The sequence below is a fragment of the Panthera onca genome, chromosome B1 (genome assembly GCF_046562875.1).
Source record: "Panthera onca isolate mPanOnc1 chromosome B1, mPanOnc1 haplotype 2, whole genome shotgun sequence".
Classification (NCBI taxonomy): Eukaryota; Metazoa; Chordata; class Mammalia; order Carnivora; family Felidae; genus Panthera; species Panthera onca.
The window spans coordinates 188,200,471-188,444,263 of record NC_138342.1 but is presented as its reverse complement, the minus strand read 5'-3'; the positions used below and the strand labels follow the sequence as shown (position 1 = coordinate 188,444,263).

The 243,793-nt window shown below is 39.8% G+C and overlaps 1 protein-coding gene and 1 long non-coding RNA gene across 49 annotated transcripts; one reads left to right on the top strand and one right to left on the bottom strand.

Annotated features, from left to right (window-relative positions):
• Positions 1-5,011: 5,011 nt before the first annotated feature.
• Positions 5,012-188,711, bottom strand: SORBS2 (sorbin and SH3 domain containing 2). Of its 48 annotated transcripts, XM_078445303.2 has the most exons (31): positions 188,506-188,711; positions 187,999-188,138; positions 105,266-105,315; positions 101,001-101,093; positions 94,521-94,547; positions 94,164-94,288; positions 92,698-93,339; positions 81,650-81,685; positions 77,725-77,863; positions 73,117-73,289; positions 68,381-68,447; positions 67,624-67,668; positions 64,656-64,845; positions 61,950-62,064; positions 54,837-54,995; positions 54,033-54,116; positions 52,231-52,287; positions 47,698-47,747; positions 45,447-45,631; positions 41,473-43,059; positions 38,154-38,242; positions 36,506-36,552; positions 31,555-31,669; positions 31,341-31,469; positions 29,198-29,401; positions 24,527-25,288; positions 22,854-23,048; positions 19,134-19,241; positions 13,002-13,051; positions 9,022-9,128; positions 5,012-7,205 (listed from the first exon to the last, which is right to left on the bottom strand). In XM_078445303.2, the coding sequence occupies exons 3-31, from the start codon at positions 105,273-105,275 to the stop codon at positions 7,144-7,146; spliced, it is 5,652 nt and encodes a 1,883-aa protein (XP_078301429.2). In that variant the 5' UTR covers positions 105,276-105,315; positions 187,999-188,138; positions 188,506-188,711; the 3' UTR covers positions 5,012-7,143. The 48 variants fall into 48 exon arrangements, with proteins under 48 accessions (XP_078301429.2, XP_078301432.2, XP_078301433.2 ...); XM_078445306.2 differs by lacking the exon at positions 105,266-105,315; XM_078445307.2 differs by lacking the exon at positions 101,001-101,093 and having other exon boundaries at positions 188,506-188,708.
• Positions 54,123-119,596, top strand: LOC144616094 (uncharacterized). Its single transcript, XR_013555007.2, has 3 exons — positions 54,123-54,501; positions 79,327-79,424; positions 117,423-119,596. It is a non-coding gene; the product is annotated as an uncharacterized LOC144616094 (long non-coding RNA).
• Positions 188,712-243,793: the final 55,082 nt, after the last annotated feature.

Genomic DNA, 243,793 nt, shown 5'->3' with positions numbered 1-243,793 from the left:
CTGGTGGTTAGGGCTTCAACTGAAATACGAATTTGGGGGGATATAGGTCAGCCATACCAGAGACTGAGCTCCTCGTTTTGTGTTTAAACGGTCACTATTCCTGTAGGTGTTGACTAGAGATGAGGATGTTCCCAGTCTTTTATTCACTAGGAACGTAGATGTGACTCTCACTGCAGATGGTGTGAATGATTTGAGGGGCACAGTTGGAGGCCTCAAGTTAAGCCTCAGGAGATGGCACCTTCCAGGTTCTCATTCAGAGCCCAGGCTGGCCTCGTCGCCAACCCCCTATGGTCCGCGTGTCTTCTGGAAGGAGGTGGAGTCTCTCTTCACCAACCATGAGACCTACGAACAGCTTCCTAATAACTGAACTCGTCTTACCTCACACACCCAGCCCCTGACACGACGACGCTCTCTCTGAGATCCTCTGTAGGAGAGAATGTACTCTGCTCTAGATGGGCCATTTTGTCCACAGAGATTTTCCACAGATTAATGTTTATCTATAAGCAATCACCTTTTATCTTACTCCATATGTGCTTTCGTATGCATTTTGTTCTTACCTCCCAAATTTGGGAAAGAGGGACTGCTTTCTGCCAAAGGATCTGGTATTGCCAGATGTAGGGAGAATATAGAGACCATTAGGCCTCTGGCTCTCGGCTCTTTAACCATGGATTAAAAAAAAAAATGTTTAATAAAATGAGCTACAGTATGATTCCCCTAAGTAGTATGGGTTCCCCCGAGCAGCAGTTGTCAACCTCAGCACTACAGACATGTGGGGCTGGATACTTGCTGTGAGGACGGCCCTGTATCCGGGAAGGTTTAGAAGCACTCCTGGCCCCTACGCCCTGGACGCCAGCAGTGATATCTGCCACCCCGAGTTGTGACAAGCACAAATGTCTCCACACATTGCCTAGTGTCCCCTAGGAGAGAAACAACATTGTCCTGGGTGAGCAGCGCTGTGCTTTCACATTATAAAGACGTTTTCGATCTAACTTGTCTGGAATATATCTACTTTCAAAATAAATGATTATCTGTCCTGTCAGTTTTGACTCAAAACCTGTGCACTTTGCTAACGTCCAAGATGGTTTGGAGGTTGCATTCCACTGCTCTGAAGTTCACATATATTTCAGTTTAATATCTCTGTTTCTTTGGCCACTCCTTAGCTATAAAAATGCCTCACACGTGTGATAGCTTATGGTAGGGGGCTAATAAATGTTATTTTCTTTTCCCCCTTTGTCTTTCTCTCCTCCCCATAGCAATTCCTCAGATTGCAACAGATTTTCCAGCCTAGTGGTAATTCTGTAATTCTTGCCTCTTGACTTTGAATTAATTACAGGTTCATAAGTCCTGGGGATTGACTTTGACTTTTCCTCACTCTTTTTATGAACCTTGGTAGTGTCACATTGACTTGGAAACCTGATTTCTCCCCCCCTTCCCCCCCCTCCACCTCCTCCTCCTTCTTCTTAGTTTTCAGAGTCCTGCTCAATATTAAGTGCGGGTTATGAAACAGTATGTTCGGTATGAACCCACTTTTGCCTGCACACTACGTACTAGAAACACACTAAGCTGCACGTGCAGAAAACACTCTGGAAGAGTGTATTCCAAAGTGTAATCTGTACCCTAAATGGGACTGTTAGTGATTCTATGTTTCTTCTTTTTACTCATTTATATTTCTAATTTTTTCCCGTTAAGTGTCTGTTGCCTGTATAATTAAAAAGGAAAAAAATGCTTCAAGAAGTCATTCTCAAGCTTCCTTGACACTTGTCCACGGGTGTTGTTATTGGTAACAAGAGTTTTGTTTGAAATGACACTTATTTTTAGAAGACACTGGGACTACTGAGTCACCCATCGTATTTTAGGGAAAAGGATGAAACAAGAAACCCCAAAAGAACAGGTGAAGATTTGCTAGGCAGATTTCTGTCTTGCACTGAAAGTTTTTTGGGTCAAGATATATGTATGTGCATGAGCTCAGATGGAATTTTCCTGAGCCGGGTGGCTGAATTTAGCAGTGAGCTAAGGCTTAGCGAGTCGTCTAGTGGAGAATGGCTAGCGTATCCTGGGACTTGGTATATTGAAAAGATGTTCTGTAAGCACACTGCGTTCCTGGAGCATGCTGGGCTTGTCTCTCTCCCAGTGGCTCAACAATACCAAGAACTTCCCAAAGCACCCAGAGTTTCCCAGAGCTGAGTTGGCTCATTAAGCAACAGCCCGTAGGGCCATAATGAATCATAACTCATGGACAGGCTTATGCTCAATTAAAACATGTCAATAATCAAAGTCATTTTCTCCCTGGTTACCATGTGCTTTTAGAAACGAAAGTTAGCTTTCCTCAGGGAAACACTATTTCGCTATTACACCCTCTCTCGTCATCCCATGCACAGCAAGGGGCTGTTATGAGTGGCTGGCTGCTCGTGATGGCAGAGTCTGGGAAAATGATGGGGCAGAAGGAGGTAAGCGGATGTAGCTGTTTAACTCGGAGCGCACAGTTAGATCAACAGTGTGTTTAGCACCAAGCTTGGTTGATTTAGAAGAAAGAGCACAGGCTTGGAAGATAGACAAACCATATTTTGAATCTGATTTCCATCTTATATTTCATATCAACTTCTCAGAGCCTCAGCTTCGTCACCTATAAAATAGGCACAAAGCTGATTTCCTCTTAGATTTGTTATGAAGATAAACCCGTGGGACGCATGTAAGTTACCGCCTGGTAATACAGCGGACGTTCAGTATTCCTTTCCCTCTGGTCAGTTTTCCGGTTTGTTGCTGTCAGTTGGCATAGACCAGGGTTTCACAGGCTTTTTCTCTAGTGAGACTGATAGTAAATATTTTAGGTTTTGTGTGCCAGGAGGCAAAATTGAGGATAGTATGTACACAATTATGTAACAAAGAGAAAACAAATTTCCACCAGTTTATTGATGAAATTCAAAATACAGTAATATTGGGGTAAAGTTTTTAGTATAGATCTACCAGTGAGAGGAAACAGATTCTTTTTCTGGGGAGACAACATTTCACTTAATTGGGGTTCAAAATTTGTGTTCCCTATCGTCAAATTGATCGCCAATGTCTATCTATACAAATAGTGGGACGCCAATGGTTATTCCTAATTTGCAAGCCATAAAAAAGCAGGTAGCAAGCTGAATTTGGTCCACAGGCCTTAGGTTGCCAATCCCTGGTATAGACCACTTATTAATAATGCCAATCTCTGCTTGTGCTCTGACCCAATCATTCACGATGAGGACATGATTTGAAACCATAACTGATACGTAAATAGCTATTAGAAGGCTATAATCTGGAAAGGAGGATGGAATGATTTAGTCTTTAAATAAACAGACTTTTGGAAGCTGACAGAATACTTAGTCTTTTGGATTACCTGATTCCTCAAAGTATACCACCTCTTGCGGCTGAAATCTGGACAAGCATAGGAAGAAATAATCAGGCCACACGAACTGACCACCTACACAGAGATCAAGCAGTGAATGATCATGGGAACAGTTACTCAAACAGGTTCTTTTTGCTTTCCATCAAATAAGAGCTGGGCATACCTGCTTTTAGTGAGGGTGTCGCTAAAGGAGGGATTAAAATTTGGCACCTAAGGTACCAGAGGGTCCCTTGTTGCTACTCTTTCACTGACTGAGATGGCCAATTAGTGCACAGATGTGAGTCCACAGCAGACAGAGGCGGATAAGCAGACAGTGCTTTACAGGCCCCGCCATATTGAGTTTGCAACAAGGGATCCTACTCCACCTGCCAGGGAGGCTTCTAGTAGCATAAATGACATGCCTTAAAGTAATTTTTGGTGTATGATGATGAGCGTGCGTTGACATAAAATCAAGTAAGATAGGTTACTAAGTGTGAGGCAATTCTAAAGCAAAAAGTACTTCAAGATTCCACCTGGAATCCTGGCATCCACAATGAGGAGGCATCGCAGGCACGTCACACTGTGGTGTAGTTGCTCTGGACCTCAGAGCAGTACCCGCATGGCGGGGATACAAGTCTGGGCAAACCGCAAAGGTGTGGAGGGGGTTCCCGGGCGCGGGGCTTTGATAAGGCTGCTGCGCCATTTCAGCAGATTTTACGGAGAAGCACAAGTGAGTAATTCTCAAGTGGGAAGAGGGAATCTAGATTTTGATGGGTGTGTTTTTAAAATCCCAGATTTGTATTTTCAGGGTGTTGATCATTTGGCAAGAGATTCACTTGAAGAGAGCAATGGGAGACACCCGGAGTACACAAACAAGCACCCCGACCTTATCAGATTCAGATTCACCTGGTGAAATTACCCATAAATGCTCTGATGGAAACAGGAACAAAAGAATATTCTGGGGCATATTCTTCACACAAAGGGAACACATTTTGGTGGAGAGCTAATATACAGTGGAAGTTATCCAATGGAATGGAAGGGTCCAAGGTGAGAATTAAGGTGAACCAACTTGACAAAACACCTCTGATAACACAATTGCCAACAGAGGAATGTATGTGTTTCTGAATGCGAGAGATAGATGTCGACGAGGGTTGATACACATAGAGCCACAAGGGTCCAAGGTCTATTAGAAAGGATCCAAGGGGGGGAGCTAGCCCTTTACTATTTGTGAGTGAGAAAAGCACATAATTTGAAATTTGCCAAAAGCTTGTGGGTATTACCAGGGACTGCCCATGCCGATGGTGATAAAGCTTTTTAGGGAAGTAATTTTAAAATTTAAGGTAGTTGAGAAAGTGCTTCCAACTTCATGTAATTAACTTCTTCTTGGAAAAATAGCTGTTTCTGAGGCAGAAATATTTTTAAATGTGTTGCTTTTAGCTGAGTGGTGATTTTCAGCCAAAGAGTATTCATTCCGCAAATGAGGTTTAGTGATGAGTTTAAAGAATATTTCTTCTCTGAGCTGATGCATACACATCTTTTCTCCATTTGTGTATCAGGAGAACATAGAGTAAATGCATTTTCTCTTGGCTTATGGTAGAAATTGGGGGTAAACTACACAATTTTCTTACGGAGAAATGTCAAAAAGAAAAACTAAAGTATACTTCCAAGCAAAATTTATTAGATGTCTATTCAAGAAAAACACAATGACCTTCGCTTATAAGAATTCAAAGTCAATAAGCTGAAAGCCAGGTATGAATATTTTTCCTTTTAAAATCAGATACAGAGAGTAGAAACAGTAATTTTTCTTAAATATGACAGGCAACAGATATTGAAATCTTTTCTCATCAATGGCATCAAAGATAAATATTCATTTATCAGCAAAGCTGCATGCAGTTGACTCAATTTCAAACCCAAAGCCTTTAAAATATAAAGCTGCTTGTGAATTTGACAGTAATCAAGGTAGTCTACTCAAAGATGTTTCTTTACCTTCTTTCTAATGAAATTCCTCTGTAATCAGTATTAATGTACATTTCAGTTTGGCTGCTCAGATCTTGTAAGTTCATAAACTTTTGCATAAATGCTATCTTACAGAATCGCGCAATCAAGGCGTGCTTGTGATCTGTGGGATATGTAAAGGATAATCTGTTGAAAGTGTTTTAGCTTAGTTTAAAGTGAAGGATAAAGACCAAATTAGGAAATTCCCATTTTCTCAACAACTAAATAGTCTGTACAAAAGAGCAAACATATGTACAAAATGCTAGGGTCTACGTACGTTGTGAAAAGATCAATCACTGTCCACAGAAGAAACGCCATAAAAAGTTTTATCTATAAGGTGCTCAAGATCCAAATATGAATAGTTCTTATGCAAAGTCATAAGAAATACAAAGCTAGTTCTCAAGGTATGTGTAATTCAGGCACTGTTGACCACATTAAATCTTTCAGGTCCCAAAACCAGTTTGTAAATGTCTACTTCAGGGCAGAAAATATAACCCGAATGATTTAACATTGCCTCTAAAAAGTGCCTAATGTATTCCGAGGAAATATTTTTACACACACCAGGAAAATCAGGCTCAACATATTCCTGTCCTCAAATGTAGCCAGGATTCTGAGTTCCATAGAAGAAAAATAATTATCATAGTAAAAATAATTGTATTGATCATAATCCTTGCTAAAACCAGCCTTCATACTTGTGATGCTTCTGAAGTACTCTATATCTATAAAATAATGTGTGGGATTCCTTTACATTTCCATAAAATGTACAACATACCATATGGATTGTCTGTTTTCACACAATCTCAAATGTATATGTGTGCACACAGTGAAATCTTACCTATGAATATTGCTTACAGATACTTTCAAGTGTCTACGTTAGGATAATTCTTTGCACCTCTCACTAACACTGTTTTTATTAAAATTTTATCAGATAAATAAAACACTAAGAGCTCATTGTTCATGATGCTGATTATTACATTTTAATATAAAATAGCAATGCAACTTTACAACACAATAGGTTTTGTTTTTGTTTTTGTTTTTGTTTTTTTTGTAGTCTAGCTAAACCTCTTATAGTCTCATGATTATTACCAAAGGCTCTTAATCACTTACGGTTTGCACTTCTAAAAAGTACAGAAGAGACTGCAGGAAAAGGCTCCTATTTGAAAACTCACATTCAATCAACAAAATCACACTCATTCGGATTAACTTTCCTACTCTTGCTTTAGATTTTTGTAATCACTGTGCGTATTACAATATATAAGTGCAGGCAAACGATAGCCGAAGTACAGTTTTCATGTCGTGTAAACCAGGACACTAGGCAAACTCGTGAAAGGAAAATACACTGCCAAGCTAAGGATGCGAAAATGCAAACGACAGCATTTAGTAATACACAATCTCTGGCTGCCTGAGGGGAGAATATCTTTCGAAGTGAACTAGAGAGTCTCCTTGAGACATTTCCTTTTTTTTTTTTTTTTTTTTTTTTTTGCCTCAAATACGTAACTCTTTCTAACTATAATGATTTTCTTTCTGATCTCATGTATCGACTTCTCAAAGTTTAGAGCAGACATCAGGGATATGCACTTTCATGCGGAAGCAAGTCTGCTAGCCTCCCCAGGGCGGGGCAGCAGGAAGTTCCTTTGCTGGTGGTCTGGTGGCAGATAGAGATGGTGACAGTGGGTGACTTCTACTGGAAACTGGAAGGCAGGACAGCGGGAGGAGGAGGCCTAAGGGTATCTTTCAGGCAAGATTATACAGATGTGGTGCTGAAATGCAGCGTAAAAAGGAGGGAGAGTGATTCACAGCCTCTTGACATAGTTTCCGGGAAAAGTACCAAAGAATTTGGTTCTTCTCGAGGTTCCTGAAAATAGAAGCAGCAAATGAAACGGACAGCAATGAAATAATCGGTTTATCTTTGCAGTCTTGAAAGCTCTTCATTTACAAGCCTTCACTAAGAGAGCAAGCCCAGCAGGGTTTGGGAAAGAGAGCAAACTCACTTGAAGGCATAGCAGACAAAGTGAGCGGTTTTATTTGGACTGCCTGCCGCCTTCACTGCCTCCTAAGGTTCGGCGCTGCGCTCCCAGCCCACAGCAGACTAAAGGGAAAAGCTCAGCCTCCCTGCCTGAAGGGAAAGACAATCCTGCCGAGGAGGTGGGTTTTTAAGTGTAATGGTATTAAGTATAAGGATACTCCATCACCAAGGCTGCTAGGCAAGAGTGAGGAAAGGAAAAAGCACCGGGGGAAGTGACGTTTTCGAGGACAATCTAAATAAAGACAAGGCTGGCAGTGTGATGGGATGGACTAGAAAAGTGCGACACGGTGTAACAATGGCCTGTCGGGGACTATCCAGTTTTGTGATGTCATAGAAGATCACGCTGAATGCCGCCTCATTCATTCACAAATAGCACTGCCAGAGTCCTTGATAAAACATAAAAATTTACAGTCACTAAAGAAAAAAAAAAGGCCAAGAACTATTTGTAGACAGCGGTTCATCATCAGGTACGACTGGCCATCATCATGATTGCCTTTGGTTTCAAATAACAGAATTCCTTTGAAACCGTTAATGAAGGTTGGTGTGCTGAATTCTTCCTTAGGATTTCTAGCGCGAATGGAGTGAAGAGAGGCTCTACGGTTTCATTTACGTTCTGGAAGTTCTTGTCTTGGTTTGATTGATTTTCTTTTCCCCTGTGTGGGTTAGCCATTTACTTTTGTTCTAAATGGGGGGATTAATATGAACAGAAGCAGAGGCTGGTGTCTGCTCGGTTCTTTTATTATTTTCCTCACTGATTACCTGTCTATAGAAAGCCCTCGTTTCCTCATCTTGTCTCCTCTATCCCCTGTGCCTTTATTTCCTTTTTTTTTACCTCTTTCCTGTGTGTCCCATTGTATGATTCTCTTATCTACAAAAGTTTTCTCAGAAAAGCTCTAGTCTTCTTTTAAGATGGTAAGAACGTGATTGCCTTTTAAGTGGTAAGAATGGAACTTCTCTCCACTTTTACCAAAAATTAACATAAAGGTGGATCATTGAACTTTCAGGGCACTTAACATCGGACCTAGTAGGTAGATGAACTGCTCGCTGCATCTTGGTTTTTCCAATTAGATCCTCACTGCGGACACCTAACCGCCCACCCGACAGAGTGATACTGTTTCTCGCTTAGGAAACACCGTCGTTATGGTTCTTAGACCTCAGTCTTTCCTGGTTGGTGCTATGGGAAGACATTTGCTTCTCTCAGTGGAAGTGGCACTAAAACTAGCAGAAAAATCACATACGGCCAAAGCAGTAGGTACTAAGCCATATTAAAAATGCAGGGCAGGGGCGCCTGGGTGGCTCAGTCGGTTAAGCGTCCGACTTCAGCTCAGGTCACGATCTCACGGTACGTGAGTTCGAGCCCCGCGTCGGGCTCTGGGCCGATGGCTCAGAGCCTGGAGCCTGCTTCCGATTCTGTGTCTCCCTCTCTCTCTGCCCCTCCCCTGTTCATGCTCTCTCTCTGTCTCAAAAATAAATAAACGTTAAAAAAAAAAAAAAAAAATTAAAAAAAAAAAAAAATGCAGGGCAATGTGTGAAAGATCCGAGGCATCGCAAGTGCCTTTGTCTATGGCAAGTGAGCAAATACGAGCAAGTTCTAAGGCGGCCAAAGGGGTGTGGAAGGAGGGTGTGGAAGGAAGTGTACACATACCCACAAACCATCCATCGTCACACTTCTCCATCACATCAATGACATCGCTTTCTCTGAGTTCCAGCTCATCTTCATTCCTAGGAGTATAGTTATACAGAGCCTGAAACCTTAAACAGGACAAATGGATGCGTTTAAAAACAAATCTTTACACCTTTGTGAAACTATAGAAAAGTATACAATAGTCATTTTACTTTCAACGTGTCTATTCTTATTAACATGTGAAATTGGTATAAATCTTTGGTAAGCGTGAAAAGTAAATAGAAATATTTAGATTTTCATGGGACTTAGACCACTCTGATAACATTTCAAGACTACAGTGAGGAGTATTTGTGGAAGGTTAGAGTATCCACAAGTTGGATTAAAACATTTTGACATTTCTAAATCAGACCTGGATTCCAACTGTCCACTCGTAGATATCATGAAGACATTAAATAAGAGTATAGAGTATAAAAGAAGTGATATGTGCATTATCCAGCAATGTAAAAATGAGAAAGGGTTACAGGTTTAGCTGACTATAATCAAAAGCAAATAATTGGGACTTCCAAGTTGAATTTTCAAGTGATTCTAAATTGAGATGTGCAAACTGTGTTAGTCATGTCTTCTAAATCGCTATGTGGGGATTACTGTAAAAGAAAAGGTTATTTTTTCCGCCAACAGGAATTCTTTACAGCCACTTAGTTTTATAGTTTGAATCAGTGTTCTATGAGGATTTAGAATTTGAAAATCTGATGTAATTCACCTCTGAAGTCAAGCAGGTGTATTCTATGCTCAGTGATTACTGAGCCAATATCAAAGAATAGATTATGGGTATAAGTTTCGTTTTAAAATAGGTCCTGGAGAAATTGTGTTTGATGTTGGAACTCTCCCTTGAAATAATTTTATGTAAAAAAGAATTACTGACAGAATGCTACCAGTTTCCTTTCTCTGCCTGAATTCTTTGAACGCCTTTATTTGGGTGACATTGATCAGTAAAATTGAATTTGTGGTTAACAAAATAGTATGTATTTTACTGCATATTAACATGGATTGGCATTTCGGAAAGTGAAGACACAAGTCCTAGCAGCTGAGCAGTTCAAGAAGCAATTGATATGCAATTAACATGAAAACTTTATATCACTATTAAAATATTACCAATAGAATGAGGGGGATTTTAAAAACTCAGTGAACTTTTGTTTTTGCTGCTTCTTATATCAGTTGTGTAATTCTGCCAATGCAAGAAAATAAAAACCACATTTCAGGGCACTTTGGATTTTTAAGGTCAACTTTAGAAAGCAGATAATATTGAATACTGCTGGAACAAGAATGATTTACATCTAATTACTTCATTCAGTCAGAAAATCACATTTTGGTGGAACAAAACTATTCTATCATTTGAACTCAAACAGCATGTCATAAATCAGGGACATGGCTCCGTTGGCTTTCCTCTCTGTCCATGAACTTTTTCAGATTGGGGGACCCAGATAAAGTTGGCTTGTGGTGGGGGTTAGCGATGGTGGTGGTTGTCTGGGAAAGAGCTGGTGAGATGTGATGCCTAACATCATCTCCTAGAATACATTATTTTCTCTGGCTGGTACCAAAGCCTGAAATCACAACATTAGAGCTGTCTTTCCCTGTTAATATGTTATCCTGCTAGGGAATCTTTTCTGCCACTTGTACTCTTTTGAAACTGGGCATCTGATGTCTTCTGTTGAAAAAGGATTCCGATTATGGAGAAGGACAGAGAAAGGTAGCCAGAATCCCAGAGCAGTGGTAAAAAAGACAGGGAGGTGTTGAAAACCAACATTGCTTAATTTCGATATTTGCACAGGGCCAGCTCTGATTAGAGGAGACCTATTATTTTGTTGTTTGCTTTAAAGATTTGATTTGGAGGCTGCTCTGGTAAAGGGACGCTATCTTTTCTATATTCATATGGGGAAAGTTGATTTCAACCTGGTCCCTTTGCCAGTGTCACATTTGAGGGAGAAAGTCATTCCTGGGCTGCTGATTCTATGGATATACATTGAAGCTCTCCCTTTGGGAAACACTGATTCTCTGATTGAGCTTTTGAGGCTTCAGCCTTCTTCCCTCGGGCACTTGTCCAAACTCTTATGGAGACAGGCCCATTTAAGGCCACCAAACCCCAGCTGCTTGAAGAATCTCAAGGTCCCAAGGGCTAAAAAAAACAAAATTGGCACAAACTCCTACTTCACTTTGGTATGACAAAAGCCAGTATGCACCTCAACATTTACTTACCATTCGGGTTTAATTAGACCACACACACATAAAAAAAAAAAAAAAAAAAAAAAAGGAAAAGGAAAAAAATTGGGAGTTTCATGGAAAACATAAACAAACCTTCCGGAAACCCCTCTGCCTCTGCTGGCTTTCAAAACCAGTGTTGCACGACAGGAAATGCAGCCGAATTACAATTAAAATGCTATTTTGAAAGATGTGTCGGTGAGATGAATGATGGTGGTGAGGTCAGGATGCTTCAAAAAGAAATTTGTCTTTTAAATAAAAAATGCTCAGCCAAGTTTGAAGCTGTCTCTATAACTTGGAATGTCTCCTGTAACACATTTTATTATAATTCTGAATTGCGGCAACATTATAACCTTAGGTACCTATTTTCATTCCAATCTATTTTTTAAATGAAAGAAATTAAGTGACACCCCATCATCCCACTCCTTGGGGTTGTAATCACATAGAAATTTAGTAATGTTTAGTAGATGTTTCTAAAGTCCACAGCAGGACCTTGAAAAAGTGCCTTCTCCCACCTGTGAACTCTGTGGTTTCCATAAATACCCAAATGACCACACTTGGAAGTATTAACTTTATATGGCATAAAACAGTATAACATAATATACCTATTAATGTGTAATCTCCTTAACAGCTGCTTAATACGATGTGCTGGTAACACAACAGATCTAAACAGGCCCGGAATTTATTTTTTGTGTTGTGCTCCTATCATTTGCTTAAATAAGGCAACAAACCAAAACTTTAGAATTACAAGTCATACTTGATTTCTTTTAGTTTTTTTCAGTTAAATGGAACTTGGAATGATTCTTACTTCCAGCGTGTTCTTTTCATAATCTTTCCCTAACAAGAAAACCTTTCTGGCTGGACTCGGTGACAGGCAGTCTCAGGTGAGAGATGGTTTCTGAAAAGCATGCTTTCAGCTCACTGCCAGGTCCCTGAGAAGCGAGGAGGGAGCCAGAGGTCAGGAAGGCCCCAGGCCACTTGCTCTACCCCAGGGGGGCAGGGCGTGCGCCGTGGGCTGGAGGCCCTGCTTGTGCTCAGGGGTACCTCACAAGGTTTAGTTCTGTCCGTGCTCCCATCCGTGCTCCTTCCCAGGGGTCTAGCCCCTGACTTACAGGCTAGGCAGTAGCCAGTGGGAAGTATGTCGCCGCTGAACATCTATTATGGGCAAAATGGAGCAGAAATGGATACACACGCAAAAGAGAATCTTAAAGACAATGTGTGACACCTTCGATTTGAGGTGACTTGTGGGTCAGAGAGGAGAGGGAATTTGTAAGCGGGAAAAGGCATTTAACTGAATGACAGTGACTGCCATTCCCGAAGACCTTTGTCAAAAGGTAACCTTGGAATTTTGTTACTAACGTATCACTTCTGGTCTACTTTGACATTCTTCTGGTCTTCAGATATGTGTACAACCACTGTTAGGACACTTCTGTGTCTTTACAGCCGTGGTTACTGGAATTTGCATGGTTGGTAGAACAAAGGGGGAGGCAGATTCGTAAATCTTAGGCATCACTGGAGCACCGTTAGGTTTTTCTGGTGTGTGAATCGAAGGCTGCTATGCAAAATGATTGGGTTTCTTTTTAAAATGAACTTCTGCTCTACGTTATGAAAGAGACTGATCACAGAGGCCTCATTTTAGTTACTTTGTCCTCTTTCACTTGCAAAGTCCTCTGTTTTGGTACACCAGTTGTCTATTTTGTGAGTCAAGGTTAGTCTTGAACTTAGAAGATAAGAAGAATACTTACGGTTCCCCCCCACCTTGAATGTTTTCATGAGTAAACACAGGACGCTGTGGCTGAAATGAAATGATTTTCAATGTAATCAGCGTTTAAACTGGTACTAAGTAAAAGATAATTTGGATAATGGCATGGTACTTTTCTTGACATTTAATATTTCCTGTTGTAAAAAACCAAGAGGAAGGAAAAAAAACCAAATAAAGGGTTTCTGCAGGATTAATAATCCAAATATTTTGAAGGGTGCTTTGAATTAAATGAAAATAACCAAGGTTCAAATATTTGGAATGTATCTAGAATCTAGTCTGTTCAAGCTTTAAGGAAAAGTCAGGGTTTAGTCCCATTGATTTTTCAAAGGCCAGGAATATGGCAAGAACATAGACACCAAATCACTAGAATGGGAAATCTGGACACCTTCATACAACCTTATTCTTCAGCGTTTTCTCAAACAAGCGGAAAATAAACCACATTTAGTCTAACGGCAAAGTATCCACATTCATTCTACTTTTCCTTCACAGACAACATTTTCACATACGGTACGGATGAAAATGTAGATAGGCAGACATCCCATGCTACATTTGAATTAACACTCTCTGTTCTCAATGTTGAGAGAACACATGCATTTTTAAAAAGAGAAAACAGAGAACTTTAACTAGAGGGTAACAAACAATATCCAGGTAACATGTAACATTTTACCTTAGAAGAGAAATATTGGTAGAAATTCCCAGTGCACTGAACTCTCAAAAGAGTTTCCTTTCTTTTTAAACTAAGCATCAAGACCAGTATCTGTAATAGATACTTATAATATTGGAAATGACAAACCTTAGCATCCCACATATCCACACAAATATTGCAACGAATGAAAGTTAACATGTTTGTCGAATATGTAAACTCAACGCAGTTTCTACCGACTACCTAAATGTTGCCATTTCAGGGAAAGAAAAATATTACAATTCATTCACAACACGGTTCAAAGACATCCTCTTCTAAATGATGGCTGCGTGCTAAAATGCGATAAGTAGGCGTTTGCATGACACTTATAAAAGTGACTTCTTGATGACCACTGAGTTAGATGGATCCATGTCCTTAGACATCAGGGCCAATTCGTGGGTCCCTGCATTATGAGTAGATTACCGACAGGCTGGGAATTTTACCCTACAAATTGTCCATAAAAATCCCACTGGTCCAAGAATGGATGGAGAACTCTGGGGTTCCTTTCAGCCTGTGAGTCTATAATTTGCTCCCCTTCCTCAATTCTGTATTCACTCCCCTCCCATCCAAGCTGTCTTTCTAGCATAGGAAGATGAGGCACTTAGAGCACCTGGGTGACTCAGTCAGTTGAGCGTCTGACTTCGGCTCAGGTCATGATCTCACAGGTTCATGAGTTTGAGCCCCACATCGGGCTTACTGCTGGCAGCTGTCAACACAGGGCCCGCTTCATATCCTCTGTCCCTCTCTCTTTGCCCCTTCCCCGCTTGTGCTCTCTCAAAAATAAATAACCATTAAAAAAAAAAAGGATACCAGGCACTTACATTACTAAAACTTTAAGCATTCAGTCTATTAATTGGAAGTGTTTACTTTTTAGAAATTTCACTCAGCAGTCTGTGCATGGAATATATAAACCTAAGACTACAGAGTGGATGGAAATGATTGGAAACGTGTATGGCTTCAGAATACAAAACTTCTATAAATCAATATAAAATTACTCACAATGTATTTATTATTAAAATGATAAAATACACTATTTTAAGAGAAGTCAAAACTAAACCATTTTCTAACCATTTTAAGGCCATTTAATTCAATATAAATATATTGAATGATTCTATAATTCTTATATATAAATAATACAAACATAAAAATATAAATAAGTAAATATTATATGTAAAATAAATATAAGCCATCCACAAGCCTATATCCTATTAAATTTCTTCAAATCCTCATCCAATCATATATATATAACTTTTATGCAGAAATAAAATACATATATATCAATTGCTATTAATATTTTCTGATAGTTGTCTAGTCTTCTTTTTCATTTTAAGCCACTGCAGAATAATATGCCCTCACGTTGGTGTAGATATATTTTTTTAGTTTTCCTAACCATTTCTCTTTTTTGTTTTCGAAGTTAAGGTTAGTCTAGCCTTTTTACACGTTCATAAGCAGCAATGCTATAAACATTTTTATACAAAGAATTATTTACTTTTTTTGGACATTCTTTAGAACACACTTCCAGGAGTAAAATTTCTGGCCAAAGATTATACATTCAAGCCACATGATATTGAAAATGCTCATGTTAATCGCTCAAAAAAATTGAAAAATGGAATTAAAAAAATCAAAATGCTGTATTTCAAAGCCCATTCGAGGACAGCTACTGTTGTCTCGCAAAAACATCATAGCACCAGTTACAGTGCAGAACAAAGTTATAAATAAGAAAATATCATCTGATGATCTTTTCTTATCTTCAGAGAAAATGTTTTGTAAAATGTATTTCATTGTGCTCTTTCTACATGTTTAAGTCATTCTAATATTTTTAAGTTGAGTAAAAGTTTTACTTTTCTATCATGGCATCCGGTGCTTGGTAAATCTGGGAGGTCGAATTTCATTGCTCTTCTCTGTTAAATGTGAATATGACTTAATTTTTTAATTTTTTTAAACGTTTATTCATTTTTGAGAGAGAGACATACACGCACAGAGTGCGAGGCGGGGAGGAACAGAGAGAGAGAGGGAGACACAGAATCTGAAGCAGTCTCTAGGCTCCGAGCTATCAGCACAGAGCCTGACATGGGGCTCGAACCCACGAACCATGAGATCAGGACCTAGGCTGAAGTCAGATTCTTAACCGACTGAGCCACCCAGGTGCCCCTAAATATGGCTTTAAAGATCAGATTGTTCATTGAAATAAAACAATCTACTTTTAAAGTCCATATGGGACCTTTTGTTGTCATCATTACAATTCTACTTTAATTCCTTTAATTCAACTCACACCATAAGTTATTTAAATGAATCATCCCTTTGGCAACTGGGAACATGGGGCTGTTGCCAGAAGTATGTGTCTCCCTTAATGCCACAGGTGTCTATGTCGCAAGGGGACTCACGTTCCTGGCTGAGCCAGCCAGTAATGTCCTTGTTTTTACCAATCCTTCGCAGTATGTCTTTTCTCTTCCTTTATAGCCTTTAATGAACCTCCCACCCCCTTTTCTGACTTACCAGGTCTCTATACTGTTCACATGCTCAGGCCAAGATTTATCGCAGCCTTTATTAGCAGTATTATCTTGGTGACTTCAGAACTTTTCTAAGTTTACCTTTAACAGGAATCATCTCCATGTGAATCTGGATAGTTAGGAACCAGTTTTGAGGAAATGTGACTAGCTACAGTATTTGAATTAATTTATTTAAACAATATTTGGTCCATAGAGGAACAAGTAGCATTAATAGGGCACATTCCTGTCTTCATGGTATTGGCACTGACTACCAATGTAGCCTTGGATATGTGCCTGAGCTTCCTTTTCTCTAAAACCAAAGAGTTGGTCGGGATGGTGAATAGAATCTTGTCCCCCCTCAGGGAATCCGTTCCCACAGACACACTTCCTCCGTTATGTATAGGTGCCCTCATCAACCTTAACCCTCTGTTGTCAGAGAGCTGTGCCAATTAATTCTCAAGTGTCCCAGTCATGTAAAAACAGTCATGGTGACAATTCAGCTTCATTTTTCAGATCAGTGAACCCAAACTCACAGATCATTTCTTAAATCACAAATAAGTAAAAAGAAGAAACAGAATTAAAATGTTGACTGGCGCTCATAGTAAAAGATGACCGTGATGGATTAGCTGGATCAGCATCTTTATTTTGTCTTTTAGGCGGGTGTTTATGTTCTATACGGATACTCAAGCCAATTATCTTCGGAGACTATCTTTTGCCTTTCCCCCGTCCTGGTGTTATAAGGCACAAACCTTGAGGAAAAGATCTGTAACGTATGTGCACTCTATTGCCACCGAATGGTGATTAGTGGAAGCAACACGCTAAAAGTTTCTGCCTTCGGACAGCTCTCTCACAAAGTTTCGTTCCTTCAGCCTGGATTCGTTTTGAAAGGCTACTTTAAAGACCACAGAACGCTGTGGAATAGATATTCATGTGTCTTTCTGACTACATACTTCCCTTCCTGTGTTTTAAATTCTTGAGAAAAGATCTCTGTGTAGCCACCCGTCTTTTAGGTCTGTGCTTGTTTCTGTTTTAACTCTGCTCATTACTCATAAGTTCTTAGCAGTGTTGTGAGCAATATAGAATATACACTTGTGACATTCAGAGAGTCCTACATGTGTCTTAAGAGTATAGTAAAATTGGAAAACCCAATGAAGCGCCATGTTGTTTTCATGGAATCCTCAATATTTAACTTTTTTCCTCGGCAATGTAGCCATCTTTTTTTTTTTTTTTTCCTCTCTCTCTCTTTTAGTGTAGCTATTTTTTTTTTTAAGTTATCAAAACAGATACAAATGGGACAAGTTTTAAGCACATGCTAATATTCAAAGCCAGAACCAACCTAACCATAAGGGAACTGGTCTGAAATATCCTAGAATCTCTGGTTTCAGTAAAACATCTACTTGCCTAGCTCAGATGGGGAGATGCAGTCTGTCCAGAAGCCATTTGTCTATCTGTGCTTCGGCAGAGGCATTTCTGGTAGCTCTATCTAGTATTTGGTGATTCTTGAGTGAGGATTGGCTGTTACTTTAAATACTAATGTGGAAGAATATTTGAAAGAGTTATAAGCACTTCTAGAGTTTTTCAGTCAATTTTTTTCCAGAAAATGTTAGGTGTAGTATTTGCCAACCAGAATTCTATGACATTCCCCTAATAAAAGTCCCATGTTTATGTTTATAGGATTATTTTTCCTTCTTAAATGATGGTATACAACTTTGGGTGAATCTAAAGAATATAGAAAATGTATGTTCCACACAAACACATGTACATAATGTATACATCTGGCAAAGAAAAAAAACTTGAGGTGACCCAAAACATAGCATCTCATTGACCCATGGGAAATTTATGGCTGGGCCACATTAATTGTGGAAAAATCTTTCTTTTTGTTTTGGCTCTAGAAGGCCCTTGTGTGAGTGAGTCTAAGAATCTCTTCAAATCAACATTCCTCTTTCTCTATGGCAACCCAAATCTCTACCTCAGAAACAAAGTGAGGTCTCATTATGCAAAGCAAAAAGCACAAAATTGGCATAAACACAGAGAGGTATCTACATTTTTTGAAAGTAGAAAAGGAAATCCTCTTTGCAATCAATTGGGCCCTTAAATATTTGCAAAGCATAGTCATGTAATAGACCAGGTGAGGTTAAACCAGGGTTTATCAAATAGAAATGGTGAAAAGACTGACTTTTGAGGAGATGGAAATCCCTACAAGCCTTGGCTGCCTTCCCCAGAACTGATAATACCATTTACAACCCGTTCATAGGAAAGCGCTTTCGATGTGATGTTACAGAACCAAAGAGTTACAGGGAAAAGTAATTTCACCTTTAAATTCAATCAAAGCTGTCAAGAGCCTGGGAGTATCTGGAGTCCAGGGCAGTAGCATTGGCTTAAAAAGCGTCATGGAGTGAATGTAGCACACATCACCAGAGCAACAGGGTATTTTGCAACAACAATCGTGAATTTAAAGGGAAAAACAAAACAAAACAAAAAACTGAAATAAACGGAATGCCACAGAAGCAAACATCACTGGAAGCGTGCGAGTTCAGTATATGATTGGTAGCAGCCTTATTCTTCGCACTAAAAACCGTGACTGGAAAACAGCGATTTACAGAGAACGTGGAAACCTGAGACGGACGTAGAAGACGACATACGCTACGCCCTCCTTTGTACCATGAGAATCTGGTCAGACCTTTTTGGATTTTGGAAAGCTTACACACACACACACACACACACACACACACACACACAAAAGGAAAACACATTGCTTAAAGACAGCAGAGGATTTTTGTGTTGATCTGATTTCATAGCTCATCATGGTTGGGGTCACTTTGTCTCAAGGGTACCTCTGGCCCTACTTTATGGGCAAAGCACAGCAATGACAATTAAGGAGGAGCCACCCACTGGGGGTGAATGGCCAGGGTGCCTGGCTCAAGGTGGGGCGTTCTGACCCTACCCTGTGGGAACCGCTGAGCCCTCTGACAGGTGAGCTGCAGTGTCTCCTAGACATCACTGGGCTACGCGGAGGCTTACCCAAGACAAATATCTTGCTTTTTAAGTCAGCCTGGAAAAGCCATAAGAGGTTAGTTAGTTCTTGTCTTCGGTTTACAGCCTTCAGGAGAAGCTTTCCTGTTTTGTTTTTTCATGCACACGCACGCAGCATGCCAAACTCTTGCATAGCAGCAGAGCGGGAAGGGTTCACCAGTCTGCAGACAGCTCTTCTGGCTGCCTGTAGGTTTCACACCACAGGCGTCAGGTGCCGCTTTCATACGGAACTCAACAGGCACAGCAGAGAAAGACTTACAGAGAGAAGCTGGCATAAAGAAGATGTTTGAGTGCGATATCAATGGCTAAGAACACATACAAGAATTTGTACGTCTTTAATAGAATGTTTAACAGTGGGATCCAAGACACCCTCAGATTGGACCTGTTTTTTGTTTGTTTTTTTTTTTTTTTGTGTGCACATTTGAGTAGATGCAAGGTAAAATAGAGGGAAATTTCACTCAACACCCATAAAGTTTCATAAAAAGTCTCAATTGCTTGTCGGGGCAAATTTTCTGACAAAACACATAGGAAGAAAACATGGCTTTTCTGGGGGAAAATGGTGAAATATAATTAAATACTGAGTATTGTCCTAACTCCACCTTGTGACTATTTTGGCGTTCTTCCAAAGTAAGATTTTTAATAGGACAGCGAATAAGCTAACCTTTCTTGTGCGTGAGTATGCTTTATTTTCTTTCCAGTAGTGGACAGGATCTACCACTTGTCCTTGACAAGTATTTGGGTCACTTATGGGAACTTCAGCAGGACTAAAGAAAGGACTTTTCAATAAAAACACGCTTTTCTAAACTCTCACTGAAGAAAGTTTTTATGATGACTGACCTCAAATCTGCAGTCTGTGGATACGAAACGCATTAAACATTTTTCTCTAAGGGGTTATGGCAGAGAATGCTTGATGTGCTCCAGTATCCATCCTTTTTTGTCTGTCCTCTGTACTAGAATCCTGATAGGCACATGGACCTTCTGAATAAAGTCTTCCTTGGATCTAAATGTGCTCATGTGATAAGTTCTGACAGACGGGATACACAATAGGAAGGGGCTGCGAGAGCTGGTGCAACCACTTTGGACCAGGCAGTGGAGGCTTCTCACTGGGGAGATGATGTGCAAAAATAAAATGGAAAATCCTGGGTTTTCTGATGATTCTGGAGCCACATACCAGCCCTGGATGCCCGACACTTAGGTACCAGAGAAATATACTTGTATGTTGTTTAAGCTGTTGTTATTTTGAGTTTTTTGGCACAGCAGCTGTCCCCATTTCGACTGATGTGGGGAGGGGTTCTACAAACATCAAGGCTCATAGAGGAAAAAGACATTTAGCTGTTAGAATGATGTGGAGAAACAGCTGGAAAGATCATTTGAACATATTAGGAAGAATCAGGGCTTAATTCCATGTTGGAAACCGTGCTCAAGGGGGTCACTCTCTGATGGGATGGCTTTAGAGTGAGGAGACTTCCCAATGGGCCCACAAAAATTGAGTTTCTTGGAAGAAGCCCAAAGAAGAGTCCTTCTATCTCTTCATAAAGAGTCCACATGCCATAAGTCTCTTAGATGGAATTGGAAGTTCGGCTTATAGGAGAACTGAGAATTACGATAATTTTTATTATGAAAAACCATTATTAAAAAAAAGATGTTCAAAAGAGTAGAGAAAATATTGGTTTCTGATTTATGTATTGCTCATAATTTATATGTACATTTTCAGCCTTCTGTCATCGATAACGTGTTGGTGAATTTTGCGTTTATGGAAGATTTTGGATTGGATATGACAGGCTTACATTGTCTCAGAAGATACTTCACAGGAGTAAAATTGCATCAAATTTTATTAAAAGAATAAAAGTGCATTAAATGGTTGATAAGGATTGATAAAAGTGTAATGATTCATGCATACTATGCTATACCTACTAAAACATTATTAAAATTTTATTTTATCTTTGCTTTTAGTGCAGGGTTACTTTCTTGGTAACGAGCATAACGTATAACATTCTTGAAATGGAAGAAATAGGAAGGCTTCTTAGAGGACTCAAGCCTGCACAGTTTATCAGTATCAGACGTGGGGTTAAACTATAATAATGGCCTGAGATTTGCAGCTGTTTCAATTTGCATTTATATTTACAATAAGCACCAACGAATTCATCAACTTATATCTTTCCAATGAATAGAAAAAGACATTTATAAGGTTTTCAAAAACTCAGTGGGGGATTGAAAGTTATCATTTGCTCTTGAGTATGAGATAAAATAGAGAAAAAAAACCACTTCATTTTTCTGGAGTTAGTTATTTGATGTAGTTATGAAAAGTATTCTTTGGAAACATTGTTATTGTAAATATGTCTGTTCTCTCATACCATTCTGCAAACAACTGACACCTAACGTGTGTATCAGTTGAGCTTGGTTCTTGAAGAATGAACTTGCATAAATCTTGGTTTTGTCCTTGATAGTACAATGCCAGTGAATGATCTTTATCTCTCTAAATTCTAAAAATCCAAACTGATTCTAAAGTTATTTAGCCATTTATTAACTAAGTTTAAGGGCTAAAGAACAAGTAGGGAAAGACAGGGAATAAATACTTTGGCCTTAAAAAGAGAGCCACAGAAGGAATGGGGGTGGGGGGGCGAGACAAATTCTTGGTCTTAGATAATATCTAAAGTATTATTATTTTTAAGATTTCCTAATTATTTCATGCCGGCCAAAATGAAATCTCAAAGGGCAAAGAGCAACTAGTCTTTAAAGTATTCCACTTTTTCAAAAATTCCTTTCACACATAAGATGAATTCACATTCACATTGGACTATTTTGTTGGATGGAGTTAGTGATGGGAGTTGGGAGTATTGTGCAGATGGCATTTCTCTGGTGTTGGTGCTTCCTGGTAAAGAAACTCGACTCTACCAGAGCCTTCGAGTTTTCCCTTAACTGCAGAGGCTCTCATTCACATTCAAAACATTGGATGTGAGGATGGGTTATTATTTGAAGTCTATCACCTTTTGTCTAAAGGAAGAGATTTCAGGATCATGCTGATTGTAGAAGCCAAGCTTTTCTGTGATGGAGTCATTTCATGCTGTGGTTGTCATTAAATGTCTTTCCAGGGCCAGTCATTAATTTTGTTGAAAGTCTTTTTTCCTGGTGTCCTTATGGGGAGTTGAAAGTTAGGGGAACTGTCAGCCCACAGGGCTCTGAGTTGGGTGCTTTTAACAAAGGGAAGTATCATTCCTGCATCCTCATTAATTTACTTCAGTTTTGTGGAAGAACAGAGCTCAAGACAGTGCTGAAGATCATCCTGCCCTTGGGCTCTGCTGAACCTGCTGATGGGTGAGAAACGTGGGAGGCAGTGAGCCCACTGAGAAGTGACAGGAGATGACAGGCACCAAGCTGATGTCTTTGAATGGGATGGTTCTCCAAAAAAATACCTAATGATTGCTTTTTATTTTTCTATGTAAAATTGATTTTGGGTATGCAAGCATGTCTTTTAAATTTTTGGGATAGAGGCCATGCCAATGATGTTAAAAGTTAGCAACCAATATTTACACGACTTCTTAGAACTTGTAAGATGGCACAAATCTAAATACATCTAATTAATAAAATTCATTTAAAGGCATGCAATAAACCACACTCGGGATGCAGTTACCTTTAATTTTGGTGAATTTATCTCCTGTTGATAAGGGTATTTAGGGAGAAGGGGAGGTGTGTAGGGCTGGGTAGTCTGAGAAAGTGTAGAGGCCAAGTTAGAGACAGAGGCCCAGGGAGAATGGAAAGGAAGGGAGGGAAGGACACCGCTGGGAAAAGGTGTAGACGTTCGATCTCCCGGAGAAAATGAAGGCGGCTTAAAGATTGAGGAAAGACAAGATGTGATTACACTTGTGCCCAGAATGAGGTTATGTGGTCTTTAGAGAATATCCCCCAAAGTTGAATAATGTTCAAGTTACCAAATGCCCTGGGAAGTGACATTTATGACAAATTCTTGCTTTAAATTCTTGCTTAACTTTTTCTTTCGAATTTGACTCAAAATCCCCAGTGAGTGTGATCATTTTTCTGATGTGGGTGGCTGGACAGAAGAACCCCCCATAGTCTACAATTTTAGAATATATTTACAGGATGGCTGCTTCTAAACATGAAGGAAAAACTACAAACCTGCAATGACTCTTTGTTACTTGCTTGTAAAGTAGATTACGATTTCTAGCTGGTTAGTTACAAAGCCGGGGAACTGATGTGTGCCAGCAGCTATTTGAATAACTGACTTAGAAACATGCTTGACTTTCTGTAATGAATGATCTCTTTTACTAAGTAGTGTATTTGTTTATTTTATACAAATACAGGCATGGCTGGGTTCTTTGTGCAGATGACCTTTTCTCTCCTGGTTGAGGAACTAGCCAAGCCTCGGGGTTTTGTGGATGTCCAGGGGTCTCATAGGCACTGATCATTATTTAAGCCCACGAACGTCCTATAGTACAGGCCACGTGCCTCTATATTTGTTATTGGCAAGGTCTTAATAGAAAACTATGGGATTTTAAAAATTATTTTTGTTTTCTAAGATTTAAAATAGACGATCCATGGGGGAAAGTGACTGCAGAGTAGCATGATACAAAACATTTTGTTTCCTAATTTCAGTATTTGCCAGTAATCGTATTTTCTTTCTAAATTACAGGTTACATATGTGAGAAATGAAGTTTTGTTTTTGTCTTAAGAGAAAAATTTACAAACTAAAGATTTAGGGTATGTCCCCTCTTTACTAATTAAAATCATTGCTCAAGATTCTTTGTAAGATGAAAATGCATTAGTAGTCTTAAGTGGTCACCAACCTGAAGAAATTATTTCTTCCGAGAGTTAAAAGGGTACCGGCGTGCCTTTTGGTTCTGTCTCTCTCCCTTTTTACAAACTGCCATTGGAATTGGACTCGTCTCTCTGTGTATCAGTTTTCTAATTTCTCAAGTGGGGCTAATAATATAACCCATCTCATTGACGAAGAGTTCTTAGAACACTGATACTCAGTAAGAGTTCAACTATGTAGCTATCATTATTAATAACAAAAAGTCAGGAAGACTATCAATTATAGACTGTTTAAAATATGAATTTCTAGTCACAAACAAATAATGGAATGATATCAGACATTTACATCATCTTACTAAAATTTGGTGAGTTTCCATACACCCCTCCACCCCCAACTTACGTAGTGCTTGTGTTTCTTAGGAGGAAGCCTTTTAGGGCAATGCCAAAATTGACGTTTAGTAATGTGATTAACTGTACTAGCTAAATATAGTTAAGACGGGTTAGTTCTTTGGTAATTAGGCAAGGTTAAAATACCTCAGTACTGGTTTTCACTGCACTGCTGTCTTCCTTAGGGATCCTAGGGTCTGTGGGGGTGGCTACTGGATATTTTAAACAGTCAGGTTGCCTCTCTTCTTCCTCCTCTTCGATGTTCAGGCTTGGTGTCACCTCTGTGCCGTCGCGGGCACACCACAAGGCATCCGCTTCTCGACACTCTGGCCCTCTTGGGACGCCTGACAGAAACCCCTCATAGATATCCTCATCTTCCTCTCCGATGGCGGGGAGACTTTGGGGCAAGGGAGCCACATTAGTGTGTGCAGAGGCCACAAACTTGTCACCTAGGACTTCGGGTACTTTCTCAGGGCCTCCAAAGCCCTTTCGTCTTTTTGTCAAACCTGCACATTTGTTCTGAGTTGTCTTTCTGGGATCTTGAAGTGGTGTTGCCTCAGAAGGCCGGACTGCGGCTGAGGTCACCCCTGAGCGGGGGAAAGGCAGCAGAGAAGAAGGGGATTTGGCAGGTGCGGATGCTGGAGGCAAGGGGAGGAGATCTGAGGGCTCCTCCTTAATTTCGAGGACGATCTCCTCTAGGATATTTGGTTTGGCTTGGTCGGCTGGTAAGGTTAAAGCACCAAGCTTCTCCAATTCATCCAAGAAATTGTCCAGAGAGTGAGGCGGTGTTGGGGTCAGAGGGTTTGCTGGTGGGCACTCGGCTGTCAGACGCAGCCGCCCCTGGGCTGTCCTATCTGAGCCCGGTGAAGCTTTGTGCGTGGGAGGAGGGGCTGGTTCACTGAAAGCCAACTTAGAAACGAGCAGGGATTATAAGGTTAAAATGTAAACCAAGAAAATCATACATCAAAACACAGAGACAGAGAAATGCAGGGAAGTTGTGGTAATAAATAGAAACATATTTTACGCCGTGGTCTCGATTTGTGGATATTTTTGCGGAATTTAAATAAAATCCTTCGCATGTTAACTGGAAGGTTATCTGAACAATGAAACTCTCCTAGTATTTGGAAGGGGTCTTAGGTGTCAAATGATAAGGTAAAGCTGTAGTAGAGATAAGAAGGTCAGACAGTGAATCCCTAAGTGATTTTATCTAGGGGATCAGCTCTTTTAAACTAGGCTTCACATATGACTCTGAAATAATGTTACTGTAAAATGAAAACCAATAACGAAAACTTTTCTTATTCCCTGAATTTGTTTACTACTGTTCTTTTTGCCTGTAAGAGTGCCAAATCTTTTGAACTTCCATGATTTTTTCACTTATGTTTTGCAACGTAATTATAGCGTATGGCATAAAATATTTTTACATCATTATGCATGAATACATTTCCCAGTGAATCAATTCTGAAAAATATTTTCCAAGAGCAGAAACCCCTGATCAGAATGAAAGTAAAGATAACTACTACTTCAAGGTTTAAAAAACCCAAAGTAAATGTTTACATAGAAAGGGAACATATGATTTTAAGGGGAGTAAACTTCTGCTAGGACTCCCATTCTTTTATGTAAACCTGTGGAGTATAATTTATGAAACTTAATCTCCTGAAGTAAAAATATACTTCAGTGGATCTTACTATTATCAGTATATTTTGGATATATTGAACAAAACAGAATGGTAATGGAAATTCCTTAAAAGTAGTTCTGGAAGGGCTGCCTAGAAACATTCTAAGACATTCTATTGCTGAACTGGAAAGAATGCTACATGCTGTACGTAGGAAGGCCTTGACAGTCTGGTGGATGGCATTTTACTGTCATTCTCTCCAGGGAGATGCTTTGGGTCTGGAAGATTTTGGAGATGCATTTTCTCGTTGGTTGTTTAGGATGAGACCTCACTCATGCACTCGGCACTCTTGGTCCTAAGGCCACTTAACTTTTGACTTCTGTGTCCTTTAACCGGAATGGGGCATTAATACAATTTATTTAGCTATTTTTTTAAAGGAAATATGATGTCCTGTCACCTTGGGGTGGGGGTATATAAGCCAAAGAGTCACAAAACTCACGTGAGCATCCTAACAGAAGATTCAGGTGGTCTTTAGTCCTCCTAGCACCTGATGCAAAGTGATACTATACATGTGGTCTGTTACTAGATAGATAGCCACCCCTAGCAGGTCCTGTCTATGTTCAGTTTTTAGTAAGACAGAAATTACCTAAGTCTCATTTCATAGTCTAGAGAAATTCTGTTATTGGCCAGCATTCTATCTTATGCTCTTTGTTATGCAACAGAATAACAGATTTTGAACCTCTGTGAAACGCATAAGAATTCTAGATGATTACTTTTCGCTTTCATTTTCTCTCATGGTCAGGAATACTATGTAGACAAGGAAGAAAGATCTTTCAATCCCACTGTTGTCATGACTACCACTGTCACTATTACTGCCACTACTCCGGAGCTGTTACCACGACGGTTGCCAGTATACATGTTAACAGGTTCCAAATGCTTAGCTTTACAATGGACTTGCTTCTACAAAAAGGCAAATTACGTATCTGAGATACCTACATAACATAAATATACGTATAATACAAAAATCACATAATTACCTTTCCTCCCTAAAGCATTCGAATTGGATTCAACTACACTAAAAGCAGAAATATCAGAAATGGTATCAACTTCCATTTGGATCTCCCCTAAAATAAAGATAGTATGTCAGGAAATGTGATTTGAATGTGTCAGAGTGATGCATGAGTCAATGAGTTCTTTCCTCTATTTGCAAATACCAGTTAGAAAATAGGATACATAACATTTCGTGTATTTTGGATGTCATGGCTTAGAAGTATATTATAGTTCTTTTTCTGAAAATGATCCAGTTCAACACTAGTGAGAAGTTTCCCTTATTAAGTCAATGATATCATAGATTACCAGATGGGTCGAAATCATTAAGCATTTTTTTTTTCAAATTATGGACATAAGCTTTTCAACATATTTTCTTCCCAGCAGTGAGAATAAAACACTAATTAGTTTTTAGTGAAATTTCTCTATTTATAAAACGTAAAATCTGGTATTCTAAGAGAAAGTTCAGGAAACTGAAAATACATTTAAATCATATCCACAACAAGGATTAAAACACTGTGATCTACAGTATTACATTGCCAGTATTAATTAAGACATTATGGAAGAATTTCTTAAATATTAAATAAGGCTTTCTAGATAAATGCCTATTCTTTCTTATAATATTTTGTTTGAAGGTACAGTTGCTTTGAAATTCATCTGGTAGTTTTTTAAGATGACTGAATGGTAAATAAGACAAATATATGGTTGAAGGTTCTGATATTGTCTTTTTATCAGTAGGAACTATTGAAGGAAGGATGTTGCTCTCTAACGCTAAGCTCTGGTAGTGAAGTCAACCTACTAAAGAAGATTCTGGAAAACTTTATTATCAACCAGACACAATCTGATTACCATTGTGTTATCCAGTGTTGCCAAACTGTTCTATTATTCAGTGATAAGGGATTTACAGCAATTACCCTGCAATGGAAACCCAGTCTTCAAAGAGTAGAATAAATATAATGCCCTTTTAAAAGAAAATGCTTCTCTTCGGATAGTAGATTCCTAGCTCATTTACATATGTAAAATCCTTGTAGACTCATTTTCAAGGAGTAGTTTAGGTCACTGGGGATGCTCTCTTGCTTTGGGACATGAAATGATTTCATGTCTGTGATGTTAATGTTATTTTGCTAGGGCCAAATGGTTTAGTTTTCCATGTCCCAGCCTTGGTCTCAGTTAAAATTTTCAGTAAGTTATGGGAAACAAAATGTTTAAAATGTTGGGAAGTACTTACAATATTTTGGAAATAATTCCTTGGTAATTTAAAGTTTTACCCTTGAAAGTCAATGAAAAGGAGACAGAAATCCCTAAATACCATCCATGAGAAGAACACAACATATTATATATAATTCAATAGAAAATTAAGAACAATTTCACACTGTGAGTAAAGAAAGTAGAATAGCCTTTTCTTTTTCCTTTTCTTTTTTGGAATAGCCTTTTCTAATCAACCAGTTCAGGAAGCAAAGTCCCTTTTAAACTACATGTTGAGAAAGGTAAGTATCTTTAGCTACTGGCTCTAATGAGACAGTGAAAATCATCCTAAACCTAATAAAACAAACTTGAGGACTCCTAAGAACCAATGACATTTTCATTCAAACTAATAAACAAACTGACTTACAGACCTCAATTAAAAATTTTTACTTTCTCTCTTTCTGTACCAAAATACCCCAAGACTTTCATAGAATTTTGTCAACTCAATTACCATGTGTTGTTGAAATAAACCACTTTGGGATCTATCTATCTACCTATCAATACATTCTATACTTATATATATTACTTACACCTGCATAGAATCCATGTAAAACACGCATATCTAAAAATAAAATCAAGCTTCAGAAAAAAATTGAGTTTCAAAAAGCAGCTATAATTGCATACATACATACAGACATATATCATATAGGATTTTATGATGCTAATGTTTTCTCTTTCAGTATTTTACTTTGAAAATAAAATTATCCAAATCAAGCATGAAACCTTTGTGCTAGCACCCCTCAGAAAGATTCAATTATATTGACTTGACATGGCACGCACACTCAGAAACATAACATGTACATTTTGTCGCTTTGCAATAGGTATGATGTTTTAGTCTATGCCTAACATCCCATGTCAATGATCTTGCATCAAGCTCCCAAACATGACGCTAATATGCTAGGATGTCTTCTTACCTTATTTGAACTTAAGCTGTGGATTCTATCACTAGAATAGCTGTGGGGTATTGGAGGGTCAGGGTAGTCCTCAGCACCTTTGGTTGCATTCTTCTTGACAACTTCTACGTAGGAAACAGGGAAGATGCCTTGTCTGCTGGTTCCTGGAATTTTACCTTCATACCAGTTTTGATCAACTCTTTTAAGAAGAATAACTCTATCTCCCTGCAATGAATATTAGGAAAATGCATTATAAATACAGATGTGGTAACATAAAAACTGTCAATTGTCAAAGGTTTCTAATAAGCAATAGCTTTCCATCTGGGAAAGTTTGATACCTCCAGTTGTTATGATTGTTGTTTGTTGTTTGTTTTTGTCAGGGGAATGAAAATGAAGGCTCTGAGCTCATTCCCAAATTACAGATTATCAACATGTACGATACGTAATCATTCATCGATGACATTAGAATCTCCCCTAAGGATGCTTGGTTTGTGTGAATGGGCTTACACATGTTCACACCAGTACCATGTGAAATGCCTTGTATCAGTTACTTTAAAAAGCAGAATAGTTTAACAGGGAAAACCTCAATGACAGTAGCGTTATCCTATCATTGACAGGATTCGGGGAAACGACCTTCTGCAGGAAGAGCTTCAAAACAGTGCAACTCAGCTCGCTGTGATTGTGTATCTGAAATGGGTTACGGAAGTCAAGCTCCGGAAGGGAGGAAGTTGAATGGCATACCGTTTTGCTTTCTTCATCTACATGTGGTAAGCAGGAGCAAAGAGTAAGGCTGGCAGGATGGGGCAAAGGACGTACCCTAGATAATCCACAGCTGTGCCCAGGGCTGACACCCACCTGGTCTGGATCAAGATCGTGTAACACCACTCACTATCCATTCTGATTGGCCTCTGCATAGAACATAACCGAGGAAAAGTAAATCTCCCTAATGTTAAAATTGCACTGATTTTCTGGGCAGCACACTGCTGTTGCCAGGCTGTTGCTGGAGCTATAAATTGCATTGGCAGAAGCTTCTCTTTATAGTATGAAACATCAGCCGGGATGGTTCATGGAATGTTGTGTTGTCGCTGGGACGGTAGATGATGGGTTGATGATGTAGAACCAGGGCCGAGAAGGGAGAATGGGATGAGGTTCTGCCGGGACAAGAACCATGTCATTTGCCTTCCTTGCCCCTGGCTAAGGGATTCGCCAGTAGGCGAAGGAGTTCTAGAACCACCCTGCCTGTGACTCTCTAGCCTGTGCTCTGTGCAGACACGTGGTCGACTCAAACAAACGAATGTGATGGTTTAGCAAATCATGAAGATAGTTCGTTTGATCTTTCTGTGCAGAAACAAATTAAAAAGAGTTCTTTCTGGGGGCACCTGGGTGGCTCAGTCAGTTAAACATCCAGTGATTGGTTTCGGCTCAGGTCATGATCTCACGGTTCCTGAGTTCGAGCCCCACATAGGGCTCTGTCAACACGGAGCCTGCTTGGGATTCTCTCTCCCTCACTCTCTACCCCTTCCCCCCATGCCCTCTCTTTCTCTCTCTCTCTCTCTCAAAATAAATAACTAAACATTAAAAAATTAGAAAAAGAGTTCTTCCTGATATTACTAACATACTAGAATTGGATCGGTTGCTAGTGAAATTTGGGTCAGTCATGAGGCCTAGAGAAGGCTGATCAGGGGAACAGCCCTGCACAAAAATGTCTCCTCAAAAAGGCTCTGTAGGGAGAAGTACCTTCATTACGTTAGGACCGTTCCTGGATTCCAAGATAAAAGTAAATGTTGAAACACCCATTTTTTTTTAATTTGAATAATAAGGCAGCAGGACAAACAATATTTTGAAGTGTATGCAAGTGCTTTTCCTTTTGATGTTTCCATGTATAGAGCTCCTGGCTGTTCAGCCTGAGGCGCCCCTTGGAGGAGCCGTGGAACCTGCCATGCTAAGCCTGGAGGGAAAGTCTCTCTGAGAAGCTGTGCATCCCCCAGGGGACCTCTTCTGGAAGGACATGGAGCGGTAGGTAACAGCGCCTCAGGGTGGCCTCATAGAGTCCTTTGTAGCACATGGGGGAAACACAAAAACGTCCAAGGAAATAGATAACCTATTTTAGTTTTGGAAATACACAGCCTTTCAAAAGCCCTGTTGACGACAACGGCCAGGGTACCTTTCTCAGCGACAGCTCCACATTTGTGTCAGCATTGAAATTATATTTGGCTACAGCTTCTCCGATTTCTCCAGGCTGGGCTGGGGGAGGCGGTCTTGCAGGCTGTGCCTTCTCAGGAGGCGTGAGTTTCTACGAGGGAAAAAAAGTTATCTATTCTTGATCTGTGGCGACTTTGGAAACAGCAGCCATGGGAGAGGGAAGGGGTAGGACTTACCTCCACGTAGGAGATGGGAAAAATGCCCACTCTCCCGTGGTGCTCTCCCTCATACCAATTTTGATCAATTTTCCTGAGGATGTAGACAGTATCTCCTTTCTTAAATGACAGCTCCCTGGAAGAGACACGTTTCAGGGTTGGGTTCCCCCCCCCCCCCCGACCCCTGATGTGTAGCCATTACTCTTAAGATCAACACTCTCACTTGATCTGTATTTGGCTGAGAAACGTACTTTCAGTATGGAATAATCCGTCAAGCCCAGTTACATCAGGATTTTCGTTGCAAACCCTTAGAATTCACTTATAACTTTAAAAGTGATTTCAAAAACCGAACAAATAGAAACCTCGTGTTTGATACAAGGCACAGGCAAACTGATATGAAATTGAAAGGCCAGGATGGACTATTGCTGTGTAATCATTAGTTTACTGTGGGGGAGTTGTTAGGCTTGGCGTAATGATAGATTCGCTCTGCACTGATCTTGTTAGTTCTGAAGCTAGTGAGATAGAACCTTAACTTCTCTTTCTTTCTGGCCCCCTTGGATGTGCTAAAGCTTACAATAAGGAGAATAAGTAGCTTTAGCACCGAAGCACCATCATCAGAAAAATTTTTATTTACAGGTCTTGGAAGCTGGTTGTCGGGCATTTATTTAACTGGCATATCTTGATAAGGAATTTATTTTGTGTAAAGAAAAAGATTTTATTCTTCAATGGAGCGCAGACATAAACATGTTTTAAGTGTAAAGACATGCACGGGTTGCTTGCTGCCTTTATAGCTTTTGTTTTTAAAAAGTAAAAGTATTTTCAGGACACCATCTATGCTTTTCCATTTTGGTTATTTCTAAGAAGAAACCTATATGCCTGCTTATTTCCTAAGTAGGTAGATGTGGGTATGTAGTTTTAAGCTATAAAAACATTACTTATTTTAGATAATTCATGCCTACCTTCTCATCCCCACTGCATCTGTTTTTGACGGCTTCATTATCCAGGTAACTGTCTGTTTGCTGTTTTGCCCTCGTAATTACGTTTTGTTGGAGGACACTTATTTCACATCTTTTCCCAAGAGCCCTACTTTCCTACACATCTGCCTCCCCATTCTGGAATCTTCTGCAATGTTTAGTTCAGAATCTTGAGTTGGATCGTTTATATGTGCAGAATGGATCATGAAGAGAGCTGGATATCAGATGTAGCGTATTTCTCATTGATTAAAAGAATTAATTGAAAAACTGTTACATATTAGGGGCGCCTGGGTGGCTCAGTTAAGCGTCCGGCTCTTGATTTCAGTTCAGGTCATGATCTCAGGGTCGTGGGATCCAGCTCCGAGTTGGGCTCCATTCTGAGCACAAAGCCTGTTTAAGATTCTCTCCTCTCTCTCTGCACTGCCCACCCCGAGCCCCCTCCCACTTGTGTGCACTCTCTCTCTCAAATAAAAAAAATAAAAAACTGTTGCTAATTAAAGAATTATTGCACAGTTCGAAGTGTTAAAATCTTCACATTGAGGGGCGCCTGGGCGGCTCAGTCGGTTGGGTGTCCGACTTTGGCTCAGGTCATGATCTCGCACTCCGTGAGTTCGAGCCCCGCGTCCGGCTCTGTGCTGACAACTCAGAGCCTGGAGCCTGTTTCAGATTCTGTGTCTCCCTCTCTCTCTGACCCTCCCCCATTCATGCTCTGTCTCTCTCTGTCTCAAAAATAAATAAACGTTAAAAAAAAAAAAAAATTTTAAAATCTTCACATTGAAAGTGTGTTAAATTTTCAGTAACCCTAAAGACAGAGGAGATTCAAGGAGTCTTACATTCAAATACAGCACTCCCTTCTTTTATCCAAATGCCTGATGTAGAAAACAAAAAACAAAATATTTAATGTTTGCAATCCAATAGCTTTCTGAGTACCAGGTGTGTTTTGTTTCTGGAAATGAGACTAGGAAGCTTAGCTTTTTTAAAAAACAAGTCAATTAGAGAAAACTTTTTCTTTCAAATATGAAAAGAAATCTTTTCTATTTTTAAAGGCTTGTATTTAAACGTTTTAAGCCTTCTACATAAAGGACAGAAATCTCACTTAACAGCTTTCAAAACTGTGTCTCAGACCCAGAATTTCTGAGTCCCATAATGGTAAGCTTGCTTTCTCCCTCCCAAACCCTTTTAGAATGGTGGCCACTGACAACCTTTGGAAATGACGTTTTATGTCTTTTTCCTATTTAACAATTGAGACATTATGTCTGGTGAGTTACTGAGCTGTATCGTTAGCTGTGTTGTTAAAAAATTAAACTTTTTGCATTAGGTAAAGACAAGTAGCTTTTATTTTATTTTATTTTATTTTATTTTATTTTATTTTATTTTATTTTAGTTTTGTTTTTTTAAGACAAGTAGCTTTTAAAACAGATGTTTCTTTAAAGCAGATATGTCTGTCTCTTGTTTATAAGATGTTAGGCACAAAAAAGCACCCATATCTAGCTATTAATTAAAAGCACGTAAAAATGTGGCTGGGCCTTTGTTAACAGTCAGTGCTTCTGGGTGTGTGAGTCTTTGAAAGCTGTGTGAGTCGTCCAGAACCTCGATTTTTGTGTCAAATAGGTTAACTACACTGGGGAGTGCTCTTTACGTCTTCTAAAAACAGAACGAGAGGAATATGATTGAACAGCAGTCAGATAAATGTATTTATGGTATGTGGGAAACATTTTTTGTTTTTGTTTTTTGCTAACATTATGGGATGACTTCCATGGGTGATTACTGAATCGACTTCCCTGAAGGCTTACACAATTAGATCCTGTTGGTTTAGGAAGATTTGGTGAAAGGTGGGGGGGGGGGGGGGGGTTGCAGATAACCCTGCAGGAGGGCTGTGCCATTTGCAAGCCTGGAACCCTTGCTGACTCGGAGCTTGCACCAGGAGGACATGGCCTTGGAGGATGGCATCAGGCTTGGCAACTGGAGCAAACAAAATCCAGTGACACAATCAACACCCCAACACTCGCCTCTGCACTACACCTCACCTTTCTCTCACGGCTTGTTTTTTATTGAGGCTTGTCAAAAAGCGGTGGGCCCTGGGTGGATACCTTTCCCGTGTCATATGCCCTGTCATTCCTCAGGGGTTCATACACTTAAAAAAGCTTTTGATGGCTTGTCACAAAGAAGAAATGACATTTACATGTTCTGTACCGTTCGCTTATATAATCGGCATGCATCATACACGTTGTTGCACCATAACCACAGAGCAGTAATAAGGGCGAGAAGGTGGTAGGCACGAAGCAGGTGTTACTTATCTCATCAAAAAAGGAAAAAAGAGGTAAGCTTTCGTCAGGATTTTTTTAAATACCCGATTTAAGCCACGTTTGACATCTTAAATTCTGTTTTTTAATTTTTAAAAATGTTTATTTAGTTAGTTATTTTGAGACAGCGAGAGAGAGAGAGACAGAGAGAGAGACAGAGAGAGAGGCACAGAGCCTGATGCAGGGCTCGAACTCACGACTGTGGCATCATGACCTGAATCGAAACCAAGAGTCAGACGCTTAACTGACTAAGCCACCCAGGTGCCCCAACATCTTAATTTCTAAATAGCATTTTCCTATTTAGTTCATTCTCCATCTCAGCAGCATTACGAAAATCTGAGTGATTTTATCTTTTTACATGTCTTATGTCAGAGACAGTTTCTAGAACTAGTAATATAATATGCATTTTAATGAATAAAGTATTTTGTTATTATGTATTATATATATATTATATATGTTCCGTCTAAACAACAAAGGATAATTTAATGCCAGTGTACAATGATTTCAATATCTTCAATTCTAATGGAGACCAAAGTTTCTTAAATAAGGTCTGTACACATGGGCCATGACACTTCTGGGAGACTGCCTCCCTCCCTAGCCTTTCTTAACCACATGCCCATCTGATGAACAAGTTCATAAGAACAAAGGTTAAAAAAAATACTGCAGCAAAGGAGTATGAAAACACTAACATCAAAAGAGTGCAGGAGGAGGGGTACCTGGGTGGCTCAGTCCGTTAAGTGTACAACTCTTGATTTCAGCTCAGGTCATGATCTCCTGTGGGGTCCAGCCCTACTTTGGGCTCTGCACTGAGTGTGGGGACTGCTTGGGATTTTCTCTCTCTTTCTCTCTCTCTCTCTCTCTCTCTCTCTCTCCCTTTCTCTTCTCTCCCACCCCCCCACCTCTGTCTCAAAAAATAAAGAAAGAAAAAGAAAAAGAAAGAAGAAAAAAAGGACCACGGGAGACAATTTTGCTCAGGATCTCCAAGTTTTGAGTGTTAAGACGTGGAGATATTACTCGAAGAATCTTTGTACACAGTTCTACCCTTCAATCCCACAAACTATCCTGGATATAGTTGGATAAATAGGTGTTATCAAATTCTCCCAGTGAGTGTTAATTATTCCCCAACACTGAATTTTTATGCTATTCTTGACACAAAACTTCTAGAAAACAAGATTCTTTTTTTAAAAAATTATTTTTAACCTTTATTTATTTCTGAGACAGAGAGAGACAGAGCATGAGTGGGGGAGGGGCAGAGAGAGAGGGAGACACAGAATCTGAAGCGGGCTCCAGGCTCTGAGCTGTCAGCACAGAGCCCGACGTGGGGCTTGAACTCATAGACTGCGAGATCATGACCTGAGCCGAAGCCGGATGCTTAACCGACTGAGCCACCCAGGTGCCCCGAAAACAAGATTCTTAATTCCGTTTTATTTGCCCTATCCTTTTGAACTCATGGTACACTAGATGTTCAGTGTCACTTAAAACCCAATGTTTCTCAAGAAAATTACAAATGAAAATAGAATTAGCCGTATCCCAATTAATTGTGAAGGAACCATTAGTTATAGCTGATTGCTGAATTTGCTGAATTGGGACTTAGACCTTATCGTAATACACCCCATTAGAATATTCACCTCTTAAAGTATTACCAAAGTATTTAAAGCCAACCTAAGTCACATAATGAATATTTATCTTACTTACTTAGACGTCTGAGCTTTAAAATCGTAAACAGCTTTTGCAGGCAATTTCTGAAAGGGAAAGTAAACAGTTAGTGCTAACCTAAAATTTGGATTTTTTTTTTTTTACAAGAAAGCAATTTCATGTGAATTAAAGGGAAGTGAAAGCACAAGGAGTGAGTAAACATATATAATGTAAACCCTCTATGCAATTCATAAGTCAACCAATTAGTTCTTCATTTAGGTATTTAAGCTATAACAGGAGTGTAATAGATGGCTTGCTCACCGTAATTACTGAATATCATATTTCCTCTTAGAAACTAAGGTAGATGGGGGCACCTGGGTGGCTCAGTCGGTTAGGCAGCCGACTTCAGCTCAGGTCATTATCTTACAGCTTGTGAGTTCGAGCCCCCCATTGGGCTCTGTGCTGACAGCTCGGAGCCTGGAGCCTGCTTTGGATTCTGTGACTCCGTCTCTCTCTTCCCCTACCTGGCTTGTGCTCTGTCTCTGTCTCTGTCTCTCTCTCTCTCAAAAATAAGGAAACATTAAAAAAATTAAAAAAAAGAAACTAAGGTAGATGAACACTGCAGTACAATTCCAGAGGGATCTGTCCCAGGTATAATTCTGGCTTTTCCTGGGTCAGTTGCCCTGTGTCTTATGTGTTAACACAACTCCTTTGGAATCATAATAAAAAGACTGGAAAAAGTCACGAAGGAAGCCATTATCCCTTTTACTAACACTTATTAACATAGTAGCAAAGAAATATTAGCCCAATTCTCATTGGGAAGCGAGTGTGTGGCCCAAAGTATAGGCTTGGTCATCTTGCATTCCCAGGAGGGTTCAGGAATTCTTTATTGACACGGTAAATCGGCCGTTCATCTTCTAGTCGTGATAAGATGTGACACACACTCACCTTCAATCACCCTGCACGCCCTAGCTAGCCGATTCAGCTCTGCCTTTTCTATTTCTCAGTTATCTCCTCACCCCACTCTCTTTCCTTGGGATTCCATGAATGTTAGGCAACCTGGGACATTCCTGACTTCTTTGGGGGGGTCCCACGGGTACTGGGCTGCAGGAGACACCTGTAGGGATTCTCCTGGAGCGGCTGCCAGTCCCAGACCAGCTTCAGTTGCCGTCAAACCTTCACGGCTCCAAGACGGCGTGAACCTGAGCTCCAGCCCTGGCTCGGGACCATGCACAAAGCTAGCTGGTACCTGGTTCCTAGGAGCAGTGATTTTCCAAGTGATTTTCCAGCAAAAGCAGGCCAGCAAAAATTAGGTCGAATTTGTATTGATTTGCGACACAGATGACCTAGAGCTCTCCTCTACATCAGGGGCGAAATTTGTACTGGGAAATCTCCTTCCTCCATGGGGCAGCCCAGCTCAACACTCTCGCAGAGCACGGTTGTTAATTCACGGGTGTCAGGTCAAGACTCGGCGGGGCCTCGCTGCCGGAACCGGACCGTGGTTGGGGGACATCTACAGCTAGGGTCGGGGTACGTGCTGCCTTGAGTCCTTTGCTCAACCTCCAGGGAAGGTGTTTCTAGTTTCTCTCTCGTCATTTTTATGTTCTTGATCCGGGCTCTTTACTGGTTTTGGAAAAAACTCTGGCTGGCAAGTGCTTTATCAAGTACGTTGCAGAAAAAAAGACTCCAGTGCTATTGAACAAACTACCTCTTTTTCTGGAGTTCCTCTTCTTTCCCTCGGTGCACTTCTCCCCAGGTCAGTCATAGTGGATGAGTAACTTCTAGGGGACTCATGGTCTGTGGGAAAGGACAGGGTCAGAGTGAGTGTTCACATAATTAAAAGCCGACCTTTTTTAGCCACGGTCCCTGGTGGCAACTGTTTTCTCCTTCGGATTTAGAGACATAGCACAATGGAAGACATGGGTATAAGATTCATAGGTAAACGATAAAGTTGTGATGGAAGACACAAAACCAGAGCATCGCAAAAGGGAAAAATATCCGAGGTTGCAGAAGTGTTATAATCCCAAATGTAACTGTTACATCACTGATGTAATTATGCTGCAGCACTTGGTATAGACAGTTCATACTCGCGGGGTGATGGCGGGGGGGGTATTTCTCACCTCAGAGATTTAATACTTTCTATTCCTTTTGCCTCCAATTTGTAACTATTTTTCAGGGCAGGGGGAGCCTGGGTGGCTCAGTCGGGTGAGCGTCCAACTCTTGATCTCAGCTCAGGTCATGATCTCACGGTTTGTGAGCTTGAGACCCAAGTTGGGCTCTGTACTGACAGCATGGAGACTGTTTGGGATTCTCTCTCTCTCTCTCTCTCTCTCTCTCTCTGCCTCTTCACCACTCATGCGTACACACTCTCTCTCTTACTGAAAATCGATAAACTTCTAATGACATTTATAGGGCCTATAGAAGATGGAGAATTTGAACATAGCAACAATTAACAAAAACTAAGACATCTCATGGAACAATTTAAGAATGTAGTAATGAAAAAGAAAAATAAAGCATGATGATGGCGGAACTATGGTCGTGTCCATTCCCTATGCCCCATCCCTACACGCTCTGTCCCCCTATCCCCCCACCCCGTTTGTACATAGTTGTTGAGTTTTAAGATGTCATCCTAAGGCTTAAAAGGCCTTTATCTTTTGCCTTCCCTTTTGTTCAACTGCCTTATCAGAAAGTATATATTTATTCCAAGAAGCAAAGGGATAAAAATTCTCTAAACAGGAAGTATCCTATTGATTGCTACGCTGCTTATGAAATACTGAATTGTTTTTGTTCATCTGAAAGCACAGTATAAATAATTACATTCCCAAATTATGATTATAAGTATCTCTTAATGGTTTCTTATACTTTACACATTTGTATGTGGAAATGTAACTAGAGTCTAAGAATATCTCAGTAGTCTCTGTTACAGAATTTTACCAGTATAACTGGGTCAAAATTAGTAAATTCTTTCTCTTATCCCTTTAACAGATTTAGTTATATTGATTACCAAGAAGCATTAAAAATAAAATAAATCCAGCTACAAAGGAATTAAAAAATGCTAATTCATAAAAAGAAAACATTACTTAAAGATTGTGACTACTTTGACTATAAGACAGAATTGTCTATTTAACAGCAGGTGGACACCAGTTACATGACATATAAGGACAAATGTCTAACTGTCGGTTGTGAATTCCAAAGTCTTTAGATTTAGTAAGGTAACATGGCCACAAATATTTCAGGTTAAACTTACTCAGTTATTTTCAAGCATGAGAGAGATCCTGTGCCATATATTTTCTGTTTCTAAAATGGAAATACTTTTATGAAAGCTTTCATACTGATCATTAAGTTGTAAATCACTTTTACTAATCCATGGCATATAAACTATTTTTCAATTGGGCTAAACAAAATTGGAAAGTGGGTATGTTATCAAAAGACAAATACCCTTCAAATGCATTTCAAAGCCCTCTCAGATCAAGTTTCAATAAGGTACTCTATCCGTACATAAAATTTAGAGGTGATCATTATCGTTGATACACTTACTTGAATAGCTGGAATTATCCAATATTGAAAAACTGGAAAAGGTAGCGGACTTATTATAAACTTAAATTATGACGTCTCAATCAGTGAAAATTTCAAATTGTAGGCACTGTTTTAAAAAATTCTAATTTGTTGTTTTTGAAGCGTGTTGTATGGTATAAATGAAAGCAAAGATAAATACTAATAAAGCAAATTTGTGCAGTGGCCGCTAACAATTGAGTCACATATATAGTACATTAATATGAAATTTGCATTGTCTTTTTTTTTTAACCTATAGAGATTATATTCTATACTACAAATACTGAATTACTAGGAGTTTGCATCTCTTTTCTCTTACCTACTCCCTAACTGACTTTGGTCAAATCTCTTGTCTCCCCTGGGTCTCACTGCTTATAATGATACCTATCACCTAGGTTGGTGCCAGTGCTAATTAGATAGTGTGTAGAGCACTTTGCAATGCCCAGTGCATAGCAGACTGTTGACAATCCAAATCCCAGCAGGGAATGTTCTTTCCAGCTTCTGAAAACTTACATAGTGAACAGATGTCTGTTAAGAATTAAAAAGAGAGAGAGAGAGAGAGAATTGTATACAACTTGTATAAAAAAATATCAGAACCCCTAACAAACCTCAAAAAAAGTCCTCTGCCTTTGAACTGTTATTTGTCCGCATATTGCCACTCCAAGGTGATAATCCATCTATGAAAATGGAGTTGAGGGTCACTTTTAACCTAAATGGTCTAATTCAAATGTCAATAGAAGATTGTTTCAGCGGAAATAGAAAATAAGGTAATGGAAAGGAAACGAAAATGAATACACTGAATGATGGAAATGAGACTTCTGTCTATACAGCTTAAAGAGGTATTCACAAAAATTTTATCCCATGTGCCCTTTAAAGGTTGTTCAACAAATCCTATTCTCTTTTCATTGTCCATCAATCACTACATTGACTAGTTCAGTTTTGCTTCCTGAGTGTTTGGATGTAGTATCTTGATGTTGAATGTAAGGAAATTATTTATTGAGTGAGTGACTATCAAGTTAATATAATAACTAAGTAAAAGCTGTTTGTTAGATTATTGGTTTTGATTCATTTTACGACAAAACAAGAGTCATCAGTCTCTTAAGGATACTGATACTCAATCATGGTTTCCTTGATGGGATCCTTTTAAATTGATAAGATAAGTTTAACTGGTTGTTTCGACGTATGTTGTTTCAACCCTAACATTAAGCTACAAGGTGGTTTTCCCTTTTGATTTTGAATGAACAAATTTTTGTGAATTGGTGATCACTTTAAGCCACATGTCAAGTCCGATTATCACCTGGGCAAATGAGACTATTCAGGAAGACATGTTTGCACAACAAGCATTTGCTTCAAAAACACATAACGATGCCGAGTGGTCTCACAGCTTAGGAATGATGAGATGTAGGAATGGAAAATGAAAGAGCTGGATGGTGGGTGTCTGAACCACAGGGACAGAGAAAGAAAAGTTCATCCACCTTGGAGACTCCGTGCACTCTCATAGTCTTGGTGGTGGTAGTTGTTGGTGGTGGTGTCCACGTCTGGGAAAGAGGCACTGTGAGGCATTCTCCCACAATCGTTCTGGTACAATGGACAATGAATAGCACCATCTTGGGGCAGTGGGTGGAAAGGCTGGTGCACGGGGCTCCTTTTTAGAGCTTTAAGTGATGAGTTCCTCTCCGGAATATCTGGCAACAGCTCACTGATAAGACGGTGCAATATACTGTTGTCTGGCAAGCTTCCCCTTCTCTTTTCAGCTTTAATTTGGTCACAGATGTCTTTAAGGGCAGAGTCCAGAGCCTCAAACACAGACGCTTTACATTTTGCCTTGTCAGCCTGTTTTTTGGGAGTCGAGTTCTTTTTCCTCCGGAAAGGCACGGGACTGACTAGAAACGCAAGTTTAGAAAGGCCGGGGTCTGTTTCCTGTCTTCTGGGCTCCTCGGCATTTTCGTGTTTAGCTCTTTCATGTTTCAGCATTGTGGTAAATCGGGTGTAGGAGGCAGGGCATCTGCCTTTGCAGGAGCTGATGAGGTGCCGGTGGTGGTGGTGGTGATGGTGGTGGTGATGGTGGCTGGATCCATAAAAGCTCTCAGAGGATGTGAAGGAAAAGTGATCAAAGTCACTCTCGCTGCAAAAGGACGACCCTTCCACGTGGATGTAATCACTGTGGTCAGACACAACTCCTTCTTGGTCACTGTCGGAAAACTCCAAATGAGTTCTCGGTTGCTCGTCACTGGTGACTTCGATGTGAATCGGCACCAGGGTTTTGGTCTCGTAGCTGCGTTGTACGTGAGAAGGGTGTCTACTTTGATTTTCTTCCTCCAGCAGAGACTCGATGGAAAACCGCCTTTTGGGACATAAACCGTTTTGTTGGGGTTCTAGGGTTATAGGAGAGAACATATCATCTCCTAAATTTGGCATGGACTTTGACTTTTGAATCAACTTCTCAAATTCAGAAATGCGAGTGGGGACCATGTCCCTGGGCACCTCCTCAGTGGAGGACTGACTCCAGCCATGGAGCAGGCCCTTGTGTTGCTGTTCGTTTTCATACTGCAGGATTCTGGACTTCACCGAGCAAATCACCTCTGAGTTCATCAAATCCTTGCGATTAATGCGGTGCATCTTCTTGTACATTTTTAGGAACCCTGGGGCGTCATGGGCTGACCTGTGTCGGAGCCTCGATCTGCCGTTACCACGGCCCTCCTGGATGTAGGGGGAAGTCCAGGCCCCAGGGCAGCTCTCCTTGGACTCCTCTTCACATAGCAGAGAGCCCATACTTTCTGACTTGGCTTTTGGGTCAGGGAAGCTGTCACAGTCACCATTTAGGAGATCATCACAACTACGGGATTTGATTTTGGGGGAGACTGTCTCTTCAGTGCTGCTCCAGACCTCTGCATTTTGTCGGGCCATTTGCCAGCCGTTCTTGAACGTGATGGCCCTCTGTGAGTCACGAGGGACATCCAAATGCTGCTGTCTCTTGTAAGCGTTACAGTAATCTAACTCATTGGAGGGGTTGCCGTTGAGCCCTGAGTAACTGTAAAGGGATGCACACATATCATCCCCACCTTTTAATCCAGGCCAGCGTGGTGGAAGAGAGACATTTGGAGAAGTTAAAAGGTTCACAAAGAGGAAGCATGTCAGTTAGCATCAGATAGCATAGCAGAGGGAAAGCAGTTAGCATGGTTTAGTCTAGACACGGATTGTTACACATGTAGCTTCAAGTTTAGAGGAAGAAAATCCTAATTCTAAGGCAGGGTAATACTTTTTCAATGAATGTAGCTTCGCAGATATTAGGGTTAACAAAACCACATGTAAAGAGTAATTAGTGTAGCTTCGATACCTATTTGTATTGTGTTCATACATCTTTCCGCAAACGAGGTATGCCAAAACCACAGAAGTACCTCGGAAGCTAATAGCCTGACCCGGTGTAATTTAAAGGTTTACCAATTAAGGCCAAAAGCGGTAGAGGTTTAATCAACTGAATAGGGTCAGGATTTGAGTCTCGTTTGATTTATAATGGTAGAGAGGTAAAGAGTAATTTATAAATTTGCATTTAGTTACTACTTCCGTAACTGTATTAAGTAACTTTTCGTGGGCATTAGATAGAAAAAGCAACAAGACAAAGCATTTTCCAAACTTGTAAAATCAAGATGCTTTGAAATACTGCTGTTAATATTTCTCCAAGACACACAGAACAACCTCTTTAAACATACAAATTTACCTCATTCATTGCTCTACAAATTTACCTCATTCATTCCTCATTCATTGCCTCATTCTATGAGGCAGATTCTCTTAAGAATAACTGGATATAGTATAAAATTCTCATCAGAGGTTAATGCATCTTAGTTTTTTCCAAGGAGGTTGTTTTTTTTAAAAAAAATAATTTGCAATTTGATAATAGCTAAAACTGACCTCAATTTAGAATATGTTTAGAAATATTCTTATGCTCTTGCTGCGTTAACTCATAAACGAGAGGCCAAATTAACATCCAATGGGACATTTTCATCTTAGAAGGAAACCTGATGAGGGAAAATCTCTCTCTTGATAGTTCCTGTCTTACAACCTTATCCAAACTTTGCAAAAGTAGATAAGCACATCAAGCAGATATGTAATGTTTGGGAAAGGAAGTTGAGTCAACACTCCCCAGGGTAAAAACAAATATATAAATTAATCAGAATCCTTTTAATTTTTGGGTGCTATCCAAGCATAATGAATCAATGGTATTTCATGACCTATTTACTATCTTAAAATATTCATTTGCATAAGTGAGTGGAACCTGATAAATGTATGTCTGTTAATTGGATGAAAGGTATCGTAAAAGGGGCTCACTCATTCTGAACCTTCCAGGTAGTAGGCCCACTTTTACTAGGCCATGGAAGACAGCTAGTGACTCCCACCTATCCGGAGTCCAGGCATCCAAACCAGCCTGTGTTTTGCACACAAACCAGCTACCACTTAGCTTTGATTGCCACATGGCCACGCTTTTCGTGCTTACGTTTGATACGTGTGGCCGAATCTGTGCTATTTAGGGGAAACTTCTGTTAGAGCGCAAGTTCTTTACGCATTTCAAATTCCTTTTGTGTTCTGTTTCAATGCCAGGAGATTGGGGAAGATTTCAGGGCCCCAAATTAGGTATGGCCTTAGGTACCTGTAGATGCTGGTTTAATCCTCAGTCTCCATCTTGGGAATATTCCCGTTACCACAGCAATAATGCACTAACCAGTCTTCCAGAGACCTGAAGGAGACTTGCCCTCTCTCAACACAGCTCACTGAACTTCCAGAGAGGAGAGAGGCCATATGGAGCAATGGCTTGGTGATATCTAAATTTTCCAAGTATGGCTTGAAACCAGTTGGTTCTTATTAGTGGACTGTTCTGAATCAAACACCATGTTACACGCGTAACGTGGATATTCTACTATCTATGTGAATGTTGGCCAAAGTATAGAACAGATGACGAAAGAATAAACTTCCGTAAGTCAGACAAAATTTTATCTCAAATTAAATAATTAAAAAAATCAAAGTACGTTTTAGGCAACAATGTTCTTTGTTGCTACTTCTAATTCCTACTCTATAGATGTGATTAACTTTGCTAGTTGTAGTAACTTTAGACCATTTTTTTAAAATACGCAAATATTTATAAATGTAATCTTTTAATGGCCTGACAATAAATTAGGTACTCTGAATTTGTTCAAAAAAACCACAAATGATATATTTGGAGGACAAAAGCATTGAATATGCTAGATGATGGAGTCCATTAAGCCACTCACATAGCTCACCAACCTGACCTAGTCTGTGTAAAAAGAAAGCTATTGTTATGAAACTGGATTGTATTCAAGACACTGTATTTAAACGCTAACTATCTCTGCACGGTTAATCTTGCCCAGCTGTCACAGGTAGCCTAGGTTAAAACTAAGCTAGTGAATTGCTTACCCATCAATCTATGATTGCTCACCTTTTGCTCTTGATGGGGAAGAAGGGGAGGAACTTATGAAGGACTGGGTCAGGGTGGCGCTTGACCCTGGGAGGTCCGCTCGGCCTGGGCTGGTCCTGCGTGCACCGTGATCCAGGCCCCTCGGCTGCCCCACCGCAGGCTCGCTCTTCCTCCTTTTCCTGAAATCACTGGCCATGCTCGTGGCACTAAAAGAAGAGATCAGCTTCAGTCAGGCTGCTGTTAGAGGAGGCTAGTATGTGAACCAGAAAGACTGATGGAATGTGCTAGTGACAGTGGTACAACTCTTACCTCTGTTCCCCCGAACTGCAGTTTTCAGAATTCATTCCTTGCTATTAAGTGCTGTTTCTTTATCATCTCTTTAAAAATATTCATAGACTGTATTTTATTATTTTTTTATTAATTTTTTAAATGTTTATTATTTATTTTTGAGAGGCAGAGTGCAAGCGGGGGAGGGGCAGAGAGAGACGGGGGGCGGGGGGAGACACAGAATCCGAGGCAGGCTTCAGGCTCTGAGCCATCTGCGCAGAGCCCCATGCGGGGCTCGAACCCACAGACCTCGAGATCATGACCTGAGCCAAGTTGGACGCTTAACCGACTGAGCCACCCAGGTGCCCCTGAGACTGTATTTTAGAGGAGTTCCAACAACATGACTATATCCGGGGAAGCGTGCCCGACATGAAAGAAAGGACTGGAAAAAAGGAAGTCACCTGATGAGACAAATTCCTCTTACCCCAAGGTTTCCCTACGGCTTTTCCTACCAATCTTAGCTTGAAAACACTTACACTGAAATTCTAACATTTTCCCAGTGAAGTGATGAATGAATCACGATCTGACCAGCAATCAAACCGTCTAAGGAGACTTTCATCCGGTTGTATGAAATGGCGTAAGCTGTCTATAATGGCAGGACATTTTTATCACGGTCTCGATCTGAATATAGGATCACTCAGGACAAACGCTAGTGAACAAGGATACACATCACGCGGCATGCTGTCTGTCCGATCATTACACAAAATTACATCAGCAACAGCAGGAACAGCAACACCAGCTCCCACGAGGCAGCAATACACAATTGCTTTGCTGCCGTTTCTGTCTGCACAGCCCACACGCAAACCTGCGAGGTGTGCACGTTACCATTATTGCGTAAATGAGTCGATGCAACACACACTTTGCAAGCATAGAGTTGGAGCTGGACCTCAGAATTTGTCTTTGTTCTTCTGAAGAGGATAGCCGTCTTTTCCTAGACCTGTTTTTGCCGTCACTGTCCCGTCACGGGAGGGTCTGTGCACAGTCTTAATAGCAATCTTAGGTCAGATGAGAACTCTGAAACTCAAATACTTTAGGAGTGTCTATAGATGTAAAAGATATGAGAGGAATTTGAGGAGCCTTTTACTTAGTGACATTGATGTCACTGAATGGCCCCCATGAACCCACTTTACAAAAGACCCAATTTACAAAGTTTTTGACTTAACGCCGAGAGAAATCTGTAGAAGGACAAATTTATATTTCTTGTTGGTGATACAATATGGCTGAGAGTTTGTATTATTCACTCTTGCTAGTGAGCTGTGTCTGAATTTTGGTAATGCTTTCAAGTCAAGTGATATTTAAAGCCTATCAGCAGGACTTAACCTTGGTGAATTCGTGGGACAGTTAGGGGTAGTTCCAAGTTATTCTGGCTCAGTTCTGGTTTGTCTCTGCTCCTTGCTAGCTATGTAAACTTGGTAAGTAATGAAGCCTAAGTTTAGTGCGTTCAGACCTGAGGTGGGGAGAACAGTACTTGACTCACCGTGGTGTCTTAAGGATTGAATATGTTTATGTACTTAGAATGTGTGGTATATAGTAAGCCATTCTTTATTGGTAGCAACAGTGTTTTTGATTTGTGCAGTCAGAGTATAATGAACAAATATGTATAGAACATAATTTAGAAAATTTCTAATAATTTACACATTTTTTTCAAATATGCCATCGTAAGTATCATCTAATAATATTGAAAATTAGATGTTTATAGTTCCCATTTAAAGAAAAGAAAACTGGATAGAGAGGAGATAGGGAAGGGAAGAATTTCTTGGTAGAGGAACCCAGAATTATTTCACTTAGTTTTTATAAATTTTTGAATATGCTGATATACAGTGATGCAAAAACACAATAAAACAACTTCATAAAGTATGGCGCTTAGAATAATAATGACGGGTAACGTAATCTTCGTTATCATTTCACTGAATATTCTGGTTGCATAATGTAGTGACATTCTTACCTAGTGGGTCTTTCTAGGCTTCTGTCTATTGAGGATTGATACAAGGAGGCCTGTTAAGACAGAAAAATAGTTCCATGAAAATTTTTACCAAGGTAAAATTTCATTTGTCCGTGGACATTAAATTAGGTATCCTAAAATGAATATTATAAAAATTGCGATAAAAATACCATGTATTTTGATCATAAAATGTCTTTCAAAGAGAAATCATGCAACTCGATTTCTACTTTCTTCCTATCTACTTTCTCTTTTGATATAATGCGCTGTATTTCTCTTTGTAACTCAAACTATTCACAAACCAAACATTGCCTGGGGCAAAAAAAAAAGTTGTTAACTGCTCCTTCTTGTAGGAAATAGACTGTAAGTAGGAATCTTCTACATTAAGGGATGGTTTGTTGTTTAAAAAAAAAATATTTGTAGGCATCATTCGACCCTTATACAACATAAACCTTCTTTATAAATTTTTTTGTCATGTTGCCAGGCGTTACCTTCAAAGAATAACATTTGAGCAGAACTGAGACATCTTTCCTCTGTCAACACAGACATGGCATTTTAATAATACCACCGAATTTGGTTTGAAATTAAACTAAACTATCTGGTACTTAAATCAGGTACAGACTGACATCTTTCAAATTAGTTAAGTTCAGGGTTAGTTTAAACAAATGATTAATGAACCCAAATATAACCTTTTTATAAACAGAAGTGGGCTTTTAACATTTCCATGAGAAAACCAACTCTCCGTTGTCCATGGTTGTAGGAACAAAGAGAAATAGATAATGCAAAGTGACTCATAATTCCAAATACCTGTTGTACACACCATTTTCATACCCCTTCATTCTGAACAGGACAATGAAACAGATATTAGGCAAAATTATTAGATATGAAGTTTTTACTCCCCATGGCCATCTCCTAGAATAATTACTGAAATACCTAAAAGGCAAGAGAGGATCTGTTTTGATCTCTAGAACATTTGAAATGACACTGCAGAATGAGCAAAAGTAGTTATGGTGCGACGTCTAGAATGTATAGGAAAATGTATACAAGTATATATGTGTAAGACTGTATATGTGTTCGGGCCACATTTGATGATCCATTATTTATCACAAACTGGTCTGATGAAGAGCTGAAATTCTAGTTTAAAAATGGCCTTCCGTATGAAAGTTTAAAAACGTCAACCCAAAAGGCAGGATTTGACAGATTTTATTTAAGTTCCTATCACACAGAAATATTTAACCAGAGTGTTAAAAACCTACTTAAGTGGAAACTAAACCACACTTTAAAACCCATTTCTATAACTTTATTTTGTACTTGTAAATCGGCACCAATTAACCAATTAAAATATTAGTATGTAATTTTGAGATTCTTTATGTAGATCAGTCTGACAAGCCCTCTTATGCATAATTCTAAAGTTGGTTCTGTTAATTAATATTTTCATTTAATTTCTTCTTACCGAATGCGAATGGAATCTTGCCCAGAAACAAACAAAAGCACCTTTCTGCAGGAGACTATCGCCTCTCCTTTGAGACAGAAAAGGCATAGTCTAATGTTTTTAATTCCTAGAAAATATTTGGATTCCTAGGTTCTCGACAAATATAAAATTAGAAGAAAGAAATTTGGTCCACTGTCTGATAAATGTACATAATTACTTAACTTGCCAAAGTCTGAATCGTACACTGGAAAAGTGAAAAAAATAAACACTAAATAAGAGGGAAAACAAAGAAGGAAATGAATAAAATATTCTGATTTAGAAACATTAACTCCACAAGTCTGCAGAAGAGCAACATCAAATAGCCTCAGAGTATTGCCATCTGTGTAGAGCACAGCATTCACGGAAATGACAAACCACAGTTGATTATCAAAAAGTGTCAATTTCAGAACATCCCTAGGGTGACCAGAGATTTTGAATTGCCAGCTTGGGATGAGCCTAAACAAAACTGTAACATGAGAGAAAACATAGTGTAAGAAGTGAACGCTCTATACTGATAAATTTATTGTGTTTTAGACTTAGGCAAAGAAATGACAATGATTCCTCCTTGTGCTGGTTTCCATAATGCAAAAGAAACTGAAACCAGTTTTATTTATAGTCAAAGGAAGACATTCGATATTAAATTACAAGGAAACAGGAGGAGGTCTAGATAGATGACCAAGAGAAAAACTTGAATGATAATTATATAAATGACACTCATTCTGAAATGGAGATTGTGTCCAGAAAAGGGGTTAGCTATTTTACCTATTATGATCTACTATTTACATATTACCATTATTTTAACATACCTAAATTAAGTTCATTCTGATAAAGTATGGACACTGAATCACTCTTTCTGCTAAGTGATCGTGTGATTTAACTTTGCTTAGAAGTCCTTAATTGTTCATCATTAATGCCAGTTTCTCAGTTGTATTGATTAAAAAGTTTGTTATTCATGGCATATGCTAGGCACTTGATAAATGGTAGCCAGGGTGATATGTAATCAATTACAAATTTTACCAGAAATGTTTTACATAAAGATATTAAAGATAATATCTAGTACCTTAGCAGAGTATTTGTTTACACTCTGAAAAACCATGATGTGAGAGTAATATGCTACAGAATCGTACAACACTCCTTCTCAATTCCAAAGAAATAATGGCAAATCAGTTAAATCATCAGCAAAGTGCTTTTTTTATGTGATTTTTTTTTTTTGGCCACTACCATAGCATGTAGAATGTATAAAATTTCTACAATTTTTAGCCCAAGGTATTGTGTAATGTTAATTATAGAACTTATTTTACAAAAATAGTTGACAAGGAATAATATTAAGTAAATAACTTGTTTCTAAAAGATTTGAACTCCAAATACATCTCTTGGATGTGCTAAGAAGTGTGGTATAGAGGAAACCTCATAGAAGTGGAAGTTAAGAGATCTATGTTTTATTTTTAACTTGCCACCCTCTTACCTTGTGATATCAGACATATATGTTTTTAATTTTGGGGCTCTACTTTTCTTGACTTAAAAATGAGTGAGTTGGACTTGGTGATCTCTGAATTTTATTTCACTTCTCTAAGAACCAACCACCTTAAAATCATCCTAGAACTATCTGACCAAAATATCAGAAAAAATATCTGACCAAATTGAATTCCAAAGTAAATTCTTGGGCTCTTCATATGTTGAAATGATACCCTTTATTCAGATGTGAAGGTAACATAACATACAGAATAGAATTGCTTGTTGTATTTGATTGTCTTTAGGCTATAGGCCTGTCTACAAAACATAAGCCTCTAGAAATGACTACATTCAGTAACCTTGAATGCTCTTGATTACTCTATTTTCCTTTTTATTTAATATATAAATATTTTGATTAGTTCTCTGTTTTAATGTACACTATGATGCATAATTTAGAATTGCAAAATTGAAGCTTCAGGAAGTTGGGTATTTTCTTCTGAGACTGTGCCTGCAATTCCAGTTGTCACCACTGTGTGTCAGTAGTACTTCCTGAAGCATAGGTATCTTAGTAGTTTTATTTTCTAGTTGCACATTTTTTTTTTTTACCAAGTTAAGACTTTTTGATGAAAATAAGGTATTTATTAAGTGTCTTTGTATATATTTAGGACCACAGAAAATCTGTGTAAAACCAGTTTACGCACTTTGCTCCCATTCCAGCTACTTCTAAGAATTCCCACACAGAGGCTTTTATATAGCTGATGTTTAGCAAAACTGTCACTTTTGCTTATGTCAACCAGTAAGTCTTAAATATGCTTTCCAAAATAATTTCAATTTTCTTTGCAGAGAGCAGGATAAAATCCTTTGACTCTGGAATGTTTCTTCCTTTTTCATACTCTCTTTGACTAAATCAAATAAAATTTGACATTGCCTGGAATTTTTTTTTTTTTTTTTTTTTTTTTTTTTGCCTAGCAGATTGTCATGAGTGATGGCAAATGCATTTCATCTCATATGCCAGTCATAATCTATTATAGTGGCAGCCTGGATTATAGCATTGAGAAGGATTAGTAATGCCTGTCAAGGGTGTTGAACTGGGAAATTGTGACATGTGTCCCAGTTGTTTGTCAGCCCCATTCTTGATTTTATCTGATGCTAAAATCCACAGATTGTATGTAGGAAAATGAAAGAATTAAAATAAATTTTAAGAATATGTGGGGCATCAACACGTAATTAAGAATCTAAACTGTCATTCTGCACCTCCAAGCACGATGATAAAATGACTCTGCCTAGTATTTTGTGCAATCTGATCAAAACAGGTAGTTGATATATGCGCTAAGAGTGCTACTTTTGATTTTTTAATGATCACACTCCAGGACTATGTTGAACAGTTCCACTGAAAGTTATGGCTGGCATGATTCTTCACCTACATTGCAGAAAGAGCCAACAACTTTGGTATAATTAATGTCTAAGCAATGATACTGTATACGACACAAGGGTGCAAAGGTGGGTGCTCCAAAATAGCTTAGACCCTATGGTCAACTGTTAAAACGCGGATGGTTCAGAATCACAGTAACGGCTCCTAAGAGAGAAAGCTGAAAAAGAGAATAATTTGTTTTTACCTCATTGGAAACACCAGAAGAATGATCTTGAACATAGTCCAGAGGCTTTTTAGGAGGCTGGGTGTAGATGCACCACATAAGCAGAAGTGTAGAGATGGAATATGGAGGAGAATCAATGGCAGCAAGGAATGGACATGTGGAAAAGGTGACAACAGTTAGAAACTGAGTGCTGACAGCATCAGATACACATAAAGAGTGCATGAATGGAGCAAAATGGGGGTGGCCCAGGAGGAAGGGTGCAATGTTCGTAAAATACTCTCAAGCACTGGGCAAAATTACTAGTGGTTTGATTAGTAAATTTGTAAGTTCATCTCATCAGATCAAAATGAGCACTCCTAGTCTCTAGCCACAGAGGAATGCGAGGTGTATTAAAGGAACATTAAAGGAGCAGGTGGATAGCTGGTGAGTTTCCATGCGTGGCTAAAAATGACTATAGAAAAATGCTGATAATTTATGCTCAGAACAGAAATCGGTATGGTCCCTACAAACCACGTAATCAGTAATAACGATCCGCATAAAATAAAGCTAGAGAATTTTTATTCCTCTAAAATAAAATGCATTCATGTGAATACTTGGATACAAATTAGGAAAAAAATGAGAGAAAACACTTTTCCTGTTAAGTATAGAAATTCTAGGAAAAATCTTTTGGCATATATTTATTTACAGTCACTTTTGATCCAGTTCAATAAGATAAGGAATCTAACCAAGTGTCCCTTGCATTTCAATGGACTAAAGGGATGACTATAACCACCCCCCACCCCGCCCCGCCCCACCCCGGAACCAATATATGGTCACTTTATGAGTATGCAAATCAGTACGTGGCATGGTAAAAGAAAGATTATGCTCTCTGATCTTCAGTAAAATTCTGTGCAGTGGAATAACTGGTATCTTAGAGAGTTTAAAATCCAGTACCACCAGTAATATAAAAAATACACTGACAAATAACAAATGCACAGCTATTGGTAGATAGAATTCCCCAATAAAACTTAAGGAAGGAAATCGTTATTTAAGGCTTAGGTTGACTATCCCAAGCAGACTATGCAGTTCTCGTAAGGTCTGCCTTTGGCGGGTTTGGGGACAAGATGTTTCACTAGCAAAACTAGAAATCAAGGTCCACAGGGGTTATTTATTTTTCTCTTTCCCTATATTCCTGTGAGTAAATGAGTATTTTATAGTGGAAATATACTGATAATATATTATGGTGGGAATTGCCCAGAGTTTTTCTGTTTGTTTGGTAGACCCGGGTTTAACTTCTGACTCGACCACTTACTGTCTTGTGCAAATTACTTAACCTCTCTGGTCTCCGCTTTCTTCTTATTAGAGGGGCATCCAGAGGACTCACTGAGACAGTGAGTTCAGAACCCAGTGCTCTCCAGGTGCTTGGTCGTTCCTCAGCAAATGGGAGCTTTAATAATAGTAATTACTGTTATAAATGCCACAGTACTTCCTGTGATTGAACGAGACCAAAAGGGACTGTAAACAAATATGAATCTTCAATAAATCTGCAACAGTTGTCTAACTCTTCCAGGACAAGACCTGTCTCAGCATTTTGAATTTGTTTGGATAGAAAGTAAGTCTAAGGCATGGTGTGGGGCAAAGAGAAGCTGCATAGGAGGTGTCTGGGCATGTTTAACCCTTCGGTACAGAAGTGAATGTGGGCTCAGCTGTACCGAATTTGCATATGCAGCACAGGTTCGGCTCTTGTTCTGTGAATGGCACCTATCTCTTCCGAGGATAGTATGTTTTATCAGTCAAACAACATTCCCCTAATTTTCTTACATTAATAGTCTGGCCTCACTTACCGGGCGTCCAAACTCCAGTTCTGAAAAGAATTTATACCAGGGCTCATTTTCTAAATCTATGTCATCTGGATTTATGCGATCATTCTGGAGCAGATGTGAAGGAAAAGGGAAGGAAAAGGCACACTGAGCTGAGCGAGGGAAACGCCGTGTGGTATGAAAAACACGCACGCGCATTCGCACGCAAACAGGCACCGACTCATCCAACGAATCTCAGCAGGACGAACAAAGGAAGTAAAGTAAAATGAGTAAAATCAGGATATGAAGATGAGCTTCGATGGCATCACCTAGGCCCCTAGTCACTTTCTCTGTCCACCTCTGTCCTCTCTTTTGAGTTTTCTCCTTAGCTGGAGGCATAAACCATGAAAAACTCTGTGAGCGAAATGAGCACGGGGAGCACACCTCAAAGAGGCTAACTTTAGCCTATTAAAGTTAAAATAGACTCAACTAAGCCACCGAGGAGCTCATCCGGGTGAGTCACGTCACCGCCCCTGCCCTCACTGATCCCAGCGTGTAAGCCTGCAGTCTGCAGACAGTTTGCTTGGGTGCAGATATAGGGAGAGCCTGGCGGGGAGGGGAGGGCAAAGGTGGGGAGCGGGGTGAGGGGGAGGAGTGAGAGGTGCTGGGAGGCGGTTAGGGGTCGACTGGCATGAAGAACCTGGGGTCTAGTTGGGAAAGAAAGGGGCAGCAAGGTGGAGGTGGTGGTGAGTAGCTGGGATCTGATTGTCCTCTTAACCTCTGCAGAGTGAGGGCCACCCCTGAGCTTCCCGAGGGGCATTAGATAAGGTAAAGAAGGAAGGAGCTCACCCAGATGGGGGAGAGAGCCGGGGTGCGCGGGCTTGGAATGGGGAGGCCAGTCCTGGGCGGAGGGGAGGGGCTACCAGTTACTCCTCCATGTGGTGAGACAGAAAGAGGCTTCCGGCCAGGTTCCCTTGGAACAGGTGTCGGAGTTGTTGGGAGAGGGGGCTGCAAGAAAGAGGGGCGAAGGAAACACTGATTGATTAGATGGAGGTTCTTGATGCCATGAAGAGGATGTCAGCTAGCAGGAGGAAATGTTTCAGAAAAGGCAAGATGTCCCTTGGGAGACCCAGAGAACTTAGGAATGGTCTGGAGCACTGACAAGATGTGAAGACAAGGAGCCTCCCAGAAAGTAAAGAATGATCATGCTTAATGAGCTACCCCAAGTATCCACTTCTATCTGTCTACCTTGAGCTGGAGAAATGGATTTGGATGGGGTTGGGTTTTCACAGTAGTTGGCTAAGGGTGGGGAGAGGCTGAACAATGGAGTCCCACTCTGATTTGGTTGACACGCTGGTTTAGAGAAAAAACCAATTTTTATAACCGACTTTCTCCCCTCTGGTGGTTTCTGAATATTGTATTCAAGATAGAAAAACTAGGAGTGTTAATATTAGCAGTTGGAGAAAATACATACAATTGCTTTAGTAATAGAAAAAAACAGACATGGAACATTTGCTTTCTCCAACGATATCCTTAATGCTTTTGCATAATATATGTTGATCAGACTGATTCAGGCTGGTGATTACATACTAAATGAAAATGCTTAAAGTATTACAGATGGGTTATTGCTTCTTGGATAAATTATTACATGACACTAATCAAACATGGTACAATTTGACAGTAATATTTTAAGTCAGGCACACACACACACACGCACACACACACGCACACACCAGCGCCCTAAAAGCCATCCACCATGTCCAGAAGAGGACAAGTTCTTGGTAACATTGAGGGCTTTGAGATATTCCACATTCAAACAAAAGCGATTATTTTGACATTAGCTTGTCGAAGCCTTTTACTGACTTTTTGAATTCCCAATCATTTTGTTAATAATATACAGTCTGTGTGCAACGATCAGTTATAATCAAAGTAATTTTAGAGATGTGCTTTTTATTTCAATATTTTATAATAGGAGATTATAATAGTAGCTATAGACAATGAGGGAGAAATTTGAGGCATCATAACAAAATAGTGAAAGGGCCTAAGTTCTCCAAAATTTGCAATGGTCGTGATGATAAAGACTGTGTAGTAACTCTGGGGATTATTTATGGTGGAATGCTAAGTGATAAAAGCCAAATATGATCATGTGCTTGTACAGCGTTTGCACTGATATCACGAAGTCTGTGTCTGGATGAGCACAGGAAGAAAACACACACATCCACAAAGAAACCACAATGGTGTTCTGGTGTTGAGATTGTTCTTTTCCTTCTTTTAAAATACTATTTTGCTTTCCTGTTATAATGTGGAGAACATCCTGTAATTACTATGGGAAATGTTGCAGAAAACTTGATTCAATTTACACTTGATTCAGTAGGATAAAAGGACTCACTGAGGTTTCAGTATTAGTAAAATACTGTTTTTCTCCAATTATCATTTAGATAATAGCTGCGGCTTATGACTATTTTATGGAATAGTTCTATTGGAGCAGATTTTTGGGGTAATGGGTATTAGAATTTTCTAGTAGTTTTTGTTGTGTTTCTAGAGGCCTAGTACTTCTTCCAGAAGAAAATCAATCTTTGGTTCTTTCAAATGTCATTGTTTCTAGTATTATATACTTAGTAATATTACTAACTCTTATTCTATAATCTCTGCTTTCATGTACAGTATTTTGTTTTGCTAAAGGGAGATAGCAGTTTCTCTTAGAGGAAACAAATTTGTTTAAAAGTATTTTGAACAGCAGAGGGCAGCAAATTTACTAAACACATAAGTATATTTACCAGTGGTTACAACTTCACTTTGACTTCCACCTTAAGAAACTGTATAACCAACAGATATACAAAATCCTGATTTATGGAGATATATTTCTGTGACAGAATGTGGAAGAGGGAGAATATCTACCTTCCTGCATCATATCTTAAAATGACAGTGTTTCATGAATTATGGTTTTGTAGATTGAAAATTTAATTTATAGTCTCATTGGGCAACTATCTAGAACCATGCCAATAGAAATGAGCAGAGAGAATGCCTCAAACAATGGTAATTGGCAATTATCTATAACTTTGGAACTTAATGAAAGGCACATACTTGAGTACAGACTTGATGGTAAAGAAATGCAAATGACAGAGCAAGAATTGTCTTTTCACTGTGGTTGACCTATTGGATCCCTTTGGTTCCGCAACAATGTCATGTATTACGTAGCCATCTAGATCCACGGCTGAGGTACATAGAGGCCTCACAAAAGTTAGTGATACATATACAGATGGTCAGCCAGCAGAAATACACAAATACACACTCACAATCTCACTAAATCATGCATCACCTGGAATCTCAGGTTCCACGCGTAACCTGAAAGTTCCTTTGAGTTGTTTGACACCAATGGGAACACTGAAAAACTCACTTAGGAAGCGTGGTTATGCTTTACTCTAATTGCCCATTAAAAACAACAAAAAAGCAGATATACCGTTGCACATCTTTCTAACCTTTTTGGTTCTCATTTTGAAAAACCCAGCAAATCTGTGCTTAAAACAAATGTCATGTGCCAGTGCAAGAGGAAGTATTTAAGAAAACCTGAAACTATAAATCAGACAGGATTCTTATTTAAAGGCAACCAGTGGGGAACACTTTTTAAAGTTTTTGTGTTTTCTATAGTTTCAAACCATTTAGTTGCTTTTGGGGTTATAGAACCCTACGATTCTCCATATTCTCACTGCAGGCATAGAATTTTGATGTGTTGTTCCAAACGAAAAGAAGTGCCAACGTAACTTAGTTCTTCAAAATTTATGCTCATGAGAGTTTAAAGCTTTGATGACATTCACTACTATGTTTTATATTTATTGTGGTTCCACAATCGATGATATACATAATTGTCAGCTGGGATCATTCCTTATGGTTCAAACCATCAGATAGAACTCCCCAAATTTTTATACTTTAAGCTTTGACAATCTTCACTGATAAGGAAGTGTAAGTTCACTGAGGGTTTGCATTGCATTTCAACTCTGCACAGTGCTTGCGATGATTTTTTCTCTCTGCTTTTATCATTCTGTGCTAAGTTATTGTGGAGAAAGGTAATATCTTCATATTGTTTTCTATTTTATCATGTGTAGAGAGGTCCTGAGTAAGTGCCTACTTTACTTTACTTTACTTAACTTTAATTTGGGCTCACCTATAAATATATCCAAGCCAGATGGGATGTCAAGTTTTTATCAATATAATCTCAGCAGAGAGTTTTGTATGATTGCCTTATGGAATAAATTGTGGTTCAAGTCAGTTAAAGATAAATTCCTGGTAATTGCAAAGCACGTTTGCAGATCAAATGTTAGGCCCTTTTAATCAGTGTTTTCAAGTTTATAGTCAAATGAATATCTACATGCTTCAAAAAGTTGCATTGACCTTTACATTCCTGTTAAAAATAAAAATGCATATTTCATTGATTCCTAAAGAAGAAGGGGATCCCTTTGGCCAGAGTCTGGGTAAAGACTTTTATTCAAATAGTAACGCCTCTTCTGCCCACCTTGTCCTTACTCCATGGAATCATGGAATTTGTGAGCCACGGTCACGAATAGCAGTGTGTCAAAGCTATTGTGTGTGCTGTGATGGAGACCCACTGTGCCTTTTGTCACTAAGAATGTATCGACTTCATAGAGAAGCAACAAAACAGGGATTCTGTCTCACCAGCTTTACCCACTAACCACAAGGGTATAAAACCTATGTTCTTTCATGCACTTATTAGTTCGATGGCTATTCACTAAATGAAACACCCATCATGTGTGCTAAGTGCTAGCGGGCTAGGTGCTGGGGATACAACGGGTGCACTAGACATGGTCCTGCCTTCAAGGTGCTTAACATCCAGTGAGGGACACAGACAAGTAAACAGGCCATTACTATTCAGTGTGTGAGGAGGAAATGTGTGCTACAGACACACAGGAGGGAAGCTTTACACCCGGGGTGGAGGAGTCAGTGATGATGCCCTGGGGAAAAGAGACAAGGCCACGGGTGAGATGGGATTTTCCAGTGAAGAGAGAGGTGATGGAAAGAGCTTTTCCCTCCTGGTGGAGAGAAAGCCTGTGCAAAAGTCCAGGAAGGCAGAAATTGAAGGCTGTCTGTCTAGCTGGAATATGGTTAGTAGGCAGGAAGAGATATGAGGCTGAAAAGGTCAGCAGGAACCCAGATCACAAGGTTTTTTGGAAATTACATTAAGAAATTTGGATTTTGCTCTAAGGATACTTGAGAGCCAGGAGAAAGTTTTGAGAAGGAAGTTTTATAAAGTTTCATAAAGATTGCCCTAACTGTGGGGTGCCTGGGTGGCTCAGTTGGTTGAGCTTCCAACTTTGGCTCAGGTCATGATCTCATAGTTTGTGGGTTCGAGCCCCACATAGGGCTCTGTGCTGACAGCTCAGAGCCTGGAGCCTACTTCAGATTCTGTGTCTGCCTCTCTCTCTCTGACCCTCCTCCACTTGTGCGCCCTCTCTCTCTCTCTCTCAGAAATAAATAAACCTAAAAGAAAAAGAAAAAGATTTCCCTAGCTGTGGTGCAGAGACTGGACTGGATAATTAGGGAGAATAATTGGGTGGCTGTCACTGTAATCCAGGCAATGGGTACATTGTGGACCAGAAGAAGGGTTATCTGTAGCATATGTCCTAGTGGTAGGACTTTGAGATCTTTGGGGGAGAAGGGAATCCAAGATAACACTTGGGAAGACTGGGCAGAGGAGGGGGTCATCTAGGAATTCAAAAAGGCAACAGAAAATTACCAAGAGGTTGTGTATAATTTACAAAAATTAAATAGGAGAGGAGCAAAGGAATGCTCACACACCATCTTGGGGTAAAAAGATGCGGGAGAGCATTCCATTGAAACCCTGAAGTTTTGTCTGTGTGCTTTTACATCACTCTCATTTAGCAAATCTGCTCTTCATCCTCTGTATCTTGTGGGTATCTTTAGATACGCCAGCATTGTACGTAAACTACATCAGTATATAGCCAGTGTCTGAGATACCACTGTGCACTTAGCCTTTTGGATTGTTTTCTAATTTGGAGAGCCAATGAGAATGAATTTCAGGATCGATGAAAAGAAAAAGAGGATAATAGCTTGGTCCTAGAATAAAAAAGCCTGGCCAAAATTACGTAGACTCCTAGCCCAAATCCTTTTTGCATAATGCTGGCCCCCAGCAAAATTGTTCAGGAGGAGTAGAAATGTTGATTCTTTCTGTCTCTCCATAAGGTATCTATTCTCATTTCCTTCCATTCCTTCCCCTCTTTTTCCTGTGGCTGCAGAGCCCTGTCTGTACCCAAATCTCCAGCAATACAAATACTTCCAGAACTTTCGGTTCTTCTTAAAATACAAGTCTGACTCTGCACACCCATTAAATGAAAGACTCAAAGTTCCTCAAGATAGAGTCTTGTTCACTACTGTGTCCCTAGCACCATGCTTAGCACATAGTTGGTGCTCAGTAAATGTTGACTGAGTAAATAATAGAAATATCCTGGTGAGGAAGCTTCTAAAATCAATCCTGTTGCCTGAGATCACAGCTACTCAAGTGTTCCAATATAATCACAATGTTCTTATGCATTCTTAGAATGATTATTAATGAGCCTTTTATTATTTATATTTAAATCGGAGTCTCATTGTTGTGCATAATTATTTTGCTGTTTTCAATTTTATGCAATGGTCACATTGTGGTTCACACAATTCTCATCCCAGACATTTCAACGTGTCCTGATATTCAGTCATATAACCTAGTAAATGGGTTATAAGTTTGCACTAAGCCTGCAAACCAGTGGTGTTCCTTTTTTTTTCTTTCAGTTTTTTTTTTTTTTTTTTTTTTGGTGAAGTTCTGTTACCCTAAAAGATGTGGGTTATTTGAAGAAAAGCAAAGATGGCTTAGATAAATATTATGCGTGAATTATGTGATTATAAGGTTTTTGAACATGTTTCTCAAGAACATAACCATAAGTACAGGGTTTCAAAAGCTAAATGCAGGATGCTTATGTTGGGTGTGGTAAGGCAAAGGTTTCCAATCAAATTTCAGGGCTGGCCTTGCATTATATATAATAATGTGCTTTCTTGGATACTCTTAAGGGAGTAAACAAAGACAACTCTCCTTTTCCTGTTCACTGACACCACCCCAAATTCTTCTAAGGCAAAGAGGAGAGTAAATTGCAAATGGCTTTCTAGAAGCAGGTTTTGATAGAAATGCAAAGGAATCATAGTTTCAAAGGGATCCTGTGGGCACTTATCTAGGAAGGAAAGCAAAGGACTTGGAAAGGAGGATGGAGGGAAATAAAAACCAAGACCGAGGAATAACCTGTTTGTTAAATTGCACTTTGAAGCAGCAAGTGGCTCTTTTCAAGTTTATATCTCTTTTTGTTTGCATACATTAAGTAACTAGCAAAATTTCTGCAAAGTTAAATATAATCTTGATCCATTAGATTGACAATCAGGAAGCTTGAGGCTTGGTAACCTGAGAGAGATTTAATAAGAATCAATTAAAACAACTGTTTTTTTTTTTTTTTTGAAAGGCATTTCAGAAATTTCCCCTTAATCCAAAGAAATATTAAGCAACAGATACGGAAGCCAAGGGATGGAACTGTGTGGGTTCATTTGTATCAGAGAGACTAATGAATGATTTTTCTCATTAGCAATGGAGACTAGCAATTAAGACTAATAAGACAAGCCATTAGTTACGAATTTTTTAAAAAATTAAGCTCAGGGCCATGATGAGGCCCAGCTATAGTTATATGCAAATGGATCCCATATTTGGTTGGTAGGGGCAATAAATTAGAGCGTGTGTCTTCAATTCTCAGGCAATATGCACGAATCGTGATACAAAATAAACTTGATTTTTAAATAATGCCAAATACATAGATTACGTTTGAGACAAAAATTACTAAACGATACAAAATTCAGGTCTACTTGGGAACCCAGAAGCCTAGAGAACTGGCATTCTGTTGAATGACAAGTGCTTACTGGTCTTTCGTGCTGCAGAATTGATGACTTCCCAGGTTCATACTCAAAAATACTCCTGGGCTCAGAACGAAACTTTCTTGTGTCCACTTTTCTGTCTGGCGGATCCCAGTCATGCCTAGAAATAAACAACAAATTACATATAAAATAATTCTCTATGCCCCAAGCTGTTCTATAAAACCATTGGCTATCTGTTTACAAAGTTAATTTTAGTATCGAGTTTTAAAAAGTATCTCAGGATAAAAAGTTAATCTGCATAACATACCCCATTTATATGTTGTCTTACATAAGTGATTTAAAGAAAGACTTTTATTTCATATTCTATTTTCCTCTATTTTTTTTCTCTCATAAGCGACTACCCTGCTGGCTCCGTAACTCACACGAGGGGTTTACAGACGCACATGCTGCCAGTGATCTGCCTGTAAACCCTTGGGATCATGTACAAATAGCAGCTGTGTATACTTGTGTTTAGAATAGGTGGCGGTTATGCTCCATTGAGTTACGTGAGTTTTGCACCACTCTGTGACCGGGCATCCTTGATCCAAAGTGACAAGGAGTGATGCACACGCCATGTTTCATCTTATTTACCCTACAAATGGCATCCCAGTGTGTCTGTGAAAAGGACAATAGTGTCCCTTGGATCGCCATCCAGAGAAGCAAGCTGTGTGGTAGGGCAGAGCCTCCTTTGGTCTTACCCTTGAAAAACCAGAGTGAGACAGCCATCCTATTGCATAAGAGACCTTGGAAGCAGCTCTTTTTCCTGAACTAATATCCTTCAAAAGGCGGTCACCGAGGGACTTTGAAAGTAAAGCTTTTCTAGGTAGCCAGGGCTATAGAAGGCTTCCTTTGTGAGGATCTTTTTTCTGCGAGAAGAATTTTCTGACTATAGATGGGAGCAATTCTGACCCATGGAATGAGATTAAATTCTCACTCTGAAGCACATTGGAAATAGAAATGCTTTAAGAGACAGGACAATTGGGGACAAGTCCTGGCTTACCAGTAACTGATGACTGATATTCAACAGATGTATTTTGAGCATCACATGAGACAATGTATGTGAAAGACGTCTAGAAATTTTTAAGAGATTATCATATTTCTTAATGAGAGATTTATTTCCACTAAACATAGAACATATAATACATTTAAATTTGAGTTAATTTTGGTTCTCTTTAAGTGGCAGAGATACGATTTTGTGTCTAGACAATTATGTCTCAAATTTAAGACATCACACTTACAAACCTATAGTTTATCACGAGGAGATTGGTATTAAAGTGAGGATCTCTTCATACATGATGTATATCTATTTTCATATCTCATACCCAATTTGATCACCAGTTACTCTTAATGGTACAGTGGCATGTTGAATATAATATTTATGGGATGTTTATGATAGGTGGATGCTTAAAAATTAGTACTGATGCTAAATAATGCTTATTTTTTCATTAATTGCTGTATCTCATGAGCTATGACTTTAATCAGAGCTGAGTTGGGACATACTGGCTATATGAGCTGAATAATTTAATTTTCTAAAACAGTTGATTTCTCTCTAAAATGGGCTTAAAGTAGAACAAACCTCATTGAGTCATTCTCAGAATTACATGATATAATCCAGGAAAAGCACTTAGCATAGTGCTTGGCTTATCGTGAGCTCTCAATAAAGGTTACCTATAAGTAGGATTATTAGTCATAATCCTAATTTAAAAAATGCACAGTAACAGTGTGTTTATAAATTTTTATTTTCGTGTAAATAGTTTCTATAAAAACATTTCAGTGGGGAAATGAAAATTAGTATCATCTTGAAAAGCTGGTATAAATGAGTCACAGATAGACACTTACTAACTAATGCCTTATTTATTATTTATGAATAATTTTGCCTGCTTTCAAAGAGAGGCTTTTGTGTATGAGAGGGGAAATTTTAAGTAATGAACAGACCTAACATTTTGAACCTGAGGAAAATGAAAACGGCATAATCTCTGACATGCTATGCCAAAGGAAGTACATGTCCGTTATTTCTATTTATTTATCTTCTGATATGCATTTATTGATCAAAAAGTAGAGATTGTGCACATGTTTTTTTGTTTTAATTTTTTAATGTTTATTTTATTTTTGAGAGAGAAAGAGACAGAGTGCGAGCAGGGGCGGGGCAGAGAGAGAGAGGGAGACACAGAACCCGAAGCAGGCTCCAGGCTCTGAGCTGTCAGCACAGAGCCCGACGTGGGGCTCGAACTCATGAACCACAACATCATGACCAGGCACCCTGAGATTGTGCTCATGTGATTATGATATTATGAGCCAAGATTGTGAAAACGTTTGGGGCGCCTGGGTGGCTCAGTCAGTTAAGCATCTGACTGTGGCTCAGGTCATGGTCTCACCCCTTGTGAGTTGGAGCCCCGCATCTGGCTCTGTGCTGACAGCTCGGAGCCCGGAGCCTGCTTCGGGTTCTGTGTCTCCCTCTCTCTCTGCCCCTCCTCTGCTTGCACTCTGTCTGTCTCTCTCTCTCAAAAATAAATAGACATTAAAAAAAAAAAAAGATTGTGGAAGTGTTTGTCACAATCCCAACAGGGGAGGTCAACATGGCATATATGTTGACTAATAAGGTTATACACGCAGTATCTTGCTAAGGTAAGCACTGACTCTTCTACGGAGTGCCACCCGGGCTTACTTGTATCCTAAACTAAACAGAGGCCACGTCTGGGGAAAATGCCTTACTTTTCTGTCGAAGATCGATCTCTTGGTCGAAGTGGTGGAACTGGAGGAGGAACGTGCGGGGGAGGGATGGGGGAGGAGGCATCCTTAAAGACATCAGTGCCGTTGTCGGAGTGGCTTTTGGAGAGGGGTCTGTAGGTCTGGGTCTTTGCAGCAGGATGTGACTGAGCGCTGTAGGGTGAGTTGTACAGGCCTATCACGAAACACAGCACAATAAAACAAACAGAAGCAGAAAAACATTTTAAAAGTGCATTAAATTGTTTATACCTCACAAAACATCCAATGATTTTGCCCAAGTTTTTATCGGCAAGCATATTCATCACGCATGCATCAGGCGGTATGTTCTTAATCGATTTATCAATATTATTAATCTATTAATCATTATTAATATATTAATTTATTAGCGATAGGTTCTGTACACAATCATTGATTGCAGTAAATCTTTGACAGTCATTTTTAAATTAGTAATGATTCAGACTGGTATTAGGTATAAATCTACAGATAGTCAGCAAATTTTCTCCTGGATAATATAAACAAATAACATAGTTAAGGTTTCAGGAGAAGATTAAAAATAGTTCATAGAACTGTTTCCAAATATCTTCTATTACTTTAAAAGCTCTGATTTACCTGTGATAATTGACATGTTAATTGCAATCACGCAAAATATAGTTTTTCAATTTTTTATTTTAGTTTATTTTTTTTTTACAGAGTATGCATGAGTGGGGAGAGGGGCAGAGGAAGAGGGAGAAAGAGAATCCTAAGCAGGCTGCACGCTGCTCAGCCTGGAGCCCAACGTGAGGCTTGACGCAGGACTCGATCCCACGACCCTGGAATCATGACCTGAGCCAAAATCAGGTGTCAAGATGCTCGAGGGACTGAGCCACCCAGGTGCCCCAGTCAAACAAAATATTGAGCAAGTTGTATATGTGCTGTGCAAGGCTCAAGGACACAAAATCCTCAGCAAGCTTGTTGTATATCTGAGGAAATGAGACACGAATGGAATTGTGATTGCAAATAATTGGTAATCTGACAAAGGCCAGATGAGGAAAATGCATATGAGGAATGAAACATTTTAGAGGATGGTGGATTGGTCAGAGAAGATATTATGGACCAGATGGCACTAGGATGAGCCCTGGAGGACTGGTTTGGGTGGGTCGGGGAAGAGGGAAGCAGAGATGGCTCAGGAAAAAAAAAAGAGGCAAGACATAGCACAGTGGGACTCAGGGTTTGTAGAGAGGGAAGAGGCTAGTTACAGTTGCTTCGTCTACCAATTAAACGGCAAAACTATCTCAAAAGGGCTCTGCAAGGTTATATGTAACTATTACTCTTCAATTTATTAATTACTAATGGCTACAGAATTTCAATAGTAAAGATAATAATAAAAATTCTGAATTTCCTGCCACCTCAGACTTGTGAGTTAAGTCACTTTTCACTCATCTGCTTCTCCTGAGGGTCCGTACAACTTGCCATGACAAATGGAAAGACAGTGTCTACACGTACTGCTTTGCTTGGGTTCCACGGTCAGACGTCAACTGTACAGCTTGTTAAAAACATAAGAGGCCCAAAATGGAGTCACTTATGCTAAGCACCCCCGTCACCCAGTGGAGACTTAATTACAGTTTTGAGCAGAAATGGCCTCTTAAACCAGACAGTCAGGCATCGCCTGACCAGCAGGGGTGAGGTCATCTCACTCACAGACCCCTGCCCTCCCCTTAAAGCAAAAGGAACCTTGCAATAATCTCCTTTTTTTTTTTTTTTTTTTTTTTTTTTTTCCTAGTGTAACTTCCTTGTTTGGCTCCCTTCTGCCTATAAAAGTCTTTCATTTTGTACAGCTCCTCAGGGCTCCTTTCTATCGGCTAGATTGGATGCGGCCGCATTCGTGAATCGTGGAACAGATCCAATACTATCTTTAAAATTTACTTGGCTGAATTTTGTTTTAGAACAAGCTAAACACGGGAGGTGAGTTTGGAGTACCTGTGGCTTGGGATACAAGTTGAGGGAAAGATTTTACTGGGCTTCCTGCTGTCACCTAGAAGAATGAGGACCTAAATATCAGAGGTCTTGCAGCTTGCTAAGCTCGTTCTGCCTGTTTTTTCTTCTCTATTTGTCTTTGGAGACTCCTAGCAGAGTCCCTGACAGTTAAAGGGCCTGAGTGCTGGCCTTCAGGCAGCAAGGAGGGAAGAACCTTATGCAGGCCTGAGGCCAGGCTGGCCAGGGGACCCCTTACAAGGGTGCAGGTGAACAGCCTGAGCCTCAGAGCCTGCTCTCAAGAAAGGAAACCGTTCAACAGTCACTAGCCTGGGGCTGAGTGGTGACAGGAGGCCCTATATAGGATCCCCTAATGTGACGTTTAGGGGAAAGGGAAGCATTTTGTAGGGATCCCTCACTCCGGCCCTGCAACCATTTCACAAGATACCAATGCCCTCAAATACAAGTAGAAAACGCCCAGAATTGAAGTCATGCCATTATGACTGTTGGCAACTCTGAGTCAGAAAAGTGGCCTCAGCAGAGTGGGATTTTTAAAAATCCTTCAATGAATGGTTGCATTTTGGGAGCAAAAGCATGGACAAAGTCACAAAATACTTTTGCTTGACTCGTTTTTTTGTGAAGTGTATCTGAAAGATCTTACGCAATTGTGATCACTCTCTCTGCTGATAAAAAGAGATCTTTATCTTATTTTGTACCCCAGTTACAGTGTGTTCTTTCAAGCCGTCCTTCATACTTTGGTTAAACATTCCTGAAGCTGCAAATAAATGGACAGTGTGAGAATGAAGGAGACAAAACAGTATTAGTTCTCATTTCCATGGGAAAAGATCGATCCTTTTGTTATGCATGCTTTGAGAAAAGAAAAAAGAAAAGCATCCTCTTAATTGTCTACACTGAAAACATGCGCTCAAACAGTGGTAACACAGTGAGTGGGAAGTGATTCCAAGCATACGGTATTCATTGCGAGCAAGGAACCCCGTCCTACCTGCATTATATGTATAAGGAGTATTATACATGTCTGTGTCATCATCTAGAAAATGAAACATAAATATCATGGTAATACACGTTCGGTCACCATATCGTAACAAGACAGTAGAACTTCAGAGAAACAAAAACAATTTGGTAGAAAACCAGGGTCTCTTGCCTGGTGCATAACACCATTTTTCGAATTTTCTAATACTGCTTTGTTCCCGAGCTGCTGCGGTTTGACCTCGCTGGTCCGTAACGTTATTTGCTGGGTTGCCCTCTCCCCAGCATGCAGGGCCAGGGCTTTTTCCTCACTTCCTGGGCCAGCCTTCTCTTCTGAATCATGAATTTCCTCCGGAAGTGCTTTCGAGATCTTTTGTCAAGCTGGTGAGACCTACCTCTGCTTTCTCTCTCTCTCTCTCTCTCTCTCTCTCTCTCTCAATCAGCAGCTGGCATGGGTGGACAGAGGAACAATGACAGCGCCACACCCCACACCACGCCAGACTGTGGCTGGGGAGGGAGGAAGGGACCAGAGCACCTGGCACCCCTCCAGGGTCACCTAATAAGAGGCTTCTTGGCAGCTCAGGGGTGAGGCAGCAGCTCAGGTGTCTGTGACTTGAGGACGGTAGAAGGAAAACAAGGAGGAATGTTGAAAGAGGGACCGCCATGGAGTTGCTAGGGTCTGAACGTTTTTTGTGAACCTGAACTCTACAGGAGGATATACATATACCCTTTGGCCTGGAGGATCCGATCAGAAAACAGAACAACACACATACCCGGCTTGTGTACCATGTGGATCTGCTTGAACATCGTCTTGTACCAGTCCTTCGGTCTGTCAACTGTCTGTAAGAGAGAATGTTCAGTAGTTACAAAACCGGTGCTGAGTCAACACTGCTTGCCCCTCCACGTTTTTCTTTCTACAGTTTATCTTTTCTAATAGCAGGTTTCTGTCTGTGATTACAAAAAAGAACAAAAACCTATTTCATGATGACAATACTAGTAACTTACCTAGTTATGCATGAGGTTTGTAAATATGTTACCCCTTTAGGCTGAATTTAGGCTGAATTGGGACATTATATGCTGTGGCCAAATCGCACTTGTGCCCAGCATTAGATAGTTGATATTTGTACAAACATATTTATATAAAATGCACTGAATAAAAGTTGTAGTGTTGTAATAGTTTGTTGAACTCCTTTTGGTGCTAATTATCATTATCCTTCAAAACATTTTCGTGAGTGTTCTGTTGAAAACATCATTTTTAGAATTAACTAGGGAATATTTTTTACTGTATTCTGATCAGCTTAGACTTAGAGAAATAAAAGTATGATATTTACTAGGTTAAGTTCATAAAACCCCGAATATAGTACAGTCAAGGGTCCTGCGGTAAATCTAAAAAAATGTAGACATTGTTTAAAACTTTTTTTAACATGATAAATAAATGTATGCAGCATTTGCTTTGCTAAATTATAAATTCCTTGAGAGTAGAAGCTCTTTCCACATGCCTGGATTAGGACACGATAGAAACTGGGTTGTAGTGGAAAGAAGAAATTAACGTCACCTCAACCTAGATTCAAGTCTTGCTTCCTTTAATTGTTGTTTCATACTTCCTAGCAGTATGAATTTGGATCATTTAGGTAAGCTTTTAGAACCTCAGCTTGTCCTTCCTAAGATGAAATAATTATATCTACATCATAGGATTGTGATGGAAATGGAATGAAACCATGTATATAAGACCTAAAACAATGCCTAGAATGTAAGAAATGCTCAATAAATAGTAACAGTCAGTAAGGAACATAACATATTTATAGAATAAAATAATGAAAGAACCCAGGTTATTGGATGGAATTCTACCTGATTACATACCTGTGAAAGTAGACCTACACTTTTATAATCATAATTAAAGATTTTGCTTGGCAAGATCTTTATCTCAACGTTTCCAGAAATACTCCAGCAAGAAACCCAATCATTCTGCATATAGTGATAAATACACCAGATTTTCCAAGACCATTCTCTTGATATAAAATATTCTGTTAGGACTGCCACACAAATATTCTTGTACTTTTTAAAAGACTGAGCGTTCGTTTAGATTTTATATCCTATTTTTTTCCCCTCAGAAATGTGGTAATTGCATTTTTCATCTGGAAATTGAGGGTTTTGTGCCGCATCTAAATTTATTTTGGTCTCTGAGCATACATGGTTCTGATAATCACAGCAAATATAGATTAATATTAAGAGCTACTTGACTTTGTTCTGAGTCACCTCTTCATTCATTGTAGGCTCTTTCTACATTGGAAAAGCTTTGAGGAGATTGTTAATTGACCTTATTTTCAAATGATGGGAGCTGGTGGGAGGGGTGCAGTGATGAATCAGGAGTTTAGTTATTATTGGCTGATTTAAATAAAGTGGCTGAACATGTATCTTTAAGGGACACTTTCATAAAAGATCAGTTTCTCTTTTGTTAAGCTCTGTTTCCTTTATGTCTTCAGCAATAGAAAATAAGATGTAAGTTGGTGCAAACATGTTTCCCAGCCATACCTGGACACAACCAATAGCAACAAGGAAGCCTAAATAAGTGACTTATATCCCTGTATATGGCAGTGTATCTTGACAGACAGGATTTTTTTTTTCTTCACTTGCTGGAGGGCACATATCAGGCAGGAGCTCAGTTTTGCCATCTGCTAGCTTTATATGGTGAGCACAGAGATGCCAGGAAATGCCCAGTGGTTGGCAAAGAGGAGTATGAAACTGGTATAGGGCAACACTAAAACTCTTTGTCCCTTTCTAAAAGAAGCACTCTGGGCATTTGAAGTTTCTTTTATAAATGGCATCATGGACATGTTATGTCTAATACCGAGATTAAGTAAATAGAAGTCTACTCAAGTTTAAGGAAGTTTGCTTCTGTATGTGTCCTTCAAGGTTACTTTGTATGGGCAGTAACTACTAGCAATTCACGACTCACTTGTTTTCTATAATCTTGGCAGAATTCACCTGGATTTTACTTTTCTACAGTTTACAAAGTATCGAAACTCGGTGTTGATTTATCACGCAGAGATTTCCAAAAAGGGAAAAGACACATATTTTCTACGTACGAGTATACAGTGATTCTATTCTATTTTTGCCCCTTTCCAGCTTTGAAAATGCTCGAACGGTGTTATATTTGAACTAGAAAAAAAAGAGTCTTGTATTTCACTTAACTAGCTGGCTTTAATTAGACAGCCTCCTGGGATCTGAACCCCAGCGATTTTTGTTGTTGTTAAGAATGGCAGTAAAAGGCTAACCCAGACGTCCCAGGTCACATGAGAGAGGGCAGACTGGGGAGCCTTCATTCAAATAACTCAAAGGTACATTTGTTGACTTTTGGCTTTCTAGAGTTTCCAGCTTACAAAATTCTGTTTCCTTGGTATAGGCTGGTTGTCTAAAATGAGGCTACAACATGATACACTGAGACAGTACTGCCTTTGGTGGATACGCTGAGCAAAAAGTCCATGTAAAGCAATTTGAGTCTGATAATCATTACTCTCTACACGGATGAGAAAGAAAAACAACCTTGGAGATTCTTGGCCTGCTGTGGCTCAGAGACGGCCTGACTCAACATTTATAAACACAGCTATACTTGGGGATGTGCTTGGCGAGGCTGAAAAACAGGGAATGCAAGTAAGAGTCTTCACAGACCTGTACCTTGTGCGTACAATTTTAAAAGTCTAAATAAGAGCACAGCTGTGCCTAAAAATTATGGTTCCTTATAGGGAACTTCTGGGTTGCTTACATTTTATTTCCTATTTTACAGAAGGGAAACCAGCATTGAATGTTTAGTATATGTATTTGCATATGCATATCTAAACATGCTTTTGATTTGCAAGTAGGCAGACCACTAGAATTTTAATATTACTTGATTTTCACTAACCTTTGACAATGTCTGTTATTTTTCCTTTGGAAAACTAAGAAGCAAGTCTTTGCTGTTTAAGAAAATTATGTCGGATGGATAAAAAAAAACTGGTCCAGCTTTTCATGTTGTTTCTTATATATCATTCATCATGTTCAAAACACACCCAGAGGTCTCAGACACAATCCTTTCAGACAGAATCTACAACAAGTTAGAGTCAGGAATATCCTAATTTGTGTATATACTATGACTCGAGGGTCGATTAAGCAAAACCAATGACACCATACCTGTCTGACACTGCATCCCTACATTATTTGGAAAAAAGATTCCAGTTAAACCATTTTGAGTCAGAAACCTTCAAAGGGAAACAAATGACAAAACACCGTCACCAGAAACATGCAGTTGTCTTAAGACCGTTAGTCACAATCCCTGAACTTTTTCTGTGACTTAAATATGACAATCATCAGTTCCAACATAGATTGTTAGGACTTGATAATTAGTCACATTCAGCGTTCCCAGAATCTAGTGCGTCTACAGCCCCATCAACTGCTGTGCAGGTTGACTTTCTGGCTTGCAATTCTGATACAGATGCTTGGAATAATCCATTTTTTAACTCTTTTCTCAGAACGCGCAATCCCCATCTATGAGAAATGCAATCTTACCACTGCTTTTTTTTTTTTTCCTGATCTCTTTCCCATTTGTTTCCTCTATCCACTATTGTCTTTGCACCCCCTCCCCACCCCCAGCCCCCAGGGTTTGCATTCCAGGGAAGCAGCTCTTGGCAACACCCCTGCCAGGTAGGCAGGAGTATGCAGTCTGAGCCCTCTCCTTGCAAAGCCCCCCAGTTCACCTGCAGACGTGCTGCGGCCCTCATCCTGGCTTCCAGAGTCTTCCTTCTGCCGGCTAGCACAAACCTTCTCTGCGAGTAGACTGGTCAGTGAGCAGCTGCCTGCCCGGGCTCTCAGTAGCTGCCTTTGCTGCTGCTGAGCTTTGCCAGAAGGGGCTGCCCTGACACACTGAGCAATGCTTTAGCAGAGTTTAAAGCCAAAAAAAAAAAAAAAAAAATCCAAACACTTTCACTTAATATCCCTGAGGGCTCACAGCAGGCACAGCTGAAGAGGGACACTAAAATGTGTATTTTTCTTCACAGTTTTTTTTTTTCTTTCCATGACATTAACTCCCTTTGCTGCAATCATCTCACCGCCCAGCTGCCAATTCACGGCTCCCAATCTCCTGATGTTAACACACATCCATTTCAAGAAACAAATCCCTGGTTTATTGGCAAAGCAGTCAAAGCATTCACCTTGTCTCGTTCCTTCTCCTTTCTCTCTATTGCCCTAACGCTCCCTGGAAGAGGTGAAACAAAACAAAATATACCTTTATTCAACAAAACTCACAATCTTCGTGATTTTCAATTAAGATGCAAACACAGATTCTGTGATTAGCTTCAATCATCCACAGTTCTTTTCCTCTTTCTCTGCCACATACAACATAATATTCACGAGAACTCAAATGGCATAGAGGGCAATCCTCGTTATATAAGACCATAGGAATGCACAAAGCCGTTGACAATCCGGCCTTTGTAGAGCCTGGGCATAGCCCTGCAGCCACCACGCTGGCATTTCCTACCGTTCTAATTGCGGTGGGGATTCCGGATTCATCCACGGGCCCGATCCCCGGGTAGTGGGGGGCTTTGATGACCGTCACTCTCTTCTCCTCCTCTGAGGATCTGTACAGTGGTATGGAGCTGCCCATGGTGCCGTCCAGAGACTGCGCGTGCTGGGGATAGGTCTCTGTGGAATCTGCCGAGAAAATTTGGTGACATATCATGTATTTGATGCGCAAGGACTCATAAGTTGACGGTGCCTCTTGTATATTTATGCCAACTGTAACGTAGAATCTATTTCCATCGCTCTCTCTTTTGACCCATTTACCTTGCATTCGAGCCACTCGTTGTTAGCATGTAGGTATATACCCAACAGAACAGTAACAACAAGATCCTGTCGTTGTCTGAAGAAGGAGGAGGGGGAGGGTGACATTTGTGGAAGGACCGTGTGGCCGTGTAGCAGCCACTGTGTTAAGACAGTACTTTACATCTATTAGCTCACCTCACCGTCCATTTAATTAATTAATTACTTTTTATTTTGTTACTACTTTTTAAATATTTATTTATTTTGAGAGAGAGAGAGAGAGAGAGAGAGAGATTTTAGAACACCAGCGAGGGAGAGGCAGAGAGAGAGGGAGAGAGAGAATCTCAAGCAGGCTCTGCACTGTCGGTGCAGAGCCTGACTCGGGGCTCGAATTCAGGAACTGTGAGATCATGACCTGAGCTGAAGTGAAGAGTTGGACACGTAACCAACCGAGCCACCCTGGTGCCCCGTGGGGGGCTCCGTTTTAGAGACAAGGAGTCAGACCGAGACATTATCTTTGTGTGAAGTTGCTGACTACTGTTATTTGAAAGCACCGGAATGTCCTCTTAGAGCAGAAGATAGGACTGTTGAGTCTACAGCAGCAATTTCATATAAATAAAGTGAAAACAAAAATCACATTAAGAAATCCCCACATCCAAACACATACTTAGATGGGGTGAAGGCTCATGGGTTAAATGGATGATTTCAAATTATTAGTGCTGATTTTTATTAAGTAGACACGATGGCCAGATATCTTGGCTGTTACTCTGAAGCATAATTATTTATTTAATTAAAAAAAAATCTTTATTTTTGAGAGAGAGAGAGAGACAGGGACAGAGCACGAGCAGGGGAGGAGCAGACAGAGAGGGAGACACAGACTCCGAAGCAGTCTCCAGGCTCTGAGCTGTCAGCGCAGAGCCCGACGTGGGGCTCGAACCCACGAAAGCAAGTTTATGACCTGAGCCGAAGTCGGACTCCCCACCGACTGAGCCACCCAGGCACCCCAGAAAGGTCTCTTTTTATGTGGATAGGGAAAAGCTCTAATGTTTCAGGATACCATCACTTGATGACATATATATGCATATATGTGTGAATATATATGTAATCTATCTATCTCAAAACATATGATAGTATTTTTTTATTTGTTTATTTTTTACTTGAGAGAGGGAGAGTGCAAGCAGGGGAGAGGAACAGAGGGAGGGAGAGAGAATCTTAATTTTTTTTTGAGAGAGAGTGCACACATGTGCACACAAGCTGGGGAGGGGCAAAGGGAGACCTGATGGGAGGCTTGATCCTATGACCCTGGGATCATGACCTGAGCCAAAACCAAGAGCTGGTCTCAACCGACTGAGCCAGCAAGGGCCCCATATATGACTGTATTTTTGTTTTTTTTTTTAAATTTTTTTTTTAACGTTTATTTCCTTTTGAGACAGAGAGAGACAGAGCATGAACAGGGGAGGGGCAGAGAGAGAGGGAGACACAGAATCTGAAGCAGGCTCCAGGCTCTGAGCGGTCAGCACAGAGCCCGACGCGGGGCTCGAACTCACGGACCGTGAGATCATGACCTGAGCCGAAGTCGGTCGCTTAACCGACCAAGCCACCCAGGCGCCCCTATGACTGTATTTTTGTAACAAATTTATATAAAAATTCATAAGTAAGATTTTAAAAGATTTAACTCATCATTATAAGGATAACTACAGATAGGACTCCTGTAAGCTAAAATCTATTGTAACACTTATAACTGCTATTGCTATTATTATGGCTATATTCAGTTTAGTTTGCAACAGAAAAGCATTTTAGATACATTTCTGATGAAGAATGAATAAGGCTAGGAAGGAAACGGTATCTTTTCCAAGCAATTCCAAATGTGATATTTGACTCTGATTTCCCATTTAGTTCCAAAAAGTGTTTGAGTCAGGAACCATGATGGCGACATTTCTATTAAACAATAAATAATTTTTGAGCACCTCCTATGTGCAAAGTCCCAGCCTAAGCAAGGAGTATGAACTCTGTCTTCACATATGGTTCGTTAGAGTCAAGGAGTTTATAGCTTATATAAGTTAGCTTTTTATTTTATATTTCTTTAAAAAAAATTTTTTTTCAACGTTTTTTATTTATTTTTGGGACAGAGAGAGACAGAGCATGAACGGGGGAGGGGCAGAGAGAGAGAGGGAGACACAGAATCGGAAACAGGCTCCAGGCTCCGAGCCATCAGCCCAGAGCCTGACGCGGGGCTCGAACTCACGGACCGAGAGATCGTGACCTGGCTGAAGTCGGACGCTTAACCGACTGCGCCACCCAGGCGCCCTTATATTTCTTTTATAGGTCCACTAACTCTCACTTTTGTAGTCTTTTGTCCTCAGCTTAATATAAAGTTTCTCGAAGCAGGATAGATTTGTATATTCTCAGAACCTATCTCAGCACTGGCTGATTGGAATTTGTTCCAGTGGGACAAGGGACATTTCTTTCCTTGTAGTATGGCTTATATGTAAATCTACCCATCAGTATGTTCTAATAAGAAAGACTGTCTACATTCAAGTATTTATGTATTTTGTTTCTCGGGGTGGGAGGGACAAAAATTGTGTGTATTAAGACAGGTGATGAGGAAAAAGAGTCAGACTTTGATAATAATTATTTGAGAAAACATTATGGCTAGAATAATTTGTAGTTTTACTAAAGGAGTGTGATGATGCATAGCTATGTAAAAAATCTAGGTATGGGGGGCCTCCGTGGCTCAGTCAGTTAAGTGTCTGACTCTTGATTTCAGCTCTGATCATGATCTCATGGTTCATGGCATTGAGCCCCACGTCGGACTCTGTGCTAACTGGGATTCTCTCTCTCTCTCTGCCCCTCCCCCCTTACGCACACACATGCTCCCTCCCTCTCTCTCTCTCTCTCTCTCTCACAAAATAAATTAATAAACATTTTTTAAAAGTCTCGATATAAAGGACTCCTGTTACAATACTGCACCACGGACTGATTGTTTCAGAGCAGTGTCTGGGCACAAGGACGTCCTACTTTCTTATACTCTAAAAGGACAGCATTATAACATTCACAGGTGATCCCCACGAGCACCATTAGAGAAGGCACAAGTATATTTAGACTTTTCTTCGGTGAGTCTCAGGGCTCCATGTGAGTGTTCCAGAGGCTCTGTTGACCACAGAAGCTGAGTTCCATAACGCACACGCTGAATGTTCCCGGGTAAGCCTGGATGGCATCATGTCTTTCAACGAACAAAGGGTGCTGGGGGAGAAGAGGTCCTGCCTGCTGTTCAAGGAGGAAAGGAGAGTGAAAGGCCTGTGTTCTGTTGCTGTTTGGCGGTGGCCCGGAGGGATCAGTCTCAGCCTTTCTGAGAGGTGTGCTGCCTGCCCTCTTTCCTCTGCCTTCCTCCCGGCTGTCTGGAGGGAAGCCTTCCGGTCCCTCAACATCATGGGACCTTTCTCAGCTTGAATTCGGACGACGGCTTGATTTGGTTTGGTTTTTAGTGTTTCGGGGTTTTGCTTTTTTACATTGTTAAAAACTAAGAAATACGTTGTTTTCTAAACAGTCCTACTATATTTGCCACGTAAAAGTGTTTGTGATCATACAGTACAAGTTCTTATCCAGGAGGCTTCAAAAAAAAAAAAAATCACAGGGCCCGTGAAATGATACGCTTGAAAGTTTGTATGAACGTTCAAATGTGCATTTTTCTTTTTCTGGAGGAGAGCTCTCTCTTTCATCTAATTCCTAGTCCTCAAAGGATTAAGAACTCTCTGTATAGCAACTTCAGGGATCATTATTTAAAGGAACTCCTGTCCCAGGCCAATGGTCTTCTGGTCTCAGTTCAAAGAGTGTTTTGCTACTTTGTGAGGCGATAGTTTACTATTTACTGTTTTTGTGAGGCAGCTGTCCCCCTGTTAGACTGTTTTAACTGTGAAACAATTCTGTATATATGCCAAGAGAATTTTCTACAGTGAAAGCTTTTCCACAAAAGAACGAGCTGTTTTGAACATGGATGGTATTTGCCATCCATGGAAATGCGCTACACGAATGTTCCGGTGGGGAGAACTCTCCTGCCTGACTGTCCACCTTCTCTCTACTTCAAACCACAAACACTTAATAGTTGTTTCCAGGCTCAGATATAGATGTAGTCATTGTCTTGGGATAGCTGGATGCCTATTTTCTCCAGTGACTCCTCTGGTCTTAATTCCTCCCCTAGCATAGGTTCATTAAATACTGGAGTGTTGAATATCCCACCTCTTTGGAAAAATTACTCTGATGTTTTTCTCATGTGGTTTGTACTTGTTATATGAAATTGTCATGGAAATCATGACTGCAAAAGACTTACCAAGTGACCGGCCATGCTGCATGATAATGCTTGAGTTGAGCGAGCCTGGGAGAGAGTAAGCTGAAGGGGAGAACGGCCTTTGATAGTAACTCATTGGGCTCACAGCACCTCCTGAGTTTCCATTCACCGTTATCTGGCTCTGAGAAGAGAGTTGAGACATCCAGGCAAAGTGAGGAATATAAGGAACACAACCGTTTGGATTTACGTATCATGAAGCAATCTATCCTATTCTAAAAGAATCAATCTTTTCTGGCAAAGCATCAGAAAGGCATGATAAACCACTGGCTTCTCCCTATTGCAATCTCATTTAGTACTTTATGGGTCTCTTTTTGGTTTCTTGAGAATTTATTGTTTTGATTGATTTATATCTGAGTATATTATATCCCCAGCGAGATCTTAAGATACTTGTTGGAGATAGTCATATATGTGCTGCTTTTATGTTTTTTTATAATGTTCGACCTGTGCTAATAACATAGTAGATATTCAATGGATACATATTCTAATTGAATTGGATCAGCTTAGTTCACAGAGGCTGAGCTCACCACTATTAAGGATGCCTCTCTATCCGCAACACAGCGCCGAGCCTGGGCACGGGGGAGATTACATAATGCATGCAAATGAGACAAAACATTAGTAAGAGCATTTGGTTAAAATACTTTACAGCTGAATACACACAAACACAGATAAAGAACCATCATTTGCGAACCTTTTCTACTTTTCTACTGATCCTAAAACAAATTAAACTTCTACAAGACAGGCCTGAAATGTAGGTAGTCAATTACTTACATATTTCCTTGATTTTTCATTTTAAAGCTCATGTTTTGAAAATGGCCAAGAGTTAATTTAATTTCATATTTTTATAGCCATACCACATCTGCCCTGGGGTCAATAAATATTCCATCACAGTGATTGTGCTTACTGATTAAGTGCTTCTCTGAGCTATTACAGAAACCACTCTCCTGTCACAAACCACCATTTCTTATAGGTCTTATACCTGAACAGCACTGGACATTCAAATGATCTGAGGCACTGGCCCACCCAAATGCCTCAGAGCCTGTCTACAAGTTTGATAAATTACCTGAGAATATTTTTGCCACCTTGCCCAAATTGGTTTGGTTGTTCTTTGTAAATATAATTATGGTGCTCTTGCTATAATGTGTTACAATGAGTGTTAAAAGCAGAATTCTTATTAAAAACCATCATGTTACTGTGTTACTACACTTAGAAAAGTTGGCTTGAATCCTATTTTGATAGTTGCAATAATATTGATTATGGGTTAAGAAAGTAAATATTGCAAATAGACTTCATCTTTCATCATGTGAAACGGACCAGGATTTTACTAATGAAATAATACCATTAGAATTTTAGAAAATACTTTATTGTTATAGTGTAATACTTATTAGGAAAATCGTCTCATGGACGACCTATGTGCAATTTGACCTGCAACTTGAAACTAAGTTCAGTTCCAGTTAGCTCTGATTGTGCCCGTAAGACTATATGTATGTAGGCCTTTCAAGCTCCTAAGGAGTCTTAAATATAGCAAATTGAATTGGTTAGTACATAATTTTATATGCTATTACTGTTCTGTGTTTTTGGTTAAAGGCCCTACTATTCCTTGAAGTTTTAAAATGGAGAACTATTGAAAACATAGTAGAACATGGAGAACCCCAGGACCACTGAGCTTCTGGCTGTACTGGCAGGTAGGGTGTTAGCCCTGCAAAGTGAGGGCTTTTTTTTGTTTGTTTGTTTGTTTTGTTTTTTCTGTAGCCAGTCACTAATGGGAACATTTCATGGCAAAGTTTTATACCCAACCATTGAATGAATACTAAACCCCATTTAAAGTATTGTTAAGTATTTAAGAAAGATACTAAAAAGTCTTTTGTCTTCTATAATTGCGATGTCTTGAAAAGCATGTGACTTATAATATTTCTCCATGCATGAAATTTTCAGGTTTATGACATTGACATGACATAAAAATTATGTAGCACAACTAAAATTTTGTTTACAATGGTGCTTATTTCAAACTTCATCATAAAATCAATTTTAGAAAAAAATTCTCCACTTTTTTTGTTTGCCTAAAGTTAGATACCTTTCAAACTGAAGCCATTGTCTATACATTATATGTGATGGCAAATGTGTGCGTTAGGAGCGCCTGGGTGGCTCAGTCCGTTAAGTGTCTGACTCTTGGTTTCAGCTCAGGTCGTGATCTCACAGTTCGTGGGTTTGAGCCCTATGTCGGGTTATATGCTGGCAGTGCAGAGCCTGCTTGTGATTCTCTCGCTCCCTCTCTCTCTGCCCCACCCCTGCTTGTACCCTCATGCTCTCTCTCTCGAAATAAATAAACTTAAAAAAAAAAAAAAGAAAATCTGTGCCTTAAAATCTGAAAGCATTTAGTTATTCATAAATCATTTGCTAGGGACTCTTGCCATATAGACATATTTAAATGATATCATTTGTATGGGGACTATTTATATATTGCTCTAAATGAAAGATGAATTATTGGTATATAAAACAATAAATGAATTCATAAATGTCTAACCCAGAATGGCTCAGGAAAAACAATTCCAAAAGATCAGAGGGCTAAATTTCTGCAGTGTAGACTAGGAGTATTTACATCATTCGCCCCTATAAGACAGATAGGTTCAAAAGATGTAGTGGTTAGTGAAAGAGAAGCGAGAATTAGCGTCATGCGGTCAGCAATTATGTATGCGAGAAACAAGGGTATGTGAACTATTCACACAGGACAAATTCATGTGAATCTCAGAGGTAAACCGTTATCTACCAGGATTTAAGACTGGGTTAAAATTTTGGAAAAATGTTAAGACTTTTGCTATAACTCGATCATCATAATATATGTATACTTATCTAAATTTCTGAGATAATTTATTATTTTTTTGAGATAACTACTTATCAAAGCAAATCACTGTACAACTCATTAGCTAGAGCAACACAGTGTAAATATAAATGACTCTGAAATGAATCAGAATAGGGGCGCCCGGGTGGCTCAGTGGGTTAAGCGTCTGACTTTGGCTCGGGTCATGATCTCTCTGTTTTTGAGTTTGAGCCTCGCGTCGGGCTCTGTGCTGACAGCTCGGAGCCTGGAGCCTGCTTCGGATTCTGCGTCTCCCTCTCTGCCTCCCCACCTTACACTCCCCCACGCCCCGCTCCACTCATGCTCTGTCTCTCTCAAAAATAAATAAACATTAAAAAAAAATTTTTTTTTTAATGAATCAGAAGACAGTTGACTTTTTCAGCTGAAAGTAGGCTTTTGAGGATGATTGTAGAGGATTTTCTGGACAGGCTGTGAAGAATCGGTTTAGGTATAATTTACACCTATGTGAATAAAAACGCTTGGCAGCAAAGTGAGATGGCAGACAAGAAATCAATCAGTCCTTGTGTCTGGCCCGTGGAGATCTGTTTAAAAAGTGGCGGAGGCAAAGGAAGGAAGAGTAATGTCCCGCATGGCCGCCTGGTGCTGCAATCTGTCACAGATGACCTCTGACCCACGGTCGGGAAGGTGTTTCAGAATGGCCAGGGACGTCGGGGGCACCTGGGTGGCTCAGTCAGTTAAGCAGAACGGTCAGGGATGTCAGAGTCAGCTTCCTGAGCGCATGTGGGATGGTTGGGGAGAACTCACCGGAGGAGCAGGACAAGTCTGTAAGTGAGAGAGTCTGCGGTGTGGCTGTGGGCAGGGAGGACAGGAGTGAGGGAAAGGGGTTTGCAAAAAGCAGTGTGAAAGGCTCGCGGTGGGGGGGGAGGGTCTATGCAGGTGTGAAGGCCCCAGATCAGCAGGTGGTGACAGAGTCGGTGAGGCTGGGCTGGGGTCACCGTCAGGTAAGAAGTGGTTCAGTTCAAAAGCACCACGGAAGGAAAAGCGTGAAGAGGCTTCTGGTGTGCTTTGCCTGTGAGCCTGTGAAGCATTTACCTCTGGCACATGGGCAGCTAAGTTCTGGTTTCCAGGCTGAGTATGAGGGAAACATAACAAGAGATATAAATTATTCAGTTAATAAGGACATCTCTTTTTGCAATGTGGCAGAGAAGGCTTTATTCAGCTTAATCATCAGCTGTATTTGCAAGCCCTTTTAAGAAATATATTCAAAGGATTAGTTACCGGCATTCAGTACAGAGCAAGCATGAAAAAGTGAGGAAAATAAATCCAGTAAGTGTTTTTGGAAGTAAGACCAATTTTCACGTAGCACTGCATTGTAATTTGGGGTGGGGGCTTGAGAGGCTTGGCATCATGGAATTTTTCCCTCAGAAGTTTTGTATTGTGTCTCTGTGACAGCAAAATAATATCAGGTCGTCTATTGGCCAGCAGAATTCCTTTCGCTTCAATAGAAAAATCTTATAGCAGATTTCCCCCGACTGCCTCCCCCCTGGAAATAATCCCCCCCCCCAAAAAACCAGGTTACCCCATTTTTTTCTGACTTACAGATCTAAAGAATGATGGAACTAAAAACAATGAAGTGGAAAGGATATTTTGATTTCACTATAAAACACTAAAAGAATTGAACTTTAAAACATCCTAACTGTGCAAATGGAGACACCTGTTTGTGAAAATGAAGTGAAGACAAAAACCAGCCCCTGATGATGGTTAGAAGGTACCTTAGTTGGTTAGAGCCACTGTTGGTTTTAAGTCTTAGGTAAAGGAGAAAGAAACTGGAGAAAAATAAGTTTTAATGCCTCTAAGGCTATATAATCCAAGAGGCTAAAAACCATGGTGGAGGGGCTGTCTGTAAAAGGAAGAGAGTGGATGGCCCATTACAGGCTTTATAGCTATCTCTTCTGACCATTGTGATGTCTACCCACACATGTCAACTGTGATGATAAACATCAGCCTCATCATGAGTAAATGAAATTTTGAAGCAAAAAAGAATTTTTTTTTCTTAATTCTTCCTTTCCCCCTTCAGAACAGAGGTTTTTTTGTTTTGTTTTTGTTTTTGTTTTTGAGTGTTTGGTGTGGTGCCAGTTGTAAGACAGATAGCCAGAAGTATTGCAGGACATTGATACCAGGGGGAGGAATGAATTAAAGAAAACTGTATAAACTTAGAAATCTTGCCTAGGAAAAGTTTAGGTGATACTATTCGGTGTTCTTGGCCAGCCAGCATTTTCCTAACAGTTGGTGCCATACACCTGTTCCTCTCATAAAAAGTCATAATTAATTTTTTTCTTCAGCCTTTTAAACAAATACTTCTAAAACAAATACGTAAAAAGGTTTCTCTTAGTCACAGCTTAAAAAATTTGATGAAGACTATTGACTCTTAAGAAAAGTGTACAAATTCATGCCTACGTAAAATTCTGCATAAACTTTGGGGATTATGGATACCATAATCCAACAATCTGATTTCTCAACTTGTTCGATTAATCTAACAAGTTAAGAAATTCCAACCCTGGATAAAAAGACAGGTTTCCTTATCCTATTTTTATTTAATATGATTGCTGTTGTTGTTTAAACACACTTGTTTTGAAAGTGATACTTTTTTAATGTCTCTATGGGTTTTTTTTTAACGTTTTATTTATTTTTGAGGGAACGCGAGTCAGGGAGGGGCAGAGAGAGGGGACAGAGGATCTGAAGCGGGCTCTGTGCCGACAAGAGAGAGCCTGATGTGGGGCTTGAACTTACGAACTACAAGATCATGACCTGAGCCGAAGTTGGACACTCAACCAACTGAGCCACCCAGATGCCCCCTTTACTGTATACAGTTTTAAAATCTCTAGAATTAACTGACAGAAATCTCCAAGTTACCCAGAATTTAAAATATTCTCGTAGTAATGTATGCATGTTATTATTACATTTTTATAATAAAGTAAAATTACATTATTATGAAGTAAAACTATAATATTATGAAACTACAATAATTATAATTTAAAATGTAAGGATTTTGCTAGAATTCTGAATGCAATTCAATACAAAGCTATCTCGGGTGAGTACGGTGTCCATGGAATTTCTCATAATAATGTAATTTCACTGAAGAGCTTTCCATGGAACATGGGTCTCTTTAGTTTTACTTATGCTCAGTGACAATTCTGTTAAATAATATAAATCATGCCAAAGGATTTGAGTTATCTGCTCAAAGGAGTTCCTTCCCCTTCAAAATTAAAAGGAAAAGCTAATGGCTGTATCTCTCCCTGGATTGGCTTACCGTATGTATCCTTTTGGACTTGAAACATGTCAAATGCTAAAGCAGATTGTCTCTAAAACCACTGTTGTCGTGGGTAATATGATCAGTTTGTTTGTGTGGCATTGTGTCTAGGAATGGTCTCTATCCATTCATTTGTTCTTTCAAGAGCTTGTCTGCAGAACTCTTCCACTTTGCCAATTTCTCTCCCTACCTCCTGATATGCTCACAATTTTGAGTCCTAATGCGCGTGTGTGTAACAGATGGAATGCATCTTGGTGAGTCATACCACATTTAAATTGCTATAGATGAAACTAAGAAAAAAAAAAATCAAGTCTATAGGTTACTCACACAAAAGCTTTGAAATAGCTTGCCATAAAGATGTAAATTACATCTTAGACTAGTTTTTTGCATGACCCTGGTCTCCTCGTTGATGAGATGCCCTCTTAGACACAGCAGGAGAGAAAACCACATGCTACATGTTTCTCTGAGGAAAATGTGATAAGAGTGGGGGCAAGAGCCTGAAAAGGGAAGAGGAAGTATGTTGTCAATCCAGACTACTTGGAGTAGGAAACACTAACGTAAAAAACAAGAGAACTTGTTTTCCTGCTGAATTTCGTGGCAGATAGACAGATGACTGCAGAAAATCATCATAGTTGTTTTGTGTCTCCATCTTCCAAGACATGTAAGGTTAAGGTGCTTGGCTGTAGGCCCACAGTCCCCAACTTTTGTGGGTATAAGTTCCTTTTCACTTTCTCCAACTGTTGAGCTGTGAGGGAGAGAGGAGCTAGAGACACCAGTTTGCTGCTGCCTGGTTTCTACAAAGGAAAGGGACAGCGCTTAAACCCCAAGGTACTCAATATTCCAAGAGAGAGCAGCATTGAATATCTGGGTCCGCGTGAATTCAACCCAGAATGCTAAGGTGAAGTTGTGGATGAAAGAGATCACTAACTCGAGGCTGGACTCCTTGAGGAACTAAGGAATGAGGCGGCTCAGGAAGGATGAGTTTCAGCAGCGGAAAAGGTGTATTGGTCGTGCGTAGGCCTTGCCAACTCAAGTGCCTACCCAGGGCCAGGTATGTACCCAGAATGGGTAGATCAGGTCAGGCGTTAGATAAGAGGGAATAGTGAGAACCACAGTAGGATGGAGAAGGCATGTTCCTCCTAAAGGCGGCCAAATTAGAAATAAAATAAACCCCGTGGCAGGCCAGCCAAACGTATCTATAGTTACAAGGCCGTGGGCCGTCAGTTTGCTGACTCTGTAGATCCAGAAGCTGGAGGTGAGAAAAGGGTCGTTGGCTGTGGGCTGGGTATAAAACTGGGGCACCGGGAAAGGAAGCATAGTCTGGCAACTCCAGGCCTCAGGGGACATGAGGAGACCCTTATCTTGGGTGCAAAATTGAAAGGAGTGACAAAAATTCAGTACCTGGGGGGAACCTGGGTGGCTCAGTCAGTTCAGTGTCTGGCTCTTGATTTCAACTCAGGTCATGATTTCACAAACTGTGAGATCGAACCCTGCGTCAGTCTCCACACTGAGCATGGAGCCTGCTTGGGATTCTGTCTTTCTCTCTCTCTCTCTTTCTGTCCCTCCCCTGCGCATGCACTCTCTCTCTCTCAAAATTAAAAAAAAAAAAAAATTCAGTAATTGAGACAAACATTATTTTCATGCAATCTTAGAAAAAAAAAATCAAAATCAATGTCCCCCCCCAAAATCCATACAGAACCAAATGCCAAAAATTTAAATAACATGACAAGTCACACTGAAGACCAAGGAAAAAGGAAAAAATTGTATCCTGGATTTTTTAATGAAAGCAAACCCATCAGTAAAATTTCCCAAATCTTCTTTTTCCTGAACTCATTTTCAGTGGAGAGCACAGCTGTGTTGGACAATTTCCCCTTGACTAACAATGATCACAAAGAAGACAATTTTCAATTAAGAGGAAGTAAGATTATAATAAATTCTGTTTGTGTAAATAAAATATTGAAACGTAATGTTGGTTTTCATGCACCTACTTTTTAAACTTTCGAATATTTTAAAAATGACTTCAATGTTCTAGAAAAAATTAACAATACATAACACCATATATATACGGGCACATATTTTTATTTCTGTCTTGGGCTCCAGTTGGCTTGACATGCTACTGTGGTCTGGGACCTTAATCTTGTAGGTCTCATTTCCTGAGGAGCATACAGAATACTTGAGAAATATCAAGCAAGGGATTTGACTGGTTTTATTCTCTATTTTTACATAGAGTAGACAGTAATTTACTTGAATAAAAAATCTAGGAGGGAATTACATAAGAATCAATCCCCTTATATGGAGAAATGATTTATATTTTATTGGGTGTCATAATGGTTCTTTCATTATTTTTTTTCTCTTCACTCGTTGGATAAAGGTACTAAAATTTCTACTAACTTAAGGGAATGGTGTCTTATGTTGATTTTAAAACACTACCAGTATAACTGGAGTTGACCGTTGAAAATGGATGACCAAATAATGGAAATTGCTGATGGGTACTTATAATGGAGTTTTGTAATATAATTATCCATCTCATTGTTAAGACTTTGAATTTCCATAATTTTTAAATAAACAATTTAAGAATTTTTAGGAAAAATAAAAGTCAATCTTTACCTCTCCACCCCCCCCCCCCCCCTTCCTGCTTCTGTAATAATCAACCTCCTCTCTCTGCCCCTCCTGAGGATGCTGGGGAGGAAGTACCTGGCAGCCGTGTTTGTATTAGGCGATTCCATTTCTCTGGCCACAGCTGATTATTCAGGAGAATAACTGAACTGAACTGGGCCAATTAGGCACTTCCTGCCGCCGGGGAATTTGAATTATATGACACTGAATGCCCCAGTCAGGCAGTAGTGTTCCCCACAACCCCAGACACAAGTTCATGCATAACTGGCACCAGACAATGTCATAGGAATCCACAGACAACTTGAAGCAATGAGAGGATAGAAGCTAAGAGAGAACGAGGCTGACTCACAGAGGACAGAAGGAACTAGGTGGCATCTAAAATGGAGAAAGAGTAGCTAACTGGTCATTCCCCTGTTCCCCGAAGGCCTGGCTGTACCACTGGCATTTCAGTGATACAAGATTGCCCTATAGTCTCATAAGGAAGACCCTTTTACCAGAGATCTTAACAGCATTACAGTCCCTACCTGTGGGTGCAAGTTATCCAAAATTGTCACCCAGATTCGGGCACACAGTGTGGTATCTGATCAGGGGAGTGAATATTTCCACTGTCCTCTGTGGTACTCTGATGGAGAATATGATTTTGAATCTAGGAAGGTGTCATATTTTAAGAATGTTGCCAGAAGATGGGCTTCAGGAGTCAGGTTATCTCAGAAAATAGAGGCAGTGGAAGCTACTGGTAGAGCTGTGGATCTGGAGTCAGACAGACTTGGGCAGGTCATTTAGTCTCCCTTGGCCTCCGTTTCCTCATGTGTAAAATGTGGACATTAGTAAAACCCATCTCCTAAAGCTGGTGAAAATTAAGTGTGGAAATGCACGTAAAGTACTTAGTATAGTACCAAAAAAAGCATTTAGTACAAAAAAAAAATGAAATGCCTGGAAAGCACAGGCATGCTTTGCACAAAGCAAAGAGCAGGGTAAGGAGAACATTAATATGAAAACTGCCATCGGCTGATAGCATAACAGACTCACAAAGAGAATATGGGATGTTGGTTGGCCGTCCTAATGGAACACATGAGCGATCGGTGTGGTATCGATGGGATTGGTCCAGAAAGCATACTTTGTATTCTAAACCTTTCTTACCATTCTGCACTGCTGACATTTATTCATTATTCTGCCTTCCTTAACTTAGACGTCTTGATTGCATGGAGCACTGAGATGACTTTGCTCCTTCCTCTACGTGACAGCGAGATAAATTCTCCTCCGAGTCTCTAACATATGTGCAGCCACAGCTGTGAAAGTAGGCTCTGACAAATGATTGATTAGGTTATTTCATCATAGAAGGGTCGAGATTACCCTCCTGAAGCAACGGGAACAGCATTCACAAATGCCAGGGAAAATATTTAGGGTGTCGCTTTTGCTGTCTTTTCAAAGCTTCTGGCTTAGACCTCCGCTTATCTGACACTGAAGAACAATGTGACTTTTTTAGCAACAGGGTATCTGTTCCCACAGTGATAGTCAGGTAACACACCTCATTTTGGTTCTATTTATAAATTAGTAAGGAAATCAAACACTATGTTCAATTATCAAATATGGAGAGAATAGAAATTCCTAAAAGTAGGTTGCTGTTTTCTTCTTAAACCAACGGACAGACTTTAACAAAAACAGCAAAAAAAAAAAAAAAAAAAAAAAAAAAAATAGAATTCGTAGAACACTGAAGTTTCCTTTTCACTTCTCAGTGTAGAGAATTTTTGTTTCTTGGGTCTGGTAATTTCTTGGGAGGCTAATTCTTTATAATGGAGCCTATATTGGGCTGATTCATAGAGTGTAGCCTACAGCTCTCAGTATTTGATGAGACTTCTCATCAGAACGTGGAGTGTAAGTATTTAAAATGCAAAGGTCACCATTGTGAGAGGCCATTACGTGGAAAATGAGACTTAACAATGCCCATTTTTCACAATAGGCAAGATGGGGAAACAGCCTAAATATGGATCAATGGAAGAATGGAGTAAAGAAACTGTGATATGTACATACAATGGAATGCTATTCAGTCTTAAGAAAGAAAGAAATCCTGTCACATGAGGCACAGATGAACCTTGAGGACATTATGCTCGGTGAAATAAACCAGTCACAGAAAGACAAATCTTGCACGATCCCGCTTACATGAGGTATTTAAGACAGTCAAACTCAGAGAAGCAGAGAACAGGAAATCGGTTGCCAGGGGCAGGGGCAGGGGGTTGGGAGGGACGTGGGTTGCTGTTCAACAGGTATAATGTTTCAGTTATGCCACATGAATACGTTCTGAAGATCTGCCCTGCAACATTGTGGCTATAGTTAACGATACGCTTTAAAATCTGTTAAAAGGGTAGATCTCATGTTAAATATTCTTACTACAATCAATCAATCAATCAATAAAAGCAAGCCCAGAGTGCAATAATCTCATGCCACCTTTTGACAAAATGCTATAAAGGGCAACACACTCTCATCATGGAACACACAGTAGGTGAGATGAAATAAACTTTAATCCACTCCTAAAAAAATGTGTTGTGGAAAACAACAGATTTCCTTTTCCCCATCAGAGGTAGAGTTTGGAAAAAGGATACTATTTTAAAATAACAACTTCTACATATCGAGGGGTTACTATGTAGCAGGCCCTACACCAGACTCCTTGTATACAGTATCTTATTCAAACTTCACAGGGGATGAATGCCGTTATTATCCCCATTTTACAGATGAAAGACTGAGGCTCAGAGAGGGAGAATCACTGGATGAAAGGGCTTACAATAATAAGGCCTGGAAAGGATGTCTGTCCAATTGCTCTTCTCCTAGCCTCTCTGAAGCCCACTCCAAGAAAGTCTCCGTACCCACAACTAAGTCCAGGATGACTTAGCAGAACTCGTCGTACACTTGCCCCGTCAGCAGTATTTGTGCACTTAACCATCTCTTCCTTCTCCGTATACTTTCCTTGCTGGGCTTCTAGGATACCACATGTTCCTGGATTTCCTCCTCCTTTAGTGGATGCTTCTTTTAGTCTCCTCTGCTGGTTCCTTCTTTTACTATTGGGATGCTCTTGGGCTCAGTCCTCGGGCCTCTTGTTTTCTCAGTACTCATGCCCTGGTGATCTCATTCAGTCTCTTGCCTACGAGAACCATCTGTAGGCTGGTATCTCCAACCTGGACCCTTTACCTGAATGCCAGGCTCCTATATTGGACCCCTTACTCCACCCCTGCATGTGGATATCTCATAGACACCTCAAACTTAACCATATCCCAGTGGAACCTCTGATTCTCCCCCAGACCTGCTCTACCCAAAGTTATCCAGTCTGTGTGGGCAAAGGCTGGCAAATTCCATCCTCCTCAGGTGCAAAGATTCAAAACCTTGGAGTCAGCCTTCACTCTTCTCTCTCCCTCACGTCCCCCATGCAGTCTGGCAGGCAGTCCTGTTTTCTCTATTTTCACAATACATCCAGAATCTGATTTCTCCTCACCTCTGCTGCTTCTACCCTGCCTCGAGCACCATCATTTCTCACGTAAATGGTTGCAAAAGCCACCTAACTGGCTGCCTGGTCTCCTTTCGCCCTAGCATAGTTTGTTCTCCCCTGAGCTGCCAGAATGATTCGGTTAGACCACGAGTTAAATGACAATTGCGGTAGCCTTGAAATTTCCCAATGGCTCCCATTTTTATTGAGAGTAAAAGTTGAAATCCTTGCAGTGTTTGCAGGGACTGCTGTCATCTGGCCACTGTTACCTCTGACGTCCCCTCTGCCTCCTCTGCGCCTGCCTTTCTCCCTCTCCTTTCCACTGGCTTCCCTGCTGGTCCTCGAGCAGCCCCAGCATGCTTCAGTTTTAAAGCCTTTACACGATGCTCTCTGACAGGAATAGTCTTCCCCCTTCAAAGCTGTTCGGTCTTCTCAATGAGGATCCTTTGACTATCCCAAATAACGTGGAGTCTGCTCCCCGGATCCCTGCTTAGTATTGCTTAGTTATTTACAGAATCTCCTTCTGATGTATATAATCCGCCTATTTAAGTTTTTTTTTTTTATTAAGTTTTGCCTCTCTCTGGCAAGATTTTAATTCTCAATAGTTTCAAATACAGCTCTGTGGCTAGAACAGACTTGACACATAGTAGATACCCAATAAATAATTGTTCAATGAATAACAGTGACAGGTTCTCAACACCTTAATTTGTGTTTCATGCTGATTCTCTGGGGATTATGTAATGAAACCAACTATCTCTGGTCGGCATGGATAGTGACAAAACCGTGGAAAAAGAAAGTTATCGAACTTAAGTTTCCCTGCATATAATAAACTCCTAGTATTTTTAGTTGCTATTATAATTATTGTTATCATATTTCATAGGGGCTTTCAAAAGATATTACCTTAATTCAAAGAAATTTCGCTAATGAATTAATTTTGCATATCACAATCAGCTGATGAAGGAGATCTTTTTAGCAGAGGTATGAAAATACCCGTTTGTCTTTTTTTTTTTTTTTTCAATATTTATTTTTGAGACAGAGAGAGACAGAGCATGAACGGGGGAGGGTCAGAGACAGAGGGAGACACAGAATCTGAAACAGGCTCCAGGCTCTGAGCCGTCAGCACAGAGCCCGACACGGGGCTCGAACTCACAGACCGCGAGATCATGACCTGGGCCGAAGTCAGACGCTTAACCGACTGAGCCACCCAGGTGCCCCGCCCCGGGCCCCCCCCCCCCCCCCCCCCCCCGCCACCGTTTGTCTTTTTAATCATCTAAGCTTAAGGTTTCTGCTGTACAGGTGGGAAAAGGGATGTGGTGTCAATCAGATGTCTGATTTTCTACAAAGTTTAAAAATATATCTCTTCAAGGATATGTTTTGGATGATCTTTAATAGTGCAGCTACAGGAAATCATATTATAGAGATTATTTACTTGGGTATTAGTGTTTCCAATACTCCCACTACTGCTGTAGTTGTATTTTATCTTTATTAATGGTTTACTTCCACTCTCTCCCTAGTCCTACCATAACCTAGGAATTAAGGATTAATTATTATTCTCATTTCTCTGCTCAGACCGACAGAGAAGTTAAGAAGGTTGCCTCATCACATAGCCAGTGATGGAGTTGAACGGAAATCTGCTGTTTATCCTTAAAGCTTATGCTCTTAACACTATATCAGGTTGCAGAAACCAAGAAGAGGAACATTTATCTTCTAAATGATTAATAAATGCCAGGAGAATGACACTATGAGAGCATTTTACATATAGGGAAATAAGGGTTTACTTCCTAACAGTCTGGATATTAAAGACTGACGACTGTATGTCCTGAGATAAATTTTAAGCAGTAGAAATGGATCAAGTTTCAGTGAAAATGAATATTGAGGTGCAAAGGAGTAAATGCTGGGTGAATTAAAATACATGTTCCCTGCCAAAGTGAATTGTAATTGCTAATTATGTTATATAGGTAAATGAGGTAAATCAAGGCACTCAAAGGCCTGACATAAAAAATATTTCTGTGAAACTTAAAAATTCTTTGAGTGCTGAGGTGGTTTGCAGAGTATTCAGTAATAACCAATTCATCAATACTTAGAGGGAAGAAATGTTAGCACATGATTTCTGGATTAAAAATCTGTGTATATTATATATATATATATATATATATGCACATATATATTGGTTGGTTGTATATATATATATATATGCACATATATATTGGTTGGTTGTATATATATATATATATATGCACATATATATTGGTTGGTTGTATATGTATGTATGTATGCACATATATATTGGTTGGTTGTATATGTATATATATATGCACATATATATTGGTTGGTTGTATATATATATATGCACATATATATTGGTTGGTTGTATATATATATATATATATATATATGCACATATATATTGGTTGGTTGTATATATATATATATATGCACATATATATTGGTTGGTTGCATATGTATATATATATATATATAACTATATATATATATAGTGTATATATACACAATAGATATTGGTTGATATATATTGGTTGATATGTATTTTTTTAATTAAAAGATACCTAGAAATCTATTGATGAACTTAGTAGGGTTTGAAATAAGAAGATGGTTTCTTTCTCCTTTCCCTTCCTGCTCGGAAACTAACAAAGCATTTGGTTATATAAGAAGCCCAAATCAGAGGAGTTAGGGTCTCTACTGAACACCTGTAAGAAGAGATTGGAAAGTGTAATGTACCACCCGGCAGTCTGAGGACTGGGAGGCCGCAGCAACTGCAGATTTTTGTCTCTCTTGCTGAAGAGGTATCTTTGTGGTCTCTGGAGAAAGCTCAGGTAGCTGTTTGTGGCTTTCAGGATCGTGTCCTGAAACGGGAGTTATCTGAATGGAAAGAGATGCTGTGTATATCCCAGGCACTGGGTTAGGGGGTGGTGAGCAAGGCCTTTTGAGCCACGATGGTACCTCAACAGGTTGGGAAAACCGTGGAGTATTAAAGTGGACACTACTTCCTAGATCCTGGTTATGGATTAGTTTCAGTGTAGAAATTCGTCGAGTTTGAGAGTCCTGCGTGTAATCCTCTTGTAGAAATGGGGTGCTGGTGTCAGCATTTGATGGGGGACCAGTGCTGGCAGCTGCTGGTAGTGGGTTAGTGATTTTTTGGGTATATGACACAGTTGTGTTAGATTCTTCTGAATACACAATTGTCTGGTTTGAGTCATCATTGGAATGCATAGTTCCTTCAAGAGGTTTTCTGCTAGTAAAGTACTTCGTACAGGAGGGAGTTTGTGTGTTAGTTACTAGTTGATCTGAAATGTCACCCTGTGTGTGGCTGGTTATCAAGGAACTACAAAAGCTCTCTTTTCTGGGCGGTGGAAAGGGTGCCTGGATTGCCAAAAGCATCCGGAGAGAGAAATAATGTTGAAGGAAAAACAGAGAGAAAGTCAAAGTTAGTCATTAAAGAAACCAGCGTCAACCTTACCCTTAAAGAAAGTAAAACAATGTCATATCTCCTTATTATTCTACACATTTTGTTGGCTAGATTAAATGATCATTTTTGTTCCATTTAGAATGCCTTGTAATTTATTATCAATAGTTGCCCTCTGGGAGAAAACGGTTTTTATGGAGAATACATTATGAAGTTTGACTCCATCTATATTCTTGAAAATTATGTTAAAAATGAACATGTGTTCTCTTGGCAAATTTTTTAGGCCTTGGGATATATGCATAATTTTAGACTTTGAGGTATAGGTACCCTATATTTATTCACACTGTTTCGGTAACACTTTTAAGATTCGGGGCACAATTTTACTAAGATCTCCAACACAAGGTTCTTTCAGTTAATATAATGAACAGTTGCATAACTCCTATTTATTGAATAAACGTATGGCCGACCACATAACTTCGAAATCAAAGCATCGGCTGACAGCTTTTTATGAATTTAAGGAAATATCATAAACATTATGTAGAAAGTGATCGTACTTTTATGAACTGAATCAGAAAAAAAGCCCCACAAAGCCCGTTTTGAGCTTAAAACTTGTCTTCTATGTTGTGAATTCAAGTTTGGCAAGGAATACAGATCCAAAAGCAAAAACACATTAAAGATAAAAGATGCATCTAAATATGCACATGTTGCTGGAGAAGAGACTCTAAAGCATATTTTTAACCATGTTTAAAATAACACAGTAAACAAGGCCGTGCAAGATTACCTGAGTCGGTGACTTTTTTTCTTGTAAGTTTGGTCGAACGCTTCTAAAACCTTTTGCTGCAAGAGAGGAATATGTAGCATCGCCGTTCAGTGTCTCTTGATTTCGATCATTGTAAGAGCTCCAAGCTTTTATTAAGGGAAGACAAATTGGATACAAAAATATCTACATTCACTTTTAACATTTTTTTGGTAAAATTTATTTTTTTTTCCAAAATAGAATTTAATTTCTTTCTAGAAATTAGACATAAGTGTATATGCAATTGAAGTTTACTGTGAGGTCAACAATGTGACTACAAATATGTTAACAAAAAAAAACTCACAACAAATGTAATGGTCATTCAGAATAGCTTTTCTGTACCTGAGTCTGGTGACTGAGAATCACGTCCTAAAAGAAAAAGAAATGCTGAAATTAATACCAGGGTGAAAGAAATGAACAGTCTAGTAAAGATCATTTGGGAAAGAACCACAACCACTTTCTTTTTTTTTTTTTGCAAACATGATCTCATTTCTAAAACTCGAAGTAAGTCCAATCTACTAAATGAGAGGCTTGTGCATTTATGTTTATTTCAATTAAAATATCATTCATTTGGGGCGCCTGGGTGGCGCAGTCGGTTAAGCGTCCGACTTCAGCCAGGTCACGATCTCGCGGTCCGTGAGTTCGAGCCCCGCGTCAGGCTCTGGGCTGATGGCTCGGAGCCTGGAGCCTGTTTCCGATTCTGTGTCTCCCTCTCTCTCTGCCCCTCCCCCGTTCATGCTCTGTCTCTCTCTGTCCCAAAAATAAATTAAAAACGTTGAAAAAAAAAAAATTTTAATAAAAAAAAAAAAAATAAAATATCATTCATTAAACATAATATGTAATTAACACATATAACAAACACTGATTTTTTTCCCCTCAGTAATATTGCAACCATGTAATTTTATCTTATTATTGCCCAAGCTGGATATATGAATTTTTAAATACTAAATTAAAGGATCAAAAGGTATCTGGTCTGAAAACAATAACTGCTTCTCCAAGCATTAAATCAAGCCACAAGATACTTAGTTTTCACTGCCCTGGTGTTAGTAACCATACTCAAGTCCTATGTTAGATAGCAGTCAATTTTTTGTAGCCTGCATTTCATTTTTATATTTTAAGAAAGTGTAGGTGTTTCCACCATATTCTGCAATATTTTCAAATCATTCTCTGGACTTTGAATTTTCTTCTTGTTGCCATTTTAAAATCATTTTGTATTCAAATATGAAAGAGCTGTTACGGTATATTCCATTGTCTTGCAGAAAGCTATGGAAAACAAGTTCAGTATTAACATAGTTGGAAAATGGCTCAATGGCATATTTACTATGGGGTTTATTTGAATTATACATTCAAGAATACTCTGTAACCGAGGTACACTTGAGGTAATAGTTTGTTCTTTTATACCACATGGCCAACTTCTCACAGAATCATAAAGCCTGAACTTTAGAAAGGACCTTAGGGGTCATCCAGCCTGATCTTCTGTCCAGTCCTGGACTCCTCCTCAAGGTTTCCCGAGACCATTATTAAATTGCTGTATTTCAATGCCTGATAGAACACGAATGTTACATGTGAAAAGGACTCTTCATTTTCTTTCTAACGCTTATGGGATACTTTGAAATCTAAACACATGAATTTGGAGTGACAAAAATGAATTGAGAAATGAGAGTTTGCTTTTTAGATAAAATATTTGGTATGGACTCTTTCCAAATCAAAGGAACAAACATGTGACATAGCACAGAGTACATTACCATGTCTCCAGCTCACGTGAGTTACAGAAGACTGACAAATCTTCATCCTTTGTGATAATTGCTAATTTAGTATGGAATTTATCTCCAATGAGTTCAAAATCATTTTGCCATAATAAAATGGCTACCGCAAAGAAAAGCAATAACTTTGAAGACTTACATGTGAAATGCTTACTACTAGATTCTATTTCTAGGATTTAATGGAAGCAGAAGTGATTGAAATTCTCAATCACCTCATAAAGATGAGGACTTTATAAAGAAAACAAACATGGTGTAGCAACAAAGAGCAATCATTAGAAGTCTGCTCTGGGGCCCTCAGGGAGAGAGATGTAATAACCACCTGGGTGTCACATACTGTTTGTGGACAAGGAACAAGTTTTGGGACCTGGAATGGCAATGAAAAGGGAAGGAGCATTAATAATTATTATTTATATCATAATTATCTGTGTAAGAGTAGGGAGTTTATTTCACCTTAGTTTGATAAAACTGAGCTTATAATGAAGGGTGTGTGGGTATATGCCGGGGATGGAGGTGGAAGGAGTCAGATGCTTGGAGGTACAAGAGGTATAGACACAGTGAAGGGGAGGAAGGTATATTTAGAGCAGATTTGAAGGATGCTTGAAATACACTTTATCTAATTGGTCGTTTGTAGAGGGGCAATTCTGTTTCTTCTTACTGGTGACCATGCTGGAGATTATGGAATCAACAGGGGAATAAACATTAAGTGCAAGACTCACAAGATAGTCACTCTAGGTTCAACCAGAGGCTTCCCTCGTCCCCTGTATTGGGCCCAGGGACTTCCAAATGAAACTGTACGTATGCTACAGGAAATATGAGATATTAATAATGGCGAGCTTTTCAAACTGTACTCAAATAAAAAAAAAATAATGAGGATGAGTTCTACTGAATAGCTCTGCTTACCATGGTAGACACAAGTGTGTAGAATTATGAGCAAGGAGAAAGAGGAAAAATGGCCATGGATTAAAACTTCAGGATGAACCCATATGTTAATGAGTTCTTATGTTAACGATTAAAGTCTACTCTTAAGTGGGTGGTCTCTTAAGGATATTCAAATGTACAACATTTGTTTCTTTAAAATAAATCCAGTTGTATAAAGCTAATACATCAAGTCCTGATTTGCTATTTTATTATAATTTTTCAGAGGCACTGAAAGATAAATACCATCCCACGTGAATACTGTTCACCATAGCCTTGCTTTTATTTAATTTCTGCCAAGAAAGCTTAGGAAAGGGAGGGCAAGTGTGATTTGGAGCAGGTAACAGAAAGTGTCTTGGAACCATGTCAAATAAAGAGAATATAGGGTTTTTTTTTTTTTTAAAGGTCTAGCATGTAAATGATTTGGCAGATTCGTGGGGGAAATGGTTTTTGCCCAGTATCTTGAGCGTGATTCATGATTGTTCATTTGTGAAAAAACAGAGCTTGAATTCCAGGGATCAGAGATTTTAGTTTCTAATGTTCTGTGTAGTTGATGGTCATTGCTTCTCTGGAAATTAAAGAATGAGTAAATGGGACAGATTTATCATTCCCTGACTCTTTTGCATGTGCATGTAAATAGGGTGTGTGAGAATTAAGAACTACGACGTCTCTTCTCTGGTACAACGAACACTCCCTGTGTCCAGGCAGAAGGTGGTAGACACCTGTCACAGAACTTGTTGAGGCATTCGTGGCTCAGTTTGGGGATTGGGCTGGATGCCCTCAAAGGTCCTTTCCAATTTGATGATTCCACCATTACGATGTTTATGTAGCTGTGTTTGTGGTACCTGTTATATCATAATCTCTCCCCTGAGGTTTTGTTTAAATTCCTTTCCACTGGTATGCTATATTAGACATTATAAACTATACTTTTGTGAAAATTATGATGATTTTAATTCTTATAGTTCCTTTCTTTAGAGGGTTCAAATGCTTTGCAAGAATTAATTAAACATATTAATTCAAGGCAACTAATTGAACGCCTACTGTGTCTCTAAGTGCTGTGATAAGCCTTTTTATTTATTTTCTTCATTTACTCTTATTTAATTTTGGCAAATCCTTGTGAGTTTGGGAAATGATTATGTTCTCAGAGAGGTTGGAAATGTCAAAAAATTTATTTTTTCTTGGTTTGTTTTTTTGTTTTTTGGGTTTTTTTTTTTAAGAAAGGAAACTTGAAGTCCAAACAGATGGAATTTCCTAAGGGTGTATATATAATACACAGGTGGTGTTGGTAAGACCCAGTTTCTTACCACAGTGGTCCAGTCCCAAAGCATAACACCATACTGGTGTTATCTTAGACTGCCACACATTTTGGTAAAATAAAATGTCTTTTGAGAGGCTTATGGTATCTCTGTAGTCCATAGCCAACATACTTATTGTAGTGGCTCTAGCTTAGGTTGAAAATCTCTGTGTGCTATGAATTGCCCATTGGGACATTACTTCTCCTAAAAGATAAAGAGAAAGACACCGATTTAAAGGACAAATAGTTGATCGCTAGCAGCTCATACTGACTCTGTGACTGAGCGGGGAGAGAGAGGAGCTTAGAATCTTTTGCAGAGGTAGTCTTTTACTTAAAGGTTGTTTTATTTTAATAATACATAATGTAGTAAGTACTTACTAATCCTCTTTTGATTCACAAAAAAACACTATGTCGAATTAGTTCTTGTGAAGGCTACCGTATCATGTAAGAGGCATAAAAAGAGGCTGATTTCTTTCTTCAAAGCATAATTAAAAGTTCCTTGAGAAAGGAATCATGTCTCATGTGTCTAATAAATACAAAAGAGATCCAGTTTTAATGTAACAATGAAAAGCAAAGTTCAGGGGACTTCATTCTCTAGAAGTCTTACTCCTACTGATACAAAATTAAAATTTTTTTTAATGTTCATTTATTTTTGAGGGAGAGAGAGAGAGAGACAGAGCACGAGTGGGGGCAGGGCAGAGACAGAGAGGGAGAGACAGAATCCGAAGTAGGCTCCAGGCCCCGAGCTGACAGCACAGAGCCCAACACGGGGCTTGAACCTGGGAATGGTGAGATCATGACCTGAGCCACGGTGGGAGGCTTAACTGACTGAGCCACCCAGGGGCCCCCTAATGATATAAAATTTTAAATGGTTGGGGCACCTGGGTGGCTCAGGTGGTTGAGCATGCAGATTTGGCTCAGGTCATGATCTCACGGCTCGTGAGTTCGAGCCCTGCATCAGGCTTGCTGTTGTCAGTGCATAGCCTGCTTCGGCTCCTCTGTCCCCCTCTCCCTCTCTCGGCTCCTCCCGCACTTGCACTCCCTCTCTCAAAAATGAATATATTTTTTAAAAGTTTAAATGGTCCAGAGCCATTGCATACTCTTATTACTGAAGATTATTTCATATTCCTAAAGTACTAAATCTTGTCCATTATTTGGATTCTGAAGCATTAAATATTTTCTCCTAAATTGAGTGTTATGAAATTGATGGTGTTCTAGTTTTGAGTCTCCAAAATGGCAATCTCTGTTTCAATATGCTACTATTCCGTTAGTAAACTTTTGTAAATCATAACAATCTGGCATTGTTGAAGTAGTGCCACATTCCCTAGATGGTACCCTTAGATGGTCCGCGTCCGAGCAGCTTGGGCCAGAATTTTACTTGGTTGAAATGCCGGTGGCATTTGTGGTTAGGCATTCCGATCACCTGATGGCCCTGGAATTCTATTTATTTACTTATTTACTTAACCAATCAATCAATCAATTTATTTATTTATTTTCTTATTGCCCTTTATTCCCTTTTCTCTCGGGTATCCAACATAAACGACACTTGAGTTTTTCTAACATTTTTCCACGCTCATATACACAGGAATAAACATGTACAAATACACACACGAAGATCTCTCTTAACCAAAATGATGTCCTACTACATACCTTGCAATGCAATTTGCGTTTAAAAAATGTAATATATTATGGAACCACCTGGACCGGTATTTAAACTTGTACATTGAAATACACTTGTGACCTGGAGGTGGTGGTGGCTAAGAGTGGGATTCTGCACGTGAAAGCTTGTTTTTTTTCCCTCAACATAGCTGAGTACTTTAGGATCAAGTGGCTTTAACCAAGGACATTCTCACTATAATTAACCACTAAATGTATGTGTATTAAAGGCACTGAAATGCAGAGTATGAATTAAAATTATCTAAACACTCTCAATCTCTTTCCAACTTCTCCCGAACTTACAAATATTACAAATAAAAAAACAAGGAAGCCCCACCAACCAACCCACAATCAAACCAACTAACCAACCAGCCAACCCACAAACCAGTCACAATAAGGTCTAGGCATATTTCAGGGCCTACAGACACTGGGGGTGCTGGGTTCACTTTCATCTTCCGCAGCAACAGCCCCTCTCAGGGCACGTTGTGCCCACAGGCTTAGGTAAGTCAGATAGACATTTGTCATCCAGAGACCCACCTCATTGGATGCTGAAAATATCACATTCTCAATGGCTTTCTGCAGATATTTATATCTGAGGGTACCAATTAATCTTACTCGGATCAAGACGTTTAAAATATATATTAGAAGAGTCTTTGGTGACTGGATTAAAGGACGTTTCAGGGTCTTTTTCAAAACTATTATTCTATCATATTGTTTGCAACCTTTGGTGAAGAAGTGAATTCATAATGATTCGGTTTCCTGAAAATCCCTCTTCCTGACCCCGTGTCCCCACCACCCGACAGTTTTCAGGTAAAAAGAAAACAACTGAACCATGTGGAAGTTATCTTAACTGAATATTATATTGCTTTAGTTCGTGTGGAAAAAAAAAAACTGAATTCGTTATTAACACTTGTAGCTGTTACGCAACACATTTTTGTCAGGTGACTGTTGTTTTTAATTAGATTTTTAACATGCTTTTTGCAAGATATCAGTTTCGTTTGGCTTTTTATTTTTAGAATAAAAACAGTCATAAGGGATAGGAGCTATTCTTGAGACAAGAAAAATAAGAACTCGTAGGGCATTAGAAAGGTATTTACAGCCACTTTCATCATCCGCACAGGATAATTCTGGAAGGAGAGAAAGGTCAGATAAAGCCAGTAGATTGTGACATTCTGTGAGTTAGTGATATTATACCTGCAGCCAATAGGTTTGGAGAACTTTGAACTCTCTTCACAGATGTTAATGTAACAGACATGGCAGCACGTTTGCGAGCACACCCACCGCTATCTGAAAGCAAAAAAATGATATAGCAGAGGCCACAGCAAAGGGGAAAGCACATGCACTGTCATGCATTTTCAAGTGGAATGTGCCAGACATCCATGAGGAAGATGAACAGCCAGAATGAGTAACCATGGGATACATCTGAAAATTTCACACCCACCCCAGACTAAGACAAAACAGAACCAAAAAACCAGGAGTCTGTTTTAGCAATAGATGCCAATGCTTTAGTGAAAACACAGATTTTACACTTAATATGTGAATGGTTTTCTTTAGTGAAAACACAAATAGGGAACTCAACTTTGTTTGTACCATGTAAATTCAATTAATATTAAATTTATAAGCAGTGTGAGTAGCTTTTGGAGTTATGGACAGCCTGTATTTCAGGACTGAGATGTATGATATAGTATGTTTTGTATCCATCATTTAGGTTTTACTGTATTTTAGCTATTTATGGTTCCTAAAAGTAGCTTGAATCACTTCTTGAAGTAAAAGTTATTAACTGATACAGGCATGGTCTATTTGATCTATAGGACTCATAAAGAAACATGTATCATTTTAGAAATTCTCTGTCTTCCTATTTGGAATCAAAGGCAATATTGATATATACAGGATTGCAATGACCAATGTTTAAAAAATTAAATTGCTTTTATACCTTTGAACAATATATATGATGATCTGTATACTTACACTTTATGGAAATCACAACATGAAATAAAATAAGTGAAAATGCATCAGCTATTTAACATGATATGAGAAGTTCAGAGTAGCAAGACTTCTAAAATCGGAAGGTTCACGTTCTAGTTAGGAACAGATTCCAATTTCATTCCCACATTCCTTTGTACATGGAATGTGCAATAAATAGTTTTGCTCCTTCTCCGGGAATGAAAACAACTGAAATTGAATTCTTTTTGGAGGTTATAACAAGAAAAACAAATCCTATAACCACCAATGTGATAGCATCATCATCGTATATTGCCACAGGCTAATCTCCTTTTTTCCCCTTTCGTTTATTTCTTAAAGAAGAGGATGCACTTTGTGTATGGGAAGTGAGAGAATTTAAGAGAGCTCAGAAGTGCGACTTGAACTAATTATTGGTAGAACTGCAAGCAGTAAGATCAGTAGAATTTACAAGTGGTGGAATGATTCCCATATCAAACTAGAATTTCTTGAATATATGTTGAAAATCACGATTTCCTAATGCAGATGATAACTAGAGCAGAAAAATGAAGCAACAGAGGCGAAGTCAAATAAATCAAAGGCCAAACATAGACACAAATGGTAGAAACATACAGTACTAAAGATACCTGTAAGAGGGGCACCAAGAGGATTTTAGCAAATTGCAAAAATAAATACATAAATAAATAAATAAATAAATAAATAAATAAATAAATAAAATCTACAAGAGAGGAGTGTTTCGGATAAAATGGAGGCAATGTCACTGAATGTGGGCTGTATAGCAGCTATGAGTGGTCTAAAAGGATCGTGTAATCAAGGGCGTCGAAAGTGGACAGTGACCTCCGGGAAGTTTTATCTTCTAGTTCCGTTAATTCTGAACATCTGAAAATTTCAAAATGAGGAGACTCGGGGTTACTCCTTCAGCCCATGGTTCCAAAACTGCGTGCTGAGGCCCCCCCCCCCCCCCCGGGCCCCATCAGGAGCTTCGCAAGGGCTTGGGAGGATATTTTGTGTTCTTGAGGAGAACACAGCGATCCCTATCAGACACTGCACAAAACTACTAGCCTGAGCTAGTCCCATTTTCAACGTAGTCAGTTGTGTGGTCTGCCTTTAGATGATATCACATCTTTGAAAAGCTGGGTTTTGGTGATCACTGCGGCAAAAAGCAAGGACCCTCTGAAAATAATTTGGGGCCGGGAAAAGAGAGTGGTGATGTACGCTCTAATTCCATGGTCTGAGAAGTTGTGTGTGCGTCCAACAGGCACACACGTCTCATTAATAAGTATATTAATGTGGTTATAAAGAATAAAAAAAATGATTATTTTTTTAAGTGAAAGTGCATTATTTTTTCAAATTGCTTCTCCGTTGGTAGAACATGGGTACTTATTAAGTTGTCTGCACCTACTGCTTAATAAATAGAACTGTGAAGTATTTCTTTTGGCTTGAGAGGATGGCTAAATATTCCTAAGCTATCTCGGCACTATAAAACCAGAAAGTGTAGGAACCTCCGGGTTAAACTGTGTCTGTATTCTAAGCTAAGACCTACGTAAGATGACGTGAGAATCCGTTTTTTATTCACTGTCTAATAAAGAGCTCCCCTCGAAAAGCTGAGACATCTGTGAAATTGCTAGAACAGAAAAATCTATTGCATTCTGTATCTACTTACTCATGTGTTGATACTTTCTGCTTTTCCTTGAAGATATGTGTGAGATCTCAAAGTGAGGATGCTGTCTTTAGTACTGTGGCGTTTTAAACAAAAGGGTCCAGTCACTTCTAACCCACTTTGTATGCATATGTTTGAATATCATATTTTGCATGCCTGTATGTGTGTAAATTCACCCAGGTAAGCAAAGTAACTTTGCAAATCAGCATTCTATACAGAGCCACACTCACTCCTTTTAAATGAGAGCATGCTTTAGAAGGGGTTGCATTCATGTAACAGACTTGGAGTGATAACTTGGCTCAAGTACCCCAGAGACCTAAACAAACGCACGAATTTCTCCCTGCCTACTTTACTATTTAAGGATTGAATTCCAACACTAGGAAGATTAATTACTGAATGCGTTGTAATGAATATGACATATTTAGTATGATCACATATTACACCTCCGTCATTAATAGGGTTATACTATAAAGGCAAATCAGCACTCCACAAATTGGGAAGTTAGATTCCACTTTAATCCGTGAGGAGATGCCTGCAAAGAATGAATGAATATAACCTCCCCAAGTGGACAGTTTGCTGGAGTGACAACTGTCCCACCATGCCTTCTCCTGTTCAGCTGTGTTCTCTGTGTTCTATTTGCTTTCTTCAATCCTTTTGCCTTGTAATATTTCTCCTTTCATTTCCCATGTCTAACTCTCCCACATCTGTCCCACATCTCCAACTGTCCAAATGCCTTTACTTGGTTCTTCTCTAGGGTTATCATCTCTCTTGATTTCTCAGCTTTCCTTATATGTTTTGACTGTCTCCAATATCCTCATCTCGCCTATTACTCTCCACATTTATAACTGCATTTTTGGAGGCCGGCTGACCCACACTTTTCTGAGGTCAGCTAGAGCAGGTTTCTGCTAAGGGGCAACCACAGGATCACGGACAGAAAGACAAGTGTCCGTATCTCTACACTTGATCTAGGGATCGGATATTGGTTCTCACCAATGGTTGTTAATCGTCCCTCAGAGCATTTTGCTAACACTAAGAGATGGCAACCAGGCAAGCCGCTTGATGTGAGAAAATATCTCGGGCCACCCTTTTCCCTTTGCCACGGAGTAACTGGCTAGCTTTCCAGGGGCCACTTGTGGAAGGAAATGGCATTATCTGTGAACACAGGTTCCAGAATTGCAGTGAGAAAGTTGTTTTTCAGAATCAGTTGATAGCCCATATAAAAGTGTCAAGGGGGCAAAGGTGAAAATAGAACTCAAAATATTTCTACTGTGGAAAGAAAATTCATATGTACCTAGCATGTGTCGTAAACACTGTTACAATTAACGTGTATCATTACATAATACAGAGTTCAGAGACCTCGGTGTTGTTGAAGCTATTTGGAGACAGTGTTCTCATTCTAAAAATATAGTACTTATGACTTTATGTGTATTATGTCTAGAATAATTAAGCTGATCTCACATGAAGCTTTGGCACTCTGTCTGCTAACATCGTTAACGTGAAGTGTTTATAAAAGGGGGACTTTGAATATTTTCTACTGCAGCAAGTTGCCTATGAATTTAGCTTATTTTAAGTGAGAAATTACAAATGTATGCATCAAATGATACGCTACTTTTTCCTAGGGCTTAGGAACTCCTGTTCATTTCAAGATATGATCATAGAAAAAGGGAGTAAGAGTAGATAACAAAACAGAAAAGTCTACTTTTGATAGCTATAAGATTGGAGCACAAAAACAGAGAAGTCAAGTAATGAATTTAGATTAATCAGATCAGCAGAGTACTAAACTTAATGATTTAGGGCCAAGATGATTTTGAAAGGGTCGAAACTAACAGAAACAGCATACCTGTATTCATTTTGACCTTGGAGGGTTTGTTATTAAAATCTTCAGTTTTCCTGTAGAAAGAAAATGATGCATTAATTTGCTCACTAGTATGCGGAACAAAATACCATGAACAAGTGTTTTTGTTTTGTTTTTGGTGTACCTGTGAGTTAATAGCACATTACCGTTAGTCTTATTTTAAATCGGGGTGAATAAGGTAGGCAGAATGTATAATTCTATTCAAATTAAACTTCAGTTACTATTGGTCCTTGATCATAAACATAAACTTAGGTTTTTGCTTAATGGTGACCACTAATGGATGAAAATGGCGAGGAATTCAATTGTGTTAAAAATTAAATTTCTTTCACAAACATTTATGCTAAGAGTTTTTGTTTTCTAAGCCCCAAAGGGTCATTGGTTGTTAAGTGTCCTCTTCCAGAATTTTGAAAGGTAGTCTGGCACTTTGAAATCATGACCTTACATTGTTCAATTTATTACATTATTTAATTTATTTTGTTTGAGATCATGACCTTACATTATTTAATTTATTACTGGGTCAGTTTCTTACCAGGGAATAGTTAATGAATTGAGCATATATTTTGAGGAAACGGTCAAGAAAGATGAGATGCACCTATTTTTTCTTCTTAAGACACAGGAAATATAAAACCTATTTCTGTTTCAGTACCTGATGCTGTGGTTCTTCCCAATTTAGTATTTGCTGTGTAACAATTGAGGTTAATTCACTAGAAATGGTTGCTGGAATGTTGCCGGCTGCAGAAAAAGTTTTAAGATATTGTGCATTATTTTATGTCATGTGAGATGACCTAGTTCTTTCCCTGGCATATTCTTTCAGCCCATTTTTAGAGTTTCTTACTTCTCCATACACCAAGACCAAAGGGGAAGGACGTGCTGTCATAGGAAGCAATTCTTTTAAGAGCGAGAGCTCTGAAAGAGAGGTTTACCCCCAGCCAACCTGCCTTTGCTCCTGAGTTGGATGAACACAAACTTTTCCAGCCCCCATATATTCGGTTTCCAGGTACATCAGCACTCTCTCATCTGATCACTTAAAATACTTATTTAGACATTATGGACAAGTGGGGATAGGCTGAAATGAAGCAGTCTGTCATGATCTGTCAAGAAAGACTTTTGATAAATACATTTTCCCTCAGTCTCTGCAAGGAGCACCAAATGAACTCCCTGTGTTTCTTGTCCCTGCCAGAGTTTTTGCCTTCTCCTCCTTTCTGACCATTTCTCCTGTCCTCATATGGTTGGCTCTGTTCATCAGCTATCATTGTCTTGTAATATGGGGATTGAAGTTCACCTCTTCCAGAAAGCGTGGTTTTGCCCATCACTACGGTGAAATTATAAGAACAAAATCAAAATGCAAACACCAGCTAAGTACAATGATACGTATCTTCTCTCCCAGGACCGGGAGGGCGGGGAGAAGATGGTGAAATATATAGCCTGGAAAAAACACACTTAACTCATAGGAGACTTAATTATGAACCAAGAGGAAAAATATTTCCTTTTTTTGAGAGAGAGAGAGAGAGAGAGAGAGAGAATGAGAGCACCAGCCTGGGAGAGGGGCAGAGGGAAAGAGAGAGAGATATTTGACCAGACTCCACACTCAGTGCCAATCCTGATGCCAGGCTGGATCCCGCGACCGTGGGATCATGACCTGAGCCTAAATCAAGAGTCAGAGGCTCAACTGACTGAGCCACCCAGGCAGTCCCAACAAGGATTTCTTTTTTAATGATTAGCTTAACTTCCGAATACCTTGGTACTTGGTAAATACTAAAGCAGCAAACACACAGAATGGATAAAACCACAGTAATGATATTCCACCCCAACTTATTTTTTAGAACTATAAACTGAAAACAATACAGATGATAATATCCTAGTTGTGTAGTTTTTGTGTCACCTGATCGTGTTGAGTGTCCTATTCTTGCCTGGAGCTGCCATGTCCAATACTGAGTGACTAAATATTACAGTGAATTTTACAGTGAAATTTCACAGGCCAAGTGATTTTAAAAAGTGAGTGAGGGAAACTTCGCTCTGATGAATTTTCTCTCTTAGTTTTCCGTGCACACAAACGAGAGGAACACGCTCCCCCCCCCCCCCCCCGCCCCCACCCCTTCAAATGTGGCCCTTTGTGAAGAACTCTACTCGGTAGCCTCAACATGGCCCGTATTGAAGAGATGCCAGAGAAGTCAGGGAAGAAGGCAGTGGTCAGTGCAGGAGCCTTGAGAAAGCTCCATCAAACATATTTATTTTAATCTCTCGGTAGCAAAACTCTTAGTATGTTAACCTTAAATGGATAAAATAAATGGAAAAGAAAAGCCTCAGGGGATGTCTGTGACCAAGTCAGAGGCAACTGCTAAAACAAGAAGGGATAAACAGTCCCCAGAAAATGAGGACTGGAAAGGACATTTCCCAAATTGTACTTTATCACTCCTTTTCAGAACGCTTTATGTTGAAACCTGTCCTAAGTTTTTATTTCTTTCTTTCTTTATTCATTTATTTTTTAACATTTATTTATTTTTGAGAGACAGAGAGAGGCAGAGCATGAGCAGGGGAGGGGCAGAGAGAGAAGGAGACACAGAATCCGAAACAGGCTCCAGGCTCTGAGCTGTCAGCACAGAGCCCGATGCGGGGCTTGAACCCACAAACCGTGAGATCATGATGTGAGCTGAAGCTGGACATTTAACCACTGAGCCACTCAGGCGCCCCTGTCCTAGTGTTTGAATTGAATGACAAAGATTAGTGTTTGCCTTGGAACACTACTGATTGGTAAAGAAAACAAACACAAGGAAGGTTAACTCTCAGAATACAAAAGCTGCCAATATAAATTAATAATGTTTTCACTCTAAGCTAGGGAACTAATTGCCAACATTTGTTGTTTGAATTCAAATGCAGATGTTTACAAAATATATGCCACTCAAAAAGTAAAATAGGATGAGCAGGAACAAAGAAAGGCGCCACAAATCCTTGAGATTTTCATCTTTAAAGTGATGTATCCTGTTGCTTATAAATGTAATTTCGTGAGGCTTTTAAGCTTCTCATTGTTTTAGATGTCAAAATGTAAAATGACTAACTTCCTGATCAGGCAAGACATTTTCCACGTTGTGAAAAGAAGAGCCACGGGTGATTGAGCTTTCCAGAAGAACCTGAAACCGAAAGGCTTCTTGGGTGACTAATAAAAATGCATGATTCAATTTCCATGATTTGTACTAAACCCATTAACAAGTCCACAACTGAGAACCCTCTTTAGACAATTTAAGCTCAAGCAAATCTAATCTCTTTTGTTCTTTCCTGGAAAAGTGTGTTTGATTGTATTTACAGAACAAGCATAGATTATTCTGGAAAGCATCAAATTCCTAGAGCGTTTGCATGCTACGAGAAGAGACAGTGTTTCAAGTATTCTCCTAAATTGGAATTGAACAAGGGCCAAGACAGTGAAAACTGATGATAAAATGCAGAGCACCTTGAGCCTCAGCAAATAACCCACAGAGCAAAGAACTCTGTGCATTAGTGTCGAAATGATTTTCAACAGGTGGTGGGGAGCTGTATTTACTTAAGTTCAGTTCTTGCCAAAGTTTTATGTAAAAAACAACTTTATATGTATACTAAGTTGTATACAGCAACCTATTTGTTTTGGCGTGGGTCACGGCAGCCTTCTTTCCCAATATGCATATGGCAATAGATTGGGTTTGTTGTTCATGCTTGGGAAAAACGTGACTGATGAGGGAGTGTGGAACAAGCTGAGGGCAAAATACAGGCTCCCCTCCCCAACCACCCCCCCCCCCCGCCCGCCCCAGGTGAAATATGTGTGATATTCCTCAGATACTCCTGGCTACCCAAAAACAAAGGAAAGGGGTTTAAGTGTTTGCCATGGTAGTGTAGGAAAGTAAGGCAAATGAAATATTAGATTCCCTTACTGCCTGCAGCCCATTGACAAGTCCTTGAAACTGGCAGAGTGACCTCCCTCTAGAAGCTCAGCTGCCTCAAGGATGACACTTTGCTGGGGGCAAAAGAGAACCTTAGCTTAACATTATTCTAACCTCCAGGATCCTGTAAGTCTACTTCCTTTATCTCAACTGCCCCAACATATATGCTGGCAATCATACTCCAAGTTTATGGCCCCGGGATCTAAAGGGTCTCATGACTGAGGTTGTATTAAACGGTAATAAATGGCATTTCCTTAGCAACAGCTAGTCCCTCAAGGTCCTGGAAACCGTGCTTCCAGAATACCTTAGAGACTGACTCTATCCCTGACCCCCTCCCAACCTAAGAGCATATAATGAGTTACTCCACACAAGCCCAGAGCAGCTCTTCCTGCCCACAGGGTCCTGTCCCTGTGCTTTAATAAAATCACCTTTTTGCACCAAATATGTCTTCAAGAATTCTTTCTTGGCCTTTGGCTCTAGACCCCACGAACTGCACCCCACCCCCCCCCCCCCCCCCCCGCAAACCTTCATCAATGACCTTGTGTCTGTAATCTTTTAATTCTGCTTAAGTTTCTTTTGATGATCTAACATCCACTTTTTTTCTTACGGATCAGAGCAATCTTTATTCCCAACAGGCATATAACAATAGATTGGCTAATTTAACTTTTGAATGAGGTTCCTAAGAAGATGTTTGATTGTTCAGGCTAAGACACCAACATGACTTTGTGCTCATAATCTTGTAATTCTCCTTGAATTCACTTGTTTATCAGGTATCCTATTCTGAAAGAAGCAGAGGCAAAATCCTTTCCTCAAGTTTGGCCAAAAATTCTGTGTAAGTCATTTTATTTTTGTAGACCCAAATTGAAGCACCAAGAACATCTATAAAACTATAGAACTAAATTTTAGTTCAGCTAATGTGAGAAGTTGCCCAAAATATTTTCCATAGAATAATTTTAATCCAATAATTGCTAGGGTTATTTTGAAATTGACCTATTTACAGTTCAGATGTTATTTAGAAGAAAGGAAGCACAGTCTAAGTGGTAGGAAAACATTGAGGGATGTTAGATTTTTTAGAGACATAGTTTAAACACAAGAATACAAATGATGCATGCTGAGGTTATGCACCAGATTTTGACCAGAATTAACTTTGGAATGGATCATGTGTACCATTCTCTTTGGATAAACTATTGAGTGGCCAATGCGTGTCTGGCTCTGTCTTTCTTTCCCTGGCAGTGGTAGGATTAGAAGTATTTTTTTTAAGTTTTTAATTAATTAATAAATTTATTTTTGAGAGAGTGAGAGAAAGTGCAAGCAGGAAAGGGGCAGAGAGAGGGAGAGACAGATTCCTGAGCAGGATCCTTACTGTCCGCGCAAAGCCTGATGCAAGGCTCCAACTCACCAACCTTGAGATCATGACCCAACCCCAGATCAAAAGTGGGATCTTAACTGACTGAGCCACCCAGGTACCCCCCCCCCTTTTTTTTAAAGGGATTACAAGTATTATTGTTATTATTATTTTTAATGTTTATTTATTTTTGAGAGAGAGAGACAGAGACAGAGAGACAGAGCACGAGCAGGGGAGGGGCAGAGAAAGAGGGAGACACAGAATCTGAAGCAGGCTCCAGGCTCTGAGCTGTCAGCACAGAGCCCAATGCAGGGCTGGAACTCATGAACCACGAGATCATGACCTAAGTGGAAATCGGACGCTCAACCGACTGAGCCACCCAGGCACCCCAGGATTAGAAGTATTCTTAAGTGCCAAATGATTTTATTTCTTAATTACAATCAAATGACTTAATGTAGGTTGATTACAATTTATCTTTTCTATCAATGTGCTGTTTTGAAATTTTCACAGGAAATACCCCAAGTAGATTATTTTATCCTTTACAGTCTTTGCATTTAGAAAGATAAGTATCCACCTCAAGCCCTTTTCTGAATGGGTTCCCTGAATTGACAGCTGGTATATGACACTGACTCAGAGGCTCCTCGGACATCACAGTTGATAGTAAGGTCATGGTTGTCCATGTTCAGCCTTCAATAACTAAAAATTCCTCCCAACATTCCCCAGCTAATGGTGCCTGAAGATGAGTCCTTATTATTCAAGAGCCAAATCATCCACAGCATTTATATGCGAACGCTGGGGTAAGAACACATTCAACATCATTTCTAGGAATAAGGAGAGATCATTACCATGAATAGTGAAGAACAAAGAACATGAGGTCATTGATTATTTTTATAAGAATATACAATATATTTTTAACAAAATTTAACCAAAACATTCTTTTATATCAAATATCCTGATACCTGGAAAAATTTCCTGAGGAGGAATAGCATGTTTAAAATGGAAATTAGCAATTTTTCTTTTGAGACTTTACAAAGCAACCTAGTCAAAATTGGTAACAGATTTTTCCTGAAGACTATACTGGTTAGAAGTCAATCACTTGGTAAATAATTTTCTTTCTGGAGCTTTCCAAAGCCTCAAAGTCTGTGAATCACTCTCTTCTTTATTTTATTTTTTTTTTTAATTTTTTTAACGTTTATTTATTTTTGAGACAGAGAGAGACAGAGCATGAACGGGGGAGGGTCAGAGAGAGAGGGAGACACAGAATCGGAAGCAGGCTCCAGGCTCTGAGCCATCAGCACAGAGCCCGACGCGGGGCTTGAACTCACGGACCGTGAGATCGCGACCTGAGCCGAAGTCGGACACTTAACCGACTGAGCCACCCAGGCGCCCCACTCTTCTTTAATTATAAAAGAATGCTGACTTCTTTTCACCTTACATGGTCATGTGATTTAATTGAAAAATATTTATTTATAAATATTTAATTTAAATATATTCCTCTAGTGTCCTACCTTCATTGGATCTTTAACTTTTATATTGAGGATGCTTATAGGTTACATCTAAATACTGAAAAATGAATGCCTTTTTTTCTCTAAAACAAAGTCAGTTGTTCAAAAGTACTAGAAAAATTCCACTGGTTTCTATTATGTAAATCTAAAGCCAAATGGGTTCCCAATTAAAAAAAAAGCAGATTTCTAATGGGGATCTGATGAGTCAGGCACATTATCAAAGAGACAAGTGAGGAATTAATAGAATATAGGAACACATGTTACAGGTGAACTGAGTAGTGTTGGAAGGATAGGTTACGGAGTCAGGCAGACCTAGATGCAAAATCCAATTCTACCTATTTCCAGTCATCTAAACAATTTATACTAATGTCGTGATCTTCTTCTACAATAGCAACAGCAGCAGGATCAAACCTATCCCCGTCCCCTCTGCAGTAAACCATCCCCAAATTGGCATCATTCTCATTCCCCGATATTTCAGGTACTTTGAGGCATACCTTTTATCTTGGACTGAGTCTTGACAAAATGATCTAGACTTCCCTGAAAGTATATAGGACATTATTTTATTGCTTTAAATTGAAGTCAGATGGGGTGCCTGGTGGCTCGGTTGGTTAAGCATCCAACTCTTCATTTTGGCTCAAGCCATGATCTCAGGGTTTGTGAGATTGAACCCTGAGTTGGGCCTCAATGCTGTCAGTGTGGAGCCTGATTGGCATTCTCTCTGTCTCTCTCTCTCTCTCTCTCTGTCTGCCCCTCCCCTGCTCACCCTCATTCATGTGCATGCATGCATGCACTCTCTCTCTCTCTCTCTCAAACATTAAATCATGAGTACCTATGGTTTATTATTAACTACAGAAATAGTTAAATCAAACACTTGTTTCCTAGCCCAGCTAAGTTATTGCTAGTGAACCTAAGGGAAAGTGACACTTAAAGGTTGTAACAATTAGCTTTTTATAAATCCTTTTTCCATTACCTTTGACAGCTTATAGCCCAAGGGTGACAGTCAGAAGAAAGAGATGTCCATAACATGTCACACAAAAAATTGTGTGACAAATTACAGTGATAACATCCTGATGACAGCCATTTCTGTTTAGTTCTGTGAGTGAAAGTATCTCCCCTTCATTCCACCATTATACAGACTACCATAAATTTTTATTTTCAGCAGCAAGTCTTTGATCTTTTAAAAGAATCATTTGTTTCTTTTCTAATTTGGAAGAAGGAAAACTGTCTGTATTTGTGGATAACATATTATATATAGAAAACCCTAAAAATTCCACCAAATTCCACCAAATATTAGAACTAATAAACAAATTCAGTAAGGTTTCAGGATTCAAAACCAATATGGAAAACCAGTGTATTTCCAGACACTAATAATGAAATATCAGAAAGAAAAATTAAGAAAACAATCACATTTATAATTGCATTAAAAGAAAAACTACCTAGGAGTAAATGTGACGAAGGACGTGAAAAATCTGTGCACTGAAAACTATAAGACATTGATTAAAGAAATGGAAGAACACACAAATACTCTGGATTGGAAAGAATTAATATTGTTAAAATGTCCGTACTACCTAAGACAATCTACAGGTTCTATGTAATCTTTATCAGAATTCCAATCACATTTTTCACAGAAATGGAACAAAAAAAATCCCAAAATTTGTGTGGAACCCCCAAAGACCCCAAAACAATCTTGAGAAAGAAGAAACAAAGTGGGTGTTATCATACTTCCTGATTTCCAGCCGTAATCAAAACAGTATGGTATTAGCATAAAAAAAGACACATAGATCAATGAAACAGGATAGAGAAGTTAGGAATAAACCCATTTATATGTGGTTAATTAATTTGACAAAGGAGCCAAGAAACTCAATGGGGAAAGGATAATGCCTTCAATAAATGGTTTGAGAAAACTGGAAAGCTAAGTGCAAAGGAATGAAACTAGACCCCTCTCTCACACCATACACAAAAATTAACTCAAAATTGATTAAAGACTTGAAGGTAAGACCCGAAACCATAACAATCCTAGAAGAAAATAGGGTGTAAGCTACTTGACATTGGACTTGGTGATGAGTTTTTGGATTTGACAATAAAAACAAGGCAATAAAAGCAAAAATAAACAAGTGGAAGTACATCAAACTAAAAACTTCTGCACAATGGGGTGCCCGGCTGACTCAATTAGAAAAGCATGAAACTTTTGATCTTGGGTTGTGAATGTGAACCCCATGTTGGGTGTAGAGATTACTTAAAAAATAAATAAACGTTTTACAAAAATAAAAACAAAAACTTCTACACGGCAAAGGAAACCAATAAAAGGAAAAGGCAGCCTATAGAATGGGAGAAAATATTTGAAAGTCATGTGTCTGATAGGGGATTAATATCCGAAATACGTAAAGAACTCATACAACTCAATTGCAAAACAGAGCCCCCCAAACCAAACAACAACAACAACAACAACAACATTTGATTAAAAAGTGAGCAGAGGAAATGAATAGACATTTTCCCAAAGAAGACAAACACATGGCCAACAAGTACATGTAAAAGTTCTCAATATCATTAATCATCGGGAAAGTGTAGTTCAAAACCAAGACCTAACTCCTCATGCTTGTTAGAGTGACTATCATCAAGAAGACAAGAGCTAACAAGTACTGGTGAGGAAGCTGAGAAAAGCGTACCCTCGGGCTCTGTTGGTGGGAATAAATTGGTGCAACCACTATGGAAAACAGTATGAAGCTTCCTCAAAAAATTAAAAATAGGCCTACCATAAGATCCAGCAGTCCCTCTTGGGGTATATATCCAAAGAAAATGAAAATAGGATATTGGAGAGGTATCTGCACTCCCATATCTATTTCAGTGTTATTCACAACAGCCAAGATATGGAAACAGCCTAAGCATCCATCAACTGATGAATGGATAAAGAAGATGTGATATGTATACACACACACGCGCGTGCGCGCGCGCACACACACACACACACACACACTGGAATATTACCCATGAGAAAGAAGAAAATCCTGCCACTTGAGGCAACATGGATGGACCTTGAGGGCATTATGCTAAGTGAAATAAGACAGAGAAAGACAAGTGTTGCATGGTATAATTTATATGTGGAACCTATAAAAAAAAAATTGAACTCATAGAAACAGAGAGTGTAAAATAGTTTCCAGGGGCTGGAGGATGGGGAAGATAAGAAGTTGGTAAAAGTTATAAGATGGATAGGATCTGAGGATATTATGTAAAACACGGTGTCTCTGATTGATTAACACTGTATTGTATACTTAAAATTTGCTAAGACAGTAGAGCCCAAATGTTCTCACCAAAAATAAAAGGGTGTGTGTGTGTGTGTGTGTGTGTGTGTGTACATATGTGAGGTGATGGATATGTTAACTAGATGGCAGGAATCCCTTCACAATGTATAAATATATCAAATTACCATGATCGTACACTTTAAGCGTCTTAGAATTTTATATGTCAATTATACATACCTCCAATAAAGTTGAAATGAAAAAAAAAGCTAATAAACACTTTTGTGCCATGTAAAAGAAATAAAGTAATAAAAGAACTGTTAAATTATGAGCTTCGCTAAATAAGTTTTCCCCTACTTTCAATTTTCAAAACTTCCATCTTAATTTTTATACATTGATATCACAAAATGATCTGATATAAAGAAAACTCTAATCTAGTTTTGCATGTTTCATACTTAGAATTTAATGGATGTGAACATTAAACGCTGTGGTAGGAGAGAGAAGTATCATTTTATGTGTGTTTTATTTTTTTAAATCCCAGCTTTGGAAAAGGATCTTAGATCAGTCTACTCATTTTTGAGATTAGACATTTCAGGTAAGGAAAAATGACTGCTCCAAGGTCAAATACCCTCAAAAGTACTCAGATGTGGCTTCGCTCCCCTGACTATAAGCAAAGAACATGCATCTCCCTTTAAGGTGTCTCGAAATGTCAGTTGAAATCAAGATAATTTCCCTCGATACGTTACAATTAATTAGAACGCATAACGTTAAACATAGTGCTTAAGTGCCGAATCATATGTGGCAGGGTTTAAAGGAAAGAATGAAATATCAGAAGGCTAAACTGGTTGACGAATAAAAAAGGGCTTTTGACAGAAGTCTACTTATTTTTCTAATACTAATATGCAAATAGTGGCTGTTTATGACAAGGATTCCTTCTGCCCAACTCCCGTAGTCGAAATGGAAACCTTTGTTTAGCTAAAGCCCAGACCAATAGCTATAGATGGCTGTATTTTCAGAAAACCTCGGAATCTGAAGTTAATAAGTATGTTTATTCGAATGTATTTCCATGTATTGCCATGTGTATTTCCATGGCAATGTTATTTTATGAAGTGACTACCGTTAAATAATCCTGCTTATTGTTAACTGACTGTGAAAAAAAGTTACGTGTTTCTTCTGATTGAACACACGGGCTTCCAGAAACACCAGAAATAATGCTTCTATAACTTAGCGATGTCAAAGTGCCCTTCGACCATATTATTCAGTACACTGCCAGTATTATTATAAACCTGTGTTTGTATGTGTCTCAGATATCAAATGGTGAAACTCTATTTGCTATGTGAAATTTGGGAAAAAAATCTTGGGGGGTGGTGGCAGAAATTTGCTTCAATTATTTTTTTTAATGTTTATTTTTGAGAGAGAGAGAGACAGAGTGTGAGCGGGGAAGGGGCAGAGAGAGAGGAAGGCACAGAATCCGAAGCAGGCTCCAGGCTCCGAGCCGTCAGCACTGAGCCTGTCGCGGGGCTCGACACCGTGGACAGGGAGATGACCACCTGAGCGGAAGTCAGAGGCTTAACCAACTGAGCCACCCAGGTGCCCCTTCAATTTGTTCTTTAAAAACCCATGGAAGATAATAGTGGGCCAATGGGGGAAAATGCGGGAAAGCTTGCATTTATTAAAATTCGACATTTCTGGAATTTTTTTCAACAATGGAGAGTTTGTGACATTATTCATTTGGATCTAGTGAAAATAGGTAATAACGATAGTTATCTTTTATTGTGAAGATTATTTACTTTTGATAAAAGAAGTGTATAATCCTCCTCCTCATCATCATTTTCATATTGCTATTCATTGGCGCACAAGAATGGCTTGCTAGATCTTGGCAAGAAATTTGGCAAACTTCTTCATGACATCTCTGTGGTCCTGCAATTTGGCTAAACCACGTCACTTTATCTGAAGTAAGTCTAGGGGCTTTACCAGACTATGAACTAAGAGCGACATAGTTGTTGGAAAATATAATTAAATTGATATATAAGGGAATAGTGGTTATTGTATAAATCAAGAAGGATGTGTTCCCACTTTTACAGCTGTGTTAGGGCCTTGTTACCCCGATTTAAAAATGCCCTCTTTTTGTGTTTGTCCATGAACTAGCCTGTCATGGATGCGAGCATGTAAGCAGACTTTGGAGGCTCTCACTGACTGCTGAAGGGAGGCTAGATGAGGCCACTGAGTGATTTGGTAGAAACAACATAATGAGCTACCAGGTGAGTGTTAGCAGCAGTAAGAAAAATTATTGGCATATCCATTGTTTTCGTTGTTGTTGCTGTTTTTGTTTCTTTCATCTCAGGGAAATCATCTCAGTGGCTTTCAGGGTTAATGCTCTCAAATAATCCACATTTATGCTTTGCATTGACGGGCAGACAGATGCCTAACAGTTCCAACTAGAAGTTTTAGTATTCCCTTAAGATGTACCTGAATTTAAGAAACATGATATCCAAATTGCTGGGTTTTTAACAATCTGGTTTATAACTCCCATTGGAAAGAAAGTAAATGAGCCCATCCTAAAACTAAAAGCTTTACGATTTCTGAATTATACAGCAAAACAGGGGTTGGTATCTATTGCCCTTTTGTTCAGCAAAATGCCCACCCAAATGACGTCACTTCTAGTTCTTACCCAACTCCCATGTCCCCAGCATTCTTCCTTTTTTATACCTAATATAGTCCTTCATACCCTGCCACTATTTAAAGCTAAAACTTTCACTCAATCTACCTAAAATAGGCAAAGAAAACAAAATACAAATTTATACTTAAATTATACATTGGAGAACGCTGAAACTTATTTGAACTAAGATTTTGTCATTTTATAATATCCTTACTTATTTGACATGGTGGCTAAATCCCAAAATGGTTGGAATGTTCTTTAAGATGTTTGTTGGGTATATTTCAACATATGTAGTTAAACCTTATTCGATCTACTCTTTATCAGTCTTCTGTCCGCCCCCACCCCCCCAGCCCCTTTATCTATGGAAACAAGTGCTCCACTTTTTTCCATCTGCCCTGGATCTCCACTGCTCTTTGAAAAGCAGAAAAGATTTCATCTTGAGTTCCCAACGGCATGAGGACATAAGCTGTTTCAGGGCAGGCTGGTTTCACCCCGAGGTGAAGCAATGGCATGGAGTCTTGAATGTAAAGACCCAGGCTGGGCTTTCTGTTCACACGGACTCCACTGTTCTACTTCAGGTCCACAGGTGGAGGCTGTGTCTGTGTGGACATCCCCACACAAAAATCTGATACTCACTGACTTCAGTATCATTTCTTCTTTTTTAATGGGGAGCAAAAGCATTGCCTCATTTCTGTTGCAGCGTTTGGTAATGGAAATCTAGAAACTGAGTTGTGACCTTGTGCCATGATACTGATTCATCAAATGTATTTGAGGAGAGGGATCACTTTTCTATAGTACATAGAAAATTTCTAATGTGAATTCATTATTGTTTGGATGTTGGCTGAGTTCCTGTGTCGGAGTTAAGGATAAGAAAATGTAGGTCATCATATTGCAATATATAAATATATAAATCTATTATACACCTTAAACTTATACAATGTTGTAAGTCAGTTATATGTCGATTTAAAAAAAAAGTAGCTCCTATGGGGAGGGAACAAAAACAATAGATAGGCTCAGAGTTAGTAACTTTCTTGTAGGAGTGGCAACTTCAGAAATATACATATACACTCATCAACAGCTGGTAAGCGGCAGAATCAGGATTCAACAACTCAGATTTTAGGGAACTTTCAGGTACTTGCTTTTAACATTCCATTATATTCTAAAGTGAGTATCAATATTAAGTCTTATGTGTGAATGTGTGCTTGGGCAAACCACCACACTCCTTTGGGCCTGAGCTTTTTCGTTTATAAAACGAAAGACTTGTTTTAAAATTCAAAAGCACATAAGGTCCTTTTATGGTCTGAAATTTTCCTAAACCCAAGAAGCGTATATTTGGTTGACAAATATTTATTGAGCTTTCACATACAAACCAATATTCTTATCAACAAGATTATATATGATACTAAGCAGAATCTAACTGGAAGTCAATATATTTAAAAACTTTTTTTTATGTTTATTTTTTGAGAGAGACAGAGTATGAGTGGGGGAGGGGCAGAGAGAGAAGGAGACACAGAATCTGAAGCAGCCTCCAGGCTCTGAGCTGTCAGCATAGAGCCAGATGTGGGACTCGAACCCACGGACCATGAGATCATGACCTGAGCGGAAGTTAGCCACTCAATCGACTAAGCCACCCCGACGCCCCAGAGGTCAATATTTTAATGACTCATTTATATATTAAAATTCAGAAGGAGACTTTTAAAGAACCGTCTTTCTTTTTTCTTTTTATTTATTTTGAGAGAGAAAGAGAGAGAGAGAGAGTACATGAGCAAGGGAGGACAGAGAGAGAGAGAGAGAGAATCCCAAGGAGGCTCTGCACTGTCAGTGCAGAGCCTGATGTGGGACTCAGACTTACGAACTGTGAGATCATGACCTGAGTGGAAATCAGAGTCAGATGCTCAACCGAATGAGCCACCCAGGTGTCCCAAAGATCTGTATTTCTAATAGCATCAGAATGAAATGGACACGTATTAATCCAAGTCAAAGCCATTATCCAAATCTGTCTCCCTCTTGGCTGCCCAGGTTACTTAACTCCAGAAACAAGATCTATGGGATTCTCTCTCTCTAACATTATTGTCTTCCCTATTAACTCAAAAACCCTTCAACTGAGATGATCAATTTTAGGATTTCATCTTGCCTAAAATCACATCCATTTTATAAACCGATACCAAAGCAATTTGCCTAAAAGTAAACTTCAGTCAATAAATTATCATCACCTTTGTAAAGTCTTTTCTCATCATGGGTGGTGTGGTGTTGGTAGAGACATTGGGGGGGTGACAAGAATCATTGATCATTTTGTTTTCTATTAGCGTTGGTGGGCGAGAAATCCTTCAAAGCAGATGAGTGGTGAATGCAGGTTCGCATTCCAAATGTTAACATTCTTTTGCCTGTCTCGTATTTCAAAGAGTTGTCTATTGACCTTTGAAGAGACAGAAGGCTGAGAGATCTTCAGCACGTTGTGTTCCAAACCAATAATTTCATTACATTTTCTTTCTGGCTCAATCAGTCACATCATCACTTGCTAAATTGCCATAGCATGGGAGGTACTGTGACATTTGAAGTTACTTTTCACGTGGATGATTACTGCTCCAGGCTTTGCTTACTGTTGAAAAAGTTAGGTATCGGGCCCACAAACAAATTGCCAAAGTCTTATGAGCCACAAAAATTTTGGTCAGCCTGCTCCCCTTTTCAGAAGTTTTGGAATTAGAACGTTTACCTGATATGATTTAATATGCTTGGCCATTTGTAAAACTACTATGTGATGAATGTATCATTAATTTGGAGTGATTGAGAAAGACCATCTGAATTAGGGAGAAGGGTGAATTGTGGAATGGTTGTGAAGAAACAATTTATTTTCCTTTAAAAATATAGATTAACTCTAGGTCCAGGAAATAATGTCCAGACTGGGTCCTTTAGGGTCCTATTTTAATGAACGCATAAGAATGATTTGTACACACAATGTCAATTCACATGTAGTAAGTGTTTCAAAAAAGGTTTCAAAAAAGCCTAAGGATTTATGCTAGCATTTTGTTTAAGATCCTAGCTTTTAGGGGCACCTGGGTGGCTCCGTTGATTAAGCGTCCGACTTTTGGTTTTGGCTCAGGTCGTGATCTCATGGTTTGTGAGTTCGAGCCCTGCATCAGGCTCTGCACTGACAGTGTGGAGTCTGCTTGGGGTTCTCTATCTCTCCCTCTCTCTCTGCCCCTCCTGTACTCTCTCTCAAAATAAATACACTTTAAAAAAAGAACCTAGCTTTAATATCACAAAAGGTAAATGACAGCCTAGACCCTCATCCAATTATCACAATTTCCAAATTGTACGTTTAAGATACAGTTCAAATATACTTTATATTTATTCCCCACTTCATACTGGGCTCATGATATTCTCCCCTCCCCAAACCTCATCCCATTTTCCATCATTCCCTGTCTCAAGCAATGGCACTAACTATTCTTTATTTAATTCGTTAATCCATTAATCAAAAAATTGGAAGCCAGTCACTGTATAACTAGAACTTAGTGTTTACTCGTGTCATTTCTTTCTCCCTTAACTCTCTGTGTTTTGAGAAGTAAAACAAGAGACATTCAGCTCTAGAAAGGACAAAATACGTCTAAGCCCCTCGGTTCATTTGGCCAAGAGATTTATGTGTGAGATGATAAGCATTTTTAGTTTTTTGGATTTTATACAGGCCAAATCCAGGTTAAGCACAGTGACAGTTTAATACCCAGAGTAGGGGAGATGGGAGCACATGACCAACTAATGGTGATAGAGACTAATATTATGGCTTCATGTCCCCATGGCAGCAGTGAACCCGAAATGGATGATCTTCTAGTAGTAAATATGTAGGAGCAGATAAAAGTGGGAGAAAAAGTAACACACACACACACACACACACACACACACACACACACACAGTCTGTTTTCCCTGCCCAATTCTCACAGGCCACTTGTTTCCAGATACTTTTATCCTCTTGGTTCAGTGTATGACTACTTCAAAGATGGCGAATGTTAAAGTTTCAAAGAAGTAACCATATCACTTTTGGTCAGATTTCTTACCTAGTGAGACAAAGACTATTCTTGTCTTAGCAAAAACTCTTTAGCAACACATGCAATGAGATGAATAACTGTAATACAGGACATATTCATTACTCAGGTACTTAAAGTTTAGTATTGCATATTCTATAAGCAGACACTAATCGTGGGGGCTTTTCTTAGCTTCTTCTCTGCCACCCCTTCCACCCCTAATGATATCTGGGTGGTAGAATTTGCTCGGTAAATATACATACAATGAAGGTATCCTCATTTGTGGGCGTGAAGGAATGCTTGCCATTATAAAGCAGTTTGTCAGGGAGAGAGACCGTGCAAAGAAGCTTGACAATTGCCCTCAATTGCCCATTACAGTCCCTGCCTACATTTTTACTAGATTATCTATGACCTTCCTAAGTTTTTCTTATCTGCATGTAATGGTGTCTCTTCTGGAATATGTCACTTCACGACTCTTTGAATGATTTAGAGGTATCAGGCTAACAAATCCACACTCATTCCTGAAAATCAATGGCAAATGTTGAGGTTGGTGGAGCCCGTTTTGGTGGTTGGCAGGATGGCTTTATTTGAAATGTGAAATGTATTTAAGAAGTTATTTGGAATCCCGGAGTATCGGTACTAGTAATGAATATGCTATGCTTGCCACACTGATTCAACCAATGCCAAATCACCGGTTTATATCATGCATTTTAAACAAACGTGTCTTCACTGTCTGAACCCTAAACAGTCACATGACCTGTCATTTTGTTTTTCCAAGAGAAGAAGACTAATAACATTATTTATTTTAGAAAAATCCTCAGTACATATGGTGTTTGTATCTATCTTGCTACTCCTTTTCCCAGCCAAAATGGATCAACACATACAAACAATCCCTCACCTGTGTTATCTTTTAATTATTTGTAATATAACATCACTGGGATTGATTCTAGCAACAGACAATGATTGTCGTTACTTTGGGGGGCGTGTCTCAAGGATACATAACTGGATAAATTGTGATTCTTGGTTCATGACAAAGCCTTATCATAGGTCCATGTGTCTCTTCTTCTCTCTCTTCCTCCCTTCCCCCTGAATACCTACACACCTGCCGTCTAAAGCAAGAGATAGACTTGGATAGGAACCTGCATCTAACCAGATGGTCTGGGCCACTGTTTCATCTTTTATTTCCCCATACCTCAAGTAGTGGTCATTCTGAATTCCATGTGGGTCATTCTCTTGCTTTCCTTTTTATGAGTTTCCTTGAACATATGTATCCTTTATTTTAGTTGTTTTTATCTTTATAATGATGTCATCATGCTGGATATAATTGTATTGCTAAAATTCATCTTTATTGTTGCCTGTTCCTATAGTGTGCTCATTTTGCCTCCTGTATAATATTCTATTGTGTGAATATACCAGTTTGCATATTGACTTTCTTGTTCAGGACATTTGGGTTGCTGCTAGATTTTGCTATTTTGCTATTCTGAATAGTGCTGCTATGAATATTTATGTACATGTTTCTTACTGCTTTGCTTATTAATTGCTTGCCAGAGAACTTAAATGGTAATAATAGCTTTTAAGTGCTTTCTGTGTGCCAGGAACTATTTTAAGTGTATTTACATATATATTAATTCACTTGAGGCTCACAACAGCCAGATGAGGAAAATACTGTTGTTATTTTACTGATTTAAAAAAAAATGAAAACTCAGAGAAGTTAAGAAACTTGCACAAGATCACACAGCAATTAAGTAGCAGAGTCAAGCTTGGGAATCCAGGCGGTTTGGCTTTAGAATTTATGTTCTTAAACACTGCACTAGAATGTCTTTCTTAGATCTAAGAATCTGAAGGATTACAGCAGTTTATAAATATGTAACTTAGGTATTGACCAAAATTTCAGCCCAGGACCACTATAATTTGGATCCATCCATGTGTAGCATAACCTGTAATGAGCAATACTGAAAATTCTCGTGCATATTATAACTACCCTAAAACATAGTGCGTATAAACTTCGTTGTGTATTTTTTTTAATCATAGGCATAAGCTTCTTTGTGAAACTGTTTCAAGGAGAGGATCACTGTGCTGTTTTTGTTTTTGTTTTTGTTTTTGTTTTTTTAAGTAATCTCTGCACCCAACACGGGGGCTTGAACTCACTACCCCAAGATGAAAAGCTGCACACTCTCGAGCCAGCCAAGTGCCCCTAGGATATTCGATGCTGCAGATATACCTCCACACCAGTGGTGGAACTTCTCTGAGGCATTTCCTGCAGACATCCCCGAGCGCATCATTCCAGATCACAGTCCTACCATGCTCCAGGCCTATCTTCATTCCCTTTGAAGGAGCAGCAGCTTTTTCTATGTCTTTGTGCTAAGGGCACAATCTGGGCCCTGGGGGGCTCTCACATGATCAGATAATGAGTTTAAGGCAGAGGTGACTTGGATTCTTAATTTTCAGAGGAAGAGATGCTCTTAGATCAAGAGCAAAAATGCTCATCAGTCAGTAAAGCAGCACCCTCAAAAGTGTATGGAAGTTGTGGCAAACATCGGTCATGTCATTCCTAAGGTTTCTATTTGTTACTACCTAACAACTCGTAGTCAAAACATTTAGTCCAGAAACTCTATTGTCATAGATACAGGTAAAATATAAAGACAGGAAGCACAGACGGCATTTGTTTATTTTGTGAGCACCGAAGCCATCATCAGGGCCACCCTTCGTGGCTCCATTTATTTCTTGTTCATCCTGATTCTGAAGGTTTAGTCTCAAGAGGAAGAAGAATGAGCCATCAGTTGGATGAGTCATATTTTTGTTATAATCACAGGAACATTCAAAAATGAAATCATTTAATTCAGCTGAACAAACCTTATAAAAAGTAAGTTACTTCATATACATTTGGCAAAAGACTAATTAGCTATTTTGAGCTCTTCCTGGAATTATCTTGCCCATTCTTTCCACCCTCCATGACTCCCGCTTCCAGCTCTCTCCTTGCCCAGTGCTTTCCTGGTCGTGTTAATGAAAAAGAAAGGAGGAAGAAACATGTGGTTTTGACGACCTTCAAATCATTAAGGCAAAGGGGGAAGAGGCCCCACAACCAGTCGTCTTTGAAAAGTGAGCATCTTTCAAAGATACAAATATTTTTGAGACATTTTAATATTATCTTTATCATTGCTTTTACATACTCTGAATTAGAACATTATTTCTGGATTTCCCATCTTTAGCTATATCTGTATTGGCTTCTGTGTGCGTGTAGATGTATATATCTCTCCCCCTTTTCTCTTTCTCTCCAGGCAGATTTTCCAATATGTATCAACACATAAAAGTCAATGCTGATTACATAGATATTTGAATTCCTCTTCTACCATTTGTCAAAAATTTCAATTCAGTTCTTGTGAACCAAAGAGCTCTCCAGCAGTTTTTAATTTTTATTTTTAAAAAGGGCACTAAGTTGACAACAAGGGAGCTTACATTTTGTTAAAACTAAATGGGAGGTTTCAAAGAAAGACTAATCTTTGGCATTAGGGTCAGGATAATTACTAGCGACTTTTTTTCTCCAATGTTCTAAGGGTTTGTGAAGCATTTTTGTTACTTTAAAACTACAATGAAAACAAGCATATAAGTAAATTGCAGCATACCCACACACTTGCATTTAAGAGAAGATAGCCCCGTGCATGGCAGAAAAATTGACCTACTTATTCCCTGGTGTAAACATTCATGCTCCCTTTCACATCTTGGATTACCTTGTTGAAACTTGTTTTCAAAGTTTACCTCAAGCTCTCTATTGCCCGGCACCCTGGCTCAATCACCCACAGCTTTGCCTGTATTTCTGGAGCCTTACCACATGAGCCATTCGTGTGAAATATACGCTGAGATACAAACTCACGCAGCATTCTGATGTGATTGCCGTTTTATTTAACTTTTTAGATGCATTGCCTTTCTAGCTACATTTTAAGTACCTTGAGGGGGGAGAGACAAAGTCACTTAAAGTTTTTGGCTTCAGTTTCCTCATCTGTAAAACGAGTGGGACTAGACCTTTCTTTATCGACTCTAGCAAGCTGTGATTCTGGTTCCCAGGACTCGAAGTCACCATGATGCTTTTTTTTAGCTTTGCTTCCACAAAACTCTCGTTAGCCCAGAGATCCTAAAACCTAAACCAGAAGCCACAGAGCAATCCCTCAGGCTTCTGGAGGCATTATTATTCCTCATCCTGAGTTGTAAGACAGCAACATGTGAGTGGTCCAATTAAGAGTTCAAACTCATTACTTCCATCATTTTTTGTTAAATAGGCAAAAAAGGATTTTTTCTATTGCTCATGGAGTGTCTGAGTATTTTTTTTTTTATTTTAGATCTAAAATATAGATAGGTTTAGATCTGTATTTTATTTATTTATTTATTTAATATGAAATTTATCGTCAGATTGGTTTCCAAACAACACCCAGGGCTCATCCCAACAGGTGCCCTCCTCAATGCCCATCACCCACCCTCCCCTCCCTCCCACCCCCCATCAACCCTCAGTTTATTCTCCGTTTTTAAGAGTCTCTTATGGTTTGGCTCCCTCCCTCTCTTTTTTTTTTTTTCCTTCCCCTCCCCCATGGTCTTCTGTTAAGTTTCTCAGGATCCACATAAGAGTGAAAACATTTATTTACCCCAAATTTTCAAGATGGGTTGAATATGCTTTCTGCTGCATTTACCACTTAAGTTCTTTCCCACATTATGGCACGATGCCTCTACTTGTATTATGCTTGTTAGTGTCCCGCACTGAATCGTTTTTTGTTTTTCTCTTTGTGTTCTGTGCACGTTATACAGCTGCTTTACACAGCCCCCATTTTTCCAGGTGAGGAACTTGAGTTGTGTGTTAGCAGTGGCTGCTACTGGCCAACATGAGCACTGGCCAGTCTGTTTGGGACACCAGGGGACACACTGCTAGTGGAGATGTGTGCAGACCGTGCTGCCCGGTGGGGCACAGAGAAACCAAGTTCTTTGGGTGAACATTGCTAAGCCTTCGAGAGGCACCAGACCGAGTCCTCGCTCCATTAGCAAATTGCAAATCAATATGTCCAACACATAATAAGGATCCTACTAATTAGATATTTGGGATTATGTTAACACCGGTTTGATACCTTCTACAGTTAAGATCGAATTGCATAACTGCTCTAGCCAACTTTTTAGTATAGGTGTTTAGTTTCTCAAGTTTGACTAGAGAAATTTGTAGAACGTTATAGGTCTCACCAGTGTTTCAGTTCACACAGACTCTTGCCGTATGGCATCACCAAAGTGAGTTCTGAGGGACAAAAAACCCTACAGAAATTGCAGAGCCGGGGAAGCCTGTCTTTGGGCTCCTCCCACCCTCTCCGTGTTTTCCCCTCCCATCATCTCTTTGCATTATTATTATTTTTTTTGAACACAACTGGATCTACACTCTGGAGCACTTCTTACCATCTCTCCTCTTACGTGTTTATTATCTCTTTTCCACCATAAGAATGTAAGCAAAGTTCCCAAACTTATTTGGGGTTCAGGTGACCGTACTTAAGGCAGTCACAGAGTAAGATATGAATATGCTTGAAGGAGGGGCTATAGAACCTAAATTAGAGCTATTTGAAGATCCCTAAATTTCTCTCTCAAGTCCTGACCTGTCCTCCAAATTCCAGACTTGGAATGTGAACTGCCTACCCACACTTGGACGTGGCCAGTGTCCACCGGGGGCCCTTCAGTCACCCTGGCCCCTCCACTGCCCCCTCTCCTACCCTTTCCTGCAGCATTTCACTTCTCTGCAAACATCACCATTTCTGTTGCCCAGGCCAACCTATAGCCAAGCGACAGGATACAGCTCGTTTTTCTCTTGCATTTACGAGCAAATCCTACTATCTCTGCCTTCAAACTGTATCCAGAATCCAAATCCTCCTCATCACCTTCTCCACTGACACCTTCAACCTGAATTTAAGTCTGAACTATTCCAGTAGCCTTACAACTGGTCTCCCTTCATCCACTCACACTCTGTTCCCTAAGTACTGAGAATGAAGTCTCCAAAATCTGAGAGCGAGCACTCATCCAGCTGTTCAAAACCCTTCCATGGCTTCCCATCTCCCATCCTTACCATGGTCTGCAGGGTTCTCCATGCCCTGGGCCCTCATGATACCCCTGGCTTCATTGCTACCACCCACCCTCCATGCTTCCCCGCCCCAGGCTTGCTGACCATCTCACCGCTTCTGGGACATGCCAAGCCCACAGCGATCCCACAGTCTCTGCCACTGCTTGGGACCCTGCCTCTATGAATCCCTTTGGTTCTCCAGGTCTGTGCTCAAATGCCACTTTCTCAGAGACACCTGCCATAACCCCCCTCCGCCCATATATATAATGCCCGCCTCAGTATTTCCTTTACCCTTCGAAAGTTTTTTTTTTCTTCAGAGCACTTCTCACCATCTCTCATCTTAGATGTTTATTATCTCTTTCCCACCATGAGAATGGAAGCTCAGAAAACCAGGACCATTATGGGGAGAATGTGATTCAGAGTCAGGAAATTCAGTCATGGGGTGGAGTCTACAGAGATCCCACCTGCACAATGGCATCTTGTGGCCCCACACAGGGTAGTTAGGGGAAAGGATGAATATTACCGATGACTAAAGTCAATATATTTTTTTTCCCTTAGGAAATTCAGACAGGTAGTCAACTTTACCAACTTTTACCACTTAGGCAGCTTTATCCACTTTAGCCCTTAGGCGGCTGTGGAAACCTAGCCGTTGTGGACGAGAGCACAAAAGAAAATCAAAGAGTGGAACAAGTCAGTGCTTTATAACTTGAACAATAGAAACTATAATCATCACTTGCTTAATTGCTCCCCTATCATTCTATTTCAGCATTACATAAATTAATAGTGCCACATGTTCATACTAAACACCATTATTTGCCTTTGTTTTATTCTCATGTGAAACTAGACAGACATCACAATCAGACTTTGGACTCTGATCATGGGCATTGATTGCAAACGGTGCTGACGTAAGTCAGTGAAATCTGGAGTCGCCACCACTACTCAGGATCTGAATTTTCAATCCTGTAAATGTGACCGAATAGCTGCCACTTCTCCTAGGTATAACGAAAAGGTTACTTTCTTGGTGGTAACAGGTTTCCCTACTTAGTTGTAGACGTGGCTGATTTCCTATGTTGCATTTAATTTCCTTTAGTTTTGTTAAGATTTTGAATAATGAGGTACTGCCTTACACAATTCACACATGCATTTGAACGATCTGTCTTCGATTTCTTTCCAGAATAGTGTTCCAAATCATCGGAGGAGCCAGCAGATTGGAGTGTAGGATATTTCTGAGCAGGGTCTTACAGTAAATCTCAAAGCATGCCACCGGTCTGCTAGCTAGCCTCTGACGCTACAGTTGGTCTATACTTGACTTTTACCAATACACTGAGCCGACGGAGTGCAGAATAACGGCAGGTTGAGCAAACTTAATGTTTCTCTCTCCTTATTTAAATTTGCTTTAGGCTCTTTCCTGTCTCGTCAGCACCCAGAACTTGTAACCTAAAATTTGCACAGAAGTAATTTCAAACAGCTGTAACTACTGTAGCTCCGCCCCCTCCTTATCTGTGTGTTGCTTTCCCTCAATTCATTTACAGGGTCCACCGCCTTCTGGAAGCAGGTGTCCCTCCTTGTGATGTAGCCTCTGGTCAATAGTCGCCTAATGTTACGTCACAGGCCTGCGTCATTCGCCTCACTTCGTCTTGTTGGGTGGGCATTTTCTCATCTCGCCTCAGCCCCAGAAGGGTGAGTGCAGGACAATAAGATATTTTGAGAGAGAGAGAGAGAGAGAGACCACATTCACATAACTTTTGTTACAATACGTTGTTATAACTGTTCTATTTTATTCCTGTTGTTAATTTCTTTCTGTGCCTCATTTAGAAATGAAACTTTATCATAGATGTGTACATATAGGAAAAACTATAGTATATATAAGGTTGGGGACTGTCTGCGGTTTCAGGCATCCACGGGAGGTCTGGGATGGTGTCCCCTGAGGATGAGGGGGGAATGTCTGTAATGCCATCTTGCTGTCTCTGTGTCGCAGATCATTTTAAACTTTCACTTAGAAGTCATTTTCAGAGCACACGACTCCATGAAAAGATAAGGAATTGCGGTTTGGGACCACAATTTAAAGGCTTGTAAATCATCATTTAAAAAATAATCTGCTTTACAGTGGCGTTTTTCATGATGGGTTTTAGGAAATATCAGTGTTTTCTAGTATATCTACAAGAGTTTGTTTGCAAATAAAAACACATTTATTTTACTTAACCATTAGCTTTATACCACTTTTGGAAAGCATGCCTACCTAATTTGAGAGAGCAATACTAAGAGTAAAAGGGGGTGTCATGAATATTTATGCTGACTTCACAGGGATAAAGAGGGATTATCCCAGGCAATAATGCAAAACGGGGATGATTTAACAAAATTCATTCTGTTTTAATACTAACTTAGTCTCTAGCAATTTACAGCTTTCCTCTCCAAGAAATATTCCTGCATTCCGAGAAAGAGATAACATAAGTTGTGAAAAGGCATGTAACAAGGTCAAAGGGACAGATGTAAAACAAAATAATGTAACTTTTCAGGTTAAGGAAGAAAAATTTTAAATTAAATGCAAAAGAATGAAGGCAGAAAAAATGGGACTGACATTTTAAAATCAGAAAAAGCGTTGTAACGTTAACTACTTTTTTCCTAAGCCCTAATTTACCAGGATTAAAAGGCACTCCATTGAATTTAAAAACAATTTTTTTTCATGACAGTAGATTAAAAACTATTTTATTTAATGAGTAGGACATTTCCGGGCTCAACAATTTAAAATGCAAAAGATGGAAAATGGAGACAGAATCAAAACCCTTGGGAAGTATGCATGAGTGACAGCTTCATTCATGTTTCCCTCTCTTGGCTATGAATGGATTAAGGACACAGCTCAGAGGTAATAAAGGAAAACTATCTAAGTGCTCAATAGATAAATGACAAATACTAACTGCTCAGTAAATGTTTCTGGGATATGTAATAGAATATATTTTTTTAAAAGACTAGTCATGTTCACTCTACAACGTCCTATAATGCAAGTACTGAAGAATACTGAGCAAACCAAAAGTCCATTATGTTTCTTTAGTCTGCTCAAAGTGAGGTTGCGTTTCTATGTGCAAAACACAAGCCAGAGACCTAAAAGAAAGCAGTCTTCTTCCTCTTCAGAATAAATAGAAACAGACACGATTTCTTTATCATCAGGAGATTTTGTAGAAAAAGTATTTCAGGACTAATGTTATGATCCAACTTATGGGCTCTTGTCAAGAACCGTAGCATCACCTTCTGCCTTGTTTCCTGACGGAGCGATGGGACTGGTACCGGATAATGTCTACTGCGGGGACAGGCTAGTTTGTGATCCAGAGCGCAGACTTTGGGCCCAATCCAACTGGGTTAAAAGCTCATTCTACCATATCCACATGGATAACTTCAGGCAACATATCCTCTCTCTGAACCTACGAAGTTTCTTCCTCTATAAATAGGGATAACAATGGTGCCAACCTCCTAGAGTTGTTGAAGGAGCCAATGATTAATATGCACAAAGCACTTAGAAGTAGGTCTGGCACATCATGCCACAAATGTTACTACTGCTATTAAAAAGTCAGTGTTCCTTTGATGGTGATACTTGTGACTAGTGGCTGCATGATTTCAGATAGGGTTCCCTTTCTTTCCGTGGTCATTTGTTCAGATGACTTCTCTAGTCAGGTCTCCTCTTTTTATAAACTAATTATTTTGGGAATGTACTAAATCTTGGTTTGAAGACATGAAATAAATCCTTCTAAAGTCACATTTGTTTCTTTCCTGCACAGATGGCTGAGTAGAATCTGTGTTGATTGCACCTTTATTTTGTACATTAAGGCTCTAAGAACAGCGGCTTCCTGAGACTGACTGGGAAACTGTTTTGATTGACGGGTCTCACCAGGACACCAGACTGTGCAGACAGATAAGAAGCCCACTGGGAGAAGATATCAGGGAAGGTAAGAATGCCATGATCCCTTTATATGAGAGCTGGGAAACTGGCTCTGGGAAGGGGAAACTGCAGAGCAGCAAAATGATCTTGATTACTAGTGACATTTAATTGCAATTAGGTTTCTAACAACAGCAAAAAAAGATTATAAAACTCTTCGGTTTCTTTCACATCAAACTGCCCATGCTTGGAATATTGTCGTGTGCATTCTTCCTGCAACACCATCAAAAACAGGTTCACTGTATTTGCAACATACTGAGAAGAGTTAATGGCCAGTGCAGGAGTTCTCCTGGCTTCAGAGTTCAAAGTTATCTGCTCCCGGATTCAGCCACACAAATTATTCCCTGAGAGTAATCTTCAGTGAGTCGCTAGGAGATGACCGGTTTATGTTTTCCTTTGATTATAGGGCATAACCGCCCCACTGTCAAAATGCCAAAAGTTAAAAAAAACAAAAAAAAAAGGCAGTGATTGCTTAAGAAAAATTTTTTCCTGTTACTTGCAGTGAGGTATTGAAACCTGGACTATTTTGCATACAGGGAGCTCAAGGGAGCCAAAAAGATCTATGCGGTATAAGAATTGTTATCTGAGGGGCGACTGGGTGGCTCAGTCAGTTGAGCGTCTGACTTCAGCTCAGGTCATGATCTCGCAGTTGGTGAGTTCAAGTCCTGGGTCGGGCTCTGTGCTGATGCTGACAGCTCAGAGCCTGGAGCCTGCTTCCGATTCTGTGTCTCCCTCTCTTTCTGCCCCTCCCCCGCTTGTGCTCCCTCTCTCTCTCTCTCTCTCAAAAATAAATAAACATTAAAAAAGAAAAGAATTGTTACTAAGACCAATTACATGTCAATGGTAGTCAGCACGTGACCAATGCTTCCTACATATTTGTGTAATCAAACCAAGTCATGAGTTTTTAGCAGTTTCTTAAAAAATAGTATTATGCATAGGTATGGTGAATGGCTTATGGTTTAAAGGAAGTGCTTACACATATTGGTGGGCACCTGGCATGGGTCAAAAGAGGTAAAGGGCCAGCAACGGAGGAGTTTAATTAAGCTCAAACCTCTGGATAGAGGTGAAATAAAAAGAGAAAAGACTGTAACTCTTCTGGCCCCAACACCAGGGCTCATTTTGTTATGCCATACCATCTCCTGGACAGAGAGTTATGTGATATGTAATTGTTTTTCTGTGATAGCCAATATAGTGATTAAAAGTGACAACCCGGTTTTAAATAATAACTACTTACTGGCTGTGTGAATTGGACTGAATTACTTACATCCTCTGTGCCTCAGTTTCCATTCCTATAAAATGGGGAAAAATAATAGTATATACTTCTTAGGACCAATGTAGGAATTGACCTATATAATTACAGTGAAATAATATACGTAATATACTTAGAAAATATTATTCTTAGCAAAGTGCCTGATACGCAAAAATGTTTAAGGGGCCATAGGCTATCATTTTCACTATGATTATTAGTATTTTTAACATTATTTTACTGCATCCTGAACAAGTTTAACACCACCTGAGAGCTTGAGGGTCAGGTATATGAAACCTGAAAAAGTTGAGAAGCCACAGGTTTAGATAAATAGGGGAAATGAACAAAAGCAGGAAAAATTCAAGGAAGCAAAGAGAAAGCTGAGGTTTTCTTAAGTCTGCTGTCTTGTTAGTTGTGGGTTACCACCCTATTCTCAATAATTTGGTGTATATGCGCCTCAGGCTACCTAAGGCTGGCCACTTATTAAGCAGATCCTGTGAGCAAGGGCATCTATGTTTATGACACTTGAACCTCCTGTTTGCCTGGGTGTTGAGCAACAGAATGGACAGACCTCTGGGATTTGGGAGCTCCAGGTTCTGGTCGCTAACTGGGTGGGTGTCCTCAGGGATCTTTCGGCCTTTGTGGACTTCCATTTCCTCATTTGCAAATGAGGTAGTTGGACATTGTTGCTTTGATCTCCATGTTTTTGTAATTTCATGATCTGTCTATTTAAGAGCCGTGTCTGCTCTAGTTTCCTTTGCAGGTGAGCTCTGGGCAAATCTGTCATGTGGAAACCCAGAGTTGCAAATCAGAAACAGTTAGATGACCTCCTTTTGCTCTATAAACGAGTAATACGCTCCGTAAATGGATTATCAGACCCTGTTAAATAGCAAGATCGCCCAATGATGATAAAATAGAATGTGGTTTACAATAAAACAGCTTATCTGTTGCCTATTGTGTAAAGCAAAGTATGCGATAGAGTTGTTTAAATGGTGCACTTAAAAAACTGCCCCGGCAAATCACTTTCTTCGAGAGAGGTTACCAAGAAAAATGCAAAAGGAAAATTCAGTGTTTCTGGTTTGGAGAGGCAGCAGGTGCGAGTCACAGCTCTGGTACTAAATCGAGAAGGCTCTGAGGAGAATGACGTCAACAGACTTGCCGGTATTATTTTTATGGAGACTCTCAAACCACCATGAACGGTACACTGTAATCAATTATTAAATGTGATCCAGGGTAGGGCAGTCTATGCTAACACAATTCAGATACGTTTTTCTCTCCAGCGTTCTGTTATCAGTTATGCGATATATAGAGTAACAGTTAATAAGGATCAGTTTCTGCAACTCCATCCTGCAACCTACTTTTTTATTGTAAATAAACCAGATGAGGGGGAAAAAGGCAAAGGGAGAAAGTGCCATGTTTCAAGCCATTTGTCTTGGTATTTTAGCGACAAGCTTAATCTAATTAATTGTATTTGGCGCTGACTAGCTTGGCATAAGGTGTTAGCTTTCAGCTGCAAATGAGTAGCGCTTGACAAGGTGAGAAATCCTCCTTTGATTGTGAAATCATCCAAGATGCATTTCTAATCTCTTTTGAAAATGAAAGCCCTAGGACTACATGATTAAAACAAAAACCAAAAACCCCAAATCCCCTCTTACACCTAACAGCTGAGCTCTGCAGTGGAGGACGATAGCCTGGTTACTACACATGGCAGAGAGAGTTGTCCCCACATACTCAACCTTCTTACCTTGTACTAGAAGTTTTAACCGGGCACATGGCTTTAGCCAGCCAAAGACGACATTTCTGTTTCCCTTGCTTTGCTATCAAATTTTGGTTGGTGAGTTTGAGAGGAAATGATGTGTGTGCCCTCCAAGGAGCCATGGCCTTAAAGGGAAAGGACATTCCAACTACTTTCCCCTTTTCTCCTCTCTGGGGAGAGGTGTTAGGATCTGGAACAGCCATCTTGAACATAAAAGGGAAGCCGTGTGTTGAGTGGGGAGGAAGGAGCCTAGGTGTCTGATAATTATGGACCTACTCCTCTTGTGTTACCAATTTGTGCTTTTACCTGAGTGGGCAATAAATATCTCTCATTTAAGCCTCTATTGCTTTTGGATCTCTGTAACAGGCCTGAGCTTTTATCCCAATGAATGGACTGGACACTTGGAATCCAACACGTTATAATAATCTCATTCAATTTATGCATAGTTACAAGGAGAATGTCTGTGCATTTTTGGTAAATTTTATTTTCCTTCTGTCACATGTTGAAATGTTGGCTAGTAAACATATTCCTGGTGGCACCATAACCCTGTGCTGCTTTTGAAGGTCTTATTTCCTCCCTCCATTCCTCCCTCTCTCCTTTCCTTCCTTCCTTCCTTCCTTCCTTCCTTCCTTCCTTCCTTTTTTCCTTCCTTGAATGCTTTATCATCTCCACTGGACTACAAATTCCTTGACAAGAACAAGACATACATTCCACGTTCTGTAGTTTTCTATCCAAAGACTAAACACAGAGTTTTACACATTGAAACAGTCCTTGCTGAGCCTTTGTTCAAGAAATACTCAAAAGACATGCACAGAGCTGCGTTAATTTTTAACATCACCATGCATTTAACCGAATTCCTGAAATGAACAATTTGAAAACAAGTGCCTAAATTATATGTAAAATTTGATTTCTAAGTTTCCAGACAGACCTTGTTAATCACTAATGATAACAATACATTTAAAGAGACATTTCAGTAGAGTTTAAAATGATTCAGTAGCTCAAGAAAGAGCCTTAGGCACAACGAACAGTAATATGATATTAATAAGATGGAATTTATAAATCTGTAAAGCCTTTAAATATAAAGCACCCAAAGCCCAATATTTATCCCCTTATTGATCATTTCTGGTAAAAATTAACTGAAGGTTGAGGGAGTCCAAGCCATAAAAGATGAAATATCCATGGAATGTGTTACAGGGAACAAAATTATTTATTCTGTAGTTTAGAAAATAAATTGGAAAAAAAGAAGGCTTAAATTCCTCATTTTTCCTGAGTTGATACCAGTAGATTCTGGTTATTCACACATAATGTAAACTTTTTTACCAATGAGACAATCGCTATAACCAGTTGTTGAGTCAAGTTGTATTTTACCTTGTATGTAATACATTGTGTGTACAATGCCTTTTGTCTTTACAACGCAGAAATAGGGACAATGTTAGCATTCCTAGACATTTTCTAAAAACATTCCAGAAGTATATCTCTGTCAAAAAAAGGCAAAAGCTTCCTTGTATCGAAGAGGGTGGGCCCGGCTTGCAGGTGTTCCTTGCCAACCCACCTTAGGAGAAAACTGTACTGGGTGCCGGAAGACATTTTGTTTATTATCCTTTGATTTTTGAGACCTGGAGAATATGTTTCCTGTGTTTTTGAAAGATATTTACAGTATCATCTCAAAGAATGAATTACTATTTTTTCACCGTGGAGCTGTTGATAAATCTGTCCCTTGGAATGAGGCATTGTGGGATGAGGAACATGGAATCAGGCTTTAAAGGCTCTTCAGATTCTGAACTGAAGTGATATCACCAAAAAAAAAAAAAAAGAAAGGGGGAAGCATGTGAGGTGATGGATGTGTTAATTAATTCTGTGGGGGAATCCTTTCACAGTGTGTGCATCAAATCGTCATGTTGTATGCTTTAAATATCTCATAATTTTATTTGTCAGTTATACCTCAGTGAAGCTGGGGGGGATGGGGGAAGCTTAGACTTCAGCCAAGGTTTCCAACATCTACTCATCCATGTGACTGGAGGCATGTCACTTTGTCTACCCTGGCTTCCCTTTTCTCCCCTTTGCCATGGGAATGGTGCTAAACGTCCTGGTCTGTCTACCTCATGACATCAGTCAGGCTAATAAGAGACAGTCTAGACCAAAATCCACCTTGAACCAAAAAATGAATTGCAATAAAAACCAACTTCCTAATTCTCCTGCTCTTTAAGTGTGATGGGGACATTCGACGTGTTATCTTTTTGTAGGCAAGAACACTGTGGTGATTGACTTTCTGTAAGAATACAGCACAGGTAGCAGCGAAGTCTTCGGAAGCATGTGTAAGCAAATTCTGGAACAGCCAGTAAAAGACAGAACTCTGTTTTCTCACATTCACATGGAATTTTGATCCAGACGCGAAATGTGAATGAGGTTGGGAGGCAAACGCTATGGAGAAAGAATTTTTTTTGGTGTAACCAGAAGATGAACCCTACACAGTTTCAAAGAAGCCAAATACTTTAGTGTAAAGTAGAATAGGAAAATACCAGATCTTTATGCAAGAGCAAAAGAGTTTGTGTTTAAAAATGCTGTGGAGAAAAGAGGAGCTGTTTTAGGAGACTAAATCAATCACTTGAGGAAGAGGCCTGCTCCAGAGAACTGAGGTCTTCCTCTTAGAAATTACAGACTTTTGTTCCTTATAATTAGGTCCAGTGTTGCTCAGCTTCCAAATAATTCAGAGGAAACTATTATGTGAGATCATAATTTTCCTCCAAAACAACCTTATCAATGTGTAGCAAAGTGTCATAAGGGAGGAAAATGAGAAGTTCTTTAGCTTTGAGCCAAAACAATAATTTGAGCCCCGGGTCATTATAAAAATGGATACCACTGATACCTGCTAAAGGGTCATGAGTTATGTAAGAGATGTTGGACTAATCACCCTTCACAATAGCCCTGAAAAAATAAATGAAAAGGAGATCATGGTTGACCAGTGAGGGGCGGGGGAGGGCAGATAAGGTGATGAAATGGGTAAGCTTTGTGCTTGGTGATGAAACATAGCCAGGGCTGGAACTGTAGTTATTCTGGGTCAGAATTTTGAAAAAACTTTGGAAGAGTAGGACTTGAAGAAACAATAAGGGACCTTTCCCTTCATCCCTGGGTCAGCCCTAACAACCCTGTTTCCTTTTTCTTTTACTAAAGGGTGACGTATTGAGAACACCTTTGATATTTAGTGTCTGTTAGCCTGACCTCTTATACCCTGTTAATGTTACTTAAAGCTCTACCCAAAATGGGTACCCTAAGTGCAGGAAAATAACCAGTTTTCTAAGATTTAGTATAATTTAATTTAATAGTTGAAGTGGGCCAGAGCTGAATCCACATCATCATAGGGGGAAGGAGAACATCTGAGAAATTAATCAATCCCAGAGCCATTTAAAGGCATATTGTATTTTGGGCACAACTTTGGCCATAAAAGCGAGCACCTGAAATAACACAGATACCTTTTCGCTGTGGCATAGCAGCAACTTCACTGAAAACAGAAAAAGCCTCTTTTGCTCCGTCTCCTTTCAGAACGTTGAAAACAGTCTTATGTTTTTGGAGAATAAGTACCAACTTAGTTTGAATTATGGATCCCATAGAATGGGTGTGTTTTAATGAGCTTAAACCTAAGCGACATATGTTAACAAGAGTGATTTATTTCTAGGAGGATCCTGAGAAAATAGCTGTGAGTTTTCAAGGGAAGCTAGGAGGGGAAAAAAAAAAAAAAAAAGACCCAACAGGCCGATACAAAGAAGGCTCAATACCCATAAAAAGCAGAGACACCGATTTGCCTCAAACAGTATTCTGAGCCTTATTCTATTCATTTCCTTAGAATAATTTCCAGTATTTGTTAAGGCGCAGACAACCGGGGGCTCCACGTGGGAAGCGTGTCTTTGGAATTATCTAGTGCATCTTTTTTAAGCGTGTGTCTTTCTAGTTCAGTTATCTCTGTAGGGCCTTTGAGGAACCACTGGAGCTCACAGCCATAGAGCAGGACGTTGACCTAGCTTCAGTGAATGTCAAGGTCCTGGGTCATGAGGAGTGAAGAGAGAGCAGCTGTAGTATATTAATCTAGACTCCAACAGTGTTACAGCTACATATTTACAACCACTTGACTCACTTCACCCTGCTCTTGCTATGCCTTGTACACAAAGCGCAGACACCTAAAAAGCTACAGTCTTCATGGTTTTTAGTATGTTCGCGAGCACTGGTACTCCAAGTTAATTTTGCTCCTCTCTTGCATATGCCAATTCCTTTACAGCTGGACAGCAGGAAGCAGTTCTGAGAAGTTAGCTTTTCATGGTTTCAACCTCCAAGTTCACACCCCAAGCTTAGTGTTAAAAAGATCTCGGGGTGCCTGGGTGGCTCAGTCGATTAAACGTCCGACTCTTGGTCTCGGCTCAGGTCAGGATCTCACGGTTTGTGGGTTCGAGCCCCATGTTGGGCTCTGCGCTGACAGTGTGTGCAGACTGCTTGGGATTCTCTCTCCCTCTCTCTCTGCCCCTCCCCCATTTGTGCTCTCTCTCTCTCTTTTTCGGAAAAAAAAAAAAAAAAACAACTTAAAAAGATCCTGGTTTCCTTGACTTACATATAGCTGCTTTGGCTTTTTTTTGAGGATGCTTGGGTATTTTAGGGAGAAAAAGACACCGTAAATTTAGATCTTAAGCAGGGCTGGGACACCTTTTGTGTGTTTTTATCGAATACTTGGGCTATTTTCACGCGTAGAGAGTGAAAAAAGGAAAAAAAAAAATAGCAGCTAGTTAACGGTCTTCATAGCTTCCAGAAGAAACTAGTTATCCTTCAACAGCAATTATTTTCTGGTGTGCTGTGATATTTGCAGAATTGATCTCTGTGACAGAGTCCTTAGGAGCTGGCTGATGATCAGGTTTGTAGTTTGTCTTTTGGATCTTAAGTAGGTGTACCTAACTTAACTTTCCCACCTCTCTTCACCACCATTTATACTGTTGCTAGAGGACTCTTCCTAAAACCTAGTCCAATTACCTCACTCCCTCTTTTCAAAACTTATGGGGGCTCTTGGTCATCAGAAAGACCAACCTCTGGGGCACCTGGGTGGCTCAGTCGGTTAAGCGTCTGAGTTCGGCTCAGGTCATGATCTCGTGGTTCGTGAATTCAAGCCCCGCATGGGGCTCTGTGCTGACAGCTCGGAGCCTGGAGCCTGCTTCAGATTCTGCGTCTCCCTCTCTCTCTCTGCCCCTCCCCTGCTCACGTTCTGTCTCTCTCACACTCTCTCAAAAAATAAATAAACACTAAAATGAAAATAAAAATAAAAATGAAAAAGGCCAACTTCTGACACTCTAGAATGACCTTAAGGCTGTGATCTGATCTGACTCTATTCTCCTTTTTCAATATCATTTTCACCTCATCCCTCACTTCACCTATGTCTCTCTGCTCTTCCTGAATCGCCCATGATGTCCATGCTATTTTCCTGATCTGGATTTGGAATTTCCTTAACCTTTTATTTCCTCAAATCCCAACCAGTTTTCAAGGCTTCCCAACCTCTGAATTAATTTCTATTTCTTTATGTGTTTTTTTTTTTTTTAAATACTTTTAATGTGTTTAAACCCTGTAACGCACATTTTGTCTTCCCCTGGTCAAAAATAGTGTCTGAAAAAATCATGCATGTATTTTTTTGTAGCCTCAAACACAGAGACTCTCAAGCCAGCTTGTTCATGTGTCCAGCGTACTGACTATAATTACTCTTCGTGTTGGTACTAGAATACTTCTTCCCTATGTCATGTCTGTCTGTCTGTCTCTGTCAATATAATATCTGTGAGATGAAGGCTAATTTCTTTTTTATGCTACATTTCTCATTGCATCCAGTTCAGCACCTGGCACATCTTATATGCTCAATACATTAAAAAAAAAAATGAATCAGGTATAAGATTGTGTTGCCAGTTTACATTTTACTTATTTATTTTTTATTAAAAATTTTTTTAACGTTAATTTTTTTGAGCGAGACAAAGCGTGAGCAGGGGAAGGGCAGAGAGAGAGGGAGACACAGGATCTGAAGCAGGCTCCAGGCTCTGAGCTGTCAGCACAGAGCCCGACATGGGACTTGAACTCACAAACCACGAGATCATGACCTGAGCCATAGGCGGACCCTTAACCCACTGAACTACCCAGGCGCCCCCGTTGCCAGTTTATATTCTAATGGAGAGCCCTTTTTAAAGCAATTACAGTAAATCTTTGATTAGTTCCATAAAAAGATTTAGATATCTATTTTTGAACATTTCTCCTGTTAATATTTACAATCAACTTCAGCCTTCCGTGAGTCAATAGCTACAAACCATTATAACCTGCTGTAATCCAGTAGTTACAAAAGGATGGGAATTACTCTGCAAAAAGCGCGGTGCTGCAGAGATTCTAGCTTGGGATCATTTCCACTGGTGCTGGAAATTCTAGCTAATCATCTTTATTCAAAGGACAAGCTGCATTTGACAAAGCTTCTAAATGTTGGTTCCTGGCACCTGCCACGTAGAAGTCTATTCCAGAGGATCAAACAAAATACAGCCTCCTAATATAGCCTCTAGGAGTGCTACCTTGAGGAAGTTACCTAATCTTTCCAAGCCTCAATTTCCTCACCGAGAAAAATTGTGTATAACAATTCTGTGCTGAGAATCCCAAGAGGTAATCAATCAAAATTCTAACTTTGTGCTGGGATATCATTAATCAGGAAATAACCGCTCTTGTTTTTATGATGATCTTTGCTATGGTTCATATAGTACTTATATCCACTGCTATTAATTTCCGGCTCATCATTTCTTTCAATTTCTTTTTCCCAAATAAGTTATCATATTAATCTTTTCATTCGTTTTTCTGTCTCTAGTTCTCTCCCCAGCACCCCCCTCCCTCCCTCTCTCTCACTCTCTCTCTCTCCCCTGCAACACCCCCCCCCCCCCCAGTCTCTCCATTGGATGGTGCAGTTGTTACAAGGTCAATCTTTTGAAAAGGAACAGTGACTTCACATTATCTATTAATAAATTCCAAGTCAAGTCAAGCCCGGCACAATATGTTCCCAACCTAATTTTCAGGACGTTATATTCTATTTCCTTTCTTATAGTCTGTTCTTCAGTAAAATTGGACTTTTGGCGACTTCTTTTTACGTGCATTTTATGTTTCAGCCTTCCTTTGAGTTTTATGAGCACATTTTAACTGGGGGCCTGCCGTGTGCCTGACATCGTTTTGGGTCTTAGAGGTGCCAAAATAAGACAAGTCCCTGTCTCCCAAGAGCACGTGACTGGGGTGGCACGGCAGATATGGTTTTGACTCACGTTTTTTTGTGCTATGTTTCCTCCATTGGGATTACTCTTACTCTTAAAATCATATCCGTTTCTTAGAGGCTCATCTCGAAGTAGCTCCTATGTAAACAACACAAATGGCTTGCTCTCTCATTTGAGCGAATGTACGTCTTTGAGCCACTTCATCTTGTCTTATTTATTTTTTGTTTTTGTTTTTGTTTTTTGAGGATAGGTACCATACTTCATTCACTTTTGTATTCTTCATTGTGAATCATAAATAGGCTTTCAGGAAATACTTGCTGAATTATTAAAGCAACCTACTAGTAGAATTTGATTTTAATTTTTTTTTTAACGTTTATTCATTTTTGAGAGAAAGAGCATGAGCAGGGGAGGGGCAGAGAGAGAGGGAGGCACAGAATCCCAAGCAGGCTCTAGGCTCTGAGCTGTCAGCACAGAGCCCGATGGGGGGCTCAAACTCACAGACTGCGAGATCATGACCTAAGCTGAGGTTGGATATTTAACCGACTGAGCCACCCAGGTGCCCCAGAATTTGATTTTAAATAGAAAAATACCCAAAGTTTTCATGGTCATTTCTGTAAAGACCTGTCCCCCTAAATACTCAGTCTTACTTGTTAGGAGCTGCTTAAGCTGAATAATTGATAGTTTTAGAAACCACATTTAAAGAGATAGAAGGAGATTGATACCACCCCCCCCCCCCCCACACACACACAGACTAGACTTAGCTTGAGTCAATAGGGAGATTGGATGCTTATTTTCTTGTACTGTTTGTCCTACAAGTATATATGATTGATATATTAGAAACTTATTGAAACAGATGCAAAAAATAGAAAGACATACATATAAATATAAAGATAAGGATAAATATAGTATGGGAGCCTGGACATTGACCAGAGATTTCACAAATAGAAGTATTAGAAATGTGTCTGGGAGGAGGGTCTGTTTTTAGCACATTTGGACACCAATCTTTAAATATGAGACACATTTCTGGAAAGAACACAGGGTCCTGTGAGTGAAGTGTTGGGTTGCCTTGTATTATATTTACTTGAAGCTACTACAGAGAATCAACAAAAGTGTGAAGGGAAAGCAAAACCAAATGAGTCTCGTTTTAGAGACATTAAATATGCTCGTAGCAGATTTAGATCCCTGAACAGATGCGTTCACAAAAGCAGCAGCATCTGGAAGTACGCACACATGTTCCTCTCTTATACTCCTTGGCATTATCTCCATGGTTACTAAATGAGTCACTCATTTCTATCAACACTGATGTGATAGAAATAGCTTCATCAGAGCGAATTCTCTTCTCCTCTGGAAAGTGGACAGATTATTAAGGAATGTCCACAGTTTGCATGAATGATCCTATCACTTCTTTTTTTTTTAATGTTATTTATTTATTTTGAGAGAGAGAGAGCATGTGAGCGAGTTAGGGGAGAGGGGCAGAGAGAGAGAGAGAGACAGAGAGACAGAGAGAGAGGGAGAGAGGAGAGAGGAGAGAATCCCACGCAGGCTCTGCTCTACTAGTTCAAAGCCTCACTCGGGGCTAGATCTCATGGGCTGGAAGATCATGATCTGAGCAAAAACCAGGGAGTTGGAGGCTTAACCAGGTGCCCCGTGATCCTGTTACTTCTACGGTCACAATTGCAGCTAACTCAAATAGGTCCCAGGGTCCACATATTGTGCTGATGACTTACTCTCAAAGTAATGGTACTCACATACAAGAAGTTAGGAAGGTGTTAGTAAGTTCAGTAGTTGGCTCTTTATTATGCTCTATTGTAAGGACGTTTTTCATGAGTCAATTGTATGAATTTGAATACTTTTGATTCTTTGAAATTAGTGAAAACTTCATAATTTTGTTATCAGATTACCAAATGAAGGCTTTTATCAGATCATACCTGCATTAAGAAAGAAATGCCTGAGGGATTCTCTTCAATCAGCTTCTTTTAAAATGTGTTGATGAGGAAATAAGCCTTATTTAGCTAGGTTATTAAACCATTATGCAATTAATAAAATTTGATTTCCAAATAATGTCCCGTGGTCAGGCTTATTTTATTTTGATAAAGGCCAGGCTTTAAGATACACATTTTAAGATACAGTAAGAATAGCTTGTCCAAGAGAAATAACTAAATCCAAATAAAACCACCTCAATCACTGTTTTGAATTACTGGTTAATGTTTGTCCCTGAATCTGCTCCAGGCAGGTTTCATGCTTTCTTTGATGAGTGACTCTTGTGGGAATATGATTGGCTTTTAAGGTAAAACCCATCCTGGTGGCATAATCCTCCACCAGGGGTCTGATATTAAAAAACAAAACAAAACAAAAAAGGCTTGAGGTATACATGGTCAATTTCTTATAAATAATTTGAGTTTTCATAAACCTATGGAAGATAACTTTTGTGAACATTATTAGAATGTTCAAAAGAAGATTTTTTATTCCAAAAACAACGTGCTTGTTTCCTAGGTCTGTGGGCCTATCCAACCAGCCCAAGAATAGGACTCAATTAAGATTCTCTCCACCATGTGGCGACCAGAGATCCAACATAATGCCAACGACTGTATTACCTCAAAAAGGCTCGTTGGTGGTGTGGTGGAAAGAGTGTGGTCATGAATCCATGCTTTTAGGCTCGTCAGACAAATGTTTTCACCTGGCTGCGGGGTTGATAAGGACCCTTGGCTTGCCAAAAATCTGCATTTGTGGTTGGGGATCACTTGAAAATATTTTGCTAAGGTTCTCTTTTTGCCATTCTGTCTAACTTTGAAAACAATGGTGAATCTTGTGTTCTAGGTAAATACTGGTGAATACTTCTTTCACTACTGCCTTTTGAGCATTCTTATCTCATATGTGGAGGTCAATAAGACTATTTTTGACTAGTGAAGCCACGGGGCCTTATTTCTAAATCTGGTTAATCAGCTGCCTCCTGCATCCACCTAGCCATCACAAAATCATGGACAATGGCACAAATTATTTTAATTCCTAATTCTAAAGTTAATCGTGGTGCTTTTCAAATCAGGAAGAAAATAAATTAAGATGCAGTGTTATTTACTGGTCTCCTGGGAGATGTCACAGGTTTGTCATTAAATCGCACTTTGAGTGTTGGTTTTCAGGGCTTTGAAGACAAGCAGACAGTGGAAATCCCAGCTGTGAGTCCCATTTGCTCTGGGAGGAGGCAGAGATGATGGCCCATGCCTTTTTTTTTTTTTTTAATGTTTATTTTTGAGAGAGACAGAGACAGAATGTGAGTGGGTTAGGGGCAGAGAGAGAGAGAGACACAGAAGCAGAAGCAGGCTCAAGGCTCTGAGCTGTCATCACAGAGTCTGACGCGGGGCTCGAACTCACAAGCTGTGAGATCATGACCTGAGCCGAAGTCGGACGCTCAACCGACTGAGCCACCCAGGCGCCCCGATGATGGCCCATTCCTAACAATATCTCCCTCAAACTGTGCTGGTCACCCTTTAGGAGCCAAATACATGAGGGAGTAATGAAAGAATGAGTGAATGAAGTCAGCCCTCCAGTCTTTCCTTCCTCAGCTCTAGAATAGCATGATATTTACCACTGGTTGTGTGAGAATTTAATACACGTAAAGTGTTTAGAGCAGGGAATAACATATGATAAGAATTCTATGACAGATAATTGTTTATCTTTGTATCAGAAGGCCATATCTCCGATTCACAGAGGCTGCTTCTTTATTTTCCATTCTCCTTAATTTCCCTATGTGTTATACAGTATAAGTTCTACTGGTATTAAACAAGGAGAACTCTTATCCAGGGTAAAGCTGCTAAAAACTTTCAAGTCTGTATACTTGAAAAACAAAGAGAATCTAGATTTTTCATCGACTTTCTACCCATCTCTCTCTGGGTCAGCTGACCAAATGCTTTTAGAGGACTCCTCTCTAAGAGCCTATAGACAGGATTTTCTTCTGTATTTCCATTTTCGGAATGAGTAAAGAACAGAGCTAGATGGTGTGTGCCTTCTGTCTGCCTCATCTTTATGGTAAACTGATTTGGGGATAACACCCCTCCCATCCAGCCGCCTGACCCAGCAGTTCTGAAGGTTCTGAATCATGAATCCTCAGGGTTAGTTGATTCTAGAAGATTATCCAACTTAACATTTGCTTAGATCCCTAGTTTCCAGCCCGTGAAATACAAGCAATAGTGGAGATCTTCAGTTTTGTGGGAAGGCACTTTATTACTTTTTTCTCTTTCTTCTCAGCCTAATGACTCACATTCAGATGCTTCTGCCCAATTTTAGAATTATCATGATCTACTTGGCAGGAAAAAGAAACCCATAACATTTTATGTTCAGCATAACTTATGTAATTTTTTTCAAGGGATGAGAAAAATACAACATTTGATGTAGAAGCATTTCTAAATTCTTTAACATTAAGAGGTATAAAAATTTAGTATTTTATCGTGGGGTGTGTTGTAATTTACATATTTGTAGCTAATATATTTACATTTTCAAAGAATACTTAATGATATAGAAAGATATTCTAAAAGTATAAGATGCAAATCAACACAAGCAGTGTAATTCTAATTTGGGTTTTTAAAAAGGTCACTGTGGGCGTGCCTGGGTGGCTCAGTGGGTTAAGTGCCTGACTCTTGATTTCAGCTCAGGTCATGATCTCACTGTTCCTGTGACGGAGCCCGCATCATGCTCCACGTAGAAAGCATGGAGCCTGCTTGGGATTCTCTCTCTCCCTCTCTCTCTCTCTCTCTCTCTCTCTCTGCCCCTCTCCCACCCTGCTCTTTCTCTCTCTGTCAAAATAAACATTAAAAAAATTAAAAAAAATTAAAATGTCACTATGAAGTTTTCTTTAAAAAAACAAGAAAGAAATATCCCCAAATGTTTGATAAAATTTTTGTAAAATCACCCTTTTCTCTTTTGTGAAACCTGCATTCTCCCGTTCACAGGGACCCTGTCAGGACCCCTGAGAGACTCTACTAAGTCATGTCTCAGCACTTAGGAATCTTCAAAAATAAAGGCAACAATATACATTCAATGAATCCTGAGAGAACACTGATGACGCTGCATTTCTGACCAGAAGTCCTTGAGCACGTTTCTTTTCAGTTCCCGGGAGAAAGGACAGTCAGAGATTTCTCCTGTGAGCTGCCGCAGGCCTTTGGGAGGAGGCCGGGTGTGCAGAAGTCTGTTTACACCGGGCAGCCTCAGAGCTAGAATGTGCAGAGAGCTCGGCTCAGGGCCCTGCCCCAGGACTCAGGGACTGGAGGAGCCCCAGGCTTTAAATGCGGTTCCCCCTTTGCAGCTGGGCACCCAGGCCCTTGGCCTTCCTGCTGGAACAGGTAAACGAGGTCGGCCCCTGTAAATCCTGGAGGGGGCTTTAGTCCAGCCTAGCCGCCCAGCAGTGTTCTATCCAAATTCCATTGTGACTGACAAAATGGTATATTGATAATGACTTTTAAAAGTCGCTGCTCTCTGCTTATCGAGTATTTTTCCTATGGAAACCACTAAACAGTTATGTGGGTTTTTTTTGCTTTTTTTCCTTTTTTTTCTAAGTGGGAAGAAATGACTCATGCCACTCATTATTTTGCATCTTTTTCTCATGGTCGAGTAGCCATACTCTTTTAATGACTTAAAAAACACACACACACACTTCAGTCCCAGTGGTAAATTTAAATCCTTTGCTTCATCTGTTATGCGTGCAGGTAACTTCAGTGCACAGTCTCATCAGGGCAGATTCAAGTACAGAAGCTCCACTGCTGCCTACCTAGTAGGGGAGGAGCTGGAACTTAGAATAGAACAGTTCTCCAAATGGCAAACAGCTCAGATGGTTAATGCAAATGAAGAATTCCAATTGGCTTTGAACGTAGCGTAATGCAAAATAACTACCTCACAAGTCACTTTCTCTTGCATCTACTTATCAAAATATTTATAAAATGTCTTTGCACTGTCATACCTAACTAAGCCTGGTGGTATTTATTTTTTTCAGTAGGATTCTCTTTTGTTCTTACGCAGTCTGACGCAGGGACCAAGCACTGACTTTTAGAAAGTAGACTTTCTCTCTCTGTTTCTCATTCTGCCTCTGTCTCTGTCTGTTTCTAGATGTACAGTCAAGCCAGCATGCAAATGGAGAACTAAAACCATCACACGGATTATGTTGTAGATTGTGAATAACACACTCTACAATCTGGTATTTATGCCCTGATATCCGGTCCCTTTTCCTGAAAAGTATGCACATTTAAAACCTGATTTACAATCGAGGAAGTCGAAACTTTCCTTTTAAAAGTAATGCATCAATAGGAAATGGAAAGCATGGTGGAGATTGGGGATCTTCTGAGCTATTTATGTGGGAATATGTAACCCCAAGACATTCTGTAGCTCTCCAAAAATCACAACAGTGAAGGGACCCATCAAGTTTTAGAAAAACCCATCCTCTTGAAAGATAATCTCAATTATTTGTGTGTGGATAGGAAGGGCATCAAAGAGTGACAGAAAGGTTGTCAACAAAGAGTGATCTATTATAAGGATGATCATACTACTTGGGAAAAAGTAAGTTGTGGGTTTAAAGTTCATGTAGCTCTTTTCCAGGGAGTAGCTCTCCTTCAGTAGTTATGATTTCTCAGGGAGAACTAAGTGCTGAGGTGATAGTGAGGGGTGATTAGTCCTCTATACTCTGGCCTCAGTGAGAAATAGCCCAGACCAGGTGGGCCAGTCCTGCCCACGAGACATTAGACCATGGACCCTCTAGGTCCCTGCAGAGTGGGTCGGTTCCATGGATGTGGGAGGGGGTGGGTGCTGTGTCAGGGGGCTGACAGGTGTGCTTTGAGCAGGCGATACATTCTTTGAGCTGCTTCTTGCTTGAGGATGACCCAATGTCCAGTAGTGGTTATTGTGGCATGAACTGTGTCCCCAAAAAGATATCGTGAAGTCTTAACCCTCTGCACCTGTAAAAATGACCTTATCTAGAAAACAGGGTTTTTGCAGATGTCATCAAGCTAAGCTGAGGTCATACTGGATTAGAGTGGACCCGAAATCCAATGACTGGTGTCCTTCTGAAGAGAGAAAGACACACAAGAAGAAGAAAGGATACAACTTGACAGCGGAAGCAGGGATTGGATGCCGGCCTAGGCCAAGGAATGAAAGGATTTCTGGCATCCACCAGAAGCTAGGGAAAGGCAAGGAAGGGGTTCTTCCCTAGAGTCTTTCATAGGGGCATGGCCCTGCTGACATCTTGATTTCAGACTTTTAGCCTCAAGAGCTGTGAGACAATGTTTTCTTTTGCTGTATCCCACCCATTTTTTTGTACTTAGTTATGGCAGCCCTAGAAAACAAATACAGTGCCTAAAAGACATCCTCCAGGCTTCCCCAGTTTTGCAATGCAAAGACTGAAACAATTTGTCTTGAAAGGGTAAGGGAACTAAATAAATTTGCCTTTCGTGGGGGTAGATTTGGGTAGATTCCTCCATGATGGGTTGCATGAGTAGCATATGGTAGAGTAGAATCTAGGTGCTATTTGGCCAGGGTGATTTCAGGAAAAGAGAGAGCCAAGAAGCTTGGGGGGCAGCTGCTGAAGCAATCCAGCTAGCTCAGAGCAGCAGGCAGCGACATCCAGAAGTGGGGCCTTGCTGTCCTACTCACCACAGGAGGGGAGTGGAGTGGAGAGCCAGGGAAAATTCAGCACGAGAGGCATGGAGTGGCCCTGGGTGTGTACGTGGTGATAAGCGCAGTCCCTGTGCCTGTGTGAAGCGTTACCAAGTAAGAGGCATCTGCTGTAACAAGGAGGGACTACATGGGATGGCTGTAACTGAAAAACAGCCCGAGGAAGGATTATTAGGACAAAGGGGGGGGGGGGGACTCAGTGTCCTCACAATGTTCCTAAGACCCCCAACCAGTAAAGAATTCCAAAACAATCACTCTGCAAGAGTATTGTCTCGATAACCGTTTCACCTTCCTTGATTTCCACACTGGCTTCCTCTACATCAATCCGTTTAAATGAAGGATATCCATGCAGAATCTCAAGACAGAAACTCTAGTGGGAAAACAACAGGCGTGAGTGTGAAGGAGGGGTCTGAGTGTACTCCTGTTCTTTGGTGCCCATCATTTGATTTTGTTCACTTCGCTAGGAAATCTTGTTGTTGAAATGCATGCATACGTTTCCTCCTGCCTCTTCAGCCCCAAGCCCAGGCAGCCACGATTCCCCACGAACACAGCGTACCTTCTGAAGAAATGCACCCAGATCAGAATGGTATATGAGTCTGTCCTATTCTGGCTCTAGAAGAGAAATGTTACAATAAATAGGTGGGTGGGATCGGGCCCACAATCGCAAAGCAACCAAAATAGCAGTGACATCGTACTGAGGAAAACTTAACTTTATCATTATATACTTCTTTTCTTCACAAGGTTTGATACCTACTTCTCAGAGGAAAAAAATGTGAAAAGGAAATTGTGCAAATACTTGCAATTATTTTTAGTTTGCTACATGTCATAATTAGTCACCAAAATTAGATGGAAAAGGGTAAAGGGCTATTTTACCCAGGGCTGTTGGTCTTGTGGGAGGGAAAAGTGGGCAGTGTGACTTTGGCAGCTCTGATTTGTTTTGCTGATTGATTTCTACTTTCCTTGTTTCTTTATTTAAAACAAACTTTCTCCAGCAAAGCTTCATTCCCACTGACCAGCACGGTAATAGAATAGAAGCGTGCCATATAGCAGAGACCATAGTGTTAATGTCTATCGTATCTGCTACCCCCATCTCTTCTTTGCTTTCCTAGTCTTCTCCAGATCTGCGTGTAGCAGGATGGGAGAGCAGGGAGACATAGAGGATATGAGGGAGGCAAATCCATTTCCTGCCGGATAAAGTCAGCTCTCCCAGAGTGTTCCCACCCCCTCCCCCACGTAGTGCTCTGCTATCTTTCCTTCTACCCAAAGAAAAATTCATTATATAAGGAGACTCCTTTATGTCCCCCTCTTCAAAGAATCTTTCCTTGATATTCAGTCCTTTCTTTCTCCGCAATTCAAATTGCTGTTGCCCAGTCACTAATTGAACATCCCCTCTCAGAGACTTCTCTCTGCAGCTTAAAGCGGTGTGGTAGCTTATCAGACCATTTAAGCCTCTAAAATATGCTAACAGAAGTTGAATGCATTCTCCTCTCTCAGATAAATTATAAGATATTTTAAGGGAATCATTTGTATTTTTCTAAACACAAAGTAGACGCTATAGACAGGAATTTAAGACCAGGTAGGAAGTGAGGGTAATGGGATGTGGGGAGCTACTTGGAGGCTAGTGGGAGCATGTCAGGGGTCTTCGTATCCCTTTAAGAAGTAGTTGCCTAATCAACCGATTTCAAGGGAGAGTCCTGATTTCATGGTGAGAAGGAATACATGTTTCCGCAGATAAATCAATCCTGTAATAGCAATAAATAATCCCTTTTGACATCCTAGGAGATTTGCTTCAAATGAATCATAGTAAGCTATTTTTTTCCCTTCTGGGCAGAATACTATGTGCAGATATCTGCAAGTTTGGAAAGAGAGCTTGTTTCCTAAATGGAACTATTCTGACGACAAGGAAGAAAAGGTGAACCACATACATACACACACACACACACACACAGAGAACTCTCCCCACCCCCAAATCTCTCCCAAGTCTGCCTTCTCTTTAAACTACCTGCTTATAAGTAATATCTGATAAAAACCTCACTAGAAATGCATCTGCCTTTATATTAAAATTTAGTTAAATCTCCATTTCTAGACTATCATTAAAATCTTTGAGTGTGTGTGTGCGTGTACTTTCCCCCCCTTCATCTATGATGGATCAAAATAAATGATTTATGTACAGATAACTAAAATTCTGTGCATGTGCCTTGATCAAGTTTATCTTATTTAGCAATTGCAATTAACAAAAATCCTGGAAAATATTTAGAATTTAATTTTTAATGCAATCCTCATGTTTCTGAGTTCCTAGCAACACAATCACAGTATCTTTTGCAGCCAACATTTACCATGTGTGTCAAGCTCGATTCTAGGAGCTCAGGTAATTTTCCCAATAACACACAGGGTGGTGCCTGACAGGTGCCAGATTCCCTGGTGTAAGTGGTGGGACCCAGCCTCCCACACAGGCAGCCTAACCCCAGAATTTGTCCTCAGACATACTCTGCGTTAAAAGTGACCCATTGTAATAGTCCCAAAGAATTTGCCTTATCATGGCTTCTTGGGTGCTTGGATACTAGGTCAGTGAAAAAGCAATCTCAATAAACTTTATAGTTGTGTCATTTAAAAAAAAAAAAACCAAACACCAACCTTCATGCAGGTGTGATAGTGCAAGTTTGAGGTTGTATTACACTAAAAAACAAAAGTTAAAAGTATGCAATCATTGGATTAAAACAAAGAGCAAATGGATATTCTCATTTAAAGTGAAAGGTAATGGAATGTGCCACCTCAAAATATGAGTGTCGGAGTTTAGGACATGCCGCTCCAAATATACAGTATATTTGTTATCTGGGGCTTTAGGCACTGAGAAAAGCAAATACAGGGAGAGGCTTTCTCTGAACTCCCTTCATATGCCTAAAGTCAGATCCCCCTAAAGGAACTCAGTTGTCATAAATCCCTTCCTGGAGTGTCATCAACCAGGGAAGACTGACTCTTGTCACAGAAGAGGAGATTAGAAGCTGACACCACACCCAGATAAATTTGTCACACACTATCACACCTGCAATATCTTCTTCCAAGGTCCTATTCATCTTTCCCAAAAGTCATTTACTCTTCCCTAAGAAGCTTGCATCCTCACTCCCCTTTCACTATGAAGATAGAATTTAAGCGTGAATTCTAAGCCACGTCAAGGAGTTACTCATTTTTCTCTCAGTAGTTCCCATGCATACATGAGGTATGCGTGTTACTGTACTTCTCTTTGTTTTTCTCTTATTCATCTGTCTTTTACTACATGGATCTCAGCTAAGAACTCAGAAGGGTAGAGGAAAGATCATTTTTGCTCTCCTACGAAAGTCTTTCCTGTCTGTGAGTGCCCCGGGTAAAAGAAGTCGGTCTGCTCATGAAGGAACTGGTATACTGGAGGTTACTGGGCAGACCTTAGGACTCAGGAAAAACCAGGAGGGGCAGCTGGACTTTAAAGAATGGTGAAGCTGGTGACATTCAATGTTTGTGTACTTTGCCAGTCTATAAGTGAGGCTTCAGACAAACACCGTTGTCAAATGGAGCCCGTGCCTGAATAGTCGTAGGCACAAGGGCTGAGTGTCAGCCCCCATCAGCTCTCCAGTTGTCTTCTTTAGCCCAGAGTCATCTTACACAACCCATGAGACCCAAGGGTACTCAAGAATCATTCATCCGTATTTGTCACCTACTTGCCCCACAACCGCTGCAGAGGGAGAGAAAAGGGTCATCAGTACAGCAGCTCACTCCGAGCAATGACTTGGAATCAGAGCTGACTGTTCCCATTGAGGTAACGTGAAAGGTTCCCCAACGAGAGAGCCTGATCGGTTTCTCCTAACAGTAGCATGCTTAGTGGCATGATTTCTCCCCTCGTCTCCATCACTAACAAGTCTACTCCAAGTTAGCAGGTCGAGTAAGGCATAATAAAAATGTCGGAGTTCTGGGTTGCTCTTAGCAACATCTATTAATCTGAGTTTCTGTTCTTCTTTGCTAAAGAATAGGGTCAAAGGTGAGAATTGGCAACATTCATTGGCATTGAGATTGCTAACAATTCCTCCTTTTGCAGTGATAATGTAAGTGCCTTAAAAGTATTGCTCCTTTCCCTGTTTTTCAGGGCAAGACTGAAGGAGAGGTTGATTTTCCAATGATTGTTTTGACTTGGCATTTATACTTAGAATATTTCCATTGCTTTCAAGTTTCAGGTTTGGGGCTTAACGGCGTTTGGTACAAAGAGCAGCAGCCGTCCAGCCCTGACTGCCTGCTGATACCTGCTCCAGGCCTGGAGGAGAGAGGGAAGTGGGTGCGGACAACAGGGATTATCAGGAGCCTGGGTCTTATCTTCCGTGGGTGTCAAGAATTTGCTCCCTTGGAAGCTATGCCTTCCCTAGAATTGCTGCACTTTTTAGAGAGACCTGTGTTGACAAGGCAAGTAGAGTGCAAAGGACGTGAGATTTTTTTTTTTTTTTCTGAAGTTGGGATGGAGAGAGGAGGAGAATTCTATCCTTAAAAGAAAACAAAACAGAAACACTAAAAACAAATAAACAAAAAATAACGACAAACTTAAGGCATCTCTTTTCTAAAAGGAGGTGGTCTGTGAGACTCCTGACAGTTCTGAGGTTGTCTTTCAGAAGCACGGGTGGGAAGCTTAGGTGCATTTGGTAGAAGGTAGGGTGCCTTTATGACGGTTTGCATTTCACATTGAAGGGAAGGCAGATGTAAGGAAAGAAAGGGCTTTCCCATATATATATATATATATAACAACATCTCCACAAAATCAGGTTCTCTTTACTGTCGAAAGACCTAGACCTCCAGATGAGCTCTGGGGATTTAAAATGGGGGAAATTTTAATAGTACAATGAAGTTTCCTCTCTATAAACAAACATTTTCACTCCCACTCAGCATATAGAAATACACTTTGTTTACTCCAGACGGGAGTCAAAAATAGCACAATGGCTTACTCCTTTAGAAGAAAGAGTTTGCTGGTTGCTTAACAATCTCAATGAAACTGCTTGACAAAACATAACACGCTGCCGGACAAAAAACACTGAGAGAAAGAAGCTGGAGAATTAAGAAGGAATAGTGATAAGACATTTTTGTGATTTCCACGTCGTCTTCCCCAGCATCTGCCTACATTTCTGATTTAGTCACGGCAGCTTGTTTTTGTGCAGCTTTTAGCAGACACAGATACTTTGCTGACCCCAAAAGAACACATTATCCGCATTTGAAGCAATTTTCGTGTAAATGATTGTGCTGTTAACCTCTGAGGGCCATTCAAATATTTTCTGAGAAATTGGCTGCTTTAAGTTCTTTCTTAGAATGCTATGCGTTTCATTTTTGTGCAGAAGAGATGACAGGCTGGGCATTCCAACGGGAGTTTAGTGAATTGAACTAATCCCTGTCAGGAGAAGTAAAGTGATAGGATTCATAAGGCCGGACCCAGCCCAGGGTTTCTGTTTCTTCCCTAAGAGAAAAAGCAAAACATGCTGTGTGGTTTTGCAACAGGGCAAGTTTAGGAATATTTTTAAGCTTTGTGCTTTGCCAAGTGTTTCACTAAAAAACTGCCTTCTTTCGACTTCGTGCCAAAAAATGTTACCCCATAAATACTTTTTTCCCATATCTGGCTCCGCGTCCAGGATTTCTTCTCTTCTAAGAATAAATAATTTTTCTGGGGTATAAAAATGCCACTTGCTCTATCAGATTAAACATATCTTTATATAGAAAAGGCATTTGAAGAATTCCACAGTGGGTCCAAGGAAGGATCTTTACTTAATATGATTCTGTTAAATTAATTTTGATTAAGTATTTGGTCTTTGAATTCTTTTCGTGACTCTTAATGGAAAGTTCAGTCTTGTTTCATAACACTTGCGATTCTACTTTTTTTCTTGCTGCCCTTTTGCTAGAAAGCATGAAACAAGAATTAATTTCTGCCTTTGACCAAAATATTACCTTGGAAACAATACCGGCGCAAGGGAACCTCTGGGTTCTATTCTCTAGTTGCGTATTTAGCTGGGGTTAGAAGGGTTCAGCTGTCAGGGTTTCAAGAACTCTAGCATTAAAAAAGTGTGAACTTGCAAATTACCTGTCAAGTTTAATAGAAAGTGAATAATGCCACCCAGAGCTGACTTGTTTCCATTTCTGGAGTCCTATTGATTTTGCTGTTAGGTAATGCACAAACACATAGGGACGCTGAAAAGTAGCAATTCGTATGGGCTCGTTTGGTATTTTCTTTTTTACCAGCCCAAAATGGTTTTTACGTTCACAGTCAAAAAGTGAATAAATCGTCTTAAAGTGGAAAAAAGAGGACAAAACAAAAACATGCTTGAAAAAGCAATAGTTGTACACCTAAAATGTGATCAATATTTATAGAGAAATAAATTGTACAGCATTAGCTCTCATTAACCACTAACCACCTAGCGAAATACAGTGCAGTTTTAAAGCTTCACATTGGGCAGCATAATCTATGGTCATCGGTTATCGATATTTAACGAATCATTGTTAAGTCAATCGACTGTAAGTGAAAAGTATTCTGAGTTGATATATGATGCTATTGCTAGTTAGCTGGTTAATTTTTAAAATCTCTATGTGTTTGTTAGTGTGTGAAGGGGTGTGTGTGTTTGGGACAGGGGGAGGGGGCTGTGGTCCTTTATAAATGGTTCCCTCTAAACTTTCTGGTTTGTCAATCTTTGCCATTCTTTTTAAAATCCAAAAACACAAGCCTATTATCTTTGGAGAGCACATACAGACAAGGACATGCAAACGTTTCAGAAAGAACACAGGAAAATACGACTCTGAAAAGTCACAAAGTTGCTTGAGAGTAAACCAAGACTGTCTTCAAAGATTAACGCCATACTGAAGGATGGGACAACTTGCTTTGCTTCTGTCATCCTGCCACAGAAGGCACCAAATAAAATTTCCACCCCTATCCCATCTTATGATCACATGGCCCTTTCCCCGTCAGGCACGGGGGGAATTCGTTATTTACATTGTGAAAGTGTCAAGCATCTCAAAGCACTTACGTTTTGTCGCACCGGCTCTCCCATGGTAAACGATAAAACCCAGCACAGTGAGCCTGCTTCCTAGGAACGGCAAATCAGCATCCTGATGCGCCCAAGCCAGAAATAATACCCTCCATTTGCTGCAATTGGTTTAGTAGCCGCGCTATAAAAAATAGATGATGGAAAACCGAAGCCTTTGACAGAAATGCAAGTCCGCCGTGTGTGGCTTCTACAGGACTGGAGTAGAGCGAGGTGGTCTTATTTCTACACTGAGCTTCGGCTTCACCTATGCTGGCCGGCAGACCCACGTGCACAGGTGCTCCACGGTCGGTCGGGGCACCCAGCACCGTGGGTGCTGGCGGCGCCTGATTCTGTTTACATAAATGGCAGGGAGCTAAACACACGCCCTCCTGTTGGAAGTCATTTGGCACAGAGACGTCAGCCTATGGAACATCCCTTTGGAGTGGTCAGGCCACGTTATTTACAGTGCTTAGGTTACCCGCTTTGCTTTTGCAAGAAGGCGATTTCCAACACAAGGATGATCTGTGACTGGCCTAAGGAGAGCTGAAAGTCAGTGACATAAAGGCTTGAAGGTCACCCAGTCTGTGCTGCAGTGTAATGTTGTGAGGCCAAAATGCAAAATAAGCACCTCACATCAGCTCTAACTGCCTGAACTGTTTTTTTTTTTTTCCTTTTTTCCTTTTTTTTTTTTTTCTGGCATAGAATTGGAGCCAAAAATTGTGTAGAGAAAGTCTAAACTAAAAATTGCAAAATCAGGACCCGTGGTCTGTGCCTTGCTCGAATCTGACAATGCCTATGAATACAAGAATGCAGACTATGACAAAAAGACATTAACCGTGTATCATTTGGAAATTTTAATGGTATGTAGGAGAGAACAAGAGGAGTCCGAAAGGAAGAAAGCGGAGAGAGTAAGAGAAATGCATGGAAAATACCTTATGCTTCTTTAGTCCTATCACTGCTTTAGAACCAGATGTTAAGCCCGAGACTTACCTCCCTCCTTACGTTTCATCATGCACCTTGGCTTTTGTGGCCCTGATTGGACACTGCACTAGAATCCACACAAAGTTAACTAAAAATACATGTGTTGTCTTGTCATCTGCTTTATTTCTGGCCCATTTAGTTGGATTAACCCAGCCACAAGCCACACACACGAGGAAACTTGAATGCTTGGTCTTCGAGGTTATTATGAAGATGTACTCATCGCCTCCCACCCACCACACCTGGGCCTCCACCCAGTCCTGGCTTGTCCCATGCTTCAGGGGTTCCGGGCAGCCTCTAGTCCCTCCGAGGCTAGAGGCCCTTCCGGATTCCCCCACTTGCCTCTCTCTGCAGTTGGTATCTCAACTCCTTTGCATTATTTCTAATTCAACTTGCCCTACTGGCTTCTTTTCTCTGCTCACTCTGGGTGAAGGTTGTAATTTCTGGTCCTCAGGGGCCAGCCCTGGCTTCAAGAATTTGGGTGTGGCGTTCAAACAACCTTCGAGAATCTCATCTTTCAAACCTATCAGCTGGCACTTGAGGGCTATTCAGTTCCTAAAGCAAGCAGTGAATAAAGACAAAACAAAACGCACTGACCTCTGTAAAGGCAGTACCTGTGTACGTCAGGAGCACTGCCTATGTGGACAGACTACCTGGCTTTGCATCTTGATCTCAGCATTGATTGGCCATTTAACCTTGCACATCGCAAAATGGGAACGGTAGTCCTATCGATCTTACAGGTTGCTGTTTCACTTACTCCTCCATTTATTCATCCCTTCAGCAAATATTTATTGACTACCTACTCCTTCCCAGACAACGGGAATCCAGAAAAGTCTAGGATAATAGAAGTCCACGCCCTCACGGAGTTTATATTCCAGGGCAGTTTACTTTGAGGTTGAATAAGGTAATCCACCTGAACAGTGCACTGTAGTGCCGTTGACTCACGAACTGTTAGCCCTTGTTATAGCAACAGTAAACTTTTAGCAAAAGTTTAAAAGTCAGAAATAAAGGTACAACTGCTATCGTAAAGAGGAGAGAAAATGTAGGGAAGTCAGGAAAGAGGAGTATTTCCTAAAATCACTCGCGAATCCAGCATAAAGTAGATTCTCAGCGTTTCCTAATTCTTGACCTGGGCCGTTTGATGTGACAGTCCCCCCCGGGAGCACGCCTACACGAGGTGCTTACCTGTAGGTACACCATCTGACACCATTCCGGGGCTGCACAGGCTTCGGTACCTGTCAGCGCCCTCCTTAACTCTACACGGGCACAGCCAGCGTGGCCACCGGTGGCTCCGAGCCCTCTGGCCACGGGCTCTCGTACCGGCTCTTGTTTCTGGAGAAGGGATCTCCTTTACACCCATCTCTGAAAGCACCCTAGATCTGAACCTTAGATCTGAAGATGAGACAAGTGGGTAAGCTTGAGGTTTCGTACTGTTGTTGTTTTTTTAAATTCTTTATTGGATACACTGGCTTTTTAAAGTTACCGTATCTTTACAGCCATTTCCATTTATTACCTATATGTTTTTGCAGCATCCTAAGGAGGCAGGCTGCTTTTACTTGGTGCTGCTTACAGGAAATTTACACTGGGTAAGTTAGCTGACCTCACCAAATTTCAGGTTTCAGTGTGAAAACCTGAAGTATTTTGAACTCCTTGTCTCTTGCGTATCCACTAGGTCCCTGATGTTGCTGTTAGTTTTACAGAGACTGCTCAGCTTGCTTCCTGATGGCTACCTAGGATGGTGAAGACCAGAGCTGATAATCCCTCGGCTAAGCGGTCTCAAACCAGGCTCTACGTCTTGCAATCATTTATCCCACGTTGTCTTTAGCCCCTGAGGATGAAGACAGAGACCTAAAAAGTGTGCTATGAAATGATTTATTGCCTCCTTTGAGTATCCACACCCATTAGTTTAGAGCTCTCTTTCTTGGTTTCATAATCTACCGCTTTGCATTCTCCTTTCCTAGTCATACACATTCTCTGTTAGGGTTCAAAGGCAGGGTTGGATAAGGCAAACTCAAGATTCTCTGTGTTTTTCCTCATCCTCCTGATTCTTCTAATTCTTCCTCTTTCTCTCTTCCTCTTCTCCATCTTCTTTTTCTTTTTTCCTTTTTATTATTATTATTATTGTTATTATTATTATTATTATTATTGTGTCTCCCACTTTTGCTTCCTAAGAGTTCATGTGGCCGGATGCTATTACAATTATACAGTTACGCTGTGATTATGTGAGTGCCGGTGGTTTCAGACCAGTATACCCCACTGTCTGTATTATTGCATTCTTGTAGGATTTGGAAGCATACTAGTTCCAAGCAGCCTTTAACAGGGCCCAGTCTTCTGTATTACTCATCAGTGTGTTACTCTAATCTGTATGTGCCATATTATATTTAGTAGAATACTATCTTAATACTTGGGGAGAATGTATTAAATAATTTCATAGGTAAAAAACAAAGTAGCAATAGACAAGGAGGAAACTAGCATTTGGTACTCTTTAGCTGATACATTTCATTTTTAAGCAATACTCTCCCCCCCCCCCAACGGCCTCCCCCCCCCCCAACGGCAAAACCTCAACTATGTCTCGCTATATTATAAACTATGTAAAAGACAACTGAGGGACAAATCATAGAAAGAATAAGAAAATGACAGAAGAGCAGAGGGGGAAAAAGCAAGTGGCCTTTTGTCAGGGTTTCCTTTAGGTGAGATTTACAGGGGAGAATGTTTTCTCTACACTCAAGTGGCCTGAAAAGTTATGGAAAGATGATTCCCTAGTGACCTAATTCAAACACATTTAGTTGTTTCTGAAAAGTCCTCCGTTGACATCGCCATAGGGCATGTCTTTAGGGTTGTTTTTCAGAAGTGTGACGGATTTCTGTGGATCCAGGGTGGTAACTTTTATCTGATTAATGACTTAAGTGGGAATGTGGGTTGTGGCCGTAGGTTGTGGACATGCCACAACAGGCTAAGTTCATCCTGGATTGATGTACAGTGAGGAATGCCCGGGAAAATATTCCTGTGTGGAGTTAGGCGCCGTAAGAAAGCACCACTTTGGGAGGAGACATTTTTCTTCCATCAACCAGATTGTCCTCTAACCTAGTTGCAGCCTGTAAGCTTTAAGCTATAAACAAGAGATATACCTTTTTTGTGACCCAGACATTTGAATTTAGTTGCAAGTGTTTGAAGGGGAGTTCAAACAAGCTTTCAGTGATCTGATTGGAAAGGACAAGAGGGTGGTAGTTCACGGGATATGTGCACAGGTGCCCAACTTCTCTCGGTTAGAGCCCCACGGAAGAGAAAGCAGTCTGTCCTCTCCAAGGACAGTTGAAGTTCCAGGACGGTGCCATTGCCAGTCCCTTACTAGTGCCCAATGTGGCCTCAGACAGGTGAGTCAGACCCACAGGTGGTCAGGGCAATGGCTTTTCCGTGCCCTCTCTCAGCACGCACTGCTCTGTGCCTCGGGTGGTGAAGGATTTGGCGTTTGCTGCCTCCTGACCACGGATCCTTCCACTTCTCCCCAGATTGGTCTAAACCATGGTAAGAGCTGGTAACAAAGCTCGCTTTTATTTGAGTCACATACCGTGAGTTTGGAGGTAGTCCACTGGGGTCGACGGGGCTGTTTTCTGTGACACTGTGGACCTAGGAAGTTCACATCTAACCATACAGCATCCAGATGTGTGACCTTGGCCTCAGCAGTGAGGACTGGGACCCCCCTGGAGCACACTGTGCCTCAGGGCCTCGGTGTGTGCAAAGCAGGGCTACAGGAGCGACGGGCCCCATTTTCAGGAGATCCCTGTATACTACCTGAATCCACTTAGTCTTTGGGTGAAGTTCTTTTTAATCATGTTGGCCTTGTTTATGCAATTCGGTCTTGCAAATAATTTCAGTTTAGCATCTATCGATCTTGCCCTTCCATATGTACCTCTGCTTCTGGGATTTGAAGTGAGGCACGATGCGGACCAGAGTGCCGAAACCCTTTGAGGATTTCACAGTCTCTCTGCACATTGAAGCAAAAGCGCCCTCTCCAGCCAATCCCAGCTCTCAAGGGAGGGCCCCATGGGAAATTTTAAGGAGGTAAAAATGGATGAGAGGAGATTTATTACGGATTTGGAATCTGTAGTTTTGACATTAGTGATATTTGGGCATAAAATTGATTTGTTAACCACCTCAAAGTAATTTCCTAGTCCAATTAGATTTTGTTAGTGAGCTAATTCATCAGTTTTTTAAGTGTTTATTTTTGAGAGAGAGAGAGAGAGAGAGAGAGAGAGAGACAGATAGACAGACAGACACAGTGCGAATTGGGGAGGGATACAGAGAGAGGGACACACAGAATCCGAAACCGGCTCTGAGCTGTCAGAGGCTGTCAGCACAGAGCCCTGCGTGGGGCTTGAACCCACAAACTGTGAGATCATGACCTGAGCCGAAGTCGGACGTTTAACTGACTAAGCCACCCAGGCGCCCCGAGGGAACACCATACTAAGATGATCTTTTTTCAGAGGGTGGAAGACAGTAGCCAAACGTGTGTTTAGAAATATGGCTCTGCTTGCTACATGTATGGCTTGGGTTTTGTCGTTGTTGTTTAAAAATCTTTTTTTTAATGTTTATTTATTTTTGAGAGAGAGAGGGAGATGGAGAGGGAGAGGGAGGAAGGGAGGGAGGGAGAGAGGGAGAGAGAGAGAGAGAATGAGCAGGGGAGGGCCACAGAGAGAGGGAGACACAGGATCCAAAGCAGGCTCCAGGCTCCCAGCTGTCAGCACAGAGCCCGATGCCTGGCTCAAACTCACGGACGGTGAGATCATGACCTGAGCTGAAGTCAGACTCTCAACCAACTGAGTCACCTAGGTGCCCCAATATATATATTTTTAATGTACATTTAGGGAACTTTGAGCAAGACCCTTTTAATAAAAACTGCTCCTTGATAAAGCCATGGAATTTCATAGCTACCGGTAGGAATTTCATAGCTACCGGTAGGAATCAGCAACGACATTGCCATTAAGCAAACTCTGGGGAGGGGGGTGCCAAGGGAAGACACTGAACAACCCAGCCTTCCTGGGATCCAGAAGGGGCTCCTGGGCACTGTGGAGAGAAGCCCTGGAATGTCCGTGGAAGGTGCTATTACAAAAGCCATTGAGTTCTGGGACTGGGGTGAGCCACACCCAGTGGCCAAAAGGCATCGTGTTGCCAAGAGCTCTTGGGAATTGCCCCACTCGGGGCCACCTCTGGGAACAGTAGACACTGTCAGAGAAGATTTAATTGCTTTGAGCTTCCCACCTTCTTGATAGCCCAGTGAGAGTCAGCCTTGAGGGAGGCGATAAAGTCCTCATGTTGTATTGAGCAACAACAAGAAAGAAAGAAAAAGGAACATTTTTTTCTCCTGAAAGCTTGATAAGATTGGCTATCAGAGCTAATTATATACAATTACTTAATCTCATGGACCTCTGACTCCTGGTCATTCTGGGTCAAAATTACAGAGATACATGTATTAAGTTGTTAACCTTAGAGTATATGGACTTTTGGGCCAGTGGAATTTAGCGAAGGGAAGAAACTCCAAAGATAAATTCGTTCCATGTATGCAGTAACGTATGAGGAAATAATTTTGGAGCTGTGTGGCAGAGGCATAGGCAGAATGGGCCAGGGTAGATTAGTTTGCCAAGAGTTTATGGATCTAATGGAAGACTTTCAGTTGCCCAAGTAGAAAAAACAAATACAGAAATGGAGATGAAAGCCTTTACTGCAACCAAAAAAAAAAAAAAAAAAAAGAAAAAGAAAAAAGAAACTGCATGCCTACCAAGTGTATATCCATTAAGCTCCTTATAAACAAAAAATTAGGAGCTATTCCTTGGAGATTATTGCTCACCTGCTGCCCCAACCAAGTGCTATGGCTTCATTTTCCATCTATAAACACTGGTTGGGCTGGTTGCTAAGCATATTCATTGGGGAATCAGTAAACTGTTTATATGTGACCACATATCTGGATACATGCAAATCCTCCCTTTGACCCCATCAACATATTGTAAAAGACTCTAGGTTGTAGTGGACTGATGCCGGATGCTAAGACTCACACAAACCCAGGTTTAGAATCCCTACTCAGGGATTACTTTGAGTAAATTCTTTAACTCTTCTGAAGCCATTCCCCATGTGTAAATGAAAAGGATGATCAAAAGGGTCGATCATTCTAAGGGTCAACTATATATTGTCAAATATGTCCAAATTATAAAATTCTGCTTAATCGCCATGAAACTGTGGGTTTAAATTTGCTCATAATGCCACCAATACCTTCTCTTCTCCATTGGAAAATATCAACAACTTAGAGCACACGTGAATTCAGAATCTACACCCCTCACATCATATATTTGAAAAGAATTTCACAGTTCAATAACGTTGTATTGCCTGTCATAATAGTTAAGATAATCAGCCTGTTCTGTTCTAGTCATATGGCCCGATGGAAAGCTCTAGTCGATCAATGGCTGCTGTGGAGTCCCCATCTTTGGTTTTCACCAAAGTTTATTGATAAAGTTGGTTTGCTCTCTGTATAGTTATTTTTTACCAAGTGGAAAATAAATGAACTAATTCCAGAGTGACAAACAAGCTCCATTGGCAACTACGTTTCCTGATGTGTTGCTCATTTGAGAATTTAATGCTCCCTCTTGGTGTGGTGAGGAGTGCTGAAGAGTGATGGAGAAATTGAATGAGAAAATGTGGCTCTTTATTTTGTTTTTTTGTTGTTTTTTGTTTTTGTTTTTTTGCTTTCATTTGGATTTTGAAACTTGGGGACAAACTCTAAAGCTACTTAGGAGCACTTGTTCCTTCCTTTCTTTTTCCTTTGGATATAGCTGTTTTCTTCTTGACCGTATGTAGGTGTTAAAATTCAAACCACATGAATAAATAGCAATCAAATTCCCATTACACAAGTTGCATTTCAAGGGATGCAAAGAATTTATAACACAATTTCTGTCTCAGAAGCAAGAAACAAAACATACCCCATGAAAAGTTCATGATGTAAGATTTAAACAAGGACGCAAAAAATCACAGATGAATTGTTATATAACACGGGCACTTCAATCAACTACGAATGAATGCTCTTGGCTCTAAGTACTATATGAGTTTGGAAAAGGGAGAAATTCATGAGCTTTTCAGTTCAGATTGAGGTAGAGGGAAGGGGGAAAATGAACTATCTGAAAAGAATGTCGGTGTTGCAGTCAGTCTGGATATAGGAAGATGTACTGAGACGCAGGGGTGGGGGAGACCAAGGACAACCTGAAATGAGGCAAGCCCAGGAAAAAGTGAGATGAACAGAAAGCCAGTGATCATCTTTGACATTCTGCTAAATTGGGTGGCAAAGGGGCAAGAAATAGGCATCCTTAGGCCAAGCCAATCTCTGCCCCAGCTTGAGGAAGATAGATGGAGAGCTGAGAAGGGCAGTCGAGGCTGTCCTCAGAAGATGGTTGGGGTGTTCTGAATGCTGTGGATACATATTGACCACAACAGAGACAGAGTATGTGCATCCACACGTACACCTGCAGGTAAGAGGATGGGAGGTCTAAGAGCAGATGGAACACAGAGAGCCAGGAAACCAAGAAAAGTTGATATTCCCCAGGAGAAGCCTGGGTGGAGGAACAATGGGGACAAGTCCAAGAGGCTTTGGAGAAGGGTTTTTACTGACTCGGTACCACAAAAGCAAAACCACTTTTACGCAGAGGTAAAATTTAGAGGTATTTGATTACCTAAGGCAGTGGTTTTATTATTGAAGGCCATGGCAGTTTTGCTCCCCAGGGAACATTTGAGAATCTAGAGACATTTTTGGTTGTCATAACCGGGGCGTGGGGGAAGGATGCTCATTGGCATTTAGTGGGTAGGGAGAACAGAGATGCCGCTAAATGTCTGACGGTGTGCAGGACGGTCCCTCACAACAAAGTATTATCTGGCCTCAGATATTATTAGGGTGAAGGTTAAGAAACTAATCTAGAGGATCCCAGTGAAAACAGAATGCTCTCTTAAAAACAAACTACATTACTTCATTGTAAAATAGTACTGCACAGTTGAAGAAGGTTAAATTATGCATTTGTTAAATAGGAATTTAAGCAGCACACATTATAGTGGTTAGAATTTAATTCATATATCTACTGCAAGACTTGTGAAAGAGTGTGTTCAGCGTCATCACCCATTTTATAAACTGAAAATAATTTCCATCAAAATCATGCCAATAGAAAGCAGTGATATGCTGAGCACAGTCCTTTCCAGAAAGAATTCAGATATAATGAGTGGAAAATTGCCTTACAGAAAAGATTGAAGGAAGTGACAACTTAATGAAACCCAGCTATTGGTCCCATTTTTATATTTGTCTTCCCAAACTGCTAATGAATTCTGACCCATTTAGTCATGACAAAATGTATATTCTGAATAATCTGTATCCCCTTTGAGGTAATTGATGGATATTTATCAGACAAGAGAACATTGAACGTCTATTATTAAGAATATCTGATCTTTAAATTAGCTTTAATATGCTACATTTAGAATGCTAGGAGAAACCTCAGCCACATTATATAAAGTAGATACTGAGATGAAAAGCATTCCACAAGGGGGCTACTGATCTCGGGACCAGTTAACACAGCCCTCAGTACTCTATGATTGCTATAGCACATTAGCCACAAACAATTTCCATCCTAGGAAGTACACTTAGTGTAGCTACTGGTGCATAATAAATATTTGATCCTAATTAGACCTAATGAATGAATCTTAATTCTGTATCCACCATGCTTTTGTAGGACACTGACCCATAAATCCAAAAAAAAAAAAAAAGGTTTTGGGGATATGGGTATAGAACTAAAGCCATTTTAACACCACCACTAACATTTTTCATTTTTCTAAGTTATTTGATGATGACGTAGAACTGTCTGGAAATTTCTTTTAAAGGATGGGTTATGGTATAAACACACACACACAAATTGTCAAGAGAACTAGAAAGTGCATAAGGATTCGATATGATGTGCTTTGTAATAAAGAAACGCTTAAATTTCCTTTGTTTATTTTAATTCATTGAGAAGTCCAAGGTAAAATATGCTTTCTAAAAATGTAATCTCCAATTTTAATTGGAGTCCTGGCTTGGAATACTCTGGTTTCTATTCAGATCGTAGAGTCCTGGCTTGGAATTTGACAGGTTCAAGTCTGTTTTTAAAGACTTTTTTTTTTTTTTTTTTATACAAATGCTCCTGTCAAATAAAGTAAAAAGGATAATACTTTCATCAGGTGGAAGAAAACAATGAGTATCTTGTATATTCTTTACTTTAAATAGAACTCTTATCCTCTTAGAAGGCAGAAATATTTAGTCAGCATTGTCCAAAAGACATACACATAACTTAAATACTTTCAAATGAAGTAAAAAAAAAAAAAAAAAGTTAAATTCGATGATGATTTCCAGTTGTTTTAAAATCATGGCACCATTGGATAGGAGTTCCTGATATTATTCACCAATCTTTTAAAAAAATTTACCCTTGAGAAATATATCTTCATATATAATTACATAATTTATTAAAATACACTGACATATTACATAGTAGAGTCAGGTAGCTCTGTAGTTTTACCCACTTCGTAAAGTTGGCCAATGTCTATAACCTGCAACCTTTAAATTCTAGTGGCTTAACATAAGAAAATTAAATGTCCAGTGCAGGTCAGTGGAGTGTGGGGTGAGAATGGGGTTGGAAGGCTTCTGTTCCAAGCAGTAATTTGGGAACAGACCTGGTCAGTCATCATGGCTATAACACTCTCTTGGTCTTTCAAGAAATCATGCTCCTTTCCCTTTCTAACTTACAGTCTTTCTTCCCATAATAATCATGCCTAGTTCATGGGAAAGATTGGATTAGTATCCCCTGTATCTTTGTCTTACCATGGGGAAAAGTCGCTGTCACCTAGAATGAGCCTGTAGATTCCACTGCCCTTTGATTATCTCAGAATTATGCCCCTTTAAAGTATTTGAAGGGAAAGTCACAAGAAAATAATAGACATCGGAAATATCACAGATGTGAGGAGTCTGACATGGAAGACAGTTTCCTAGTTATAAAATATTCAACTTGAAATTTGGCATAAATATCAGATCCTGCATAATGCTAGCCACATTTTTACTGGAAGACATTACCAGAACAACGAAAACTGCCATAGAGCTTGGAGGTAGCAACAAGTCTTAAAAACCCAGATGTGACGGTCAAGCAAGGGCTAAAGCATCCATTAACTCAGGTCTCGTTTTGACCTTCTTACAGTTCAGCAAACACCACTCTGTAGAGAACACACCTTCAACACCATTTTGGACTGGGAACAATCCTATTCATTCTTTCAAGACCTTTCCTTTCAAATGTATATAAAGAAGGCAATGGCTTCTCATTTCTCATATCTCACTTGGGGTAGAAGTCTTCTGTTTGTGCATCTCATTTATTCTGATCTCATACCCAGTCACCCTGATTCAAAGAACAAATTTAACTCTGAATGTTAGAAAACAGAGCTGAAGTAAGTATCAGTGTATTACCTGATAATACGCCGATTAAATGTAAAAAAAAACAAAACAAGCTTTAAAGTCCCAGATTTTTACATATGTTATATTTTGAAGCGACCACAAAATCAAGGCAGCTTGGTGTGAAACAAACGAAGACACCCAGGAATTTTAATGGTGTGCAAATGATTTAGACCGGTGGTTGGCAGAACAGAAGTTAAATCAGCTGAACTCTTCACTTACAGCTTCTTGGAGAGAGGATGTTCCAAGAATATCAAATAGAAGATGTGCCACAGAAGGTCTTCTCAATCTAGCTCATGATTGTTATTGTGTTTATGCTATCAAAAATCATTCCTCACATTTGAACATGCATCTCTATAAGATTTAAAGATTACCGTAAATCAAATTAAAAATTTCCCCTCAGTACAGTATAATTACACTGTATAGTATAATTTTTCTCTTTACTTAGATGGGTTTTTAATCATGTTTTCCCCAAACCTAGGCAGTCGGTTGCTTGCTTGCTTTCTTTCTTTCTTTTTTATTTTTTTTTGATTTATTTATTTTGAGACAGCACAGGGGAGGGGAAGAGAGAGAGAGGGAGAGAGAGAATCCCAAGCAGGCTCTGTGCTGTCAGCAGACAGCCCAGTGCAGGGCTCGAGCCCACAAACCGTGAGATCATGACCTGAGCTGAAATCAAGAGCCGGATGCTTAACCGACTGAGCCACCCAGGCACCCTGGCAGTCGCTTTCTGATAAAGAGAACATTCCATGAAATTTACTCTTATTCTAGGATCCTAGTTCTAGATAGCTTATTCCCTAGAAAGAAATCATATCAATCAGTCCTCAAAATTAAAAATATATATATATATTGAAACCATCCAAAGTTCATGCTCTACTCTTCACTGAGTATGGTCTGAACTCTGCATAACTTTAAGTATACGTGGTCAGCCAACAAAAGTTTATCTGCTACATGCCCTTATAGGTAATATAGGTTCTTCACCCCCAGGGCTGGATCCTGAATAGGGTTTCCATTTCTCCACTTTTGGGATGGTTTCCTCATTGAACTACATGTTCAAGCAGGAAGCTTGCTGTTCAGGGGACCTGATCTTTTTTTGTTGTTGTTTAAAAAATTTTTTTTAATCTATCTTTATTTTTGAGAGAGAAAGAGAGAGAGAGACAGAGACAGAGACAGAGACAGAGCGTGATCAGGGGGAGGAACAGAGAGAGAAGGAGACACAGAATCCAAAGCAGGTTCTGTTTGCACAGAGCCAGATGCGGGGCTCGAACCCATGAACTGCGAGATCATGACCTGAGCTGAAGTTGGATGCTTAACCGACTGAGCTACCCAGGCCCCCCAAGGGGACCTGATCTTCTACTAGAAGACTTTAAGACATTATCAAGTTTAGTTCACTTCTCTGGACTTTGACAGCTTCTACTATGACATAAGTAAGATATTTGGAGTGTGCTAAGCCCCTTCAAGAAACATGGCTTTATAAAAAGAAACATCTGATTATGTTGTCATTTCATGATTAGCTTCAGAAATGAGAAAAGAAATTCATGGTATGTGAAGAAGGCAAAGTAGGACAAAATACCTTCACTGCCTTTTAAATTTTGATTTTTGGGTAGGAAAACACACACCTAAGCCTCATATCAAATTTTAGTCTTTAACTGTACATTCTCGCATTTAGAGATTTTTGTTTTTGTTTCTTCTCATTGTTAACTTGCTATTCAGGAGACTTCAGAAGCTAATGCCTTTATAAAATAATTTCAAGGTATGAAAATAGCATTTATCTTTAACATCACTTGCTTTGTACCAACGTGACAATTATATTTTAAGTTATTCTCAGTCCTTGGAATATGAACCACTGTATTAACTCCTTCGAGGTAACATAATCAAGACACAGAGGCACACCAGTCTAGCAGAGAGACACCCATTTGGTATAGAATTGCTCCCTATTGTATAATATATCACAGAGACAAGGATATAAATTAGTTCAGCTATTTCAAGTCCTTACAACCTCTGCTTTCCCTCCAGTTCGAAATATACACCTGGATGGTAACAGGTTAGATGTTCAAAAATGATGCCATAATAATAGCTCTCTTATTAACTCTTATGGGAGTTATTTTTCAAGCAATATATTCCACAAATTGGTTGGCCCACTGATGTGACTGAATGTAGTAAATGGAAACTTCGAGAGATTGTTAACAAAGAGGGTGATGGCCAGAATAAAGACTTCTATATTTGATATATTTTGGGCTGGGGAGGGACTATTGTTCCTAGTGTTGCTGACATCAAGGCATCAACTGTTCACACCGTTAGTAAGAATAGTGGTGCAGAAAAACCCCAGCCCTGAACAGTAATTCACAAATTGCCAGTAAATCAGAATAATTTTTCTCGCGTTACACTTCAGTGTTCTTTTCTAGTAAATGCATTTATCAATACCCATTTTATATAGTTCAATGAAATAATCCCTATATATATATATATATATATATATATATATATATATATATATAATCTGTATGTATAAATAATACATGTATTATTTATATGTATGTTAAAATATGTATAAATAATCCATATATATATATCCGGATATCTATCTATCTATCTATCTATCTATCTATCTCAGGAGTCAGAATCATCTGCAGGAAGCACTTATTGTCACAGTGCTAGGTTAACAGACTTGAATATACATACTTCTTCAAATAGTAGTGCTTATGTATTCAAATGGCCCAGTGGCTTTGGGATGCATGGCCACTGGGCATATGGGATCTAAATGAAGTGTAAGTTTAAATCAATGGAAAGAATAATCAACCATCAACAAGAAGGAACACTTAAGTTTTACCTTGCTGTATTAAATTAAGTTTAACTAATTAGTTAAACTTATTCTGATTATTTTTAGAGAGAGTGTGAGCAGGGGAGGGACGGAGATAAAGAATCTTAAGTAGGCTCTGTGCTCAGTGCAGAGCCCAAAGCGGAGCTTGACTTGGGGCACAACGTGGGGCTTGATCCCACGACCCTGGGATCACCACCTGAGTGGAAATCAAGAGTCAGACACTCAACCAACTGAGCCACCCAGGAATCCCCACCTTGCTATATTTTAAAAGCACTCTTACTGTCTTAACCTGCTCTATAATTCACCTCTTTATCTTCTATTGTTTGTTTCTTCCTAAGGTAATGTAAGCTCTTTGGGGGCAGGAATTTTTACCAGTGTTGTTCACTGATGAGTTCAAATAGTGAGTTCAACACATGAGTTCACACAGTGAGTTCAAACCACCCAAATAGTGCTTTCCTCTTGGAAGGTGCTCAGATTGTATCTGCAGGAGTGAATGACTGTTTTGTCTCTACAGTGATGAAGACGTCAGTGTTCTAAGTTTAGATATGAAGCATATCCTGTGGTATGCCAAAAGCCTGAGCGAAAGATAAGTTTCTGGCTCAAAGATATGAAGTAGGAGTGAAAACTATTTCTGCCTCATATAAGGAAAGCACCTTTCAACTAACAACCTCCAAGAGTTGATTGCTTTTTTTTCTCAGGTGTGCGTTCTCCTACCCAGAAGTCAAAATTTAAAAGGTCTCACAATAGCACACATTATTAGGCTCTGTTGTACTCTTTTCATACATGGGGATAAGGTGCTCCATTTGATCTGTCGAGAAACAGAATAAAATTTGTGTGTAGGTGTGTGTGTGCGTTGAATGGGAAAAGGGATGTCTTTTTCTGAGGGTTGAGTGAGCCACATGACTATGACAGGGTATATATAATGACAGTGGGTAGAGAGAACATAGTTCCAATTCACAAAATCTCATGATACTGGAGGAGTTAAGTAGAGAAGACCTAAGAAATTTCTGAAATAGATGAATTGTTAAAGAATATGGAAAATGGAATAACTTGATAAGATTTAGCAGTGCTTTGAATGAATGCTGTTAGGAGTTACTGCTAGTGATAAATACCCAAAGTTAGATGGTGATAGTTCAGATAGTTCATCAGTACAATAAATCTGTAAGATTCCATAGTTATAATTCCATTAATTGCTTTTATCCTTTTACATTACTCTTACATTATTTCAAAGTTTATCACATTTTGCTAAATCCTATACTTGTAATCAGTATTCTGAGTCAACTTCAGCAATCAATTAAGATTAAATATTCAACTTATATAAAATACACTGTGCCACAGCACAAGGAAGGAATAATCTGAAAAAACATACAGATATGCACTTTGTGATTTCAACAGCATTTTCTAGAGCAATACTGACATTCTTAAATCAGCTTGTTGCTGATTTCAAAAATATGAATAAGTGTTAGGAGCAGAAGAAAAAAATCATTATCAATCCTACTCTGAATAGTTTGTTACCATACTATTAAAGCAGAAAATATTTTCTTTTAAATGAATGCTATTTCAGTTACATAATAAAAATGCACAGATATAACCCCAACCAGAAGATTTAATTCCCTCATTTACATGCACACATATTTGTTTTAGTCGATGGAAGAACTATATCCTTTATGTTGAAATTACATGTTTCTTTGAAATAAAGTTAAAAGTGAGAAAGAAAACTTTAAACATTTTCTTTCACTTTTAACTCACATGCCTCAAAGCAAACACCTGAACACATGTCAAAATACTCAAATTCATAGCTGCAATCAGTAAGCTCTTTATTCATTGAGAAATTTTGTTTCAATACGCCTCTGTTAGGGTTTTTCTTGGATGTTTATCTTGAAAATCCTTACTCAAAGCTGAAAGAAGTTTTTCTCCAAAGTCACATTCATTTTTCATAGGTGATTTCAGAAATCATACTCATTCGATATTTAAATAGGAGCATACAACACTATCTCTGTAATCCACGGAGGTTTGTATATGGTAGCACAGCTAGCTATCATTCTAATGATATTTTCTCCAAGAGACAAAGGCCATCACACAAATGTACTTGTATCTAGAGAGTGGATGTTAACGGTGGTCCTGCTATATCGGGTTTTGGAGGAATCATCCCCATACTCTTTATTCTTCATTCTCAGCTGCTAACAAAAGGGGTTCTCGTTCTGGAAATAACGCAACACCTCTTCTGATTCCTACCCCCAAGTAATTCATCTTCCCCATTATTTTACTAAGTTCCAAATCCAGAGTCTTTTTGTCATTGATCCTTGGTTCTCAAAATTGCAGACTCTGCTCTCATAGCCCCCCACATTTTTCATTCATAGTTCTCATTACAATTTCAATCACGCGGCCACAGCAATTACCTTCCAATAACTGTCTCCACTGTGCTGTAGACAGAGTACCAAGTAGGCTCTCAACAAATGATTATTGATTAAATGCTGGAAAGACAAATGATGCTATAAATGTTAGATGACACAGAAGACTGATATTTCTAATTTTATCCTTTATCTCATGCTATGCAAATGAAGTTATATTTACTTTAATTATCATAATAACTCAATGAGTAGGGCCATTCTCAGCTTATAATTCCATCTCTTGTTTTTGTATTTTCACTGAACATTGTAGCTTCATACTTTTAACACTTCTGTACTTATATTTAAAAAGAATGATCTTACATATAAGTATGAAAGGAGGGAAATTAGGAGTTTACTAGTAAAGCCAGTGTGTTAAGTGACCACAGATAACAACTTTTAATGCCTTAAACCATTTCATATTTATTGAGTGAACTATTGTCATAACATCTTTTTATATTGCTTTGGTCATTTATTTATTTTACTATTTTCTATTTAGGTTTACTATTTGCTATTTCCTTTATTTACTATATGCACATTTTTTTTTTTTTAGATTTAAATCTCTATTTAATTTTTTTTCTTAAAGACTTCTTTTATACCACATGGATGATATGGAGTTTGTGGTTTAAAACTTTGTGTTCTGACTATACCCAATTTATTTATTTTAGCAAAACATTGATCATTTAGCATCTGCCTACACCCATCACATCGGTACATAATAAGTCGCAACAAAGCAGGTGATTTGTGAACACTGCCATTACCCTGTCAGAAGGAGAATCTTGAGGAAAAGCATTTTTTGAGATAAGTAACATGACTGCCGTTGGATCTCTGTTCCATGTCTGGCACAGTAAGCCACACCTTTTTCTTACTAATGAGTTTGGAAAAGTTGCCAACTATGCCTTTTATCTGGCAAAACACGGGGCTACTGATGCCTAAACACCATGTACGGAATTTGCTTTCTTTGGTTGACATGGCCATCTTTCCTGGTGCTTGAAGCCTGAAGACAAAGCAAAGGGAATGTATTTACTGTATGACAGGGGAGTTTGGTAGATGGGAAATCTGCATGCAAATCTTGTTTATTTTGGTAAAATAACTCTGGCTTCAAGGAAGATGCGTGCGGGCAGAATCACTGAGTAGTGACTTCAGTTGGTATGAAGAAAAATGTGAATCCTTGTTTAAGATTCTGATTCTGAATAACTTGGTGTCACAGTTATTAAAATATAGTCCTGGGGAAAAAGAGCAGATTGGAAGACGGTAGATGATGGGTTTTAAAAGTATTAAATTTGAGGTGCTCTGCAGAAATTTATATGAGATGCTTACCAGTTACTTGGAAATGTGAATCTGGAACTCAGGAGAGAGATCAGGGGTAGAGACATAGATTTGGGGATTATCATGAAGGAAGAAACAGGTGAAATCAGAGGAAATTGGACACGAGGGACAGAACCCAAGGGGATATCTTTAAGGTCAGACAAAGAAAGAGGCTCCTGTGGGAGAACTGAGGAGTAATCAGAGAGACCGAAGGAATATCCTTCAGTGTCACCAAAGACAAAGGAGAAGGGATTCTAATGAAGGTCAGAGAATCAGCACTGTCTAATGGTAGTAGTCTGAAAGTCCTTTTCTCATATTTGTTTCCAAATAGAACTCTGTATTAGTAATAATTCGTTTCCTACCTTTAGTAACAATGACATGAGGAAATTCAAAGTTACTCTTTATGTTACTAGAACACTGTTTCTCTCAATGTGTTTATTTTTAACCATTTAAGTATTTATCTGTATACTTTTATGGCATTTACCTAGATAGAAACAGAAAATATTTTTTCTTTGAATTTTATGATTTAAAATAATGAACTTTAAAGAATTTTTTTAAGTTTTTTTATTTTGATAGAGACAGAGACAGCACTAGTGGGGGAGGGGCAGAGAGAGAGAGAGACAGAGACAGAGACAGAGAATCCAAAGCAGGCTCCATGTTGCCAGTGCAGAGCCTGACATGGGTCTTGAACTCACAAAACAGCGAGATCTTGACCTGAGCCAAAAATAAGAGTTGGACACTTAACTGACTGAGCCACCCAGATGCTCCTAAAATAGTGAATTTTTGGCGTGTACTGAGTTTTCAGACTACATGTAAAATTACTTGTAATAAAAAAAAATTATTCAGTACTATCCATCATTTGTCAAAACTTCTAAAAATACAGTAATGTCTGCCAGCTTTTCCAATTGAGCATATTGGAATGATTCTCTCTATAAAACAAAGAGAAAAAAATCAGAATAATAATTCTCAAAATTGGGGTGCATGGCTGGCTCGGTCAGAAGGACATGCAGCTCTTGATCTTAGGGTTGTGAGTTCGAGCCCACATTGGGTGTAGAGATTGCAGAAAATGAATGAATGAATGAATGAATGAATGAATGGACGAACAAATAAATATTTTTAAAAATCCTCAAAATTAGATATTGATTTCTGCCAAATGGTAATGAAAAGTCATTAGGGGTTTTTTCCCCCTTAATGTAAAAATTAAGGAATAGTTGTAATATGTAAATGTTTTAAATAAATTACATGTTAAGAAATGTATTAAGTTACAGAGTGAAGTCTTTGTATTAAACATAGGCAGCACTCACTTTGCACAGTATCGTGCTAACTTGGGACTCATGTGTCTCTAACTGTACCTTTGGTCCTTGGGAACTGAGAGGATTGCATGTACGTTATCAAATCACTTTTCCTACCTTCATTGCATAGAGAATCTTAAAACAAGAATCCTTTCTTCTCCATCTCTTAGGCCAAAGCCAATGTTAAAAATGTAAGATAAAATACACTTACTTACTCCCTGCTAGATCCAAACCCCATTACAAATTCTCATAAAGCATAATGACAAAATATTTAGTAGTTTAAAGAGTAAAGATCACATGTAGTAGGTTCTTTTTTTTAATGTTGACTTATTTATTTTGAGAGAGAGAGAGAGAAACAGAGAGAGAGCGAGAGAGAGAGTGAGCAGGGGACAGGCAGAGAGAGAGCGAGAGAGAGAATCCAAATCACGTTCCGTACTGTCAGCACAGAGCCTGATGCTGGGATTGATCTCATGAACCGTGACATCATGACCTGAGCCGAGATCAAGAGTCAGACCCTTAACAGACTGGGCGACCAAGGCACCCCAGACACATTTAGTAGGTTCTAAGAATTGTATGTAACAATGTTTGTGGAACGATACATTAGGAAAAATGATCCTGAATGTAGGTTTACAGTAGATACTTGTCTGCTAAAGAACTAGATTCATTTTCTTTTCTGATTCACCATTGCAAGAAGTTTTGGACTCTAGGCAAAAATATAGAAATATAGGCCAAACATGGTGGCATCTGTTGTAGTTTCCTCTTTGTAAATTTTCAGAAAATCTGGCCTGGTTTAAATAAAAAAAATTAATATTATCTCTCAATGTTAGCAACTGAGCAATATATTTAAAATATATCCTGTTTACAGAATACATCTTAAACTTAAGGCATGGGAAATAGAGGGAAAAGACTTTTTGATGAAGGTCTTTATTCAGGCATTCAAAAGAGAATAATATAACAAATATCCACGTACCCACCATTCATCTTAAAATAGAAGACATTTGAATTCAGTTAAAGCCTGTTGTACATCTCCCTGATTGAAACTTCCTCCCCGCCTCCACTGTCTGAATTTCATATTTTTCAGTCCATATGTTTCTGTGTGCTTTCCTGATACAGGGTTTTGATGGATGACTTTTTTTTTTTTTTTAAGGTGAAAGCCTTTCCTCTCTATGTCTGGTTATGAATTGTTCTCTTGAAAGATTAGGTGCCATCAGTTTTTCCTGCATTGAGGTTGGTCCATAGAGTGTAAGGTTTTACCCCTCAAATCCTGTATGACTCACATATGATGGGAAAAAGAGTCTCTCAGAAATCATGACTGAAGCAGCATAAAAAGATCTTTATGAGAATACCTCATTCAATAAATATAAATTGCTTAAGGCAGTAGGAGTAGTTATCTGTGGTCGCTGAAAACAGTATTTGGTTTTACTAGTAAACTCCTAATTTTCTTCCTTTCTTAATTATATGCAGACCATTCTTCTTAAATTAATAAGTACAGTCAAGTGTTAAATTTATAAGGCAGTAATGTTCACTGAGAAACACGAAATGGTTTTCTGCCAAGTGTTTTTACACAAATGCTCTCATTTAGTCATTCAGAATATTGATTAGGAAAAGGATATGTGTGAATATATAAAATTCTGATGTGGACACAGATGACTTTTAACTCCCAATGCTTTTTGTTTAATTTCAGTATCCAACATAGATAAAATGTTCTAAGGAAGAGAAAAATCTCACTGCAATCAAATTTTCTCAGCTTAGCATAGAAATTATCACTTTGCTTCTAGACACGTTTTTACAGGTTTTTGCACAAGCTGTGCTTATTATGTGATGAATCCCCCCATGTGAGACAAAGCCTGAATGCCAACTCTAAGTAAATTTTGGAACATGAAATACATTCATTAATTTTTAAAGTAGAGTTGCTCAAACACAAACTAAAATGTATTTTATGTTAAAGATCCGTAGTCATCTTAAAAAAAAATATATATATATATATATTTACAAAAAACACTTTCATTATTCTTTCCATAATAAATCATCTAATTCCTACTGCATTTACTTTTTCACTGAGTTTTTTTATTCTTCTTATTTTTGAAAACTGTATCATAAGCTACGGCCTTCTGTGTTATCAATATAAAGTTTAGAAACTTGTTTATATCTAACTTTGGTTTAATTCTGCCTTGAATGAAGATAATTATATTTTCCTTGATAAAAAGGAAAATTTCAATGATTCAACTTCATGTCAGAAATATTGATTTTTATAGTAAACAATTTATAAACAGTTGTTTACATTGTTATACGAAGTTAACATGTTAAAATTTACATTATATGTGAATAACTTTTATTTCAAATTATAAAAGCAATTTATAGTTTATTTAAAATTTTAGTTAAATAAATTAAATAGAAATGTAAAATACTTTATATTCCCAATTATAAAATGATTTTTATAGCAAATAATTTGATTTCTTCTTTAAATTCCATGACTAAGAGCTGACACTCTATAAGCTATCTTACTTCTCCCAAAAGTAAGCATTTTTATTGCCCTGCACAGAGTCAAGGATAATGACCACTTCCTACTTGAGAATGTGGCCTGGATCTCTTAGTTTGACATTTAACACCCCTCTTGAATTAGCACAAAACTTTATTTATCACCAACACTGTCCTGCTGAATCTTTCAGTATAGCCTCACTGTTCTGGTCTATTCACAGATGTGCACGTGAAGGTCGGTCAGATGCCAGGCCATACCTTCTACGACGTGGCTCTGCTGGGACCACAGGATAGGGTTGCTAATCTAACTGCATGTTTAGATAGCCGTATTTGCATTTGGATAATTTTCCACTTTTAACCATGGTCTTTAGTCTCAGTATATTAAGTATTTTTAAAAGAGTGAATGCTTTCAGAATAAACAAGATAAACGTAGAATAGAAAATATTTTTGATCTTAGATCAAAAGTATATTTCTTAGCTGTATTGGGTTGTACATTCATGAAATCCACTTATAAGGTACCCGTATGTAACTTTTTGACATTCTTGGGTGTTTTTAACAGTAAGAATTTGTTCTAAAAGTTGAGTGCTGCAAAATGGTTTTAAAATGTTTAAATGGTCAGTTCAAACAAGCACAAAACTTCTAGTTGGAGCTGAATTCAAAACCGACCAAATTTCTTAGGTTTGCAAAATTGAATGAGAGAAGTACCACTGAGCTGAATGCATGTCAAGAGCAATGGCTCCACTAGAATTAAACCAATTCAAAGTTGTACTGGAACCAGGATATGCAACGAGTCAAAGTCCTCAAAGTGCAATGCTTTAAAAACACATGCTGGACGTGTGGTTTTCCATTAAACTAAATTCAGTTTCTTTTTTTCAAGCCAAAAGTTAGATTTAGAACAAGAGATTAATGTTTCCATACTATACTTCCTAATACCGAATTGACCTTCTGTAAGAGAACTCAGTATTTTCCTTAAACCGTGTCAGGTTGCTAAACCTTATTTCTTTTTCCTGCCTGTATCTTGTGTCTATCAGCCTAGTTATAGCCTTTTGGTCATTATGCTAGTGGCACATTCATGGCTTTCTTTGTAACCTTCAGATTTGCTTTTGTTTGCTTATGTTTTTTTTCTCAGTGAAGTACAGAAAGTTAAAACTTGTTATAATTCAGAAATATCTCCTTCATTGCTTGGGCTAGCCATTTTCTTATTATTCTTTGGCTATTATTTCTAACCTGTTCTATACCTTTGTATTGTATAACTGGGTAGAATGGAACACTTTAAAAATCTCGACATGAAAGCCAATCTACCATTTGCTATTTGCTAGGGACATAAAAAGGATGATGCGGCAGCTTATCTGGGTGTCTGTGTCCTCATGTGTACATTGGGGAACATAATGCCTGCATGACCAACCCCATGGTAAGAGTAATAGCGCCCTAGGTTAAATAGACAACCAAGAAAATCAAAGTAATTATTGAATATGAAATAGCTATGCATTTGGTGAAACAATCAACATACAACCTATTATCTCTGATAATACTGAATGGTAAATTAAATTACAGGTGCAGTTATTTTGTGGACAGACTTTTAGTTTCTAGGGCAAAGGCTAGTTGAAGAGGGCAGTATGGAACAGTCCTGATGGCTCATGCTCCACACCAGCTGGTCTCCTTTTCTTGTTTCTACTTCTGTCAGATGTTCTTATCTATGTAAGGAAGAAACAACTGATTTCTGCCTTTCAATAGTACATTTAAGACTTAAAGACAACATCTAAGACTTTCAGTCTCCCACCAAAACTAACAACAAAGAACAAATTTGGTCATATTGAATTAAATTTGTTTCGAAATCACAGAAAGGTGGGCAGCATGTGTCCTGCTACTCTGAAAAAAATCAAGAAAGGCTATCCTTACGTACATACCAAGATACTATCAGCTACAGACTGAGAGTGCATATACAAAAAGAAAATTTTTTTCCAGTGAAAAAGTAAGTGACTGATAATGTCACATTCAAGAATTAAAATAGAGGGGCGCCTGGGTGGCTCAGTCGGTTGGGCGTCCCACTTCGGCTCAGGTCATGATCTCGTGGTTTGTGAGTTCGAGCCCCACGCTGGGCTCTGTGCGGACGGCTCAGAGCCTGGAACCTGCTCCAGATTCTGTGTCTCCCCCTCTCTCTGCCCCTCCCCTGCTCATGCTTTGTCTCTCAATCATAAAATTAAAATAGATGTTCTGGTTTTGGTTTCTAGTATCATTTTTTAAATAAAAGGAACCATGGCTCGTTGAAGAAATGGCTGATTCTAGGACTGGGAACAGGGAATCTATAAAATGAGCCTGAAGTATCTTGCAGTACCAGGGGGAAAATCCTCACAAGGAGCCTAGTGAAAGAGAGGCCAATGGCTACAGCTGGAACCATTTGCACAACGCAGTTTGAGCCACTACTTTACTTAAGTAGTATTGGATTATAATGCAAAGTGTAAAATATATATACATGTGCTCATACTGATACAAATGATTGAATTTAAATAAATTGGGGGAGAATAGACAATCTCTCCTGAAGAATTCCAAATAGTTTATGTAAATACTCCATCAAGAGGAGGGGTATAACTCTCTACTTCTTAAGCGTGTGCTGCTCAAAGTGACTGCCTCTGGAAGAGTACAGTAAGGAAAGGGGAGGAAAGATTCATGTTACAGTGGAGAAACCTGACGGATACTCCCTCAGCCAGGTGATCAAGGTCAACATCAACAGCGATACCTCATGCTGATAGTATGTGCACTTGATGTGACGTGATGAGAATGGCACCTTACCTTTGTGATCTTCCTTCCAAAACCCCATAACCCCAGTCTAATCGTGAGAAAAAACTGGACAACTTCCAATAGGGAGATATTCTACAAAATACCTGACCAGTACTCCTCAAACTATCAAGGCCAGCAAAAACAAGGAAAGGCTAATAAACCGTCAGAGCCAAGAGGACATGACTAAGAAAACATGACTGAAATAACATAATATTCCAGATGGGATCCTGGAAGAGAAGAAGGACATTAGGTATAAACTAGGGAAGTATGAATAAAGTATGGACTTTAGCTAATAACATATCAGTACTGTCCATTAATTGTAACAAAGTTACCATATTCATGTCAGCAGTTAATAGTAGCAGAAAGTTGGTGGGGGGTGTATGGGGACTCTGGCCCTATCTTCACAATTTTTCTCTAAATTTAAAATTGTTCTAAAATAAAAAGTTTGATTAAAAAAATGGATATTTTGGGGTGCCTGGGTGGCTCAGTCGGTTGTGAATGTCTGACTTGATTTCGGCTCAGGTCATGATCTCACGCTTCATGAGTTCAAGCCCCATGTCGGGCTCCCTGCTGACAAGGCAGAGTCAGCTTGGGATTCTCTTTCTTCCCTTCTCCCTCTGATCTTCCCCCGCTTTTTTTCCTCTCTCCAAAATAAATAAATAAACATTGAAAAAATGGATATTGTTTTGACCTGAAAGGCGTCCCTCGTATCTACGTAATTTTTATCCTAGTATGAACTATTCAACAGTACCTAAACACAGCTCTACTGGTGGCACGCATGCAGTGTTCTTCTAACTCAGGTGGCCGTGGGCTAGGCTTGTAGTGTGTGTGAATCTCATAGACCCCACAGCTAACTCCCTTGGATTTTTTTCCTCCTCCAACAACTCAAAAATGGCAAAATTTGCAGGGAAGACCTTTGTTTCTCCTGGAAGAAGAAAAGGGGAAATAAGAGAAGAGCCAGGTGAAAAGAAAGTTGAACCAAGAAACTTAGGAAGGCCTTCTTCCCAAGTACAGAGGGAAGGGGGTCTCCTTCTCCTCCCACCTCTGTCCTAACTCTAGCCCGTGGCCCGAGTGGGCTGTTCTTCCTAATGGGTATAGGAGAGACTTAGAGTGTCACTGGGGTCTCCTACTTCATGATTCCCCAGGATAAAGCCCAGGATGAGAGTGGTAAGGAGACCTCACCATCTCCTGACACAGTTTCTGCCCACAACTTTTTGACAGTCCATCTTGGATAGATAGGAGAAGATAGGTAGATAGAAGATAGATAGGAGAGGAGATGATAGATAGATAGATAGATAGATAGATAGATAGGAGAATTAATAATTATAATACTAAAATTATATTTTTTATATAATTATTATTATTATAGTATTATAGTATTATAATTATTAGTATTATAATTATTAAAGGATTATTTAAAATACTTATTTCAGAGAAACTTATAATACCCAAATAACAAATAAATATTTAGTTAGAAAAGGCTGACTTTCCTAGAAATGATTGTTTTATCTGGTTTGGGTAAATAATCCTCTTCGGCCCTATCTGGGCAGGGACCCTGTTGTGTCATCATGGTCTGATCATGGTATCTGTCACTGATAACTATCACCTACACTAATTTTTTTTAAGAAAAATAATGCAATACTATAAATATGGGCTATAATAATATACCCTTAGAGAATGGATAAGTACTATGTGGACTCCATTTTTCTGACAATAAAGTAAGCCCAAGAGAAGATTTTTAAGTGACTGATTTTTGCGTTCGTAAATGACTAGTGAAGTCATTCTTGAAAGACGGTCTTTTTTGTGATTTAAAGAAACATTTGCATATGCACAAATTTGAAGTTTATTTTCAGCCTTTTTAAAAATTTTATTTAAATCCAAGTTAGTCAACATATACTGTAATAATGGTTTCAGGAGTAGAACCCAGTGATTCATCACTTACACATAACACCCAGTGCTCATCACAAGTGCCCTCCTCAATGCCCATCACCCATTTAGCTCATCCCCCCCCCCCTCCTCTCCAGCAACCCTCAGTTTATTCTCTGTATTTAAGAGTCTTTCATGGTTTTCCTCCCTCTCTGTTTTTATCTTATTTTCCCTTCCCTTATGTTCATCTATTTTGTATCTTAAATTCCACATATGAGTTAAATCATATGACATTTGTCTTTCCCTGACTTACTTCGCTTACCATAATACATTCTAGTTCCATTCACATTTTTGCAAATGGCAAGATTTCATTCTTTTTGATGGCTGGCTAATATTCCATTATATGTGTGTGTGTGTGTGTGTGTGTGTGTGTGTGTGTGTATGTGTATGCATACACATACACATACATATATAATGGAATATTAGCCAGCCATCAAAAAGAATGAAATCTTGCCATTTGCAACAGTGTGAATGGAACTAGAATGTATTATATGTATGTGAATGGAACAAGAATGTATATATATATATATATGTATGTATATATATATATATACACACACACACACACACACACACACACACACACACACACACATCCCCCCCCCCCCCCCAATACATATCAATCACTTCTTCATCCATTCATCAGTTCATCAGTTGATGGGCATTTGTCAGCCTGGTATTTTTAACTTTTCCCTCTTTATGTATTATTATGGAGGATAGTTTTCAAAATATCAGAGTCTTGGAGCAATGATGTGTTTAGGGAGAACCCCCCTGGTAGAATGGCCCTCAATTTTTTTCTCTTATTTCCTCTAGCACCTTCATTTGTGCATCTTTCTTTCATCTATTGTATTAGTTTTGGGATAACAAAATCAGATATAGTACATTATGAATAAGTCAGTGTTATAATGTAGCTCTTACACAGGAGACCTTTGTTACTGTCAGCTTTGCAAAGGCCTTATTTAGTACAGGATCAGGTAGTCATTTTGTACATCGCCTGCAAAAATGCAAACTATATCTTTGACAAGCCTATTTTAAGAATAAGATGATAAAATTTTCAAAGTGTATTTTGATGGCAATTTAATCTTATAATAAATAAGTAAATAAAAAATAATAAACGAATGACTGTAAATCTCACTACATTTAGTCAAACTAAATCTTTAGTGAGGTTACAAATTTATTTTGAGGAAAATGCCTCAAATGAGTTCAGAAACCCTCCAGCTAATAAAAAGACATTATCAAATCTGAGTTCTCTGGCTGTCTTAGCACCTTTAGTGGTCATAGTAGCATTAAGATCTTTCTGAAACTGACTCATGCAAGTTCATCTCTAGCTATGTAGGTCTCCTAACTGGTCATGTTTCTATTAGAGATTATTTACCCTTTCTGGAATCCTAGTGATCAGAATGTAATCCTTGGTATCTTTAATGAGAAAAATAATATGTCCCCTTCCCCCCAATTCAGTGTTCAGCCAATACGTATTTATGTGATCAACAAAAGAAAGGAATGCTTTCAGATCCTGGGCTTGATTATTTTTTGTTTCAGATGTGACAGATTTGCTGAGCAAAGCTCACAAGTCCCCTCTTCCTCTCTACCCACCACTACCCCTACTTAGAACACATAAACACACACACACACACACACACACACACACACCCCTTCAAAACCCTGCACCATCTGACTGTTAATACACACATCAGCTCTAGGTCACCCAGCTTTTCTGAAGGAAATTGAGTCTGCTGAGTACTCCTTTATTCTCGGTATACATTACATTACAAGTAATAGTACTGAACTTTTCAATGCTTACAATGTTCCCTAGGAGTGTATCGGTTGAGCAGGTGAAAAAAAAAAATCTGGAAGTTTATTATTTTTCCACCAATATATTTGACACCACCTTTGGAGGGGGAACAAAAGGCATACTGTCAAGCGGATAGACCTGGACAAAATGTTACTGTTTGTTCCTCATGAGCACAGAGGTATATTTAAGCAAAGAAAGACATTCCATGACTCTCCTGGGACTTCCTTCCTTCAGCTGAATTACACCAACATGTTCACACCACTGTGGTTCAGACTGCGTTGGAATTTGAAATGCAGACTTCTATTTGCCAATGTTTAAATACCACAGCTATAAAAATTCATATTAAGATTGAACCTGGCCTTAAAATATCACCGAACAAATGAGAGTTTATTGGGGAAAATGTGTGTACACGTGAAATTACAGTAGAAGATATGAAAATAATGGATGTCCTTGTTTGACAGATTCTATACTCACACAATAAAGCCTCAAAGTCGCCAGAAGTCACCAGTTTGGGATTGTGTTTCAAGTCCAGGCCCACTGACATTCATGAAACTTTTGGTAAAACACGGGCCAAGTTTCGAGCAAGCCTGGGTAGAATACTTCTTTCATGTGGAACCTGTGTGAAACTCAGTGGCTTTGGCTAGCTTTCACCTTGAGTTTCACATTCAAACAATCCCAAGTTTCAGAGTAAAATTAAGGGGTGAAGGGAAGTAAAGAGGCAAACAAACAGAAAACCGCTCAACAAGAACAAAACAGAAAAAAATGAATTGCCGGAGAATGAAATGGCTGTCTGTCATCTTCCAAATGGCTTCATCTTGGTGCCACTGGACTCTGCCACTAAACTTATGTTGCCTTCAGCCTATATCTGCGCTCATCAATGCCAAATCAAGGCTTCCTGGTACTCCGGGGGAGAAAATGCTAGACCCTCAAAGGCCCTAGGAAGCAGTGAAGCACGTGCTCAAAGTAACTGGAGGGTTTAAAATTTGTATGCAGAAATGTGATGATGAAGAGACTCCTTAAAATGCAGATTTGAAAGGAAAAAGCTAGCAATTAAATGTCCAACTTTTGGAAATAAAAACCAGAGGGCGCATCTCTAGGTTTTCCTACTAAACTCAAACTCTAGAGCTTATCTTGCCTCTATTCCTAACCTAAAGGGACCTCCTAACCCATAGCATCCTCTGTAGCTACAGCCCTCTGAAAACTTGTCCTGCGGCCACTTGCTTTCCTTCCCGGCAAGGTGCAGGGTACAGAGAGCAGACTGTGTTCCCTGTAAGGAGCCACTTCCTTGGCTGGGACTGAAGCAGTCTCCTGACAGGATTAGGCTCGTTCTACTCCTAACCTGAACACAACACACGGGGACCCTGTGCCAGGGAACGTCAAGCTCAGTACCTAGCAGAGGACTTTGGAAACACCCTCTGCTTGGGCTAGGGAAGCAAAGGCTAACAGAGCAATGTAATTAACACACGAGTTTTCTTCAAAGAGAACTTTTAAAAGCCTACTGCATGGCGAGAAACTGTTCCACTTGGCCAATTCTAAGAAATTCATTAAAAAAAATTCTTATCCCTCATTTAGCAGATGTTTCACTCACATAGCAGACTTTTGGCTACAAAGCGTTTTTCTTTCTTTCTGTTTTTTTCCCCTAGTTTTCCTTCTTAAAAAATTTCTTTCTTTTAATTTTTTGTCTTTTTGTATTGTTTAAAAGTTACCCAGAAGATCAGTGTGTTTAAAATGCATGTTTTCTTTTGCCATGTGGTCTGAGATACCAAATAAACTTCTTTGGAGACAAGAATCTAAATTCCAAGGATTTCAGTGTCCATGTTGAAAAAGCAACATTAGGCCCCAAGGCACATTGTAATTTTGAGGCAACAGGGCAACTCAAGGGAGGGGTTGATAGAATCAGGTTGTATGCACTGTCCTTTGCTGCTTTCACACGTCTGCTCAGAGGGGGGCAGAGAGTTGTCCTAAAGTCTGTATGGTGAGAGGTGAAAGACCTTCCCATAAAACAGTCTTTTCCTTTGAGTTGGGAGTTCCTATACAAGTAAAACCTCAGACATCATCAGTAAGGAAAACCAAAGCCACATAGATTATTGAAAGGAAATGGTATAAAAGCATTGAGGAAAAAAAAAAGTCGTTTTACTGAACACAGTAAATACCCACAATCAAAGTTAACTGCTGTGTTTGAAGTTAAAGTCCACAGATCAAAGTACTTTGCAAAATGTCAAGCATGAGCATAAGGAGGGCGAGGGGAGAGGCACAGAAGACTTTCCAGAATACTGTACTGTCCCGTTACAGAAACCTGCTAGTCAAAGACCTTTAGCTAGGTAAAGCATTTGCAAAACCAGGTCACCTGAACTGTGGCAGGAACATAAAAATTTTAAAAAATGAAACATAAAAAAAAAACCGCTTCCACATTAGCAAGGAACAAAGCAGTGATCCAAGAACAAAATAAAATAGAGCTATCTCATTCTCCTTAAAGACTAATTACTGACATTTTCTTGGCTCAGGTGGTTGCAGCTTTTTCCTTTTCTTTTTTTCCATGCCCTTAGAAAGTTAAAAATAAGTAAACAGTCTAAACAACAAAATTACGATGTCTGGACCCTGTCCCTGCTGGCAGTCAGGTTAATTGGAGTTCTGATGTAGCTCAGTCACAGGCCAGTATGTATCACAGGTCACCGTGACAGAGAGCTTTGAGCAAAGTTTAAAAGTACAGCCACAGAAATGTCCAGATGCCATTGCTGTATTCCGGAACACCACATTTACCTGCAAATCGTGCACAGCCGCCCCATACCTTCACTATAAATGAGTTATGTCAAAGACGATCGTCAGACACATATCAGAAACCAATGAAATAATTCCAGAAGGAAAAAAAAAAAATCTTACCTACAGGCAGCTGGGCTCAACAGTTGCTCTAAACAGAGGAAGTAGGAGTCAGTGGCCTTTTACATGTAGAGATTGTTTATTTAGCCCTTTTTAAAAGGTCTTGAACTCCAGAGGTTTAAGATTAAGTCCAATCCAAGTGTCTGAAGGAAAAAAAGGCAAGAGAGACGGCAAATAAGAGAGGGAAAGAATCCCAGCTGCTGGGTGGTGCCACTGTTCTGAGAGCATTTGAGCTATTTTCAGCATTAACAGCAGCCGGAGTTGTCTGCAAAGGGATGAAAAAGCCTTCCCTGAGTCGCCACCTCCCTCCCCCTTTCCCCACGTGGTGGGGGGGGGGGGAGCACGAACCAGGAAACCCACGACAACGTGGTTCGCTGTACAAATACTCATTTACATTTTGAGGAAAACTGCCAACACTGTTGAAAACGACAACAGCAGAAACAACTTGACTGAAATCTTAAAGACACACGGTGCCGTGCCGCAATCCTCAAGTTTTCCCGAATGACTTACCTGATGTGTTGAAAAGAAGGTGTCCTCTTTGTGCCTTATTGAGAGGGAAGATGTTTCTTCTGCTGATTACTCGCTTCTGGGGGTCTTAAAAAATATTTTAGATCTCTCCGAGGAATGTCTGTTGTCACCCTATCCTTCTTAAGACTGAACACAAATGGTTTATTTCTCGCACGCACCTAAATTTCCAGTTTCGTCAACTGTGCTATTTTTGAAAGCTACTGGGTTAAGCTGTTGACATTTCTTATCTGTTGGCAGCGACTGGGGACCATTCAGTGACATGATGCAGACAGACACGGATCCCTTGCTTGTGCTTCCAAAGGAGTAATTTGGATTGGGTCACCAACAATGAGCAGCAGACTTGGGGCTTTCACTTTATTTCTAGAATTATAAATTAAGATCTAGGAGTGCTGTTCATTCATTCAGCAATTTATGTGGCCGGTACTTGGGAGCCTCCTGTGTGTCATACATTGTGAGAATAACAAGAGTGAGTGAAATAAACAGGGTCCTTGCCTCAGAAGGCTCACAGCACACCAAGGCAGCAAGAATAAAGAATACAGAGCATTTGTTACAATCTCTTGGTCACATGAGGAGACTTCAAACCATGGCCACGGGAGATCGGGATTTCTCTCGACTAGGACTGCAGGAAGATGCTATGGGTGGCCATCAGACCAACTTCTGGCTTCTGTGGCTTTACTGCACCTTTGACAGCACCCCTAAGAAGGAAAATCTGTGACTTCCTACCCCAAAACACACTTAGGTATTTTCTTAAAAACCTGTATTCCGCGTCTGTGAAATCCCTGACTTCTCTGTCTCTCTACTCCTGTAACCTAGAGAATGCTTAGGCAGGGAGAAAGTCCTGCTAAGAAGGGGTGGGAGAAGAGTCCCTGATCCTTAGTCCAGTGTGAAAACCACCCGGATGTATTTGATAACGGATGCTATGAAGGTGGGTTGCTAGAGGCTCAGATCAAATCCAACTGTGTCTTTACAGTTAAAGACACTGGTATTGATGATAGAAAATACTGAAGATTATGCATGATACATAAAAAAAAAACGGTTACATGACTGCTATTTCAAGTCTTGTGATAAAATAGTGAAATCCTTCAGCTACCCTACACTATAAAACTATACGGATGGGGCGCCTGGGGGCTCAGTCGGTTAAGTGTCCGATTTCAGCTCAGGTCATGATCTTGAGGTCTGGGTCTGTGAGTTCGAGCTCCGCATCAGGCCCTGTGCCAACAACTCAGAGCATGGAGCCTGCTTCGGATTCTGTCTCTCTCTCTCTGCCTCTCTCTGTCTCTCTGCCTCTCCCCTGCTCATGCTCTGTCTCTCTCAAAATTAAATAAACATTAAAAAAATTAAAAAACTACACAGACATCTAAATGAAAAAAAAAGAACTATAACTTAAGTTTGAAATATCTAATCAAATTAAAAAAAATTTTATTTTAAAAATACATAGCAGAATTTTAAAAATCTGTCTAGAATCATGTATTTTTCTGTTCATTTATTTTAAATGGTCACATTTTACTATGTCACCAATACCTGCCAGTTTCAAAAAGGGTGCTTTACTTGGCAAAACAAGAGATGGGAATTCTGGCAAATTGGAGCCTCAGATAGAAATTCTTTTTTTTTTTTTTTTTAATTTTCTTTTGACTTTTTTTTTTATTTATTTTTGAGACAGAGAGAGAGAGAGAGAGAGAGCATGAACGGGGGAGGGGCAGAGAGAGAGGGAGACACAGAATCGGAAGCAGGCTCCAGGCTCTGAGCCATCAGCCCAGAGCCCGACGCGGGGCTCAAACTCACGGACCGAGAGATCATGACCCGAGCCGAAGTTGGACGCTTAACCGACTGAGCCACCCAGGCGCCCCTAGAAATTCTTTTTAATTGTTTTTCCTTTTTCCTCTGTACAGTTTATAATGAAAAGAAAAATACGTGTGAAAATGGGCTGTTTTTGCAACACTATGGAAGTTAACAAAAGGAAGACCACCAAGGCAGCCATTGGAATTTGGTTAAATTCCAAACCTCCTGCTTTCCACACGAACACTGAGAGAAGCCCATTGCCTCATGTTTAACTATTACTAGAGTCGTTTTACGTCACAGTCTCCTCTTAAGCGGACAGGTTCTGACCCTGCTAGCTGCTTGCATCCAGGATGAGCCCTGTCTTGCGTCATGACTCATCAAGGTCCCGCCATTCCCCAGAGATCCCAACTGTCCAAACAGCCAGGCAGATTAACACCTTTCAGCAGATTTGCTGGCACAGAAGAGTGCAAGTTGGACTTTTGGCACATTTTTAAAAATGAGAAGATAGCATATTGGGTCTTTTCTACTCGCCCCACCGCCATGACTTTTACAAGCGACTGATGTCTTAGCAACTGTTCTCATAGTACTAATCTTCATGATTTTATCATATTTTTTTTCTCTCTTTCATTTTGGTTTTTATACACAAAGTGATTGAAAACAATTGCGGACGCTTATATGGGAGTGGGCTTCCTATATTGGTGCAACAGATAACGGCTTTGGCATAACCCCTCCTGTGTATAAAATGGGGATGATAATACTACCAATCCACAGGGTTGTGGTAGGGCTTATATAATCACATAAAATGCTTAACCGAGTAATGCCTGACACATAGCCAGCACTCAATAAAAATTAATACTATTATCACTGTTCTAAGTCTAGAGCTTGGCTGTCCAATATGGTGGATACATGGGCTATTGAGCATTTAACATGTGACTAGTCAAAACTGAGATGTCGTATAATTGCAAAATGCACACTGAATTTTGAAGACTTACTATAAAAAAAGAATGTAAACTCATGTTTTATATTGATTATATATTGAACTGTGAGTACCTCAGACATCCTAGGTTAAGGAAACTGTTAAAATGAATTTTACCTGTTTAATTGTGTTTTTTTTTTAATGTGGCAACTAGAAAAATTTAAATTATATATGTGGCTTTCGTTGTTGCACACTGCCATCTAGGCCAGTGGTGCTCAAACTGTAGCAAGCATCAGAGTGACCTGGAAGGCTTGTCAAAGCCTTTGCCGGATCCCATCCCCAGTTTCTGATTTAGTAGTAGGTCTGGGGCGAGGTCTGGAATTTTGCATCTCTAACAAGTCCCCAAGTGATTCTTTTTTCTAAAAAAAAAAAAAATATTTATTTGAGAGAGAGAGAGCGTGCACCAGAGAGCAGGTGCATGTGCATGCATGGGTGAGGGGCAGAGAGAGAGATGGAGAGAGAGATTCCCAAGCAGTCTCTATGCTCAGCAGAGAGCCAGATGCGGGGCTCGATCCCATGGCTGTGAGATCACAACCTGAGATCAAGAGTTGGACACTCAACTGACTGAGCCATCCAGGCACCTTCCCAAATGATTCTTAACCACACTTTGAGAACCACTGGTCTGGGGCCTTGCTACTTAAAGAGTAGTCCATGGACAACATCAAAGTCAACACTTGGAATTTTGTAGGAAATGTGAAAACTCAGGCCCCACCCATACCTACTGAACCAGCACCTCCATTTTTACAACATCCTCAGGTTATATGTGTGCACATTGAGATTTGCGAGAAATTAATATAGCATAGTGACTCTCATTCCTGGGTATATGTGAGGCTTATCTGGAAAATTTTGAAAATATCAGTACACTGGACCCATCTCTAGAGAGTTTGCTTTCACTAATCCGATCAAAACCCAAAATATCTGAAAAGCTCCCCCACGTAATTCTAACATAAAAGCAAGCACTGAGAGCTTGGTGGGCAGTGGGGCCCTCTGACCAGAGGCAGAAGGAGCAGGACCCAGAAACCGGACATGTTCTGGAAGGGCAGTGAGGGGCAGACGCTTCGGGACTGTCAGATGCTGGGAGAATAAGACTCGAACAGACTGGAGTTGGTGGGAGCCACACGGTAGAGTTGGGTGGGTGTTGCAGCCAGCACGGGGAGACTGGAAGGAGGTGTTCCTGGCTTCTGCAAGTCTGACAGAAGCCCCCAGCTGCCCCAGGGTTGGAGTTGGAGGGAAGACTGGATAAAGAAGAGCATAGCCTTGGTCTCAGAGGAACCAGACCACCAGACCAAGTGTTGTCTGAGCAGAGATGCAGGCTCAGAAAATAAGATGAGGACCTGGTTAGAAAAAAACCTGGCGTAAGTCATGAGTGGGACCAGCTGCCATGTTGACCGAATTTCTCAAACTCTCTATAAGGACAGGATCGGTTTCAGAGGCTGGGTCTGGAATAATCTTTCAGAGATGAGGAGGGGGGAAATGGATAGAAGTGTTGAAAATCAGTTTAGTTGTACATTTCTTTCTCTCCTTCCATTGTGTGCAATAAAAGTTGAGACTCTTCTGAGCCGAGTGGTGGTCAAATTAAAACCAACGCATGCTAGGACATAGTTGACATAGATCAAACTGTCCCAGAGGATATCTGTATCTCAAAAGAGGATCTCGGTAAGTTAAGTAACTCTCTATTGATAGAACTGGGAGGAAGACAGGTTCTGGAGTAGAGAAACCTTCTGTTATCCTGCAGCACACCTTTGTTCTGCCTTTAAGTAAGCGAGCACCGTATTTGGAACAATCTCCCCAGTTTGCCAGATGACTCCTTGCTTTTCAGGTGGGCTCAGAGCATTGCATGTTCCAGAGGGCTTGAGAAAAGGGCACTCCTCACTGGAACAGAGAAGGTGGGCCCACAGTGATCGTATTTAAAATCCTAATTCTGGGGCTCCTGGGTGGCTCAGTCGGTTAAGCGTCCGACTTCGGCTCAGGTCATGATCTCGTGGTCCGTGAGTTCGAGCCCCGCGTCAGGCTCTGTGCTGACTGCTCAGAGCCTGGAGCCTGTTTCGGATTCTGTGTCTCCCTCTCTCTCTGACCCTCCCCCGTTCATGCTCGCTCTCTCTCTGTCTCAAAAATAAATAAACGTTAAAAAAAAAAATTAAAAAAAAAAATTAAATCCTAATTCTGTGGGCAGAGACCGTCTGTAGGTTCCCTTCTCACTTTATTATTTGGTTGTTTCAGAAGACATTAAACATGTGTAATGCTTAAGAACAGAGATTCTGGAGCCAGTGGGTCTGGATTTGGATAGCGGTCCTGCCATTTTTCTGTGACCATGGGCCTGTTCCTTCACCTCCCATTGCTTCCGTTTCCTTCCCTACCATGGGGCCTCGTGGGGTTGTTATGAGGATTAAAGGAGTTGTCTGAAAAGAATGTGGAAACGTCTGGCACATGGTAAATGCTATCATTGACCTAACAATGAAAATAGAGTAAAGTAACTGCAGGTTGCCATGTATGGTCAAATCCAGTCACTTTTTTTAGGTACCAAAATGATTTCCAGGGACTTTTATGGGTGTGATTTCTCGAGTGCATGGGTTTTGAAGGCTTCTTTGAGCGTTGTTTAAATTTTTTTCCTAAGAGAACTCAGAATTCTCGATTGATTCCTCATCACTTCCTATTATTTGTGAGGATCTCAGTAGGAAGGAAGTGAATGTAGTTTTCCCATGAATATTGTTTTCTAGGCTGCATTTTTTTCTCCCTGAAGTCCTTTGAAAAATAAGTTGCACTCTCCATGTTGGAAGGCTTCCCTGGCCCATGTCAGTTGAGTAGCATTGTCTAATATTCCAGGAGAACAATGTATCATTCTCCTAGTCAAATATTTCAGTGCTTAGGGAGAGGCAGCAAGACTGCCTGAAACACCGGCATGAGCTTCAAAGGTGTATTGAAGCGGCAGAGTCTCATACTACAGAGACTCTAGAAATCAGGTAATGCTGATGGATTGAAGGGGTGGACCCCAAAGTCAGGCATGTTGGGTGCAAAATGAGCGCTAGATGAAGCGAAATAACGTCTTTGATGCTTATCTGCTTCAACCACCTGAGACAAAGTGAAGCACGTTCAGTACCAATGGTGACGTGTGGCGGCATCTTGTGCTTAGGAAGTGTCAGCCAGGTGATCTGTGGGAACCTGAGTATGTTGAGTGCTGAACAGGGAATACATGCACTGATGAGGAAAGCCCAAGAGCTTGAGTGATTTGGGACCAGGCACACACACCCGACACACTTGTGCCCTGAAACATAGGCACAAGGATTGGGCAAGAAGCCCCTTCTTAACGCCAACATCTGTGCTTTTGCTTGGGCTTGTGTGAATTACGTTTGGCAAGCCCCATCATACTCTCCACCTGCAGGTGTAGTTATTCGAAAGTTGTCAAAGCGTATGTCCAATTATTTCTACTACCTGGTTACCAAAGTGAAGCAAATGTTTTCTTAGGAGATGGTGTGCCATCCTGTGTGTGCCATTATGCAATCTGGGGCCGGAGTTTCCCAAATAAGGTGACAATCTTAAGGAATGGTTAGAGAACTACCATCAAATGCAAGAGAGTATCTAGAAAAGACATCTTAAAACGTGTTAAAGCTCAGTTTTCTGGTTAAACCTTTGTCGGTCTTATATGTGCTGTTTGAATCCCACGTATAGTTAAAAAGTGCCTCTGCTGTTTTTCTAACCATAACTCTTCTTGATATTTATGTTCTGTTGAAATCGAGGCATACGCAACAGTTGCTAACTGTGGTATAAAAATCTTCAAGATAAGCCTTCTTAAGGTGGTCTATTTAAGGCTCTGCACCATCTTCTTAGATTTCCGCCCACCTCTCCCTACCTACCTTGTAGCCCCATTGCTTCTAGCCTGTCTGGTCTTTCAGTTCCTAGAATGGACCACACTTAGGGCTGTCGCATGCACTATTCTCTGTCACCGGAATGCCTTCCGTGCTCAGCAGTTAATGCTGTGCGTCCTTCAGGCAAAGTGCCCCTTCCTCAGGAAGGCTTCCCTGATCCACCCAAGGTCCTGTGTTTTCACTCTTGAACAATCAATCATATTCTTTGTTTCCTTGAGTGTCAGACTTGGTCGTGTTTGTTCGTGTGATGCACTAATGCATTTCTCCTCCATTAGCCTGGAAGTTCCTGTTTCCCCTTCATATTGCATTTCCTCCACGTTTATTGCATTTGTGCCTGGCACAAAGTAAGTGCTTAATGCGTATTTGTTGAATAAATAAATGATTAAGCAGTTCTCCAGAAGGCATTAAGCAACACATGATGACAGTTTTGTTATAGATTTATCAGAACTTGTGAAATACAAAGTGTCTTATCCTGTAAAAAGCAAAAAACTGTGTCTTCTAATTAAGTAGCTATTTCCAGCCAAGAGGATTCTCTGAAATATATTGCTTTGTAGTTATATTTTTGGTTTAAAAGCTTTCTCAAGAGGCAAATGTCACTTGTTTTAACCTTCAGGCTGTAATATATTCTATTATCATAATAATTTACATAAAATCTTCTAACATAGGTTTGAAATAAAGCAAGTTACTGCACTCATACATCATATCTCCAGACCTTTCTCAGAACCATGTAATAAGACTTGTTGTAGGGTGTATTATTAATTATAATCGCTCAGTTGAGGTCCCCGCTGTAAAGCGGTTAGGGTTGTTGAGAGAGTTACGTATTTCCTAGATGGTTCCTAGATAGTTATACCACCTGGCTCTCTGCGAGCCATTTCTGATATTGTTTATTAGTTTCTGAGTAGACAGAAGAGAAACACCATATCAACAACGCAGTGCCGTCAGGCCATTGTGATTCCTATGGCATGAAGCGCTTTCTCATGTCCGTATTGTCCCTTAGTTATAAACGTACAATGAATTACTTGTCACTGACGAGTAGCTGGGAGATTTACAGTCTTGTTCTCTGGCAAAGGGCAAGGTGATGTCAACAGGAAAGGAAAGGAGAACTTTATGTGGCTTGGGCTACATAGCAGGAGTTGGAGGCTGGAGGCTGGAGGCTGGTATTTGCCATGTTGTCTTAGACGAGGCTGTGAGACCCTCTCTTCTACCTTGGGCAGAGGGATATTTGCTAAAAATAAGAATGTCTGAAGATGAAAAGTATCTTTTCTGAGTGATTCAAAGAATGAATTAACCCAATAATCCATGGCACATTTCCATGATTGCCATGACCATAAAATTTAATTTTACAAGAATAATCACACACGTAAATAATACACGGAATGTTAGAAAGCGTCCTTGCAAGTCACAGAGATGACGGTTAAGTAAAGAACAACAGGGAACGGTTGACCAGCATTCAAAGGCTGGAAGGAACTTTAGATTCATTATATCAAGCGTATAAGAGAAATGACCTCCAAAATGAATGCAAGTCGGGGATGGGAAACTTCAGAGACTGGAAATGCTAATATTTTTTGTGTCGTCCGCCCTCTGAGCCAGAACTTCCTACCTCTTTGTGCAATCTGTTTGTGTGTCCGGGTGGGTTGCAGATGTTGCTGCAATATTGATCCCTCCAGTTGTCGGGTGGCCAGGGGAAGCTGGGGCTCCCAGACCCTCACCTCTGGCTCTTAGCAACCTCATTTGTTTACCTCGGCGTGACTACACATACTCTCCCTTCCAAGCATGCTGGCTAGAGAGAGGTTTGGGAGAGCATACTCCAACCAGCAAGGTCAACCTACTAAAAACAGCAACAATAGTCTTATTCACAAAAGGAAGCACGAGAAATAAGATGGTATGGGAGGGGTCTGTCAGAAATGTCAAGAAATGAGTAATGATAGCTCAATTTTCCAAAAAAAGAAAGGGAGTGTGGGAGAATACATCCAGACTTTCGGGATCTGGAGCTAGATCTGGACGGGCCTCCAGGAGAGGGCCCACGTGCCAGCAGCAGTGGATGTTTTGTGTTCAGACACGGGGTGGGGTTGGACCTCCGAGTCAAAGCCAACACCTTTTGCCTTCTGGCAAGTGCCCTTCTTTTTTACAGCAAGTGTTTCTTTAAGCATCCTTTTCAACTGAAGTTTCTCTCTGATACATTTCGTTTTGATAATCAAGTCACGATTTCCATCCTTATTCCTCTCTCAAATAAATGAATTATGTTCCACAGTTGTGGCAGACAATGCTTTCTACCTACTGAGAATCCACTTTTGCCCTCATCTTTACTGTAGAATCCTGGTAATACGCCAATTTCAAAACTTACCTTCCTAGTTTTTTTTTTTTTTTTTTTACCTTCCCAAATTTTCTTGCCGTCTGTTCTGGCTAATAAGATGTAGGGAAGACCTATCACATACACAATAACAGCAGAGAACCTCCTGAGAAGAAGGGTCCTTTGCCCTTTTTGCCTTTTAAATGTTTATTTATTTTTGAGAGAGTGCAAGTGGGGGAGGGGCAGAGAGAGAAGGGGGACAGAGGATCCGAAGAGGCAGGGCTTGAACTCACAAACCACGAGATCGTGACCTGAGCTGAAGTGGATACTCGACCAACTGAGCCACTCAGGAGCCCTTGCCCTTTAACCAAGATCTGCTCCTCTTAGCCGACAGAAATGCCAATTCCTTTCTGGGAGGCACATGCTAAGGGTGGGGTGACAGAGTCGAACCCACACTGGACTTCTCGTTGTTTGAGGTGAACCAACCTCTCACTTAGTGAAATGGTCGTCTTGAGATAATCTCTTACTTGGAGGTTGAAAACGTACTTGACACAAGCAATTAAGAAGTGGTTTATTATATCAGGCGGGCTGAAAGATAGCAGTAGGCTGTCTAGTTTCCAAAGTTTTGAAAGAACCTTCTGGAATCAACAATAAGCCCCCACAACAGTGTAGCATTCAGTTTTCTAGCCTCTTATCACTTCCAAATGGAGTGAAAATTGCTCTGACAAACAGAGCCTATGTGTTTAAAGCCCTGAGCGCTGCATCATTTAAATATTTTTGGTTCTAAATATAGTAACATAGTTGATGCTATTTTCCAAAACTAACATTAAATGATCAGTGATGTCAAGAGAACTAAGAACATAGTAATACTCTGCAGGAAATACAAAACAGGAACCCATTGTTTATCCTGTTCTCAGTGTACATGGCCACAGCATTGTTCCGAAAACTTTGAACTTCTGCGTAGCCTACCCAGCCTTTAAAATCTAAATTGAATGATGAAATTTGTCCTTGTTACAAAAAAAAGGACGTAGCCTACCCAGCCTTTAAAATCTAAATTGAATGATGAAATTTGTCCTTGTTACAAAAAAAAAAAAAGAATGTTGAAAAGATCCTCAAGACTGGTAATGTATTGAGTTTGAATATTAAATTATCCTTTAAGATTTCTACTTATAATTTTTTTTAAATGGTGAATGCTATCAGTCTTAATTGAGAGGAAGTGATGTTGGATCAGGAAGCCAATAATTTTCCAGTTTTAAAAACACTAAAGATACACATGAAATGAAGAAGCTATTTTAAGTGTTCTTGTCTTATGGCTTCTGATTAAATACCCTAAATTGAAGAAATGGCTATAAATCATAATATATTCCGTTTTATAACAGGCGGTCATGTATAAATATTTTGTCTTTCTCTCAATATTTGCCAAGAGTAGCATGGTTGAGAACAAGGTTCTGGAGGCTGTCTGCCAACCATAAAAATCTGACTACTTTCAGATTTCTTCCAACAGTGCGGCTACTGGAATTTCCTTGTCTCGTTGATGAAATGCGAACCGTAGCAGTATTTGACTCATGTGATTATTATGAGGATGAATGGGCTAATATATGGAAATCCTTAAAACAATGCCTGGTACACAAGAAGCACTCATTAGTGTTAGTTGTGCTGTTACCATCATTATCTCAATGAGGCACAACCCATAAAGTTAAATCATGGGCTTTGAGCATAAAGAGTCTTTAGCTAATTTTCTGGTTCTGTCCCTTATCAGCTCCTTGAGTTGGGCATGATCTCTGTGTCTCAGTTCCCTCATCTGAAAAGTGGGGATATCATTAATTACCCTTGAGCATATTAAGAGGAGTAAGAAGGTAACGCATGGAAGCCACGACGGCACACAGTAATTGTTAGTAATTTTAAAAAAATCAGATAAAAAAAGATCTTCACAAACGTGCAATTAATCTTCACAAATACATGTACTTTGCTGATGGGGAAAATGAAAGCGATCAGACATACCTAGATATTGAATATAATTTCCTTATATAGCTTATTTCAGATAGCTCACATTATGACTTTTACAGGGTTTTTCCCCCCCATTTTGATTTTAAACAAGAATTCATGGAGTTGTTCAATAACTGGATTAAGAAAATTCCCATCTCTGCTCATGACGTTATCTATAATTGACATAATGGCCTCCTTAAAGCAATAACATTAGCACCATCTTATTTGGTGAGTGGAAGAAGGTTGAAGAGGAAAGATACTGGCATTAAAAAGAAGCAGAGAATTGACTTTTAAAGGCCCTGTAAGAGTCTATCATAACCTCACAGACGGGAGAGGCAGAGTTATAATCTTATGTATCTTTGTTACAAACACCTATATCCATTGACCGCGCTTATAATGAATGATAATTGAGGCATAAGCATCCCTGTATTACAGCAATTATTACATTGTAAAAAAGAAAAAAAAAAGAATCAAATCTTTGGAATCATGCAGAGCTGACCTCCAGGCTTATTTTCCTGAGTGGCAATGCCTATCACTTTGGGCAAGTCAATCTGTCTGAACCTTGATTTTCTTGTATAATAAAATGCACACAACACCACCTACTTCTTTAGAACACTTTTGAGAGGATGAAATGAGACCGTGAAAATCAGTTACTTAGTTAACAGCCTGTTGCAGAACAGGGTTTAATATAGTTCATATAGGTTTAATACTTCGTTGTTGCTGTTGACTGGTCTTTTTCTTACTCGTAGGCTCCTTGGGAACAGGACTCCCTCTGAAAACATAAGTACAGCCAGTTCCTAGAACAGTGTCTGGTCACTGGAATGAACTGAGTGTGTATGTGTGTGTATCAGATGAGCCAAGACAGGGATACTGAGCGGGAAAACATGGAAACAACCACAGAAATGCATAGAAGGCTTCACTTGTTTAAGTGGAAATAGCTGAGAGGGACAGGCATTGACAAATTGATGTTCTGGAGAGTAGATTTAAGTAAAAAGTAAGTCAAGGACAACATTATCCTCACACAACATATTTCGAAGGGAAGGACAAGCTGTAAGGGATAGAGAAATGTTCTCAGTGGTGATCATTATGGCACCTGAGGGGATTATAACTAGCATCTTTAAATGGGGCTATTTCTATATATTACCTGTGTTTTCTTCCTTTGTACAAAGATGGTAATGACTTTAGATCCGTGATTTTTGTGAACTGTGCCTGATTCTTTCTTTAATTCACAGGAGTTTTTATATAAAACTCAAATCTGCTAATTGCTCTCTGAACCCCTCCTGCATCCCACATTCTCTCTTTCTTATACTAGGTATCTTCACCCTGGTGGCTCATTGGTTTTATGTCTCAATCTAGCGACACGAATCCTAGGTGGTCAGGCTTTATGTAGTGGTTCTACCCACAGATCTTTGTCTGGAAGATTTCTCAGACATGGCATAGTTTGGAGATTTTCAGCACCAGTTTTGCACCCCATATCTCTTACCTTTCATTTAACCTTAAGTCATAGCTGAAGAAACGTTACAACGCCTACCTAATCATCCCCTTTACATTTTGACACTTGGGGTGTACAGGATCACTTTATAGAAAAGCCACTACTAGGAGCAGGGTCTGAGACGCATTGTTCTGGTGGGGGGCGGGGTGGGTAAAAGGGAACTGACAGTGTATTCTAGATCCGAGATAGGAGAAGTCCCCCTGGGACCTGTCAGTCTGTACCTTGAACACCAAGGCTACTCTAGCACCGACTGCTACTTTCTTTTGCCTGCAAACAGCTCTGATTAGCGGTGTGCTAGTCACATCCTTCACACCCCTAATGAACTAAATTGGAGGGTAATGCTCTTCACAATAGTAAGTATCACCTTTAAGTGTCAGGGGATAGGGATAGCTTTAAAGGCAACAAAAAAGAGGGTTTCAAAGAGAAAAGACAGGAAGACATGTCTTCATAGACAGAAGAAAAGACATAGACATGAAGAGGAGAGGAGAGATTCTCAGTAATTCTAGTGAGAAGGGATTCAGTGGGGGAAAGAAATTAGCAGACTCTACCTGCATGAGGAAATAAGTAAAACTTGGAGCTTCAGAGTTTAATAATAAGTATATTTTAATCGAGGCATTGGCCAGACTGTTGAGTAGGGTGATCCTAGAATCAATCAGTTATCAAAGGAGAATAACACCGCTCGTGATAAGTAGAAAAATGGCTCGAGATGGGATAATTCTGTGAGAAATTATCTTTATTAAGACAGGCCTCACTTCGTAAAATCTCCCCACAAGGAGAAACCTGCAGCTGAGTTTATTTTATAGCATTATATTAGGATGCGCTTATTTGGCAAGTCTTACAATTACACCCTGTAAGGAATCCTACCTACACAAAAAAGATAAAGAGGACTAAATTCAGGCCGTCCTTAAATTTGCACGTCCAATTGTGGGTAAGGGAAGAAGGAGTTGGAAAGGACTTTGCAAATGATGCCCATCGCTGTGGGCACACCTGAGCTATAAACCGCAAGTGACTCTACCATTCTGTAACCTGAACTCTGTTTTCATGTGGCCGATTAAGATCTATCCACTTGGCCTCTTTTTAAAAGACTTGGCACGCATTTGAACACACCTTTGAGACTCCAGACTGGACTTGTGTGCCACATTTATTTTGGGTGACCACAAAGGTGCTGGAAATTTCAGGTAGTAACAAACACCACAGCCTATAAACCGAAGCACGTGAGATGGTGAGAACATGACTCCGGGTCTCAGGGCACATCCGGGCTATGGGCACCACCTGCTCTTTGAGGTGCTTCACTCACAGATCTGGACCAGGTTAGCTTGTCATTGTTGCGATGATGTTTTTCTTCCAGTTGACATAATATTGTTCTGTTCCCCGCCACCCCTTGAGCCGTCAAAAATCGGGTTGAAGGCCATTGTTCAAGCTTACTTTTGTGCTGCTTTGAGATGGTCATTAACCCCTGTTAACAGGAAATAGTATCGCCTTCCTTCTTTTCCTGACCTTCTCCATAGAGAACTCCTTCTTACTTGTGGTAACTCATCCAGATTTGAGTTAAATACAGAGATACTCAGAGCCTTCATGTTTCATGCGGAAATTATTCAAAATAAAGTCAAAACAATTTTGTCAAGATATATTTTGTCAAATCAGTTATGTTTATAATTATAATTTATGTATTATGTAATTATATTAACTATTATATAAGTTATATTTATATATAATCACATAATTAAACTTATGCAATACATTATATTGATATAATTTATCTCCCCTCTGTTTTATTGTATTTTTTAAATATTATTTTAGAGAGAGAGAGAAGGACAGGGGAGAGGGGCAGAGGGAGAGAGAGGAGAATCCCAAGCAGGCTCTGTGCTCAGCACAGAGCTGGATGTGAGACTCGATCCCACACCCCTGGGATCATAACCTGAGCCGAATTCCAGAGTCAGATGCTTAACTGACTGAGCCACCCAGGTGCCCCTATAGCGATATAATTTATCAAATAAAATCCTAATTTTATTCTACAAACTCATTTTTACTTTTATTTGAAAAAAGATAAATTTGCATAGTAACTTCAGAACACATTAGTTTCTTACAACAGAACCATTCAAGAGAGAAATCCCATTTACATCACCTTGAGTTTTAATGCAATATTTCGTAAAACTCTTTGTAAGTATTAAAGAATTCTTGAGAATGTACAAGGTGAGGAATGGTTATGTGATTGTGCTGCTGTTCTTCCTTCTGAATCGTCTTCTCCCTGTCTTAGTGCACTGGGAAGTTCCAAATTTTTGATTCGGACGTTCAATAGTTTTGAACTTGAAGTTTCTTCCTACACGTAGAAATACACATAAACTCTTAACACCGTCTGCAAAACACCATTTGCAAGTGAAAGTGAGCAGTTCCTCACGGGCTATGTCTGCCATTTCGGTTTCACCAAGCAACAATGTCTCTACTATGATCAAAAGGTTCGTGAACGGTCCTGGCTAATTTCTAAGCTGATGAAACATGGCTCTAGTTACACAGACTAGAAGGAGGCAAGGAGATTTGGGTTTTATTTCCCATCACTTATCTCCATTCACTGCTTCAGTGGTTGTGTTAACTCTGTTCTGAGAGAAAATGGCATTGGGGTAAGATGGAAAACACCAAAACAATGGAGTAAGTAAATCAGTCTTTTAACACATACTGGTTAGTGTCCACTCACACACAATGCCACATTTAAACTAAGACATTCCAAATTCTCACTTACATGATAATCATTGTGGCTCGACAAGTAAAATAAATGTATCTTTGCCATTTCATCTGTTGAGTATGCACTAATGGCTTTCCCTCAAATGGATAAGGACTATTAACTTCAGGAGTTATTACAGGATACCTGAGTAGCTAAGTGATTCTAAAATTGGAGTTGTGTCTACCTCAAAAGACCCGAGAAATCTATGGACTCATATTTTACTCCATTATTTGCGTACCCACTCACACTTGTATTTATTTATTTAAAAACTTTTTTTTTAATGTTTATTTTTGAGAGAGAGAGAGAGACAGAGCGCGAGTGGGGGAGGGCCAGAGAGAGAGGGGGAGTCTGAAACAGACTCTAGGCTCTGAGCTGTCAGTACAGAGCCCCACGCGGGGCTCCCACTCAAGAACAGCGAGATCATGACCTAGGCTGAAGTCGGACGCTTACCAACAGCCACCCAAGCGCCCACCCACTCACACTTTGAGATGGTCAATTCAAGTAAAAGAGACCGTAACATTTTAATATCAAGAATGTTAACTTCCTCATTCTTGTAGTAGTCCCATTGGGCTGGTAGAAAGTCTCTCTCATTTCACAGATAAACACATTAAAATCTATCACCCAACAATTGGCTTTATTAATTTAGGGCACAACTCAAGATCCCCTGCTCATATTTTCCTGAAATGAGCCACTTTTGTGACTCAGCATTGACTCGTATCATTGAAGTTGTCCCTCTTCCACATCACATAAATGGAAAGACAACTGATTTTGGTACTTGGTTATAAATATTCCATAATGTTTACACTCCGAAAAATTTGAACATTGAATTGAAAACCATGAATATGGGGGGAAAGTAATCAAATATATTAACATGCTTTTAAGATATGCTGCTTGTAATGATGCTGATTAAAATGACAAACAACTTTGAAGGTTCTTCTGAGTACTAATTCTGAAACGTATGCTAATTTTCAGTACAACTTAAAAACGACACCTGTTTTGTTTGGGGCACCTGGGTGGCTCAGTCAGTTGAGCATCTGACTTTGGCTCAAGTCGTGATCTTGCCGTTTGCAAGTTTGAGCCCAGCATTGGGCTCTCTCCTGTCAGCACAGAGCCCGCTTTGGATCCTCTGTCTACCTCTCTCTGCCCCTCCCCTGCTTGTGCGGTCTCTCTCAAAAATAAATAAACGTACAAAAAAAAACTACACCTGTTTAAATTAGAATGAGTATACTTTGTTATAGGCCACACCTTTATTTTCAGTGGTATGCATACATTCACCACCTTCATAAGAACAAAATATAGGTAATACATTTATGAATACCATAAATGTTTAAGAAAAAGCTTTCCCACATTTCATATGATTATATGTTTTGTTTATACAGGCCTATAATTCATGAATTGGGCAATTCAGCCTCATACACAAAGTATAAGTAGACCTTGAGAGTAAAAGCTCCAGGAGGGTAAGAACTTCTGTCTTGTTCTTACGGTATAGAGCCTAACTCCTGAGGAAACCTTACCTCATGCTGACGAAAATGAAGGATGGGATGATGGGCGAACAAAGTTAGGCAAGGCAGGTCAGCAAATGTATGTTGGATGGTGACTGCTTTGGGTATGATCTTTTGAATTGTTCTTTTTTTTCTCTCTTCCTTTTTCTTACTTAAATGCCTTGGGTCATCTCTTTTGTCTAGTGTTTTAAACTAATTGTGAGATGGAATTCATCAAAAAAGTTATTGCTAACGCTTGCTATCCCTCTTACTAAGATCACCTCTCAACAATGTGAAAGAAGTCAGATTGTTTTTCCCCAAAGTATACCCTCTCAGAGTGGCCACTTTTCTTCTTTAGATCCGGGTGCTCTAGTTAACAAAGGGAAATTGTTCAACATGTACATAGCCACAAGACTCTCAGTTCTTCTCGAGCCCCAACTGAACTGTATTTTGTTCCAAAGTAGAACTAATCATTCTTAATCCAGAGGTAAAACCATTGTTGCCAGTAAACAGAGCCACTGGCATCCAGTTCAGAGGACCAAGCTGGCAGCGATCATGTCTTGGTGGCACATCTTCCTCGTCACCTCCCAAGTTAAAGTGGAGGCAAATTTTAACAGTAAAACGTATCTCTAGATACGTTTGTATCCAGAGAGTTTTGTTTGTTGGTTTGCTTTGTTGTAATATCATAATTAGATGTCTAAATACGACTGGTGCCACACAAGTTCCTTTGTTCCTCATCTATATGTACCTCCTTACTTTGAAATTTTCATAATTTTAAGTAGATTTAGAAAATATGGACAATCAAAAAGAAGGAAACAAAAAAACATCCACAAACTTAACACAAAGAAAATCATTATCGACCTTCTAGATTTTCTTTTCTCCCTGCCTCTTTATTGTTGTGCTATTTCTGGTCTTTATGAATAAAGAAACTTGGTGTATTCTTGTAAATGGATGTTTTCATAAAGCCCCAAACAAAAATATAAAGAGGATGGTAAAATGGAAGTTATAACATTTTCTTTTGGCTGATCTGTATTTCCCACAAATAGGCAGTCTAGAAAAATAGAGTACAGGGTTTGGAATCTGGCTGACCCAAGTTTGAATCCTACCTCATATGTGACCCTGTGCAAGCTGTTTAACTTCTCAGAGCCTGTTTCCTCTTCCGTAAAATGAGAATAATACCCTCATCAGAGTGTTTCTGTGAATAGTCAATGAAAGGCATTTGAAGAATTTGGCAAGCTGCCTGACTCAGTATGCATTCAATGAATGGTAGCTATTATTATTATTATTTATAAGAATACCTACTGTCATTTTACATTCCTAACTAACCGTGTACATCAGAAAGCTCAAGACCATGTGACATGAAGATTAATTTTAGATCAGTCCAAAAGAAACATAATTAAGCAGGTAAATCTGTTGGAAAGAGACCATATAATGCGTTCTTAAGCAAGTACTTTAGAATTGTAGGAGTAATTAAAATTCTCCTCTGTTAGCGTAGTTAATGGCAGGATGGCGATTCTTTGAAATGAAAATAGTGGTCTCCCCCATTCTATCCTAACATCATGTTTGCAGTTGATGCTTTGCATAATTTGTGACCCAATGATTAGTTCACCTTGGTATGATGCAATATAGTCAAGACCAGAAGTTACAGAAGTGGGTTGTTTTTCTCTTAGAAGTTTCTTTGAGTGTTAAGGTAAACTTCAAGTTTAAGAACTATGTGATCGTTAAATGTCTGATGGGCCTTACAGTAAGAAGTTTTAAATTGAATTATTTATCTATTAGTAATTGATTTCTGCATTTCTCTTTCATCCCAGGAAATTTTTTTTAAGTTTATTTATTTATTTATTTTGAGAGAGAGAGAGAGAGAGCATGCGCACCAGCAGGGGAGGGGCAAAGAGGGAGGGAGGGAGGGAGGGAGGGAGAGAGAGAATCCCAAGCAGACTCCACACAGCCAGTGCAGAGCTTGATGTGGGGCTCAAACTCACGAACAGTGAGATCATGACCTGAGCCGAAATCAAGAGTGGAACTCTTCACCAACAGAGCCATCCAGGCACCCCTCATCCCAGGAAATGTTTTTATTATTTATTTATTTATTTTTTAATTTTTTTTTTTTTTTTTTTTTTTTTTTTTTTATCTTGAGGGGGAAGGTAGGAGAGAGGGAGGGACAGAGAGCGAGAGAGAATCCAAGCGGGTCTGCACTGTCATCATAGAGTCCCACGTGAGGCTTGAACTCACGAACTGTGAGATCATGACCTGAGCCCAAATCAAAAGTCAGATGCTTAACTGACTGAGCCACCTGGGCACCCCAGGAATTTTTTTTTTTTTATTAATGGCATAGTTGTTTATTGAGACTCTGTTATGTGCTAGGCACTGCCTTGGGTACTTCCCACAAATTATTTCATATCATAGAATGAGTGGTCCTGTGATCTAGGCATCATATCCTCATTTTTCAGGCCCCAAACCTGTGGCTGAAGGGTGTCAGAGGTCACAGAGGTCACACCTCCATAACTGTCACGTCCACAACTGGACCTTGTACACCTAGCTCTCCACAGCCTCCTGCCCTGTCTGCTCCCTCCTTTCTAGCAAAACTGGGGGGACTTTCATGCTGGATCAGAGGAACCTTGTCTTTGATAAGGCATATACACAGGGAGAATCAATTATAGGATATCAAATGTTAAAAAGTATTTCATACTTTCTTTTTCTTTTTTTTAAGTTTTTTTTTTTAATGTTTATTTTTGAGAGTGAGAGAGAGGGCACGTGCTCACATACACACACACACACACACACACACACACACACAAGTACATGCACAAGCGGGGAAGGGGCAGAGAGAGAGAGAGAGAGGGAGACGCAGAATCCAAAGCAGGCTCCAGGCTCTGAGCTGTCAGCACAGAGCCTGATGTGGGGCTCGAACTCACGGACCGCGAGATCATGACCTGAGCTGAAGTCAGACGCTTAACTGACTGAGCCACCTAGGTGCCCCATATACTTTCTTTTTCAAAGAAAGAATACTGTTATTTACTTCAAAAAATTTTATTTACATTTAAGAAAATATATAAATTTTCTTTAAGAATACTGTTTATTTATGTTAAAGAAAATATATAAATTTTCTTTAAGAATACTTTAAAGTATTCTTAAGAAAAAATACTGTTATTACTGATTTTTAAAAAAGTTATTTATTTGGGGACGTTTGGAGGAGCAGAGAGAGAGAGTGTGCTAGCAGAGAGGGGCAGGGAGGGGGAGAGAGTGAGAATCTGTCAGCACAGAGCCCGATGCAGAGCTCGAACTCACAAACCATGAGATCATGACCTGGGCTGAAATCAAAAGTCAGACGCTCTTACCCGGCTGAGCCATGCAGGCACCCCTGTTATTTATTGACTTTTAAAACTAAGCAACCAAGAATAAATAACATAAAATTGTTTACTAAATATAATAAATGACAAATTGTAATTTGGGTTTTTATGACAATCACATAAAGCAATGACAAGCTGGGGCGATAGGGCAGAGAAAGGAGCATGGAGAGACAGATGGGGGAGGAAGAAGGAGGAGTCTGGACTGGAGCAAGGAGTGGGGGGGGGCACACTAACATTTGTGAGTATCTAGCGCCATTTTGGTCTTTGGTGCTATTCGATGAGGTAGACCGCTGCTTTCATATATCATGTGCTACAGAGAGTCTGAAATTTGTCATTAGATTTACAGTTTAAGGTAGAGGGACTTTCATTCACAGAAAGCTCTCAATTAAAAAAAAAATCAAATAATACACCTTCAAGCATCAGCCTGGAACTAGACCTGCGAATGTGTACCCCACCCCAAACTCTTGGTATTCTGCTCATTTGAGGAAATTTCCGGTATGTTTCCTTGGTCCAGCGTTCCTCCCATTTTCTGAGGAGGCTCAATCTGTAGACTTCCATGATAGATACTCTCTTATCATGAGAAGGGGTGGGAAAAAAGGGTTTTCTAGAAGGCAAAATAATAATGAGGACTGCCAGATACCTACTAGGTTGGGGGCTCTGTAGGCCCCCTCAACATGATGCAAGGATTGGGGTGATGATGTTGTGGCATGATTGAGCTCCTGGCCTGTGTGTGTGTTTATGGGAAGCGTACAGCAGGACTCATGCATCCCAAGCCCCCCCCCCCCCAGCCTGGAAAGAGCCTGCTTTTCCTCAAGCCAGGAAGAGTGGCTGCAAGCAGTGATACTCCAAAGTATCATGTCACTAGTCATCTTATTAAATGCATTGAATCTGATTCACAGAAGGCAAGAGTGTTCACACATGATGCATAAAAATGCAAGCTGTGTGCAGTATGGGCTTCTCAGTCCTGTAATCTGAGTATTTGCCCCTGACCCTATCCTTTGAAGGGCCACAGGCTGGGTTTAATACTCTCTGGTAATCATCTTGAAATTATTAGTAATTTTTAAATGAGGGGTCTCACATTTTAATCTTGCACTAGGCTCTGCATATTATGTAGACGTTCCTGCTTGTAGAAAAGTTCAGCAGAAATAATCCAAGTCTCTCCAATTTTCTGAGACTCTAATCTCTTATCTCACATCCTTAAAAGATAGAAAAGCAAGGTCTAGGGCAACTGTGGTACTTCCTCCCTCTCTCCTGCCACTGTGTAAACTCTCTTTACTCCTCCTCTGCCCCCACCCCACCCCCCGCACCTAATAAGCTCTCTTTCATTTGCAACTTCAGATTTTTATTCTGGTTCTCAAATAGACATCTTTTGCACTGGCTCTAAAGGTCAAGAGCTGTGCTGTGTGTACTGTTACAGGGACCACACGATTGTAAAATAAGTCATTACTTTTTCTTAGTACTGATTACTTACTGAAATCTTTTGGATATACTGGGTTACATACAATATATTATAAAATTGAGGTCATCTGTTTCTTTTTACCCTTTTTTAATGGGGCTCTTCGAAAATTTAAATTTATATGTGGCTTTTCAGTTTGCAGGTTAATTTTTTTTTTCCTATCGGTCTAAATCTCCTGTTTTTAAAAACCATGTTTTGAACTACTCTACTGAGATGCCCCCTTGTATCTCCATCTCAAAAACTCTCAAAAAGTCTCCCCTAAATATACTTTTCCCCCAGTATATGACTTTCCCAAGACCGAAAACTAGAGTTCAAGCTATACCCCTGCCCTCACCCCCACGTGAATATTAAGTACTATAGATTCTTTCTCCATTTCTCTTGGTTCCAGCACTTTCTCTCCAGACCTAGTGTCCTATCCCAGCTGGGGCTTTTGGCCTTTCTTCCTGTAGTTTGCACTATCCCTCTGTCTGGTATCCTTGTATCACTGGGTCTCACCCGCATGCTTTTATACCGCTAGACATTTTATAATGGAAATCTCATTATTTCACTTTTCTTGATTGAACTCTTTCAGTGCCTTCTCATCTAACTCAGTGTGACACAATTACATTACAATCTGGCTCTGGTCTGCTTGTCCAGTTTTACTTTCTGTCTCTCCATATCGGGCACCCTGCATTCTGGTCATACCAAGAACTATTAGCCCTTGGAACACGTCCTTCTTGCCTCTGTGCTTTCTCGCACATTCTGTTCCTTCCTCATGGAGGGCTCTGAACATTCCAAGATGAATGTCCACATGTTCTTTAGCCCCCCAACACTTCCTCAGGGATGCCTCATGAGCTTCTCCACCAAGAAGATCCCGTGCACATCCCACATCTCTATTAATGCAATACCACACTGAATTAAAATTGCCTATTTTTAAGACTTTGCAGTCACTGTCTTAAGTGCGTACTAAACACTTAGGAAGCGACTGATACATGGTACTCTTGGCTGAATAAATCCCTCACTCTTTCCTCCCTGACTCCCACTTTAGTTCATGTCTGTTTTTATCTTGCCTGAGGTATTGAAACTGTCTCTCTGTAACCATTTCTTGTTCTTTTTATTTACTTTGATATACTGTTAACAGTTCTATCTTTTTTTACACACAAACACGAGCATTACTTTTCCCCACTTAAAGAATCTCCAATGGTGGTTTTAGTTTTCTAAAGAATTAATCCAAACTACTTAGGGGCACCTAGGTGGCTCGGTCAGTCAGGCGTCCGACTCTTGATTTCGGCTCAGGTCATGATCTCAGGGTTTGTGAGATTAAGCCCTGCCATGGGGCTCTGTGCTGACAGAGTGGAGACTGCTTGGGATTCATTCTCTTTCTCTCTCTCTCTCTCTCTCTCTCTCAAAATAAATAAGTAAACTAAAAAAGAAAATCATTCAAACTACTTAGCATGAGGCTGATTCTGATATTGATGATAAGAATAGGTGTGGCTGCCATTCCTTCAGTGTTTCTGATGAGGCAGGCGCTATGCCCTCATTTACAATAATCTCATTTAACTCATGATCATCCTCACAGGCGTGTGCTAGTATCTCTACTCTACAAATAGCAAAATAGAGGGTCTAGAGGGGCGGAGGGACTTGTTCCCACATACTCGCTTAGCCATCACAGAGCTAGAAGTGAAATCCAAAGTCATGTAACAGCAAAACCCATCTTGCTGACCCCACAGCACACCAGACCCTCGTCTCCCTATTGTTCCCACATCCAAGACCCATCAACCCATCTCCAGTGTTCTTTCATGTCTTTTCTTTTTTCTTTTCTTCAATATATGAAGTTTATTGTCAAATTGGTTTCCATACAACACCCAGTGCTCATCCCAACAGGTGCCCTCCTCAATACCCATCACCCACCCTCTCCTCCCTCCCACCCCCCCATCAACCCTCAGTTTGTTCTCAGTTTTTAAGAGTCTCTTATGCTTTGGCTCTCTTCCACTCTAACCTCTTTTTTTGTTTGTTTTTTTTCATTCGCACATGTTTTTCTCTCAATCCACAACCTCCCTGTGAGCCATGCACACTTCTGAAATCATCAGGTGGATCATTCACACCTACTGTGACTCTTTGCCCCCCTGTCTTGGCACTCGTGATGCTGCGTGATTATTAGCATCCCTTCCCTTGTCCCTGAAGACTGAAGCATCCTCAAAAGCTGTGACTCCCACTGGTCACCACTAAACTGAGTTAGCCTGGACAGTCAGTGGTGCACAGCACTTGCCTTTCTGTTTAACTGAGTTCTATAAGAATGATGATAATACTTGAGGGGGCACCTGGGTGGCTCAGTCAGCTGAGCACCCAACTTCGGCTCAGGTCATGATCTCATGGTTTGTGAGTTTGAGCCCCTCATCGGCTCGGTGCTGTCAGTGCAGAGCCCATTTTGGATCCTCTTTTCCCCCTCACCCCCCCGCCCTCTCGGCTCCTGCCCCACTCACTCTCTCTCTCTCTCTCTCTCTCAGAAATAAAAATAAAACATTAAAAAAATACTTGCAAACACTTCTTGAGCGCCTTCTATATGCCAGGCCCTGTTCAATAGGCATGAACAACCTATTAACATGCATAAGCCACTTAATCTTCACAAAAAGTTTTGGAGATAATTTACCTTTTTACTTTTTATTTATATTTCCCAAGGAAGTTAAATTGGTCGCACTTGTGACTTTAATAGAAAAAAATCACTGTTGCTCAATACTAGACTCCATAAAATAAAATTTGCCTAATATGCTGGTGGTCGTTAATTTACATTCTTTCTTCCCAACAACTGCATTTAGTCCAGTAAGATTTCACTTCTTTTTTTTTTAAACAAAGAAATTTTAAAAAGTAGTACTCACTTTTAAAATTCATGCGTGAAGATAAATGGAAAAAAACTGGTGGAGGCAATTTAAATATTTTAACTTAAGTATACTAAGCAACCATGTTCAATGGCTTAAAAAATGTTACTTTTTAAAAAAGTTTATTTATTTTGAGAGAGAGTTTGTGCAAGCAGGAGAGGGGCTTGCACAGAGAGTGCAAGAGAGAGTGGGAGAGAGCGAATCCCAAGCAGGCTCTGTGCTGTCAGCATAGAGCCCAATGCAGGGCTCAATCCCACAGGGCCATCAGATCATGACCTGAGCTGAAATCAACAGTCGGACACTTAACTGACTGAGCCACCCAGATGCCCCCCTCTTACCCGCAAAAGCCACTCTTTGAAATGTGGATCTTTTCCTGCAGAGTGGCTAAAAAGACATCATTGTAATCTTTTATTAATTAAAAATGTTATAATCAGAAAAAATGGCTTTAATTCTACATAATATTAATGGAGGTGATAATATAATATTGGTAGAGGTAATATATTCTCAAGCTATATACAGTCATATGTCCATTCCTGTCTTGAATTAGGCTGTGTCTGAGGTTCAAATTTGTTTCAGGTTTTCCTTCACTTTCCTGATAGCTAAAATGGAATTTCTAGCTGCCTACTTTAGGCACCTTCGTCTAGATATTTCCAACAAATGTACCCAGTCCTACATGTCCCAATATCTTCTCCCTTATATAAAAAAACAAAGCAAAAAAAACCCCACAAAAACTCTTCTCTACTCCCATTTTGGTTAATGGCCTCATCATCTACCCAGTTACCTGATTCCTCTTAAATTCTGTATCTTTTACCACCCTGAACTGATCAACTGATGAATGAGCATTAGAAGGTGGGCCCGAGATCCATGAGGCTGAGACTTCGTACCCTGATGGGGCAAACGAGGATCTCCCTGAAAAGTAGCTTTGGTCATGTCCCTTCAAACACACACACGTGCGTGGCTTCCAAAGACTTTAGAGCACTCAGAGCTAGTAATGGGACCACAGAAATTAGGAGATTCTTACAATATAGTCCTAATCCGTGAACAACTAAAGCCAACAGTAGTGGTTGACATGGAACCCTCCTCTATTTCAGACGTTATGCTACGTACAACGTAGGTGTCTTTGACATTCGGTATGCTCATTTTAGATGAGAAAATCACGTTGCAGGGAGGTTTTATACCTTGGCCGTCTTCACCGTAAGCAGACTGCAGAACCGAGAATCCCACCCAGCAGTGTATGAGTCTGAAATCCATGCTTTTAAACACCAGCCCCAGCCTGCGACATACCACTTCCTGTTAAAAAGACTGGATCAGAAAAATATCACCTACACTGGCCATTCAAAGTCATAGTCACTTATATTAATAATTTTTAAAAAAATGTGTCTTTAGACATTTCGTGCCGGGGCATACAGGAGGAGAGCGTGTGAGACAGTGCTCTGCCCAATACGCCCTCAACTCCTGCCTCTCGGTCCATTGGCTTTTACTCCATTTTCCGTGTGTCTCTGTTGATTCTCCACTGTGGATGGGACCGGGTTCCTCCTCCACCTCACTTGCATCTTTGGACCTTACCCACACCTCAGGGTGGCGAAGTCTCTCCTTGTGAACTTCTTCAACCTTCTCATAGCTCTCAGGGAATGGCCCCACTTACTACATTACCTCTACGACTCCCAGGTCCCAGGCTCCCCAACTCCCTTTGAGGCTGGGCTATCCCTTGTCCTTGGGTCTTACCTGCCTTCTCTAACCCCTCTGGGGTCTTGTTCCTGGAGCAGACACTTTCTTTTGCATCGTCCCCCTCTTCTGCTGGAGCTTTGTCCATAGCTATGAACAGGCTTAGCTCCTCGCTGCCACAAATTTCCTCATTTCTCGTCCTTCCTCCCCTTTTCTTTCTACTGTATCAGCTGGACTCTTCTCCATGTATTTCCTAGCTGTATCGTTTACTTCCACATCCTTAAAAATACTCACTTCTTAATCTTTTGATATGCCTCTATCCCTGCATTGGAATGAAACACTCCTCAAAGTCAGCAACTGACTCATAAGAATGAAATCCAGGGGGGCATTTCACTAAGCCTCAGTTTCTTCCTTTCTCGTGTAAAATGGCAATGATAGTATATACCTCAGAGACTGGTTGTGCAGACAATGCAGTTATGCTCAAGCAGCGAGCGAGCGGGTGAGAACTCAATGTTAGTTGAGTGAAACAATTCTTGATGCCTACAAAGCTTGTTTTTCTGAGTAATTGTTGAAATCCCACCTCATTCAAGTCCTATTTCAAATATAATTTTCTCTAAATCATCTTCCCTGATTCTCAGAAAACCTCTTCCTTCCCTGAGCTGGTTATTACCATCTCTAGAACTTTATCTTTTGAGACAGAGGTTCTACCTCTTCATTGTATAAAAGTAGCTTTTGTGTGTCTGTTTGAAAGAATAGATAAATGCATTGATTATATCCCCCTTACAGCACTTTATCACCTTCTGTCTTCAATTATAGTAAATTAGAGCTCTTGTCTTCTCTCTTTCACTGCACTGTAAGCTCTTTTAATGGCTTTCTGGATCATTTTCTTATCTTTTCATTCAGCCTAAACACATGGTAGGTCCTTGATGGGTGTGCAATAAATGAATGATACGAAAACTCAAAAACCATTTTAAAATGTACAATTACAACTTTGCCATCATAGTAAACTTGGCTCTGTTCTCTCCTTAAGTCATACGCAGAACTGTGGATTTCTCATTCTCTGCTTTCCCCCAACAAAGCCTCCTTTTCAGTATCAGATAAAATTGGAAAGGATGTGACTAGCTAACTTATACTAACGTACAATCGAGACAGCAATCTTTAAAAGTCTGGAAGGAGGAGAGTTCGAGAACTTGTCAGTGTATGGTCAAGCCCATCTACAGGAAAGGGTGACTGACTCCAGATATTTCGCTCCTCTTGGCAGTTAGAAACTCGTGGCTCCGTTGTATTTATTGGCCAAATATAATTTGATGATAATTTTAAAACCATTTGTCATGTGGCATTATACTTGCCGGATGACATTCTGACTTTATTTCCCAAAAGAATACACTGATCAATTAATAATTTGACCATTCTGTTTGGCCAAGATAAAATACTCTCACTCTCGGAGATGCTTTAGATAGAATGCATAGAGATTTCTCGAAACTGCTTTGCTTTTGGTTGGAAATCAGAACATGAAGATTTCAAACCAATACTTCCACTAATTTCTGCTAAACTCAGAAGTTGGTTGCATGACCCCATCGGATAACAAATGCTTGGAGGACCAGGGTCCTTTTAGGTCCTAGTTCAGAAGCTCCTGCTCGCTCCTCTTTCCGGTTTTAATCTGGATGGTAGAAACCTAGCGTCTCTTCTCACAGACTCAGAAGCGAAATGCAATAAAATGACTGAGGAGTCTGGGAATGAGGCAGTTCGTGAATGGAACATTCCCCAGGAAACATAATTTTATGATCATAATCTTTTAGTTCTTGACAGTTGCATAGTGAAATATCAGTGCCAAGAAGAGTGAACCAGAGTTTTGAGGGTATGTTTTCCCAATTCATTTCAAAGGAAGCAAAATGTAGCCTTCAAAATGATTATAATGCATTAATGCACCATGTAATAATATATGGATCAAGTTCAATTATTTCACCGGAGAACTGCCAATATATGAGGCACATGTCCCCCTGAAGGGACCTGTGGGACTTTGTGTCAAAGGAAGGTGATTTTCAAACTAAACTAGATTGTTTAGGGCTTTGATTGTCATTTGCTTTTATTTATATAATGAGGGCGATGGAAGTCCTCTCTGCTGCCAATAAATCTAGAAAATAATTTAAAATATGTTCAAAACCCTTTGTGAACTGCAGAAGGAAGTTGTTTGTTTTTTTAATTCAAGAAAAAAGTCATTATTACAGAAGTCAATCAGTTATGTTAGTCTTATAAAATTAAATCTCTGGTAGAAAGGAAGCCAGTGATATAATCAGCTTTCAGACCACATATCATGTAAAAAGTCATGTTTCTAAATAAAGTCAGTTTCAAAGAATTCAGGATACATTACCATTCATCTGAATTACTGACCTAAAAAAGCCCTTTTCCCAAAACAGATATATTTTCAACAAATGAATAATGGTTTTTACGGTAAAGGAGGTAGCTATGCTTTCCTACATTTTTATTGTTTTCTTGACTGTCATAGACAACTAACACATAGTTAGGTTGTTTAGGAGGTTACATCAGGGAAGAAGTCTATAGTGGTTTAAATGAGCCAGATCATTTTAGATTGTGTTTCCTCTGTTGAGGAGTCTGATGACTTAAAAAGGATTGCTCTGACATTTAACTTACTGTTTTACATGAAAAACATTCTAACCAAAACCAACCAAACAATTCAAAAAAACAAAACAAAGAAGCAAACAAACACTAAGGATGTGCAGACTGAATTAATTTTCTCATGATGTGTTTTTTTTTCTTTCTTGAAAGTTTATTTATTTATTTTTAGAGAGAGAGAGAGAGAGCAAACATGAGTGGGGGAGGGACACAGAGAGAGAGAGAGAGTGAGAGAGAATCCCAAGCAGGCTCCGCACTGTCAGCACAGAGTCCAATGTAGGGCTTGAACTCACGAACCATGAGATCATGACCTGAACTGAAATCTGGAGTTGGACGCTTAACCAACTGAGCCCAGGTGCCCCTCTCGTGATGGAGGTTACATGGAATAACAGACAGTATATATTAATTTGACTACATCCATTTTCTTTGGCGTGAATATTATTTGTTGACATACGATATAACTGCCTACTTGGGCTAATCATCCTTTACTTAATTTACTCTTGGTCATACATGTGACAAGATGATGGTGGTAAAAATAGAAATAAAACTCTGTTGCTCTCTCATGGAGTTTACTTTTGCACAGAAAGATTAGACATATACAAAAACTTCATAAAAATGAAATAAAAGAAATATAGTGTACAAAGTGGGATGAGAGCATCTAAGAAGTAGCAACTCAATGTGTTGTTCATTAAATCTCTCTTTGGGAAGTAATTTAAGATCATTTGAATACTTCTGGAAAATTCCAATTAAAATAACCTTGGAAGTTTTGTAATTTCCCAGATCCTTCATTACAAGGTAACAAGGTAAAGCTCTTGGGATAGTACCTAACACAGACTAAACTCTATACAATTTGATATTATCAACACCTTTTGGATTGAATAAATTGAATAATTTTTTCTGTAGTTCATTGGACTCTGGTTGTTCGGGTTTTTATTGTGTTCTTAGGTTTAATCAGAAGCAGATACTTTGATTACCATGTAAAGTCTTCTAGCTCTTATGTTTTGTTTTGTTTTTTAACTTTTTAACGTTTATTTATTTTTGAGAGACAGAGACAGAGCACAAGTAGGGGAGGGTCAGAGAGAGAGGGAGACACAGAATGCAAAGCAGGCTCCAGGTGCTGAGCTGTCAGCACAGAGCCCCACGTGGGACTCAAACCCATGAACCGTGAGGTCATGACCTGAGCCAAAGTGGGACACTTAACCGACTAAGCCACCCATGCTCCCCTCAGCTCTTACAGTTTTTAAATTGAAAATATCTCCCAGACTGATCCCTTTTTCTATCCTGAATTCTCTATTTAACTATATATATATATATATATATATATATATATATATATGTGTGTGTGTGTGTGTATATATATATATATGTATATATGTATATATATATTTTTTAATGTTTATTTTTTTTTAAAATTTTTTTTTAACGTTTATTTATTTTTGAGACAGAGACAGAGCATGAACGGGGGAGGGGCAGAGAGAGAGGGAGACACAGAATCGGAAGCAGGCTCCAGGCTCTGAGCCATCAGCCCAGAGCCCGACGCGGGGCTCCAACTCACGGATGGCGAGATCGTGACCTGAGCTGAGGTCGGACGCTTAGCCGACTGAGCCACCCAGGCGCCCCAATGTTTATCTATTTTTGAGAGAGAGGGAGACGGTGTGAGCAGCAGGGGCAGAGAGAGAGGGAGACACAGAATTGAAAGAAGGCTCTAGGCTCTGAGCTGTCAGCACAGAGCCTGACGTGGGGCTCGAACTCATGAACCATGAGATCATGTCCCGAGCTGGTCAGACACTTACCCAACTGAGCCACCCAGGTGCTCCTCTATTTAACTGTATTTTAAAGCCTTAAAATAAAGATCTTAAATTTTGTAATTTTAGGTTTAAACTTTCTCTCTTAGGCTTATTTAAAAAGGAAAAATTTAACTTTAGTGGGTCATATTGCTTGATGAATGCGATTATAACCAGAGGCTTTAAGAAAGTGAAGAGTAGAAATCAATTTTTCTTGGTCTGAATTATTCACCAAACGATGTGTTACATTTGAGCTTTATCTAAGCTTCTGGTTCCACTCTTGTTTTATAGAATTATTAAATACAGCGCTTCTCACCAGGAAGACTGTAATTTAATTTTTAAAGTAATAGCATTTTCTAAAATTGTGATGTTTTTTATTTATGTTAAATATGTTTCTATTTATTCATGTCATTTTATTTTATGATTTCAGAAAAATCATGGTTGTTGTAAATTATTACTTTGTCTCTGAATTCAAGCAGCCTTAGCATAACACAGGGAAGAACTGATCACTATGAGCCATTTATCATTCAACAAATACTGACTGAATATTTCATATATTGACCTGTTTGCTGCATGCCTGCAATGTTCCAGCCGCTCTTCTAAAGCAAGCCGCGTTTTCCCTGTGACTCACTCTGCCCAAGCAACCTGGCCCTTTTCCTCCTGCTAGCTCTTGCTACTTTCTGCGCCCTCGTTGACTTCTGCTACCTAAACGGTTCAAGCCAGTGCTCAAGGTATACCAAACAACGCAAGTTTATTCACACTGTTCCAGAACAACTAAGTGGTTATCAGTTTTTTTTTAATCTTCACTACTAGTAATCATCCTTGCTATTAATAATGCTATGCCAGGTAAATTTTTAAATCTAGATATTGAGAGGCAAATGCTTTTAGAAGTTACTTATCCCCACAGGATATAGTATATAATATTTACTATACTGCAATTATGTACCTGACAGATTAGGTACACTCGTTTCAGAGAGGGCTCAAACTGTTCACCAGATGACACAATTAGCCCAGGACGGATGAAATCGTTATCCAGTATTTTTTCCTTTGTTAACTTAAACACAGAGAATTGAAACACTTAGATGTGAAGGCATCTCGATAATCTACGAAATAGCTCACTTTTAAGCAACCAAGTGTTGCTTTTTTGGATTAGTAATGTTAAGTGTAGGAAACCTTATAAAGCATTATGATCTGATATTACTACAGCCTAAAGAGCCAGAAGTAGCTGACTTGTCACCAGATGGTAGATGATTCCCCACAAAGTCAAAAGCATGTGCATGTTTTGTTTTCAGTTTTGTTTTGTTTTGATCAAAGGGCTGCTGTCTCTACCACGGTCACCTTCATAGAGGGCAAATGTCTTTCAAGAAGCTACCTTTCCCCACTTAGAAGACGGTACAGGGACTTCAGCTTTTTAGAGGAGGACAGAATGACTATTTACACAGATACATTCTCTACAGCATGGCCGATAATAATTCTTTAGAATGTCTCATTTGCATATGCTTTTTCTGTGCATTAAAACAAAAACACCATTCCTCATGCCATTCCTTGCTTGCACTCTTAGAGAATTTTAACATGTGCTGCAAAGCTTGGTTACAAGCTTATTTTTGCTGTAGTTTTTTGGATTCCTTATGGCTGAGCCTTTTAACCACTGTTCTGAAGAGAACATCAGGAGGTTTAGAGCCTGCAGGTTTTATGCTGTTCCTCACATTCCTGAAAAAAAAATTATTAGGAAAAGAATCCAAAATGAAGAATTATTATTACGTTGATCGGACTCACTCTCCAATCAATGAGGATATAATTGATTACAATAAAGTATTTTTGATTCGCAATTTATGCTGACAATTGAGAAAACATAAACAAAGTCAAAAGATTGAATGTCTAGGTTAAATAGAAAGTAAAGCATTTAAAAAGTAGACAACCACACAAATTTTAAAAAGCACTGAAACTTTCAAATACTATACTTGATTAAAAATAAATTTTCCTTAAATTATAACCTGGATGTAAAAATAAATTAGGAACTATAATGATAATATCACTATGTTATTATTATTTTGGGGGGGTAGGAAAATTTCCCTTGAAAGTGAGATCTTTAGTTAGATTTAAGAAAAGTGAAAACCTTTTTGTTTTTCTTTCAAATAATGCTTTTTAAAGGTGCATCATCAACGCTGGACATATGCATACCTGACCTGCATGGGGAAGGAGGAAACCACTGTCTTTTGGCTAAAATTCCTAGCTGGTGAAATAGACATTTCTGTGTTGAAGACCAGGAGACAAGAAAGTATAGTTCCAGATGGCTATGTCATGCTGTTAAAACTTAAGAAAAAAAAAAAAAAAACACGAACAAGGAAACTTGTCTTTGCTGGTTCTCTGTCACTTAAATAAGATGATCTTAATTAACCTTAAGCTGGAATAAGAGTTCCTAATTGTCAATATTGGAACTCGGTAGCTACAGAGGTGTTTCCTTAATAGCTACAGAAGTGTTTCCTTAAGGCTAAAGGCATATGTCTTAACTTTTTCAGAAATGAGGTAAAGAGATTTGGAAAATCACCATATAATTTTTTGCAGTGATCATTTAGAATTTGATATACATATCCATAAAGAAATCATTAGTTTGGGGAACATTTTGAAAAAATAGCTAATATAATAAAATATTATAATACTTTATTATAAAATGCAACAAGAACAGACTCATTTTAATATCAAATGTAGTTATAAATAATTTAGGCCTTCAAAATATAACTTACTTAAAATAGAAAATACTAAAAATGATGTACAAATACTACAGAATCACGTTTCCTGAGGTCTAATTACTATGGACAATTTAAAATAGCTGATTAAATGTGCTTAGTTCTTTAAGATGAATAGAACCAATGTCATCTTACACTTTTATTTAATTAGCATGCTATACATTAAAATCAGCTGGAAGATAGCCAAAGTAAGCCTTAAAAGGACAGCATGACAATTAAGAGCTGCCATTTATTTTATACTTATTTTAAAAGTCAATGCTGAATCATAATGTGAAAAAGTGCAGAAACCTGAATTTTTAAAAAAATTTTTAATGTTTATTTTAGAGAGAGAGACACAGAGTGTGAGTGGGGGGAGGGGCAGAGAGAGAATGTGAGACACAGAATCCGAAGCAGGCTTCAGGCTCTGAGCCATTAGCACAGAGCCTGATGTGGGGCTTGAACCCATGAACTGTGATATCATCACCTGAGCCGAAGTCGGTCGCTCAACTGACTGAGCCTCCCAGGCGCCCCTAGAAACCTGAACTTAAGTGATTTTTCTAAATATTTTGATTTCTATTTCAAACATTTGTATATTTGAAACTTCCTAATCTTTGCTAATTTATGTACAAATTTCATATAATACTAAATACAACTTTTGCTTTCAACATGGTTATTGTGGACACAAAGTAATATATATTAAATTCTTCTTAGTAAAATTCCTAATCCATTCTTATTTTTGATTACAGCATTGTGTCAACTTTTTCATAAAAAGGCTATAAACCTTTAGGCCTAACTAAAAAAATGATTATCATGCCATATAGTATAGTAAAAGTGTGGGAAGTCTCTATAACCGGAAGTATGTGTATATTAACAGAGATCCTAACAGGTTCACCCAGGAGCCCAAGTTGTAGCCTAATGTAAGCCTAACGTAACCAGTGATTACCAGTAATATTTAGGCTTATTTAGGAAAATTAAAAGAAATTCTGCAATTATAGGTTCTATGTCAATTACTTGGTCTCTTTCCAGTTCATGACCTCTACTTCCTTCCAGCTTCAGTATGAAGAATAATTCCATAAGTATCTTCGTTATAATTATCAATTATCAGCAATTCAATATTAATTTTAAATGGTCTGATTTTAGAATGAACTTCTAATAGGAGTACTTACTATACTTATTTACCCCTGCAAATTCATAATACCTGTAAATAAAAAAAACCCAGCATCTTCTAGTTACTAAAGCTTTCAAGCCATTTCTGTTTAAAGTTTACATTTTGTAAAATTATTCCTCAAAAATTGCTGATATAGGACATTTATAGCTTTTATCACATTGTGGCCCTGAAGCCATCTTTTCATCGTGAGGGAAATTAGAGACTCATTGCTACTTTTCAATATCTTGAGTTTCTCTGATAAGGTAGTATAATATATAATAGGTTTTCTGTTTTGAGATCAAGTCTGTATTTACAGTCACTAATACGAAAATAGTGAAGTTTGAGGTTACCGGGACAATGACTAAATGCCAAGTCCTGGACACCGGGCAAAGTACATTGATGGGTCAATAAAACTCTGGGAGCCTGTGAGCAGAGACAGGATGCAGTACGGTACAGGGAGCAGAACTACAGACATAAGATTCAGATGTAGGCGAAGGAGAAAGTGAGGAAGCATCTGGGGAGACATCCTGGCTACATTTTCAAGGATACGTGACAGGTGGCTGCCACTGTGGGGAGACTTAAAGAAAAGGCTGTACAGCGGCTTTGCCAAAGTTCGGTATAGTGGAGCGCCTGGGTGGCTCAGTCGGTTAAGCGTCCGGCTTTGGCTCAGGTCCTGATCTCAAGGTTCATGAGTTAGAGCCCTGGCGTCGGGCTCTGTGCTGACAGCTCGGAGCCTGGAGCCTGGAGCCTGCTCGGGATTCTGCGTCTCCCTTTCTCTCTGCCCCTTCCCTGCTCGTGCCCTCTCTCTCTCCAAAAAACCAAAACAAAAAACAACATTAAAAAAAAAAGTTTGGCATAGTGCATTTGGGAAATTACAAAGTATTTGATATTGCTAGCAAGTGATCTGGGAAGTGGCAGAAAGTAAGGGTACGTAAATAGACAAAAGCTAAGGGGTGGTTTTGAAAGATAGGTATTACATCTCTGTATGTGGTCCTTAAAGTTGTTGAATTAATAACTGTGTAGATGTGCCGTGCACCAGTGGACTTAGAATGCTAATCTTTTGTAGCATATCGCCTTTAAAGGTTATTAATGTAGGGAAAAATAGCACAGGTATAAAGTTTGTGTGTCACCCCTCCTGTGAGCCAAGGGTCCCCTCGCGCATGGTGCCCCCACGAAGGCAGAAGGCGCGGCAGCAGGTGCACCTGAGGTATTCCGCAGATTGTTCATCTCACGGCCACTCGAAGAAGAACTAATACAAAATTGTTTTCTTGTTGCAGGTCTTTTCACTGTGCTAATTCTAAGCGTTTTTTTCTTTTTGTGCAAAGTTCTAAAAGGAATTAAATTGGAGAGAAGCTCTCTCTACCTTTTATTCTGTTGTAACAGAAACACTTCCTTGGCTGATACTTTTATTTACAGAATTTAGCTCAAAACTAAGTCTGTTCATGTAGCTTTCCTTTGAAAGCTAAACAGGAGTGGAGTACAATGCTATCACTTCCAATTTATTCCATACAACGCCTCACATGCAACAAATAGGCATTATTCCTGTTTGTTCTCACTATTAAATGTTTGAACGTGATTCCCTAGACTGAGTTTGCTCAGTCTGTGTTTTTGTATCTTGAGTACCGGTGACATTTAGAACATGAGTTTTGAAAGATATTATCCCTCTACTTTATAAGTCACTTACTAGAGGGCTTTTGCCATTGCTGTCTCTGTGAAACAGGTGACGTACGCTCATATGTAGCAATAAAAATTATATTATATTTAATTAATAAAGGTGATTCCCATGTCATCCGTATTTTGGGGAAAAAGGAAGCAATAAAAATACATTTCTTAGGAGGAGCTCTCAGATATTCTTTATTTTACATTTCATGGTAGCCTCAGTCTTCGGTAGAGCTTTTTATTCAAAGCTTCCAACAAAATGTTTTGCATGAAATATTTTCAGTAGCATTGTAAACGATCTGATACGTTGGTCGACCAACAATAGAGTTGACTTAGGGAAAGCAAGAATGCTGTTGAAACCGAATTTAATCGTTATTTGGTCATTTCCTTCTCAATGCTTTTGATTTGACCCATTTCAATGCACAGAAACAGCTCTGTTCCTCAGAGACTCTCAATCAAAGAAATACTCACTAAGGGGCAACTCATCCTGCAATCCAAAGTCTGTGCTATTGACAACAAACATCCGCAGCAAACGTTAGTGTTTGCAGGAGGTGTGCAGTGTGTTTGGTTTCAGTCTCTGTCTCTGAAACCTATCCGCTTGGGAGAAAAACTGGGCAATAGAAGAAGTTTACCGGCACATACTATATAGCCGTGCTTGAACTCAGTGCAGAGATCTCCCTTCCTTTCTTTCCTTGGATGCTGAGCCGGGGGTGGGGGGGGAGCACAATGGGGGTGTTGTGCTCTGGGCTAGCGTGGCATGCGTGATACTAGGAAAGGAAGTGTGAGCCGCTTCCAATATCTACACCGTTTGCTTTACAACCACCCTGAAGTAAATCAAACGGCACGCCACGACTCTAAGCTCAAAATAAGCAAGTGCAAAATCCACTGGCTATTGTGACCTAAGTAGGGAACGGAATTCCTTGATTGAAATGTATACGTGGGTATGCTGTTAAGGGCTGTCAAAGAAATCATTTATGCAGCTTCAGAAATGCTCCATAATTTTCACACTGCTGATTTTCCATGTAGTTCTCTTAATATATGTCAAAGTACAGTTAATAAAAGGATCCATTGTGTATAAGGGAGAAAGGTTGTTGGTTATGAAGACTGTCCAGAACAACAAGCTGTCATGGTTTGTTACAACACTAAATATCTTAAACCCCAAGGCATATTGTAATTTTTTTTTTTTTTTTTTTTTTTTTTTGTCATACAATTTCCGGAGCCCAAGTCACTATAACAACTCTATGTTTCTGACACTATTTTATGGAAATGTGTGTGTGTGTGTGTGTGTGTGTGTGTGTGTGTGCATGCTTCTCTGGGGAATCCAGAAAGCACAATGAGTGTAAATCTTTGAGGTTAAGTTTTGCTCCAAATTATTGTTATGCATTGCTTTAAAAAAAAAAAAAAAGGCAAAGAAGCTTACCTCTGTCAGTCAAGAGGATACGCAGGGACCTCCTTCCCAGCCTCGGTCTCAGCGTGTAGGCAGATTCTCTGCGAGCCAACAATCTGTTAACAGGAGGTACACCCGAGAGCGCCCGCCTGCGTTACAGTCCGGTGCCCATCGGAGCACACACCTGCTTCTTCAGACCTGCGGCTCATATGCAGCAGCCACGCACAGGACCGCCGTTCGCAGATGGTAACGCCCTCCTTTGGGGTCACTAGTTTTCAGGATAAGCAGCTAGAGAGCAGCTGCGATAACATTGCAGGGGAAGCTTGCCTGCCCAAGACAAAACCCTCTTCTGCCGTCTGATAGCAGATATGCAGCATGATCGCTCTGCCTTCCACTTTCTCAAATCAGCTCATGGGAACAGCAGGCAACAGCTTGTCCAAACGGCAGCTCGCGGGCATGCTTGGCCGTAATAACTGCGTGCTAGCCTGCCCATTTCTTCTCTCTTCTCTGAATGGATCTTTCGAAAATGCTTCTTCCAGGGCGACGCTCAGCAGAATATGCCACACGGTTTTCCATAAGTAAAATGGCTGGCCCTCTCAGCACTGCTGCAGACAGCTCATTGGGTTCCACTGGCTTTTCGTAGTCATGGCAACAACCAACAGACAGACTTAGACAGCAGGCATGGCTGATCATGTGCGGCACACCGACACAGCTTGTTAATTTCTTTTCACCAAACTCCTCATTTTTCGCGGAGGGTAGCTTCCGGTGTCTTTCTAAATGTTTCACCGATAGCACAAGTGCTCTGAGTTTTCAGCTTTCGTGAGGAACTTTTGCTAGATGAGCCAGTGCTCCATGTGAAATTGAGAAAGGGAAGCCCTTCTCGGTAGATGGATTCGGGTCTTTCCAGGTTAATAACATGTAAGTCACTGTAGAGACGCTAATGGGAACCATTGTCAAAACAGATTCTACCTTCACGTCATCGAATGGGCATAAGGGAGATTGGCAGATGTGGGCAGTTAGACTTTGTGTTTTTGTTTATTTATTTTTATTGTTTAAAAAAATTGTTTTTTTTATTTTTGAGAGAGAGAGAGAGACAGACCGTGAGTCGGGGAGGGGTAGAGAGAGAGGGAAACGCAGAATCTGAAGCAGGCTCAAAGCACAGAGCTTGACCTGAGGCTCCAAACTACAAACTGCGGGATTATGACCTGAGCCGAAGTCGGCCGCTTAATGGACTGAGCCACCCAGGCACCCCTATACTTTGTGTTTTTAAATGAAGAGCTTGTAGCCACGTGATTGAAACAAAGCCCTACGACTCATTATATAGGGCCAACAACAACCGAATCACATAAGGATATTTTATAAGAGGCAGCCTATGGATTTCATGCATCTAGTTATTTGAATATATTTTGATGTATTATACAATTTAAGATAGAATTTTAAAAATTCCCCTTTCCTATTGCAGACAATGATTATAACTTATTTTTTATTTAACTATTATAACTTATTTAATTTAACCTAATTATAACTTATTTTTAATTTAAAAATACTTTAACAATCCAAACCAAATTAAAAACCTTTTGCTTTACACATTATCTCCAAAGCAGGAATAGTTTTACTTTCTCTGTTAGATGGATCACACCCCATCCTTCCTTAAAATGTCACCTCCTTTGGGAATTCCCCATGATTAACGCTGTTAACCGTTTATATTTTCTGCAAAATCCCCACTCTTCTCTTCAATACTGTCACCGGTCACGGTCTATGCGAAGTATTTCTAAGACACCATCCCATTTTTTTCATTTCTAGCAACCTGTTTGAAAGAGCCGCGCTAACACTTTGGATTTGTAAATGTAGATGCTTCATTTGTTAGTAGTCATCGATTTAGTGTTTTCCCAGGATTGCATCTCCCCACCCCCAGCGGCACGCTTGCCTTCCGTAGCAATTCACCAACGTTAGTATGCTAAGAACCCCGTGGATGCAGATTTGGTGACCCCATTTCCCTTCCCTCTCCAACCACATTCACATCTGGTAGGTTTGAGCCACCTCAGGGTTAACAGATCTAGGGGATGGGCCTTTCTGCTTGGTACAGTCCTCGTGACTCCATATTGTTTGAAGCCTGCTCACCTGTTCTCATTTAAGTTACCTTCCCTTCAGTTATTTTCAGCGTGTGGCACCTTGAACTTGCCCCTCCCTTCAACTTCCGCCTTGTAATCCGTTCCTCACTCCTCACGTTTCAGTAACCTTGCATTACTCCTATTTCTTGCTTCCCTGTCTAGCAGATGGCCCTGCTACCTCAAAGCTTCTCAACCAGATTTTAGCTGCCCAGTACCTTTGACCTCCATCCAAATCTGCCTTTTCTACATAATCTGTCAACACCTTGCTCAAATAGACCACCCCGCCAATGACACTCCCAGGCAGAGTACGCAGGGGCCTCCGCCATGCTTCTGCTGTACCTGGGATGTCCCTCTACTGTTGCCATACTTTTTGTGTCCCGTTGACTTGTTAGCTATGTCCTTTCATGTCTGACTCTTCTGCTCTGTCACGTCCCCAAAAGCCAACCTTGTCCATCCGTGTCTTACTTGCCGTCCATGTTTTAATTTTCTTTTTTTAAATGTTTATTTATTTTGAGAGAGAGAGAGGGAGCAAGCGGGGGAGGGGCTGAGAGAGACAGAGATGGAGACAGAGAACCCCAAGCAGGCTCTGCACTGTCAGCGTGGAGCCCGACGTGGGGCTCAGACCCACAAACCATGAGATTGTACCTGAGCGGTGATCAAGGCTTAACTGACTGCGCCACCCAGGTGCCCCTTAATTATAACTTTAAGATATTTCAGTATCTTAAAACAATTTGGACGAGGACCTAAAACACTGTCTGAACATGTGCTGAAGGACTGGAGAGTGTGAAGTCTGTGTTTCAATCCACCTTTTCAATATCACACCTTTGTCAGTATTATAACTTCAGAAAAATTTAAGTGATTTTGATTAAATGTTGGCATGCTAAAAAAGTTATCACTCCTGAAACCAATATTGCACCATATGTTAACTAAAAAAAAAATTAAAGAAAAAGTTATTAAGAAACATCTTAGTTCATTTTGTGTTTGAGGGTGGGTTTTCTTTGCATTGTAGGTCTGAAAATGTCTTTATTCCACACCTACCTGTGACTGATTCTTTGGCTAGGTGTGAGAATATTTTTAGCCATTTTCCTTGGGAATTTTGAGGGCCTTCTTTTGAAAAAATCTTGTATGTTCTTGCGTCACTATGTCCCCAGATGCCAGTCCCCCAAAAGAGAACTGGAAAACACCCAAGCTACTCCGAGTAAAAGACTGGCAGGAACTGAGGCTAATTTCTATGTCTTGGGGTTCCCCCCATGCTCTCTTGAGTAATTGTTATATATCACTCTCTGTGGGGGAGCTCTGTTATTTCTGCGTCCTTTGGCTTCTTCACCTCCCCCAAGCCCTACCCCTCCCAGCTCTGGCCACCGTGCCTGTCATGACCCTTCTGGTTCTGCTCTACCTCATGTCTCTGACGTTCATTGTCCCTCCTTAACTTGTTCATTAAAAAAAAAAAAAAAAAAATTGCTAAATACAGATTTTCAGGGAACGAATAGGATTTTTCCATCTCATCTTTCTGAGCCAAATGAGATGCTTCATAAATTGCCAGCAGCTTTCTACCTAGAATGCTCTGTGTCAGATTCTAATCTTTGCTCCAATCAGCCATGGTAGGACACTTGGCATTACACTGCTTTAAAATTTTTGCCAATGCAATAGGTGCGGAGTAATAGCTTGTTATTGTCTTAATTTGCGTTTCTCTAATTACTAACACAATTACATATCTCTTCATGTTAAAAAAAATTTTTTTTAAACGTTTATTTTTGAGAGACAGAGAGAGGCCGAGCACGAGTCGGGGAGGGGCAGAAAACGAGGGAGACAATAGAATCCATAACAGGCTCCGGGCTCTGAGCTGTCAGCACAGAGCCCGACATGGGGCTCGAACCCACGAACCGCGAGATCATGACCTGAGCCGAAGTCAGACTTTTAACTGCTGAGCCACCCAGTTGCCCCTAAATATCTGTTCATGTTTGATGATCTTTTCGGTTACCTCCTCCTATACATTTCCTGTCCATCCCTTTTAGCCTCTTTCCTCCGTTGAGGTTGTTGTCTTCATGTGGAATTTTAAACAAAATGGTCATTAAAAGCATTTTCAAAAGTTTTATATATGTAAGTGTTATAATTAATTTTATGACATAACTAGAACTTGATAAGATATCCATTGGCATGCCAAGAGAAGCCAGTAATTCCTACTGCTAATTGTTTTGGTTTTTATTCTTTGGAAGTGGGTGAAAATCTCCATGCAGAATGTTTTTTTCAGTATGAAAAATACTGAATACTACGGGCATCATATGAAGAATGATTTTCCCAAACAAAACCTAAGGTCCTACAAATCTCATCACAAAAAATGTGGCAGCAGAAGTGTGTGGAAAAATTAATATCGCTCTCATGTTTAAAATAGTAAATAGTACGTAGCACGAGTGAAAAAGAAGGTCGAGGAGCTGGGACAGATGGAAGGAGGGCAAGGAGGCCAGTGGAGGGCTCTGTGCGACCCTGGACCAGGGGCTGGGCCAGGAACAGGTGCAGCAAGTACATCATTGAGACAACTGGTGAATGTGAATGTGGACTGTATATTTGGTAATAGTGTTGTTTGCGTTTTAGATTTGCATAACTTGGTGATTATGTTGTGGCGTTAAAGTTCTTAGGAAACGTGTTGAAGTGTCACCTAATTCATCAGAAAGAATAATAATGCGTAAAAGTATATTTATAGTGTGTGTGTATGTATGGTATAATTTAGCTCTTGTAATGATAAATACGTAGATGGATGGATGGATGGATGGATAGATAGATATGGATTTGTTTACCGAGGGCTAGCAAAATACAGCGAAACACCAATACCTGGTGAATCTTGGGTGAAGGGTATTTCTAGTTTATTTTACTATTCTTTCCAGTTCTCTGTAAGTTGAAAATTTTTGTTGTCAAGATAAAAAGCTCTCAAAAAAGGATTAAAATAAAAACAAAAGATAGTGTTCAGAACACAAACGGATTTAAGGTAAGATTACTTGATGAGGGCCTAACTATCAGAGTTAAAGCTACGAGTTGATAAGTTAGGGACGGATTAAGGTGGTTATTATCATTATGATTATTAACATTATTAAGAGACCATTTTGGTAGAAAGTATCGGAAATATTTTGTACTTTATTGAAAGAAGTCTGTTATTTTGCTGTATTTCCTGCTTTACTGTTATTAAGCCACTTATCCCTTGGTTCCCATGTTGAAATCCTTCTTAATCTGGTTCCCTCGCCACTGTAAAAATCAGCGAGATAACTGTTGATCAAAGCAACATGTCCTCCTGCAGCCTCACCTATCCCTCCAGCTTCCACAGCTGGGTGACAGTCTACCAAGGGATCCGGTCCCTGGTGTAACAAAGAAGCTCTTTGTACAACTTAGGGAATAGAATTTGAGCATGGTTTGTTTAATGGGACAGCACAGGCTATTATGAGGCTTAGACTGAATTTCTAATTCCTAGCAACAAATAGACTAGAATATGCTAAAGTTTGTTCTCAAATCTTGCATGTTTAGTTACATTAGCAATGAAATGAACAATACACTGTTACGTAGGACCAAGATGGGAAGGGTGACAACTACGTTGGGCAGGATTAGAAAGAGGATTGGAATATCTCAGCAAAGCAAATTGGATTTATTTTTAAGATCCCATCCGCTAAGAATAATGTATGCTGGGAAGCAGACTGACCCACAGGCTATTAATCAGATGCCTTCACATCCTCTGAGAGAGTCTGACCTTGATAAGAATCCAGAACGACCTTGACAAATCAGAGGTACCAGAAACCGAAACAAACCCAGCAGAGGGAAGGCTTCCTGGAAAACTACTTATTGAATAAATTAAAATGAGAAAATGATTACAGAAGAACAAAACCCTACCAAAGGGCGAACGATAAGCATATAAATGCCAGCCATATAAAACTGGTTTTAAAATCTGAGTGTCTATGAACACAAAAAATAACATGTGTGCACCACAAAAGAACATTGCATTAGCAATTACCAAAACTCACTTGGAGTCCTACATTCTGTCCAGGTGAAGAACAGGAACGATGTGGCAGGACATACAGGAAGAAGATTTGGCCAGGCCTAAACCCGGAGAACTTGGTCTTGACCGGTTAATAATAACAACATTGTTTTGAATATTTCAGGTTTATCAAGCTCCGGGCTTATGGACGTCTCCAATCACGGTAGCTTACAAGAACAACTTTATCTTAAAACGGGCATTAATACGCGTCGCTACCAGGTGGGGGAAAAATTGTAGCATCAGCCCATAGCAAAAGAAAAAGCTAGCGAACGATGAACTCTCCCTGCCCCTCCCACCGCAGCCCACCCCCAGCCCTGGTGAGCCCAAACACAAATATGTCTTGCTTGCTCCTGCCAAAGAAAATCATACGGGGCTTCTTTTTAGGCCTGCGTTGCCAGAGAGCCTGTGAGCAATATAGAAAAAGTGCACTTGCTCCCACGGAATTTGGTTGTTTATACTTCATAATGATAGACTTGGAAAGTGACCTGGAAAGAGGAGGCTGCTTGCGTTCACTCCGCTGTGAAGGGCCACACTTTGTTCTCCGAGAGGCACTCTGACCAGATCAACGGAGTGTATCTCTGGTGACCTTTTCCACTTACCATTGTTTCCTCTGGAAACAGTGACGCCCAGGTGCCTCCGGGCCGCGGCCATGGCCGCGATGCCCGGTCGCACAGAAAAGCCTGGGGGCCCTGCCGTCACCGCGTTATTGAATTAGTGACGAAACACATCATCAGCCTTGGCAAACACAACCTGGCAAGAAGCGTTTTAGAACAAATGCTGCCGCTTTCACCTGAGCCGCTGAAACGCACTAGGAGGCGCGAGGTGAAAGCTGGGCCTTTTCTGCCAACTCTGAAGAGGCGGCCGCCGAAGCCCGCGGGAGCCACATGCGCAAATCTCACAGAAACGACAGCCAGAGGGGCTCGACCCCCTTTACAAGCACGTGGGGTTAGAATTATTCGGTTAGAATTTTGACTTACTCGTCAAAATGAACAAATAATGTGATGAGGTCTGAGTAATACTTGGTGTGGTACATGTTTGAGAATCCGACTGCCTGATGTGAGAATTGGTTGAAATGGCCAAATGGGAAAAATGGTTGAAAAACAACACCCCCCCCCCCCTTCCCCGCCCCAGACAAAAACGCCTGGATGTCGTAGATACCCAGTTAAAGGCCCACCAGTGACAGCATACACAGCTTGGGAAAATAAAGCATGTGATCTTGAGGAATCCTGGACGGGGGGCTTCATTTTTTCCCGTTAGGATGATAATCAAGAATGGTGATTCTTTTCCCACGCCTACCCAAGTCAGAATTCATTTCCTTTGTCCTCAAAAGTAAGACTCGCAGGTCCTAGTTGCCGGCGAGTTGGCTTAAACTGGTAACGAGCGAGAATAGTCTTGGACAATTTGTACATCGAAGGAAGAAGATTAATTTTGTAAACAGTCCTTGTGGGTTTAAATTAGCACAAAAATCATTTCACAGCTAACTTACTGTGGGCATGAGGGTGGATAAAGAAAACTCTTCTGAGAGCTGATACTAAACTACGTCTTGAAGGATGAGGAGGACTTAATGAAGGAACGACATAACCAAGTCTGTAAACCAAGGGAATAGCATGAGCCAAGTCTAAGATACGTGAGGGGGCTGGTGGCTGTCCTTTCATAAATTAGGTGACATGAATGGATCCCCTGATTTTCTGACAGGATTTTTATGTGGATCAAGTAAGGTAATATATGAAAAGGTTTTCAACTCAGCAATTATAAACAAACTCAGGTTATTGTTCAATTTTTGGTAACATGAGAAATAGTTTTATCACGGTATCTGTTAGGATTAGGATTGGCTGAATATACGTGCAAACCCAAATTACAGTGCTTAAACAAGACCATGCCGAAGTGAGAGACAAAAAGTTCAAGGCTAGTAGAAAGCTGGCCCCAGGGTCCCTGTTCTGCCATCTTTTGAAAGTGGCTTCTATCCTTAAGGCATAGTCACAGTCTAGAATGGCTGCTTGTACCGCAGACATCATGTACATGTTCCAGGCAAGAAAAAGCAAAGGAGTGCAAGGGGGCACATTTTCCACTTGAGTTGGCCTCCTTTTGTTCTATTTTAAAATCAAGATATAATCGACCTACCACATTATGAGTTGGCCTCTTGTGAAGAACCTTTCCGTAACTCCAGCATTTCTACTGATATCTCGTTGCCCATTCCCAGTTACAAGTGAGGTTCAAAAGTGCCGTCTTTGAGCTGGACACACGTAGCCCTAGATAAATCAGTGTCCTATTATTGAAGAAGAAATGGGGAACGATTGTGTGTAGGCAGCAAGCTCCCTCTGTCTGCCAGGTATCAGCCAGGGGTCATCAGTCATGTTTTGTGTCGGAGTGGCCCTTTTAGGAAAGAGTCACCTTTTTCTTCAAGTATACAACTGGACTTTGAAAGCGACACCACTCACAGACAGGGCTTTAGGGCAGCCCAATGACGGAGAGACCGTGCACATTGTGCGGTTACACTCTCCTTGTGCTCTTATTTATTTAAACTCTGTCTGTCCTCCGGGATTATAAACTTCAGGAGAGCGGGGATCGTTTGTTTTGTCTTCACCCTATATCCATTGCTTAGCACAGCACCTGGTGTGTAGAGGCAGATATGATGAATGAACAAATGAATGAATGAGCCGGCGGGGGAAGTCACAGGTGAATTGTATCTTCCTCCAAGGCCATCCCTCGATTCAATCCAACAAGCATTCCTTTATCCTGTACTACATGCCAAGAACCTCATCCGGTGTTAGATTACTAAATTACAGCTCACATTCTGGGTGGGAGAAAATACAAGTGAATAAGTAGTTATGTTACAATGTGATTTGCCTTTCAGTACGACTGTATCCAGGCAGTCATGGGAGACGAGAAAATGGCTAGTCCCTGAGCTGCATGAAGGGGCTGTACTGAAGCTGGGCCAAAAGGATAAAGAGGGGCTTGCTAGTCCGGGAAATCAGGGATAGGATTTCCAGGGCAGCACAGAGACAGGAAAGCAAATTTGCAGTTTGGGGAACCCAAGGAATTGAATGTAGCTGAAGTGCAGGCTGGGGCAGGCACAAGAAGAGATGAGACTGAAAAGGTAGACGTGTGATAGTTTGTGAAATACCTTGTTCTCCTCATTAAGGACCTTGGAGTTTGTCCTTCAGGAAATGGGAAACCACCATAGGGTGTTTGAAAAGAACAAAGAGGTGATCATGTTTGTATTTTAGGAATATAGCTTTCGAACACATTGATGTAGGCAGTATATTTTAATGGAAGTATATTTTCATAGGGTTTTATGTTCTGATTTCTTTTATTGCCTATTTTTATGAGATATTTGGTGAGCCCCTTCTTTATGTAAGGTATTATATTAGGTGCCAAAGGAAGTGCCAACAAAACGAAGGACCCATAAATCATTAGATATGCCAGTATTTATGTTCCACTAGAAAGAAGAAAAAACTTGCCGATGACATTGTCACAGTGTTCTTTTCTACATTAGCATTTTTGTCATTTGTTGAGAGAGCTCTTTTAAAGGCGATTATTTACATTTCATCCTCTACCACTGCACATACAAATAAAGAAAGTGAAAGTAGTTAAATTATTCCTAAAAATTTTTTATATTCAGGGTTCAACTTTTCTGAATGATATTTAGATCAGGGACATTGGTATTCATGCTCCCCCCCCCCTTCCCAACCTCCCCCCCAACACACACCATCATCATCTACTTGGCAATTTTCAAAGTTTGGCCTGTATCTGAATCAGAAAAATGGTAATAGAGGCATAGACCACATTCCATTTCAACAAGCCTGGGCTTCTTGTATTCTGTGTTGGTATTCCAGAACATTCTAAGACCCTCAAAGTTTAAGAAGCCCTGCACTATGGCATCAGGAGAGTGAGTGTGTAAGGAGTACTTCTTAAAGTGAGTGTACCACTTGTGTTTTCTGTATTTTCTTACATTTGGTGAGTTACGACGACGACGTATACACAGGACAAGGGTATCACAGTTGCTACCAGGCTGAGAAATACATTGTTTCCTGGGCTGTTAAATTGCAGACAGTGTGCATCTTAGAATCATCAAGCGATGATATTTTCAAAAGTATGGGAGTTTTACAAAGTATGCAAGGAATACATTAAAGGTAATGATTACTTGATGTCTATAATAAGGGACTGATTAAATAGATATGGTACTTCTACATGGAAGATGTTCTATTAAAATTATTTAAAAATAACTATGTAGAATGATATTTAAAAAAAACTTTTAGCATTTAATTATTTTTGAGAGACAGAGACAGAGCATGCGCAGGGGAGGGGAAGAGAGAGAGAGGGAGACACAGAATCCGAAGCAGGCTCCTGGCTCTGAGCTGTCAGCACAGAGCCTGATGCGTGGTTTGAACTCATGAGAGACCATGACCTGAGCTGCAGTCGGATGCTCAACCAACTGAGTCACCCAGACACCCCATAGAATGATATTTTTTTTTTTTTTTAATTTATTTTTGGGACAGAGAGAGACAGAGCATGAACGGGGGAGGGGCAGAGAGAGAGGGAGACACAGAATCGGAAACAGGCTCCAGGCTCGGAGCCATCAGCCCAGAGCCTGACGCGGGGCTCGAACTCACGGACCGCAAGATCGTGACCTGGCTGAAGTCGGACGCTTAACCGACTGCGCCACCCAGGCGCCCCTAGAATGATATTTTTAAAAGTGTGTTCTGTGAGTAGCTATTCAAAAAGGGCACCACAAGCAAAAAAAAAAAAGAGAGAGAGAGAAATCCTGAAAATCATGTCCCTTTCTTAGGCTTTTACAGTGCATTTGAGCATTGAAAACTCTGAGAAGGCAAGGAGTTTTGAACCTAGAACTTTCTTATTTATGGCATAAAATATGTTCACGTTTTATTTATTTATTTGTCTGTTTATCTGTCTAGATATCTATTTATTTATTTTACTAATCTCTACATCCAACATGGGGCTCGAACTCACAACCCCCAGATTACATGCTCTTCTGACGGAGCCAGCCAGACACCCCTCATGTTATATTTAAATAAACAGCAACAACAATGAGAAGGTCGGGGCCTACTTTATGAGACTTTTCAAGTTCACATGAGACTAAAAAGTGTTGGTCATAAAGTACAGTAAGAGAGAGGGCCAGAATGAATGTAGGCATTATGGACAATTTTTAGTTGGTCTTTTTCAAGGTCAGATATTTATGGAATAGAGTTTTTTAAACACATGAGTCAGACACATTTGCCTGTGGTTTGATGTAAAGGTCAAGTAGAGAATTCACTAAATTTTATCTCAAAATTTGTTCAGCCATTGAGGAGAAATAACCGTAAGTGAACAGTCTACAGCTCATTCCATGTATGCAGTCAGGAGTACGTGTTACTACTTAGGTCGTCTCGGGCAATTGCTTAAACTTCACAAGCTTCATCTTTGACATCAAAATGGTTATGATGATAACAGTCCTAGGGGCTGTTGTAACAGAGCACCACAAACTGGTTGGCTTTACACCACAGAAATTTCCTGTCTCAGAGTGGTGGAGGCTAGAAGTCCAAATCTAAGGGTGAGTAGAGCCATGCTCTCTGAAGGCCCTAGAGAAAGATCCTTCCTTCCCTCTACCTAGCCCCTGGCGGTTGCCAGAAATCTCTGGTGTCCCTTTGCTTCTGACAGTATCATTCCAACCTCTTCTTCCACCTTCCCATAATCATCTTCCCTCTGTCTATCTGTGTCCAAATTTCTCTTTTCTTAGAAGGCTGCCAGTCATTGGAGTAGGGCCCGCCCTAATTCATTAGGACCTCATCTTAACTTGATCACACCTGCAAAGGCCCTGTTTTTAAAGAAGGTCACATTCTCAGGTTTAGGGGCTTAGGACATCAATATATCTTTTGGGAGACACAGTTCAACCCGTAACGGTTATGATGTTATAATTGCCATTCTTTTTGGGGAAAAAGTTGTCAGTCTCTATTCACGGTTGGGTCTGCAAAGAACTGAAGTATGGCCAATTAGTCTACCGAAAGGAATTGATAAATGAATGAATCCCCAGGAAATTGGTGGAAAACATCAAGCAAAATGTTTACTTGGATGCTTTTTTCCTTTACTGATTTGCCTAGAAATTTCCTCTATTGGATTTAGAGTGAATGTACCATTGTCAAACGGAAGCAACAGTAACAAAAAGGAATATATCTGATATGTCAAAAAGATCCTACCAAATCTCTTCCAGATTGATTGCTTTTTCCAGAAGACTCTTCCCAAGTAATCTCATCCAAACCCATACTTACACTTCAAAGTTCATCTCCAACTCCCCGCCCCCGCGCCTGGGCAGTAGGCAATCTGATGCTCAGGCAGGCAGATTTCTGAGATTGATCAGGCTGCTGAGTTCTCCCTACCCGTCAGTTTTTGAGAGGAAACATGCGTGAGTTCATTGTGTTTCCAAATACAGGCGTTGCTTCTTTATTCAGACTCTTCGAAGATATTATACTATCCTCTGGTTATAGGTCAAGTGGTGTTAGCGGTTTCAGGCCCCCCGTAATCTAAAGTGGTTATCGCAGCTTTCAAAGGTGCTTAAAGTTGCAGAGAATTATTAGGCACACAGAAAACAACTTTTTATTTATTCATTTTGTTCTGTGTTTTAGTGTATTGGAAATCATTTCTAATTTCAAAGCACAGTGTAATCATAGTCCATGTAATTCATTTAGCAGATTACCGTGTACCAGGCACCATGCCCCCAGTTTTATAAATATTAAATCCGTTCCTCATAGTAGACCTTGCCAAGTAGGAATTATTTTTACTTGACAGATGAGAAGGCAGACTTTGAAAAATCATGACTTTCAAGGTCAGAGAATCACGTAATCTTTCTACTATACTAAGTTTCTTATTTAAGCACTGTCTTAATCGGTTGCCTATACATGTAGAGACTCCTGTTGGTCCTGTTTCAATCAGATTACTGAAAGTCAACTTAAAAAAGCAATGGTGGCATTCCCAAGGTATTTTTTGTTTGCTTGTTTCTTTGGTTTTGCCATTTGTTTTGGCTAAATTGTTTCGATCATGCTCATTATAGGGTCTGCACCTTAGAATAAAGGTATTCTCTTTTGTATTGCTTTGGAGTATTGCACATAGAACTGTGGAAAAAGGAAGCATTATCAGAATTCAGACTCTAGATTATTTTACTGGCAACAGTCGTCACTTAAAAATCAAACTACAGAATTGCTCCTGACGCGAATGAAACAGCTTCTGTTGCCAGCTGTTCTCTGCACTGAGTCGAAGGCCACTGTGAAGAAGGAAGAAGAATGGTTTTGATTTTCTCTCAGATGCAATGACCTAGCTCACTTAAGATTTCCTCTCTGTGCTACCCAACATCTTCACCTAAAACTCCTGCAAAGTGAAATAGCCCAGGTCACCACAGGGAGCCTTTCTGCAGTTAATTAAACAAGCTAGGCTGAAAGCGTTGAAAGCCCATGGCTGAACAAGCCAAACAAGAATTTTACTCGAGCAAATCAAAGTGGGGCAGCAAGACTCAGTCAGCAATATTTTAACCAGTGATACCGCATCAAGCGTGGACTCAAATTCTTTTAAGTCCGTTGCCACCTCAATGCATTTAATTAACAACAAACAATTCTTCAGAACCAGGGTGATTTTCCCTACAGTTTTTCTTTATATTCACACCTTAGTGGACCTATTTTTTTCTTCAAGAGTGGCCCATCATGTATACTCACCAGGCTGAGGTATGTGCCTTTATTGACCATTTATACCTGTTTTTCAGGTTACACCAGTCTATGATTAACGTAAATCCATGTGTCTGCATGTCATGGAAATCTTTCTTGAGTTTTCTTGTGAATAGTTTCTTTTTCTTGCCCTGTACCTTATTCATATATAAGTCATCGTGTCTTCATTCTAAACGAAAGAAGCTGATCGTGTCAGCTGGTATTAGCAAATTTATCGACAAGAATGATTCAGCATATTTGAAATTACGGCTCTCTTGCAAAATCAGGGCTATTAGCATGTACTATTTCCCCCCTTTTCTTCTAAATTGCATCGTTAGTGGGGAGAACAGGAAAGATAAGGGACGAATGAAATCACGCTAGTGTATCGAACAAATACATTTCTGAGTTCTGTGATGTGCCAGGCACCATCATCGGGTGAAATAACATTAAAATGAGCATCAGAAGACAGAATTACCGTAAAATGTATCCCTAATTATATGATCATCAGCAAATCACCAACTGCGTTTCTCCGTTCCCTTATTTGTAGGTTGGGAATGCTTTGGGCCCTTGCCCACTGACAAATTGTTATGAGGATCAAATGAACCTTTTTATTTGCTAGTATAAAGGACAGTGAGATGGAATTCAGCTTGCTTCCCTTCTCCACTGCTAACACCACCGCCCCTGCCCCCATCACCATGGTCGTCACCCTCATCGCCATCATCGTTATTGCTGTGGTCTTAGTCTAGTTCTCCAGAAACAGACAAAAAGCAGGGGATTTACTGGAGGCGGTTTACTGGGGAGTGCCCTTACTTAAAATACCTGGGAGGGAGTGTGAGAAGGAAACTTGGACAAAGAGAGAAGGTGCACACTGGTAAAGTTTCTGCAGAGGCCACAGGAAGCTATGGTGCTGAGATAACCCTTTCCAGTTGTCCCAAGTGACGTCAAGGAGGTTGGGCCTTTGTACCCCTCTATCTACTCATTACATGCAGGCTGCCTACATGGAGGGCATATAACGTCAGGTGAAGCCAGTTTTGAAGAGAGATGCAGTTGTCAGCCCTCAACAGTACACACTCCTGGGGTCTGGGTGAACGAGTGTGCCTTGGGCCTGAAAAGACGATAGGAGGGATTGCTGCACCCGCTAAAATCATCACCACCACCGTCATCACCATCATCGTCTGGGGCTTGAAACGGCCTTCCAGGAGTCCTTGGGGACACAGTCATTTCATTTCTCTTCTCCAACACAACAAAGAAGGAAAAGATAGAGTTGCCCTGATAGGTAAGCATCAAATTATAGCTGAACCCCAGGAGCATCTTAGGAAGGCAAGGAACTATGCTCTACCTGCAGTGATGGCAAGATCACATCCTACATGGCCCAAGAAGCAGACACATAGCATAGTACAGCAATTCCAAATCAAGTATCTCTTGTCTCCACATTGATTACTCTTCAATTTCCATTTCTTTCATTGAATGATAGTTCTCAAGTCGAGAGAGGGCCTTGCAAGTCAGTTGATGTAAGTGCTGCCCTGGGGTTGAGTTCTCCTTAGCGACCCTGACAAGCGCTATCCAGTCTTTACCAGGTGGATCAGCTCCAGCAATGAAGGCTCTACATTCCCAGGCAGCCTATTCTGTTGTCAGGGACTTGTCCTTATATTAGTGGAATCTGCTTTCTTCGTTGGTCCCATTGCTATGCTATGGGATAACAGAATAGATTTAATCTATCTTCCACATGTGCCATACACATTTTCTCCTTAAGCTAAGTGTGCTTAATTCCCAAAACTTGTTCTTAATCTGTAATAGTTTAAAAGTGTATACCTGGCCTCTATCCTTTGAATATCTTCTTTTTTTTGTTTTGTTTTAAACTGTGAAGATTGCTCCAAGTTTTCTCTAACTCATGAAAAAAAGGATGCGACGATCTTCATTCTTGCTACTGGGTCTCTATTCATGTGTGAACAGTATGAGATGGTTGCTAAATAAAGCTCTGTTTTAAAGCCATTTGTCTCTCAGTCTTGTCCTAATGCAGCTAGCCATTTTTTGAATGCTACTGTAGGACTTTGCATAGATATGAGTAAAACTTAATTTTGTCTTTCATTCCAACTATTGAAATCTTGGTGGATTCTAATTTTGTTTGAATTTCTTTTCAGTATTATTAGAGTATGCACATAAACACACACATACATGCACACAAATAAATAAAAATATTAGACGGAACAACATGGAAAATTTAGGGAAGGGGAGAATGAGAGATAGAGAGAAAAGGTAATTGCTATCCTATTCCCATTCTACCCACTAGACACACAGACACACAAATCAAGAGATGACTTTGAAAGGTTAGATGGAGCAGATTGAACATCCTACTTATCAAAAGATAGAGGAGTAGGTTTTCTTTAAGTTTTGCACCCAATTTCTGTCACATAGTCATTATATATAAAATGTTAACACCTACTCTATCCTTAGGCACTGGAATAAAACATCCGTGAAAAAATTATTTCATAAAACATGTCCCAAGATATTTTTTCACTGATTATTAATTCCAAATATCTGCTTTATACAATCAATCCATACTTCCTAATTTCTCCACCCAATTTCTTGAGTGGTACCAAAGATGTATTGCTAAGTAAATCAAAATAAATAATAAGCTTTTCAGATTTAAATCTTCAGTTGTAGTGACTATACTGAATTGGACTGGAAAGAAGAGGGGAAGTATAACTAACACTAATGCATTCTATATCTTTGAATTCAACGATTTCCACCATAATTTCCCCAAGGGTTCCAGTCCTCATGTATGACATAATTTGAAGAAACACAATGGTGATTGCGTGTCATTTTAGTATATATTCATAATGACAGTTTTTTAAATCAAGTATTCTTTTTACTTTTTTTCTTATTTGAGAGAGAGAGAGAATGAATGGGGAAGAGAACCATCATGGAACCCAACACAGGGCTCGATTCCACGACCCTGGGATCATGACTGAGCTGAAATCGCGAGTCTGACACTCAAAGTACTGAACCACCCAGGCACCCCATATTCTTCTTACTTCTTTTTCTTCACATTTTTTCCTTATTTCCTTTTCCCTGGTTACTATTATTAACACAGGGGGAGAAAATTGAAAGGTGCTTAGAACAACAGTGAGAAAACTTACATTCTGGTTGGCCATTTAGATGCCTTCAGACCATAGTTTGAGGGTGAGCCGCTAAGCTGTTGGGAGTTTCCGAATTAACGAATCTGCAGGATAACCACATAGAGGCGGGAAATCCAGAACACATATGAAGGGCAGTGAGGTGAGAAAGCACATTGTGTTTTGAATGGCTCTTTGAATCACCCAATATCTGATTTTATTCTGCAAACAGAAAACAGTTATGGGAGGAAGCAGCTGAGCAAATACCATCATAAACATTGAAGAAGTAGGAGTGTATATTTAATGTGTTGGAAAGGGTCTCCTTTTGATCTCTGAAGTACAACTCAACAAAGGGAGTGGCTTCTGCAGTAAAGGCAAAGAAGCTGACTCCAAAAGATAAGGAAAAACTTCTCAGGATGGAACCTTGCTGGTACTAATGGTTCTTTTTTTGAGGCGTAATTTGGATATCTCAGATTACCACTGTTTGTCAGAGTAGCATAGTTAATTATTTACCTTTCTCACCATTTGGCTCAGATTCTTTTCTTATCAAACTGCTGTGCCTGAACCCAAAACAAACAACCTCCCTAGAGCTGTAAGTGATCACGTCAAGCTGGGCTTGTGTGATAGTGGGGGAACATATTTCTGTTCTTTCTCTTACAATCTCTTTTGTTTCCAGTTACCATTCTGATAGTGAGGAGGAGGGCTAATTTGGGCTGCTATGTTGGTATTTATGGTTTGCTGTGACTTAATTCTTTCTGGGCTTTTAAACTTGCACTTTAGACACCTTCCTACCTTTCAATCTATTCTAATTCCTTTGTTCATTAGAGTATTTCACATTTCACTAAAGAGAGAAGCCTGTTTCTCAACCTAAGGTTTTTCTGTTGTTTGGGTTTTAGATCATTACTCTAAAATAGACCAAGCATGATCGTCTAGAATTGGAATGATTGAATGATTAAAAATAATTAGACAGCAGAGGTGATATTTGGAGCCTTTTTCTTCTTTTCTCCAAGACTCCTTCTAGGTGCATGTTGCTCTGGCCAAATGTGGCAGAAGCTGGTAGGTGGGGTGGTTTCGAGCAGATGCGGTTT

Bases quoted from the DNA above. Each gene is read 5' to 3' on its own strand.
- SORBS2 (XM_078445303.2), bottom strand. The intron at 38,243-41,472 runs GTGGATGAACTT...CCTTTCCCACAG, and splicing joins GAGTGCACGGAGTCTCCAAG to ACCATGAGTCCCCTAGAAGT. The intron at 19,242-22,853 runs GTAACTGCATCC...TGGCTTTTCCAG, and splicing joins TAAATTCACCAAAATTAAAG to GCTGACTTAAAAAGCAAGAT.